At 34.1% G+C, this 241292-nt stretch overlaps 58 protein-coding genes and 5 long non-coding RNA genes across 83 annotated transcripts in view; 40 read left to right on the forward strand and 23 right to left on the reverse strand.

The window, feature by feature from the left end:
• LOC124438887 (A disintegrin and metalloproteinase with thrombospondin motifs 3-like) overlaps positions 1 to 1830 on the forward strand; it is a 24302-nt gene extending 22472 nt beyond the window's left edge. For both annotated transcript variants that reach the window (XM_046989092.1, XM_046989093.1), the window contains 8 exons: positions 15 to 117; positions 186 to 316; positions 476 to 596; positions 677 to 757; positions 831 to 1015; positions 1086 to 1332; positions 1493 to 1619; positions 1703 to 1830. In XM_046989092.1, the coding sequence (XP_046845048.1) occupies positions 15 to 117; positions 186 to 316; positions 476 to 596; positions 677 to 757; positions 831 to 1015; positions 1086 to 1332; positions 1493 to 1619; positions 1703 to 1799 (1092 nt within the window). In that variant the 3' untranslated portion in view covers positions 1800 to 1830. The remainder of the gene's footprint in view (positions 1 to 14; positions 118 to 185; positions 317 to 475; positions 597 to 676; positions 758 to 830; positions 1016 to 1085; positions 1333 to 1492; positions 1620 to 1702) is intronic.
• Positions 1831 to 6896: 5066 nt separating this feature from the next.
• LOC124439210 lies at positions 6897 to 8640 on the forward strand. Its single transcript, XR_006946315.1, has 2 exons — positions 6897 to 7892; positions 8076 to 8640. It is a non-coding gene; the product is annotated as an uncharacterized LOC124439210 (long non-coding RNA).
• A 2829-nt stretch (positions 8641 to 11469) lies between these two features.
• LOC124438290 lies at positions 11470 to 13981 on the forward strand. The gene is made up of 3 exons (XR_006946033.1): positions 11470 to 11649; positions 11849 to 12083; positions 13712 to 13981. It is a non-coding gene; the product is annotated as an uncharacterized LOC124438290 (long non-coding RNA).
• LOC124438288 (serine/threonine-protein phosphatase 6 regulatory subunit 3-like) lies at positions 13875 to 23632 on the reverse strand. Of its 2 annotated transcripts, none has more exons than XM_046988347.1 (30): positions 22826 to 23632; positions 22533 to 22612; positions 22369 to 22455; positions 22224 to 22296; positions 22072 to 22136; positions 21945 to 21993; positions 21531 to 21668; positions 21131 to 21196; positions 20924 to 21036; positions 20712 to 20834; positions 20572 to 20645; positions 20416 to 20489; positions 20172 to 20324; positions 19560 to 19679; positions 19417 to 19478; positions 18393 to 18511; positions 18117 to 18202; positions 17881 to 17976; positions 17717 to 17814; positions 17600 to 17654; positions 17167 to 17235; positions 17041 to 17093; positions 16720 to 16892; positions 15576 to 15732; positions 15422 to 15504; positions 15293 to 15329; positions 15041 to 15226; positions 14843 to 14924; positions 14639 to 14775; positions 13875 to 14308 (listed from the first exon to the last, which is right to left on the reverse strand). In XM_046988347.1, exons 1-30 carry the CDS (start codon positions 22883 to 22885, stop codon positions 14242 to 14244), a joined length of 2835 nt encoding a protein of 944 aa, XP_046844303.1. In that variant the 5' UTR covers positions 22886 to 23632; the 3' UTR covers positions 13875 to 14241. The 2 variants fall into 2 exon arrangements, with proteins under 2 accessions (XP_046844303.1, XP_046844304.1); XM_046988348.1 differs by having other exon boundaries at positions 13875 to 14305; positions 22826 to 23630.
• On the forward strand, positions 20484 to 24575 carry LOC124438292. Its single transcript, XR_006946034.1, has 3 exons — positions 20484 to 20674; positions 21657 to 21711; positions 24300 to 24575. It is a non-coding gene; the product is annotated as an uncharacterized LOC124438292 (long non-coding RNA).
• On the reverse strand, positions 23856 to 24889 carry LOC124438293. Its single transcript, XR_006946035.1, has 2 exons — positions 24699 to 24889; positions 23856 to 24424 (listed from the first exon to the last, which is right to left on the reverse strand). It is a non-coding gene; the product is annotated as an uncharacterized LOC124438293 (long non-coding RNA).
• Positions 24890 to 24981: 92 nt separating this feature from the next.
• On the reverse strand, positions 24982 to 29974 carry LOC124438289 (tubby protein-like). The gene is made up of 15 exons (XM_046988349.1): positions 29853 to 29974; positions 29689 to 29730; positions 28489 to 28555; positions 28365 to 28410; positions 28050 to 28160; positions 27791 to 27885; positions 27451 to 27660; positions 27319 to 27380; positions 27124 to 27238; positions 26929 to 27041; positions 26663 to 26777; positions 26492 to 26590; positions 26280 to 26373; positions 25685 to 25768; positions 24982 to 25525 (listed from the first exon to the last, which is right to left on the reverse strand). Exons 1-15 carry the CDS (start codon positions 29876 to 29878, stop codon positions 25392 to 25394), a joined length of 1413 nt encoding a protein of 470 aa, XP_046844305.1. The 5' UTR covers positions 29879 to 29974; the 3' UTR covers positions 24982 to 25391.
• A 315-nt stretch (positions 29975 to 30289) lies between these two features.
• LOC124439069 lies at positions 30290 to 32275 on the forward strand. Its single transcript, XM_046989281.1, has 5 exons — positions 30290 to 30399; positions 30524 to 30579; positions 30657 to 30804; positions 31430 to 31524; positions 31596 to 32275. Exons 1-5 carry the CDS (start codon positions 30315 to 30317, stop codon positions 31734 to 31736), a joined length of 525 nt encoding a protein of 174 aa, XP_046845237.1. The 5' UTR covers positions 30290 to 30314; the 3' UTR covers positions 31737 to 32275.
• On the reverse strand, positions 32173 to 37777 carry LOC124439059 (very low-density lipoprotein receptor-like). Of its 2 annotated transcripts, XM_046989267.1 has the most exons (14): positions 37077 to 37777; positions 36110 to 36232; positions 35724 to 35849; positions 35443 to 35565; positions 35213 to 35329; positions 34744 to 35100; positions 34545 to 34679; positions 34341 to 34463; positions 34125 to 34259; positions 33788 to 34021; positions 33565 to 33718; positions 33092 to 33495; positions 32699 to 32925; positions 32173 to 32540 (listed from the first exon to the last, which is right to left on the reverse strand). In XM_046989267.1, the coding sequence occupies exons 1-13, from the start codon at positions 37144 to 37146 to the stop codon at positions 32906 to 32908; spliced, it is 2121 nt and encodes a 706-aa protein (XP_046845223.1). In that variant the 5' UTR covers positions 37147 to 37777; the 3' UTR covers positions 32173 to 32540; positions 32699 to 32905. The 2 variants fall into 2 exon arrangements, with proteins under 2 accessions (XP_046845223.1, XP_046845225.1); XM_046989269.1 differs by lacking the exon at positions 34341 to 34463.
• Positions 37778 to 38022: 245 nt separating this feature from the next.
• On the reverse strand, positions 38023 to 42916 carry LOC124439061. Of its 2 annotated transcripts, XM_046989272.1 has the most exons (13): positions 42735 to 42916; positions 41939 to 42088; positions 41327 to 41538; positions 41160 to 41253; positions 40730 to 40774; positions 40528 to 40653; positions 40030 to 40262; positions 39857 to 39938; positions 39335 to 39466; positions 38918 to 39093; positions 38546 to 38584; positions 38464 to 38515; positions 38023 to 38384 (listed from the first exon to the last, which is right to left on the reverse strand). In XM_046989272.1, the coding sequence occupies exons 1-13, from the start codon at positions 42898 to 42900 to the stop codon at positions 38296 to 38298; spliced, it is 1596 nt and encodes a 531-aa protein (XP_046845228.1). In that variant the 5' UTR covers positions 42901 to 42916; the 3' UTR covers positions 38023 to 38295. The 2 variants fall into 2 exon arrangements, with proteins under 2 accessions (XP_046845228.1, XP_046845227.1); XM_046989271.1 differs by having other exon boundaries at positions 38464 to 38584.
• A 100-nt stretch (positions 42917 to 43016) lies between these two features.
• On the reverse strand, positions 43017 to 45573 carry LOC124439068. Its single transcript, XM_046989279.1, has 11 exons — positions 45505 to 45573; positions 44813 to 44864; positions 44678 to 44728; positions 44520 to 44612; positions 44134 to 44187; positions 43993 to 44058; positions 43814 to 43876; positions 43653 to 43724; positions 43469 to 43528; positions 43325 to 43390; positions 43017 to 43146 (listed from the first exon to the last, which is right to left on the reverse strand). The coding sequence occupies exons 3-11, from the start codon at positions 44718 to 44720 to the stop codon at positions 43061 to 43063; spliced, it is 603 nt and encodes a 200-aa protein (XP_046845235.1). The 5' UTR covers positions 44721 to 44728; positions 44813 to 44864; positions 45505 to 45573; the 3' UTR covers positions 43017 to 43060.
• Positions 45158 to 48763, reverse strand: LOC124439344 (lysosomal acid lipase/cholesteryl ester hydrolase-like). The gene is made up of 6 exons (XM_046989569.1): positions 48667 to 48763; positions 46329 to 46458; positions 46011 to 46254; positions 45641 to 45712; positions 45505 to 45573; positions 45158 to 45427 (listed from the first exon to the last, which is right to left on the reverse strand). Exons 1-6 carry the CDS (start codon positions 48761 to 48763, stop codon positions 45158 to 45160), a joined length of 882 nt encoding a protein of 293 aa, XP_046845525.1.
• Positions 48764 to 49045: 282 nt separating this feature from the next.
• Positions 49046 to 50509, forward strand: LOC124439063 (galanin receptor type 1-like). The gene is made up of 3 exons (XM_046989274.1): positions 49046 to 49332; positions 49575 to 50019; positions 50098 to 50509. Exons 1-3 carry the CDS (start codon positions 49155 to 49157, stop codon positions 50297 to 50299), a joined length of 825 nt encoding a protein of 274 aa, XP_046845230.1. The 5' UTR covers positions 49046 to 49154; the 3' UTR covers positions 50300 to 50509.
• An 85-nt stretch (positions 50510 to 50594) lies between these two features.
• LOC124439345 lies at positions 50595 to 59739 on the forward strand. Its single transcript, XM_046989570.1, has 21 exons — positions 50595 to 50867; positions 51150 to 51250; positions 51424 to 51900; positions 52089 to 52311; positions 52408 to 52666; positions 52726 to 52876; positions 52946 to 53094; positions 53157 to 53607; positions 54489 to 54773; positions 54868 to 54980; positions 55046 to 55200; positions 56699 to 56799; positions 56910 to 56996; positions 57092 to 57478; positions 57553 to 57849; positions 57923 to 58027; positions 58096 to 58197; positions 58439 to 58552; positions 58650 to 58723; positions 58839 to 58970; positions 59545 to 59739. Exons 2-21 carry the CDS (start codon positions 51187 to 51189, stop codon positions 59656 to 59658), a joined length of 3840 nt encoding a protein of 1279 aa, XP_046845526.1. The 5' UTR covers positions 50595 to 50867; positions 51150 to 51186; the 3' UTR covers positions 59659 to 59739.
• Positions 53608 to 55348, forward strand: LOC124439067. Its single transcript, XM_046989278.1, has 4 exons — positions 53608 to 54389; positions 54489 to 54773; positions 54868 to 54980; positions 55046 to 55348. Exons 1-4 carry the CDS (start codon positions 54332 to 54334, stop codon positions 55217 to 55219), a joined length of 630 nt encoding a protein of 209 aa, XP_046845234.1. The 5' UTR covers positions 53608 to 54331; the 3' UTR covers positions 55220 to 55348.
• On the reverse strand, positions 59684 to 60760 carry LOC124439064 (growth arrest-specific protein 2-like). Its single transcript, XM_046989275.1, has 2 exons — positions 59869 to 60760; positions 59684 to 59803 (listed from the first exon to the last, which is right to left on the reverse strand). Exons 1-2 carry the CDS (start codon positions 60529 to 60531, stop codon positions 59684 to 59686), a joined length of 783 nt encoding a protein of 260 aa, XP_046845231.1. The 5' UTR covers positions 60532 to 60760.
• A 430-nt stretch (positions 60761 to 61190) lies between these two features.
• Positions 61191 to 63282, forward strand: LOC124439065. 2 transcript variants are annotated; one of them, XM_046989277.1, is made up of 7 exons: positions 61191 to 61407; positions 61720 to 61778; positions 61896 to 62021; positions 62114 to 62223; positions 62321 to 62379; positions 62673 to 62806; positions 62892 to 63282. In XM_046989277.1, the coding sequence occupies exons 2-7, from the start codon at positions 61736 to 61738 to the stop codon at positions 63116 to 63118; spliced, it is 699 nt and encodes a 232-aa protein (XP_046845233.1). In that variant the 5' UTR covers positions 61191 to 61407; positions 61720 to 61735; the 3' UTR covers positions 63119 to 63282. The 2 variants fall into 2 exon arrangements, with proteins under 2 accessions (XP_046845233.1, XP_046845232.1); XM_046989276.1 differs by lacking the exon at positions 61191 to 61407 and having other exon boundaries at positions 61654 to 61778.
• Positions 63283 to 63571: 289 nt separating this feature from the next.
• On the forward strand, positions 63572 to 67734 carry LOC124439058 (N-acetylated-alpha-linked acidic dipeptidase 2-like). Its single transcript, XM_046989266.1, has 8 exons — positions 63572 to 64100; positions 64843 to 65056; positions 65127 to 65330; positions 65423 to 65708; positions 65877 to 66158; positions 66227 to 66556; positions 66673 to 66973; positions 67055 to 67734. The coding sequence occupies exons 1-8, from the start codon at positions 63862 to 63864 to the stop codon at positions 67395 to 67397; spliced, it is 2199 nt and encodes a 732-aa protein (XP_046845222.1). The 5' UTR covers positions 63572 to 63861; the 3' UTR covers positions 67398 to 67734.
• LOC124439060 (calcyphosin-2-like) lies at positions 67685 to 71792 on the forward strand. The gene is made up of 19 exons (XM_046989270.1): positions 67685 to 68050; positions 68125 to 68214; positions 68295 to 68362; positions 68425 to 68470; positions 68541 to 68605; positions 68716 to 68890; positions 68971 to 69021; positions 69093 to 69176; positions 69253 to 69320; positions 69406 to 69504; positions 69646 to 69816; positions 69887 to 69980; positions 70072 to 70190; positions 70295 to 70401; positions 70495 to 70649; positions 70780 to 70899; positions 70961 to 71057; positions 71125 to 71207; positions 71296 to 71792. Exons 1-19 carry the CDS (start codon positions 67808 to 67810, stop codon positions 71383 to 71385), a joined length of 2025 nt encoding a protein of 674 aa, XP_046845226.1. The 5' UTR covers positions 67685 to 67807; the 3' UTR covers positions 71386 to 71792.
• LOC124439070 lies at positions 71486 to 72488 on the reverse strand. Its single transcript, XM_046989282.1, has one exon. The coding sequence runs from the start codon at positions 72282 to 72284 to the stop codon at positions 71790 to 71792; it is 495 nt and encodes a 164-aa protein (XP_046845238.1). The 5' UTR covers positions 72285 to 72488; the 3' UTR covers positions 71486 to 71789.
• Positions 72489 to 73469: 981 nt separating this feature from the next.
• On the forward strand, positions 73470 to 76752 carry LOC124439062 (potassium voltage-gated channel subfamily A member 7-like). Its single transcript, XM_046989273.1, has 4 exons — positions 73470 to 74897; positions 75028 to 75256; positions 75824 to 75967; positions 76046 to 76752. The coding sequence occupies exons 1-4, from the start codon at positions 74154 to 74156 to the stop codon at positions 76435 to 76437; spliced, it is 1509 nt and encodes a 502-aa protein (XP_046845229.1). The 5' UTR covers positions 73470 to 74153; the 3' UTR covers positions 76438 to 76752.
• Positions 76753 to 77360: 608 nt separating this feature from the next.
• LOC124439073 (potassium voltage-gated channel subfamily A member 1-like) lies at positions 77361 to 80634 on the forward strand. Of its 3 annotated transcripts, XM_046989290.1 has the most exons (5): positions 77361 to 77991; positions 79031 to 79319; positions 79407 to 79585; positions 79825 to 79968; positions 80052 to 80634. In XM_046989290.1, exons 1-5 carry the CDS (start codon positions 77595 to 77597, stop codon positions 80327 to 80329), a joined length of 1287 nt encoding a protein of 428 aa, XP_046845246.1. In that variant the 5' UTR covers positions 77361 to 77594; the 3' UTR covers positions 80330 to 80634. The 3 variants fall into 3 exon arrangements, with proteins under 3 accessions (XP_046845246.1, XP_046845245.1, XP_046845247.1); XM_046989289.1 differs by having other exon boundaries at positions 79031 to 79585; XM_046989291.1 differs by lacking the exon at positions 77361 to 77991 and adding an exon at positions 78729 to 78938 and having other exon boundaries at positions 79031 to 79585.
• Positions 80635 to 83006: 2372 nt separating this feature from the next.
• On the forward strand, positions 83007 to 83754 carry LOC124439043. The gene is made up of 4 exons (XM_046989244.1): positions 83007 to 83173; positions 83260 to 83310; positions 83423 to 83536; positions 83612 to 83754. Exons 1-4 carry the CDS (start codon positions 83120 to 83122, stop codon positions 83624 to 83626), a joined length of 234 nt encoding a protein of 77 aa, XP_046845200.1. The 5' UTR covers positions 83007 to 83119; the 3' UTR covers positions 83627 to 83754.
• Positions 83755 to 83839: 85 nt separating this feature from the next.
• Positions 83840 to 84605, reverse strand: LOC124439044 (guanine nucleotide-binding protein G(I)/G(S)/G(O) subunit gamma-7-like). 2 transcript variants are annotated; one of them, XR_006946254.1, is made up of 2 exons: positions 84173 to 84413; positions 83840 to 84015 (listed from the first exon to the last, which is right to left on the reverse strand). XR_006946254.1 is itself a non-coding variant. In XM_046989245.1 (2 exons), the coding sequence occupies exons 1-2, from the start codon at positions 84530 to 84532 to the stop codon at positions 83907 to 83909; spliced, it is 222 nt and encodes a 73-aa protein (XP_046845201.1). In that variant the 5' UTR covers positions 84533 to 84605; the 3' UTR covers positions 83869 to 83906. The 2 variants fall into 2 exon arrangements, 1 of the variants encoding a protein (XP_046845201.1); XM_046989245.1 differs by lacking the exon at positions 84173 to 84413 and adding an exon at positions 84420 to 84605 and having other exon boundaries at positions 83869 to 84015.
• A 1544-nt stretch (positions 84606 to 86149) lies between these two features.
• LOC124439346 (guanine nucleotide-binding protein G(I)/G(S)/G(O) subunit gamma-7-like) lies at positions 86150 to 87859 on the reverse strand. Its single transcript, XM_046989571.1, has 2 exons — positions 87641 to 87859; positions 86150 to 86427 (listed from the first exon to the last, which is right to left on the reverse strand). Exons 1-2 carry the CDS (start codon positions 87745 to 87747, stop codon positions 86319 to 86321), a joined length of 216 nt encoding a protein of 71 aa, XP_046845527.1. The 5' UTR covers positions 87748 to 87859; the 3' UTR covers positions 86150 to 86318.
• A 1590-nt stretch (positions 87860 to 89449) lies between these two features.
• LOC124438282 lies at positions 89450 to 96326 on the reverse strand. Of its 2 annotated transcripts, XM_046988336.1 has the most exons (11): positions 96037 to 96326; positions 95456 to 95547; positions 94533 to 94637; positions 93827 to 94238; positions 91029 to 91159; positions 90849 to 90944; positions 90536 to 90583; positions 90387 to 90445; positions 90156 to 90224; positions 89992 to 90082; positions 89450 to 89905 (listed from the first exon to the last, which is right to left on the reverse strand). In XM_046988336.1, exons 3-11 carry the CDS (start codon positions 94614 to 94616, stop codon positions 89888 to 89890), a joined length of 1008 nt encoding a protein of 335 aa, XP_046844292.1. In that variant the 5' UTR covers positions 94617 to 94637; positions 95456 to 95547; positions 96037 to 96326; the 3' UTR covers positions 89450 to 89887. The 2 variants fall into 2 exon arrangements, with proteins under 2 accessions (XP_046844292.1, XP_046844293.1); XM_046988337.1 differs by lacking the exons at positions 95456 to 95547; positions 96037 to 96326 and adding an exon at positions 94730 to 94752.
• A 415-nt stretch (positions 96327 to 96741) lies between these two features.
• LOC124438281 (two pore channel protein 2-like) lies at positions 96742 to 104164 on the reverse strand. Of its 2 annotated transcripts, XM_046988335.1 has the most exons (30): positions 104052 to 104164; positions 103914 to 103966; positions 103342 to 103418; positions 102661 to 102726; positions 102460 to 102577; positions 102262 to 102378; positions 102122 to 102190; positions 102008 to 102045; positions 101859 to 101931; positions 101642 to 101695; positions 101439 to 101550; positions 101301 to 101366; positions 100771 to 100835; positions 100588 to 100691; positions 100355 to 100433; positions 100083 to 100169; positions 99894 to 100013; positions 99426 to 99482; positions 99270 to 99311; positions 99152 to 99199; positions 98551 to 98589; positions 98408 to 98466; positions 98240 to 98330; positions 98098 to 98169; positions 97879 to 97964; positions 97749 to 97809; positions 97598 to 97680; positions 97455 to 97536; positions 97198 to 97281; positions 96742 to 97056 (listed from the first exon to the last, which is right to left on the reverse strand). In XM_046988335.1, the coding sequence occupies exons 1-30, from the start codon at positions 104143 to 104145 to the stop codon at positions 96889 to 96891; spliced, it is 2364 nt and encodes a 787-aa protein (XP_046844291.1). In that variant the 5' UTR covers positions 104146 to 104164; the 3' UTR covers positions 96742 to 96888. The 2 variants fall into 2 exon arrangements, 1 of the variants encoding a protein (XP_046844291.1); XR_006946030.1 differs by lacking the exon at positions 96742 to 97056 and having other exon boundaries at positions 97244 to 97281; positions 97875 to 97964; positions 104052 to 104145.
• A 3-nt stretch (positions 104165 to 104167) lies between these two features.
• LOC124438283 lies at positions 104168 to 105480 on the forward strand. Its single transcript, XM_046988339.1, has one exon. It carries the CDS (start codon positions 104260 to 104262, stop codon positions 105115 to 105117), a length of 858 nt encoding a protein of 285 aa, XP_046844295.1. The 5' UTR covers positions 104168 to 104259; the 3' UTR covers positions 105118 to 105480.
• A 3942-nt stretch (positions 105481 to 109422) lies between these two features.
• LOC124438992 (G1/S-specific cyclin-D2-like) lies at positions 109423 to 111620 on the forward strand. Its single transcript, XM_046989186.1, has 5 exons — positions 109423 to 109808; positions 110007 to 110222; positions 110415 to 110580; positions 111032 to 111171; positions 111393 to 111620. The coding sequence occupies exons 1-5, from the start codon at positions 109614 to 109616 to the stop codon at positions 111528 to 111530; spliced, it is 855 nt and encodes a 284-aa protein (XP_046845142.1). The 5' UTR covers positions 109423 to 109613; the 3' UTR covers positions 111531 to 111620.
• A 2701-nt stretch (positions 111621 to 114321) lies between these two features.
• Positions 114322 to 118532, reverse strand: LOC124438827 (serine/threonine-protein phosphatase 2A catalytic subunit beta isoform). The gene is made up of 7 exons (XM_046989042.1): positions 118263 to 118532; positions 117296 to 117505; positions 116112 to 116285; positions 115908 to 115997; positions 115668 to 115829; positions 115342 to 115460; positions 114322 to 114790 (listed from the first exon to the last, which is right to left on the reverse strand). Exons 1-7 carry the CDS (start codon positions 118362 to 118364, stop codon positions 114718 to 114720), a joined length of 930 nt encoding a protein of 309 aa, XP_046844998.1. The 5' UTR covers positions 118365 to 118532; the 3' UTR covers positions 114322 to 114717.
• Positions 118533 to 118859: 327 nt separating this feature from the next.
• LOC124438796 (annexin A4-like) lies at positions 118860 to 122939 on the forward strand. 2 transcript variants are annotated; one of them, XM_046989000.1, is made up of 18 exons: positions 118860 to 118936; positions 119182 to 119238; positions 119303 to 119492; positions 119658 to 119690; positions 119809 to 120010; positions 120065 to 120215; positions 120355 to 120402; positions 120644 to 120731; positions 120810 to 120904; positions 121065 to 121178; positions 121253 to 121309; positions 121600 to 121633; positions 121703 to 121782; positions 121854 to 121922; positions 122079 to 122180; positions 122270 to 122345; positions 122427 to 122539; positions 122613 to 122939. In XM_046989000.1, exons 2-18 carry the CDS (start codon positions 119197 to 119199, stop codon positions 122736 to 122738), a joined length of 1620 nt encoding a protein of 539 aa, XP_046844956.1. In that variant the 5' UTR covers positions 118860 to 118936; positions 119182 to 119196; the 3' UTR covers positions 122739 to 122939. The 2 variants fall into 2 exon arrangements, with proteins under 2 accessions (XP_046844956.1, XP_046844955.1); XM_046988999.1 differs by having other exon boundaries at positions 119809 to 120215.
• Positions 122940 to 130828: 7889 nt separating this feature from the next.
• LOC124438013 (BTB/POZ domain-containing protein 6-like) lies at positions 130829 to 132631 on the forward strand. Its single transcript, XM_046987999.1, has one exon. The coding sequence runs from the start codon at positions 130922 to 130924 to the stop codon at positions 132245 to 132247; it is 1326 nt and encodes a 441-aa protein (XP_046843955.1). The 5' UTR covers positions 130829 to 130921; the 3' UTR covers positions 132248 to 132631.
• Positions 132632 to 133257: 626 nt separating this feature from the next.
• Positions 133258 to 134970, reverse strand: LOC124438014 (T-complex protein 11-like protein 1). Its single transcript, XM_046988000.1, has 6 exons — positions 134736 to 134970; positions 134543 to 134663; positions 134232 to 134455; positions 133757 to 134120; positions 133502 to 133676; positions 133258 to 133419 (listed from the first exon to the last, which is right to left on the reverse strand). The coding sequence occupies exons 1-6, from the start codon at positions 134891 to 134893 to the stop codon at positions 133397 to 133399; spliced, it is 1065 nt and encodes a 354-aa protein (XP_046843956.1). The 5' UTR covers positions 134894 to 134970; the 3' UTR covers positions 133258 to 133396.
• Positions 134971 to 135318: 348 nt separating this feature from the next.
• Positions 135319 to 136092, forward strand: LOC124438018. The gene is made up of 3 exons (XR_006945949.1): positions 135319 to 135340; positions 135651 to 135757; positions 135839 to 136092. It is a non-coding gene; the product is annotated as an uncharacterized LOC124438018 (long non-coding RNA).
• A 93-nt stretch (positions 136093 to 136185) lies between these two features.
• On the forward strand, positions 136186 to 137613 carry LOC124438017 (50S ribosomal protein L21, mitochondrial-like). Its single transcript, XM_046988004.1, has 7 exons — positions 136186 to 136302; positions 136402 to 136492; positions 136572 to 136732; positions 136824 to 136904; positions 136983 to 137071; positions 137162 to 137214; positions 137297 to 137613. Exons 1-7 carry the CDS (start codon positions 136206 to 136208, stop codon positions 137463 to 137465), a joined length of 741 nt encoding a protein of 246 aa, XP_046843960.1. The 5' UTR covers positions 136186 to 136205; the 3' UTR covers positions 137466 to 137613.
• Positions 137561 to 139764, reverse strand: LOC124438015 (methylosome protein 50-like). Its single transcript, XM_046988002.1, has 9 exons — positions 139508 to 139764; positions 139020 to 139365; positions 138911 to 138960; positions 138772 to 138842; positions 138651 to 138708; positions 138509 to 138577; positions 138331 to 138442; positions 138191 to 138262; positions 137561 to 138125 (listed from the first exon to the last, which is right to left on the reverse strand). The coding sequence occupies exons 1-9, from the start codon at positions 139563 to 139565 to the stop codon at positions 137906 to 137908; spliced, it is 1056 nt and encodes a 351-aa protein (XP_046843958.1). The 5' UTR covers positions 139566 to 139764; the 3' UTR covers positions 137561 to 137905.
• Positions 139765 to 139835: 71 nt separating this feature from the next.
• LOC124438011 (translation initiation factor eIF-2B subunit epsilon-like) lies at positions 139836 to 147736 on the forward strand. Of its 2 annotated transcripts, none has more exons than XM_046987997.1 (22): positions 139836 to 140017; positions 140112 to 140236; positions 140304 to 140403; positions 140484 to 140566; positions 140636 to 140710; positions 140782 to 140881; positions 141004 to 141081; positions 141162 to 141239; positions 141759 to 141844; positions 141922 to 142044; positions 142202 to 142302; positions 142377 to 142482; positions 143235 to 143274; positions 143429 to 143540; positions 143665 to 143769; positions 144015 to 144104; positions 144202 to 144292; positions 144372 to 144489; positions 144592 to 144672; positions 144744 to 144911; positions 144980 to 145043; positions 147203 to 147736. In XM_046987997.1, exons 1-21 carry the CDS (start codon positions 139880 to 139882, stop codon positions 145031 to 145033), a joined length of 2052 nt encoding a protein of 683 aa, XP_046843953.1. In that variant the 5' UTR covers positions 139836 to 139879; the 3' UTR covers positions 145034 to 145043; positions 147203 to 147736. The 2 variants fall into 2 exon arrangements, with proteins under 2 accessions (XP_046843953.1, XP_046843954.1); XM_046987998.1 differs by having other exon boundaries at positions 141759 to 141829.
• LOC124439347 (somatostatin receptor type 2-like) lies at positions 146929 to 148419 on the reverse strand. The gene is made up of 2 exons (XM_046989572.1): positions 147608 to 148419; positions 146929 to 147529 (listed from the first exon to the last, which is right to left on the reverse strand). Exons 1-2 carry the CDS (start codon positions 148049 to 148051, stop codon positions 147197 to 147199), a joined length of 777 nt encoding a protein of 258 aa, XP_046845528.1. The 5' UTR covers positions 148052 to 148419; the 3' UTR covers positions 146929 to 147196.
• Positions 148420 to 151815: 3396 nt separating this feature from the next.
• On the forward strand, positions 151816 to 153272 carry LOC124439349 (adenosine receptor A2b-like). The gene is made up of 2 exons (XM_046989573.1): positions 151816 to 152587; positions 152825 to 153272. The coding sequence occupies exons 1-2, from the start codon at positions 152044 to 152046 to the stop codon at positions 153133 to 153135; spliced, it is 855 nt and encodes a 284-aa protein (XP_046845529.1). The 5' UTR covers positions 151816 to 152043; the 3' UTR covers positions 153136 to 153272.
• Positions 153273 to 153569: 297 nt separating this feature from the next.
• LOC124438016 (cyclin-C-like) lies at positions 153570 to 155196 on the forward strand. The gene is given in 3 exon segments (XM_046988003.1): positions 153570 to 153963; positions 153966 to 153991; positions 154233 to 155196. Coding segments are annotated over 3 exon segments (879 nt in total). The 5' UTR covers positions 153570 to 153584; the 3' UTR covers positions 154707 to 155196.
• Positions 155197 to 155244: 48 nt separating this feature from the next.
• Positions 155245 to 159890, forward strand: LOC124438010 (histone acetyltransferase KAT6B-like). The gene is given in 17 exon segments (XM_046987996.1): positions 155245 to 155485; positions 155488 to 155598; positions 155667 to 155890; positions 156132 to 156258; positions 156331 to 156443; positions 156519 to 156712; positions 156793 to 156864; positions 156978 to 157132; positions 157217 to 157394; positions 157458 to 157530; positions 157604 to 157693; positions 157790 to 157930; positions 158019 to 158112; positions 158182 to 158328; positions 158403 to 158487; positions 158572 to 159286; positions 159352 to 159890. Coding segments are annotated over 17 exon segments (3012 nt in total). The 5' UTR covers positions 155245 to 155268; the 3' UTR covers positions 159628 to 159890.
• Positions 159891 to 160887: 997 nt separating this feature from the next.
• On the forward strand, positions 160888 to 162452 carry LOC124438620 (39S ribosomal protein L23, mitochondrial-like). Its single transcript, XM_046988795.1, has 4 exons — positions 160888 to 161049; positions 161151 to 161233; positions 161791 to 161873; positions 161984 to 162452. Exons 1-4 carry the CDS (start codon positions 160919 to 160921, stop codon positions 162089 to 162091), a joined length of 405 nt encoding a protein of 134 aa, XP_046844751.1. The 5' UTR covers positions 160888 to 160918; the 3' UTR covers positions 162092 to 162452.
• A 2741-nt stretch (positions 162453 to 165193) lies between these two features.
• Positions 165194 to 166123, forward strand: LOC124438684 (putative transferase CAF17 homolog, mitochondrial). Its single transcript, XM_046988879.1, has 2 exons — positions 165194 to 165877; positions 165959 to 166123. The coding sequence occupies exons 1-2, from the start codon at positions 165281 to 165283 to the stop codon at positions 165995 to 165997; spliced, it is 636 nt and encodes a 211-aa protein (XP_046844835.1). The 5' UTR covers positions 165194 to 165280; the 3' UTR covers positions 165998 to 166123.
• Positions 166124 to 166379: 256 nt separating this feature from the next.
• LOC124439475 (actin-related protein 6-like) lies at positions 166380 to 173549 on the forward strand. Of its 3 annotated transcripts, XM_046989703.1 has the most exons (17): positions 166380 to 166470; positions 166541 to 166658; positions 166782 to 166850; positions 166936 to 166998; positions 167070 to 167130; positions 167258 to 167396; positions 167461 to 167517; positions 167582 to 167621; positions 167695 to 167753; positions 168182 to 168260; positions 168337 to 168384; positions 168454 to 168517; positions 168864 to 168923; positions 168999 to 169074; positions 169160 to 169222; positions 169294 to 169418; positions 172540 to 172935. In XM_046989703.1, the coding sequence occupies exons 3-17, from the start codon at positions 166845 to 166847 to the stop codon at positions 172548 to 172550; spliced, it is 951 nt and encodes a 316-aa protein (XP_046845659.1). In that variant the 5' UTR covers positions 166380 to 166470; positions 166541 to 166658; positions 166782 to 166844; the 3' UTR covers positions 172551 to 172935. The 3 variants fall into 3 exon arrangements, with proteins under 3 accessions (XP_046845659.1, XP_046845658.1, XP_046845660.1); XM_046989702.1 differs by lacking the exon at positions 172540 to 172935 and having other exon boundaries at positions 169294 to 169794; XM_046989704.1 differs by lacking the exons at positions 166380 to 166470; positions 166541 to 166658; positions 166782 to 166850; ... (11 more) ...; positions 169160 to 169222; positions 169294 to 169418 and adding exons at positions 171684 to 172013; positions 173321 to 173549 and having other exon boundaries at positions 172540 to 173231.
• LOC124439473 lies at positions 169735 to 172190 on the forward strand. Its single transcript, XM_046989698.1, has one exon. It carries the CDS (start codon positions 169735 to 169737, stop codon positions 171259 to 171261), a length of 1527 nt encoding a protein of 508 aa, XP_046845654.1. The 3' UTR covers positions 171262 to 172190.
• Positions 173550 to 173653: 104 nt separating the features above from the next.
• LOC124439476 (mitochondrial carrier homolog 2-like) lies at positions 173654 to 176419 on the forward strand. Its single transcript, XM_046989705.1, has 14 exons — positions 173654 to 173934; positions 174355 to 174439; positions 174521 to 174578; positions 174649 to 174697; positions 174907 to 174945; positions 175017 to 175058; positions 175142 to 175199; positions 175269 to 175320; positions 175399 to 175458; positions 175532 to 175622; positions 175693 to 175740; positions 175814 to 175881; positions 176037 to 176106; positions 176205 to 176419. Exons 1-14 carry the CDS (start codon positions 173815 to 173817, stop codon positions 176289 to 176291), a joined length of 927 nt encoding a protein of 308 aa, XP_046845661.1. The 5' UTR covers positions 173654 to 173814; the 3' UTR covers positions 176292 to 176419.
• Positions 176367 to 180919, reverse strand: LOC124439350. Its single transcript, XM_046989574.1, has 16 exons — positions 180676 to 180919; positions 180345 to 180515; positions 180180 to 180248; positions 179995 to 180099; positions 179175 to 179907; positions 178971 to 179108; positions 178681 to 178901; positions 178216 to 178594; positions 178045 to 178172; positions 177831 to 177960; positions 177399 to 177674; positions 177231 to 177301; positions 177053 to 177160; positions 176882 to 176976; positions 176736 to 176805; positions 176367 to 176666 (listed from the first exon to the last, which is right to left on the reverse strand). The coding sequence occupies exons 1-16, from the start codon at positions 180844 to 180846 to the stop codon at positions 176448 to 176450; spliced, it is 3084 nt and encodes a 1027-aa protein (XP_046845530.1). The 5' UTR covers positions 180847 to 180919; the 3' UTR covers positions 176367 to 176447.
• Positions 180920 to 181173: 254 nt separating this feature from the next.
• Positions 181174 to 182763, reverse strand: LOC124439477 (protein AMN1 homolog). Its single transcript, XM_046989706.1, has 5 exons — positions 182584 to 182763; positions 182213 to 182360; positions 181909 to 182126; positions 181686 to 181742; positions 181174 to 181530 (listed from the first exon to the last, which is right to left on the reverse strand). The coding sequence occupies exons 1-5, from the start codon at positions 182671 to 182673 to the stop codon at positions 181348 to 181350; spliced, it is 696 nt and encodes a 231-aa protein (XP_046845662.1). The 5' UTR covers positions 182674 to 182763; the 3' UTR covers positions 181174 to 181347.
• A 127-nt stretch (positions 182764 to 182890) lies between these two features.
• On the forward strand, positions 182891 to 191604 carry LOC124439478 (diacylglycerol kinase zeta-like). The gene is given in 41 exon segments (XM_046989707.1): positions 182891 to 183182; positions 183807 to 183861; positions 184054 to 184137; positions 184208 to 184235; positions 184305 to 184351; positions 184537 to 184596; positions 185256 to 185321; positions 185395 to 185421; positions 185506 to 185544; positions 185658 to 185765; positions 185768 to 185771; positions 185885 to 185934; positions 186003 to 186020; positions 186099 to 186170; positions 186248 to 186295; positions 186372 to 186406; positions 186600 to 186660; positions 186769 to 186882; positions 186959 to 187029; positions 187184 to 187247; positions 187349 to 187427; positions 187591 to 187646; positions 187712 to 187774; positions 187855 to 187928; positions 188008 to 188056; positions 188117 to 188182; positions 188294 to 188390; positions 188632 to 188705; positions 188773 to 188804; positions 189206 to 189309; positions 189394 to 189479; positions 189586 to 189631; positions 189708 to 189748; positions 189878 to 189954; positions 190183 to 190214; positions 190522 to 190559; positions 190643 to 190760; positions 190845 to 190878; positions 190957 to 191056; positions 191124 to 191187; positions 191262 to 191604. Coding segments are annotated over 41 exon segments (2553 nt in total). The 5' UTR covers positions 182891 to 183066; the 3' UTR covers positions 191318 to 191604.
• A 288-nt stretch (positions 191605 to 191892) lies between these two features.
• On the reverse strand, positions 191893 to 196201 carry LOC124439474 (transcription factor Sox-19b-like). 2 transcript variants are annotated; one of them, XM_046989700.1, is made up of 5 exons: positions 195889 to 196201; positions 195357 to 195538; positions 194298 to 194748; positions 193720 to 194028; positions 191893 to 193589 (listed from the first exon to the last, which is right to left on the reverse strand). In XM_046989700.1, exons 3-5 carry the CDS (start codon positions 194543 to 194545, stop codon positions 193058 to 193060), a joined length of 1089 nt encoding a protein of 362 aa, XP_046845656.1. In that variant the 5' UTR covers positions 194546 to 194748; positions 195357 to 195538; positions 195889 to 196201; the 3' UTR covers positions 191893 to 193057. The 2 variants fall into 2 exon arrangements, with proteins under 2 accessions (XP_046845656.1, XP_046845657.1); XM_046989701.1 differs by lacking the exon at positions 195889 to 196201 and adding an exon at positions 195692 to 195790.
• A 1826-nt stretch (positions 196202 to 198027) lies between these two features.
• LOC124439003 (protein henna-like) lies at positions 198028 to 201235 on the forward strand. The gene is made up of 14 exons (XM_046989195.1): positions 198028 to 198316; positions 198384 to 198494; positions 198690 to 198861; positions 199113 to 199201; positions 199285 to 199352; positions 199424 to 199474; positions 199557 to 199655; positions 199725 to 199771; positions 199846 to 199981; positions 200053 to 200122; positions 200192 to 200248; positions 200325 to 200420; positions 200668 to 200801; positions 200980 to 201235. Exons 1-14 carry the CDS (start codon positions 198263 to 198265, stop codon positions 201134 to 201136), a joined length of 1341 nt encoding a protein of 446 aa, XP_046845151.1. The 5' UTR covers positions 198028 to 198262; the 3' UTR covers positions 201137 to 201235.
• A 679-nt stretch (positions 201236 to 201914) lies between these two features.
• LOC124439351 (tyrosine-protein phosphatase non-receptor type 13-like) lies at positions 201915 to 215225 on the forward strand. Its single transcript, XM_046989575.1, has 54 exons — positions 201915 to 202109; positions 202379 to 202589; positions 202657 to 202758; positions 202836 to 202915; positions 203036 to 203107; positions 203179 to 203271; positions 203438 to 203524; positions 203621 to 203819; positions 203884 to 204138; positions 204218 to 204431; positions 204500 to 204701; positions 204859 to 204927; positions 205008 to 205082; positions 205175 to 205265; positions 205362 to 205432; positions 205493 to 205566; positions 205643 to 205829; positions 205914 to 206069; positions 206133 to 206195; positions 206272 to 206340; positions 206410 to 206489; positions 206721 to 207004; positions 207075 to 207119; positions 207195 to 207284; positions 207422 to 207529; positions 207601 to 207735; positions 207864 to 208182; positions 208276 to 208486; positions 208528 to 208563; positions 208628 to 208684; positions 208806 to 208955; positions 209015 to 209213; positions 209276 to 209895; positions 210035 to 210205; positions 210286 to 210438; positions 210514 to 210618; positions 210687 to 210869; positions 210944 to 211501; positions 211591 to 211671; positions 211745 to 211831; positions 212015 to 212106; positions 212253 to 212304; positions 212374 to 212573; positions 212641 to 212750; positions 212821 to 213202; positions 213270 to 213408; positions 213499 to 213589; positions 213828 to 214095; positions 214236 to 214311; positions 214388 to 214453; positions 214658 to 214734; positions 214802 to 214874; positions 214965 to 215027; positions 215098 to 215225. Exons 2-54 carry the CDS (start codon positions 202457 to 202459, stop codon positions 215164 to 215166), a joined length of 7722 nt encoding a protein of 2573 aa, XP_046845531.1. The 5' UTR covers positions 201915 to 202109; positions 202379 to 202456; the 3' UTR covers positions 215167 to 215225.
• Positions 215226 to 215645: 420 nt separating this feature from the next.
• On the forward strand, positions 215646 to 216620 carry LOC124438328. The gene has a single exon (XM_046988388.1). It carries the CDS (start codon positions 215651 to 215653, stop codon positions 216281 to 216283), a length of 633 nt encoding a protein of 210 aa, XP_046844344.1. The 5' UTR covers positions 215646 to 215650; the 3' UTR covers positions 216284 to 216620.
• A 304-nt stretch (positions 216621 to 216924) lies between these two features.
• LOC124438329 (60S ribosomal protein L10a-like) lies at positions 216925 to 218066 on the forward strand. Its single transcript, XM_046988389.1, has 4 exons — positions 216925 to 217076; positions 217168 to 217316; positions 217386 to 217558; positions 217859 to 218066. The coding sequence occupies exons 2-4, from the start codon at positions 217193 to 217195 to the stop codon at positions 218027 to 218029; spliced, it is 468 nt and encodes a 155-aa protein (XP_046844345.1). The 5' UTR covers positions 216925 to 217076; positions 217168 to 217192; the 3' UTR covers positions 218030 to 218066.
• A 59-nt stretch (positions 218067 to 218125) lies between these two features.
• Positions 218126 to 220850, reverse strand: LOC124438325 (calcium-responsive transcription factor-like). Its single transcript, XM_046988385.1, has 7 exons — positions 220004 to 220850; positions 219669 to 219933; positions 219257 to 219605; positions 219026 to 219188; positions 218847 to 218947; positions 218681 to 218783; positions 218126 to 218617 (listed from the first exon to the last, which is right to left on the reverse strand). Exons 1-7 carry the CDS (start codon positions 220575 to 220577, stop codon positions 218259 to 218261), a joined length of 1914 nt encoding a protein of 637 aa, XP_046844341.1. The 5' UTR covers positions 220578 to 220850; the 3' UTR covers positions 218126 to 218258.
• A 281-nt stretch (positions 220851 to 221131) lies between these two features.
• Positions 221132 to 227735, forward strand: LOC124438326 (cGMP-inhibited 3',5'-cyclic phosphodiesterase A-like). Its single transcript, XM_046988386.1, has 10 exons — positions 221132 to 221956; positions 224040 to 224276; positions 224455 to 224610; positions 224823 to 225206; positions 225277 to 225388; positions 225466 to 225752; positions 225927 to 226130; positions 226210 to 226365; positions 226433 to 226733; positions 226836 to 227735. Exons 2-9 carry the CDS (start codon positions 224079 to 224081, stop codon positions 226724 to 226726), a joined length of 1791 nt encoding a protein of 596 aa, XP_046844342.1. The 5' UTR covers positions 221132 to 221956; positions 224040 to 224078; the 3' UTR covers positions 226727 to 226733; positions 226836 to 227735.
• LOC124438327 lies at positions 221133 to 221942 on the forward strand. The gene has a single exon (XM_046988387.1). It carries the CDS (start codon positions 221133 to 221135, stop codon positions 221940 to 221942), a length of 810 nt encoding a protein of 269 aa, XP_046844343.1.
• A 1118-nt stretch (positions 227736 to 228853) lies between the features above and the next one.
• On the forward strand, positions 228854 to 231979 carry LOC124438549 (DEP domain-containing protein 7-like). The gene is made up of 3 exons (XM_046988716.1): positions 228854 to 229320; positions 230705 to 231380; positions 231452 to 231979. The coding sequence occupies exons 1-3, from the start codon at positions 228926 to 228928 to the stop codon at positions 231782 to 231784; spliced, it is 1404 nt and encodes a 467-aa protein (XP_046844672.1). The 5' UTR covers positions 228854 to 228925; the 3' UTR covers positions 231785 to 231979.
• An 89-nt stretch (positions 231980 to 232068) lies between these two features.
• Positions 232069 to 234514, forward strand: LOC124438557 (JNK-interacting protein 1-like). Of its 2 annotated transcripts, XM_046988733.1 has the most exons (7): positions 232069 to 233183; positions 233264 to 233297; positions 233383 to 233554; positions 233624 to 233674; positions 233739 to 233809; positions 233880 to 233978; positions 234053 to 234514. In XM_046988733.1, exons 1-7 carry the CDS (start codon positions 232703 to 232705, stop codon positions 234102 to 234104), a joined length of 960 nt encoding a protein of 319 aa, XP_046844689.1. In that variant the 5' UTR covers positions 232069 to 232702; the 3' UTR covers positions 234105 to 234514. The 2 variants fall into 2 exon arrangements, with proteins under 2 accessions (XP_046844689.1, XP_046844688.1); XM_046988732.1 differs by having other exon boundaries at positions 233624 to 233809.
• Positions 234336 to 235316, reverse strand: LOC124438568 (60S ribosomal protein L44-like). The gene is made up of 5 exons (XM_046988748.1): positions 235224 to 235316; positions 235013 to 235118; positions 234837 to 234904; positions 234529 to 234645; positions 234336 to 234449 (listed from the first exon to the last, which is right to left on the reverse strand). Exons 1-5 carry the CDS (start codon positions 235224 to 235226, stop codon positions 234429 to 234431), a joined length of 315 nt encoding a protein of 104 aa, XP_046844704.1. The 5' UTR covers positions 235227 to 235316; the 3' UTR covers positions 234336 to 234428.
• A 48-nt stretch (positions 235317 to 235364) lies between these two features.
• LOC124438555 lies at positions 235365 to 237913 on the forward strand. 4 transcript variants are annotated; one of them, XM_046988725.1, is made up of 7 exons: positions 235365 to 235736; positions 235952 to 236117; positions 236175 to 236398; positions 236476 to 236716; positions 236827 to 236935; positions 237178 to 237334; positions 237444 to 237913. In XM_046988725.1, exons 1-6 carry the CDS (start codon positions 235609 to 235611, stop codon positions 237315 to 237317), a joined length of 1008 nt encoding a protein of 335 aa, XP_046844681.1. In that variant the 5' UTR covers positions 235365 to 235608; the 3' UTR covers positions 237318 to 237334; positions 237444 to 237913. The 4 variants fall into 4 exon arrangements, with proteins under 4 accessions (XP_046844681.1, XP_046844682.1, XP_046844685.1 ...); XM_046988726.1 differs by having other exon boundaries at positions 236202 to 236398; XM_046988729.1 differs by having other exon boundaries at positions 235366 to 235736; positions 236361 to 236398.
• Positions 237042 to 238708, reverse strand: LOC124438556 (deoxyribose-phosphate aldolase-like). 2 transcript variants are annotated; one of them, XM_046988731.1, is made up of 4 exons: positions 238213 to 238708; positions 237828 to 238141; positions 237548 to 237735; positions 237042 to 237466 (listed from the first exon to the last, which is right to left on the reverse strand). In XM_046988731.1, the coding sequence occupies exons 1-4, from the start codon at positions 238610 to 238612 to the stop codon at positions 237433 to 237435; spliced, it is 936 nt and encodes a 311-aa protein (XP_046844687.1). In that variant the 5' UTR covers positions 238613 to 238708; the 3' UTR covers positions 237042 to 237432. The 2 variants fall into 2 exon arrangements, with proteins under 2 accessions (XP_046844687.1, XP_046844686.1); XM_046988730.1 differs by having other exon boundaries at positions 237801 to 238141.
• Positions 238709 to 238715: 7 nt separating this feature from the next.
• On the forward strand, positions 238716 to 240150 carry LOC124438562 (protein NipSnap homolog 3A-like). The gene is made up of 6 exons (XM_046988738.1): positions 238716 to 238924; positions 239017 to 239136; positions 239212 to 239312; positions 239374 to 239581; positions 239704 to 239790; positions 239874 to 240150. The coding sequence occupies exons 1-6, from the start codon at positions 238750 to 238752 to the stop codon at positions 239948 to 239950; spliced, it is 768 nt and encodes a 255-aa protein (XP_046844694.1). The 5' UTR covers positions 238716 to 238749; the 3' UTR covers positions 239951 to 240150.
• Positions 240151 to 241292: the final 1142 nt, after the last annotated feature.

The raw sequence follows: 241292 nt of genomic DNA on the forward strand, positions 1-241292 counted from the left end.
TTAATGTATTCCAGATCATAATCGAAGGAACTCGTAAGGATACATACACAAGTGACATGGCATTGGATGATATCACCTTTAAAGTTGGTCTTTGCAACAAGAATAACGCAGATAAAGGTGCAATGTTATATGTTCCTCAACATTTGTCTATTCATCCTAAATCTTTATTTTCCATTCAAATCAAGTGAATCCTTGCGTTGTATCATGCGTCACAGAAGGTTCAAGAAAGAAAATTATTATGAACAATCATGTTAGAGATGGCATTCGCTGCTCGGACAATTCACCAAACAATATATGCATCAACGGAGTTTGTAGGGTACGGAATGTTTAAATATAAATATGCAATTGTAGATAAATTTCAAAATTACGTAAAATTGCCATGAAATAGAATACATCATCTGAAATTCAATGTTCAACACCACAATCAGCGAGGTCGTATGATGAAATAAAATTTAATATCTTTTCAAATATTTAGAAAGTTGGTTGTGACCAAGTATTGGATTCTCGCAAGATATTCGATAATTGTAACATATGTAATGGAAATGGCTCAACGTGCTCAATAAACACAGGAAATATTTCATACACTCCAAAACAAGGTTAACTCATAAGATAGCATAAATAGTTTAAAAAGATAAGAAAATATCCTTTTTTATAAATGTATTATTTTTTGCAATAGACATGGAGATATTTTTAAATATCCCAGAAGGATCGTCAAACGTAAATGTGCAAAAACGATCAAATCCCAATCAACTGCTTGGTGAGTTTAAAATACAAGAAAAACTGAAGCAGAAAACAATCAAGCAATAATTACAATGTGGGCATTTTGTTAGTGTTAAGTGTAAGGGATCCCAAAGAAAGAGGAAGATTGACACATGTTATAAATGGAAACGATAAAGAGGCAAAACCAGCAATTTATAACGGTGGAGGGACCCAGTATGTTTATACAAGAGAATTTGGCGACGAAATCATCAAATCAATTGGAAAAGTTCAACAAGAGATTGTTTTAAATATAAAGGTACTCATTTTATGTTGATTTAACAATATCCACAACTTTGTGTTTATTATCTAAAGGATTTTCAACCTAGGCTAAAAGGAAAGGCGTCTATTCGCCAGTGAAAGTGACATACGAATTTTATACAACGCACGATGTAAAACAAGCAAAAATTGTAACAAAACTTGAAACTACTGCAAAAGAAAGTAACATTGACAGCAACAATACACAGCACACGGTGTTGCCAAAACTTCAAACGACATCGAAAACAGAAATAAAGAATCTCACTCGCTGGGAGGTTTTAAATACATGGACAACGTGCAGTAAAACTTGTGGAAGGGGTTGGTACTGAATATTATCTTTCTCATTCTTCATTATAAGTCGTTGTCATAAAGTTTAACGTAGAAGTTGGTGCAGAGATGCAACTTAGGCGTATGAGAAGGAAAGTGGGAAAGTTCAAGTGGTAATGCAAACTCAGAAACTATAATTCCTCTATGACAGGTAAAAAGTATTTGGTTCATCGTTGCATGGTTGGTGACGTTCGAAAACCCTGGGCATTTTGTCATCATATAAAAGTCAACAAGACGAAAACGTTCAGACACTGTAACACTTTTCCTTGTACAAAAAGGTTCGTATGTTTTTGAAGAACAAGATATAGATCGCGCGATGTCTGTTCATTCTGGCAAACTAAAATGTAACTCACCTCTATAGATTTGTCTGGGTAACTGGTTCGTGGAGCGCATGCTCAAAGACTTGTTCCTTTGGGATAAGAACGCGAAATGTCACATGTAAAGGTTTCCGTCAATAGAACGGTGAAGGATCGAAAGTGTAAACAAAAACCACGTAAAATTGAAAGATGTTCAAGGGACGTTGTAGGCCAGTGTGGAAGAAAGAAGAATGGGGCGAGGTAATGTTTACCAGAAATATTTCCTTTAAATACATGTAAGCAGAATATACTATGTTAAATAAAACAGATTTTGCAATTGAGATGCTTGCTAACTTGAAACTTTTAGGCGATATATTAGAGAGGCTTAATGTAACATCGAGTCTTTTTGGGTTCTTTAAATGCAGTTTAGGCCAAAATCGCACAGATAACGGTTTAAAAATCATCTCAAAGGTTTTATGTTGACCACAACACGAATATTGAAGTAATTTACTGAAGTTTTGTTTTCTTTTTACAAAGTGTTCTGTTACATGTGGCGTGGGTATACAGAAGCGACGTGTATTTTGTTCAAATGAAACAGGCCAACCAGCAAATCGCTGTAGTAAACATGAGCAACCTATATCGTCACGGCAATGTCAGCAACCTGTTTGTGTTACACCATCACCGTCAGGTTAGAAAAAAGTTTCACAAATTGACACCAATATCTGGGCTGTAAGCTTACAGCTGACATTTATATGAATAGGTCTAATAGACTGTGACTTTGAGAAAGATCTTTGCGAATGGGAGCATGCAAGGAATGCTGACTTTCTTTGGTTGCGTCATAAGGGAAAAACAAAAAGTTCGAAAACTGGACCGCATCATGATCACACCTTTCAGAACAGATCTGGTAAGAAGAGCCACGATGTACAATAAACATTAGTCAATATTACATAAAGTATTAGTTAAGAGAAGTATGTTTGCCCGTGTTACAGGCCACTATATGTACATGGAGGCATCTAGTCCACGAGTTAAAGGTGAAGCAGCAGCATTAATTGGTCCGGAAGTGCCGGGGATATCAGGTTGCATCACGTTCTATTATCACATGTGGGGGGAATATTGTGGATCTTTAAAGATAAAACAACGCACTACGATGGGGAATGAGGACCATTCTATCTGGGAAAGGAAAGGAAACCAAGGAGACAGATGGATTAAAGGCGAGATAGATATGTATACCGGGATACCATATAGGGTATGAATTTTTATAAAATTTACGAGATAAAAGACATTGTAAACAATTTCAATTGATTTCTTAGTTAGTGATAGAGGCAACACGTGGTAGAGGATGGAAGGGAGACATTGCCGTGGATGACATCAAGTTTCATCGTCATAAGGATTGCAGAGAAATGGTAAATACTAAGTATGACATTCTTTTATACCTCTGCGTCCTCAATTTTAAATTCTCTTCACGATTTTATAAGCTTTACAGGGTTATAACTACGAATTGTAGTCTTTAAAGCATTTACTCATGTATGTTCTACAGTGTAATTACAGCTTTTCTACAGTGTAATTACAGCTTTTCTACAGTGTAATTACAGCTTTTCTACAGTGCAATTACAGCTTTTCTACAGTGCAATTACTGCTTTTCTACAGTGTAATTACAGCTTTTCTACAGTGTAATTACAGCTTTTCTACAGTGTAATTACAGCTTTTCTACAGTGTAATTACAGCTTTTCTACAGTGTAATTACAGCTTTTCTACAGTGCAATTACAGCTTTTCTACAGTGTAATTACAGCTTTTCTACAGTGCAATTACAGCTTTTCTACAGTGTAATTACAGCTTTTCTACAGTGCAATTACAGCTTTTCTACAGTGTAATTACAGCTTTTCACAGTGCAATTACAGCTTTTCTACAGTGTAATTACAGCTTTTCTACAGTGTAATTACAGCTTTTTACAATGCAATTACAGCTTTTCTACAGTGCAATTACAGCTTTTCTACAGTGTAATTACAGCTTTTCTACAGTGTAATTACAGCTTTTTACAATGCAATTACAGCTTTTCTACAGTGCAATTACAGCTTTCTACAGTGCAATTACTGCTTTCTACAGTGCAATTACTGCTTTTCTACAGTGTAATTACAGCTTTTCTACAGTGTAATTACAGCTTTCTACAGTGCAATTACTGCTTTCTACAGTGTAATTACAGCTTTTCTACAGTGCAATTACTGCTTTCTACAGTGTAATTACAGCTTTTCTACAGTGCAATTACAGCTTTTCTACAGTGCAATTACTGCTTTTCTACAGTGTAATTACAGCTTTTCTACAGTGTAATTACAGCTTTTCTCAGTGTAATTACAGCTTTTCTACAGTGTAATTACAGCTTTTCTACAGTGTAATTACAGCTTTTCTACAGTGCAATTACAGCTTTTCTACAGTGTAATTACAGCTTTTCTACAGTGCAATTACAGCTTTTCTACAGTGTAATTACAGCTTTTCTACAGTGCAATTACAGCTTTTCTACAGTGTAATTACAGCTTTTCTACAGTGTAATTACAGCTTTTACAATGCAATTACAGCTTTTCTACAGTGCAATTACAGCTTTTCTACAGTGCAATTACTGCTTTTCTACAGTGCAATTACTGCTTTTCTACAGTGTAATTACAGCTTTTCTACAGTGTAATTACAGCTTTTCTACAGTGCAATTACTGCTTTTCTACAGTGTAATTACAGCTTTTCCACAGTGCAATTACTGCTTTTCTACAGTGTAATTACAGCTTTTCTACAGTGCAATTACAGCTTTTCTACAGTGCAATTACTGCTTTCTACAGTGTAATTACAGCTTTTCTACAGTGTAATTACAGCTTTCTACAGTGTAATTACAGCTTTTCTACAGTGTAATTACAGCTTTTCTACAGTGTAATTACAGCTTTTCTACAGTGCAATTACAGCTTTTCTACAGTGCAATTACAGCTTTTCTACAGTGCAATTACAGCTTTTCTACAGTGTAATTACAGCTTTTCTACAGTGTAATTACAGCTTTTCTACAGTGTAATTACAGCTTTTCTACAGTGCAATTACAGCTTTTCTACAGTGCAATTACTGCTTTTCTACAGTGTAATTACAGCTTTTCTACAGTGTAATTACAGCTTTTCTACAGTGCAATTACTGCTTTTCTACAGTGTAATTACAGCTTTTCTACAGTGTAATTACAGCTTTTCTACAGTGTAATTACAGCTTTTCTACAGTGTAATTACAGCTTTTCTACAGTGTAATTACAGCTTTTCTACAGTGCAATTACAGCTTTTCTACAGTGTAATTACAGCTTTTCTACAGTGCAATTACTGCTTTTCTACAGTGTAATTACAGCTTTTCTACAGTGCAATTACAGCTTTTCTACAGTGTAATTACAGCTTTTCTACAGTGTAATTACAGCTTTTACAATGCAATTACAGCTTTTCTACAGTGCAATTACAGCTTTTCTACAGTGCAATTACAGCTTTTCACAGTGTAATTACAGCTTTTCTACAGTGTAATTACAGCTTTTCTACAGTGCAATTACAGCTTTTCTACAGTGTAATTACAGCTTTTCTACAGTGTAATTACAGCTTTTTACAATGCAATTACAGATGCACTGCACAGCAATGAACAAATGACAGTTGAGAAATATCTCAAAGTATCAAAAACAACTATAACTAAAATATTTAAAAAAACGTACCTTGACAGCACAACGACAATACAGCTGCACGCATCCATAGTGGTCAACCTATAAAAAAGAATAATGGCAAATGAAAGAATGAACAAATTCCTTTTGCAACAAACGACGTAAGTAATTAAAACGATTGTGAAAGAGCGGAAAAAATATCCCAAGTCGGAAAGGAAACAACATCTTTTGAAGGATTCGACAAAGCGACGAATAAAAAGATAAGAGGGAAACAAACAGTGGAAATGTAAATAAAATAAAGACAAATAATCAAAAGAAATTCAACAACAATTTAAAATTGTGCTTCCACTGTTTATGTATGATTGTATCATACAGAAATATAAACTTTATACACATAACTTTGAATCATTTATCTATGCTGGAGCATAAAGATATATATATTATAAACTTAACCTTGAAATGTAACCTTGAGTTTTATATTGTAAATATGACAATGTAATTTTGAAGTTGATGATGAGGAAAATGATGTTGTAGGTTGAGTTGTTATTTGTGAGATTCGATGGAAAACTTAGCCTCAGATGAGGGATAAAGAAATTCTTACTTTCTCAAAAGTCTGCAAACTGAAAAACCAACGAAACCATGATATTTAGCAAGCAAATACTGTGTTTTGCAAGTTTTGAAGGCAGCCTTAACATGAACACATGAACGAAGCCGCAATCGAGCAGCGGTTTTAGGCAGTGACGTCACGGCGAGCTGTAAGTTACTTCAACATTTGTTAACTTTTTTTCACAAAAATTCGAATGCCCCAACTGAATAGTACCAGGTCGCTTTTTTCATGCAATTAACTCATATCATTTGTATCGTTTCGAAATACTTCACTAAAGATAATTGCTGATTTTTTAAATTTATTTGTAGCTAATTAACGAGAACAAAATTATACTGATAATTATAACAGGTGTGCTTGAGTCTAGAGGTTGACTGGTGAGACACGCACTCGAACATGTTTGATAAAAAAGATAGATGAACGTGCGAGAACAAACAGGTCTCACAGTTAATAATTCTCAGAAAAAAATAATACGGAAACTGTAAATCTATTTATTTAAAAGACAGAAGGCTCGTTGATGGCTCACCTCTTATCAAGAGCAGGATTTTCACGTGGATTTTTCATCTGATACAAACGATTTTATCTCCATAGTAACGTATGGCACACCACAATTATACTAAATTTTGATGATGACCTATTCAATTGAATTTGTTGCTAGGCAAGATAACGTAAACAGGAGCGAACAGAAATGAAACAGATGAAAGATCAGAAACAACATTTCACGACTTTTGCCTAAAGGCAACTCCATCATGCAGGCTTAAGAAATGTTCGTTAAAAAACGTCAAGTCAAAAAACAGGTGTTGCAATATTCATCATTAACTGCTCTTTCTTAAGAAATTTTTGTTGTTAGAACTTCTTTCATGATACAACATCTGTTCTCACATATAAACGGTTAAAACATTGAAAAGAAATTGGTAAACAAACGTCGTCTATACAGAACAATAGCAACAAAATGACGCAAAATGGTCTGCTAAATTTACACAAGATAACAGAAGATAAAACCATTTAGTAATCGACGGCTAGACAATCTATTATGTCGAAATCCTGTCTCTAAAATAGAAAGCACAATTGTTTCTGACATTGCAAGCATCTAAAATGGTTCAATGTTATGGAGAACCTGTAAATATTCCTCTAAAGATACCAGGTACAAGACCAAATATCTCTACCTTTTTCACAGCCACAACACTGAAGTTCGGTGAATACTTTAATCGTTCACAATCACTTCGTAATCATTGCTATGAGTATAATTAAAGTCTGCAAACCTTGTTAAATTGACAGAGAACATTCTAGCATCTAAACTAAAAAAAACATTTTCCCAAGAGAAGAGACATCGGGTTTCGAAATCTTTCTCATAAAGTTAACACAACATAGAAAAACGAACAATTTATAAAGCTTCATTTGTTACTTTAAATGGAAGACACGCAGGGCAAAAACAGAAGAAAATAAAGGTACAAGCTGGGAGAAAGAAGAAATTTTATCAATCTTATCACGTTTTTCAACATTGAAAGATAACAGAATACAAAATTAAATTAAGATGACTGAATTGGAAATGAAAAAAGAACAAAAATAGCTCGTTCTCTAAATGCAAAGACAAAAATTGACATATTTTATTTGACTTCCCCATGTCAACCATCATAACATCTGTCTAAACGCAATAAGCATGTCTTGTCAGATTCACATTGGCAAGAGTATATAAAGAGAGTTAGGAAGTGTGCTCTTCAAAACGTTAAAGACAAGTGAAGTGTAGAACAAAATCCGATTAGAAAACACACATTTCAAAGGAGCTCTATTCCGAAAATTTGACAGGTCAAAAACACAAGAGTTAGGAAAATATGAAGAAGATTCTAATACTGGCTTTGCTTTTTGTGCTTTGTTCAACTATGAATTTTATGGTCAATGGAATTGTAGTTATTTCTCAACCAAAACCTCCAAGGCGTCGGAGAAGCCAAAAACCATCACCACAAAGTAAACACTTAAATAACAGATCAAGAAAAGGTTATTAAATATAAAATAAATCATTTGAATTAGAGAAGTATGCGATGGCAAAGGCGTAATTGCGCTATATTTAGTAGGCGACTACAACCTAAGGCATTGTCTGATGAGATGCGAAAACTGTTGCATTCGTCTTTGTTTTGATGGTTTTCACAGATCCTTAAGCGTTTTATTTTATTTTCTCAGTAGATCATAAAAATGTAAGAAGTGGAAAAAGAAAGATTGGAGCCGACAGGAAGAAAAAGATTCATCATGCAATTGACTAAACAATGAACAATAAAGGTATTCCAATTTGGATGTAGAAATGCACAATGTCATGACAAAAAAAAACGATTGGCTAAAGAAATGCACGATTTATCACGACATTACAGTTTTCTTGTAAACTGTAGTAAGAAACAATTGAACGCGATAGACTTTGTCCAAGAATTAAATACTTAATATTACAAACAAAAAGAGCGTGGTCTTTAATCTTATTGCAACTGGCAATCCACATACACATGTCTATATTGAAACTTTTCTTTTTTATCACGGTTTTCATAGTTCTAGGTAACGTCAATCATCATGTATAATCTAGGTCTGTTAGTGTTGAGAATATTAGCTTCCAACTGTACCTTCAGAATATTAAATTTAGCTGTAAACGGAGCCGTGAATCCTTGATAGATGTTAATGCAGTAGTAACTAGCATAACGATGATATAAATACGTGTAAATAATACACAGAAAATAAACAAGCGATAATGGGATCAACAAAATACATGTTCTTTGCCGTTCCAATGTAAAAAAAAAATTCTCCAAGAGCAAACTTTTATAAGTACATTAACTCCTACGTAGTAAATACAGCTACACGGCTTATAAATTTGAAGAGAATTACCATGTGATTAGGTAATGGTTATGATTATGAAACATTTTTCAAAATGTTACACTTTGAGGTATAGCGTTAGTAACAAATTACAAAAAAATATTCACAATTTAGCCTTCCTAATCATGGTCTTTTTGTTAATATATGCAACGTTGATATTTCTAATCTCAATCCTTAGTATTTCTACTGCCTAGCTGCAACTGTTTTCCTATCTCTCTTCTTGTATTGGTGTTCTTTTCCTAGTTTTTTCATTTCTATGTTCTACGTTGTGTTAGTGTTCTATGATTTATTATACCAACAGAACTTAAGCATGTTTTTAAATATTTAATGAAATAAAACAACAAGTTAAGATACCACAAATGGAGACTTAGAAATAATCAGATTAACTACTTTTATGTAGGTGTAGCATATAAAGACATAAATAGACAAATCATAACAACAGATATGTATCTCATGTTTTAGTTTAGGTGGCAGTATAGTTCTTAGAGGAAAAAACAGACGTGAGATCACTTTTTATAAATTAAATTTCGGGTCTCTGAAAAACTCGACAGTTCATGTTTTTTTCCAAGTTGCATGAGAATTTATACTTTAGCTTAATAATTATGAAGGAAATATGCAAGGTGAAACGCACGATTTCCAATTATGATTTGGGAGGAAAATTAGCACTTTTAATACAGATTTTTGCACTTTTTTTAAAGATCGTTGAATTCCCGTGTGGAAATGAACGCCCTCAAATCAACCAATCACAGTCTTCTTTAGTATGAACTCAGAACCGATACATCCAGCCAAAAAATTTTTTATACAGCTTGCAGCCTATCAAAACTGCAAAAGAGATTTTTTTTCAATTGAAGATTATAACCTAAGCGCATTTAAATAGCAACGTTTCAAATTTCATAACATATGAAGAAAAACTTTAGTTGTGCTAATGTTCGACGAGAGACACTCCTTTCTCCTTATATCAACATTTAACATGTTGTTTTTGCCATGTGATATTTCTTGAAATATTCAGTGCATCTAAATAATGCATGTTATTCTACTGTATCATTTTCGGTCCACGTGATATTGCATAATGCGCTCTAATTACTTTCTACTCGCTCAGTTTATGGCACAGCAAAAAACAAAATTCCAACGGCAAGTTTAAAAACAAACTATCAACATTAAAAGGTCAGCTATGCAGTACTTTCTTTCGATTCCTTACATTAATGTCATACATTGCGTGTGATATTCACGTGATGGTAATGTTGACAAAACATATCGCACATGCATGGTGTGTAACGTTTATACGTAATCATTTTACATAAGAGGACATACACTTAGTCGACCACTGGCGATAGACTTTAGCACGTGTAAACTCACACCAAATTCATCGGATTAATGCATCTAGTACTTAAGATGATTTTCTTAAAGAAGTATAAAAATCGATTCATCATCATTACAACCAAGATTTAATCTTCATACAGACGGTATTATAATCGATCCAGTGGTATGGTCGGCCGGTATATTTAGTCATGCAATGGAAATATTTCCGTGTTTAACGCACTTGAAACAATAGATTTCTAAAGAAATGATTAATGATAACGTAACGTTATGAAATTTGCACAGCTCATGCTGGTTTTGTACGCAAAGAAATCAATCATTTCAACCACACGAGTTTTGCACTTGAATCGGCGGTTAATACGCACAAGCTGGACTTATTGAAGCATCTTAAAATAATATATCCACTCACAAAAAGGAGCCATCAAGGCATAATTAAGTTAAACTCATTAGGATTATGTGATTGAAATAGCCCGCCATTTACAAGTGCTAGAGTTGGCCCCATCACCCAGGGTGTCAGTAAAATTCAAACCAAACGTTAAGATTTCGTGGTAGTGACGCATCAAATGCAAATTAAACGTATGGGCGTCGCACATTTCCTGAGGCGAATTAAGGCACGAAAAGTTGTGTTTTGAAGTTTAAGCTGGTTTACATAAAACAGCAAATCATTAAAAGAAACCACGAATGTTCCGTGAGTGTCGGTAAATCAAACGCTACATGCAGCAATTAAATGAAAATATGAGTCATGACCTCTGATTTTGGCATTAATAATCAACAAACATGCATGATTGTGATGGAGAAGTTATATATTAAATACTATCCCTTTCTTCAGACACCACTAGTAAACACACTAACACAGAAACGATGTCAGTTTTAGAAGCAAAGCTTTAAATTACTACAAATCACGATGTGGTAAAAACAGGAACTCAAGCAAGGTAAAGAGCAATAGAAGTTTCTAGAAATAACTTTAATGGGCACTTCAACAAAGCCGAAGATTGTAGAGCTGTTAAAATTACGTTTGCAATTCATATGAAGCAACTAATGACGTCGGGTAACAGACTGCTCATTGATTGGATGGAATTAAGCCAATTAAAGAGTTAAAGATAAATACATGATGGTGATATAACTCTTATGTTTGTAAACAATCTATGTCAATAAGAATTAATTGTTGTCCCAAAGACTCCTTTGTCCCAAGACTATATCAACTAATACTACCACAATTATATTACGAGCTCACGCAAAGTATAAAAATGAATAGCTTTCCACAGTTAAACTTTAATAGCGCATTTAATTTGCAGAGAATTTTAATTCAATACCACAAGCGTTTGTTGATGTTCTATTTGATAAAAATCAGAGGTTTCCTGTGGGTTGAACGGTTGACACATTTACTCAAAAATGTCATCACTTCGTTTAATTGGAATCCATAACAGCGCATATATATACATACGATTTCTCTCATGCTTACTAGTTTACCACACGTATTGTCACAGTCAAGCATTCAGATAGAGACATACACGCAGAGGGAGAGGGTGAGTGATCACAAGGAGTATTGTCAAACCGTGGCCTCCATAACTATACATTCAAAAAGGTAAAGAAGGTCTTGCACATGTTCATTGAACTTTGTATAAGTAGTTTGCGAAGTATCCACCTTAAAACACAATATTTTCCAAATCAGTTCGTGAACTGAAACGGAATTTCCTAACCCATTCTTTGGCATAAGTTTCCCACGTTTCATTTACAATTATGCTTGGGACAAGAAGATTTTCATTGTTCCTAACTAACTTTAGATGTCTACACGAAATATACCACTTTTGCTGGTAATTTGTATGATCATGTCGACCGTCTACGTTGATTCAATTCTGGTCGCCATTTCGCCGAAAATGAGGAGACAAAAAGCTGGAAAAACAAAAGGTTTAACACTCAAAATAAAACCGACTGTACGAAATGCAATTGCAGACATGCTAAAGAGAAACGTTCAAGGAAGTAAAAAATACGAAGATGAGCTGTTGGCTTTAATTACAGGTAAATATACATATAGATAAAAACGATAAAACAATAACGGAGTATGAATGAAAAACATTCAAATTCTCCTTCTATCCTCTAACATCACCCTGACACATGGAAAATAATACGCTAACGGAAAATCTTTTCACAATTTTGAAATTCCACAAAAACATTTCAAAAATTTTTTGAAGTATTTTTCGATTTCGTACCATCTAGCCTTTAGCATGTTCCCCTTGCTTAAAAAACGCAATAAACTTTTCACAAACAACGCTACAAGCTCCAAACAAAATATCTCAAAAAAAAACGCCGTTTTTTTTTAACAAGCTTGACGGTAAATAAGCCATAAGGCGGGGGGTATAGAAACCAACTATGTTTATGTCGGAGTAAACACACATGCAGTGATGGGGATACAAAAGTCCAAATAATAAAATCATTGCAATTATAAATTCGTTTATAACAATGTTATTGCATATGAATTTCATAAAAATGAAATATTAACGGTTTTTTAAAAATGTAAATATGTCTGAGAGAGGGCAGTAATTCACTTTGACTTTAGCTGGATCACTTACTACAAATATAGCTGTGATCACAATGAAGCAAATGCTACATAAATTATTATACTCTTTCAAGATAGAATGATATCATAATGTAGGTTGACATAAGAATAAAAATCAGTTTTTGATATTTTGCCTATGCATGCAAACACACACCTAGATATAAAAACATTTATGAGATTAACCTAAGCCTTGCGTGTGAAGATAATTGCATTCAAGGTCAATACTTTTTACAAAATCCGTTGCCAAGTGAATTTCACGCCACATTTTTCGCTTATATAAAAACTGAACGCGATCCAATACAAATAATATCACCTGCTTCTAATAATTAAAACAATTAACTCAAGAGATCGTGTAATGATGATGAAGAAAGGAGAAATCACGATTAAATTTCTTCATTAAAATTTTGTTTTTTTTTCTTTCATACGATAATTTTACGAGTAGAAATTATTACATGTCATAATCAGATAATCGATAAGAAGGAAACTACCCAAGGAATGTCAAATGATCAGAGAACACTTGAAACTAAGAACCCTATACCCACAGCGGTATGAAACGCGCTTCCAAATTGCATAACAACAGTTATGACATAAGTTTATTATCTAAAAGAATGAAGAATTAAGAGAAATAAGGGTTGCGCTAATTGAAGCAAGACTTGATGTTAAAACAAATGACTTCGCCAAAATTGGGTACATCAATCCCACGCGATGAACAGTAAAGATCTATTTTTACTGCGGTTGCGCAGTAGGGAGCTCAATAAAAATCAGAAAACAATACTCATATGCATAACAAGGAACAGCCGTCTCAAATCTCTTTGACATCTGGACTTTTACCTTGACTTCATTGAATGTCAAGAACTTATTTATCAAATGTTCACGAATGACAAACGACACACATCAAAACGCCTTTTATCAGTGCTCAAATATACCCACTAACTTGTTTAACTATCAAACTCCTAAGATTATGTGAAGATATTAGAGTACATTGTAGAATAGCATAAGATTATTGTAGTACAAGTGAAGTACAACTATTGTTGTAAGACAGAAAACATCCAGAGTTTAATCAAGTCGAAATTCTTCATTGTTCCAACAGGAAAGAAGAAAAAACGATCATTGAGATGGAGAATTCAATTCAAAAGAACACAAAGATTGACATTCGGCAAGCAATTATTCAAGTGAAAAAAATCGATTCATGAAATAGTAAACGCAAGGACGAGAGTTGCTGGCAAACTCGAAGTGAAAAACACATCCTAACGTAAAAATAAATCAAATTTATTTTAGAGAAATGTATGAATATTTATTGCAGTTATTTATATTTTGTAACATATTACGTTTTCATATAAGAAAGTGCAAAGTGAAACAAGTGCAATTGACATGTTTAATGAACTATTTACACAAATTCAGTTATCAATGTTTCGGGAATAAGTGAACGCAAGTGGATAAAAATATCTTTTATCCTTGGCATTTAATCCTCCCCGTTACGTCCCATCACAAGGTCAAAGATGGATAACACATGACATTCGTGGATTACTTAGGACATGTATCGCAAGCCTCCTTTGTTTCAAGTGATACGAGTTGAGGGTATGTAAGTTTTCAGACGCAAGGCAAGAGAATTATGGTTTATCAAGACAACATTGGACCATTACAGGCAGACACGGGAATCTTTTCTTGTGAAGTCGCTCCCTCGCTAAATAATAAATGGAAAAAAGATTCATGGTTAGAAGCACACGACGATAGAAATTAAAAATTAACCATGAAAATATAAACGAGGAAACGAGAAATTCACGCAACGAGGAAAAATATGAAAATTTCAAAAAGCAAACGTAGCTACATACCTTGTGGAAAAGCAAGAGAAACTTCACTTCATAAAAAAACTTTTTTGATAAAAAACCGCGAAAATCGGCAGAACATTTACAAAAAGCAATAACTTGATTCTTCATTGCCATGTTTTTAAAAAATGACGGTTTGAAACAAGCATGCGCACTGAGCGTTTAAAAAATATTTAGTAACTATATCCTACCTTTCATTGGACATATCATGTTTTTCTACTTCGCCACAATTATCAATAAGAACTTCATCATCATCCTTATTTGTCTCCTCGTGTTCTTCCTTTACCTCTTTCATACTTGGTATTTGACCAACAAAATCATTATTTATCTAAAAAGAAAACGTTCAAATGGAAGCAAGAACATGAAGAAAAGAATGCTTTCAATTTTACACTTACATTATCAGCAATTACTGCTTGTTTTGCCATATTCTCAGTCTTCACAATGCCGTCCTTTTCTCCAACAAAGTCTTCAAGTGAACTATGAACGACAAAACTGTTGAAACAACAATAACATTTACCTTTCCACATCATTCATATGGAGAAAGAACGCTTCCATCATGCATCAATAATACAGGAAACATATATACAACAGACCTCTTCACCGTTGATTCTTTACATGAAGACGTGTCACCTTCGTCATCATCGTGTATATTGGTCAACGCCACGTCATTTTTTGCCGTGTCATGTGACATAGACGGACCATCATCAGATACAGTAACGGTATCATCCAGCTTTTCTTCTATAGCAACTTCCTGAACATCATCAGATGGTGTGTCTTCTCTAGAGTCAGTCGTAAGAACAATATAAGAAACAATTCAAAATAAGTTTTTATTGTTTTTTACTTACTTTGTGAAATTGTCAGAAAAGCCGTCTGTGTTGACTACTAAAAAAAGGAAAACGAAATATGTTTTAACCACTAGCTACAATCTGTTAGTTTAAATGAAATGGACAGCATCACTTATGTTATGAGCTTACTATAGACTGAGCCTGCGGATGGTACTGCCTCCGTATCCATAGCAACGGGAGAATTGCAACTTTCATCACGAGATGGAGTGGAGCTAGTCAATATTTAAAAAAACAGATTTACGAAGATATAACCACCCACGAACTTCTAAAAGCAGTGATCTACCTTGATGGTCCACCAATACTATCAATGTCATCAAACTTGGCCCAGCCCTCTTCACTCTCCCCAGTCTTACCAGGAGTTGCCCAACCAACACTGGATGGATTAGCACTTTGAACAACCTCCATTGAAACAGCATCGGAGTCAAAATTGGCTGACCAAGCTATTTGAAAATTTGACAAAAAGTTTAACAATATAAATTATTTATTCATTAATCACATTGATTTAAGAAACAACACGGTTTTCGTTATGATCAGACAATGTTTAGTATTTGCATGAGTGCACATTTTGTCTTCAAACTTCAAGAAAAAAACTATTGATTGATGACATACATTCGTGCAGAATTACACTGCCATCATACACTACAGTTATACTTTACTATCATACTTCACTATATTACCATCATACAGTATCCTCATACATTACCATCACACACTACCATCATACTTTACTATCATACACTACCTTCCATAATACTATTATACCATCACACCATCCATCCCATATTACACCATCACTATTCACATCCATTACCATCACACATCTTCATCATATTTTATATACACTACCATCATACAGTATCATACATTACCATCACACACTACCATCATACATTACCATCACACACTACCATCATACTTTACATCATATTTTACTATCATACACTACCATCATACACACTGGTATCACACAATACCATCATAAACTACATCATACACTACCATCATACACTACCATCATACTTTACTACCATCATAAACTACATCATACATTACCATCATACTTTACTACCATCATAAACTACATCATACATTACCATCATACTTTACTACCATCATAAACTACATCATACATTACCATCATACTTTACTACCATCATAAACTACATCATACATTACCATCATACTTTACTACCATCATAAACTACATCATACCATAACATCACATACTACCATCATACACAACCATGAACAACACCATTTGATTTTCGTTGTCAATGAGAAATTAATAAATTGTTCAAACGGTCTTCGATAATCTCGATACCCATTTGAGTATTTCAAATTTGTGTAAAACGATTCTTGCTACGAGTGAAATAACCAGTTATCGCCGATAAAAGAGCAGAAAAAAATGTTAATATCATAAAACATACGATCATTGTTGTCAATGTCCATATTATAATCATTGTCTTTATATGAACAAGGAGACGATGTTCTTATATCATCAAAATCTTTAATTTTCTCATGGTTATCGTCATCTAATGTTTCATTTAGTTTCCCTCCTTCATCATCACTGTCGCTGCTCCCCGAGTCTTCAGACGGCAAACTAAATAAAAAGAAACAAAATGTTGAAAAATGAAAATTCAACAAGATTAAACGTACATCGTTTCTTTTAAAGAACAGCAGTGGTATGAAACACAAACAAACATAATATACAGGGAGAATGGGAAAAAAATTTCACCAATGATTTTTACCCTCTTAATTCAGCATTTGGAGAGAAAGTAATTTCCTTTGTGCTCCACACATCCTGAATAAAAAAATTGTAAATATTTCAATGTATAAATGGAAGAGAGTGATAAACATAAATAATTATATGTTACCTCATCATCACTGTCATCATAAGTACGTATTCTTTCGTTACAAGCCTCTTCAAACATGACAGATGCTGACTAAAAACGTCAGTGAGCATTAAAATTACACAACAAAACACAATGATACTCATACATTAGTCATCTCTAGTAAGGAGACCTATTTCTTCTGAGACATTTAATACAAAAAAAAAGGAACTTTAAAATGTGCCAGATTTAGAGACACAAATGAATTGATTACATATAGAACTTTAATATGTAATTTGACCTCACTACACTTCCCTATCTGTTTCACATCATCAAATGCTTATTTTCAATTGTTACGCATGTCAATAATATTAACTGGTGTAATATATAAATTTTTAACTATGTAATTATTTTCTTATGACCTAAAACAATAATCTCTTCACTTCCCTACGACACATCATAACAAAAATCAACTCACATTGTCTTGACTTGAGGTCGTAAAGTCAATATTTGTTATTCTGTCATACGGCGCGCTAAAAAATATAAATGTGTAAAAGAGAGCCAGCTTTTATTTTCAAGATAAATATATTAATACTTCATGTCATCGTCAGATTCTGGAAAATGGTCTTCATCGAATCCCATTGAGTCGAGAAATTCTGGAGCCATTTGCTGTAGCTGATAATTGGCAAAAGCCTTGAAAGGAAAAGTTGATGAACACATGAATTCATTAAAAACATATGTTGATGTAAAGACGCAAACCTGCTGATAGGAAGCAGTATTTCCATTATGCAAGTATGATGAAGAACGATAGTCGTCATCATCATCATCAGAGGACTGAAGAGGATGTCGACCAGCCTGGAAAAAAGAAAAATAATCTCATTTACCGGAAGAATAAGATTAGAACGAGGACATCATACGTAACACATGAAAAGGATGAACATATTATATCGTAACATAGGTTTCGATATAATAGCTACTTCTTTGACGTTCATTACCAGGTCTGTGTTGTTCTTTTTGTTTATTTCTGCTAATTTCCCAGAAACAAACTGTTCCCATTTGTCCTTATCTTCTTGCTTTAGTTCTAGTAAGATATATTAGAGAGTTGATGAACAAAAAACAGTAAGTAAAAGCTTCCTTAAGATGAACAAAGCATCATAAAGTTTAGTCGTCACACATATATCAGATTTACAAACATCATAGAGTTTGGTCTATACACGTTTTGTTTATACAAAACATCATAATACCGTTATACATGTTTAATATGTACAAACCATCATAAAGTTTGGTCAGCCTCTCTTGATTTTTCCCTTTGTTGATATTTTTGTAAAGATTGTTTGCAATCTTGGTCAAATGACCCATGTAGCCATGACGATGACGAATCGTTTCATTCCTAGTAATGATTAAAAAAAACTACAATACACGATCAATTGAAGAGCTTTGTGAACAAACACTTGAAACCAGGGAGAGAACAATGAAGAAAAGAGAGATTCTGGGTCGTGTAACGTTTCGAAAAACACGGCTTGGCTTTTTGCTTTGTAATTTGAATCAACCTCATCATTTACTTAACAATCATCATTAAATTCGACAAAACTATTATCTGTTCTGTCCAATAAGTTCAATGCAATAATAATGGCAAGCGATAGCCTAAACAACCACATAACTTCCACTGTTTACATATACGTGTATGTATTGTTGTCCACCAAGGGCACAAATCTTGGACGGTGGGGACATGTACCTATCCCCATTTTTCAGAAAAATTAATGATTTCAAAGTGTAAAACATTAGGAAAACAACTCCTACATCCTGTGAGATATACCAAACTTTTAAAACAGATTTTTGCTCTTGTAATGTCTACCGTTCATCTGTTCACGATTTTGTTGTCTATAGTTCATCTGTCTTTAATTGTCTTGTTGTCTACGGTTCATCTGTCTTTGATTGTCTTACCACTATTCATCTATGCATGAGATTGTATTATTGTTCACGATTCCTCTCTCCAAGATTGTCTTCATTACCACGGTTCATCTATGCATGAATGTCTTATTATACAGTATTAATGCCGTCTGTTTGTTTCTTTTCCAAAGATTTAGCGACATTATCCTCCTCGGTGGGCTGAAGCTTGCTTTAGGTCTCCCAAGATTGGATTAGCGTGGCAGGAGTCAAAACCTCTCCCAAAACCTTAACATGCGACCCTCTAGTGCTCAAATAACTCAGAATGGTTTAGACTAAAGTATCTGATCTGGAAATGCGCGAGGGTTTTTTTAGGAACTTTATAGTAAAAATCACTAAACCAATTACCCATTCTCTTGAAGATCAAAAGCTTTGGTGATTTCATGAACAATATTTAAATCTTTCATCAGCTGCAACAATTCATAACAAAAAATTAATACTTCAAAAAAAAATACAGCAGGCCATCTTGGATGCCTCACAAATCAACTCACTGTTCGGAGTAAATCGTGTTCTGAACTGCTATCTGTTGGAGCGTTGCATAAAATGGAGTTGATGCAATGTTCTACTTGAGCATGAAGAAAATTATTCCATGGATAACGAAAAAACAACTCCTAAAAAACAAAACATAGTAACTATAAACATAACAAGTATATATTTTACAATTTTCACTGCACAAATCTTTACAACAGAAGACCCTTCATGAAAATCAACAACTTTATAAAGTTGTAACAGAAAGATCCTTCAATGTAAAACCACAGAATAATGATTATACAGAAGGGTCACTCAGGTGTACAACTCATTGTCGGCCATTGTTCCAGCCAGATGATTAGGATTTCTCACTTGTTTCCAACCATTAAAATTACATGACGTCAATACTTAATAATGAATTCAAATATATTTTGAGTTAAGAAATGACTTCAGATCATTTTAAAGGTTTGAAAAAAGTCAAAAACCCTAATCATCTAGATGGAATAAAGGCGGCCACCATGCGCAGCACGACATGCGCGAGGATGAAAACATCAAAGGTTCCGACATGAGTGACTCCTCTGTATGTTCTTATTCTGGGGTAAAACAATTAGCAAAAAGAAAGCAAATATACATACCCACATGACATTAAGAGTGCCTAGTTTAGCCAATTCCTCTTTCACATCGTTGCGCTTCGCTTGCAAGACGACAGCAAATAGCTTCATAATTTGTAATCGTGTTTTTCCAAATGGTGGTTCAAGAGTACCTGCTGTAGTTGATATAGCAACCATCTACAATACACAAACATCAACTCAAAGATTATGTAATAGATACGTACAATTCAAGAAAAATCCATTACAAATGATCGTATGCTTCTTTTACCGGTGGTGGGTTAGTCAAAAGATGATGAAAGTCGTTAAGTTTAGGCAAGATTGCAGATAGTGTTACAGATACCCCTACAACAACAAAGAGTGTTGACATTGTGAGTTATAACGTCATCATACACAGATTCCCCTATACAGCTGGTCAGTCATATACCGTGATTCAATCGTTCAGCATCCAGTGGTGTTAATGGTTCTCCAAGTTCAACATTTGAAAATGGCGATTCAGAACTAAAGGGAAAAATGTGAACTGAAAAAAGGTAAACTACATGTATACATAAATACACTATGACTTACTTTGCTTTATTAATTTCTAATAACGTTAGAAGAATATTAATGCCGCCCACGATGCTGTCATGTGAGGATGATAGGTGTACTTCATGTAACATACGGTCAAGCAACACAGATAGTGTCTCATTGCTAAATAACAAGAGATCCATAGACGAATATTGTAAATACTTTTCAACAATGTACTGTGCAATCCATCAAATACCACAGTAGGAACTTACTCTTCTATTGTGGATAATATGGGATCTGGCAGTGCACACTCTTGAAGTTGTGACATTTGTTCTCGACTACTTTTTATTAGCTCACATATACATTGTGAGGAATTATAGATTTTCTAAAATATACATTTATTTATGTATTAGAATGCTGTTGACGTACATAATGATGTACATAAAATGGCATTTGTAAAAAAAGTGAAAATGACTTACATCTGGTGAATTTCGTGGATTAATGATTTCTACAAGTTTCTGTATAAGTCTCTCATTATTTAACCACTAAACAAACAAATGAATCAAACTTCTTGTAAATTCTTCAAAATATAATTTCTACTTTAGTCAAAAATCAAAAAACCTAGACATTTGACTGAATTTTTTTTATTACATGAAAACAAAAAGAAATATGTTGACCATTTACAGGAAATAGAAACAGTGAGAAAAAACCATTTATCACATAAAGTCATTCCGCACATGAAGGTAGAAGAAAGTGATTCAGAAATAATAGATTAGAAAAAATGTCTTCCAATTAAGCAATGATTAATTTCACATTTATTCCAAAGAAAATCACTCAAATAGAACACAAAACAAAATGTTTGAAGATTGTAGTATTTACCTGTAACACATCTGACCGTGATTCAATCATATCAATGTTATGGCAAAATTTCAACACAAGATCCATAATTGCTGATGTATCAATGTGTCGTAGTATGCTGTCTATAGGGTTTTTCTTTGACTTTAGGAATTGAAGAGCCTTTGAAAATTGAGAGCATAAAGTATTATATTGGTATGTGAAGGTAAGTCCAAAGATTCTGTCACTTAATAAGAACTGGATTTGGACAAGTTCTTCAATATCTATTATTTTATCGTCTTAATAATCATTTTTCACATAGTGTTAACATCCGCAAAGTGCATTGTATAATGTGTACTTAAATTTTTACCAAGGTACATAAACCTGCTGATATGTTTTGCTTAATTGACATTTATATTAACCAGAAATTTACGTAGTTCAATTTTAAAAGCTACTCACTGCATTTGTCTTTCTTCCGGCAACAAGCGAAAATACTTTACTAAAAAAGCTTTAAACAGAAAAATATATGATAAGGTCAGTCATTAAGGAAAAGGCAACAATCATATACAAATGTGTCAAAATGTACCTAGCCAAGAGAGGATTAAGAGTTTTCTCAGTGTCTAAAAATTGCCAAAGTTTATCTAGTAAAACCTAGAAAAAATTAAAGTCATGCGTGAGAAGTGAAGAGAGAAATTGTATCACAAAACAAAGCAATGATAAAATCTAGTTCAAATGTACCTCATTTTCAGCTAGTTTTTCAACTATTATTTGAACATCAGAAGTGAGAATTTCACAAGCTACATTGGGATATCTAAGAAGAAAAAAAATGTCACACATACATTCCACTAAATCCAGCAATAATGAAATGTTCACTAATACTCACTTATATCTTAGTTTATCCTCTACTTCTTCATCAGGCTCCATAACTATCAAATCCACCATTTCTTCTAAAATTTCTTTTCTTGTGAGACTTGAAGAATTGAGAAGAACAATGATTATTTCTTCATGATACATGTAACTTCCAATGGAAATATGAATTACACATACAAATCTAAGAGTTTCCGATTTTGAGATTTACATTCTTGTAGCACATCATCTTCATCAAGTACCTCAGACAGAGTGCAATCCTAGAACAGAAAGCAAGGTGTAAAACATGATATTCAATATATTGTATCATAAAACAAAGTATAAGACATCAACTACATGTATCCCTTCTGCCTAGTCATATAAACAAAGCCCAGTTAATGAATGCACAAGTAATCAGTTTATTTTCTATTTAAAATTCCTGCAGCTCCTTTAGGGTCAATGTAAGATTCCACTCTACCTAGCTATGTACTCACATCTTTCGATAGCACAGTATCCAACGACGAGTTGGAATGCAAATCAAACTTCCAAAACATTATAGAAAATGATCAAAAACGTTTTGCTGATGTTACGCGTCGCTCCAAGAAAGCAGCAATTTAATCGGCAAACATTTGCAAGGTGAAGCTTTGTATTTTAATCAGTTGTATCATAAAAATCTTGGAGGAAATCAGAGCAAATTCAATGTTCAAATATTCAAGTACTTTTATAAACTGTATTACTATTCAACGTATACGAACTAAAGACTTGATGAGGCAAATTTTATAGCGATGACGAATTTGATAATCCAAATCAATAATCTCGAGAGTAAAATGATGAGATGGCCAAAGCTTCTCTAGTTTTCAGAGAAATTGTGAACACTTTCAACTTGAAACTTGAGATCACATCCATTATTACTTCAAATCATAACAGAAATTCAAGAGTCGACAATAATGCCATCATTCGACGAGTACTACCAGCCACAAAAATCAACTTTTGCAGAATCATTCGCCTAATATATCGAGTTAAATGCAGAATAAAATAAGCACAAACAAAATGATTTTTAGAGAAAAATATATATTTTATACTTTCAAATTGACTAAGACATTTATTATCGTCAACGGTAGGAAAGGAACCTTCCCATACTGCTTTGCAAGGAACTCTTCTATTAGTCACGTGAGTAGATTGTTAATTGCGAAATCGAAATCTACATACATGATAGAAAAACTGCAAAATTAACTTGGTTAGGCGTTTGAAACTAAATTAACCAATAAATAAAAAAATTCTCATAAGATAATACTTACAAATGCAATAGCCCTTTTATACAACAAACATGTATAATTGAAAAGTTTTGGTGATGCAATCAAGTTGAATTGGAAGCCTGGAACTCTCTCATTATGAACGAAAGCATCCATGGGCTTCATGAAAAAAAGGAATCAACTACTTTATTATAATAGTTTTTATAAAGATAACATTAATTAATAAGCCAAGCAATTTGTATCGTCTAAATTGAACCTCGCTTTCAACTCGTATGTTAGAAAATTTTGATTCATTTTTGATAGTGGATTTCTTTTTGCCTTACGATATGTTCATGATTCAATCTACAAAAAAAGATTCTCTTACCCAGTAATTTTGCGATTAAACAGCACACTTTTCGGATTCAAAGGAATGCTTTTGATTGCATAGCATAGAGACAGCCGTCCAATTTATTACATACGTAAGCGTATATAAAGCATTTCCAAATCACGTACAAAATTTCCTTCACATGACCAAATTACCCTCCATTTAAACAATAAAAATTCAAGTTACCTTGACAAGTGAAGCAAACCCTTCTTTTTCCAAGCGTTTGCAACGCCACAAATTCATTCCGAAATCTTGAATTTCTCGTAGCGTAGCCGAAAGGAATAGGCTTCAGATCAGGATACTCATCTCCATCATCACAGCCATTTTGATTTCTTTCTTGATCTTTTTCAGCGTCAAGCTTATCTGAAGTGATGTTATGGCTTAAACTGTGCGACATGGGATTTGGAGAGATAAAGGATGTCCAAGAAAATGCTATGCTAAACATTGGCTACCGTTCTCCAGATATAGACATCTATCTATAGAAAGTATATGACATTATGCCTTTTTCATTTATAATTTACACCAACTCTAAGCCTGTTTTATACGCCTTTTACTTGTTACCTTTGAAATTGTAACTTTCTCATAAGGCTCATAATCATTAAAATTGAACGGACGGGAATACGGAAAGATCAAGAGGATTTTTACAAATTCTAGAGGTATGTTTTCTTACACGGAAGGACTTGGAATGATGATCAATAGACTTCATTTAAGTAGACGTATTTCCATAGTTTAGACCTGAAAAAAATTTACCTGCCACTTCAAGGCCTTTTTCTCATGTCAGATCGCTGGTGCAGCTAGTCCTTGGATACAGCTGTAAATGTTATTGCTAAATTTCTTGTTTAAGGAAAGAGCTATTAACCTTGCTTTGGAAATTTTATAACTTTCATTGCAATCACTTTCAAACATTCTAGACTTGCACAAAACAACAGCACTAACGAGATTTTTTCACAAGATAGACAAACGTAAGGTGCAAATTCTTTGAAGAAGTTTCGCAAACTAAATACCATAATATCATATAGAACAAACACGTTTATACATTAAAAGAGCTTGATAAATAATTTATTTTAAAAATACAAACACAATAATTATTTAATACTTTATGTCTGTACAATAAAATTCAAGTTTTTTATAAATCATTTAAACTGGTATAAGTATAAGTACATTTTAATGCTTTGATTATAACATACTTAAAGTAGTTTTAGATTGCTTAATGTTAATCACTGTACCAAACAAATATTAGAAATTCAATATTTTGATTCGCATTTTTATTATGTTGTTGTAATCTCAGCAAAGTTCAAAGGTAAAAATATCAGACAATTTAACCGCCTCGCCATTAAAAGATATACATTGAAATAATTTTCATCACCTCTCCAATCAAATTATAGAATACGCACAGGATTCATTTTTAAAATTCGATCTTCCTCTTACTAGTTCTTTTCAATCTTACTCACAGGCAATCTTTCCATCAAAACTGCTTAAGGTAACTGCAAATGCTTGGACTGCAGACATCGGATAGTTGTAATCCATGGTAAATATATCCTCTGCAACGCGGCCAAACTGCATCACAATGTACTCAGCTAAAAATATCATCAAGAAACTGCTTGTTTCACACGTCCAACACAGGTAAACATAGGTATACATAGGTAAACTTTTGTTTTAATGAATTTTGTACAGCCATTTTAAACAGGTTTAAGAAAATTTACGCGAACATTTATTTCTAGTACTATTTTACATACGTTCGTTCTCGTGGATTATTTGAAAATTTTTTACAGATGCTTGAGTTACACGTCCATGGAAATTGAGTACGTACGACTGTGTGTCTAAAAGCGTAGAAAAAATGATAACGAAGACTGCAGTTAGGGAAGGATGCACACCTCTCAAGCACTGGCTAGAAAAGTGCAGGAAAGGTGCCATGCCAATTTTAATAGAAAATTAGTGTTTAATAAATCAACAATTAGCTTTTAATGGAGCAAAATTCTCCCCATCATAATAGAAAGGTTACGGAATTTAACAGAAAAATTTGACATGCTACTGCAACCAGAAGCCACCAAAATCTATTTTAAACTAGAGCACCCCTCCCATCCCCCTTCCCAAAAAACATCGTGGATCCATCGCTGGTGAAGATACCATGTGCCACACAAGCATAGAAATGATCAAGTAAAAAAATTAACAAATGTCAGGGAATTACAGATGACACACACTGGGAAGAGGGAGGAGGGAGCAAGATGACCACCCACTCTCCAATACTTTTCAAAGATAATTCGTAGTATTTTTATCGGTAAATAGAAACACAAGTACATGTTTACATCAACAGAGTAAAATCATCAATACCATCATTCCATACAGGTGTTTTGTTATGAAGTTCTAGTATATTGTCTAATCTCCCACCACGTTGTCGATAACGTTCCAATAAAGTATCACTCTCCTATGAACACATTATGTAAACAGTGAACTCGGTAAACAGTGAAATATTTTTTTGAATTCACCGCATGCAAATAAAGAAACCCCTTTGAAGAATTCCCTACGAAATTAAGAATACGCACCACTTTTGGTTGAACGGGAATTCTCTTGTCACTAGAATCCATACTTGGTATTAGAACAGTCATCTTTCTGGGACCTTTAAAACCAAGCACATTCGTATCCTAGAACGACAAAATAATTTTCATATACGATAAAGTTAAATCTGACAGTTAGAACACTCAATTCTTACATACATATAACACTGCACCAAGCTCTTCACGGATATTTGATCCATCGGCCATAACGCCACCATTCTTTGGGTTTACCCCATCGTTATAAATTGTAAATCTTGTCCCAACTAAATTTGATCTAAATAATAAAAAAGATGTCAGTCACAAATTACAACACCTTTACATACACAGATCCAATATTTAATTTGACTAGTTGAAAACATTTCAAAACATTATTTCAGTACTTAGCTGAAAAGTGTCACTATGAAGCAGAAATTATTAACCATTACCTTAGTTTCCCAATGTAACTTTCACCTTTCCTGGAAAGATCAGTTGGATCTGTAGATATTAAGTAGTTTGATGTTGCGCTCTTTTTTCGTTTACGACCAGCAAGAAGAAAAACCTAATAATAAAAAGTTTATTTTGTTTATATGTTGTGCATGCATTATCAAAGGTACACCCCCCAGATATCAACATTGTGAAACCTTTTTTCCATCAGTTCTCTCCAAATGAAGGAAGTACGTAGGATACATATTACGATCCATTCCTTTCTTATCCCTAGATATCCTACATTTCACAGTAACTCCTTTTGGTGCAGCACTAAAATATAGAATCAAACTCCATGAATAGTTAGCAAAGGCAAATTTCAACAATCTTGCAGTAAACCAAAGCAGATATACCCATCAACAAACTCATCAAGATCATCAAATTCCACATCTTTTTCCTCAGAAGTTTCATCTTTCTTCAATAAATATTTTCATCAGTCAGATTAAATGTACTTTAAAAAAACAGAAAAATATGAATGGGCTTACAAGTTCACCATGTGTCTTCTGGTTAAGCTCCTCTCCACCTTGGGAAGAAGAGTTAGAGGAGAGGTTTTCCACAGGTGAGATTGTTGGTAAAGTTTCCTCTTCCAATTCATCATCATTGAAACCACCCTTGTGACTATTATTTGCAGAATAATCTGAGGTAGTGTTCAGTCCCATAGCAGCTAAACGCCTTTCTGTCTCTGTTGTACTTTCCTACATACAACATAACAAGTACATAGAAAAATTCTGAAGCCAATGCACCAAATTAGACACGTACATATGTTTGTGAACGGAGAAAGAGATGGATAAGAATCAATTGAATGTTTAAAAAGGGCAAACTAACTTTGATTTTTTTGTTGTCAGTTCCCACATTCACCAACAACCCTACTTCTGGCTCTTTTCGTCGGGGAACAATAGTTATTGAACCATCGTTGGGACCTATGGAATAATTTTTTTCACCATGAAAAAATACCCTTATATATGCATGACATTTAATAATTCAAATCAATACCAAAATCAACACCAACACCAAAATCAATACCAAAATCAAAACCAAAACCAACACAAACACCAAATTTACAAAGATATTAAAAAAAACTTACTAGTAGAATGATAGCTTGTGCCACCAATACCACTTGATATTATTCCTCGATCTACCCCAGTCCCAGGACGAGCAGAAACAGGTCTCAACATATCATTGGATTTCATAATTCCTAAAGGTTTCATGGTAGAAAATTTAAATAACAGCATTAATGAATACATATTTTCTTAACAATGCAAATTGATTGTTTGTCAGACACTAAACTTCATTTCATTGGTTTGCTATTTTTAACCAGTATACCATTGGTAATTTCTCTATTATGACGAGACTTCGTTTTGCAAACACCAAAATAACAATATCAACTTTTAAATGATACCTGACTGTGCTCTCTTTTGCTGTTGCCTTCTTTCAATCAATGCTTTCTAAAATATTCAATGCATTTTATCTACACATCATAAGTCAAAGGTTTTGACTTTCTTTTGTTTACAAAATAGGCAAACCTGCTGGGCAAGTTTTGTCTGTCGATTGCTATTTGGGCTGGTAGCTCTTGCATCAGTTTCATATACACTAAATAATTTAAAAATGAAGAAAACATTGAGTATTTGACACAAAAACATGTAGGAAACAAGAGCAGATAAGGTAAGGCAGAATACATTAAAAATTTGTATTTAAAATACCTCATAAACTATTCTATTGGTAAAACTTACTTCAAAATATTCTTTAGAAAGTTTTAACAAACATTGAATTTGAAATGAGGCACTGTATTCTAATGTATTCTGACTAACCCTAAATCTTGCTACAGGTAGAAAAATATCTGTACAATACCAAACAACTATAAATAAAAATATAGACAATATTTATTTGAATAAGGTTCTCAAAGGTCAACTTGGAAATCATGAATGGTAGAAGAAGGTCATAGTGAAAGTAAAAACAAAATGAAATTTTCAAAGTAACAGTATGTTTCTCAGAAAAAACTTTTCCAGAAATAAAATTTTTACAAAACATGACATGAATGTATTATGCTTTGATTAATTTTGATTAGATGGGAGCTTAGTAATTATTTTTCAATATGTACTCACAAACTAGCTATTTTTCCTATGCAACAGTTTCCAAAGACCAATCACAATGAGACTAATCTACATTAACTCATGCTAAAATCCTATTTTCAAAATCATTTATCAACATCCTGGGTTCGTTTGTACTGTATTGCAGTGTTGAGACAATGTTATAAAAGTGATTTCAAGATATATAAATTTAGATTGTTTATATTTTGGAGCAATAACATAGTTCCATCTCGCCTGCGGAAAAATAAAACATCTTACACACGATATAATATCTACGTTTTGTCCTTCGTCTCACAAAGGAACCTGCAATGGATTTCCTTTTAACAAAATATACATAGCATTGAGTTGTCACAGCAACGAAGCCAACATAAATACCGCATGGAGACATTGAAGATTGATGTAAATAATTCAATGAACAAGATTGTAAAAAGTATTAAAACTGTCAAGTAAAAGAAGTACAAATGATTCATAGATAAACGATTATCTGTTCAAAACAGCAAATTGACGTGTTTTGTATAAATTTATTTCCTATGTTTTAAGATAAAAATTTCATCAATCCAGAACGCAATTCGAGTAATATATGTAAAAAAATAAGCACTTGGAGCTATTAGGACGGAGTGCTTTATTTCAACATACCTTCCTGTAGGACCTGTAGTTTGCCAAGTAGCGGCAGGTGAGCTAAAGTAAAAGACAAAATATACATTAACGCCAAACACACTTTATTAGCAAAGCGTTTATTTCTAATAACATAAACGTTGATGAAATTACAAGGAATAGCAAGAATCTATGAAAAACCTTACCCAGTGCTAGGAGAAAAATACGACATTATATCTTGCAGAAATGTGGGACGCGATGTTGACAATTTTTACGACAATCACAAAGTTAGCAACACAACACAAACTAAATGAAACTCTGATAAAAGGGGCAAACGGAAATATAGGAGATACACGTCTGTGATTGGCTTATACATGTACCATGTGACATGTGTAATTTGTAGATTTCCGCTACTCAACGGGTAGTCATTATCCACAATTGCAGTAATCTCATAACAAATAATTTTTGCGATTTGGCAATATGAAATGTGGTTATTTTAAATGTGAAAATTTAAAATTTAATCGTTGTCTACTCTTTGTTAACAAATTAGAAAAACTAATCAATCTGATAAAAATTCAATATAGTGGATAGCAGATACTTTGTAAGTTTGACAGATTGAAAATAGTCTTCCCCAAATCTTACAACAACAAACAAGAAACTTTCGCAAGATGCCATCAAACGTTGAAATAAAAGCTAAAGTTTCCGACTATAAGCACTTTCTATCGCTTTTGGAAAATCTCAGTGGAAAAACAGGTTTCAAATCTTGAAATTTTGAATGAAATCCACCAATTTCACCTCATCCACCTTCGCACAAAACCTCATCATTTGAGAGAAGGTTTTTAATTGGTAAGTGTATAGTAAATTGCATTTTTAACAGGTGAAGTAATTCTCCAGGAAGATATCTTTTTTCATTCACCACAAAATAGACTAAAGGTTAGTTTGTTTTTCACTTTTCGGTAGCATTTTGTCATTTTATGTAAATATTCCAAACAGGGATATCTTATTTTCAGCTGCGTATTTTGAAAAATAGCCCGTCACAACTGATATCATATTCAAGGCCAGATCAAGTTGGTCCTAAACTGTCAAAATTTTTCATTTCTGAAATTTCCAAACCAAATGACTTAAAGATTGTACTAAGCACATCACTTGGTATAAAAGGTTCGTAGGGATATGCTTTTATAAAAATATCACCTTGAAAAGTTTCCTAGGACTTTCAAATGTTGGCTTTTGTTTGGTATTTGCAACAGATTTACCAAATAAAATTCTTTTACGGTGTCATTTTCATTTTTGATCACAAGTGAAATAAATCAAAAGCTAACAACTATCTTTCTTACTTTCATTATACACGGTATTAAGGGGCCACTTAGTAAGGAATCGTTTTTATGAAATTGTACTTTCATATCAGCATTTCAACATAGCTGTAAAATGTAATTTTCATAACGAAAAAAAAATCGCGTTTGTATGGATAAGTTTCAAATGATTTTTTGTAAGATAAAAATCACTGCATTGCTTTAAAATACGTATATCTGAACGCTAAAAACCAATTCGATAATCAATTAGCCAATTATTAACAATAATGAATATTCGTTGCTTACTTTTCGTCGAAGCCAAAATTCTCGTCAATTGATTATGCGTTATTTATAACCATGCTCTAAAGTAATAAAAATTCAATTTAACGCGATATATGCACTTTATAACTTATTTTAGGCATAATCAGCAGTGTATAGATTATCTTTGGTTCCTTGATCAGATACATATTGATTATTAATCTCTTATCAAACAGGTGTCATTAAGAAAGAACGACTTTTGTTTCATGCTGGACAAACCAGGATACATTTGGATAAAGTAGAGAATTTAGGATGCTTTGTGGAGTTAGAGGTACGTTAACATATTAGACATATGAATAAGCATTTTTAATAAATTTTCGTCAAATGCTACGAAATAATCAGGTAATATTACGTGAAGATCAGACGTGTGAAGAGGCAGGCAAAATAGTCGAAGACTTGATGCAGAAATTAAACGTTAAAGAAAGTGATTTGATAAAATGCGCCTATATTGATCTTCTCGAACAAATATCTGAGGATTTATGACCAGGAGGTACATCTCGACGTTCATGGGATGCCTATGGATAAGTAATGTATTGTACACTAATGGATATCTAATGGATACTCAAAATGGAGTTGCTTTGCTTCATGCACAGGAATGTCGCAAATACCTTCATATTATCAGCATTTTTACCAGTCGACGCAACGATGACATAACGTGAGTTGTGACTGGCTCGCATGAGTTCTGATGTAGCTGGCATGAGTTGTGATGTAGGTAGCATGAGTTGTGATGTAGGTAGCATGAGTTGTGACGTAGCTGGCATGAGTTGTGATGTAGTAGCATGAGTTGTGACGTCGCTAGCATGAGTTGTAACGTAAGTTTGTGTTAACGTCGCTAGGGTAGATCAGATGTGACTAGTAAATTCTCATATCATTTAAAAGCCGATCAGTTGCAGAATAAAATTATGAGGACAAATGGAAATGTGATTTTCTCGTTTTCTAATTAGCGTTTTCCCTTGGGGAATACTGTATCTAAATAGTCTTTATCTATAATTGATTATAATACAACTTTCCTATACATTGAAGTCTCTTTTGATTGGTTTACGGATCACGTGAATTGTACATGTGACATTGCACCAACGTCCTTAGTGAGATCTTCGTCAAAATCAGATTGCAAGGGAGTAGTTGAGTTGTCTTTGTAGAACAAGATGCTGCTATCTGCTATCTTGCGCCTTCTTAGCCAGTAGAATATGGCAGCAAAAATGAGGAGGAAACAGGCTAAGACCGCAACTGTAACTCCAGCAATAACTGAACCTGAATTTGATGAATCCCTCCTGTTCTTTAATCCAACTAGATTAGAAAAATGAGTTTGATTGTCATAACATTGAATTCCAACAGAACTTGATCATGAACGATTAATGTAAAATTAATTATCGCCATCAACGTTTTTTGCTACAATATGTTTATCAAGGACTAATCTTTATTGGCAATCACATTTCTATAATTACCATTGGTTGGTCTTTTTGGTGACTCCTCCACTGAAGTAGAAACATTTATTTTTTCCCATGAAACAATGCTCATAGTTGGCTTTAGTTTCATTACACCAGCACAGCTTTTTTCATCTTCACCTAACTGCATTCCTTGTGGACAGCGACAGCTGTAATGTTTCTTGGAAGTACTCGATAACAGGCAAAGATGAGAGCAACCACCGTTATTTACGCTACATTGGGTAAAACTAGAGGGAAAAATGTAGTACCGTATACACATTGTTGACAAGAAAGTAGAGGATATTTGCAGAATGCATAGGATTTATTAAGACTAGCTAGCAGGAGATTCGCCTCATCTATAAGACTCGCACACTATATGTAAAGTATAGTACAGAATTTTGTATAACGAATTACCTTGTTTTTGAAGAAGCGGATGAACAATACTTAGTCCGGTAGGTCGTCTAAGACTGTCCTTGAGTATCCCGACACTTTTTCCTGTTCTTTTATTTGCCACAAAGATGGTGTTCAACGAGAAGTCAGTATAATACAAACGATCTTCAAACAAAGCTAACCCTAGAGGATGTATTAGTCCATTCGATATTAACATTTTTCGTCCACGACCTTCGTAGGTGATAGTTTCAATTCGCCGCATCTTTGTTTCAACGTAAAAAAGTCTTTTAGTGATAGTATCAACAGTTATTGCAGTTGGCATTTCTATATTCGTATCAAGAAGAGTAATACGGGAAAATGGATCGCCATCCATGCTCCCTCGTTCTATCTTTGGATGAGAGCCATCGTAACTTGTCCAGAAGAGGTATCTAACAGATAAGAGAGTTAGATTAAAAAATTAAACATAGTATTTATCTTTAAATAATTTCTCCTCTTACCCAGCATACGGATCAACTGCTATACCACGTGGAATATTTGGTGAACAGTTAAAGAGTTTAGAACTGTTTCCGCCATTCAGATCCGATACTTGAATATACCCAGAGAACTGGTCACTCCAATATATCTTTCGGCCAATCCAGTCTATGGCTATACCTGTGTGTTTTATGTATAATCTCAAATTTTATCACGCGCAAATTTAGACAACAAACATATTTTTCTTACCTTTACACTGCACTGCTTCATCAACAAGTGTCTCTACCAATTCTTTGCGATGAAGTTGAGCGCGTTGAATGTTTTCACTAAGAGCATCACTCCAGTATACGTAGCCATCTTTTAGATCATAGGCTATAGCGCTCGGTGCTTTAAGATTGACGACAACATTCCCGAAATGCCTTGCGGATATTGTTAGATTATGAACTGTGCTCTCAGCACCAAAGAGTAAATACGGCTCTGAACCTGAACAATCATTGTTATGGAAATATTCATAGATCAATAAAACTAATATTTCTTCCTTCCTTAGTAAAATATAAATAGTTAGCATAAACATTACTATCTTTACCTGTCGCTCTGCATGTTTCATGGTTGACACCAAGTTCTCGAAAATAACCCTCCACACAACTACATTTGAAATTCCCTTTGAGATTTTGGCATAACTGACTACAGGAACCATACACTTCCTTGCATTCATTCACGTCTTAAATTATACCAAAAATAATTTCATTATACATGGCAAATATTAAAACTGTATAACTTACTGTACAAAAGTAAAGCAAACCTTCACATGATTTGCTGTCGTTAGCAAGTTTATAACCCAGACGACATTCACATTTGTATCTAATAGGTAGATCACTACAAATATGACTGCAGTGTCCGTTATGGTCCTTGCATTCGTCAATATCTGGTAGAGTAAAATGACAACGAATGGTTTTGTCGCTTAGAGATATTTTATGATTATAATAATGGACTTCTGAAGACTTACCACAATTGAAAGCTTCGTCTTCACCTCCAGGACAATCTTTTAAATGATTGCAAACTTTGCTTTCATTTATGCAATACGATGTTGTACCACAGCGAAAAGAACTGTCTGAGACAGCTGTGCACAATGTCAGCGGTTCTATAGTTATGACGTGCGTACTTTAGCATGAATTTAGAGCATACTCACTGCACCAATAACTCACCACAATTTATTTCATCCGAACCGTCATCACAGTTTTTGACATCATCACATCTAAAATCCTTGGAAATACATTTTCCTGACTCAGTACACGTGAACTGATTTGAAGAACAATTGAGAGAACAGTTTAGTTCGTCAGAGTCGTCATTGCAGTCGACTTCCCCATCACATCTCCAGTCTTCTGGTATACATTCTCCATTACTGCATTGAAATTTATGCTGAGGACAAGATGGTTTTGAAGGAGCCGGTGGGCAACCTATTTCATCTGTGCCATTAGAGCAATCCTCGTCACCATCACATTGAAATGATAACGGTATACATATTCCATTGGGACACGTCAATTGATTGACTGGATTACATGCTAAATATGAAACAACACTTTGGGAATACAAAATTTAGATAAAAAAAAAAGATTCAAGTGTGAATGCAACATACGTACATGTGGCTTAAGAACTTTTAATTATTGAACATACCACAGTCTTTTTCATCGCTATTATCAGCACAGTTCTTTACACCATTGCATTTCATTTCCTGAGCAATACATGTGAGATTGTTGGCACACTTGAATTCCGTCGATAAACAAACCAGATCTTAAAAAAAACGAGAAAAGAAGTGCAGTAGTTAATAGTCAAGTGATCGTTTTTATTTTCGTCAGTACGATTCCAACAAAGCTTCGTCTTTTGTAATTAAATGTCAAGTTTACCAGGACAATCTATTTCATCGCTTTTGTCGTCACAATCGTGTTCACGATCACATTGATAAACTTTCTTGATACAATCACCATTACGACATTGAAAACCATCGCTTCGACAGGATGAACCATTACCTAGATCATGAATAGTAACATAAAATCCAGAAATTTTAACCTGTTACTTTTCATCCATGAAATTGACCTAAATTAAAACTTTGTTCTATAAAAATAATAATCCACTGGAAAACCGATCTACACTATGTTTTAATGCAGTACTCGACAGATTAACCTACACTGTCGTTTTGGGGCCTCATCGTCTTCATCCGGGCAATCTTTGGAACCGTCACATATCCAGGAGTTGGGGATACATCGTCCACTGCGGCACTGGTAATGGTCGGGCAGACACGTCGTTGGAGGACCTTAAAAATGTAGCAATATGGCTAAACAATCAAATGATATTTTTGTACATCGATTTGAATCAATTTCAAAAAATAATAAATTAAAAAATTATAAGAATCATGAAGAGAGGAGAAAGATGTGGAGGCCATCCGCCAGCAGTGGCGTGACAGGCTGATGATGATGATGATGATGATGATGATGATGAATCATTTCATTTATAAGATAAGGTTAATTGAACAGACACTGATTCCAACATTTGGTAAGTCCGAGTAATCCTTACAGTTAAGTTCATCTTCGCCATTAGTACAGTCATCTTCACCATCACATTTCCATCGAAGATGAGTACATGTTTGACTTATGTTACACATAAATTCATTTTCAGAACATGAGAACTCTTTTCGACCTTTGAAGAAACATAATATGACGTCATAGCACACAGGAAATCTAATTTCGTTATACAAACATTTGTAATCGCCATCGATGTTATTCCAATTCTAAAATTATTAGAACCTTGCAAAAATTCACCTTTAATTGAAACACGAAAGGAAAATTTCATGGGCAGGCAATGTTCGTTAAAATTTTGGGGAAATAAAATATATACTGATGTTATTTTTGTAACAATAACAACTGTACAAATATGAAAGTGACAACTGACAATATAACAACAGCACGGGCTAAAAAACAATATATTCATTATTTATAAGCAGCAAAAAGCATAAAGTTGCGTTTCAATGAACTTTGGACAGTCAGATATCGAAAGTCGCTGATGCAATACTGATTTGACGAGCGCGGGGGTGAAGAAAAATACACACACTCGTGTTTTTGATGAAACAATTTTTCAGCCATTTTAATTAAAAGATATGTTCGGTAACACAGCTTCTTGTTTTCTTATTTTGTCTCGTCTACGTAAAATAAAAACACACCATCAATTTGTTTTGCTACATTCGATAAAAATTTTAAATAATTGATCAGTAGGCAAAATTATCAATCATATTTACTCATTAAATAGCGCTTCGAAACGTTCTCAACGGGCGACTGAAGTATAAACAAAGAGCAAATTCGTTGATCACAGTTATTGTTTTGATATTTTCGTTGCAGTACGAGTATTGTATGTTTTCATCTAACAGTTTTTTCCATGACTACGCGAGCAAAACTTTAAAAGCCTCAGAAAGGAAGATTTTATTTTGTTCGATTGTGTGAGACATATGAAACACCAGCGAAGCAATGATATAACTAAAAATACTCACCCCACACTGAAGATACGATGGCAAGAGACACAAGAAAGAAACATGTTAAAACAAAGTTATATTTGCACATTCTTTCTTCCGCGCGTTCAAAATGAATCCAAGAACACGTCTTCTTTATCCCAGACTAGTAACCACTTAACTGTATAGTATATATAAAGTGTGAAAAACAAGTAAATTTTTGTAAATGTTCTAATCCTTTCGGGATTATTAGGTCTGCCACGTCCGCTACGTTCTTTTGTTTATCATGATCATGAATGAATGTCGATGAATGGACTTGTTGGAGTGGCGCGAAATTGCCTAGCAGGTGATTGCTAAAGTACTTCTTATTGGTTAACGTATGACACGTCATAACGCAAATGAAACGAGCTGTGCTTAAAATAGCAAATGTTTTCTGTTATAGTTCTTGCATTTATTAATTCAAATAACTATCTTTTTATTCATGTAAGTTCCTTGAGCAAATTAATGGCTCAATTTTATCGAGACAAATGATAGGTATTTTTCAACATTATCTCAATTATATTTGCTGCTACGGATATTCTGCCGCCGATGATTTTGTGTATTTGAAAAAAATTCCCATGATAACAATATGTTATGAAATAATTTGTAGAGAAGCGAAAGAGCAATGCAATTGTGCTTTCACTTGTAACACAAGAGCTTTGTTCACTATGCGTAGGTAATTATTCCCAAATATCTCTTAAGGCAGCCAATCAAAACACTTCACATAAGCAGCCAATTAAAACACTTCACATAAGCAGCCAATTAAAACACTTCACATAAGCATCCAATCAAATTTCATACCAATTTTTGTGAAACTCGTTTCCATCATTTCTTCGCTCTGAAAGACACTTTATCTGAGTTTTAAAGTACAGAAATAACTCTTACTTAGAAAACTTGTAATATTCAATTACACTTTGCAATAATTGAGATTGTGTGCTCGAACAAACCGTAAATAGAATCGTGCATTTATTAACATACTAACAATAATACTATCTTAAAATAATAACCCTACTGCACAAATTACGAAATTCAGTTCTACCTTTATGTACAGGACAGAAATACTATAAAATCGTTTGGGTGAAGGTAGTTACTTGTCATTAGAATCAGGCCACTGGATCTGAATCATATATCAATGGATCAGAGTCATCATTCATTACCAGATCAGTATAACGCGCGATCCTTCGGCGTTTGTAACGAACAGTTGCTATGGCAACAACAAGAATCACGACAATGATGACAATGACCGCAATAACAATCCCAGCAACAACAGCAGGTGACAAACCAGAATGTGTGGAGATTTAAAACTATTGCCTAAACGATAAAGATCAATAAGAGATCGAAAATAACTTAAATATAGTTGAGAGAAGTGTGACGTATGTAAACAATCCACCTTCGTTCGGATCGTATTGAATTTCACGACAATCGTTCGGATCGTATTGAATTTCACGACAATCGTTCGGATCGTATTGAATTTCTGCGTTTCGCAAGATGCCAAATCCCTCAAAACTCACCTACAAAACAATATAACATGTTATCATAGATCCCAGGGGAATCGAAAGATATTGAGTAGGATCATTATGGATCTCTGTGAAATTAAAAAACATAGAATGTGTAGGATCATCATATGTCCTTGTGGATTTGAGAAGCTATTGAGGAGGATAATAACGGATTCCAGAGAAATTGAGAAGAGATAAAATTGTAGCATTAAAAATGCTTGGGGAATTAAGAAAAAATTGAATAAAATCATCATGGAACGGAGTGGAAATAAGAAGAGTCAGGTTAAATGTCCTTTTCTAATTACAATAAACACACAATAAAACGTAAATTGAAATAGTTAAACTCACGTTAAACAAGATCATGTCTTGGAATCTTTTCATTTGAAAATTTTTTCCATTCTTAAATTTCATGCATTTTACTTTGCCATTCTGTGAGGAATTCACAAAAAGAGTTGAATTACAAGGATCGATTCTTGTGTAAATTTGTAGGGTATCGCTACCACTTTTTCTATAGCAATGGATTCCTAAAAAGAAAAAACACGCGATTCAAAGAAATAGCTTACAAGCCTGCAAAGACAGTCCATGTTTAAACATTTGTGTTTCTCTCATACCAAAGACAGTCATTGCAATAAGTACATCATACTTCATCTATACTCAACGCAACCAATAAAAAATGAGAAATGCTTTTAGCATTTTTATTTTAAGAATATAAGCAGCAATCCATTTACACGTGTCTCCTAAGTATAGATAATCGTTTAACAATACCTTCACATGTTTTCATGACAGAACATTTCTGTACCACATCTTTTTTATGATCTCGAAATAATCTTTCTTCGACCATCTTCGCAACAGCAGTCATTTTTTCACATTTTTCCGATTTTATCTGAGGAAATGCCACTACAGAAGACAGAGAATGAAAATAAAAAAAAAACACACAGTTGAGACAACAAAAAATGACAGATAAATGATACAAAGTGTATATCATAAAAGGAGATCTTTAGAAATTATTTCAATGCCCTGTCATTATGCTGAGCATACTGCATACGTGTGCCCAGAATATTGTCAGCTACATGTTAGGGTTAGGGTGCATACATCAGATTCTTAGAAACTTTTCAGGTCATAGGAATTCAACATAGCTTCTAACATAGAACAATATTTTGGCAAGTAAAAAATTCTAATAGATTGCGTTTACTGTGTGATTAGCACTAGTGATCGGGTATTGAAATGAAAACAGTTGATATAATTTCTAAATGTGTCCTTTTTTATACACTTTTTATATCGTCTTACAGTATTTTCCATGACAATGTGAAGGATCTACACGGACACTTATGTTCTTTATAAGATCCTTCGAAACGAATAATAACGTCAACTGAAAAGTGAACAAGAATCACCAGATAAGATAAAAGATATTTAGGACTATATTGTATCATAAAACGATAGTTAAAGAAAAAATACACAACCTTCATTGACAAATAAATGACGTTTCTGTCCTTTGGACTACGTCTGATGTGAACCGTAAGGGTTCCTATCTTGAGTATTTTATAAGGTTTTTTATTTTTTAAACGGTGATCATAATGAATGTTTTTACGAGGCACATCAATAGCAACCCTCAAATCAATTGGGTCAGAACAATAGTCAATTAAAATTGTTGTGTTGAAGTCATAACCATTAAACACACCATCACATCTAAGTTCTAAATAAACAAATAAAAATACATTTTTATTGACTGTTGAAGTTTACGATAGTGGTTTTGACCGTTGCCATTTTACATTTCTGCATTCACAACAGCGTACAAAAAGTGGAGAATATAAAAATGTGCTATTTATTTAAACAACGTTAACGAACTCTTGAAATTTTATTTTGAGAACTGCAACAACCCACATGAATCTTGACGACTACAGTTATATTAAAAGTTCATTACCAAAGAAATAAGATGACTAAAACTTTTAAACACTTGCCTGTACAGTTAGTGGCTGGATAACAGAAGATGCTATTAGCCGCGTACGAGGGAAAATTATTGAAGCTCCTTTCTATTTGTTTCTTAGCATTATTTAATCCCTTGCACTCCGGATTTTTTGATTCATCTGAATCATAAAAACATAAGTTGTTGTAAATTTAAAGAGAAAACGTCAATCAGAATAGAATAAAACTTATGTTTACCTTCGTTTGTAACTGCAGCGGTAGAATAAGAAGTTGATGTTGGATCTGGAATGTAAAATCAAATAAGTTTTTAAAAAATCGTGATACGAAATAGACTGACAATAAATCAGGAATCAGGAACTTTGCTTCAGAGTTAAAACGAAAAGTACGTAGTATTTGCTGCCTGAATGAAACATTATTTTCAAGAAGCCCAAATTAGTTTCATGCATTGACAGGTCATCGTCTCCAACGATCGCGTTTTCATTAAATTGAAATTGAAATTGATTGGTTGACGTTTCAACATTAGTCATCATTGTAGTCATCATGACTGCTAAACATGTCTAAAGGTCGCTCAATATAAACAGGCAAAAGACTCTACTAACATGGACAATCTACATAAACTAATATGTAACGATACTTCTCAGTTCAAACTACCCAATTTGATACTTACCAACACTTGCATTGCAATGAACATGAACTCTCTGATTTTCCACGATTGGAAAGGAAACACAAGGAAAGGTCAAAAAACAACCTTTCACGTTTACCTGAAGTTAATTTTCATGTAAATTCAAAAAATATATAGTTTTCTCAATAAATCAACAGAAAAAAGCTACTTACAGTAATATAAACTACATTTCTTTCCCTTGCAAGTTTTACAACAAGATATGCTTTTGTTGCATCCTTTGAAGGTAGTTGATACTCAAAATCATTTGTGATATTAATGACTTTATTGTTTAAATAAACTTTCATTCTGACAGGTGTATGGCAAGCCTCCAGTATGACAATACTACGAAACTTCTTTCCATTTGCAGTTCCACTGCATTCCACTCCTGAAACAAAGGTTTTCATTATTCATAAAAAATTCTGGTTACATTTAGAATCATAAAAATGAAAAAAAACTTTTTGTATCAACTATGGCACAATAGAAAAATAAAATAGTTCAATATACTGTTCAAAGTATAAAAGGTAGCTGAATCTAATAATAATGTGGAAATAGAGAAAAATATCTTGTGATAAAGAACTGCATAGTTCATAAAGATCTCTAAGTAAACTTTGTATTCATTGACATGAATTTCCAATTGAATACTTTAAATGTGCCTTCTAATGATTTTAATTTAGGAACATTTATTTCCCAAATAAAAACCCAAATCTTCCAATTATTAAAAATGGGATACCTATAATTAATCATTGATTACAAGCATAATTAGGTGTTAAATGTTCATTGATTACCTGTGCAATTATTGTTTGGCTTGCACGATGCTGTTACTGGAATGTCTCTTCTTTGTTTCAAAGCTGTGGTAAGAGATTTCTGAATTCTATCAAGATCTTTACACTCTTGATTAGAATACTTCTGTCCTTGAATATTATCACAGAGGAAAACTAAATAATTATTGCAAAAATATCACCAATTTTGAAATCATTGCATTTTTATATGTTATAATAATAATTTATCTAATGAATGCATCTGTAATTACGTACTTTTGCAGGAAGTGCATTGAATTAAGCATTTTATAACTTGATAAGCTTAACTTCACGCAGAAAATTATTAGTTAACATTCATTTGAGGGTATTCAAGAACTTTTAACTAATAACTTCATTCTGAATTAAGTTTAATGCAAAATATTCAAGTTAAAATGATTATAAAACTACAATTTCAATTTGAGCATGGATGATTAATAAAATGAAGACTACCTACGTGTACCTCACGAGGATAAAGTCTCGTGATTATTTTGATTTTTTTTATACTTTTTGACACATTTACACCACGCGAAATGAAGAAAATTTGGAAAATAGTTTGGCATTCGAGAAAAATTCACAATGAAGTGACATAAGCTGTTGGAAACAAAAACTTTAAAAATATATTATACGAAAACCTAAAAGGACAAAACCCGCACAAAATATCTCACAGAGAAAAAGAAGTTATCTCATGCAGTATGCTACGTATTTAAAAATAAAAATATTTTGTTTTATCGTTCATTTGACAAGAGCTTGTAATTTGAGCTTTCATAAAAATAAATTCACTTACCAAAGAATGAAAGAAAGAAAACTGAAATATTCATGCTAGTTTGACGTAATAAAAGGACAGGTTTCCAAAACAGAAGAGAAGAAAAAAGACTTGCAATAACCGTCAGTAAATTTTCACCATCTGGCGTCGTAAATACTTTCTCTTTTGTTGACAGTTGTGTAATCATACGAAGTTTAATGGCATACGTGCCCGCAAAACAATACACAGCGGTACGATTAAAGTTACGTTCAATGGTACGTCACAAGATGGTCTGCAGTGACAGATCAAATAGTGGTCTTCATATAAAAATTTTTTTAAACATATATTGATAGATATTTTTACATCATTCAGATAGTTTGAGTTTCATGTGACGTAGAACGTTTTCCACGACTCCAACTGATATGTTGCTGAGAAGAAACCACGCTACTTCCTCCTGAAGAATGATAAATTTATCACCGTGGTTTTACGTAGAAATAATTAAAGTATCACCACCATGGAGGCAATTCGAGGATGTCAACTTTGCTTATAAGCAAAGTCCAAATACCTCATCATGCATAGCTATCACGGGGGGGTGAGGGTTGGGTGGGTGGGGGAGGTTGGATGTAGCTTACCATAGGGATCACCACCAACAGCGTCCAGGTAAACATTGCGATGGCGAGCAGCATGATTTAGTTTTTCTAACAAAATAAACGTACATAGTCAATGACTCAACGTCATCATCTAACGAGGGAAGAAAAAAAATGGTTTCATTTCACCAAGACTAAATCTTTTTTCAGAATTTTCTTTTCGTATCTTTGCTATCATCTCTTTTCCAGCTATAAAATACAACAACAGAGGAGGATGGTTAGTGAGGAGTATTAATGAATGTGAATTTCATGCCATTGTATGAGCTTTACTACAAGAGCAATGGAGGTGTATAAATGACAAAATAATCTCTACCTTTATAACCAGATGTGTAAGCATCCTTAAGTGCATTTTGCATCGAGTTGATGTGGCGTTTGATCTTAATACCTTAAAAAATTTATGTTCATTGAATACGAAAATGTGAGCAAGAAAATAATAATTCCTAAACAAGGAATCAACAAATTTAGAAATCTAACCTAGAGATCGCTTTTTCTTGCCAAATTTTATGTGCTGTTTTGATAGCATTGTACTACCCATACCTGTTGCGAATAAGAAATAAGATTATCTGAGCACACAAAAACGAACAATGTATCCTTTCCTAGCATTGGTGAATGGTGATTGCACAATCAAATCGTTGAATGACTTACAAACATACCATAGGGATCTCCTCCATAACTACTCAACAAAGGGTTGCGGTTTCTTGCAGCTTGATTCAATGTCGCTATAAGAAGCGTAGAAATGAACAATTGTTACTTTTCACCAACCGTTGGGCTATTGTATTCATACATTTTCAAACCTATGTCGTATCTTTTTTCATTGGAATTTTTTGAGAGGCTTTCTTGTAATGCAGCTGGAAAAAATTATTGAATATAAACAATTGTAACAACCAGGCATGGCCTTATATCTGAATGATGATTTACTACCATCAAAATAACTACTCATAAAAAGCCTATAGATGATCATTTTTCATCATGACAGTTTGCATAAATTTATCAATCACTTTTTTCTTATATGAAAGATAACACAGTCAACTTTAAAATATTTGCCAATGAAATATTACTCAACAAAATCCTTTTGCAGAAACATGAGTAAAGTGGAAAATATCATTGTAGAAACAATCGAGTAAAGTAAGAATGTTCAGCTATCCATGTCCATACGTGTAGCGCCTATCCATAAACATACCTTGGTATCCCTCATGAAAAGATTTTTTGATATCTTCCCGTAATTTCTCGTGCTCAGAAAGCATGCCGGGAAACTGCGCTGATGCCAATGAAACTAAATATAAAAGAGAAAGAAATGAAATAGAAGTTCTATTTCAAAAATTGGTAAATGATACGAACTTGAGTAAACAAAAATGAAAGTAATCCCAGCTTGTATCATCATTTTTCATTCTAAAGAGTGACAAACATTTCGTGTTTTACAATTATAACTTCACAGAAAGATATAAAGAAGTAAAAACATGAAACATATCTTACATTTATGTTACTCCTGTCAACGTTTTGCCTTTACCATAATTTATCGAAGACGCTGTAAATTTAACTGGTGCATATAGATACGGTTGAATGCATGTAACTGGTTTAATATAAGAATACCTGTCAATCAACAACGACTTTCTTTGATAATATCCAAATTACAAATATCATTGGTGAAAGTTTTTATAAAATTTTTAAACAAACAAAATCTTCATACTCCTCAATAAAAAATATATGTTGATCTTTTAAATTTCTTTTCAATATTAACAATCATTGTTTGAAAACTTTTACCTAATTGGCGTAAATGTTAGCAATGACATTCCAACTTAATTTACTATGACAAATGATTTAGAAATACAAATTTCTACGTGTACGATTTTGTGTTTCAGAGTACTGTTTTAAAATCTTGAGGACATTATTGTAGACAAGTTGTGGGGCATCACGTCCAGCAATGAAGTCTAAGTGATCCCAATCTTTAATAAACGAAGTGGAAATAAGATGTCGAAGTTGTGAGATAAGTATTCGAACATCCTTGGCATCAGCTATCCAATCTTTCCCGCCGTAAAATATGGCAGTTGGAATTTTAACTTTAGATGCATTGTATGCCGGAGGGGTCGCCTGATATAAGAAAATATGGCAAAAAAGAGTTTAAGTCTTAAGTGTTCATTTTTTTCAATGATCTTTTCAAACTCTACCTGGCCGTAATGTTTTTGATTTCCAGAACGTCCATAGTCATACATTTCAAATTTCTTCGAATGAATTAACTTCAAAAAAAAGATCGAGATAAGTTATGCAACATAATCTGACTAATGATTATATTTTAATAATGACCTGTGACCAATGAACAATATCTTTAACTGATGTTCCTTGAGGAATGTGAGCTGCATAAACTGGCATTCGTGTCTAGAAGATTTCATTTATAAATATGTCATTTCAAAAAGTTTAAACAATATCTACAATGTTTTCGTTTACCATATTTAACTGCGATGGATCAAAACCACAAAGCAAGAAAACAACGTTAGCACAAATTCACTTTCGATCTTTGTCTTACACACAAGTTCCGATAACCATTCTTGTATTTTGGGTGGCAAGTTAAAGTCTCTTACTCCAAAAATATGAAAAAGAAACTAAGAAACGGAAGATAAAAAAATATCAAGGAAATTGTACAGAAATATTTACCAAAAGATCAATCAACACGAACCTCTATTTCTGGTGCAAAATCAGAAATGTATCTTAAAGGTGATATCATATTACCAACATAAGCCACAGGTGCAAGGGCAATGAAAACATTTATTTTAGAATGCCATGTTTGATTTCGTGAAAATTCAGCGAAGGCAATCGTTGTCCCTTGAGAATGGCCAATGTACGATAAACTTGACGACTGTGTTGTTTTCAAAACATAATCGAGAGTCGCAGGAATATCATATTTTGCAAATTCATCGTAGCTGAGTGTTATAAAAATATCAAACAGTTCAGGTTGATATCAATTAAAAAGCAAAAGATGTGACATCAAACGAACCTAAAATCCCAGAAAGCATCTGAATCAGGTGATAATGTGGTATGTTTTGTTGAATATATATTCCCACGTGAATTTCCCATCCATACATCATATCCAGCATCTGCCAAAATGAAAGCAAGACTCGTATTGGCTTGATTGAGAACGAAATGAGTAGAAGATCCAATAAGCCATGTTGTAAATAAACAACAGGTTTATTATCTTCGGTGTTTTTAATTTTTCCATATTTTCCTGATGGTATTCTTTGAACACTTAAAATATAACCATCTGAAGTAACGACACTATGGTCTTCACATGGAAACCCCAGAATGTGATGATTTGAGACTGAAATGGAACAATAAGATTTTCAACAAAATAGATTTGAAATATTAATAAAAGGAAACAAGGGGTGTACCGAAAATGAACATATTGTGCAACAAACAAAAAATAACTTATTAAAAATTAACTAAATGAAACATATATACAAAGTATGTCATTGATAATTCTAGAACTACATTTTCATTTTTGCTTACGATAAAGACGCTTTAAATAGTGTTCATTTATCCTCGCTATGAGCTAAATTCAAACCAATCCTTTGGCAAAAGCTTCAATCATTTCAGCACAGTATTGAGTACCATTCACATAATGAGATGATTGAACAAAGTGCACGCAAATATTTACTTACAACATTCATTTTAACTTCGGGATCCTCAGCTGTTATACATTTCATAAAACAGAAACATATGAAGAAAAATGATCTGGAAAACCAAACGTGTGAAGACATCATTAAAATATAACAAAGGTCTGCATGAAATCCAAAGTAAAATCGTGTATATTAATGTCCCAAGCTTCTCACATGATTGAGGAAAGTCGACATGATATTTCCGGTGAAATTCACAGCGGGTGAAGATAGAAATAATTAGAAGTCAATAGAAGTTTTTGGGGATCGAACGTTACCTGAAAACGAAAAACTATGGTAAATAAGTAAAGACGTTCAAATAAAGCACATAGCAAAGAGAAACAATATGAAACCTTAGACGTGAATGCAAATGAACTCAACACGCACCAAAGTTTGCAGTTTCTTGAGCCCTGTAACAAAACAAGTTAAAAAAACGTCATTTGCAAATAAATAATGAAGCGAAAAATGAGTAGGCCAGCCAACCCGAAAGATTTGACACTTTGATTCAAGAACATTATCATTATTCATTCTCTTAAAAATGATCAGTTTTGAAAAACCTAAAAGGCCTAAGTGTCTAGCAACATTGTTAGAGTATTTGAACTCGCAAGTCTCAAAGAGGTGGTGTTTTCAAGCCATATAAATGTATTTATTTAAGTGATCGAATACGCATGTTATGATAATTGCAAGGTTGTCATGAATTAATACGCGCGTTATGCTAATTTCCCCTCATGAAGAACGTACTGTGAAGAACAGATCGTTAGAAGACGTTCATATAAGCAAGGGAAGAAGAACCAAATCCAAAAATGAATAACAGTGAAATAACTTGTCAAATAAAAGAGAATGCGACAGATGTTGTGACAGAGATCAACTATACTACGGCAATTTATATCGCAGAACCCAATGCTTTACGGATAATGAGAATAATACTTTATGTTGGAATATTTTTAGTTGGTGCCATAGGGAATGTTCTTGTTTTTATAGTTGTATACAGGACGCCTTCTTTACGATCAGGTATGCATCGTGAAAGTTTTCAAAACTAACCATAATACTTAAATGTTTACATCAACTACGTATGTGTTAACAAATATCATAACTTGAATGGATTTATCATTCGGCATGATAATGGACTGAGGAGCTTTAAAATTGAAAACAATGATTCTTTATTAATGTTAATCTTAATAAGATGAACTAGAATTTGAAAAATTCAAATAATGATCAAAGAAAAACATTGTCTTCAATGCAAATATAACCTTGAATGTCATGAAATTACTTTAGCACATGGCACAAGAAATATAAGATGTTTCCCATGAAATCTGTATTTGCACAGGCTTATGTAACCGAGGAGACATTTTGGGAGAACTTGAACGAGAGAAGATTTTCACAAACGTCTCCGAGATTTGCATAAGCCAGTGAAAACACGAAAAACATGATTTATTTCTTTTACAAAAAAATAATGATGCGAAACAGACAAATTTAAAACAAATGTTTTGATTTTTCCGGTAACATGTATTGATGATTCATTTGCAAATTATCTTTAATTGATTAAGTTCATATCGGTTTGCAAAGGTTAATGGGAAGTCAGCTAAAGACCAATCAGCGCACGGCTTTTACTGTTGTTATTTTACAATTAAGAAATAAAAGATGTTCACTGTGTTCGCACATGCTTATGCAAGCCGAGGAGACCTTTGGGAGAACTCGACAGTAGATCAGTGCAAGCGCGGGACCGAAAGTCGATGGCTGTACAGTTCTCGCAAACATCTTCGAGGTTTGCATAAGCCATTGCAAACAAGAAAAACATCTTTTATTTCTTTTATAAAATAAAGTAATGCGAAAAAGACAAACATTTTAATTTTTCCTCTAAAATGTATTCATGATGGATTTGTAAATTCTCTTGGACTGATTGATTGTTTTGATTGATTTGATTGGTTGAGCTCAGATGGTTTTGCACAGGCTAATGCAAACACAGCTCTAGACCAATCAGCGTACGCGTTTCAGTCACACATCTGTCACATATCATGAAATGATTTATCATTATAATTGAAAAAACATCCATGATTTTCATCGTTCCGTAAATATGCTAATCAAAATTTTTTAAGTATGCATTCTAAATAGCGCAAAGATTCAAAGATTATTAACAAACACATCAAAATTTTCTTGCAGTAACGGGTTACATGATCGCTCATCTAGCTATCGCAGATCTTATGGTTGTGCTATTTTGTCTTCCTGTCACATTAATAAGCAATGAACTGCAAACTTGGCCATTTGGATCTGTCATGTGTAAAATACTACCTTTCGCTCAAGCTTTATCTGTCATGGGATCAGTGGGAACACTGACTGTCATCAGTATTGGTAAGCAAAAGTAGGAACGTTAAAATTTCTGGAAGTAGTTAATAGTATGCGATCAATAGGAGCTCTGAATGTCGTTCAGTGTTGGTAAGGAATAGCATGGAATAAGTGAGAACATTGAAATTTGTGGGAGCAAGAAGAATAGCATGAGTTCGATAGGAACATTTACCATCATCAATATTTGTAAGGAATAGCATCTCAATTAGTGACGATTTATTGATAATCATAATTACTTTGATGAACAGATCGTTATCGCTGTATAGTCAACACGCTGCCCGCATCACGTTTATCAATGAGTTACATACGATATGTTGTATGTCTCATATGGATGGTGGCATTACTTCATGCACTGCCGTTACTTGGAGTTAACATGCTTCAACAAAGTTCTAAGGCTCTATATTGTGTTGAAAAATGGCCGCAATTACTTCACAGGACCATATACAATACGATGTCTTTTGCACTTACTTACGCAACACCGCTGACAATCATGAGCTTTTTGTACGTAAAGATCGTTGGCACTCTAAATAAACATGTGAAAGAAGGAAACAATCGAGAGGGATTTACTAACCAGGAGAAGAAAGATAAAGTTCTGCGCATGTTGTTAGCGGTCATCATTGCATATGCCTCATGCTTCCTTCCGTATCACGTTGTTTTTCTGTGGGGAGAGTATGGAGAGGGCATGAAAAGCAGGTATGTCTTAATGTAAACGCTGAAAATGAAAACAGAAGTTGTGTACAGTAGTTGCAGACGCCAATTCATTTCTTTTAGATATTATCTTCTTCTTCACTCTTATGCAACACTTCTTGTGTACATCAACAGTGCCTTGAACCCTATTCTCTATGCATTCATGGGTGAACGTTTCAGAAATGGCTTCAAGCAATTGTTGTATTGCAAGCGGTCAACAAAAAGGACTGGGACGAGAGAAAATAAGCATTCTGCGCCATTGAGACAATTAGAGACAACACTGTGACATTTGTGGGCATTTTCTGAGAAAACACAGTTGAAACAAAGTTGTTCAATAGAATTGAACTTTGTATTCCATTTATAACAACATTATAATCAGCACATTTTTCTTCAAACATTTGTAGTCAAAACATGTAACAGCCATGTAAAGATAGATAATTTTGTCACTTAAGAAAACTTTACATGTTTTTTCCTTTGAATAAATTCTTCACTATAACCGCCCTATAACTCATTGCTTGCATTCGTACACAGGAGGCGTAGATGCTTGCATAGCCAAACCTAAGCTATGTGTGCATTGAAATCAAAAATAAAAATATTCTTATTCTTGAAGATGAGCAACAACAAAATATTTAGCACTTAGCTTTCCTTTATACCCTTAACTCATAAAGCTTAAGTGACGTTTCATGCTTACATGATCTAAAACATGAAAGATCTGTACTTTCATTAATTTCAAATAACAACCTGCTAAATGGAACAGGTCCCAAACGTTGTTAGAAATTGAAACTTTATCGAAATCATGTATTTGTCTAAATGTTAAGGACAAAATATAAAATGGCGGATTGGAATTAGCCAAGGTAACTATAAAGCTTTAATTGTTGATATAATGTAGCATTTCAAAAGCAATTTGATACAAAACACTAGCTCTCAGTTGAATTTAAATTTATGCCCTGAATTTTTCTATTTTGTGATTTAAGTTACAAGGTGTTGGGATTATCGAATATATTTATCCTAATATTATCTCCATTATAAACCAAAATCATAACTGGTCGATTCTTCTGTCTAAATTTATTTGAAAATTCAGTTTAATATAGTCATGTAAGCCAACTGACGGAAGCAATTTGTTTCTTCACTTGAAGGCGCCAAAATGTGTGCTTCAAGAAAGATGCATAAACAATGAAAATTATTTGGAATGTTTTTCTTCTCTGGATATTATTTTGTAACAGTCTGGCAAACAACGGTGAGTATATGACAGCATAAATGAAATTGGTGCAATGACAAAGAGATAATAAATGAAATTTTAACACAAAATTGTACGAGGTCACGACAAGAATAAGCTGGAATAGACTAAATGACACATAAATAAAAGAGTTTTGTCCTAATCGAGTGAGTTATATGCGCATGGTTCTTTAGATTTCAATACAGAGGAAAGCGACTTTTATGAATCGCTAACAGCCAATGACATCCCGCAAACATCTTCAAGTGAAGATGAAAAAAGAGAGTCAAAAAGAGAAAATTACGGACAGATTTACAAAAATGAAGTGAAAATTCTCGGGCATATAGACAACGTAGCTCGAAAAAATGGTATCACTGAAAAATATATCGATCCTACTTATCACGCTGGTGTTTCCAAGCGATCAAATGATGATCAAACTTCCGGTAAAAATGATGAGATCAAAGAAAATGATTTATTAGAGAACATGAAACCTTTAGACAAAGAAAGGAAAATATCTCTCCCGAACGCTGAGAGTGATTCTGACATTGGAACTGGGATTGAAGTTGAGTCAGAAGAAAAACTAAATGATAAAGACAACGATGAGCTTCAAACCACATCACAGTCTGGTAGAGATAAAATCACATCGTCAAGTTCAATAAAGATCAGTGGAGAAAGTAAGTAAAATGATAAAAACAAAAAGGTGCTATATTATATTTATATTCATATACTCAAAACAAGCTTTCTCAATCAGCTTGTTAACCCAAAATATCCGAAGACGATCTTGAGATAATATTGCAATAATTTATGATTAATTGTAATAATACATTTAAATCTCAAGATAATTGTATTTACTTAAATTCAGTCTCAGTCACATGGCCATCTGGAACATACGGGCTTCCCATGACGAAATCAGGTTGCCCAGAATCATCGGGCTTTCGTTGGAAGACTGGTGCGAGGTTTTATGACACTGAGGATGATGAAAATGAAAATTTTAAATCAAGCTTCTATAACCTCGCTGGTAACGTCAATGAAGATGGAGTTACATTGCAATTTTGTTTAAAAACAGACAGCGTCGGAGAAAAAAGGTTATAAATGTCGCATGATATTTCAAACAAACGATTTTTTCTCAGGATAATATATGCAATACAACATAAAGAAGGTTATTCCATTTTTTGTTGCAGATGGCCTCCCGGAAAATATTGCGTTTATAAAAAAGGTGGCGATTGTCCCCTAGGTTTACTTCATGGAACGGTTTACTGGGACGATGAGAATAATGATAACAAAAACTACTATCAAGGTGAACTACCAGATGGTATCTACACAGAGAAAACAAAAATTTCATTTTGTTGCAGTACGAATGGCACAACTGCGTCAGAAATAATTCTACCAACATCACAACCGTTTTACCTTTTCCCTTTTGGTACAAGAACTTGTCAAAAGGTAAAGTTTAATTTCGTTCTTTTGATGCGCTCAAGAAAACTAATTTCCGTCTTTTCAAGGTGAAAAATACAAAAAGTAGCCTTGAGTTTGTGAAATTTGACGAAGAAGACAAAGGAGGAATCGTCACTTCAGCCAGAGGTTATTATCCATACGGTATTAGACCTCAAGAAAAAGATCATATTATTTACTTGTGCTACTACGAAGAAGAAGGTACTTTAAATATTTACAAAAAGGAAAAGTGGAATGAATGAATGAAAGAATATTTCGATTACGACCTAGGAAATGAGAATGACGCATCCTTTGGGCCTGATAGATCAAAGAATCGATCAAAGAATCGATCAAAGAATCCGTTTCATGGATTCATTCCAACACATGAAGACAATGAAACAGGAATAGCCAAGGAACAAGTGTCCAAATTGACAGTAAAGGTATGTTGTGGAGATTTTGTGAAGAGGCAGGAACATAGAAATATTTGATTTATGTTCTTCAGAAGTCTATCGAGCTAAAGACATCAACCTTTCATGCAATCATTATTGCCAGCGGTTTTGTTGTTCTAACCGTTGCTATTTTGGTTGGTGCATTACTCGTGATATCATACTTCACCAAAAGATGGTCGACAACCATGCAACATACACAACGCAAGATCTCACGGGAAAACGCAAAAAATGATGATAACGAAACGAACTGTCACAAAACCGAACTTACTGCTGCTGAGAAATTTTGGATGAAAAGCAGCAAAATGACGTGTGGTAAAAGAGAAGAAGAATTGCACAAAATTAAATCCACTAACTGCACACTTCAATCTCCCGAAACGGACACAGAGCACGAAGAACTTGTAGAGGATGGATTTTTTCCCGAGGATTCACAACTGAAGTCTGGACTCGAGTTTCTATTCTTGAAACATTACAAAAAGAAATGGATTCCAAGAAAAACAGGAAAATAAAATGATAAACATTATGTATTTTGTAAATAGACAATTAGCATACTAACTTTGAAACAGTTTCTGGTTGTATAAATTTGGTCTTAGTGTTGTTTACTACATCTCCTATACCATGCATGATGATATTTTTTCATGTCGTTTGCATGCTTCCTTGAAAAAAATCAGGAAATCTAAAATATCAAGATACATCACAGAATAAAGTGAAAATAGACTTTAATACATGTGCGCGCTTATATTAATATAAATTAAGAGGTACTTAACGTGATATTGGCGCAATAGTTTTCAAGTCAAGTATACTTCAAAACAAAAGTAAAATTTACAGGTAAGCCTCTTGTATTTTGTTTAAACAATAGTCGTACCTGCACCACACATGTAAAGTTTATTTGCGCAAGTCTTTAAATTGAGTTAGTTATATTATCGATGACTGAATGTCTACGAATAAAAGATTTTATTTCAAAGTCAGTGAGATGTTTGCCTACGTTCTTTATGTCTAAACCAATTGTCATCTCAACAATCGTGTGGATACGAAAACCGCAATACAGTACATTGCGTTAACAATTCAATATCGAAATATTGACTGAGAAGGGCTCCGCTGTAATCTTCAAACGAATTTTTTCAGACAGTTTTCATCCAAAGCTATAGTGGCTTTCACAGTTTCATTTTCTCTTTCAGTCTAGCAAATACATTTATGTAAATCAATCCATCATCATTATCATAAGAAGAAGATGGACATGATGGAATGTACAGAGTTATTAGTCTTGTTTATCTTTGTAACCATTGTTAGTAAGTACAACAGAACAATCTTTTACTGCTCTTCAGTTGTCAACATTCGTAATTTATATTGCTAAAATGTTAATTTGAACAAAACATTTAAATTCTCAGGTGGAGAATGGGAGCATTGCTATCAAAGTTCCATCAAGTATAACGTTGTTTTTCGTGAAGGGCATCACGCAGGAAGATTTCAAAAAGAGTCGGACATCAACGAGATGAGGGCATGTATAAGGAAATGTTGCCAAACACAAGATTGTGATGTTGCATTTGTGTCACGTAACAAATGTTACCTTGTAAGTTGTTACACAATTAAAAGTTGTGCTACAAATCATCTCAAGAGACCCAAGTATGAAACGATGATGTCTTTTGTCGCACCATCAAGGAGAAACAGACCAAGTTAGAGGATCTCTTTGTTAAATTTTGCTTCGAGAGGAGTTAATGAAACCAGTCAGAAGCAACGTAATTTTTGTATGTTTTTTGGCATTTTTAGAGTTTGCAGATGACAGTGCACAACCATTTTTTTACATTGCTAAATCACATGAAATGAACCACACAATGATATTAAATGCACCAAAACAACGCGATAGGATAGCCAACTTTCAGGTGAAGAAATATCTCACTAATGCCAGAGAGTTCGGAAATATTTTAAAATATTGATCATCTTTCAGTTTCAGGAAAGGGTTGAAAATCACTTATTCAGTCGGCGTTCTGAAATTATCGATATTATTCTAGCTGCGGGAGCTTCCATTGTGGCTATAACAGCAGCTGTTATTACGTTGATTACAATGATGAAGAAACTTACGGATCGTAGCGAAAAATTGCAGTATGAGACCATCAGATGATCGTCTTAGTTAGAATTGAGTTCCTTTCAAATTATAAACAACATATGTCGATTTTTTAATTAAATTTATAAGTAGATTTATTAATGCTGTTCGTTTGATGTTTCATAATAAAGTCAATGGTTTTTGGCATGAGTTCGTTAAAAATTTGTAGATGGCAAAGCCTTCCTCTTTAAAGTTTTGCGTCAGAAAATGTTTATGTGCATGTATGAGATAGTATAAGCCTTTTGAAGAATCTCCTGCAAAAATTTCTGAATGAAGACAGCAAAAAAAAAGCTGTTTGTGATTGCGAGAATTGGATGTAGTAGCAGTGTATACACAGCTTCTGGAAGGTTAAGACTGCGTTCGGATGATTAAAAACATAAGCATCCTTTACCCAATAAACAGAGCTGAACTTTCGAGAAAGCAGAAGAGAATGATAAACAACAACTAGCAACTATCTTTCGCGCCCTTTCTACCTGGTTCTGGATGTTTGAATTCCAGGAATTTTAATCTGCCACAGGATTTTTGCAATTTTGTAGAAAAAGAGGAAACGATCAACAAGTACATGCAGATAAAGACCGCACCCTTAAGAATTTTATATGCTGTCCTTTCATCAGAAACACGCCAAACTTTCAAACAAACATCCTCTGGCCGAACGTGAGCACAGATGTCAGACCTGATTGAAACTGATGGAGCAGAGATAATTGAGAAACTATGTCAAGGAATGAGCGACGCCACAAGAATTATCAAAACAGTAAACACATTAAATAAGGAATTGCATGGAAAAGACAAAAAGACTAGAATCATTCAAAAAACAATTAAATGTTTGACATGAAAGTTTTCAATCTGCAATAAAAGATGAAAGATCATCCCATTCTTAAAATCCTGACGAACTCCAGTGACATTAAATCATCTAAAGGAGAATGAGGCCGATACAGGCGAGCATTTCACTGTCCTGGTGCCAATGAAAAAAATTATTTCATGTTGCCAGGGTAACTTCATCTAAATGCTAATTAATTAAAAAAGAAAGAGGAGAGAAAATATCTTAGATGTACGAAGAGATAAGATGTGATTTGTTTGGGAAAATAACTTGTAGATACAGGTGTAGATTGATGCACGAAATATGAAAATTTGAATGAAAAGATACCAGCACGATAAAATTAATGTACGAAGTAAAAATGGTGTAAAAAAATTTGTGAGTTAACTCTTTCATGTCAGCGGTCATTGATGAATAGAAGCTTAGTTTAAATGCATTTGGGTGAATGGTTTATTGGTTTTCATGGCAAATATACCTGCAAAATATAGAGCCAAATAAACAACCTGTGAATAATCATAGACCTAATTCATTGAAGAAATAGCGTGAAAAAAGACAGCGTGCTGAGACAGGCTATATGAGACGTTTTTTGTTCTAAATTGGGAGACAGAATGCAAAATATTAAAGTAGATGAACAATTGTGCTACGGTATTAATGAAAGTAAAAGGAAATTTTTAAATACAAATTACATTTAAAAGCGAGGAAGAACATTTGTACATCAATTGTTGTCCGAGGTCAAGATGTACGAAGTTTGATCTCCAAAGAATAAGCTTTGATTTAGTAACAGGTAATTTACAAAAACTTTCTCTCACAAACTAGTCTTTACATACCAAAAGCTCTGCATTCGATTCATTACACGATTTGATGAACGTGCTGATTAACAATTTCCCATTTCAGATTTGCAATTAAACATGTTAACACCAATATATCTTTTAATTTTATCAATTTGGACGAACCTTTGCTTTGATGAGTCAGTGGCTCAAGGTAACTTATAAGGTCAAAGACAACGGTTGAACAACACTTTTCATCGACATGTACTTCTCCGTCATGTTGAGTTACCTACTTTCTTCTCTTTCTAGTATTTCAATATTTTCTTGTGGATAACAACAAGCAAACAGCGTCCGTTTTGGATACAATAAAACTGCCAACATGTACTCACATAGATTTAAAACACAACGTCACTCTTAGAGGAGGGATTAATTCAGGAAATTTTACGAAGCTAGGCGAAGTTGCAGACATGCAAACATGTATAGACGCGTGCTGTCAGGATTTAAAATGTGACGTTGCCTTCATGGTAGAGTATACTTGTTACAGTATAAAGTGTTTTAATGACAGTCTATGTCAAACAGTGCCTGCAAAGCTGAAGAGAAGAAAGAAAAACGTTCAAATTTCTCACATTGTTCGAGGTGGAGGCACTGGCGATAATTTAGAAACGTTCAGTGAGCAGCAAGGAATTGAGAAATATGGTAGGAGATAGAGATGACTAATCAACCACTTTCCCATGACTATTGTTCTAGACTAATTATTGCCCTGCTTTTAGTTTTAAAAGACAAGAGAACAAAAGTCTGCACTCCAAGCAAAAGATTGTACAATTCGTCGTTGAGTGGTGGAAAATACGCGGGAAAGATGGTTCGGCTAAATGTGTCAAATATCTATGAATGTGTAGAGAAATGTTGCAGTCGTGTTCAATGCGACTTGATCTCTTGGAGGAAAAATCAATGCTACGTTGTATCATGTTATTCTGATGAGCTTTGCAAGAGCAGTGCCAGTGAAAACAACGATAGAGATATACTTATATATATAAACAAGAGACAACACAAGCGACAGAAACATAAAGGTATTCTTTTTGTAACTACTGCAAGATGTTTTCAAAAGTACTTTTCAACGATTTTATTATTTATAATAATTAGGTACCTGTTCTAAAGCGTGCTCCAATGGTTTGTGTGTAAACGATGAAACATGTGCGTGTGACGTTGGATTCCAGGGGGAGATGTGCACCAAACATAGCACTAAAGGTATATAAGAAAATTTTCCTTCTTTTATTGCATGGTGGTTGATTATAGTTTCATTGTATTTTATGCAGGATTTTGTGGAGAGAAGGATTGTGGTAGGAACGGTCGTTGTCATGTGAATGACACGTGCGTATGTAAAAAGGGATACTTTGGATATTTATGTGAAAAGACATGTAAGTGCCAATGTTACATGTTTATAGATGTACATGGAGGTTGTCTTTATTAAGGCAATCGTCGCAATCCTTGGAAGGCTGTTGTTTAAGTGTTGACTGACGTTGCCATCGTTTACGATGGTCCTTCCATGTGACGATACTCCCAGCTCAATATACTGCCATTGCTTAATAGAACTTATTAAAATTATGAAATGTGAAAGAACTTATAAAATATCATGAAACCTTATCATTTCCTCTTCAGTACAATGTAAGCCGAAGTGTGAACACGGTGTGTGTCTGGATAACTCTACACAACATTACAAATGTCGTTGTGATATTGGATGGGAAGGAAAGCATTGTGACATTGCAAATGGAGGTAAATACATGCATACACTTATAGGAAGAGTCAATGTCAGTAAATTATTATCTCAATCAGCAATAAACTACACTAAAGTGATTATTTCTCGTTGAAGACGTGCTTGTGGCTTCAGAAGACGGAGAAGAAGTTCTTTTTACTAAACTAAAAGACAAAGATAAGGATTTGAGGGTACTATGAAAGATTTCAATATCCAAATTAACTAAGGCTGCCAGCTACCAAGATCTCTTAAATTCTAATTCTAATAGCTGAATAGGCTACGCAACTTCTTCTTTGAATATTTTAGCAGCCAGATGATGGACCCAATGAATCAATATCCTCCGTAGGAGTGGCATTAGGATGTGCGCTTGCTACTACGATACTAGGGACAGCGGCAATCATATTTGTGACTCGGCGTATCCTCAGGAATCGTTCAACGGTGAATTATGAAATGTTAAGAGAACCCTTACGACATGAGTCAAAGAAATATAAATTTTCCACAAATCATTGATGAGTAAAAATATGATAACATAAATACTTATATAGCTATTACTTTTATACAGTTAGGAAATAAATGATATTTACATTGATAAAATTATTACGTTCACATTACAAAGTAAAAACTACATAAATATGCATGTACAATATAACCTTCTTCAAGAACTCAAGACATTCTGCTAAACTAATCGTTGTCGACAGTAATCTTTTCTAAGAATTCTTGGCCACTAAAACCTCAGACCATTGTGCAATATAAGTGTATAATCACAAAGAGTGATCTATCTTACAATGCATTAAATCACGAAATGGCCTTCGCTGAAAAAGAAATAAAAGCAAACATTCAAATAGCTTACACAACAAAAACTTCTTTTTGCGATAGCAGTAACATTGTAATTACAACGATTAAAAAAACTTCAAGATACGTTCAAATTTATAATTCTTACTTTAAAACGTAAATGCAATAATGTTACAAACGAAAATAAACTCACATATCAACATTCTCTCGATTTTACTAGCATCGTGACGCTTTAAGAAATTATCAAGTGTATCCCAACCACCTCCAACACGAACCATCACGTGATGTCGAAGAATCTAAAGCATTTCATGAAATAAACCTTTCTAAAAAATGAAACTTTCTTGGAAGGGGCAAGACAATCAAAACACACGTGATATGCAACTTACTCTCACAAATATAACTATTTTATCTTCTATCATGTAGCGCCCTTCTTTAACTTTTTTTATTTTCATTCCGTGTTCTTTGGCCAAATGTAAAACCTTAAAAAAAGGAGAAAAAGTTGTTTTAGAAATTTTAAAGGATGTTAAAATCGAAATTGTCTTACCTGATTATCAAGAGATTGTTTAGATTCTCTTCCAACACTACTATTACTTTGTTTTGTTGAAATCATTTCTTCTTTTGGCAACTCATCCTCAAAGACCTTATTTTCATTCTTTATATCATCTTTGACAGAATAAAGAGGAAGCGTCTCGTCTTCGTTTGCTATCTCGGCGTCAATTTCCTTTTCCAAAGAAATTAAACCTGGTGGCTCAATGCCGTAGTCAGCAGCAAGTCTTGCAACGTCAAGCAAGCAAAGTATAACTTGTCTGGGCTGTTTGTGCATTACTAAGCCATCCGATTCAAAGAGAACAGACTCGCTTACACCAAAACTCCTACACCACTCCAAGAAAAATGCAACATTATCTCGTGCAAAAAACGAACCAGACTTTGCATTTTTGTGGTATTTGAATGAAAACTGTGAATGAAAAGCCTTAGCCTTGCCGTTATCGCAGTTCTTTTGAGCGTAGTAATGAATCATCTCGGCCAATTGACAAACAAGGACGCCATTATCTAAATATTCCATGAAGTTCTCCACAGTAATGCCCGTGTCAAATAACTTGTTTAGCCATTCAACTAAATCTTCCTTCAATGGAGCTAACGTCTCCTCTGCTTTCTCTGCTATACATGCCGATATATTTAGAGGCGAAAGCTCGTCAAATGAATCCATTTTAAAGCATTGTACTTAACGGTTTCTAAGTACAGCTAATTATATCTATATATGCGTCAGACTACAAAAAATTGCCACGCCGAAAGTTAAAATGGTAATATGTTTGTTTCTAATTCTCCAGTTTATTAAGAAGCACTGATTTCTTAAAACACCATATATCGAAATGACTTGCCATGTACACTTTTCACAATAAAACTTATACAACGTTTGTCCTCTAGTTCTCTCAAATATTCCGCCATTTTGAAATTATAACGGGGGTAATTTGACACGTGATCAAAACATGTTTATGCTAATTGAGCGCGAAATATTCAAAATCTCACGAATGGCAATAGCGCACACTTATTTAATGGTTCATCAACTGCAAGCAGGTGGCTTTTTAACATGGATCTTTTGTCCCATGTGCACATAACATACAAACAACTTCAACAAATTGATTATGTGGTTTTATATTTTTATTTAAGAAGGAGTTTATTGTACAGAACTGCTTCTCCAACGCAACGTATGTACTGGGGTGGTATGGAAAATTTATTCATCATTTTCAATGACTAGGAAGTCGAAAGATTACCACGAAAAGAAAAAAAACTGCCTCCTCTTGCTATGATTTTTTTTCTGTTATCATTCAACATGTTGCAATGAAATGGATTCAATCGTCGAAGAAAAACTGTAAGCGAAATAAATCACGTGATGACGCAACCTGCCAACATGTTAACCGTTTTTGCTTGTGACCAGAAGTTTAAAAATTCAAAGTAAAGGAATACGATACTGAAAATACACGAGATTCGTAGAGATTTATGTTGGAAGATCAACAACAAAGTGAGACAACACATACCGTACGCGAGTGTGTTATTGTCGTGTTTTAGTCCTGTCTTTAGAAAGGTAAATATGCCGTTTAAACTAGTATGGTTTTTACAAAATTTTTCCACCTAAATAACGTAGAAAGCTAATTTAAAAACTACTCTGACAAAACATGCACGCAATCTCGTTTTTATCGTAGTAGTGCAAATTTATGTACACATTGACAACCTTATATTTTTGATTGATATGTACATAACAAGTAGAACAAAAATGTATAACATAGAGATGACACGTTGATGAAAACAACACCTGCTGACTTACAACCCACCATATTATTAATAACAAAAATGTCGTCTTTGTAAAACGTTTAGCCATAAACCTTCGTTATTTTAGACGTTAAAGAAAAAATATGAAGATAACCACGTTCGTTCTTAGCTTTTGTGCTATAGCAGGTTTGTTCCTGACAGATGGAAAACTAAAGCTAGATATTTCTCCTTAACATGGCAGACGCTAGTAAAATTTAAAAAAAGAATGCATCTTTGAAAACGAAATCATTATGTTGATTTCAGCAATCAGAGCTGGCCCAATCAAAAAATCTGTTATCACAGCTCCAGGTACAACGAAAGCTTTGACAATTCCTGCTACTCTTCCCATGACAAACACTACTCCAGTGATTGCCCCAGCACAACTTGTAGGTAAGTATTAATTTGTCACATTCATAAATCATTTTGAAGTAAATCATTTTTCTGGCTGTCTACATAATTAAATTACAACATATTTTTCATAGCATCAAAGTACAGAGTTTCTTTCAAGTTAGCGGATGTTGAATACACTGATGAATTTTCCATATTTAACACCGCTCCCTTCCAAGAATACGCGGGGAAAATAGAGAATGCTGTAATTACATTGTTTTTTTCTTGTACATCCTCTTTCTCCCTTTCCACACCAAAAATACATTCGTCCTCATAATTAATTCTTTATCGCTCTTTTTCAGCTGATGAATTTATATGCTGATGACAACGCTTATCGAGAAATGAAAGTGCTTGGATTTAGGTAACAAAGAGGTTAACTGCTATAGAGGACTGTGGCAATAGATTTTCCACGAGGGAAACGTAATGCCATAAAGAACATTAGAGCGCAGTTTATTGCAATAATACGAATTGCCATTGTAAAATAGAACAATGTAGTGAAAGAAATTTATTGTATTTTATTATATTTGTAACGTATTGTGACCCATGTGAACAGTGCAGATAATGTAATGAAAAAATATTATATTTTACAATGGCAATTCATATTACAGCTATCGTCCTTTAGAACTCTACCAAAATGAAGCTATATATCTTTAGAAACGAAACAGGAGTAGTTGCAGATGCTTCGTTGCGTTTTGCAAATGAAAGCACAAATCTTGTCAGTCTCGATTCTTTGGTAAAGACCGGTAATTTAAACGGTTTACCAGTTGATCCAACTTCATTAGCAGCAGGTCAGATATTTATCGATCAAAAATTGAATTAAATCTCTAGTTATACAGCATTATATCGTGTTTTTTTGTAAACATTCAATTTCAGAAAAAGATGAACCTAATCCACAAATGGCGATGAATCCTTGCCCTTCGTGCATTTCAGCACCAATGATTAGTACACAGTCATATGGTGCAGCTATGACCGCTGGTCAATGCTCAAGCCAGTGCTCAAGTTCCTGCGCACCTTCCTGTCCACTATCATGTTGCAATGGTGCATCAATAAACCCAGGAATAAGACCAAACACAAACCCACTGACGCGAGTTTCATCGTAGCAACTCACAACAGCGCGGCAAAATTATTGTATAAATATTCAATAAAAAAAACATGACATTATGCCATGAATTATCACAAACAATTTTGATTTGTAGCTTAGTTATTTTAAATTTGTAAAAATGAAATCAAGCATACTTGAACGTGAAAAATTATTGCAAATTTACTCAATTTTATAAAATCATATATTTTGTTAAAATGTCATGAAATTTTAGCAAAGTCTGTAAAACACTAGTAAAATTTAATGAAAAAAGATGGAAAAAGGAAAAAGGAAAGTTGTAAAGTGTGTTACAATCGGTCACAAACAAAGGGCACCAAAATTTGATTGTGCGCCTAATTTGTCTGTGCAGCAGTGCTCCTGTGAATCTAACGACGCCCAAAATTAGTAAGCAGAATTTAATGCTGCACAGAAAGATTTCAGCGAGCAAAAAAATTAATTTGATGACAGTAGATAATGTAATTTAATATAGTTTATACATCGACATCGTTTTCAAGTTATTTCTACATCACAACCTCAGCAGATCTCACATTCACAACGCAGGTGTGACGGTTAACAACTGCTACATTTATCTACGTGTTTGAACAAAGGCGTCGCTAACTGCGTGGACTTAATATAATATTTTGCATACGTCGAGTTCATTTGGTGTGCGTGCTTACGTTACTATCAACCAACTTACGTCCATAAGTATAAAGTTCATAATTTTCGAAGATAACTTATCTATCGAGTGGGTTCAGTGAAAAAATAATGACAATGGCGTCGCTTTCAACAAGACGTATCTTGATAGTCGTGGTTTGCCTTTGCGTTTTATTTGTGTTAGGTTTTGTTATTGGATGGGTATCATCACCATGTGACGACCACTCACCACCAGACTACACAATGAAATACATCGCAAGAAAACGTAAGGAAAATGAGAAAGTCAAAGAAGAATACCATGATCAATTGATGAAAATTCTGAGCGCTAAAGAAATTGGTGAACATTTAAGGTAAAATATTATTGGCCTTGTTCTCCACCGTATATATATTCACAAAGTGAATATAATATCGTTAATTAGCCATTGTCATGTTGTCATCAAGTAAACACAGTTTCTGTTATATTTTTACCTAAGCTTAAAAAATCTCAGTCATTCGCTGACCTTTAATCGCTCGTTCGGTAAAATATCGAACAAAATAAAATATATCCATCGTATGTTACTAATATTATAATGGCTTTCACCTTTCCTTTGTACTCTGTATATATTCTTCATTGATTACCAAAAGATTACCGTGAATTTGGTTCATTCAGACAGAAGGATGAAAAAAACAGCAGCGCATGTGCGCGAACCTATGTTGTAAGGTCATTCATAAACCTTACGAAGATATGTGTAAAAGAGGACAACTTAAATTTAGTTTTAAAAACATCATGGAGCGTTGAACTAACAACTTCTGAGTAGTTACTGACGAAGAATATACGTTAAGAAATGCGTTCGTTTAACCATATCTCAATGTTATCTAATAAGCGGAACTGTCTAATAATATTCTACAAACTTAATATCTCCATATTAGCACATTTTTGAAGTACATGAGCTTTTCTAATCATCAAAAGTTTTTGAATAACATCGCTTTAATGATATGTTAAATATAATGCTTGAGCAGTCATATATATGATTATGTGAAAAATAATAAACGTGATGTTTAGAGCATGGAGCCTTTTTAATAGATTATTTTGAAAAAGAATATCACTTTTAGATATTGCTCCAAACGACCTCACGTGGGTGGAACAACGCGTTCTAAAGTTCTCGCCGATAACATAGCAACAAAATGGAAAAGTTACAAATTCGATAAAGTTGAACAACCCATGTACAACATATTTTTACCTTATGTGCAACCAAACGTTTCCAATGCTGTACGAGTTATTGATGCCATGGGTAAGGTGACGTTTGAATTCTCGGGACGAGAGAAGGTGCGAAATGCATTATTCTGTAATTTATTAAAATAAGTAATAAATGTCGAATTAAGCACGAATATTTCAGTTGGCTGATCCCAGTGAAAACGACACGACAATGATAGGACCGTTGTTGGGCTTTGCAAAACAAGGATCAGCGGAAGGAAAACTGCTTTACGTGAATTATGGAAGGAAAGAAGATTTTGACGAGTTGAAAAACGAGCTTAACATCTCCGATTGTAGTGGCTTCATAGTAATCATGCGATTTGGTAAAATATTCCGCGGCGCTAAGGTAACGCCTCATGCGATCGCGATGATAGACAAGTAAATGTCATATAAGAGTCACTTGTAATTTCTAAGCAAGAAAGATTTCTTACTTCATAGGTAAAGCATGCTCAAGATTGCGGAGCCAATGGAGCCATCTTGTACAATGATCCAGCTGATTATGCAAAGGAAGGTACAGACAAAGTCTATCCGAAATATATATGGCTTCCAGAAACAGGAGTACAACGAGGAAGTATTTATCAAGGACGTGGCGATCCACTTACTCCAGGTCTACCGTCTATTGATGGAGTCATCAGAATACCTCAAGATAAAGCCAAGCTTCCCAAAATTCCTGCTGTTCCTATGCCATATGGTGATGCTGTTCACATAATGAAACTTATGCAAGGTAAGACAAGTTAATGTAGAAGATTTGCACTCGGTGACTTTCGTTAAATAATTCATAAAATGATATTTCCAGATACAATTATAGCTCATTAGAGTCAATTTTATTGCAAAAAAAATGATCAATCCATTCTGTAAATGATCTTATGATCTTATATATGCATTTATTTAGGCAGAGAAGTACCGGACAGTTGGAAAGGAAAGCTTAATATTATTTATAAATTGGGAGACGGTGGTTTAAATAACAAGAAAGTCAAGATTACAGTAAATGTTCCAAATAAACGCCAAGATGCATATGATGTAATAGGAACAATCTATGGTAAAGAGGAACCAGATAGATGGGTGATGATAGGTAATCATCGGGATGCATGGGGATTTGGAGCTGTAGATGCCTGTAGTGGTACATCTGTCATGATGGAAATATCACGTGGATTAGGAGAACTAATGAAAAAAGGTAGGGATAAAACATTTTCTTTCCCTTATGACGTCATTATGTGAAAATTTTAATTTATTCATATTTAGGTTGGCGTCCAAGACGAACAATCAAATTTTGCAGTTGGGGAGCTGAAGAATCTGGTTTGATAGGATCAACAGAATGGGTGGAAGAAAATGAAAGAGCCTTAGCAACAAAGGGAATAACATATATCAATGTTGATATTGCAGTTTATAGCAACGAGACATTCCAACTTGCAGGATCACCACTACTAAAGTCTCCAATAAAAGCCAATGTGAAAGAAGTAGATGATCCAAACGGGAATAAAGTATATGACCAAATGGTTAAGCACAATAAGAAATTCTTTTATTGGAATCTTGGCTCTGGTTCAGATTATGCAAGTTTTTATCAATTTGTTGGTAAGAATAGATAAAATCAATTATTGGTTTTCTGTCATTGCAAGCTTATTCAGAGAAAATCAATGATTGGTTAGTCATCAGAACTCTCAAGTTTATTCTGAGAAAAATTTTTGTAGGTGTCCCTTCCTTGGATATGTCATATGGCGGAAACGTCTTCTATCCAGTTTATCATACCGTTCACGATACTTATAAATGGCTTCAGGGTCTTATTGATCCATTCTTCCAGTTTCATCTTACAACAGCGAAAGTTGCAAGCAAAATACTTCTGTCGATAGCTGATAGTTTGGTTTTACCATGCAACGTAACAGACTATGGGAAATCACTTGTTACTTCTTTGGAAACACTTAAAAAAAATCATCAACAAGAACTGACAAAGAAAGGCATCAGTTTATCATATATAGAGAGAGCGATTAAAGAGTAAGGCACAATATTTACAGAGAAGCAAAATAACAAAAAATTTAATGTTTCCTCTTAAAATTAAAGGTTTCTTCTTCACAGATTTCAAGATGAAACAAGAAAATTTCAAAATGAAAAGTTAAATGCCTTGGAAGAAAAAGATGACATCAAAATACGCGAACTCAACGATCGAATGATAAATGTGGAGAAATCGTTCATATATGCTCAAGGACTTCCAAACCGACCTAACACAAAACATGTTGTATTTGCTCCTTCCATATACAATTCCTATGGCTCGACCAGCTTTCCTGGCATTTCTGATCTTATGGAGAATCAAAACAAAACAAGAGAAGATTGGCTTCAGATTGAAGAACAAATATCAGTTGTTTTCAAATCCATTAAAAGTGCCACATATACTTTACAGGCAGACAAAAAACAGCAATGAAAACTTAAGAATGAACTATAGACAAGAATATCTTGAAAGTTTCACGAATAATTTTTTCTTGATTTTACCGAATGTAAAATGTTGTAATAGAACACTCCAGTAGCTTATAGAGTCCTGCGTAACCGGAAACGAACTTGCAAATTTAAAAATGACAACAAATATGGCGTTCTTTGATGAACGCAAAAGCATAAACAATGTTCGACCTCTATTTAAATTTCATTCATCAATATTTTTCAACAGAAAGTGATTATGAACGATACAAGTTTATCTGATTGACTGGCTGTCAAATTTTCTGTTATCAGTTGAAAACGCAATAAAGAAATTTGACAGTGTTTTATCGTTGCTTGGTTACTTGTTTTCTTTTCTTAACTTAGTGGCTGGTGTTTTTGCTGTTGATAAAGTTATCTAAAATGGCGTTCATTGATCTTTCCGTAAAAGGGAAAGCCAGTCCAAGACATGAGCGTCCATTTAGCGGGAAACGAGTTAGTTATGCGTACAAGAATACAAATACCAAATCCAATATATTTGGAATCGATGACAACGAAGCAATGCCAAAAAGAGAGATTTCAAAATCTGCCTTGAATGCAAAATCCAGTGAGAAATCACTGTCTCCAGATGTTGAAAGTTATTCAAAAGCAATTACTACACAATCTGTAAGCGTTAAATTACTGAGAATCGTCTCTATAAATGGAGGCCCGTCTAAATTTATGATTGTAATCACTCGTAGGTTGGCGCTTGTATACCCCAACAATCCCAGTTGCATTCAACAAAAAAGCGTGTTGGAAAAACGGAAGAAAGAAAGGCTGAATCCAATGTGGTTTGTTTAATAGTACTGCTTGGTAATCGTCAAAGTACTTTCAAATGTTGCTTCAAGTTTTTTTTGCTTTACCGTTTAAGTCTGAAGCGAATGGAACACATCACGTTGACAATATTTTGAGAACCAGATCAAGAAAAGCACCACAAGGGTATAAATAAATACATGTTGGCATCATTTACATCTTTTAATGCATTTAAACATCATTTCTAGTGTACCCAGGTTACAGTTAGGAGCTTTAGCTGATAAAGATGACAAGGTAACTATCTTAAGTCCTTTGATTTTCTTTGTTTGTCTTCTTTCTTTGGCAATTCATTTTATTCTCTTAGTTGCAAAATCCTCGCGAAAATTGCACACCTAATTTGAAGACACCTGACTCACAAACAAGCATTAGGTATACCTGATTCTGATTTAAGTCGCGTTCATTGATTTTCATCTGAAATTGCTTCATAATATACCAGAAATTTACAAACAGGAAAACTCTTCCATTTCCTTTTTCTAAAGCTGGGGAACTCCAATAAACAACCGATGCCACAACAATGATAAAGACACAACTAGTTTTCAAGTCTGTTCAGATAATGCAATGGATAGACTTCTTTCATCGCAACGTCGAAAGCCAAATAGCATACCTGACTTAGATCTTCAGCTTTCCCACAGTGGAAATGAACAATTTAAGAAGGTCTTTGACTGTAATTTGCATTCTGTTGTTCTAGTATTCATGCTAAATTTATTACATTCAAATTCTGCAAACGATTGTAGGCTTTGCGAGAGCGAAATCAACGTGAAAAAGATCAGTTGATTTCACGGAAGGTACTCCCCCTTTTCTCTCGATGAAGAAGCACCAGTTCTTCAGTGAAATATACGACAAAATTTATTTTCAGGAGGATAAATTACAAAGTGTAGAGTCTTGGTCAGTTCAGCCTCAAAAAAATTGCGAAATGCGAAACAAAGTTGCTGACGAGAAGGTGACATTGTGGTGAATCACATCAGTTACCTGCTGAACAATAATAAAATTCATCCTCAGTTTTCTTCATTTCAAAGGCAAAACTTCGAGCGACTCGTAAGAATGAGTTAATTGATGAAGCTCTGCTTGATGACGAACTATCGAGGTTGCATAAACGTTTGATGATAACTTGATATACTGCATAAGGAAAGTCTTACGCTAACATTGATGTTCCAAATTTTCACGTTAAGAGAGACAACAGTTGGTGGACACGTCACCACATCTACGTCATCATTTCAAAATGATCACGTGGGACCACGAGAAAGACGTCACCAAGCTTTATTCAACAGGTAAATTATTTACTGTGTACATTCATACCATATGAAATTACCAAAGACACTTGTATTTTGTTGATATTACTTGGATGCTCAACTCCTAACTTTCTCGTTGTTTTTGTGACAACGTTTTTTTGATTTTTTTTATACACGAAGGAATCCGACTGCGACGACTACTGTAACACAAAGTCTGCTCAACCAACGCCTGCGATTTTCAGCGCGAGTTCTCAGTAAGGATGGACATCATGCCCATCGTGAATTAAATGGATTTTATTTTCCATCGGATGGAACGTTAACCGTCTATGAATTCAGGCAATTTGGAAGCAGGTATGACAGTTCATGTTCTGGGAAGTGCATTATTTATTGAAAGCCGTTGATATTCCTGAATGTTTCGTAGATACTCCGCTATTCCTTTCATTCAACACGGGAAGTACCATCATGTTAAAGGAAAGACGAAAGATCAACTTTACACGTATCAAGATATTTTTGTTGTAAGTATTTCAAGCTAAAATGTGTATGTCGTTATTCCGACTGCAACGAAACATTAGAATGTAATTGGATTTCATCGTTTTTGAATCACAGGGAAATGACTTGGTATTTGAAACTTCGAAGCATTCATCTTTACCTGACAGTCTCAAACACAAGCATCTTATAACTCTACGTATAACTGACGTTGACATCAAAGCAAAGCAAGAATTGATGTGAGTTTTGAAGGGAAAAAAACATTTGAAATTTCAATTAGGTTTTTCCATTCTTTCCTTTGCGTGTTCTATTTTTGTATCTTGTTTTAAAATATCACTTTCAGTTTCAAAGAGCGACATTCACCAATAGGAGAAATATCTGATGAACTTTTGCAAAGAAACATGACTGAAGATGAAAGGGAAAAAAGAGATATCATTTCAAACGTTAAAGGTAGTATTTTCATATTTGTTGGACTTGAACAACGTGTCTTCCATTTCTGATCGAATCATTGACTAGTTTTGCCTTTTATTTTACTCCATGAAGCGACTGTTCGTAAACAGTTAAAAAAACGTGGAGTAAAGACATTGACAGGACTGGGGAGATATTTTCAAACGCTTGATACAACGGGTGATGGAAGAATTGATAAACACGAATTTAAAGAAGCGTTAAAGAAATTTAATATTCAAATTCCCCCAGAGGTTTGTAACGTAGGAAGAAAAGAATTCTTGCACTCTGTTCGTGGAACAATATGAAAAGCAATGTGTAGTTAGAACATTTTTTGCAATGTTGAACGAAATTTAACTCATTTTATGCCATATCTTAATAAAGAAATTCGATGAAATATGGCAAATTGTCGATGAAAACCACGATGGAGCTTTGGATTACGGTGAATTTATGCGAAACTTTATTGATGAAATGAGCGAAGGACGAAAGACGCTTGTTCTTAAGGTTGGTTGGTTGTCTGTAATCATCAAGGAAGCAAACAAATACGCCATATATTACTTTGAAGGTTTTCAGAAAGATGGATGCAAACAAACACGGTGTCGTACCGTTGACCAACATGGTCAAATTCTTCAATGCAAGACATCATCCATGCGTTATCTCAGGTAAATACTTTCTCTTACACATGTTGTTTTCATATCTCTTGATTTCCTTTCTTGTCGTTTGATTTAGGTGAAGTGAGTGAGGATGAAGTTCGTGAACAGCTGTTGGATGCTTTTGAACATTGCAAGAAAAAGAGTGAAGTGCCATATTCAGTAAGTGCTAATATTGTTTATGACATTATCAACATTTAACCTAGATAGACATTCTGTTAATTGTCGCTGATAACATTATTTATTGCAGGATTTTGAAGATTACTTTGAAGGACTTAGCCTAACCATTGACGATGACGATGAATTCACGATGATTATGAGAAGTTGTTGGGCAATTTGACAATTAATTGTATTAGAATACGATGTTGATGTATATGTTGCAATTTAACTATATTAACTGTCCCTAAATCTGATGTGAGATTTAAGTTGTAAGAGTGTAATTGTAAGGACTTTAGCATTCTTTAATAAAGCTGTAGAAAAAACCGGATGTTTTTACTTAAAATATGCTAGATATTTAAATAGTAAAATTAAATAGTAAAATTATGTACAAATAAGTTATATAATCGTTCAGTTATATTTTCTTAAACGTGAATGATGTTATAAACAGACATTTCACAAAAGTTTCAAGCAGAAACGTTGTCATGTTTACAGTCGGTGAGCAATCGTGATTGTTCGTTGCCATCATTTCCATAACGTAAATAAAAGATGTTAGACATTATGTGAAAATACATTCGTTTGAAAATCTTACTCCCCTGTTTCATTTGGTCCAGAATACTCCATCAATGGTCTTGCTTGTTCCCTCTTGCTTGCTCGTTTAGTAGCAGAGCCCATAAACAACGATTTCCCTTTATGTTCTATCACTAACGTCGCTTGATCTTCCGGAGTTTGTCTTTCAAATCGAAAATTCACTGTCGATCCATTTAATTTGGATAAAGCTAACACTGCTTCCCAGTATCTCACACATTTTAAACGGTTAATACCGAGATCGCTTTCAGGTAGACCGAGATTTGGTGCGTTTGCGTCTATCCATAAATTTATTTTTTCTTCGCCATGTTCTTGGTCAGTTTCTGGGTCCAATTCTAAAGTATTACCGAAAACGTTTACAAGGTGTAAACTATCTTCGCTTTCCTCAATATGTCGAGAATATTTGGAATGAGCAACGTTCTGCTTCAGGCAGCACAATCCTGTTTGCAAAGTCGTAACAGACATTGACGGAGGCTTACAGCAATTTTGGCCCATATTTAGTCGTTCATTCTAAGACGACCTTTGTGCGTTTACAACTGTGATAGTTAAATAATTCAAACCAAGTTGTACAACTGTCGACAATAAAAAAAAATGGCCAATTTTTAAGAAACTTAAAAGTCGCTATGTTATACAAGCCTTGGTATAAAGATCAAATTACCTGTTACGACAACCCGCGAGCGACTACTATTATCACAATTGTAAACACAAAACATGTGACGTGGGTATTATTAACGAATTCTTTTACATCCGGTATTTCATATCGGTAATTAACCATAATTTACTTTTTTTGTCCAATAGCAATGTGGCAGAAGAATGCAAATGTACCAAAGCTTTCGAATTTCAATATAATCACTGTTGAAATAAAAGAAGTTTAATGAATACACAATAAGTATTAATTTACGACAACGATATCTTTGCAGTATGGAAACAACCATCGATATACTAGAACCTAGAATATCTATGGAGAAAATCGAACCTCTGTAGAGTTGTTCAACTGCAGCTTGTTTGTGCATGTTTCTACCAGCTTTTATTTCAAGCATAACAAAAAGAGCACTACATTTTTTTTTCAATTGACATAAATTGTGTCAATTTGTAATCCAGTAATTTATTTATTCGTACAACATCCGCTGGAAGAACATTCAAACAGTGTACATGGAGTATTTGCAGTTGTCGGCGGTAATCACTTTTAATGAAGTCATTCCGGGAGTAAATTAAGTATAAGTGGCATTCAATAAAGAAAACAATTCGCAAACTGCGCAAGGCTTGCTTACTTGCCTCGTAAGGTTTGCCAAGGTCGATAACAAAGTCAAATATACTTGTGATATACAAATTTAAAAGCGCTTTATAAATAATATTTTGCCTTCTTGATTGACAATTATAAATGCAATAGCAGAGTATAAATTAACTTTCTTTTTCAACGTGACATACTGAGCACAAGCTTATTGAAGTTTGGATATAGCAGTGCTCAATTATGTCACAAATAAAAATACAATATACATTGTATTTCAAAAATGTACATAACCTTTGCAAGAAACAAGATGGTAAAACAGTGATGAAGTTATCCCACAGCAGGATTTCCATTCACCACAACACACTCTGATAAAAAGATTTCGCAGGAAAGGCAAGAATATTATCATAACAAAGCGGATTGTTGCAAGTGTTAAAAACTTTGCATTCCATTCAATTTTGTTCCCCCAGTAAGATTAACTGAATGATTTGCAAAGAAATTTCTCAGCTGGGACTAAGGGAAGGAAAAATCAATTGTGATGTAAATATAGCGTAATAGCAAGATATTTTGGACAATTGCGGTGAACACACGAGCACAAAATAACATAAAAGTGTCGGTTTCTTTGTTTGTAAGCTACAAGAGATCACGTAAGGAACGTGTCTGTTGCTTTAATCCGTGATAAATTGTATTCTTTTCTAATAATCAAGAAACAGGTTTCTGGTAGCAAACTGTCGACGTATCAACCCTTGTCGTTAATTAGAAAACTTTGGAAAAGATATGAGTTCTTGAATCAGTTGACGATTTCAAAACGATTGATGACCTGAGACAACTACAGACAGCTTCGTTTATGTGAAGCATCAAAGAACAAGAAGGCGAAGCGAAGGGCTTACTTCAGTTCACGAGGCATTTCAGTGAAGATATATCGATAGTTGAATGAAACTTTCTGACAACTTTTTATGCGATCTCTTGAGTCACAACGCAAACGTTTCCATCAAGGACATGTTCAGTAACTAAGGTTAACATTTTCATTTCTTTATTCAAAACAGAGACTTGAAAAGACCGTAGCCAGAGGTGCCATTCAATTGTATGACCAATGTGTTACTGAAACTTGAGAGAATAGTTGCAAAAGCATTGAAATGCAATACTGGAATGATGCAAAATGTCGTCATGGTAGACCCACAAGTTTTTCAACGGATTTAGAAGGGATGGATGAAGTGAACAGCAAACAGCGTAAAGAGGAAAAAGCAATTAGAAACAATTCAAGTCAAAACTCCAATATGAATCAACGCGAGAGAATTGTTGTAAATATTTGCGGTGCAAAATACGAAATCCTTGAAAGCACGATTCAACGGTATCCAAAGACTTTGTTGGCAGATCATGAAAAACGCTTGGAGTATTGGGACGAGGAAAGAAGAGAGTATTTCTTCGATAGAAATCGATTGTGTTTTGAATCCGTTTTGACTTATTACCAAAGTGGAGGACTCATATTACGTCCGCCTCATATTCCAGATGTTCTGTTTATTCGAGAGCTGGAGTTTTATGAGCTAGGCGATAAAGTTGTTAACACAGTAAAAAGCGAGTTAATTTTACCGGAAGAAAAAAGAGATTTTCCAAAGAATAAACTGCAAGCTCAAATTTGGAGTCTGTTTGAGTATCCAGACACAGGAAACATTGCACGACTTATAGCCTTATTTAGTTGTACCATCGTTCTGCTATCTATCGTTCTCTTTTGCATTGAAACACTACCAGCATTTCACGACAAGGATTCGAAACACGATGAAACATTTTATTATATTGAAGCTATATGCATTGCGTGGTTCTGTTTGGAGTACATAATAAGGTTCTTCTCGTCGCCCAATAAATATCAATTTTTCACCCAAGTAGGTGATAACTTAGTCATTGTAATTGATGTTATCATATGTTACCATAAATTAACACCTGGTATCATGACATCATCACTATAATCATGATCCAAACAATATTGTCTAATATTTTGCATATCAATTTTAGGTGCTAAACATCATCGATTTAGTCGCTATTTTACCATTTTTCATATCATTCGGGCTAAATGGACACAATAACAATGTTTCTTCAATGGCACTACTGCGGGCTGTAAGACTTGTGCGAGTATTTCGTATTTTCAAGCTGTCACGTTATTCAACTGGCCTTCAGATTTTGGGTATGACATTGCGCGCAAGCATGGGCGAACTGGGTCTGCTCGTTTTTTTTCTCACAGTTGGTATGTTTTATTGTTACTTCACTCGCATGTGTATTAAAGATGTACAACGTTGTGTTGAGAAATAAACAATTATTGGATGAGGTTGAGCATGATATCAAGAATCATTCAGAAGGAGGTCGATGTTATCTGCCGAGGCGAAGCTGGGGCAGATAACAAAATAATCTTGATATCATGCGAAAGCCGAATTCAATAATTGTTTTATTATTCACTTCAACTAACTGAAATATAATTGAAACATATGGATGTACGACATTTTTAAAATCTTCAGTAATTCGTTCTTGTCAGACGGTTCATTCAAGTTCTTCCTTTTTTTTGTTCAAAAGCTTTTGCATACATTTTTTAGAAACATCGCTATCATTTTAATTTTTTTCAAAACCGTCTTTTAATGGCGTCAATAATTGTTGAAACTATTATTTGTAAATATGACGTCTCATAATTACAGATATCGAGATTTACTTGCAGGTAGCTGACCAATCAAAACCGACATTGTTTACATAAAGAATAATAAAAATTAATAATATACACCACTACTACTAATACTACAACTATATGACTTACGGTTTTCAGGTGTTATTTTGTTCTCCAGTGCTGTGTATTATGCTGAAATGGACCACAAGAACAGCTTATTCAAAAGTATACCTCATTCCTTTTGGTGGGCTATTGTCACCATGACAACAGTGGGATACGGTGACATGTATCCCAAAACATTCGGTGAGCTGAAATATAAACACAATTAATGTCTGGCAGCAATTTACTTAAAGTAGTAACGTCTAGTTTCTATAATTATAGGTGGCAAAATCGTTGGATGCCTCTGCGCATGCACAGGAATTCTAGCTATCGCACTTCCGGTACCAGTCATAGTATCAAATTTTGAATATTTCTATAGTAAGGCACAGCGTAGAGAAGAAGGAAATACAGATGAGATCAATCAGAAATTTGAGAAACAAAATCGTCTGAAGAATTTTCTTGCAGTTCTTAACCGTAGAAGACCAAATAATAGATCCAACGAAGAAACGTGTTTCGATATGGGCCCTTTTCCTATGCATACAGAGAGTCCACACAATTGTAACGATAGCCACGCGTTAAATCCCCACAACGATGATGAAGAGGACAAAGATCAAGAAAAACAAGAAATGAAATTGTGGAAGTACGATGGAACATTGCGGGCATCAAATGTATGAAAATAAATATAAAAATATTTCAGCTGATTTCTGAAAGTCTGAGAACAAGAAAACTGTACAGAAATTGACGTCACTTGAATATGTAAATGAAATAAAGGCACAACTAGAAGATGTATATGTCCAACACTTGCAAGCGTGTCATAAAGTAAAAGAACATAAACACAGTAAAGAAAGAATTGTTAGTTTTAAATGAAAAATATAATACTCTGATGTGCTCTAATGGAACATTATCAAGCATTTATATGAAAATTAACAATGCGAAAATCCATGTACATATTTATGAGAGGACGTCGAAAAACAAGTAAAATTGAAAAATTTTCGGTATATTTTTCATATGAACCTACGAAAACTATTTCCAATTTTGCATTCATGCATCTTTTCCACTCGTAGCTAGCATATGATGAATTGAATAACTTTACAATGCATTTCATTGCTAAACTGTTTGCCTCACCACAAAATTAGAACGCCTTTTTGTGTATTGAAGAATTTTCACATTTTAAATATTACATGACTAACGCAGAAATGGCTGATTGTCAACCTATTTTAAATTTTTAGTCGTAACTTTACAGGTTCAAATGTTTGCTAAATTATACCGATGTTATATTTTCCTAAATACGCCTGTCGTTAGATCATTAAAGTGATGTTAGGATAGTAGATATGATTTTCATTAAAACGAATAAGATAATGAAAGGAACTGCTCTTTAGTTGAGACAATCAGCCACAAAAGTAATGTTGATATATGCAATAAAGAATGAAATTGCTGCAAAAAGACAGATTACTACAGCTTCACAGTTCAAAATAAAAAATATTTGCATTTCACAAAAACACAACGTGTGATATATTATTAATAAGCGTAATTATCTCTGCATAATTAAAGTTCACTTACAAAACAGCTAACTTGTTCATAATTCATAATCAGAAGGTAAAGCAGGCAAAGTAATGGTGGTCTCGGAGAAAACTAAAACGAATGAAAAACTATAAAAAAATTATGCTCAAGCTATCATGAGATGAATTACAAGCACATTCGACCAGTGTAAAATAAAAATGCAACTTAATTATACAAAAAATATTACGTGGACAAGATAGAATGTTATAATAAGGATGGTTCAAAATACGTAAACACGAAGACAAAAGAGCAAGTTCAAGAACATATTGAAATGTCTTTTGCAAACACTCGGCTCAATTCACCAAGACGTACACGTTTCTTGTCTCCAGAACGAGCAAGGTCCTTTCCATCCGAACAATCGACACAACTCGAATTAAAAAGCAACCGACAAAAATTTAATATATGCGGCGAGAAATATGACATACAGGAGGCAACCTTACGGCGATTTCCCAATACGCTGCTTGGTGATAAAACGAGACGTGAAAAATACTGGGATGAGATAAACAAAGAATATTACTTGGATAGGAACAGAGCATGTTTTGAATCCGTATTAACATATTATCAGAGTAACGGTATCCTTGTTAAACCCCATAATGTTCCCGATATCCTCTTTGTGAAAGAAATACAATTCTACGATCTTGGAGACGATGTTTTACAGCGAGATAAAGGTTATAATTTATACTACCCTTCAAATATCATGTCGATGTGGTTAACACATCGTTTTTCATTAAACATGAGTGGAGATATGTGAGCAAAAAGACAACATGAAAATCTCCATATACATTCACATTATTAAGGGTGTATGGAAATAAAAATGAACAGTTAGAAAGGCGTCGCAAAAGTTATCAGCACACAAGGCATGCCGATAAAATCTTTGATGGAATAGTTGTTTGGACTTCAAATGGATTATCTGACAATAAAATTTTTCCAAATAATAACCATTTTATGAGTGAGGATTGTGTTACCAAGAAGCACTTTTGAAATAGCTTGCACACGAAAATGGTGCAGCTAAAAGGCAATTGGAACACATAGGGATAAAATGTGACACATGTTATTTAAACTAAAACTTGGCGAAAGCGTGCACAAAAGCTGGGCATGCATATCGCAGATCATTTTGTATTCTATCTTTTTAATTGCCATTCTCTTGAAACATTCATCAATTATTAATATTTGGATTAGTTTAGGCTCAAATTTAGGCACAGTTGATGACGATTATAACAAGATGGCATTTTAAAACTAAAAATTAAAAATAATCCGAAATTTGAAAGCTAGCATTCACGTACACATCAGTCAAAACTTTCTCAGCTTGAAAAACAGGTGTCCTATTTTCTCCCTGCGTGCTCCAATTGCTTTTTGGCTGCGTCATTTCAAAAGTGTTTCTTGGTAACACAATTAAAAATTGTTATTTGAGAAAATTTTACTGTCTGGATGAACCATTGCAAGTTCAACTATTTCTACAAAAGATTTTTTCAAATCTTGCGCGCTGATGATTTAAGCGACGTTTGCCAAACTGTTCGGGGGCTTTTTTTATACACCCAGCACAATAATATTCGGCGGTTTTTGTCAGTAATCGATGGTTTTCGTTATTTGATAGATGCAAGTCTTTCTTCGTTAGGTTGAAAATGTTGTTTTTGGATGAAGCCCAATAACTTTCCCATGGCTGTTTTTAGTTTTGACATTTGACGAAAATACATATATTATTCACAGGTGCAGATGAGAAGTACAATTCAATCACGGAAAAATCTAATGAAAATATGGAAACATCGACAACTTTTAAGAGCAAGGTTTGGAATTTGTTCGAACATCCCGAGACTTCAACGGCAGCTCGGATCATCGCCTGGTTAAGCTGTGCTGTAGTTCTTGTCTCGGTTGTTTTGTTTTGCATTGAAACGTTGCCACAATATAACAAGGACAACGACAGCGATAAACACAAGTCACCGCTCTTCATCTTGGAAACATCATGCATTGCATGGTTCACAATAGAATATTTGGCGAGGTTGATAAGCTCACCAAATAAATACAAATTCGCCAAGGATATTCTGAATTTTATCGATTTAATAGCCATTCTTCCATTTTTCATTAGTATTGCATTGATTAAGAGCAATGATGTGTCGTCAGTGGGAGTTTTGAGAGCAGTTCGACTTGTCCGGGTTTTTCGAGTATTCAAGTTTTCACGACATTCGAACGGTTTAAGAATTCTTGGATTGACGTTGAAAGCAAGTGTACAAGAGCTAGGATTACTTGTGTTCTTTCTCTCCATTGGTGAGTGTCTCCTTACATTATAAACGTTCTCATCATGTTTGCAAACATTTTTCATCAAGAGTTTTCACTTGCCCCGGTTAAACAGCAGAATTCATTTGATGACAGACAATATCAATGAGTTTCATGCGCGTGCTTAAAATGCACTACAAGTCTTTTTTGTACTGTCTAAGATTTATTTATCCCAATCATCAATATGAAACACTGATCTTTAAACACGTTTTTGCAATCTCTTTTTACAGGAGTGTTATTGTTTGCAAGTGCTATATATTATGCTGAAATGAAAACAGAAAACAGTGAATTCAAAAGTATACCACATTCATTTTGGTGGGCCATTGTAACCATGACAACACTGGGATATGGAGACATGTATCCTACAACACTAAGTAAGACGAGTTGCAATGTACACATATGTCAATTTTTCTACATTCTATACGTGTTGTTCTAAGTGTTATTCTTTTCCTGTCAGTTGGTAAACTCATTGGAGGCGTCTGCGCATGCACAGGAATTTTGGCAATAGCTTTACCGGTGCCTGTCATCGTGGCGAACTTTGAACGCTTCTACAGTGAATCTCAAGAAGCAGCAGCAGCAGGTTCCAAGGACAGCCAGCAGAAAGCAGCAAAGTATCAATCACTAAAGAAGTTCTTTGATCGACTACGACATCGTGATAGAGCCAAGCAAAGAGAAAACGAGGATGATAACTACTATAGTATGGCAGGAGGAATCAATGAAGAAATTCACATATGACTTCAGAGGGTAACAACTACCGCCAATAATTGCCAAAGAAAGGACATTCTCGTTGCAAAACTGATACTTCGTGTTATGCAAAATATATGTCTTTAAGCCGATAATCTGGTAAACAATCTTCATTAAAGTACATGAAACAAAGTTTTAGGGTGAGAGGACGTCAAAGACTTCTCAGTGCAAACCTTATAGCCAATGAAATTAATATATTTAATAAGATACATGAAAAAATTCTGAATTCTGATTGGTTTAAGAGCAGTGCAAACCTTATAGCCATTGAAATTAATATATTAAATGATAGTCGTTAACAAGTTGTTCTCAGGACTCGATATTGCCGACATTACAATGGAAACTTCTTACAGTTGTACATGTTACAATCTCAAGGAATTTTCATTTCATACATGACAACCTTTTTAAAAAGCTTAAACATCGGCTCAATGAGAACTTAGTTCGCCATTTTTTGCACATTTATGCAAAAGGTGCTGTGACACATTTAATCGATTGCTAAAAACCAATAGCTTTATATCAAGAAATGATTTTCTACGCAAAACAACAGAACAAACTTAATGCCATCACAGTTTCCATGTCAATTGACGTGTTTTGTGTGATAAGAGGATTTGGAAACGTTCAAGATTTGGGGGTGTTCCATATTCGCCATGACATAACGCAAGAAACTTTGAATAGCAATAAAATTGTTTCACGTTACTTATTTTCAATCGGTTTTTCTGCTTTTTCGAGCAAACATCACAAAAATCTTGCCAAATCCTTTTGTTGTGTTTCATTACATACAAATGACTTGCGCATTTCCGTCATTTCGTAAATGTTCGAACAATTAAAGCCCGTTCAATAATTTGAAAATTTGGTACACTTAACATAAACGTTGAAATGAGAAGCTAAATTTGTGGGTGTACTTCCTTTAAGGTACACCCACACTACAAAAATTGTGAGTGTTTGGACACCCAGACACCAATGGCTTTCCAAGCACCTGGATAAGACTACCAAAAATGATTAATGAGAATCTCTAATCGATAGCCGGCAATCTTCATGATTGGAAGCATGCTTCAAAAATGAATAAATTGTTCGTGATCATCGATATTATCATTGAAGACAAAATTACTTTACTACCAACATTATCATTGTAAGCCAATTTAAACTTTTTTGACTTTTCAGGCCATTTTGCATGCGTTGCAAAATGTTTTTAATTTATGAGGCTACTTCAAATGTAAGGGATAATGTCCCAACAATGTCTGCAAAGTAACACAAAACAAAGACAGGCCTGCCTCTCAGACACTATAAGAACTGCTTTTCTAAATATGTAAATGTAGGGTGCATGTCGGTGATATTTTTATGAAACATACAAACATAAAACACCAATAGTCTTACTTTGTCTTTTAAGCAATTCACTTTACTAAATCATGTTAAACAAAGTTCAAAGCCACAGGAGAACACTTAAAATTCCAGCATGCAAATTACAATCCAAAACTTGACAAATCAAAGTAATGTTGTTAATGAAGTTCGAAAAACAACATTGTGGCATACAAGAAAATTTCAAGTATTTTAGCAAGTACATGCAATCTTGTCTTTTTACAAATAGTAAAGATGTATAGAATTTAGTAAACACAGGCTGTTTGAGCTTTTGCTCTATTAAAATCTATTTGTTTTTGATTGTATTTGAGCCATTGATAAAGTTATCAATGAACATGGCAATATTGCAGACCTTATGAAGGCATATTTTGCACATCAAGGGTAACTAAGAAACATTACAAATCTTATATTTAAAAAATTCAAAACACTTGGAAAACAATCCAATAGCCAAAATTTTGGCTTTGAAATACTTTTCAGAAATTTCCAACCAACAGTTTTGTTGAATTAGTGTTTTTCTCTTTGAGAAGTGTATTTGTTCACACAATAAACTGTTGCTCTTTTCTTATATACAATACTTATGTATTATACTTAAGAAATAAAGTTGTGATGGCAAAGGAGGGAGAGTTAAGGCAATTGCCTTTCCAATAGCATTCAAGACCATAATATTTTTTGTGCACTTGTAACAAGGACAATAGCTGGATGAAAAGATACAAATATTTCTATCACATGATGTATTGAACTCACCTAAGAGAACTTTCCGTCACAAGAAGTAAGAACCATCAATAAATGATCATGTTATTTCATTTTAAAATGTTGTTTGCAATGGCCAGCCTCCAGGCTACATGTGTCCAATGACAATGAAGCCAATACTATTTTTCCCACTTGTCAAGACAACAGACTTCAAAAAAAAATTTGTGATGGGTCAAAGTACTGAAACATGCATTGAATAACAATAACTCACGAGCAAACAGCGACTATTGGTAGATTGTGTGAACAATATACCTCCATATTTGCTGTAGTTTTGTCCTTTCTACTGATTAGTTTTGCTGAGTACTTTTACAAGTGTGTCTGTAAAATGCAAAACCATGATGAAACGGATATTTCTGTGCTTAGTTTTATCAACTTATATTCTTGAAGAGCACATATGGCTATCTACTGTAAATGCAGTTTCCAACTGGGCTCCAAGCACTCCAAACGATGAAAAACTTTGTAAATTTGAGCTTTCCCGCCTTTTTCACGATGAACGATGTTGTACGTAGTTGCACGTACGAAAACGGGAGATCCCGAAAGAAAAGTGATGTATTTTGGTTGATCCAATTTTAATGAAAACAAACAAAACGAAACGAAGCCATTTGAAAATTCTTGTGGCCAAATATGAATGTAGTTTAAAAATAAAATTGACAGTAATAAGTTATCTTAGACGAAAAAATGGGAAATTGTTGTTTCTATGGAGAAGACTCGCAAACGTCAGACCCAGATCCAGTAAGATGTCAACAAACATTACGTATTTTGTGGAATCATTTCACACATAATTTAAATTGTAACTAAAACGTTCCTCGTAACACTAGGAAGAAAAAAGACGGCGACAAGAAGAAGCTGCAGTTAAGAGACAAAAAGAAGTTTGTTTACATGTCATTGGTTAAAAACTGTCGTCGTCAATAAATGTGTTTTATTTCATGAGTGATGAGGACACGCCAAAGAAATTGCTCAAATAATACACCTCTTTCATAGATGGAAGGACGTGGTTTGAAAGATCCAGATGCGGTAAAAAGAAAGAGACAACGACAAGAGATCGCAGAGAAAAAGGCATTCAATGATAATCAAAGTGGAGGTGGCGGACTTAAGGTTGGTGGCATCTATATATTTTTATGTTAGGCCTGTCTCTCATCTTCTCAATATATCATACAAATATCGTTTTAGTGGACTGTAGGATGAACTGCTTTTGAAGATACTGTTGTTCCTACAAGCCTCACACAGATGTAGAAATACGATGGATAATTGACCATGATGCTATAACTAAAGTAATTTATCACATATACAATAATAAAAATCAATCCATTTCATTTCATGCATTACATTGCAAGTATTTCATATTTATAAATGCTTGAACAAGTTTATTGTTGGTAAAAATAGCTTTGAATATGATTGTAAAATGATTATCCAATATCCATGATTTACGTGTATGTAATCGTATCATTTAAGTTAACTTTCACCATTACAAAACAGCACAAGGTTTATCCTGATGAGTGAACGGGTTGTCACTTGAGGGAATTTTGTTCAACAACGGATCACTATCTTGGTACTGTTGACAGAATCTAATAATGCTGCAAAGGATTTAAAAAGGAGATTTCTTTAAACTCTTCGTTGATATTGGTTTATTATTAGAGGATGCAAAACAAATAATCGGTTACTTAGATCGAGACTTGCCTAGCGGAGCAAAGGTTTACATAAATGATGACAAAAAATAAAGAAAAAGATCACCTATAGAATTTGAAATATCTCACACAGGAAAAGGCATTTGTCACTGTTTTTCTGTTTGTCCCCCTTCGTGTTCGTCCTCAATCAATGACAAATTAGAGCGCAAATATCATGAACGTTTCTAATATTATTCAATTGCAACAAATTCAACGATGATTTTCTCGAACACGCCGCACAATTTGACATTCTAACAAATCATTCGAAACGCAAAACAAACAAACCAAGCCGTTCAGAAATATTTATACTCAACTCTTCGACGCTTTTAGACACCTTCATTCGTTCAATTCGTACTTCTCTTCTCAATTGTTCGAGATCTTTTTTTAAAGTCTCATAATCATTCTGTTTTGTCTGGAACATTTTCATCAAAACAAAGTAGTCTTTGTAAAGGATGGGCGTTTGATAAATATTCTATGACAACTCGACAACATTGATTGAGGTTCTATGGGAACAAGGGGCCTGGACCCGATTGTCAAAAACATGGCGGGTAATTGAATGCGACAGTAGAGATCAAAAATTGTACAAAATAAAAACAATAAAACGCGTGCGGTGATTGGTCTATACCCATGCTTGCATTAGCCAGTGAAAAACATCTGAGCTCAACCAACCAAAAAAATCAATCAGTCAAAGAGAATTTGAAAAATTTTTTGAAAAAAAAAAAATAAAAAATGTTTTTCTAGTTTCCACTGGCCTATGCAAACGTCTGAGACGATTGAGAAGGTTGCACTTGCTCGAGAGTTCTTACAAACGTCTCAGAGGTTTGCATAAGCCAGTGGGAACTTACAAGTCCAAAATGAGCTTTTCAATGTATCCAAAGACCAAACTCTTTTTCCTTGACAATAGTTCACTTTTTAAAGAAAACACATAAAAAATGTAAAAATAGAAACCAAAAATGTCAAATGCGTTTACTTGCATCATACCCTATTGGCAAAAATTAGAGAAACATAGCCAATAATAAGTCTTTATATGTATTTATTGTGCTAAACAAAAATTCACATTTCATTTTCTACCTGTGAATGAACGTGAACTAATCCTTCTACAATCTCAGTGTAGCAGGCATTTAAGTAAAGAACATATAAGGCTGGAACAACATAACTTCAATTTTATAAACTTTGTAGTAAAAACATTCACAAAATATATACCATCACGCTTCAATTATTGACTTAAAAACAACATACTGACCAGGATACATTCTGTGCACTAAAGTGCGAAGATATCCAGTGTAACACAGCTTGGCGTAACGGCGTACAAATATTTGACTGGCGTAAAAATGAGTAGTTTTAAATTACAAACTTTAGTAAAGTTTAGACCATTAAGTCAACTCCTTGTTAAGGTATAGATTTTTGCAATAGCTTATGTCAGGAGGGTCAGGTCAATGGTGTACAAATTACATTCAATGATTACACTGAATGCACTCTGACTGAACACTTAATAATAAACAATATTAGGTTGCTTACCGGTGTCAGGAATGTTTCATTTTCTGGCAATACTTCAGCATCCGCATACGACAAAAGTTTGCAGCATGTTTTATAAATAAAATTGTTCGTGATTGGAATAATAGCATTGATATTTTTTTTTTTCGCAATCGTGGTTGTCAAAATCAGGGGTGGGTGGGCAAAAGCCTGCGTCTTCCGCTAACTTTGACAAAATCCGCAATGTTTTTTAACCACAGGCCGCGCCCATTTATAGAAATTAGGTTGACAATGTTCCCCCTCCAGTGGTTCCCTCAAGGTCTTATGTAATCAATGTATATAACTCAATGTTCGACACTCAACTCTACTGACTCTACTCGAGAATATTCACATCCTGTGAATTACTGCACCAACAAACAAAACTAATCTCAAAATAACTGTTTTGTATATATGACCAATTTGATCATTAGACCACATATAACAAAAGTATTTCTAAGTTCTAACAAGTAACAAATAAAAATACATTGAACCTAATGATCATGCACATGAAGCATAGAAAGTATCACACAACTTCATTTTGCTATGTGATTAAACCAAACCCATTTACAAATGACTAATTATACAGGAACAATTAATAAATGGCTATCAGTATTTTATAGCATACTTTTTCCACAAACAATGAGCAACAAATAAAAACCTAAAGGAATGCTTATATCCAACAAGTTCAGTCATTGATAAAGTTATAGCATTACACAAGGCCGGCTGCGATCTCTGAATGGATTCTCATTCATAGGAATCTTCATAACCAATGGATCACTTGTCATGTTGCTTTCACAATATTGAATGATGCTGTTGACAAAACAAAATAAATAGTCAGTTAACTAATGACCATTTGATCATAAGTCTTAGAAAAGTTTCAGAGTACAGGTTTGAGAGTTGACAGTAAAAGTTAAGAGAAGCAAATACCTCTAGAATGTTATATTTAAAGTATAATTTAAGGTTGAATCAACAACTGCACAAGATAAAAGAAGAGGACAAACTATTACACTACCATCTTACCATCTGATTGTATATCACACACAATAGCGGATTCAGGGTTAGGCAAAATAAATTATAACTGCCAATTTCAAATCTAATATACCTTTATATAAAAGTAACTGGTTATGAGTTTCTAAAGAATAAAGACTAACCAATCTGTAAATTGAAGTAATTTATTTTGCCTTTAGCTGAATCTGCCACTCATACATACGGCAAAGTACATAAGATTAGAAAACAATATCTTCAGAGTAGCTCAAACTGTTAAACTTCTCTATCTTAAGTTAATTTTCATTGGTTGGATGACAAGTTGTAAGGAAAGCTGGTTGGTTAAATGTTTGAAAATTGTTGACATAATACTTCTTTTGACATGTTATATATCACTTTTACATGCCAGATCCAAAACATTGCCTACATTTTTAACGACTATTAATAATATAAAATCAAAACGAATGAAAAGTATTACGAAAAGAACAAAGTGCATTTTCCAAAAAGCAAAAATTTCAAGACAATACTTTTATTCGTAGGAGAAATGATAAAACATTATCAATTAAGACCAGCATGACTCAATTTCGTTCATCTGCCATTAATGTAATTGTTGAAGTTGATGTGAAAACTAATGGATGATTTGCTAAACGGGTTTTACATTACAATTCTTTAACTAATTGATTAGATTCCAATAGAACATTCGTTTGATTTGAACGCTACACAGGTTAACGTGTCTATTTACAGTCATCTTGTCCGAAAACGATTGCTACATAAACTAAAACATAGCTGTGCAAATATATGTTGTTTCCACAATAGGAAGTCATTTCATGTCGCAAATATCATTCATCGAGCTTAATCAGACAAATTTCGCACGCAATGTCACAAATAATATAAAAAGTTAATAACACGTCAAAACAAATGGTACAATAACAATGACATTCTAGCTAAATATTAACTGATCTCAAAGGAGCACAATGCTACACACAATATTCACAAATATTTTCAACATTAAGCATGCCTAAACTGAGATGCAACTTACTCGTTTGATACTTGAGAAACTTTCATTCGGCGTATTTTAACTTCTCTGCGCAGTTGCGCAACTTCTTGTTGCAATTCTGGTAAATCTGAATGTCTGTGATGAAACATTTTCACTTTTTCTCCAGCTTTACCGTCTCTTTATTTTGCTATTCGTAATTTTTAATCAACAGTATAGATGTTAGACCATATATATTTGTGAAATGTGAGGCTGGCCGAAGAACCGAAGTGGGACTGAGGATAGCATTTTGTTTCACACCATTGCAGGCATAAACACCCGCTGATTACCAGGCACGAACGAAGAATGGACACGACACGACGATCGATATTGCACGACTTATGTAAAGCCATTTTATCCCGGAAACTTGAGTATGGATTTGACTCACTTGAAAAAGTCATCACTTTATACTTCATAGTGATAGGACACAGGAAACGACATTAGAGAAACCATTTATAGGAGGCAGGTTCATAGCAGCATTGTCACATAAAAAAAGACCGAACACGAGCAAGACACTTGAAAAACATTTTATGTGGATGTAAGTCAATGGTTTCATATGCAGTAGCGAAAAGTTACAATTTATCTGCAGAGTCAATGTGCGATACATATCGAAAATCGTTATTTCATCAAATTTCAGGTGGCAAGGCAAAAATAGCTAAAAATGCGCAGACAATTGATCAGCAGTCATTTATCCATAACTTTTATAAAATGGTGAAAAATGCAAGGGCAAACATAAAATTCCTCCCCCAAAAATTATAAATCTTGCTTGTTTCTTCTTATAGCAGGCGTTAGCCGTTTGCTTGTGAGAATATTTAACTGTTTGCAAGAATACCCCCCTCAAAATCCTATCTACCATTGTTCTCAACAATTGAAAAAATTAATGCCAAAGTTTCAGCTTTAAAATAGTGGTAAACAGTGGTTTCTTCTTCGGCGACTACTCTTCATCTTTACAGAAATTCACGTTGATCGTTCAGGTAAAAACAAGCAAGTCAGTAGCTACAATGGTGTTCAGTAGAAGATTTGAAACAGTGATTTTTTGTCATTTTAAGATAGACACTAAAAAATGCAACTAGAAAATCTACACATAATTCACACAGTAATGAAAATCAAACAAAATTCAAAACACTAGATAAAGCTATTAGACTAATACTGAAATACAGGGTTGGTAAAAGGGCGAATACTGTAATTTTAATAAACAACTTTTCCAGAATGAATATAAATATTTTGTGAACAAGCCGAAATAAGTGTCCCCTTTCCCCTAGAAAATAAGAATCTTTTGAAGAACTTGTTTAAATATAGTGATAAACTCCATTTATATAAGAACCTGTTTAGACTAACTTGAAAAACTTATTTTCTTACGTACGGCGATTTTCTGTACGACAGCCAAACATAGCTATAGCTATAGTCATCCGAGAGCTTATACTCAAACACTTTTCAAAAAATTCACGTTTGTGCATTAATGTCAATGTTAAATAGCTGTTTGCAACATAAAAAATATATTTTAACAATCTTCAAGCCATGCAAATCTGAACATAAGAATTTTTCTTTGGGTGCAATGAAAAACGATATATACACAAGATTTGACATAAACATTGCCAAGCAGAAAATGAAGATTTTTACATTCATATAGAGCACGATTTGGTAAATCCTCTCAAATATACATTTACATAAGGTTGTTCAGCAGTCGACATTAGAAAAAGTGGTCATTCCACATATGAAACCAAATTTAAGAAAAGTCGTACACTTTGACCGTTGTAAAATTACAGTTGGCAAAGTTGGTCATCGCCAAAGACAACAACATAGCACAGACCAAAATAAAATTATAAAGACAAACATTTCTATTCAATCAAAGAAACAAAATAAGCGAAATTTCATAAATATCTACATTCTCTTCGTCCAAAATTTAAATTCTACCTTCATATATCAACAAATAAAAACCATCACTGTTCATTTTAAATAATAAAGATGGATAAGATATTTGTAAACGGTGTACAGGACGAGCGAAGTGTACACTTTGCCTATTTTATTTCAATGCAATATTGTGAGCTCTCACTTTAGCGTTAAAATTAACATTCAGACTTATTTTATTTACAAATAATGTCCATCCTTTTAAGAAGTAGAAAAATATTCAATTGAATTTTTGTCAAGTGATTTATAATCAACTTCATTTTATTTTACTCCGTCTTCTTTCGGATATCTTCTCACAGGATTTGCCATTTTTAGAAAAACGTTCCCAAAATTTTCTTATTCGGACTAACTAGATTTCTCCTCCTGTGAATTACATACAACACTTGGTCGTTCTCATATAAAAAATTTTGAGCATGAAAAACACACAAATTATTCATTAAGATAGCTACCTCAGTTTGTGTAGACATGCAGGCAGTTAGCGTTGTCGAAACTTTCGATGCAACAATCGATTGAAGTTTTTGTAACTGGCTGATCAACGCCCTAATACAATTCAGAGAATTTTAGCATTGATGTTAATGTCGAAAGATCGACATGATTTTAAGTCGTGTCATACCTGTTTGCCGTTTCCATATTATCCAGTTTTTTTCGCAAGTCACGATTTTCATTCGAGCACATTTCAACTCTGCAGAAAATAGAAAATGACTAGCTAAGTTTCCTTCCATTTATAATATTCCTTTAGTTTTTAACGGTCGCTAGCACTTTCAAAGTCACAGCTCGCAAGCAGAGCAGATTGATGACTTCATGAAAAGAAATGAAGTTCAACTAAATGCAAGCATTCTGTAACCTTTTTTCCAAGTGCTCCATATACTCTTTTTTCTTACGACGGCTTTCTTGGGCTGAAATCTGCAAAACGATGCCATGTAACATTTAGCAAGGAAGATTTCGTTGTTGCATAATTTGGCTGCACGAACTTTGCCTGTTGCTAAATCTTACCTTGTTTTTTATTTTCCGGCGAACTTTTTTCAACGCTCTTTCCTCCGACTATAATGTAAGACTCAATGTAAATACAGTAAAAATCCAATATCCACAAACTTTCGCATTATAATCCATTTTTAAGATCAAGGTAGTAGATCAAATTTTTAGATTGACCTTCCACCTTGAAAACTGCTGATTGATGTATTCATGCAGTTAAAGCATGCGCAGACAAGAAAGATGCTTTGTATTTTAAATATTTTTTATTGAGTAATCGATGTTTGCTTAATTGCGGTAAAATCTATTCTTGGCCATTGGCAATAACTTTGGTTACCTTGGTAAGAGGATAACCTGCAGGGATTGGCAAGCCTTCAGTAATTAAAGTTCGTTTTTCCTCGTCAGATAAAAAGAAAGGCCGTCGATTGTCAGTCTAAAAACAATATTTTAAGATTTTTACATAAAAGGCACTGTACAAAGATCATTCACAATGCTCATTATAAATAAGAAGAATTACCTGTTCATTTGGAGACCTAACTTCATTTGCCCCTTGATTTAATATCTCGTTATCGCATGATGCCATTATTAAACACCTTGATGGAGTAGTTGGAGTTTCTGACGTAGGCGAATGGGCAACAGAATCATAACCTACACACATTACATGCAAAACACCAAGATTAGAGAAGATACCTAACTAGAGTAGATGGCAACATAACATTGAAAACACTGCATGAAGCTTCGAGAAGATAGTATTCTTAATACGGCAAGGCAGGAGGGAAGTATAATCATTGCATCACAAAACAAGAGCCATTAAATTTGCGTGACACTTAATTAACAAACAAGGTCAAGCAGTAATATTGGCTTCAGAGTTACCCGACCAAGCCCAAGATAATTGTCTCTGAAACTGAATGGCTTCATATATAATTGTATGCAAAAATAGATGAAATAATGAAACATTACGTACAAATCCATGGGAATAACGAAGATAACGCACAAAAACAGCTTGGCCTTTAACGGTTGATGTAATTTTAACAATAAACAATTTTTGCATATAGAGTTTGTAAAATCATTATGTTTGACAGACAAAACGAGCTCTTAACATCAAATGCTTCACAATTTCAATCATATACTCATCACTTAACTATTTTCTTCAAGTCAAACACCAGCCACTATTTTTAAAGACAAATTACTGTTTACATTCTTGGCAAGTATTTTCCTGCCCTCGACAATAATTTCGTGGTCTTTAATGCAAATGATTAGCAGATAAGAGTTCTTTGATGAATTGAAAGGCTATTGAATGCTTTATTGGCAAACATTTAAAACAATTTACACTGAAGCGTCTAGGTCATCTTTCGCTTTGAGTTTTGAATTTGAACACAAAATGCAAACTTTAAGAGCTTATATGTTAAAAAACACAAAGAGAATTTCATTTATATGTGAAAGTTAATGTTCATTTATAAAATGAAACGAAAATCCATTAAAGCAAAAGTTTCTTAATTTGAATGTTTTCTATCGACGCACATTCCTGTCAGGATACCCGCAGTTTAACCTATGGTTGAACAATTCACACATTGAGTATATTATATTATTAGTAACGTTTGAATTTGCATACTGGTTGTATACAGGATGTTGACAATTATAGAAATACGTCAGGAAAACGTAAGCGACGGGCGGATCATATTTTGAACATAAGTGAAACTGAAAGAATTCAATTATATTTGAAAAAACCAAAATCAAAAACTATCCAGCATGCCTAGCGACAACATCCCACATGTACACAGTAACTTGTAGGGTTAATCTTGTACAAGAACGTTCCAGCCAACTCAGTTCTGCACTCTTCTGTAGAGTCAAAATATTACTGTAGCCAAGCAACGCAATGTTTTTTCAAAGCTTATTTGCAATAAATTTCTAATTAAGGTTTTGAATTGTTTAAATTGCACGCGAATATTAGAAAGAACAAACTATAAACATGAAAAAAGTAAATGGCAACTTGCTTTTAAATTTGAAATATAAACAATTGTCCTTGAGTTGCTGCAAAAAGCAACTTAGCTATCTTCACTGTTACTGGACCGACGATGTTAAACGTAACGTCATGATGTTTTTATCTTACACGAAAGCAAACCATGCAGACAAACCTAACCGAGAATTGTAAATTGCGCGTAAAAAACAATTCAATAGTTTTTCATTTAAATTGACGAGATATCGTGAGTACGTTTTTATCCAATCTTAACCGAGATTGCAAAAACAACAACGATAAAAATACACAATAATCGTCAAGTTTCAGTACAGTACAGAGTGCAGCATAAATTAAGGAGAAACAAGCCAATATAGATAGAGCAAAGTTCAGGGAAGGGCGACAACTATTGTTTTATTCCGATACAACACTTCTTCAATAATTCACCGATTTTCCATAACAAATATTTTTCCTGAATCTATTATAATTGCCGATTATATAATTCACTGCTTCGCCAAAAATTTAATTTTTCTGTTTAGATTGCATTGACTATTCGTGAATGAAGTGAACTACGACAGTAACGTTGATTCAACAGCCCTATGCAATATTTCAATACCGCTCTAAAATGTCTTACAATACTACAAAATTAAAATGGTTCAATATTGAATGTTGAATCACAAATTGCAAAGTTTCTTGGGTTTTTTTTTAAAGAAAAAAGAGTTGATTATTCAACAACTTAAGTCGAGAAAGGAACATTTTGTTGAAAGGTTAGATGTAGCAAAACATTGTAAAGGACTAAAGCTTGGTACGTTAGTTTTTTGAATAATTTGGCAAAAGGCTTTGTAATATAAAAAATTAACGTAGCTTTTTTAAATCCATATAAAACTTTTGCAGGAACAACAGAACAACTACCTAACTGATAAACTACAATCCAACCAAGTTGAACTGTAATTTCACCATTACCATTATAAACAATTTTCAAATACATCGACATTTAAATTTCTAATCAGTGAAGAATATTAAATTGCAGAACGCTTCGTTGCACTTCTCATTCACAAGGCATTGCGAATTTTTACAAATGCTTTCTTTCTGTCTGGTAAAATCTATCGTAAATGATGAATGCAGCTTCAAAAATAAACAGATTGCAAAAACCATCAACGTTACATGAAGTACATCAGTTCACTTGATGGACTTACATAAATACATAGAATAGGTAAACGAAATCATTTCGTAGAACTAATTTGCATAAGCATAAAGAAAACTTAGTAAGAACAGAACAATATAAACGATATCTATTTGACAATAATTATGTAAGGAATTTATAGTAGCTGAGGCCTACTATAGTAAACTAAAACACATACCTGACTCGCTGTCACGATCACTAAGTCCAAGCGCGTCCTCTTCACTGCATTTCATGAGATAATCCGCGTTCCTTTCCGTTTTAATATTTTCAGTCTTGAATTCGATCAAAGCGTCTGTAGTATTTAAACCTTGCGAATAGAAATTTTCTTGGGAGTAAAACGATTTCACGTCGATCTCTAACTCGCTATTATCTAAATCTGGTCCGTGATCCAATTCTGAGGAAGATGTTTCATGGTAAATGCTATAATGATTATTTCGTTGTTGGAGATCAAAACCATTGGAACGTTCTTCGCTCGGATCTAGGTTTGAATAATCCGATAAACTTCCCAATGTCGATGGCATTGTACGGTCGTCTACCAAACCGGAGAACCAATCTATTGACTGTGTTTCAAACACCTCAGCTCCATAGGGCTGTGGACGAAAAAATAACTTAGACTTGAAATAAATGAAATACATGATCAATACAACAATTGCCGCCTCGTATGTACAGGAAAACATTAGCAATGAACACTGGTTCAGAGAATCACATTTCACAACACACATCCTTTCTTCATTCATAACTTTACCACTTGAAGCAAGACAAAACCTTGCAAAGGTTAAATTATCCAAGAGTAGTTCATCCATATTATTAAGGCGATTATAATGGCATCTTTCAAATACTAAATGTGATCAGAATTGTATTGCTTGAATTAGAGCAATACTTACCATAAATTGGTCCAAGTATGTGTTGTCATTTGAAAAATCATCCAGATTTTCACGCTTCACAATTGTCGTATCAAAAACCTCCATCAAGGACTGCCTACGCTACTTCTGAAACGAAATGCAACAAATACTTTTAATGCTAAACACTTACTCCAAACAACTTCAACCAACAAAGGTTATGTTCTTTTAAACCACTGGACCTTTCATAAGATAAGATCCGGCCAATCAGAATGCACAGCGAGATAATGGACTTTGTAAGGAACGTCTTCAAACAAAATACAAATCTTTCGCCCATTTGCACCTCAAACGTTGCCATAAGAGATATATGTAACGTTTAAAGTATTTCATAGAATATGCTATTTGTTTATATAAATATACAGCAAAGTGTTGCCTTTTTAACCAATAATGTTTTTCTAATGGTAATGAGTTGGTTTTATTGATCACGGACGCCATGAAACCGACTCTTTCGCTAAAGGTTTCCTAGTAACCATCTATTGTGAAAGAATTAATCAAAGCACTTTGGTACAAAAATATGAATTTCTACAAATCTTTTGAATTTGGTTAATTTCTTGTTGTATAAAAACTTAAACGAATGGAGAGATTGATATTGTCGATTGAAAACGTTGGTAACTAACGCTTTCGCTATAAAGTGTTAAATACGGCTCATGTCAGAAATAAGTTGAAAATACGATATATATGTTTTAAAGTGCCAAACATTGCTGGCATATTAAAGAATTGTTTGTAATTTTCAAGTGTTTTGGCAAACAATCACTACAGGCATTAAATATAGGATACGATCACCCGGCCAACTATCTATCATTGAATAGAAAAGTTGAAAGTCACAAAATGCAAGTCGATTTATCAACTTTTAAGACAAAATGAATATTCAATGACTTCAAATTGTACGCACTTCTAACATCACTTACAGTTTGAGAGGAAGACGATTAAAATAAATAGATGGGCAATCATTGATCAATGCTTGTCTTCTTCTCCAATCAACCAGTGAAAAAAATTTTTTCTGAAAGTAAAAGAAAGCACTCACAATGAGCAAAATTTTCTTTCAAAGATTGCTTCCATAGGAAGACAATATTTGACTAGTGACATACACAGGTACGTTTGAATGAAATAAATTATCAATGTTTAAGAAGGAGCAGAAGTGAGTTAAGCTTATGACTCTTCGATAAATCTCACTAAGTTTTATCGTAAATGATGTAAAGCATATTGTAGAAGTTTGAAATTTTTTAAGATACATTGATTACAATCTTCTTGAATCGGAAAGTAGATAATGTTAACGTTGCTAAATATGATTTGAGGATGATCTTATGACAAATAGAACCATGTATAAGCGACCAATAAAATAATTACCTATTGCTATCTGGGTGTACGATAATGGATATTTAAATGTTTCATCCATCGAGCACGTGAAAAATGAATGATAACAAATTAAAAACAAACGAAGAACGTGAGCATAATAACAGTCTGACTTTGTGACTTGCTTATTCATTACCTTGTCCGCTGTCTGGTGGTTGGTGGTTTTGCCGCTAAAGTGGGCGATTATTATTGCTGATTTGTCTTCTGTCTGGTGCCTTCTCTGCTAGCGTGGGGACATGAAGTGGTAGATAAAGCAGTTGTTTTATCGTGGGAATGGAATTCATGACATCTAAGCTAACGTTGGTGACAATAAATAAAATTGTAGCAACCAAAATGTGAATTTGTATTCCCTGTCGGAAAAACAGTTATGCAAAGTCTTTCAATGAATATTTGAATGACGAATAGCTATAATTAAAAAATAAGCAAAAATGTTATAATTTCAGGTCTTGTTGATTAGGGGAAAAGATTTTCAAAATCACGTATTGATAGATAATATCTCAGGACAAACATAATAATTTTTCATTACCACGAGTCATTACCACGTTTGGTAACACATACATCTTTATACATAGTAAAACACCAACAAAAGCACGTTTGCAACCACCTTGACACAATGGGATAAGATTGCGCATGTTCAATCATAAAAAACGTTTGTTCTTACATAACGCCTGGGATCAATGTGAAATTTACGAAGGACGCACGTTTGGACGTCGCCTTAACCACTTAAAGCAAAATTTCAAAATAAGTACCACGCTGATAGAAACGCAAAACTATGCAAAACGTTGACAAAAACCTAGAGAATCATATTTCTGCTATGGTTCTGATGATAGAAACTCTTCAATAATGGTAGGTAAAATTTTCGATAGTCTTTTTCGTATAAATTAGTTTACAATGATCACTATAAAAACATTTCTAAATTACAATAAAAAGAAAAAAGTTTCCTTGTCGACAACAAAAGAAGTTTGAACAATAACAGACAAAGTGCGCGTCATACGTCATAATCAGAGGTGGACTGGGATTGACCGCCTGACGGATGAGATCGAAATGTAAAACCGTGATAAACGAGTTCTCTAATGACGTCATCTTCAGTAGGTTCGTTCAAAGCTTCTGAGAACATTTCATGAACACGAAATGATTTTCTTTCAATCATAAATGACTAAAAATATAAACGTCATTTTCCAAGTGAAATACCAAAAAACTAAATATTAAGACTGACATTAAAATAGGACAGAAATAATCTTGTAAATGATTGAAACAAGTGCGTAGAAAATCATGACAAGTATTTTTAGTAGCTGACCTGCGTCAATGTTCTGGATTCTTCTTCACTTAAACGATTTTCATTATTTTGCTTCTGTCTTTCTTCCCAACGGTCAATGAAGACCTAAAAAAATTACAGAAATATCCTCACTTTCATTCATGATAACATATCACATCTTCCATTCACAACTTATATCCGGTCCTATCCTTATTGTACACAATTCATACACAATAACTTATTCCAAAAACACGAACAAAAAAATAGACAGATCAGATTGATACTAATAACATACTTACATCAAGTAGTAACGCAACAAATAAATTGACGCATATCACGACTGAGATTAGGTACCATGTCACAAAATATAGTTGTGACCATCTACAAAATAAACTTAAAAATATCTTGCATCACATGGGAAGATTAAAAACAAGATTTTTACCTGTTTGTGTAGCGCATATAGGCATGTAAGAAAACATGCCAATTGTTGACAACCATCGCATCCCAAAGCACAACAAGAGAGGCCTAGTGGTGTTGAGTTCAAAATATTAACAAAGAGAAATACAGGGATTATTATCTGTCAAATATTTTACCCCGAAATCATTGAAGTTATTTGCCCAATACTCTAGTTGTTCGTACGTACCACAAGTAAAACTGTAGGATAAGATTTAAAATAATCAATACGATGAACATATTATACTGGACATTATAGATATTACCAACTTTGTAGTGCTGTTACCAGACACGAGTGGTTGGATTTCATTTTCAAATATCATCATACCAAAGATAGCATATGAGTAATACACAGCCTAAATATGTAATTCATGTCGTTTAGTGGCTGCTAATGTTGAGTTCTATTTTAGCATCTTGTCTATATTGCTTGCTAGTCGTCGCATACAAGGTAAATTACGGTTTAATAACATGAAGTAATTGACAACCAACCACGATCACTCCACCAAACGGTTTCAGATTTCTCAAGAGATATGCCAATGAACTTGCAATAACTGATAAGGACTTTGAAACGAGAAAAAATAAGTTGATAAAGTGAGCTCAAATGAAGAATCATAATAACGGTTATAGCCACCTTCACGTTAAACAAAACCCTCACAAGTCGAAATATTATTAGAATGTTAACGAGCTTTAGTATATTCCACGACGCCGTTCTACTGCCATGTCTATGAAATATTTAAAACAGTTTATGAAATTTGATGTCCATTACATGATTACATTAACAAGATGTAATAAATCTTACCTTGATTGACTTGTATTGAACAGCAAACCGTACAAAGAAATATCAACAATTTGTGCAATCTATGAAGAAAAAATCGCGATCCGAAAGTCAACTGCACATCTTCTTTCTTCATTTTTCTTCAATATTGAAAAGGGAGGACTTACCACCAAAGTAAATGTTATAATCATATCGAATTTGTTTTGCTGCAGCAAGAAAATACAATATTTTTTATTAGATATCACGTTAAAAACAGACAATGAACTGTCAAGCTATTTAACTTCTATATCTCGAATAACCCTTTTTGGTCTGGCGTTCTATTGCTAAGTTAAACAATCGGTGAGATTAATTTGGTTTTATATAGAACAAACATCAATAAAAATAACACAGAACTAACGGGCAATCGTAAACAAGGTCATGTACTACCCCCTTAAGGCTACCTTTGACGTCACGGGCAATCGTAAATAAGGTCATGTACTACCCCTCTAAGGCTACCTTTGACGTCACGGGCAATCGTAAATAAGGCCATGTACTACCCCTCTAAGGCTACCTTTGACGTCACGGGCAATCGTAAATAAGGTCATGTACTACCCTCTAAGGCTACCTTTGACGTCACGGGCAATCGTAAATAAGGTCATGTACTACCCCTCTAAGGCTACCTTTAACGTCACGGGCAATCGTAAGTAAGGTCATGTACTACCCCTTGAGGCTATCTTTGACGTCACAGGCGATCGTAAATAAGGTCATGTACTACCCCCTTAAGGCTACCTTTGACGTCACGTATCTTTGCCATCCAAATGCCCAGATCTTCAAACACTAGAAAAGAAGTGAAAATATTGTTTTAAACAAAGTCTGACAATCGGTTCTTTGATGTTGTTGTTTATACCTGCTCCACGGCGTAATAAACTATGAAACACAAATCGCAGACCTATATTAAAAAATTGTTGGTCGATTATAGATTGGTTCTTTGCCTTTTTGATGCAATCCAAAGTCATAAAAATCGACATGTGTGGCTTTAGGAAGCGTAGGAGCCTTTACTTACAGAAAGATAGGAATGTGAAGAAAAGGAATTTGATCCAAAATTTCGCGACAGTTCCACCTTCAATGAAACAAGATGAAGAGCTTCTTTACAAATTCACAAGTGTCAAGCAAACACTAAAGATGGTTTGAGAACCAGTGAACTCATATAAACACTGGAGTTAGTTTGGCAACCAATGAACTCATATAAACACTGGAGTTAGTTTGGCAACCAATGAACTCATATAAACACTGGAGTTAGTTTGAACTCATATAAACACTGGAGTTAGTTTGGCAACCAATGAACTCATATAAACACTGGAGTTAGTTTGGCAATCAATGAACTCATATAAACACTGGAGTTAGTTTGGCAACCAGTAAACTCATATAAACACTGGAGTTAGTTTGGCAACCAGTAAACTCATATAAACACTGGAGTTATTATGAGAACCTTTGAACTCAAATAGACACTGGAGTGATTGTGGAAACATACCCCTATAATTATCACATTAGCAATAACGACTAAAAGACCAAAATAATTGAAGTAGTTACAAATAGCGATCTTCTGTAGAGTACGAAGATATTTATTGCTACAACGACTTAAAGGAGGATGCTGAAAAAGAAAAATAGATATCAAAATATTTTCTAAAGTGATAAAATATGAAGGACGTCAATATATCACCTGAACTTTTTTCTGTCTTGAAACAGAATCAAATAAGTCTTGAAATTGTTTCACATTCAATCGACCAAGACGGTTCCGATCTAACGTCTAATTAAATGAATGATTCTTCGATATAATTGTAACACGATTTCTAATTTGATCCTAAATAGTGAGAATATTGCTACTAAGACGAAACGGTTGTCATTACATTCTTCGCACCAGGAAAATTATTGGTTGAAATTTAAGATAATCAAAAGCAACGAAGAGTTGAGACAAAAAGCTTAAATACTCACATCCCATATAATGTCGATATTTTTACGACCAAAATCAACTTTTTGAATTAAACGTCGAGTTAATGACGTCGATACGGTGCTGTAAATATGATACATCAGATCACTTTTGGTGATTCTGAGAAAACTATTTTGATTTCTTACGTTTTTGTAACCTCTATGTTTCTTGATCATTAGTAATCCCCCCCTTTCCTCACAACACCATTAAAACTATCCATAAAAATCCCATGTTGAACCTGTCATCTGATGGATTGCTGCTGTCAAAAGATCTTTCCCTCAATACTTCAAATGCAGCTCGCAAACCAGTTCGTAGACGAAAATAACTTGACTGCAGCGAGTTCTATAAACGAAATACAATTACTAAAGAATTGCAGTTGATAGTGGAGTATAGAGCAGGTTAATGCAGGATAATTAGGTACCTTAAGATAGCCTTGAAACTGAGAATAAACGACGGCAAGAAGAAGATTCATGAAGCAATACAAACCTGAATTGTAAAATCACAGTATTATACAAAGTTTAGTGGGTATAACGAGAACGCGAGAGAAAAAACGACTTTGTTTTCTCAAGATGAATATCTTCCTCATGGTGTAAAGGGAAAACAGTTGGGATTTAAAGATCATGAGGGGGAAAGGGTGCTCTAGTTTGGATTAGACTTCGAAGACGTCTGATCCACGAAATAGTCTGATCATCTACGACTTTGTTGCCGTAGCTTATCAAACTATTTTTGTTGAATGCCGTAGCTTTCCTTTTAGGATTGGGAGAACTTTGGATTTGTGCTCCATTAAAAACTAATCATGATTGCTTTTGCTTGATTGTTTGATAGATTAGTATTTTGTTAAGAAATTAACACCCTCCTTAGCCCCTAAATCCATCCCAGTTGGGATCATGTAGTTATTTTACTTCATAATGTAGTTATTATGTAAAACATTAAATTCTTTTTACAACTTACCAATAAAAGTAAAAATTATGAAATAAATAGCGTAAAATCTGTTTTCCTTGTATGCCGGCATCATCACTGAAAGATAATCAATAACTTTTACATCACCAGGTATTTAAGCATCTCAAATTCATATCTATGTAGTTTTACCATCAGGATTGTTAGCAGTAGTTAACAAAACAAGAAGTTTCATAAAACTTTCTTCAAAATCATGGCCAAAGTAATCCCTGCGATGGATATTTGATGTTGTACTTTCGTTCATCTAAATACATGAAAAAATTCTTCATAAACATTCTTTGTACCATCAAATGTAATATTTTACGAAAAATTCATAAATATTAGTCATTTTCTACCGATGAATAATTCCTTGTTGAGTTAGTACTGTCAACAACATTTGAATATACGACCTGTAATTGACAAAAACACTTTCTTTGAACATAAACTTAAAGACTGGCAAATGTTGATTAGCTTACAGGGTGTATCCGAAAGTAAACGACTTTCCGTATTTAGCTATATTACAACACGCAGGTTAGTTAGAACGACATTTTGCCGTAGTAAAGATAAAATTACCTCTGATTTTGAGAGAAGAAGCATTCCAAGTAAAGTAAATATGATGAGATGAAGGAAAAGAACAAGAAAGATGCTGGAACAAAAAAAATTGTACTTCGAGTGGCTAGATGTAGTAATTGAATAAGGTTTAGAAGGCGGCTTGAAAAAACCTTAAAATTTGAGGAACTGTCCTCCAAATAGCTCGAACCTTGAAAAAAGAAATTCAACAATCATCAAAAACATTGGAAAGATATTAATTCTCCTCATTTCACAACACAACGCACTGTTTTTTTCATTAATGACGAAGTTTGAAGGAGAAAATATGGACGTAATATACGACGGACACGATATTTCTTAAAAGAAAAAATAAATGATAGTTGATAGCAACTGAAGGATGTTGAGATAATTGAACATAATGCAATACCTCGCTACAACCAAAGTTTACGGTGATAATCCAATCAACAACAGAAACCATTAAAACAAAAAAATAACCCCAAAGCCATTTGCTTTTGTAAAAATGTTTCTTTCCAAACAACTTTACCTAGAAATAAGTAAATATGACCCTTACTCAATAAGATATAAAGGTATTTATAACTAAATATAAAATGTCCAGGACTGTTACCTTAAGAGTAAAATCAACAATGTAAAAAATTAAAAATAAAATTTCAATGGCTTCAGTTACGCCACAAGGAACATTAGTTCTTTTATTATTGAAACCTTTCCGAGGATCTGAAGACCATCTAAACAAGTGAAGAGAAAGAGAAAATTTCTGATCATTTATTGATTGAGTGTTTTCATGAGAAATTTTAAATGTTTGTCTTACGACAACGTTGATGGTGGCTCAATGAATGCCAAAGAAAGATGGAAAAATATCACAAAAGCAATGATCCTAAAGAATAGTAACAATGCTTTCATGATAAAGATAGATATTTCTGTGATACCATGAATAAATATGTTATCATAGAATAAATGGAATCCAACTATCATACAAGTCTAACTGATATGATCTCATGGAAAATCTATAAGATCAAATTATCATATACAGGTCTAAAAGACATGATATCATGGGGTAAATGGCATCAAGTTGTCATATGTACATGTCCAACTGTTAATTCCAAGAGATAAATGGGATCAAACTTTCATAAAGATCCAACTAACATGATCTCATGAAATCTAAAAGATCAAGTATCATATATAATTTATGGTATTATAGGATAAATGCCATTGAGCTGACATGATCCCATGAACTCTACTAGATCAAGTTATCAAATACAAGGCTAAAGGACATGATAACACAGGATCAGGTAAAAAATAACACATCTTAAAATGAAGTAATGATGTTAGGGTAACATGAAATTTTCATGAAATCAAGGTGCATAAATCATTTTTAATTCATACAACTTTGTGGGTTCCTCATAAATAATATCATTTTGAAAAAACCCTAAATATCCTACCTCAACCCTAATTAAAAGCTTATAGATGCATTTATAATACGAATACTTGCCATTGAAATGATCTTGAATAATAAACCTTGTAAAGCTTCAGAGATTTGACATCAATCTTGTGGTGAATTGACCGATACTTAAAATATTTTGCATATTTGTCATGACAAAAGAGTGATTTCCCAAACATACAATTAATAACATGCAGTGAAAATAATGAATTTCATATGTTCAGCCTCCTGGGTGGGGGTGGGTGGGTTGTTTTGAATTACAATTTAATGGGGATTATGATTAGGGGGGGGTAGAGAGACTGGGGGCTACATTTTTGTAACTTTGACAGCGCATACCATTGAGAAGTGCACAATGATATATGCAACACAAATATTTTAATAATATCTTTCTTTTAGTAAAAAACCCAATCCAGCAAAAGTATAGGTGCATTTAAAAAAACAAAAACCAAACACTTGACTTTTCTTTGAAATTTAGCCACAATGTAAGTGATTATTTTGATTTTCACATTCGAAAATTTGAAACAAATAAACGCTTGTGTCTTATTTAAAGAAGTAAAGCTTAATAAGCATTCGTATTTTGTTATGATTTAGCTATGAATCGAGGTTACACGGTATTACTGTACCTTGAATGCATCTTCAACGAACACAGCGGCCTGAAGTAAAGCTAGTTCATCATCTGCCAACAAAATTGACATCAATTATAAAAATATGCAATTAAAGATAAACAAGAAGAAAGTCGACTTAAGAGAACTTCAGATTACCATTTTCAATTTCGGGGTCTGTCTGTAATAGATTTTCTTCGTCATTTTCCTCAAAATCCTGAGTATTTGCGGACATCATTGACAGACACCACATACAACTTGGATTAGAGATCAGTGGGAAACTGTTAGTGACGTCATTACAGTAAACGTAAACATTGCAGTGATAAAAACATTTAGATTTTTGAAAATGATTATTTTTCTTAGATAAATGGCCTCAAAAAATATTCTTGCATCGCCTCATGCCAAGATTATTAGCAGGTATTGCCGTTATTTCTTGGCTTTGGACTTGATTTTGATATGCATTTTTGTATACGTTTGGTACTCTTTGTGCAACGGCAGTTTCTGTATAAATACAGTAAGTTCAAAATCGAAGACAAACATTTTAGCTTTTGGTGACTCAATCACAAGAGGTCATGTTAAGCACTATCCAAGAACGTATTATCCTTATTCAGAAAGTTTGAGGAAAACTCTAAATCGTCTTCATGCGAAAGATGTTACTTTTATAGTGGATAATTATGGAGTTAATGGCGACAAAGCTTTAGGTACTGCTGAAACAAGGCTCGCAAGCGCTTTGAAATCAAAACAATACGAATGGATAATAATTTTAATAGGAACAAACGACCTGGGGTCTTACTTCAAATATCATGATGATCAAGAGAAATATAAGAACAGTACAGTGTTTATAGAAGCATTGTTTGCAAAGATCAAAAAACTTTGCTCAATGGCACTTGGCACTAATGCCTTGGTTATTCTTGGTACTATATTTGCTCACACATGTGAAGAACGATCATCTTATTGTGAATCACTGTCCATCAACCGCCAGTCTCTTAATAAGAAGTTACGAGACTATGTCTTTGACACAAGAGAATTGTTGATACTTGCTGATTTTGACAATGATTTATGTTATAGAAAGCTTAGTGAAGAGAAACGTAAACTGTATTGGCAAGATGATGTCCATTTGACAGAAGCAGGATATGAACGCATGGCAAAATTAATTTATCAAAAAATGCTTCCTTACCTTCCCGAGATGGTCCAACAACAGTCTCAGATTAAATCACAAAAATGATTGAACATTACTATGATTTTAATTTCACAATAAAAGAACTGTTTAAATAGTTGTAAAAAGAAGTGCATGTTTACCTATTGCTCTTTGGAACAGTCTTATCTGGTGATAGTTTTTGCCAGTTGCTAATGAAATAGAAAGAAATTAGTTCATGATCATCATTGGGTTTGGAAATGAGAAAGGACTGGATCTATAGTTGAAAATTATGAGCACTCCTACCAGTCCTGGGAACAAGACATGAAATGTAAAACCCACAATTACCTTAATCTAGAATTAACCATTTTAAAAGTTCAGTCTGGGATAGGCAGATATTAAATATATCTTGTCAATGAAAATAAATTTCTGACAGTTTGAACTTATGAAAAACGTTAGGAATAACTTTGGTGTCAACCATCCTTCCCAAAATAACGAGCATACACAGCCGTTTCTGTCGAGAACCCTAGTTTTCTTGGATAACGATCGCAGCAGACAGAGACTGGACTCCATCTCGAGTCCTAAAAATGTTTCAAATCAAGAAGTGGCGTGTATGCGTCAGCATCTTTAGTGAACAGGGTCGAACATAAGTGGGGGGACGAGTAAGTAAGACTCACAGCTTTTGTGAAATCTTTATAAAAGTTCGTTCTGAGACTGATAGAGGACAAAAATGGTGAACTTTTTCAAGCAAATAAAGATACAGACGTGTTGCTTAATTTTTATATAAGAGTTTTTGATGATGCCGGAAAATTGTTGTCTCGTATTGAGGACACTTATTTTCTGAAGTATTTCATCTTCGCAGACAGTTTTGTTGTTGCAATATCTGTATTTGAAGAGGACAGTCAAAGAAATGTCGTCTCTGTCAATTAAAACAAACATAGTTTCTATACATTCTTTAATCCTAAATATTTAAAGTGAGATTACTTTATCGGGCGTAAAAAAAACCACCACCCAAGATTAGAAATCTGATGTATGTTAGCATGTCAATTATCACTTTATTTATATAGATTCACAAAATTATTTGTAAAATTCCCGGAAGGTTTATTCACGATGTAAAATGAAACAAAGTTGGAGAATCTTGTTGAGAAGTCTTCGAGACACTTGAGGTATACTGTCGAGACATAGTCAAGATTGTTAAACTAATGCTGGTTTCGTCGTTTTAAATTTAATTAAATGTTTATTATCTTAAGATAGTGAGCCATGTTAAGTGAGACAAACCTGACAAACTTTGCTGGCGGACTGCAATTTTAAGCACTCGTCACAGAATTGAGGAGTTGATGTTTTCGAATTATGTACTAAAACGTAGGAGCCCCCCTCCCCTGTTATCGCAGTAATATAGTCACAAGTGACAAGTAATTATGAATAAAATTTACACTTCCTGAGAACCATTGTGTATTATTTTCGATAGAGGTTTCTCATTCGTTTCGTTTGTATCCATAGATTATGTTCAGACTGTGTTTCGAATTTAGACTCCTATTTTCGAAGGATTTCGTTTCTCTCTTTTTCATTTTCATTCTTTTTTATATTTAAATTGTTGCGTCACAAAATCCACGTGGATCACTTAAGAGACCAGTCATCATTTATGAATAAAATTAATTTTTGTTTTGTGTTGAAGTGTCAAGGTTATTGTCAACATTCATTGAAGTTAGTTGTACTCAGTATAGTGAGTTGATTTTCAATCTAAAGAGTGAGTAAAAACTTCCACAATTTTATCAAATAATCTGAAACAGATTTAGAGGTTTTGAAAGGAATCTTTTGATGCATGACAGATATAGTATAAAATATTCAATTAACCAAACAAGTCTGTCTCTGTAAACATTCTTTGTCAGTAAACCTGCACAAGAGTAAGACTGTAAATCATATCTCAGTCGTATAAATGTGAACGAACATGGTAGAAAATTGTAAAGTAATTTTCATTAGCTATTAGATGAAAATCGTGAAAATTTTGATTTCTTAATTGCAAATATAGATGAAAAAGTTTTGCTCCAATCTTTACAAATTCGACTTCTTTTTCATTGCTTTATATCTGTATTTCGATTATGTTCAGTTTGTCTTGGAAGTTTCATTCAGCGCACAGCAAGTGCCTCTTATATTGGAACGTTTTTAAAATGAGTAAAAAATAATTTGAAATTCAAATAGCATGTGGCTCGAACATTCTGCACTTTCAAAAAAAAGAAATATTTCAAGGTCAAACCGGTCAATCAACTTTTGCTCTGAGAAAAACAGTTTATAAAGTAAGTCACGAGTAACGTTACAATACCAAACACCAAACCAAATTCTCCTTTTTATAAAGTAAATCAAAATCTGTAATCTATGTTAATGCAATTTTATGTGTTGTTATCAAATGACAAATGTTTGCTCCATTCGTATAACCTGTTCAGTTACAGGACAGAAACTCTAATCGACATATAAATCTTCTCTTTTATCATTGGCTTGAAAGATGTATTTCATCAACTGGGTAATAAGGGTGTATCTTTCTGTCGCAACTATCCAAGTGTGGATTGTACTGTCTGTAACTGCTGTGAATTATATTGATTGATGTTATAAACATTGAAGTGTCATTTGACTGCAACTGTACTTTAACACAAATTTGAAGATAAATAATGACTAAGGTAGGAACAGCAATTTATGTTTACAGGTTGAGAGCTTTGAATGGTTTATTTAGAAAGACAGTGTGGTATTCCGGTGCTTAAACCTAATGTAATGTTAACACCTCAACAGCAGGTCTTTGCAGCCATATGACTTTAAGGAAATTGATTCATGAATACTTTATTGTAATTCAAATTTTTTGGCGATGTATCTGTCTTGTTTCATTATTGATAAAATAAACCAGCACACCAATAAAGTATGTAAGTTCAATAGATGGCGGCCCAACACCATTACCAAAATTCTTCTGTTTAATCTTGCTCAACGATGATTCTCTGCTTAATGAAACATGTCAATTTTCCGCTCTTAAACTGAGTTAGCTGAACTGAAGTACACTAGCTTAATCCTTTTCCTTAATCCTTTACCTTTTCTGCCACAAATTTATTAAAGTATTGATTTCAGCATGCAATTATTTTAAGCTAACATATGAAGCAAGAAAAAATTCTGCGTTTCTACTGATGATTGGTGAAGAATTATTGCGGCTTATAACCTTTCTTTTTTTAATGGTGTTTACCTGAGAAGATCCTACGTTCTGTATGGTTAATGACTTTCGCTATTAACTGTATTGCATTCCTGGATTTAACTTAATCCTTTTTATTGTTTCATTTACTTAAATATTTTCTCGCAAGACAAATTAACTTTACCGAAAAATAATTTTACACAGTTGTGATATATTTAATAGAAAACCGTTAAAAAAACCCGAAAAACGTTTCTGCGAAGAAACTTTTCAGGAAATCGATAATATTAATGCGAAAACATAGACAAAACTTGTGGCATGATCAAAATTCTGCTTTTAATAACAACAGTCAACAGGATCCAATTAGTTTTCAGCTACTAGCACTATAGTTGGACGTTCGAGGTTATAATGCTCTTTTTGTATATTTCAATTGAATCTTTGTTTTTTAATCAATCATTTTAATACGTTGCTATATCAACACAAACGTAAGAAATGAAAAAAATGAAGGGAAAGGTTTAGCGCTTGCTGTGATTTCTGTGCAGCATTTCCACGGTGATTACGAATTTCATATCAAGGCTAAGATAAAAAAGATAAGTTCCAACAGATTTTCGTTTCGCCCACCAGGTGTTAAATTTTGACAGGCGGCTGAAAGATCAAGTAGGTTAGAGAAAGGCAATAATTTTATTTCACAAACATTATGATAAATATAAAAAATAAGAACTGACATTATGCTCACTTTCAAAGTTCAAAGTGCTACAAACGAGAGGGAGGGCTTTCGAATGAGAGTTAACCTAAATGGCAGTTCGTGAATACTCATACCGTCACGCTTAACTGCTAAATTGCATACATAGCGATCATTGTAAACAGAAAGACGGGCGACTCGTTGACAGAAATTATTTTCTTGTTCCAACAAGCAGATTATAAAAATATTTTTCACAAATACTTCGAATTCGATAATTTGAACTCTCGTTTTGCATTTCCCCCACCGTGAAGAAACCGTCTTTGGATGAATTTCTAGACCATTTTATGTGAGAACTGAGGACATAGGACATGAAGAGTGATTTACATAGATGGAAGACACCGCTCGCGTTGTGATTGGTTGAAATAACGGAAGCTATAGAATAACAGGCTGTAAATTATAGAGGTTGCCTAGCGTCATGTGGATCTGCCTAGATACGTCAATTACAGACCTCACAGAGAAATCTCATCATAATCGTGCACTTCTTATTCATTCTGCTTTAAGTCGTCGTCTGTGAGGGGTCAAGTGTGAAGAGCAGGGTTGTGGACCTAAACGGTCAACATCTACGCACAATTTGCTTCGAAATCACACGCCAGACCAACATCATACTTCGGAAAGAACCTGCTTTTGAAAAATTCGTGTGATTTTAAATCTGGTAGCGATTCGTATTACGCGATTTGGACCATGGACTTACAATGCCGAGAGGGATTTGGTCTTCGACACAGTTATAAAGATCCCATACTTCTTAATGATGAGCGTGTTTTGAAAAATTTACTGTCATACGAAGAGCGCTATATGCCTAGTGCTACATATTTAACTGTTTTGCAAAATGATATAAAGCCCTACATGAGGAAGATAGTCGCATCGTGGATGCTTGAGGTATTTGAACGTATATTTCATCGCGTTTATATCGTAAATATTAAGTCATTATGATAAAATGGGAGACTAATGCAATATAGTTTCTAAAAATAATTTCCGTTAGGCCGGGACGATAGCGATATCGTTTATTGCAAGTCTACCATCAGTGAAATTATTGCACAACATCGTTTATTTATATTTACACTTCAATAACCTTAGGTGTGCGATGAACAGAATTGTGAAGAAGAGGTTTTTCCATTGGCAATGAACTATTTAGACAGATTTTTATGTGTATTAGAGATAAAAAAGAGCCGCTTACAACTCCTTGGAGCAAGTTGCATGTTTTTGGCGAGCAAACTTCGTGATAGTAGACCGTTAACAGCAGAAAAGCTTGTCATTTACACCGACAATTCCATCACATTAGACGAACTCATGGTAAACAAGAATCAAATATTTTTCTTAGCTTGTTTGTTAGCTTTGTCCCTTACAATCTCACTTCCCGATAATTAACCAGTTTTGATTAGTGAACCCTTTCTTACTGATATTCAAAACATGGTGTCTGAAATTTGATGCTAATTTTTGCAAGAGTATTTCATAAGTGAATGGAGATCTATTTGAATTATTTAGAGTTGGGAACTAATAGTTTTGGACAAATTGCAGTGGGATATATCTGCTGTTACGCCACACGACTTCTTGGACCATTTATTTTTGAGATTACCATTTCATTTCAATGAGGAAAGATTAGCTGTTGTCCGTAAGCATGCTTCAACATTCATCGCTCTATGTTGCACTGGTAAGTTAATAACACACTCCTTAACTTTAAAACGGTATTTTAAAACATTTCGCACCTTAATTTTAAGATGATACATGGTTCTTTCTAATGCAAATGAAATACTAAGCTACCATGCTGTGTTTTTAATTAATGACTTGAAGACGCCAAAACATTTCCAAAACCGAACATAGAAAAAAATACTGAACGATTTTACAGCCTGCACAGGTTATCTTTTTACACACAATACAATTATTGTAATTGATACAACATTATTTCTTCTTTGTAATTCCTTTTCTGGCTATTTGTATCATTGCTGCGTAGGATTCACATGTTTGAATAAGAATCTTCTAGCCAGTTAAAATATCTGTGTGGAATTTCCTATAGGCAACAGGAAAACATCCTTAAAGTAGTCTATGTTTTATTTGACTACGAAAATGTAGAATTTATGGAATATTTTCGTTTATTTTTATAGATATTCGCTTTGTGCTGTACACACCAAGCATGATAGCAGCAGGAGCAGTCTGTGCTGCTGTGGCTGGATTTAGGCATGATTTCCCCATCACGAGAAACGAAATGCTGCTACTTATGAGCAAAATCACCAATATTGACCAGGTAACAACACTTTGAAGAAATGCATGCTTCATCATGTCGTCCTTTAGTTTATGAAGATGCTTGATTAAAAGGAAAGATAACAATTCTCATTTTCTAGCCATGTTAATAGAACTCTTATTTTTTTCATTCTCTAAATTGGCTGCGTGACACGCCATGTGTTTCACTTAGAAAACAGGCCGTCATTTGCTTGTAAATTTTATATTTGGTTTTTTTTTGTGAAGGAGTGTCTTGGTTCATGTGAAAATCTTATTGAAGAAGTTTTACATTTAAATATCATCAATACAGAAGTAGATTCCCAGACTAAATTGAGTGAACAATCTATGACACCAACAGATTTAGAGGCTGTGAAATTATCATAGCTTTCGTTATATTTCTTTATACGCGTCTTTCGTCCATAAAATATCACCAAGTCTTGTATATATTGTTAATAAAGAATTTATATAAACGAATGTTTCGCGTACAAACTTGTTTTTCTGTTACAACACTTCATATTGTTCTTCCTGTGAAATCTATGAAAAAGAAGCTCTTTGTTTGAGAGTACTTGATGCTGACCTTCAGTTCTCTTCATTTTCTATAAGTTTAATGTAAATTTTATGACAGTTAGTTTAGCGAGAATGGTGTTTACATATGATCTTGAAAACCTCTCTTAGTGCGGGAAAAGCTATCGCCAATGAACAGAAACTGACTGAAACGATGTTTTTTCATGGTGGATAAAATTTCCATTTTTCTCCACCTCCTGCGACAACGTCGAGGCTTATGGTCTATGTATTAACTAAAACCACCAAAACATTTTGAGATGATAAGTGATAATGGGGATTTGAGATCAAGTGAACAGCATGATTCCTGGAATAAAGTCACTTCTAGATCAACAAAAATTTTGACCCCCAACAATATACAATCGACGAAATGTTACCATAAAAACAGTGAATACAAGAGTGGATTTATTCTTCATCGTAGCTAATTAAAAATGCTAATATTAGCATATAGAAAAAAATTCTTCCTAACGACGGGCCATTAATAGAGTAAGAGTTAAACTGGGTGTAAATATTTGAAATAGTGCCAAATATATCGGATCGTCAGGCATACCGCTCTTTAATGAAAGAGCAAAATGATTTGGTGAGTGCTCAATGCGTAATTTAAACGAAAGACGAACACGCATTGTATTTGTACAAGGTTTGACAAGTTGAAATATTCCATACTGGCAAAAAACGTGTGTTAAACCACGCGTCACGTCTTTCATTAAGAATGGAATGTCTACCCCATCAAAGAATGAAGATGGGGAAACATTTGTGTTTACATTAACCGTTCCCAATTAAAGTAAACACTCGCATTCACATGATTTATTGGAAGAGATGAAAACGTGAAAAAATGACGATTGGAAACATTCACGTCAATACTATATTCTTCCAATACTTTGCTTCAAGGTTAAGACTAAAACCATCATTCCTTAAGATGGGTGATCTCTCCAAGCAGTGATAGGAAGTGATCCTTTCTCACAAAGTAGAGAACATGTGTTTGAAGAAATGTTTTGATTACATTAATGATGTGGAAATTGGCAAAATTTGAACTTTGACCCAACTGTCCCTTTTAAATCTCCGCAAGAATAATTGCACTCTCTACCTCTTTTGCACTACAGTAAGACACATCTTTTGAATGTACTAAATGAGTTCAAATAAAGAAAGTTAAAAGCTCAATTTCCTTGAAAAAACTCCCAATAATTAATAAAATGATCTTTGATCAGAAGTACACTTTTCAATAAGGTAGAAAGGCAGTGAATAAATACATATATATAATGGACACACGTCCAAAAAGACAGACGGACAACATTGCCTACGGCTAAGATTTATTTTTCTTCAAGGACGACTTCCTTGTATTTGTGTAAGTCTACTTGAAAAACGAAAGCATTTTAACATCATATAAATTTACATACCACCGACGCCCAAACTGAATTAGACCCTTTAATTGACCTTTACAGAGTACAAATGTGTGAAAGAAAAAACAAATATAACCATAAAGAAAACTCATCTTAATATGATTAACTGATGGTGCACAAATTTTTTGCTAGAAAATTATAGAATAAGATATGTAATTACATTAAAAGGAAGATATTTCTTGTTTCACTTTGAGAAATTAGGAACATTTACATACAAAACCGGATACAGCCATCGTCACTTGCTCGTGTAACAAGGAATTCTAATCAGACTCACACAGTGATTGTGGTATGTTTACATACTTGAACATTCCTACTCTATGCTTTTTAGATTGTCGCCAATCGGATCTACAAAATAATAACTAATCTCAACCTCGAGCTATGTCCATCGTATAATTTCCTGTTTCGAAAGCTTTAGGCGGATTTGTCTCAGCAAAAAGCGATGTCTCCAAAGATACAATATAATATACAATCGTGGACAATATACGTATGACATAGTCCATTTATAGGATTTTGTAACCTTTGCTATAATATTAAATTAACTATTCTAGTTGGGAGTTCAGTTACAAATACCATCCATATGACTGCAGCAATCCAATCATGTTTGAAATGTCATCTGTGTGGTGGGAAAACGTCATAACATAGCGCGCCACATTGACATCAGCGCGCGATATGTTAATTTCACTCGATGACACGCGCACAGTCAGACAATCACGCAATCCCTATGGCTCTATAAACATATACGAAAGCTTTTTTCATGCTTCTAGCGGCCTTTTATCATAGGATAAAGTTAGCAGTTATAATTACAAGGTGATTAAGTGAATTCCTGACGATCCACAGCAAACAATACATATACCAGTTAGGTATGAAGTATTCGTTCTGCAGCTATTTTATTAATCTTCCCTAATGCTATTTTAGCGTAAGGTGTACGGCTTGAGAACAGTTTAGCTAATTATTGACGATATAATCATAAGATAAATTATCGCATTTTGACAAGATCATTTGAGGTTATGTTAGCAGTGCAATAAATCAAGCTGTGTTCACACGGTCAAGATAAGCATAAACGGAAAACAAACGGATCTCAAGAAATTTTCCCTGATATAGAAAGGCAAGGTAAAAAAGTAAACAGCAAATGAATTGCTGACGATAGCAGAGTTACTGAAAATTAGAAAGTTCTCCGACCAAAGCAAAGAAGTTAAGTGATTTTTAAACAATACAAATACGGTTTATCTTTTCATTAAATTTCGTTCATTTAAGAACATAGCAAATGTTAATTTCATCTTTATATAATATTTAGATGTCAAATATTCTTTCGAAAGACTCGGTCGAACAATGCCTAGGTCATTTCAAATACTTCATGGCTAAAGACATTAAAATATATGTCACTGAGATCTCTGTGTGATGAAGTCGTTTGAAAAAATTGGCAAGATGATCAAATAGGATAAAACATTATGAAATCGAGAATATTAAATAAGCTCTCCAGGAAAAATACTCATGATAAAGCGACAAAAGAGTGTTTTGTGGCCTCATCATGTACGTTGCAAACACTTGGTTTACCATAACTCTTCTCTTTGAAATTCTTCAGCTATTTCACATATTTTACAGGGCGAAACGTTCTACAGGAAATAATCCGGCGTACGTCGTGTCACATGCGGCTCGCCTCGTCGGGGGGCTGGGTCGAATTGTAAGCTTAAAAAGATAAAACAATCAATCATCACATGACATACTTTTTAATGGGTGATTTGAGAATTTACACTGTTTCAAAGAAAATAATAAAACAAAGTCTGTGACAGTTTTGTATGTAATGTGAATTTGTAGCATGTATCAATATATTTTTCTGCTAAGATTGATAATTATTTTGTGCAATTATGTTGCAGAGAATAGCTATTGATTTACGAGCTAACCATATGCTGCTTGCTGTAACTTCTCGCAGTACAGGTTGCTCAGCATATGCAAGCAAATAACGCAAAGTTTTTTGATGTTTGACTCAGCAAAATTAATGGCAACAGGGCACAAGAAACCTCCTTGCTCAAAGGATAAATCCATTGAAAGTAATGTATTACATGCCAGAAAAGAAGTGGAAATTAGTGCTGTGACATTGAATAAAAGCAACATAAGTTCAAATTACAAATGTGAAAATTAATTTGTAAACAAGACAAAGGCATTTGCTTGCCTAGACATTACTTATTTAATTATGAAGGGAAGTTAGCATTAAAGTGAATATACAAACTGAATCTTACAATGAATATTTTAGTGAATCATCCAATTCCATGATTGCAGCTTGATTCCCACAGCGATAACAGTAATTAGGAGCACTGAATATAGTCACAACATTACGATCATGACACCAGTTATAACCCTACAATCAAATCATGTAAAAATCTTCAGATGTTAGCATAAATCCTACCTGCATACATAGGTATTCAATATACATATTACTCTCATTATTGCAGAATTTTTTCATAGTATCACTCAAGTCTACCTGATGGTAGTTTTGATAGATTTAAATCACTGAGCATATGGTTTAGTAAAGTTTGTCTCAAATCAATATCCTTTAGGATCAAACCTCCATGACAAGCTGATGAGCTCTAGACACTAAAGTTAATCCATTTGTATGGTTAAATTGTTCGGATATATCTTGACCAAAGGTATAGCCAGCACCTCGAGGTGATATACCCCAACCACCACGATCATCTGGGTCACTCCATAACAAATCACACATTGGACCCTACACAAATAAAACACCATGTATAAGGTATGTGAAAATTTGAGAATCAACACCAAGAAACGCAGCTTCTGGTTTAACCTCATGGGGAACTTCCTGTATTCTGTCCAATGCACGAATATGATCTAATGTATCAATGGATGGTGATAGACCACCATGAAGACAGAAGATCTAAAGCAATTTTTAGAAAAAAAACGATAACAACTAAACATTTGTCAGACACACTATGTTAGTATCCACCAACGTGACTATCATTTAAACAAAACAAAAGTAAAAGAACATTACCTGTCTATCAACAAGAGCAGTAAGAGGAAGATAGTCAAATAGGTCCGTGAAATATTTCCAAACATTTGCATTGCCATATTTACGTAAACACTCATCGTAAAAACCATAAACTTGAGTGATTTGTCTGCTTTCGTGGTTGCCTCGTAATATAGTGATTCTGTGAGGAAAACGTACCTAAAAATACATGAAAAGATAAAGAAAATGCTGAAAAAACACAATCAAATATACAGTGTAGAAAAAAAGTAGAGGTAAGGAGTTGGCAAATTTATGATTGTCTCATCTTTAATTACATGTTGCTGAATCCTAGAGTTGGATCTTCAGTCAATTCAGATCAACTAACCAAACACAGCATACTTTATTTAGGCTGATTGCAGGACACAAGGGGATTCAAAACCCCTAATGCTCAAAGGTCAGCCATTGAATAACAAAATTAAAATACATAAATACAAGATTACACAATATTCAAAATTTCAATATCCTGTGAAATAATAATCTATTATGTATTCTTAAGAGATAATAAAATGTAGGCATTGCCCATTGACGAAAAAAAGTTCAATATATTTAGGTGTATGAGCCTTGCCTGTGTTCTAACTTTACCTGCGTATGAAAGTTAATGGAATGGAAACACTGTGCAAGCAGTTGATTATGTGTGCAAATGACAGAGTTAAGAGTAAGATTATTGACAGTATCTAAATCCTTATGCAACTAAAACTAGAAACTGCAGTTTGCATTGTTCTGTTTTGTGGCATTCCAACATTGTTCATGTGATTAGCTTTTTGTTTTCTTTCATTTGAGAATATGGAAGTGTTTTAAAAACAATAAATTGCAAACAAGGCCTTGAAAATATGCACATAGTAAGATCGTGCACAAAACCAGATTTGTCTGTGCAATAATTTTTTTATTAATTGCATGTTTCAAAAACAATTCACAATTGTCTTTGAGTTAGAACAATGTGCGAATTAGTTCAGAAAAAACGATGTGCAATTTTTTTGACAAAATTGTTTCTTTAGAGCCACAATCAAATTGATATTACGTTAATTTTTTTATAGCGCTAATTGCTAAATTAATATTTCTAAACGTGAGCAAATTCATTTTAGCTAAAACAATGTGCATATTGCACATTGCACACCGTTAATTCGCACACTGAGTTAGAAACATTTATTGGTCATTATATAAATTATTACCTTTAAAGCAACCAATAAAGTGACAGTTTCAACAGAATAGTAACCTCTATCAACATAGTCTCCCATAAAAAGATAGTTTGTATCCGGAGATTTTCCCCCAATACGAAACAGCTCCATAAGATCATGAAACTGACCGTGAACATCTCCACAAACAGTAACGGGACATTTCATTTCTTGAACATTTGACTCCTTGGATAGAATTTCTTTTGCCTAATAACGCATATTTTTATAACAGAAATGAATAATTCCCTTAACATGTGGCAGATAGCAGTGCCAAGAACTTGAGATGGAATATTTGTGAAAATTACAAACAAGGACATTTGCAACTCTACCATGATGGTTTAATGGTATATGCCACTTTTTCATAAAACATAAAAAATACTTGCTCTTAAAGTTATCATCTTGTAAACCCAAGATAAAATTTTTAAATACAATTTACAGAGATAAATCAAAATATCACTGTAAATTGTAGACTTGATTGAGTTTACAAAATGATTTTTTTCATGTTTTTTCTTCTGCATCATTTTTCTTCATTCATAATTGAACTTCATAAAAAATTCTACATTTTAAGTCACAATTCACCTTATTTCACATTTTATGTGTAATAAGTTGTTATTAAGTAACGGGACTTTATTCCTACCCATCATGTTCAATTCAATCCCAACGCATCCCTAAATGTCTGTACAATTTTTAGATTTTTGACATCAATAAATTATTGTAGTACTAATACTAAAAATTTGGACTTGAATCATGAGGCAAGCCTAGAAAAAAAATAGCCCAAATGCGAATTTCATTCCGGCCCGATCGATCAATCGGTATTGTATAAAAGGCATAATTCAATAAGTTCATGAACACATTTTAAGAATGCACAGATATAATTTTCAGCAAATATCACCAAATAAAACACTAGTTCTTAGAAACTTAGTACGACGCATTTGTTCAAGAAAGACAATTGATGCCAACGTACCTTTTCACATAGAGTTTTAACCATTGGTTCTGACAACTGCTTACATTCGTTCAATTGCTCGATCCATGTGTCTAAATCTTTTGATGTCGTTTTCTCCTCCATGATATAAATAATAGCTTCAAGTGACAATGAAAAAAAAAACTGGAGCTTGCGAAAAAATGTCAATTCTGTTCAAGGAGGTCTCAAGAAATGTATTACTGAAGCAGGCGAATTTCTGAAAGATGGCGTCCTTCCCACCTTCCCACAAATGAGGTATGAAATGATGACGTCCCCTGACGGGACTAGCCGATGATAGCTTCGTAACAACATCGTTATTCTCCGTAAGAAGCTTGGACTCAATTAAAAATTTAAAGTTTAGAATGAATGTATTTTATGAGCATGTGGTTTGAGATAGATGACGGTATTTTGCAAAATAAAGCCAGTAATTGATGAAATTTAGACACACATCCACTCTGGATGGTTCATTACAAGAAAGTTAAGGCACATGGGAGGACTCCGACTCCCACCACCGGGGAGAGCGTCTGAATTTTTGGTCGAGAAATCGTCATTTGACGATTATGACGTCAGATACTTTCCGCTGACGTTATGATTCAAATAAATTGTTTTGTTGTTAACCCTTAGGGTTTAATTTTCTTCACGCCTTTGACAGAAGTCTTTCTTGTCGTTCTTATTCGGTAAGAAAGTTCATCCTTATATACTTTAAATGTTATGTTTCTTTTGAATTTTTTGCTGTGAATTGATTGCTTCTGAAATCTAATCAAAGTATTACTATATAAATTGCAACTGCGAAATGTCAAATAATTGCAATTTTTCCGCCTCTTTAGTATATTTATTGTGTTGTATAGTCCTTCATTTTCTTACTCGAGTATGGACTGGACGCTAGCGTTGTGTTGCAATTAATTTCTATATCATTTACTAGCGAATTTTTATAATTATGGCTGGATACCCCCCTCCTGGTGGATATCCTCCAAATCAGGTTAGTTTTTGAAATGTATTCGTAATTATCCTATTTAAACTTAAGCATCCTAAACATTTTACAGTTTGGTGGCTATCCCCCAGCAGCTCCTGGTTATCCACCAGTTGAATCTGCTGGTTACCCCCCTGCTGCACCTGGATATCCGTCTGCTGCCCCTGGTTATCCATCTGCAGCTCCTGGTTATCCTTCAGCTGTCCCAGGCTACCCTCCTGTAGGTGGCTACCAGCCAGCGCAACCTGGTTATCCAAGTGGTGGTATGATCAATTTGAACTTAATGTAAATGTCAATATACTTACTGAGACCATTCAAAAATAACAATAATCATTTTCAGTTGGTGTTAGTGTTGTACTTTGGTTTTTCTTTTCATGCTATTTAACTTCACAATTCATGTTAGATTCTAATTTAATTGGCTTATTTAGGAGGCTATCCTCCCCCAGGAGGTTATCCCACAGGTAATGCTTCTCCTCCCTCAATATGGTAATGTCAAACTTTGGGTTTATCATTTAAGCTTTGGTTGATCTCCTGTCTTTTTTGTAAATATTTTACAATGAACGTTTTCAAATATTACAGGTGGTGGTGCACCTCCTCCTCTTGGTTTTGGTAACCCTGGAGGTGCCCCATATGGTGGTCACCCTGCTTATGGTCAACAACATCCACAGCAACATTATGCTCAAGCTCCACCCCATCCTGGGTATGGTGGTCAACCCCCACAGCAACAATATGGTCAAGCTCCACCACAGCAACAATACGGTCAAGCTCCACCACAACCTGGGTACGGTAGCCAACCCCCACAACCTGGGTATGGTAGCCAACCCCCACAACCTGGGTACGGTAGCCAACCCCCACAACCCATTAGTTATGGTGGAGCACCCCAAGGATATGGGAATCAACCACCAGCTCAAGGAAATCCTCCATCACGTCCACCACAGCCTCAGGTGAAGGAAGCACCAATACATACTTCCACTGCTAAAACTGCGGTAAGAACAAGCTCAATGTGTTTTCTAACACAAAGCTATCATTTGTAAAATTTGTGTCAGCCATCTTATAGTTTTTATAACAATGAATAACAATGCATCATTTTATTGTGCAACTTATAAATCATTGTTAATTGTGTAGCAATCTGCACCACCAACAGCTCAACTACAGAATATGTCGGTGAAGCAGGTGAGAAAACCAGAAGTACATAGCGGAAGGAGAGGAGAAATAATCTCTCCTTCCCTTCTACTTTCTGTATTTGTCGTTAAAATAGTATGCTATTCCTTGTTAAATACTGTGCAATTTTGCCAAAAATAAACCTCAGATAATTTTAAAGTTGATGATGTTGCATCACTTCTCCAAATGTTCATTGCACAATATTTTCTTGCTATTGATGCAATCAAACGTTTATTGTATCTTTTATTCTTAGACATTTGGTCATGGAACTGTTAAAGGAATTTCACCGTTTGATTGTGAGGCAGATTGTGAAATGTTGAGAAAAGCCATGCGAGGTGTTGGTAAGTATTCATAGTTTTAACCGTTTCTGCTGAAAACTGGTCAATTGTTACATGTGTTTTGATCATTCAACAATTCAGGAACAGATGAGAAAGCATTAATTGATATACTTGCCTCGCGTTCTAACGAACAACGAGTCAGGATACGATTACAGTTTAAGACTATGTTTGGAAAGGTAGGTTTGAAAAATGAAATTTTAGTTGCATTCTGTAAAGCTGCATCATTTTACGATTATTTTGATTCCAGTCTTTCGTGTGAAACTTTATACGTCACACAAACATTCAACATTACATTATTAAAGACGTTGATCCACCAATTTTCTCCCAAATTTGTAGGATCTGATCAACGAACTTAAGTCTGAGCTGAGTGGGAATCTTGAGGAATGTCTGTTGGCAATGATGGAACCAAAAGTTTTATATGATGCAAAATGCCTTCGTCGGGCAATGAGGGCAAGAAAGCTTGTGAAATTATGTAGATCTTGCCACACTATAATTTTAAAAAACGTTTATTGACTGTTTTTTAGGGTGCCGGAACAGATGAATTATCTCTCATTGATATCTTATGCACACGAAGCAATGCAGTGAGTATAACGCCTGTAACTCTAAAAGCTCACTCAAAATCATGCGTAGTTAGTGGAAAATTAAAGTGCGCGCCTACTTATCACTGGCAAATTTATTTCTCCTTTGATGGGAATATTTTAATAAAATATTTCTGATCAAGCCATCAGTGGAGTGAAGATACCATTTTCGAATAACTACGAGGTGATTTCGAAGCCCCACTCAGTGAGTGAGTGAGCTTTTAAAGTACAGGCGTTGAAAAGACTTCATGTCACGTCAATTATTATCATTCTAATTATTCTTTTTATTTCAGGAAATACAAAAGATCAAAGAAGAATATAAAACCTGTAGGCATCTATATGATATGTTAAATGAAGTAGCCACAATCTCCTGATGACCGAGTTTCATTTTTTTAGATTACAAAAGAGATTTGGAAAAAGACTGTGTTAGCGAAACAAGTGGACATTTTAAACGTCTCCTCGTCTCCATGTGTCAGGTATTATAACTTGACCATTACGAATAGCGATTCCTTCCTTTGAGTCTTCAAAATATGTCTTATGATTGTAGGCCAATCGCGACGAAAGCGGAACTGTAGACATGGCTAAAGCAACAAAAGAAGCCAATGACCTCTACCAGGTAAGTGAAAGGTTTTCTACAAATGGTTATGGATTATAATGTTTAATTATTCAATGGTTTCCGTGTTTCGATTGCCTGATCCAAACACGGCCTTCGACCAATTAGAGCACGCGTTATATCAATATTATTATACAAGGTCTTTTTCCATTTGTTAAGGCCGGGGAGAAGAAATGGGGAACGGACGAGTCAAGGTTTAATGTCGTTCTTGCTTCAAGAAACTTTAAACAACTCAATGCTACCTTTAACGAATATGTAAAGGTAGTTATCAAAATCAAGTGACTGTATCTTTGCTGAAAACTTTTGTGGAATGACGTGTTGTTCTTTTTTTCCTCTTTTGTTTCACAAAGATTGCACAACGTGATATTATGAACAGCATTGATCGCGAAATGTCCGGTGATTTGAAGGAGGGATTCAAATGCATCGGTAAAAATGATCTTGCGAAAATAATGAATCATTTGTTAGCTACTTGTTCATCGTCATGTTGTTTGTAATTATTATTCTTAGTTCAATGCGCTCGCAATCCTGCAGTATATTTTGCCGAGCGACTTTGGAAGAGTATGAAGGGAGTTGGAACGAATGATTCTCTTCTCATCCGAATCATCGTTTCACGTTCAGAGGTAGTGTATAAACCTATTCATTAATGTTTATATATTGTTGAAGAACTAACCTTTTAATGTCAACTGAATTCAGGTTGATTTAGTTGAAATCAAACAAGAATTTTTGAATCGTTACCATAAAACTGTCTACAAGATGATTGAAGGTGATGCATCTGGTGATTACAAGAAGCTTCTTCTGGCTTTGGTTGGACGTAATTAAATATATAGCTTATTTTTACTTGTGATACTAGAGCGTATTTGAATTTACTCTTAAAATTAGAGCGAACTGAAAGTACATATTCAATTATAAGTTCAAAATACATTAAATGATATGATGTAATGTCGTTGTTTTCCCGCCTACTCTAGTTGTTTATAGATTGTATTTTCATTGCACAATAATAATATGGCTCTTGCAAATTTATCTGGTGTTTTCCTTTGTTAGATCTCCATTGATGAGATTTATTGAATGTTTCTTGTTCTTGCATAATGTTCTCCATACTTTTCTCTGAAATGTGTTTCATTACCTCTGCACTGCCCGAGTGGCAAATCATTAGAAAACCACAGGAGATGTATCTTTTCCTGTACCTTAGTTAGAACATTACTTTGAAGGTAGTGTGTGAATATTCATACCTTCAGTTGTGCTTAGCCGACTGAGCTCCTTTTAAATTGAACTAGCTTTCAAAAGAAATTAGTCGGCCACAACTGAGTATATGAATACCCGCCCTCTCTCCCTCGCTACAATTGGCGTTCTAGCTACGCTGCGAGAAATTCGAGAGTTCGGAATGAATTTGAAGTGTTGCGAATGCTTGGAAAAGGAGGGTTTGCTTCAGTCGTCAAGGTAACTATTTATTACATACATCGTTTAAATAGAAGGTAATTTGGTCATTTAAGGAAATTTTGTACGTGATTTGGAAATGCTTTATATACGCTTAGGTACGTAATAAATTGGACGGCTGTCTCTATGCGATCAAAAGAATTTCTATTAATCCAAAAAGTGTTCTGTTTAGAAAGATATGAACCAATAAAAATTGTATAAAACATGTTGAAGGTCGTCTTATATTATAGTTGTTAGAAAAGGGCACAGTGTCAAAAGAAGTTAATTAAAACATTGCTTGGTTTATTTTATGAGAAAAAACAAAAATAAAAGATAAAATTCGAAAGCAAAAAACCCCGTTTTCGGGCCATGCTTCCCGATACCTTCTTAAGCGTAAGGCACTAGAACGCCGCATGTTAACGTTTCGTTAGGAGATTTCGGCCCCTCCACGCTATCCTACTTGGGAGATGCAATAGCAAGCTTCCGCCCATCAGACCCCGAGATCACCTGTGATAGGCTTTGCTTGGGGTACGCAGGGAGAGTGCGGTCGAAGTCTGGGCCCTTCGAAGGCTTACGAAAGTTGTGGTATTATTAAAGTCACTACTGCGCATGTAGCGTTGCCACAAATGTAGTGCAAGTACATATAGTATGTCATTGCCATGACTATGAACAATTAGTCGAGTGGACTGCGCATGTTGGAGCGCATGCGCAGATAATTTCTCTATTAAATTGTTACAAATTATGCTATTTACTTCAAAATCGGTGTTGGTAGATGCAGTTGGTCGTTGCCATGACCATGAACTTGTGCAGCTGGTCAAGTTGACTGCGCAAGCTCAAGCAAACTGTGCATGTTCATGAGGATTGCGCATGCGCAGATGATTCATCTGAATATTTGTTACTATTTGTGACTATGACTGTGTACTACAGTAGATGACTATAGACGACTATAGATGACGACAGATGAGCGTGAATGACTATAGATGATAGTAGATGACTATAGACGACAGTACGTTACTACAAATGACTCTTGATGAAAGTAGATGACTTTAAATGACTATAGATGACAACAGATGACCATAGACGATTTAGTATGGCTGTAGATTATCGGGTATTACCTTAGATTATGTGGTATGACAGTAGATGACAGGGTATGACTGTTAATTACAGTCTTTTTCATCTGGCAACACTACTTCGATTATTGTAATATTTTACGTTAATTCCTCTGTCTGCTACGGTGGCCAACAAATAGAAGTACACGAACGCCAGTCTATATTCTGCTTACTTTAACAATGACAAAATAAGTATACAGTTTACATCACAATTGCCAGCAGTTTAATACTCCGAGCTCACATTCTCACGATGGAAGAAGCAATACGATATTACTTTCGTAGGAATTATCAAAACAAAACTATAAGCACTCTTATAAGTCACGGACAATATTGTTAAGGAAGTGATGAAAAAATCCTACATCGTTGTGGCAAAAAACAGACTGAATGCAAAATTAAAGCAGGTATTTATAGTTTCTACATAATACAAATAATGAATCAAACAGCTAATGAAATAATTCTTTCAACAGTATATTATGGATTTCACCAAAAACAAAAAATACAATATTTGAATGTCGTATGATATTTAGATATGAAGATATGACTTAAACATCCCCACTAGACAATGTTGAACGCCCATGAACTTTCTCACCAAAAGGATAAAAAGTCTTCAACTAGTTCATTGTATCACTGATAGGTGCTTAGAACTTCAAATAAAGGACCACAAGTATGCGCACCAGGCTGACAGGCTGAACCATTTAATTCGGTGAATGTGATTTTCAACTTCATTTCTGGCAGAACCACACTGACTCCAGTAGCGAACTAAAGAAATACAATGACGTTACTTCCAAGAGATTTAATGAATTTGGTCAAGTCGTCTAACGTTACGTACTCGTTGTCAATTTAGTGATTTTATTCTGTGTAGGTTTTTTTCATCACAAAATAAAAGAGTGTTTGAGATATTCTGGAATTCTGTGCCTTCAACAATTGTAGTATCTGATTCCAGCAGTTGAAATTAATTTGTAGTATCAGATTCAAGGGTTAGGAAACTACTACTTGGTCATATAACACTAAAGAAAATTTTCAAATTTGAAAAAAGTTTCACGTAATTAATAATAACTATGTTTATTAAATCTACTTCATTCAGTAGCTATATAGTTGCAGGCTACGAACATGTAGGCATTGCGTACCTACTTTTTAAGATGTATGCTTTATATAACCACAGTGTTTTGGGAGATACACCCAAAGGCCAGGAAATGGGAAAAACGTGAATATTCATAACTACAATAAATAATGTTATGACAAATGACATCGCTTGGCCCCAAATGTGGACACTGTTTTTTTACCAAAACAAAACGAAATGGGAGGGAAAACCGGTGGATCCGGTAAAAAACCCTCCAATAAAAGAAAAGATAAAAATTAGAAAAATTTCCTCAATTTTTGTAGTTTTAAAATGTTTCATATTTTTGTTGTTTTCAATGATCCCGATGATCTACTTTAACATGCAGCGTAGTCAAATCATGCGTTACAGTCGTATAGAAATTTAAATTTACAGAGCGAAAAAAAGCAGGCTAACTGTCAATATCCTATTGACACAGCAAATATTTCATATTGAAACAAAACTAAACGCAAACTTTGAGAGAGAACAAAAATCAAAGAGGGCAGAGTGCTAACAAAATTTAAAATATAGACGAAATGAAAACTAATAGCAGCCATATATAAATCATATGAAAAAATTATCCAGTTCGTACGTCTTGACCATTCACTTTCCAATAACAATGAAAAATGAAATGACCAAAGTGACGTCATGACTTGCATAAAAATCACTTTTGATGTCTACTAGACTTCATTCGATTCAAAATTTCTATGTTGCTTCATTAAGACTTTCATTAATAGCTGGCTTTCACTCGTGTGTTTTGTCAGAAAATTTTACATTTGTGAAAATTTAGTTTTACGGAAATTTTTAACGGTGGAATTTGAAAATGCGTTATGCTAATAAACATTATGCATGACAAAATCACATGTGCGAATCTTTCAATAAAGACGCTTGTTTCTTGGTGCTTCTGTTGGTCGTTCATTCATTGTCAAGTTAATAGGCCCACAGACATAGCTACTCTATAAAAAACACGTTATAAACGTCAGTATAATTAATGAACAAAAACAGAAATTAAATATATCGAAAAGAGCAAAACTTTAATACCTGATTTCCAAGCGTTGTCTTGTTCAGTCTGATCCAGGTGACTTAGTATGTCTCTTCCCTTTTTTTTTATCGCGCAGTTTTTAAGTGTATATTGTAAATATTGATTGTAACTTTTTTTATCTTAGAAATTAAATGAACTTTACTTGCAGCATTGCAATTTTCTTTATAAACGTTAAATAAAGTAAGTAAAAAGTAGCGAGTGAAAGCCAGCTATTTTCTCACAGCAAGTGATAACTTTTCTTGACATTTTTTTCATTTGGGTGTTTTTCATGATTAAGGTTCAAATTATAAAATAGACCATCAGGATCCTTTTTAACTATCTCATGCAGTTACTCATACAACACTTATCTACTCAACTTACAAACCACAAGACATGGATCGTGTTTTTCCACTCGCTTGTTTTCCATCTTCGTAGAATATATTCTGTTTCTATGGTCCAATCATTTCAATGTAAATGTTCATACGTTCATCTGCCGTTATGCGATGTCCATTCAACATGTTTATACCATTCCATACATGAAGTCGGCGTCATCAACCAATTAAGTAGCCACTGATATTATGTATTCCATTTCGGTAAATTGTAATTTGGAATGCATTCTTCGGGTAACTTCTAACGAAGGAAGAGGGACCACTTCAATACCCCAGTTATATCATCACTCAAAGAATGCTCTGTGCAGAGTTGATCTTTTGTGAGTATCAGCAGACCACCTTCAGGTGGGCTCATATAACAATGGGGCCCATCATCATTATATGAACAAACAACTGACATCCATAAAGAATCAAAAATGCAAATGAACATTCTTGGCCATGAATCACCATGACACGTGAGCAATGACAAACTAGTAAGAGTAATTGAAGTGAATGGCACAGGTGGTAAAGGGATTTTCACAACTCACTCCATGTGGGATCTACAATATAAGAAAATATGAAACACACGTTGGAGCGAAAATATAAGATTTCATGATAACTCTGCATATGATGTTAGTTTGCATTTTTAAATTCTTAATCAGCAAATTACAATGTTTCCTCTTCGACTATCCAAATGGTATAACATTCAACTACATCGAATAGGTTTAGAAAGTTGAGTTAGAACGATGCAACAAGTTTTAAACGATTAAAGGCTTAACATCATGATCAAAGCATTTTACAGTGAAAGCTTTCATATTACGAGACCTACCCTAAGAGTAGATGATTATTCCATGTAACCATACTTCAGTACTTTGTTAGTAACAAGACAAAATTTACCTTCCTAAATACGTGACTAATTTTCCATTGTTAACATTTCTTTAATTGATGTCATGACGAAAATTTTTTGTTGTGATTGGCTCCTTAGGAGCATGTCATCTTTCACAAAGACAGTAAGTAATCCTTCAATGCGTTTAAATAAAAAAAATTCATTAGAATCTTCAGATTTTTTTGCGTTTAAATGTCGTTATGCAAAGTAACGATACATGATGTTGTAAGGTTGAAATTCATGAAACTATTATGAAATTAGAAACTAGACTTTAATTTTGTCCAAATATTCATTCAATCTTGCAGTCATATCTTGCTAGGTTAAGGTTAGGAGAGGGTTTAAGGGCGTTTTGGTTGTCCTGATGTTTCTCGACTATTTAAATTATTGTGGGGAGTCGTAGAAATTCGAGCAAAAGACAATTACGGCACTCGTTCTTTGAAGGCCTATCCCACAATCTGTGAAAACTGTACCTCTATGTACTCAACCACATATAGTACGTTGGAGACAGATGGCAAATTTAGTGTATTTATATTCATTGCATATATTCAGTAATGACTAATGTGATATTAAAGAAACAAACCAAAAATCAGTAGCATCAATAAAAACCCTTGGGACTTTTACAAAAATCTCACTAGAGATAAATCAAAAAGCAAATAATCATTTATCGTCAGTGTAGACACTTACATTTGTAGTTTCCAGCTGTGGGTTGTATGTGTATAGTCTTTTCATGTCATATGAACAACATCTGCCTTCCATAACGCCTCGTGGTTTAATGTGGCAAAACTTGAAGTGAATGGTATCTTTATACATGGTCTTAAGCATATCATTATGTGTATTTGTTCCACATGATTGTTTGACATTCGTTGTTCGTACTTGAACAATTGACAGGATATTTATCAAATCTAATTTTTAAAAAAATGTATTGTTGCCAAACAAAAGAACTATGCTCTCCCTTCATTAATATACGTAAAATGCAAATGCGATTGACCATTTCTCTGTGACATTACTCAAATTATTAACTAAATTTATTCAGTCTATTAAATAACGCAAATATTATTTATTTTGGGCATTAAGATGTTGGCGACGTCAACCAGAACGCCCTTAAACCCTCTCCTAACCTTAACCTAGCAAGATATGACTGCAAGAGCAATGGAAATTTGGATAAAATTAAAGTCCAGTTTCTAAATTCAATATGGTCTCGTGAATCTTAACCTACAATATCATGCATCATTATATGGAATAAAGATCTGAAAATCTGAAGATTCTAATTATTTTTATTTATTTAACGCATTGAAGGATTACTTATTGTCTTTGTGAAAGGTGACATGCTCCTAAGGAGCCAATCACAATAAAATATTTTAGTCATGACGTCAATTAAAGAAATGTTGATAACGGAAAATTAATCAATTTAACGTTGTAGAAAGAAAGGTAAATTTTGCCTTTTTACTGACAAAGTACCGAATACGAGTTACATGAAATAACCAACTGCTCTTAGGGTAGGCCTCGTAATATGAAAGATTTCACTGTAAAATGCTTTAATCAAGATGATTTTAAAAAGTAGGTACGCAATGCGTACATGTTGGTAGCCTGCAAGTATATAGCTACTGAATGAAGTAGATTTAATCAACATAGTTATTATTAATTACGTGAAACTTTTTTCAAATTTGAAAATTTTCTTTAGTTTTGTATGACCAAGTAGTAGTTTCCTAACCCTTGAATCTGATACTTCAAATTAATTTCAACTGCTGGAATCAGATACTACAATTGTTGAAGATCAAAGGTACAGAATTCCAGAATATCTCAAACACTCTCTTGTTTTGTGATGAAAAAAGCCTACACAAAATAAAGTCACTAAATTGACAACGAGCACGTAATGTTAGATGACTTGACCAAATTCATCAAATCTCTTGGAAGTAACGTCATTGCGTTTCTTTAGTTCGCTACTGGAGTCAGTGTGGTTCTGCCAGAAATGAAGTTGAAAATCACATTCACCGACTTAAATGGTTAAGCCTGTCAGCCTGGTGCACATACTTGTGGTCCTTTATTTGAAGTTCCTAGCACCTATCAGTGATACAATGAACAGTTGAAGAGTTTTCATCCATTTGTTGAGAAAGTTCATGGGCGTTCAACATTGTCTAGTGGGGATGTTTAAGTCATATCTTCACATCTAAATATCATACCACATTCCAATGTTGTATTTTTTGTTTGTAGTGAAATCCATAATACACTGTTGGAAGAATTATTTCATTAGCTGTTTGATTAATTAGAAGCTATAAATATCTGCTCTAGAGTTGATATTTTTTGTGTCTACTGTACAAATAAGATACATGATTTCTCAGAAATAATAAAAATTTAAACCATGCTTTTTAGTTTCTTGTGCAAAAACAATTGTAACTCAAAATCCTTAGGAAATGTTTTTGTTGAAATACTTACAGATGCCCGCCAAACTTAGTAAATATATACAAACATGACTAATCAAAAATAGGTATGAAACTAAATTATTGAAGGTTTTCACTCTGGAAATAAATACACTGTCCTCTATATATGGACTTAAGAAAGCAGTAGTTAGAAACTGTATTTATCCATTATCATCCCATTATTGAAGACAAGAAATATCGTTTTGTATTTTTCAACATAACACTTTAATTTAACCATAGTTGTATATGTGTAAATTACACCCTTTAAATCACATACCTACAATAAAGGATTCAGCATAAGTGATTATACATTGTATAAATCCAAGTACTATATAATGTGTGCAGGGAATGCTTTAGACGAATTGCTAAAATATCAAAGCTAAATTAAAACGTACGAGTCGAAGCCGTAAGGTAGCCGAGTATACTCCCAAAAATCGCAGTCAAATTATATTGTAAAATTAGATTTTCAAGTCAAAAGAGTCAACAAAGTAAGCGTTTGTTATCTTCTCTTCAATATAATCATAAAAGTGGCAGATTGTCTACGAGTGACGTCACTTCCGGCAATTGTCGGCGTTACCATAAACTTTAAAGGAGTTTCGTTTCTCGTAAGTGCCACCGTAGTTTGCTCGCATTCGATGTCATTTCATTGAGCATTTTTGTGTAGTTTGAGTTTCTTCATATTTTTCGCCGAAATGAGTGCCATTAAAGAAGACCCATCTGGATGGCAACTCAAGTGTAACACTCTTCTTGAAAGAAATGGACAAATGCTTCGAAACTCATTGTTGAGTGATATTAGTTTTGTGATAGTTGAAGAAAATGATGGGCAAGATGCTAATGCTGGTAGAACTCGTAGCGAAGAAATTCCTGCTCATAAGTACGTTCTTGCCATCAGTTCACCTGTTTTCTTTGCCATGTTCTACGGAGAAATAGCCGAAAAGACTAATGTCATAGATATTCCCGATGCTGATAAAGATAGTTTTGTACAGTTCCTCAGTTATTTATACACAGATAAATGTGAATTGAATATGGAAAGTGTATCGACGGTGTTTTATCTTGCTAAAAAGTATCTTGTGCCTTCACTAATCAACCACTGCATCAATTATTTAATCAAGAATTTAACTGCACAAAATGTCTTCAGTATTCTGTGTTTAGCCATGCAATTTGAGGAGACACAATTAGTAAACAAGTGCTGGAATATTGTTGAAATCCAATGCACTGAAGCATTAACTAGTGATGGATTTCTTCGTATATCCCTAACAATCCTCAAGGATCTCCTCAGTCGAGATACCCTTGATGTTCAGGAGATAACACTTTTCAAAGCATGCTCTCGTTGGGCAGAGTACCAATGTGTTCAACTTGGTGTACCGGTCAATTCAGAGGAAAAGCGAAAAGTTCTTGGAGATGCTCTAGATCTCATTCGCTATCTAGCCATAGGTGAAGATCGATTTGCTCGTGATGTAGTGCAAACTAATCTACTCCCTCATGAAACAACTGTTCACGTTTTCCTCATGTTTAAGAATCTCATGAAGGAACAGAGATTTTCCAAAAAGCCAAGAAAAAAACGATGGGAAATTCTTACATGTAATCGCTATTCTGATTCCAAGGCAAAATATTATCTTCCTTTGGTCAAAGATCGTGACAACTCAGGACTTCCAGACAGAATTGCATTCACAGTTAATAAACGAATCATGATCCATGGCGTTCGTTTGTTTGGTGAGCACACGGGAGAGAAATATAAAGTTAAGCTTGACATCAGTGATAATAATAATGAAATAGTTGGTTCAAAGGAAGGAGATTTCTATTCTAAAGTCATGAATTATCAAGAGAAAGGTTTGTATGTCTTTGATGTATTTTTCAGTGATCCAGTAGAGGTGAAAATGGAACAAGGTATACTTTGGCAGCATTGCTTCAAGGCCCACGAACATGTTATGCTATCAATGCTTCTTCATCAGTGGATGCTAACGGTGTCATCTTTACTTTTTTTGATGTGGACAACTCTTATAGTGAAACCAGTGTGAGGACAGGTCAGTTCATGAATTTATTTTTTTCCATGATTTCACCGGAAGCCATTGTGAAATCTGAATCACCTCATGAGAAAAGACACCTATCCAACAAAAAAAAGGGTTCCCAAAAATTTGATAGTTGATTTAGCTCAATCTTTTCCCAATTAGAAATATGTGGATTTGAGTGATAAATAGTGACTTTTCCAAAGCAATGTCTTTGTAGTTGTATAAGTGCTATTGTAAAATATTTATGTAACAAGAAAAAAATGACAGTTTGATCAATGCAGCAACTTTGTCGCAGAATATTTTGACCTTATGAAAGCAGTTGAATACAAAAATGGCACTTATATTGTGAGGATTAATAGCGTAACAAAGTAAATAAACTGTTAAAGCTTGTGATATTTTTTTTGAATGATCTTCAATTTTATGTGTGCTAAAGCAGTGTGTGAATTAGTTCAGAAAAAATGATGTGCAATTTTTTTGACAAAACGTGAACAAATTCATATGATTTATGACAGTGTTTTTCGTTAAAACCGCTGATTTTTGCACATCGTTTGAAAAAGTGATGTGCAATTGTTTTCATTTTAGCTAAAATGATGTGCAAATCGCACATTGCACACCGTTAATTCGCACACTGTGCTAAAGTAATATTTCAAACCTCAAGCATATTCTTACAAAAATTGAATGGAATCATAACATTTACAACTATTAGGAAAGAACTTTCAATTTATGTAACAAGTCATTTGACACTTATTGTACATTTTCACTGTTCTGCACAATTTCACCATAAAAAGTATGAAAAACTTTGTAGTTATGAGAAGTCAAAGCTAAAAATTTCTTTGTAAAGTCAATAAGTTCATTTTCTACAATTTTGAAAATTGCAGGAACTTTTGCAAAACAATTTGATGGCTCACAAAGTAAAGTATCCATAAAATAACTGTACATTCTTGTTCCTATATAAATAGAAGTAAATAAAGTGAATGCATTTGCATACATAAATAAATCCTTTATTCCACTTACTGACAATTTCTGTGATTGTGTTAGTAGAATTTCCCAGACTTGAAAGTTGTAATTTTACTGACCCTTCTTTATCTTCATTAAGGCAATGCAAGCCTCGTTTTGTGAGAAATGAATTAGTTTCTTTGATAATTTGAAGACTAATGTTTACATATTTGTCAGCATCATCACTAGATTGCAAAAAATACATATTGATGATTCAGAATTACATAGATCATGCTAACTATATTTTTACTGCAATAATTTCATCACCTTGCTTGTAACAAGAGAGCTGTAGAGTTTTTGACACAGTTATATATTCAACATCTGTAGTCAAATGTGTACCAGTAATGATATTTAGAGTTATGGACATTATTGAAGACAATGAGATTAAATATTCACATGTCAGCCTTAACTTCATTATACGCTCTCTATCCATAAGTAGTGTCTGCAAGAAAAAGCATAAACCAGCAAGGTAGATGTGTAGGGAAATGAAAGGAAAATACACAAGCTTCAAATTTATCATACCTCGGGGAAAGAAATGTTTTCTTTCTCCAGCATCAATAAGGCATAACAATGCCTACATATGTCCACCAATCTTGATGTTTTATTTGCACCATTGCACAAAACAAATGTCTCTTGACTACTACAACCATCACCCGAGTGACCCTGTTTATATACATTAGTAGAACTATATAGAGATCTGTCATGTGCTATCCCACTTTTTATCCAAAGCTTTGTTAACTGCAGTCCATTAGGATTGACATGTAATAATTCTTTAAACTTTTGTCGTTCATATTCTATAGCTTGTTGCATAAGTCTTGGACGCAATAAAGACAGTTTATAGTTAGCCATGTCAAGTTTCATTAGATCCAACACACAAAATATTTCTCTAAAAACAGAAAACAAATTTTATACATTTGCAGAAAGCGTTAAATATGATTCATTTTATGGCAAGGTAAATGAATCCATTAAGGTAAATAATCCATTAAAATAATCTAACCGAAACAATGGTACTAAGCCTCCTTCAACATTGCTCAAATTTTCCACATCTTTGTCTCTGGCTGGAACACATATTTTTGTCATTGTCTCGATAATAAATCTTGTGTATCCAGCAATATCAACACATTGTTGTTCACTTTGTTGCTGAATCAACTCTACATCAAGAATGGACTCTATTGTTGCCCTTAAATTGACATTATGGTCAAATGTCAAAGATAGAAGAGCCTAGAGGAAATTAAAGAAAAACAATGCTTTATTAAAGATCAGGTGATAGGATACAATAACTAAGACAGTTCTGCATCTAGTAACTACTTCTTTGATTTCAGCTATAAGCCTTATAGCTTGTCCATAGTTTGGTGGATTTGCGTTGATTTCCTCTTGAAGAACATCCCAAAATGCTTGATGTACAATTTTCTTTACATGACCAACAATTCTATGACAGACAATCCACATATCCTGATAAATGATTGATTTCAGGAGGCAAATAAAAATTGCTGCTACTCACGATTCTGGTGACACCTGCTGCAGCTTGAAGTTTGGATCTACTGCCATTTCGTGGACTATAGACATATTTTGAACAATAGAGTCAAGATTTCGCCAGATTTCATTGGACTCTTCGACGACAGGTAAATCCTTTTCCGAATCTGTTAGATGATTTGCCATAAAAAATATATTTAAACTTTATAATACATATAAATACTTGCTCTGTAATTTGTTCTAGTTGCCATTGTTATTGTTTTCATATTGTATTTCTTTATTCAGAGCTTCTTTGTAGCGAATTACATATAAGGGGGGGAGGGTTGAACAAAGAGCAACAGAGGCTTCTTTATGCAGCTATAATTTTTACGTTTCTTCTTGTTCTTTTTTGAAATATTATATGTCGACACGAAGCTTAAAAAAATTCAAAATTATTTTGATAAAAGAAAATCTTCTACAGCGTTATAAAAGCATTTTTAGGCAAATATCTTAAATTTAAAAAATAAGGAATTTGCTATCTCCATTCCCATCACTCCCCCCTGCAAATTACTGAATGAGCCATCATATTTTTTGAACAGCTTAAATTCATTCTCTTTGTCTGTATTTTGATCTTCTACACAAGCGTTGACAATGGTATGAAAAATCCCTCCATTTCTTGTTCATCGCGCTTTCTCTTTGCAATTTAATGTAAAAAATGGAATAAAGCAATGTTATTGTATAAAATTCATTTATATTTGATAACTGAACTTCGTCTACAGTCTATATAATTTCCAGTTTTTAGCATCAAATTTTCTAAAAATATGAATGGTCAGTGCAATAGCTTTTTCAGTAGTTCAATTGTTGATCGATGCCTTTTTAAAATCTACCACGAGTTATTTATCGTAAAATGATGAATTCATAAATGTTTACACCCTTTGCTTTCTCAAATTTGTTTTTACTACAGGAGATTCAAATGAGCAGATATGTCAGTCCTGTCAATCCTGCAGTATTCCCTCATTTAACTCTGGTCCTGATGTCCATAGGATTATTTTTTACAGCTTGGTTCTTTGTGTATCCTTTTAAATGATAAACAATTTCTAAAAAATCAAATTTTTCAGTCTCTGTGAAATGATTTCTTTGACTTTGGATTAGATATGAAGTAACTTCAAGTAAATTCACTCGAGATATTTACAAAGAATTGTTGGTCGCTTTGGTTGCATCGCTCTTCTTAGGATTTGGAATACTGTTTCTCCTTCTGTGGGTTGGAATATATGTGTAATTGATGACTACATATCTTAACAGTTGTGCTTAAGAAATAAATAAAATATATAAATAGGTCAGCTAAACTATTAGAGTTTGCCTGTACAGATGTACTTTTATGTACAAAGAATTGGTTCTTTCCAAAATGTTTTGTTGTATTAACTCTTGTTCAATCTTATCCCTCCTCCCCTTTTATCAGCGTTTATTGTCGATCGTTTATTCCTCGTGGTTTTGGGTGAGCTGTGTGCCCAAATCCAATATGGCGGCCCGAGCGACGAGAAGCGTGTTCCACGTTGGAAAAAAGTCCTTACATCATGTTATGCTACGAAGGGTATCTGTGGAAAATAATATCAGATGTATGAAAAGAGAAAATATTTTTAATATGACCGTATTCAAGTTTTTCTATAGTGTGGTAGTCTTTCAGGATTCAAATAGATAGTTATTCAATTTCACAGATTCGTTGAGATTGCTTCAGAGAGCAAGCATATCTAGTTTCAATGGCAATCCTACTGTTCCTAACCTACTTCAGACTCTTTCTAAACGAGGGTGCGTTGTTGATTCATTTCTCGTTTCTTTAGAGATATATATTTGTAGTTTACCAATGACAAATATTTGTTTCTTTCAGCTCTCCTGCATTTGTTGGTCACATTAAAAGACTTCAGAATCTTGCCGTGAACATTGACACGGCATTGTGCGATGTGTCAACGAACCAAGAGAATACACAACAGGATATTTCCTTACTTGAGCAATGTGCAGAAGATGATGATGATCAATTTCGAAAAAAAGGTTGTTGAGAAGTTGAGCTGAACCTTAAAAGAGTTTGTTTGAAATTTTTTGTTTTGTTGTATTATTTTTATACATACATTTTTTTACATAGAGAATGATGTGCTTATCAAAGTTAAAGAAGAAGCAAAGTCAGCACAAAGGAGTGGAAATATTTTTGCCATTGTACATATTGGTATGGAATTTATATGTAACTGAAAATGTTTCTTCATTAAGTGTCTTCTTGAAAAACATAATGAAATTCTATTTTAAGGTGGCAGTCAGTTCAAAGTTTCACTAAATGACACAATAATGGTGAATAAACTTCCTGTGGAAATTGGAACAAGGATTAAGATTGAAAAGGTGGAGCATTATTTACAGCAATGTTATATTTGTTTTTATGCAAGTACAACATATAGCAAAGATGTCTGATGTTTAGAATATTCTTGTTAGGTGCTTGTGCTTGGAAGTGAAAATTTTACAATTGTTGGGTGTCCTCTTGTGCAGTGAGTAATTTCAACTCTATTTTTTCACTGTGGTGTGAATTAATTCAAGTCAAAAGAACAAATCACATCTTTTCCCTTTTAGAAATGGTTCATCTGAGGTACAGGCAACAATTGTTGAGCACATCAAAGACAGGAAAATTATTGTTTTTAAAAAAAAAAAGAGAAAAGGCTATAAACGAACGCAAGGTCATCGCCAAGCTTTAAGTATTTTGAAAATTGACAAAATCAGTTTGAATGTGGATGCATTTTAAGGAACTATAGGATATTTTATAACTACTATAGATGTAAACATGAAGAAAATAGTTTTTCAAAATCATGGCCTGAGATTTTCCAGGCTGAAAGAGAATTTTTCATAGTGAATATGACTTTTAATCAAGTAATATATGACAACAAATGAAAGTTGTAATGGTTTTATAGTCACATGGTCTCCTCATCATCATCTGTGTCGTTTTCATTTGTTGTGATAATGACTCTATTAAAGTCTTACATTTGGCTGTCATGTTCATGATGAAAATGGTTTTTGATTATTTCAATGTTTTCATTTGAACAGCAGCCAAGTGTTATCACATTTAAGATATTTAGTAAATATTTTACCAAAATCAACAATAACCTATTTTCAACAAATCTCTCACAAGATTGGTTGATGTAATGCTAGTGTATGTCAATACCCTTCATGGTCTTCCTCATTAAATTAATCATTTGAATTAGCTATGATTCCATTACATCCTACGCGAGTTATAACACTGGTCTCTAAGGCAACTGTTTTACTGGATTTTGTGTTCATTCCTTCCTCAATCATTGCCGTAGTATGACGAATAATCTGTGTATCCCAACCGCATGTTCTAAGACTGTTGTCAATCGGACTCCATGATAAATCACGAACAAAATCTTTATGATCATTGTTCTGATAACTACAAAAATTATCATAGACCATGAAGTTCCAACAAAATGTAAAAGATAAATGATTTGAACATACCACAACTGTGTAGAGTGTAGATCAAAGACATTGACAACACAATCATTTGATACTGAGGCAAGCCATGAGGGTCTACAACCCAAAAAGACTGTTTATGAAATGTGGCAAATCAAGAAATATTTTTGTTGATTTTCAAACACCTGCTGGGACAAAATGCAATGGCATTTACATCTCGACTATGAGGCTTCTGTTTGACAAAAGGTTCTTCTGTGTTTCTGGCATCATAACATGAAGCAGTACCGTCTTTATAACCTTAAATACAAATGCTTGATATTCAAATATTGATTTAATTTGTTAAAGAAAGAATGTTCAGATTACCTATGGCAAGAAATTTTCCATTTCTGTCCCAACACAAACATAAAGGTGCAGCTGAATAATGGTGACAATCTAAATAAATCCACAGAACAAATGATTATGTGGTTTTTATAAATGTTAGGCAAACTTCATCTTGACAACATACTTAAGAGTTGCTTTGCTGGTTTATCATTCCTCAAATCCCATAAAATAATGCTGCCATCCTAAATATGAAAGTCCCATTCAGAAAATCTACAGTTTCCTTTGCTCGTGCAACCAACCATTACCTCTGAGGCTGATGCAAACACTTCTTTCTCTTCTTCTTTAAAACTAACTCCGTATACGGCTTCAGAATGAGCTAAAACAAAACAATTGTAGGACAAAACCAAAACACACATGAAAAACATCAGGAAAAATATAATCTACCCAAAAATGTATCAGTACAAGCTTCTTTTTCAAGATCCCAAATTCTAATGCTGTAAGAATGCAGAAAATTAGTTTTGGGGAAATAAGAAATGCTGTAAATTTTTGGCACCTCATGTCCAAACTTCCACTGACAATTTTTACTTTGTCACAATTCACCGATATACTGTGGACAATATCATCATGACCATTTAAGTTGGCCAAAATATCTACTTCATTGAAATTCTCGCCCATACACCATAGTTCAATAATACCGTTATCAGAAGCAAATGCCAATCTCTTTTCATCCAACCACATTAAATCAGTACAACCTGCATTTGTTGAGGCACAACAACTGAAATGCTTATTATCAGGAGCATAGATGCTATCTGGAGCAAGATCAGGAGTTTTAAACAACCATAGCGAACCATTCCAGTAACGGCCAGTCAACTTTGATGAGCCAATTGCGAGTTTCCCATCTAAAGAAAAAGATACATTTACACTTCAATGGTTATTGGTATTGATACAGTTTGTAAAGTTTATAAAACTATTAAGATATCAACATTTATAATCATTGGCACTAAAGAAGCTATTAATTTAAAGCTACATTCTTCATTTTACCGGGAGAATGATCGATAGCGTCAATCGAAGGGTAAACTTCTGATGGAAAAACATCCATTACAATTGAACTAATTTTAAGATAAATTATTAATCAACTATCGGCGCGGTCACAAGAGTGTGTTTTCATTCATTTGGTTTTCCTTTTGGCAATTTTTTCAGAGATTCAGTAGATCCACGAAGATGTATTATGTATAATGATATATTGGTATTGATCCACTATCACAATGCTACCTACGATTTGTCTTCATTGATGAAAACCTGCGGTAGGAAAGTCCGGTAGGGCATACGATACCCGGAGATGAAATTGAAATAAAATCTCGTAGTGAGAACTAGTGGTTCAAAATTAGAAGATGGACAACATTTAAAGACAAAATGCCAAATAAAAAGAAAGATGCGAAGTCTGGTAATCAAAATGCTTCTTGTGAAAAGCCAAATGATGTGCTACAAGCGGTTATACTTGCAGACAGTTTTAACTGGAGATTTTCTCCTATAACATTGGAAAGACCCAGGGTTAGTATTTGATTAAGATTAATATAACTGTGGTTTGCGAGCCAACACTTTCAAAACAGACTTTACTTTTATGTGTATTTATCTTTTCTTTCAGGTATTGCTTCCACTTGTGAATTGCACACTACTAGATTACACTGTAGATTTTTTATTGAATTCTGGTGTAAAAGAAATATATGTATTCTGCTCTAGTCACGTGGATCAAATTGTAAATTATTTAAAGTATGTTCAAAGGGGGGAAAGAAAGTCTAGTGTGGGGATGCTAAATCACAAATTTGTTTATTTATAGCGATTCAAAGTGGAAAAACAATGCAACAGCTAAATTTCAGACTGTTTTATCAGAGGGTTGTATGTCTGTTGGGGATGCCCTAAGGGAAATTGATAGACAGGTACATTGCAGGATATAATGTGTTTGAACATTGTTCTTTTGTTTAAGTTTGTAATCACAACTACTTTCCTTAAATTTTAGGCATTTATAAAAACGGACTTTGTTTTGGTTCATGGTGATCTTGTCTCTAATATTAAATTGGATAAAATCTTGAAGGAACATAAGTGAGTAGTGTGAAAACATTTTGAAAAATGATCTTCTCTTCTTTATCATATAATTTATTTTAATATTAGAGAAAGGCGGCTTAAAAGCAAGACATCTGTAATGACAATGGTTTACAAATGTGCTGCTCCTGGTCATAAAACCAGGTAATTTTTCACAACATTGTAAGATATATTTAGTGCTTGTTTTAATGAGAAATTTTGTTATTACCGAGCAGATCAATTGAGAATGATTTGTTCCTTGCTACCGAACCATCTTCAAATAGAATTCTCCACTGGGAAAAATCATATGGAAAGAAAAAATTTTCCCTTCCATTGGTGAGGAATTTACATACTTTTTTGATTTTATGTGCACAAGATTCTGGGAAACAAAAAATGGGCATTTCTTTCATTGTAGTCCATTTCATGACACCACTAAAAGTACATTTATAATGTTGTAGGAATTGTTTACTGACAATATGGATGTGGAGCTTAGATATAATCTCCTAGATTGTGAAATAAGTATTTGTTCTACTGAGGTTTGGCCCTTACTACTTATTTATCATGGTTACATGTTGATTTTGTCATAAATAAAAAAGAAAATGTCTATATTTTTTAGGTTCTTCAACTGTTTACAGATAACTTTGATTATCAAACCAAAGATGATTTTGTTCGTGGAATTATTATTAACGAAGAGGTATGGTAACTAAACATTTTTCACTTTGTAAAAAAGCTTTTCACCAGTACTGGAATCTTGCAAAATCAGCTGAAGTTCTTAAATAATAAGAATATATTGTTACATGTTAGTGAATGTATGTAGATAGTCTAGGTTAGTAGACTCCTTAGAAGGACTGTTGTTGATGTTGACTAACATTTTGGCAACCTTAGATGACTACCACTAGGTTGTCCTAGGTTATCCTAGGTTATCCTAGATTGTCCTAGGTTGAACCTGAAGATGACTACCGCTAAGGTTGTCGAAACGTCAGTCAACATCAACAAGAACAGTCCTTCTTAGAACTCCTCGAACCTGGACAATCTGCATTGACAAACATGTAATGATAATCCTGGCTCAAACCATTTACTTTATTAAGAATATATTGTAGTATGCATTTTTATGTTTGTATTTTAAAATAGTTTAATTTACTGTCAATTGTTATATTGATAAAGTAAGGATGGAACAGCACTTTTAAAAATAAAGATGAAATTAAAATTTTAGGTTATGGGAAATAAAATTCATTGTTTTCTTGTTGATGAAGAATATGGGGCTAGAGTGTCAAACATTGAAATGTATGACTCAATAAGGTTTGATTTTACACCCAAATTTGTTTTATTATTTTGTCATTTTGACGGCACATCTAAAATGTCATGTGATCATCTAGTAAGGATGTTATTCGTCGCTGGGTTTATCCAGTTGTTCCAGATAAAAAAGTTCTTCAATCAAAGAATCGCTACACATATAGCAGACATAATGTTTACATTGGCCTTGATGTTGTATTGGCAAGGTGAATATTGATACTGCAGGTTCAAATATGTTCAGTTGAATTTAAAATATAAAATTCTAACCTAAGCAATGGTTTGCATATACAATATAATGATTTTAACTGTTTATTTAGTTTTTTAATTTCGTTCTCATCACCATTCCTTGTCTTGTGTTTTCAGAGATTGTGTACTTGAGCAAGATGTTGTTGTGGGGCCTGGCTCTAGTGTTGGCAAAGGAAGTGTAGTAAGGAGATCTGTGATTGGTTCAAATTGTGTTATAGGTTAGTTCAAATATCATAATAAATGAATCAGGTTTATTTTGTAATGTATGATTTTCATTTTGATTAATAATTAGGTGATAATGTTGTTATTGAAGATTCTTATATCTGGAACAATGTCAAAATCAACGAAAGCTGTCAAATTTCATGCTGCATAATTTGTGATAATGTTACAGTAAAACAGTAAGTACGTACTTTTTTGACGAAAGGCTCAAAATAACGCAAAAATGTGAGTTAGGATAAGATGACCGATCATCTTCATTTTACATCAGTCTAAGTCGGTGTTTGACGAGTCACTAACACTTAATTTATACCAATAACGTGAAAAAATAAACTACTCATTCTTATGTTCTAAATTCTAAGTTTTTATGAGTTATGACATCACCACACATTAGTCTCACTTTAGCGCTTATGTGCAAATCCTCATCTCGCAAAATGTTCTAAGTTTTCTAAATTCTAAATGTTCGAAATTCTAAATGCAAAATATTCTAAATGTTCTAAATGTTCGAAATTCTAAGTTTTTATGAGTTATGACATCACCACACATTAGTCTCACTTTAATGCTTATGTACAAATCCTCATCTCGCAAAATTTTGCCAACACACTTTATGAAAACGGAATGAAAGCCTTCAATGCAAGCTCACCAACAGATGATCACATGAACAAACATAATTGAAGTTCAATATTGCAAAAGAACATTGAAAGGAAAATCGACTAATACAGCTGTGAAAAATGTGAAAATATGGCATTTCCATGGCCCATCAATACGCATTTTTCACAGTTCATTGTCCGTTTAATGGCCGTTACTTTGAGCTCTGCGCTACTTGCGTTTGTTATCTGTTTTTGTCTTGCATTTTTTTTTTGGTAGGATATAAATTTAACGTCTTTAGTTAGTGACGCTTTAAATATCACCTGCTTGTTATTTATTTATTTAGAAATGTTGTTATTGAGAAAGGTTGTATACTGTCATTCAACGTAAGCGTCTCAGATACGTCAGTTGTTTTTCCTATCATCCTCGTTCATCAACTATCCTCAACCTCATACTGCATGATATCCCCATTCATCAACTATCCTCAACCTCATAATGCATGATATCCCCATTCATCAACCATCATCGTCTTTGCCATAGGTCGTTGTTGGACCTGATATCCACCTGAATGCTCGAACAAAGATTACTCTGATGTCAAACGATGGAAAAGATGATTTTGGAATGTCTGAGTTGTCATTGAAAGAAAAACAAGGTTAGAAGATGGAAGTGAACCTTTTGTCGTGAAATGTTTAAAATGAGCTTTGTATCCGTCAATTTGATGGCATGGATAAAATTTTGTGGCAAAAAATAATTTCAATTTATTTTTGCATCAACAGATTTCTCGTACGATTTCACAATAATTGGCAGTGAAGGTCGAGGGTTTTTGTGGAAAATGGACGCAGAATCGGATGAAGACGAACCTGAACTGAAGGATTTATGGGGTGAGTTTTCACTGCATTATTTTACTAAGACATTGAAAATCGTTGCGAGAGATTTGCCTGGCGGAAAGCCGATTTTTCGCTATAAAAATTTTGGCCCAACATAAAACTTTAAATAAAGACATTTCGGCAAAAAATTAGAAGTGAAAATAAAAGATTTTTTGTTGGGCAATTATGTATATAATGAAAATTACTGAGAAAAATCATTAAACTTTCCAAAGTTTTCTATCTCTACCTTCTCTCTTCAGGCTGCAGCAGTGCTGGGACGAGCGAGACTAGTGACGAGTCATCTCTCCCAGGCTCGCCAGCATCCACTCCTCCACCCGACGATGCGAAATGTAAGAATTTTGTAACTTTACATGAGTTCTTTTGTGAACATAACGACATTCATCAGTTTGTTATGTTGTTTGCGTTGAATTTTTTGTCCTCTTTTAGTGTTTTACAGTGAGGTTTTCGATACAATGAGAAATGGCATCGTCAATCAAGTCAGTCCAGATAATCTCATTTTAGAGATCAACGCATCAAAGTGAGTTTTTGAAACTTTCACTGATAATTACGTTTCTCTCCTCCAAAATTTCATTAACACTTCCCAAACACTTTGTTAGATATGCTTATAACGTGACCTTTCACGAATTGAACCATGCTGTTATAAAGACATTCCTGGAATCACTTTTCTCTGGTCTGATATCTTATCAACAACATGTTCTCAAAGACATGAAAAAGGTTCATTGAAGTTTACATCATATGTCTTCGTTGTTCTTATGTTCTTTGTTTACTTCACATTACGTCATATGTACGTATGAAAGGGATCTGGGTATTTTCCAGGCCGCGTTGCATCTTACTCCGCTATTTGTTCACTACATGAAGGAAATGGAAAACCAAAAAATTGGAATTCTTGCTGCCGAGGTAATAAAGCCATTTATGATAGTTTTACTCTTGTTATTATGTAATGAAGTATTAACTTCTTCTTTCTTCAGGAGTTCTTCTCTCAAAACGAGGCAATGTTGCCAGCGTTTCAAACATTTTTACATTTGATGTACGACAAAGAAATATTTGATGAAAGCGTCATTTTGACTTGGTTCAATTCCCCTGTACAGTCTGACGACACGGTCAGCAAACAAATTAGAAAAAAGGCCCGTGAACAAGTACGTCTATTGAATATCGTGTGTCATTCTTTGTTTCATTTTCATTTCATGAAGTATTAATGTTGCAGGTTTCTCGTTTCATCACTTGGTTGGAAGAGGCAGAAGAGGAGTCAGATGAATAACATTGTTGAGGTTTGTGGCTTTCTGCTCATTTGGTGAAAAATGTGATCGTTATTCATGCTTACATTTGATTTTGAAGAATTACAGTTTGAGCTCTTTATTATAAGTGAATTTTCAAATTCCCCTTGCATTGCATATAAGATTAAATTATATTAATTACCTAAAAATTACATACGTAATATAATGTTATATACAATACTGTTTTTGTTTATTTTACATTTTCACTTACATTGTTTTGTGTTATGTCAACAAATGCAGATTATCTAATATTGTTGACACTGATACGTATATTGAACTGGATAACGCATCACGTTTAAAATATTGTACGAAAAGTAAAGCCGGCCCAATTTATGTATAGAAAATTTTTGAGTAAAGTGCATTGTTTCATTTAAGATTGAAAAGCTCTCAAAATTTACAAGATGTTTTATACAGATTGCAGACTTGATTAGATACAAGTAAAGAAGTTATAAAACATGAAGTAACATTCATGTATAGAAATTAAAGACCACTACACAGATTGCAGACTTGATTAAATACAAGTAAAGTTATAAAACATGAAGTAACATTCATGTATAGAAATTAAAGACCACTACACAGATTGCAGACTTGATTAAATACAAGTAAAGAAGTTATAAAACATGAAGTAACATTCATGTATAGAAATTAAAGACCACTACACAGATTGCAGACTTGATTAAATACAAGTAAAGAAGTTATAAAACATGAAGTAACATTCATGTATAGAAATTAAAGACCACTACACAGATTGCAGACTTGATTAAATACAAGTGAAGAAGTTATAAAACATGAAGTAACATTCATGTATAGAAATTAAAGACCACTACACAGATTGCAGACTTGATTAGATACAAGTAAAGAAGTTATAAAACATGAAGTAACATTCATGTATAGAAATTAAAGACCACTACAAAGATTGCAGACTTGATTAAATACAAGTAAAGAAGTTATAAAACATGAAGTAACATTCATGTATAGAAATGAAAGACCACTACAAAGATTGCAGACTTGATTAAATACAAGTAAAGAAGTTATAAAACATGAAGTAACATTCATGTATAGAAATTATAGACCATTGCACAGATTGCAGACTTGATTAAATACAAGTAAAGAAGTTATAAAACATGAAGTAACATTCATGTATAGAAATTAAAGACCACTACACAGATTGCAGACTTGATTAAATACAAGTAAAGAAGTTATAAAACATGAAGTAACATTCATGTATAGAAATTAAAGACCACTACACAGATTGCAGACTTGATTAAATACAAGTGAAGAAGTTATAAAACATGAAGTAACATTCATGTATAGAAATTAAAGACCACTACACAGATTGCAGACTTGATTAGATACAAGTAAAGAAGTTATAAAGCATGTATAGAAATGAAAGACCACTATAGTTTTAAGAAATCTTTGGCAGTAGAAAAATTGCCCCATAGGTACTTAAACAGGAATCGATGGAATCTTCATCCCTTTGAATGGAAAATTCTTGTTGCATTGGATATTTTGATTAAAGAGAACTACTCTTGCGTCAGATGATATAATTTCAGAAGAATTACCGATATTGCTGCATTATCTTCCTTTTTGGTATTGATATGTAAGACAGCTGATCACTGCTATTTTCATGTTAATGCAAATGCCAATGTTCGTAGATCATTGGACGATCGCACCACTGACTAAATGTTAAACATTGTGAACCTCACTTTGCAATCCTATGTATTGTATCTCGAATGCCCAATAAACAAGGATGGATGTGCATGAATTAGCTCAGTAAATCATTGTGGTACAGGCTTTCTGACAAGAAACGCCAAGTTTATCTTAAACATTCACAATTGCATCTCTACACGAGTCTAAAATTTACTTTAACCATCTTTTATTTATACATTATTATTATTTGCTGCTTATTTGATTAATTTAACTTGTAGCTTTATTCTTTAAATATTTTACTTTCCTATGACTTGATCAATGGCAATAACTGCTAATTTATATATTTCTTTGGTAAGACTCGTACAATGAAGATGTTATTGATTTTTAAGGTATTGAGAGGATTTAACTTTTTTTATTGACTGTAATATATCTTTTGAAGAATTCTTTTTAAACATGCAAATGTAGAAACTGTGATGAATGACTACATTTAATTTAATTTATAGGGAAATGTTTTCGCTTGATGAATCTTCTTGACAAGGTATTCTTGTGAAAAGATGGTAAAATCTCTTTCGGAATGCTCGGTTTGTGAAAGCGTAAAGAGCTGGATTTAAACACGAATTAAAGAAAGCGAGAAGATTGAGAAGCTGATGAAGAGTTGATTCTTGGCGAGCGTAACCTATCTGAGCGATGAGTGAGTAGGTTTGACTTGGTAACCAGCAAATCAACACTGCAAACGTTGCGCAGGCGGCCATCCGTATGGTTCGATTCAGAGCGATTTTATAGAAGGCTGGATTTGTTGGTCGTTGAGTATTCTCACGTAGGATTGGACCCTAGAATTCAATAAACAGGGAATATTCAATAGTTTTATTTGTGCATGTCTGCGAAAACATCAACACTTATTTCTATATTAGGTATACCTCTCTGTTCATTGTCTTTTTTCTTCTTAAAGTGATGAGAATATGTACATACATCACAGAAATAATAAATAAAGGTGCAATCATTCCACCAAGGAAGGATATGGTTGCCAAAACTGCTGAGATCGTTCCCCCTTTTTGAGTTCTCCATTGACAGGAGAAATATCCGTCATCATAATGTTTTATTTGAATTTCATTGACAATATTAGCTTCAAGGGAGAAACCAACAATCCAGGGCAACGCCAGCCACATTATCTTGTGCCATCTCGTCGATTTGTACTTGCGGGCATACAGTGGCCTTGACACGGCAATCCAGCGCTCTATGGTGAGGACTAGGCATGTATAAATGGAGGTGATACCAAAGGAAAATAATATATAATGAGACCATAGTAGATTACAGTATAGAATCCTTTTTATTGCATTCCTTGGTTGAATCATTTTGAATTGATGATGAACAGCCAATGGTGTTGCGAAGAGAAAAATTGCACTCAATAAGTCAACTGTTGCCAAACTAAGTACCAGTCTACCATACGATTTCTCTAACCATTTCTTATTATTGGCAAACAGTATGACAACGAAAGCATTGCAAATAATTGAAATTATTGCAATAAACAGAAAAAGACCATCAAGAAAACGACTAGCGTGTTCGTGTTCGTGTTCGTTTCTTTGTTCCAAAGCTTCCTACGCTTGAGTTTGAAGCGTTATTTATCATTTTAGAATAAGATACTGCAGAAAAGTTAAAACCTTTCATGATATCGTATTGAAGACACACGATAGGAAGAAGGACTGTGTGCTTATGCGGCCGTTTTGAGGGACACCTGTCTTATTTAATCAGCTTGAGTCCCATAACGAGTTAGATAATCAATTCGTAAATATCTATGTTTCAATTATAAAAATATTACTCATGGCGTCTGACTAATTACGCTGTTATTTCGTGCGATAAAGTTTGTTATGTTGTGTCGTCTGTTGAACAAGAAAAGGAAATAATTTTTTCTTCTGATGCAAGACAGCATGTCATGATTTGTGTCTTGAAAAACGACATTTTGAAGATGGTCCGTTAAACGATCTTAATTGTTATTGGAGTAATCTTGATTTGGGGTTCGTGCAGTGTGTATAATGCTAATTCTTACGTAATTGAATTTTTTTCTTCATGAAAATGAATATTTCATCTGTTCCAACGCGTTCTGGGCAAACATACTTCGTGTAGGCTTTGACATGTCGTCGCTTTTTATGTTCCGTTGCTAATTTTCGCTCTGCTTTTGCTATGTGGGCGTGGAAAAACTATGAGAGGGATATATAGATAACATTGATCTGCGAAAACGGACGAAATTAATTTAATTAAAACATCAATATAGTAACATATACAGCTGAATGCAATATATTTTGAAAAATATTGAAAGATAAGCATTGATTCAAAAACACTAGCGGCAAACTATGATTATGACTAAATTTTTGACTCTGAAGATGACTACCGCTAAGGTTGTCGAAACGTCAGTCAACAACAACAAAAACAGTCCTTCTCAGGACTATACCAACCTGAACGATCTACATTTACAAACATGTATACTATGATTATATCTCAACGTAAAAACTAAAACTGGGTCACTGCCACTGAAAGACAATCGTGAATCTCAACTTTCTTTTGTGTGTTTTGTAATTTCTAGACCCTCATTACAGTGGTTGCATGCCTTTTAGCCGTACTTGAAATAACTTCCTTTCCTAACTTAGTGTGTAAACATTTTGTAATTGAAAAGGAAAACTTTATAGTTTGCACTATTTTACATTTTGTGTTAATTTTTTAGGAGTAGCTGTAGAGAGCGAGCCACCTTTACCTAAGACAGCTATCGACAAATGCTATAATTTCTTTGTAAAATGTGTTTGTTCTTTTATTTAAGTTATCCCATTCTTCTGGTAAGATGTACATTCTTAGATTCAAGGAGATTAGTCGAAATGTAGGCAAGTTGATCCACAAAATATGAAAATCTTTCACATGAAAATTCAATTGCACAATATGAAGCACCTTTTTCTTTACCATTGAAACTACCTAAAATGTGCTGTGGACACATTTTTGTCGTATTTTTGATTATGTAATGAATACTGTATTAGAAATCAGCAGCTGCATACTTCTCTCTGTATTGTTCTGTCCTAAGTTGCATCAATCCTATAAATTGCTCTGTCCGACAAAATTATTTCTTCATTTCCTATTCTTCTTTTCCGTTTTTCTATGTTCCATATTGCTTCATTCATAAAACAGTTGAAAGCGAATGCTGTCGTGATTTTGTTTGTTTTGAATTTATGTATTATCGAATATTATTGACTATTTTTTCACAATAGGAGCTCATTCATCCGTGCTTCCAAACAGATAACTTTTCATTTTCAGATCATTCAGTTGAACTTAAATCCAGTAGAATTATTTTCGCCAATACTAAGCTACATTTCACAACTTCAAAGCCTTCTGCTCAGCTTTAAGTGGTGTGGGCTGATTGCAGGGTTTGTTTCGAAGATCGATTCTTGCCCAAAGACTTCAAAAATAGTTTTCCTAGTAAGGAGAATAAGAGAACAGAAAAGCTCTTAAAATGTAAACTTAGGTAAGATTTAAAAATTTATCATAACCAGAAAAAGATGTTCGTACAGACAAAAAGACATAAGTATTTTGAAGCTTTTGCATAAGTGTATATTCCAGGCTCCATCCATAAATGTCTTTAAACATCCTATTCCAAAATTTTACAATTTTTTATTGTTTGTCAGCTTTGGAATATCGTTGTAACCAAAAGAAAAATTAATATTTATGAATAATAAAAAGTATTTGAAAGTAGGTTTAATTTTAACGGTCTCGTTAATATTAAAACAGAATCCATCTATCAGACATAAACAATACTTTATCTTTCGGCATCTTCAACTACGAACGTCAATCGTTTTTTTCAACTTAGGAAAGAACAAGCAGAATTCCTGTGTGGTATTACTATGAAGAAGAATCAAGACATTCTTTTCCCTAAATTAATTATTAAAGCTATATTCCATTATCATGCAAGCGTTTCTGTATTTTAATCAAAACTTTCGACTGTTTTTTTGCTGATTTTACTTTTACATCCTACTATAAGGCACTTTATTGTTTTTACTAAAGCAACTTCAATGAAATAAATGCTAAAAAAGTTTGCAGACTATAAAAAAAGGTTTTCAAGGCTGTCGTTTTTAGATTCGTATCTACTGAAGTGATTTCATATGCTAGCTTTTTTATCACCATGCAATAAGGAAGAATTTGTATGCCTGATTTCTAGAAAAATGCTTCAGTGCACGATATTTAACCGTTAATTCGTTTGAATAAACACTTAAGAATACAACCTTTAAACCACGACATATGTTGTAGAAAAACAAAATATTAAGAATTGGTTTTCTGCCAAATGCTTGTTATGAGTAAGTGAAAATTTATAACATAGACAATTTGGTGATGTTACAAATGAAATTAGCTTTTTTATGTGGATTTGAGAGTGCATGAAATTGTGAATGAACAAAATTATCAAATGTTATTTGCTGATTGGTCTATAATTCAAAATGACTTATTCTTAAGACCTTTCCTAAAGTTGAGAGTTAAAGAGTTTGGATATTTTGGATTCATATGTCATCACAGGGGTGTAGTTCACGATCCATCTTCGCCTCTGTGAGCTGCCAGTTTCCGGACAGTTATGATAATCCCATCTGTCGTTCCCATGTTTTGAAAGCTAATTAATTTTTCGGCAAAGAATTTTTAATGATTTACTTTTCATTGTTTACTCTATCGAAGCTGAATAGGACACGTGACTTTCCCACGGATGTCATCCACTGTTGGGTGGAAAATAAAAAATATTACGCCTTTCACAAACAAACTTCTAGAAATAGTGTAGTAGTGGTTTTCTTGACTAGCAAACTTGTTCTCTCGGGAAATTCAACTCTATATACGTCACACTGACACCTTTAAAGTGTCAAAGCTAGATATTTTGAAAATTGACTGATTTTCACTGGAAGAAAAACATTTCGTTGTGAATATATTTTTACATATATGATTGGTTTATGGATTCTATGCAGGTGACAAAAACACATATCTTTTTCTTTTAATTACTATTTTCCGTCACCTTCGTTCTCTATTTATGTCGACGCTTCTTATTTTAGCTTCATCATTCATTAACGAGACTGCCTTTTTGAGCTTAATGGTTTCCATGATGTAACTCTACAGTATTTCTTGGAGTTATTTTGTTGTACTCAGCAAAAATTTAAGCGGATGTTATCTCCATGTTTTGTCGTAAAATAGTCTTGAAACTTACAGTTGACAAAAACGTTCACAAAAATCTAATCTTCATCATTAAATGGAATTCTATGTGTGAAGCGTAATGATGTAATATGTACTTGCTGTCGTGGTCAATATCTCTCGTTCATTTAACAAAATACTGTGAAAAATGATTGGGGTCAATATTTCTCTTGCTTTAATTTCTGCTCTCGCGATATTTGCAAACTTTATCGTCATTATCTTGATTGGAAAGAAAAGTGACTTTCGAAAAAAAACAAACTCTTCTCTTATGATTGCCCTTGCTGTGCAGGATATTTTGACTGCCATCGGTTTGTGTATAATTCCTGGTTTTGTGCTGACTAAGGACACTTACAGATTACCAGAAAATAAAATAATGCAAGATTTGTATTGCTGGATTATATGGTCAAGATATATCACATTTGCCTTAGCAATTACATCAGTTTATACATGTCTGATGCTGGCCATTGATCGTTGGGTTGCAGTTTTTAAACCACTATTTTATAGATCTTTCAGTCGATCAAAGAAAGTCATTTCATCTATGTTGATATTCCCGTGGTTGGTAGGATTTTCCTTTGAAATCAACACCGCATCACACGCCACATATTATATGAACAATAATAATAATATTTGTAAATGGAAAGATGATGGCGTTTCATTGACGGGAAAAGCTATGACTTTCGTCACATTTACAGGCAAGTTGATGTTTTATCAATTTTATCTTGTCGAATATTGGCAATAAGACATTTGTTGATCTTGGGTGGAAAATTAAGAAATTTTGGGCAAAAATCAGTTTGTCAAATATATATTTTATTTCCACGACGCCAATTCATCTTTTCATTTGTTTTTAGTTTATTTCTGATAAATTATCAGCTGTATTCAGTTAAATTGGCTTTAATTATCACCTGTGTATTTTATATTGACTTTGATAAAATTTGATGAACTTTGCTCGTTTTTCTTTCTGCTAGGAATGATAATACTTCCATCGATGCTTATGATATTCGTTTATACGAAAATCGTCATTCGTAGTAGTTATGGTTTCAGAAGGTCAGGTCTCTTCACTTCAGCAGCAAGAACTTTACAGCTGCGTAACAGACAACAAGAAAAATCAGAAGGTCATGTAGATAGGCCATCAAATTCATCTTTAAGAAGGCTCACGAAGATCGCATGCGCTGCGTCAACGATTGTTGTTGTCTGCTGGTTGCCTGATCAATTATATTTCACTCTTTTCAACTTGACTTAATACATTTGCGAGAAAAAATCCACAATTCCCTGATTATTCTTGCATTCATAAACACTGTCATTAATCCTTTTCTCTATTGTTTATCAGATAAACGGTATGTTCGCGAGATTGTTAAATGTTTTCCTTGCTTTCGTCGCCGTGTACGACAAGTACTACCTCTACAAGAATCAAGTTAGTTGTTAAACTATCAACATTTTGTCAAATTGTCGAAAAAACTACATATTTAAAAAATGTGTATTGTATTTAAACTATGTTCCTGATGAAATAAACATTGTTATCTTCCATAGTCAAAAATGCACAAATTGTTTCGCAAGAGTAAATCGTTACGAATGGCTGTTTTCCTTGACTATAAGGCGCCTGTGATTGGCTAATTCTCCAAAAGCTTTTGAAAAAAAGGTGTTCGTATAGTAGATGAAAAATAGTGAAAATATACCTCAGAGAAGAGCAAAATGGCGGCTAATTTTTGGCTTTCAACTCATTATAAATTTTGGCTATTAACAAAAGAAGAACTGCTTGTTTCAAATGGAAGACAAGAAGATTTAAAGTACCTTACCGATGAAGAGTATCAAAAAATTCACATATTTTTTGCCAATTTTATTCAAGCCCTTGGAGAACATTTAAAACACAGACAACAAGTGATATCGGCGTCTACTCATTATTTTAAAAGATTTTACTCAAAAAACTCATTGAAGAACATTGATCCGCTACTTTTGGCACCAACTTGTTTGTATCTTGCTTCAAAAGTCGAGGAGAACGGTGTTATTTCGAATAATCGCCTCATACAAACCTGCCAGACGATTGTAAAGAACAGATATATGGCTGTTTTAGTTGCGAATTTCCGTATAAAATAACACAGGTAGGCTTTAAGATTAATTATAATGTTATGTAAAGATTATGTAAAGCCTTTGGCAACAACAAGAGTAAAAGCAGCTTTTTATAAAAGCTCATCTCTAAGTGTTTTCTTACATGTTGGAAAAACTAGAAAAGCTTTTAGCAATATGGTGAAGTCACCTACTCAGTATGATTTTTATTTATAAAGAAATATGAAAAAATTGTCGTTGATTTTATGGTAATGATATTTTGTTTTATATTTATAGGTTTATGAATGTGAATTCTTTATTCTTGAAACTATGAATTGTTGTTTGATTCTCTTTCATCCATATCGCTCATTGACTCAATATGTTCGTGAAATGGGCGAAGATGATAACTTTCTGTCTTTAGCTTGGCGTATTGTCAATGATAGTTTACGCACAAATGTATGTTTGTTGTATCCACCATATCAGATTGCACTTGCTTCAATCTACATGGCTTGTGTTGTCAAGAACAAAGATCCTTGCGAATTCTTTAAGGAACTTTGTGTTGATATGGAGAAGATTTTAGAGATCACTCAAGAAATATTGAAACTCTATGAAATTCTCAAGACATATGATGAAAAAAAAGAAATGCCAGGAATTTTGGCGAAAGCTCCAAAACCGAAAACAAATAGTCGACCTTCCTCTTCTGCAAGTTCTGGTTCCCAATACATAACACCATCCCCGGTGTTAGTTTCACAAACTGGAACACCTCGATGAATTTCTCATTGATGAGAGGAAGCTTTGAGAAAAGAAATAGAATTTTTAATTTTTTAAATGAATTGAGCAAGATGTGACTGCCACTTACAACTTATGTTTGTCTGTCTGAACTAAAACAGAGAGCTCAGAGGTGGAGTTTTCCCACAAATATAGTATAGGAGTTACCTCTATTTTCCATATTTCTCTAGTAGTGCCATTCTCCCTCTCCCTTAACAGTCTTCTTCAATATGGCCGCCACGCAAGACAAGAAATGGCGAATATCTTCAGCTTGCTTTTTAACTAAAATGTCGCGTTTCGCTTTGTTTTAAAATGGAAAACAACTCATTTTTCTTCTAAATTCACGGGAAATATTGTGAAATATCTTTTATTTAGGTAAATATGCGTGTTTTTTAATCCGGTTAACGGCAAATTTTCTGTAATGTAAATAGTTGAGACTAAAGAGGTCCAATTTAATTTTAAGCAGAGAAATTATTAAAGTTTTTGAACCACATATTGGATAAATATATGTTTCAATCTTTTTATTTGCATGATCAGGACCTAATCACATACACTTGTATGAAAAATGCCTCGGACAAAGAAAAGTGAAGACATAAATGAACCAGATCCAAAATACCTTGCATGGATACTTGCCGCAATTGCAAAAGTTCGCCATCAAAAACAACGTCCCAATGAAGATAGGATCACTCACATCCTTGAGATTACATATGGTGCCAACCCTGATACTGTGGTTGAGCAACTTGAACTGTGTGTCAAAACAGGACAAATTATACGAGGAGATTTTAAGGAAAGTCATCTTATAAGGATCCATCAGTTCATGCTCCAGGAGGTGGTAGACTTCATCGTATGCCTTCAGATTTGAATAAATGTATAAAAAAAGCAATTAAAAGCGAAGGTAGATTACATTGCATATACAGACATATAATTAATTATTTTTGTGATGTTACCGTGTGCTGTTTTCAGGTGAAGAAGGATCAACTCTAGTTTCCATTGAAAAGTACTTAAAAGAAAATTTTGCTGATAAAATGGAAGCTGTGTCTGACCTTACAATGGCAATACGACATGCAATACAACGCGGCTTAAAGACCGGACGATTTGTTAAAGAAGGTCGTTATATTAAAATCTCCGATAAATATCAGACACGTGAGAGGGCATCAAGGCAACTGAAATCTAGTTCACTTAGGGAGGTAAAAGTTAAAGTTTTGCTTTACATTGGTGCCAATATGATCGTACATGAGTAATTTATTACAAAAAAATGTTGATCCATGCATAATGCTTTCCCCTGTTTTCAATGTTGCAACTATTAAATCAGGGGGGGCTTTCAAGCTGACCAGAGCAGATCTGGTAATAAAAATGATCAAATCTGGTCATGCTGATCAGTGCTTTCTCAACAATATTCAATATTATCATGAATGTTTTACCATATAGCGTTTGGAGAGGGAGAAACCTCGTGCTGAACCAAGTCCTTTATGTGGGTTTTGTCTGGGAACTGCTGAGAAAAACAAAGATGGAGTACCGGAAATTTTAATATCTTGTGCTGACTGTGGAAATAGCGGTATGTACAGCAAAATTAAATTGTCATCAGTATTTTTAGTTTTTGTTTTCAGTTTGGTTCATTTCTATTCAGGTCATCCAACATGCCTTAAATACTCAACAGAATTGACGGAAAAAATACAGTCTGAAAGATGGCAGTGTATTGAATGTAAAGTTTGTTCTGTCTGTATGTCTGCTGGCAATGCGGTATAAAGTATTACTACCTGTTGTATTGTTACAAATATTTACAGTGTTAACAGTGCTGGTTTTCTTTTTTCTCAGGACAATTTATTGTTTTGCGATGCATGTGACAAAGGATTCCATATGGAATGTTTATCTCCACCAATGACAGAGATGCCATCCGGTTCATGGATTTGTTTTATGTGCACATCTCGACCTTCACCAAAGAAACGAAAATCTGCTCTTACTACACCACCACGTAGAAAGATTGAACATACACCAAATGATTCTAAAGAGTATGTGTTGCAATGATACATCTCATGTATTCTTTTCTGATTTGTTTTTGGTTCATTTCTTATTTCCTAAATTGATTTAGATACGGCGTATGTCCTACGGAAGGTTGTGATGGAAGTGGTCATTCATCTGGAAAGTTTACAACACATAGAAGGTAAGAATAGTGAACATTGTCGCTATTAAAACATTGTGATGAATTAAATATTGTGACAAATACCACATTTCACAAATGAAACTTTTTTGTTTTTTGTTTGTTATATTTTTTAGCCTTTTCGGTTGCCCAATTGCACAGTCTTTGAAAAAGAAACATCATATGAATGATTTCTCGCCGGAGACAACCGACGTCACACCAAAACGAAGAGTTGGTCGACCTCGTTCTTCTCCCAAGTCACCGTTACATAAACGACCGCCACTCCCTCCTGGTAAATACGTCATGCTCATTTTAATGTATCATAAAACGTAATTATTGACGGAGGCCGAATAACATTCCTATCTTTCATATTCAGGAGTTACAGAAGAAGATTATTTATTGTTCAAAAAAGCCCAGGAAAGTGCAAGTAGTGAATTGACATCTCGTCCTGTTGCAGTCCCAGGCTCCAATGCACGCTCACCACCTTACATACAATTTGGTCCGTACGAAATAACAACTTGGTATTCGTCACCATATCCTCAAGAATATGCACAGTAAGCTATTGATATTTTATTATTTAAATCTTCAAAATCATTCAATAATTATGATATTTTTAGGCTTCCTAAACTCTATCTTTGTGAATTTTGTTTGAAGTATATGAAAAGTATGAGTATATTGCAACGACATAAGGTTTGCGAGTTTTGTTCGATTCGTATTATTTTGTTATTCATACTCGTTGACAAAAATATTCTTGTATTTACAGACAAAATGTGGATGGTTTCACCCCCCTGCTAACGAGATCTACCGACATGATGACATATCTGTGTTTGAAGTTGATGGAGCAGTAAACAAGGTTTAGAAGGCGGGCATTTTTCTCCGAATGCCTTTTGACTGTAATTTGATTTGACATGTTTCAGTTTATAAATATTTTTTGCATTTTTTTGTCTAGATTTATTGTCAGAATTTGTGTCTTTTGGCGAAGTTGTTTTTGGATCACAAAACTCTTTATTACGATGTTGAACCATTTCTCTTTTACGTGCTCACGCAGAATGACAGGAAAGGTTGCCATCTCGTTGGATATTTTTCAAAGGTAACTTTTGCTTTCATCTTCTGTAAGTTACATGTTTCAACTACAAAACTTTGCAGTCGAAGTCTTCAAGGAACTGTTTTTGCTTCAGGAAAAAGCGTGTCAACAGAAATACAATCTTTCTTGCATTATGACGATGCCTCATTATCAACGTCTTGGATACGGTAGACTGCTGGTTGATTTTAGTAAGTGTTTTTGTTGTTGGGACTATGGCTTCTTGCTGTGTTACTCCATAACTTTATATTTTTTCTTAGGCTATCTATTGTCAAGAATTGAAGGACAATCTGGCTCTCCTGAGAAACCTCTCTCAGATCTGGGATTATTGACTTATCGTAGTTACTGGAAAAGCGTTATATTGGAATATTTTTGTACACACAAAGAATCTCAAGTAACTATAAAAGGTATTTATTGTTAATGTGGGATAGATCTGTCGATCTTTCCATTTATCTATAAATCTTTGGGGGTTTTTTTATAGAGATAAGCAAAGCGACCGGTATGGATCCTCATGATATTGCAGCAACGTTGCAACTTCTCAACATGGTTATTAAAAAAGATGAAAAGTACGACATTTTCCATTGGTCATGCACTGAATTGTTAGTACAATATTCTGTTTACTGTTGTGTTTTTATTTTAATATCTACCAGGATATTTATTTGTTTGAATCGAAGCTACATCAACGAATTTACTCAAAAGTTGGTTTCTCAAAAAAGGCTGGCGTTGGATCCGGACCGATTGCGGTGGACACCGCTGGTCCATGCTACTGCGGTCGTTGCTGAACAAAGTTCCGAAAAATTGCAGCAAGAAAATTTTGCTACCCAATCTGATGGCGAAGAAAACGTCGAAGTTGATGTCTCAGCAGATAAAATATCTGAGCCCGCCTCTCCTGTTAACAATGAAATTTCCGTAGATAGTAAAAGCCTTGAAGAACCGATCGAAAATGCAGAATTTAGCAGCGATGACGAAGAGGTTCTTCCGCCTAGAAAGCGATTGCGAAAGAAAATAGACGAGAGCGAGTCTGAAGTGGAGGAAACAAGTGTGAATATTATTGATGAAATTAAAGATAATGAAGAGATTAAGAATGATGAGGAACCACCGGAAAAGAATTTGCTGCCAAAAACAACAAATGTCTCGCCTAAAATGGAGGAGGAAATAACAGGAGAAGAGAATGGTGACATGAAAAGTAGAAGTAGTTCTGTTCACAGTAACGAAAGTGGTGATGATTCATCATCAGATGATAGTGATAATGAGTCATCTAGTTCCTCGTCAACATCAACTTCTGATTCTTCTTCGAGCAGTGACGAAGGTGATACGAAATCTTCACGACCAAAAGAAAGTCCTCTTTTTGACACTTTCCGAAAGGCAAGTATATTATTTATGGACTGAATAAGAAAACGAAGTAATCTTTATAAATTTATTTATTGTAGTCTATAAAACCATCAAACGATCCCGTTCTGCCTGGCGTTAAGGATCCCACATCGGATCTCAGTATTCCTGTTGGCCCAGTGGAGGCAAATGGAGATTTTGATTTACCTGTTCAAGGAGAATTTGATCTTGTAGATGGCTCATTTCTTCCTGGTTTTCTTGACGGAGATATCAATATTAGCACTGGAGAAGATCTTACCAGTGATAGCTTGCTACAGGAAGTTCAAAATGCTTATTATGATGAAACCACAGAAAATGATGAAAAGGGTTTGGATTAAAGTTTTAATCATAAGTCTTGTAAAGATAATGTTGTACTGTATTTTAATATACGTTTTCTGCAACTGTCGATGGTTTCGAAATATACGTTTTTAGTTGACAATAATTTATTCAAACTTCTCTTCTAGGCCTTTAATCCACGAAGTTATATTAATTATGTTTTCTTATCTATCCGAAGCACGATTCATCTTTTTTACATATTTTCATGCAACTTTGTGTTCTCTTAGTTTACTTTTTGTTTTAACCAAAATTCGATTTGTTTTAAGCATTGCCTTTTTAGTTTCTTTTACATTTTCATTTAATGTATTACCTCTTCATTGCTGTGTGTGAGTGGAAAGAAAATTCAAAGTTACTATTCTTCGTTAATGTACCTTGTCTTTGTCTAAATTTGATTGTGGTTCATTCAAAGCGCGTCCATCCTTGTGCCTTCGCATATCGCGTGATTCCCTACGAAACTGTTTGTCGTATTCCTGGATCATCCATTGTAAATTTTTAATGTAGTCTACAGCATTTCGAAGTGTTTCAACTTTAGAAAGTCGTTTTTTTCCATACACGGCAAAAGGAATCTTCTCTCTCAAACAAGAAAAGCCTTCGTTCAAAAGGCGCACGCGATTTCTTTCGCGTTCGTTTCGTTTGGTTACTGTGGAAACTGGTTTTGCGAAAAGAACACTTTGATACTCTCTCTTGTCTCTATTGTGCACATTATAACTACCGTTTCTAAAACCCCAGCTTTCCATATGAAAATTTTCGTTAGTCTTACAACGTTATCTCTTAACAGCCTTTCTTATTTATGAGCAAAAATCGTTTCGGTGCTTATTGTTGAAAATGTTTACATAAAAAAGCGTGTGAATTTTGAATAAGATTAACAACTGTTTATTCGAAATGAATAAATTGTTTATCATGAGTAAAATATGGATATTTATACCATGACTTTCCGTCTTTGGGATTGTTATTTTTACATAACAGAGTAAAAAGAGCTGCTTTAATGTTCATTTAAAAATACAAAATATGGAAGGAACATACTGTAGCATAGAATATTTGAAATATGAAGTTCTGATTGATTGATTTCGTGATTGATTAAATTTTTAATTGACCATGAATTTGAAATTTGACACATTTCTTTTTAAAACAATTAGAAAAAGTAGGACTTTGTTTAAACTACATAACATATTGGATATTTACTTTATATGGTCCACATCATTTATTCCGTAATCCCAGACAAATCATTCGTACTTACACCAAGTTTGATGAAATAGCTTTGCAGATTGCTACTATAGCAGGCTTAGATTAAATATGGCGTACCTAAATGTTGTAAGAAATCCAAGACTACAGGCTCGAATATTTCTTCCGGAGTGGTTTATAAAATGCGTCCGACCTACGAAAAACATTCCAAATAATTCAGCTGTCTTCCATGTACCAATGGAGTAGGTTTTATACTTATGAGTTACAATGTATGTTATCGTGATGTCGTCTACGGTCTATGAATTTGATGTAGGAAGTGCTAACTTTTTATTTGTATTTTAAGGATGTCACGATTAGATGTGAAGAATTATCTACAAAGTATTTATAAAGTGAATGTGTCAAAAGTTAACATAAGAATACAAGCAGGTTCTTTAACTTGTTTTATTGAAACTAATGATTTTATTGAGCGATATTATGACATTATACGGATCATGATTTGGGGACTAAAAATACTATTATACTCGTTATTTTGTCAAACAAATTTTCTATATCGTTTATTATTCATACTTAAAATAACCCATTCTCTTACCGTGTATTCAGCTTTCGTGATTTGATAAGAACTCATGCATATTCCAGTGAAAACCTTGTGTAAAACTCAATGAAATAATCTAGATATTTTCAAGTTAGCTTAAACAGGTTCTTATTTGAATGGAGCTCATTGCGATGTAAGGCTAAACAAGTTCTGAAATAGATTCTTGTTTTCAAAAGAAAAGTGAGTCATTTTCAATGTAGGGTTTTGTTGTGCAATAGTTTACAATGCTTATTTCAAGAAATTCTCTCACCAATTTTTATGATATTTTAAATGGCATGATGAGTCGTAATAACAGCTAACCAATTTTGCACTTTCATACATTGTATATTAAAGAAATATGTGCATTTTCCAAATTTGCTTTATTTGTTTAGCATTTTTTTCTATTTTTAAGGGAAAACTGAACGTGTGCTGATGAAAGATGGGGATGTTAAACTTAAACGATATCCAGATATTAAGCTGGCTTATGTGACTATGGTAAAACCCTTCAAAATCTCCCATTTGAATTTAATTTGACATCAATTACATATATTTTTATAAAGTAAATGATACATGTGTTAAAAACAATATTTTTTACCACCTTGTAGATTAATACAGAGTTTGAGTTCCCAGAACTGTTTGTCAAAGCAGAGAAAAAATCTTCCATAAAAGATTTACCAGCTGATGTAAAACCAGAAGAATTTCGTTGGATCTAGACTTCAGTTACACTTGCATGAACACTGATGCTAGTTTTGAACAGCAGTGGCATAGCCAGCTCAATAATTGAGAGGGGGGGGGGAATACTCATATATCATGTTCTGCCATATTCTTCTCAAAATGATTGTTTTCTGCAGATTATAACATGCATTTGCATCAGTATTGCCCCCTCTAATTATGACTGTTTACTATGGGAATGGTGAACAGCATTTACCATAACTTTATTATAATGTTGTAATATTACTGTTTTTAATCAGCAAGGGGAGCAGAAGATTGATAATTAGGGGACTCTTGCATCATTCATTGTTGATATGAAAGTAATATATTATTTTCAGCCATTAAAAATTTGTACCTTCTCAACTTGTGATTAGTTTCTTCGAAAGCGGAAACAAGTTTTTTGAAATGTTTTAATTTGAAACAGACGCATAATAAAACGTATAATACATTTTTACTCAACTTGGATAACTCTTCAGTCTTCACGTATTTCAACCAATCAGACTTCAAAAAAAACATTATCCAATAACAATGCCTGAAAGTTAAAGCTCATGAAAATCAGCCAATGGAACTAGTCCACCACTTAATAAATGTCAATCACTTTTCACACACAGCCAAACCAAAACTGCCAGTGTCAGATGCCTCAAGACTCGCAAGAGAGAGCTAGGTTTGTGAAATTTTTATTATTTAAAAAGGACTTCAAATGTCGACAAATTCGATTACAAAAGCCATGTTTCATGTATAGTTACATATTGTTTTACTTGTAAATCATTTGGTCGGTTAGTTTTATGCAATTTGGCGTTTTAAATGTGCGTATCTTCGGTGTACTGTTAAGCTCAGAGACCTTGTTGTAAAAACGGTTAGTTTGCCATGTGTTAATGCCTTTCTTTCAATTTTACTTTAGTCTGTTGCATGTTGCTTGTACCTCGAATTTTTCGAAGCAAAGTTTTATTGAATATCTTTATTTTTAACATGTATTTGTGAATCGAAATGTTTTAGCGACTAACTTGCGCGACCGACATCTTTCTCCTTTCAACGCAAAAATATGAACAAAATGAGAGATAAGCAGGATATTTCTTATCTTTTGGGAATGTTTTTCTCGGTAAAAACTATACTTTTGTGCCAAAATTTTGAGAATGTTTGAAAAGATAAAATGGTGGTTCATGTTGGACGTTGGACTTTCAAATTGGCGCCAATTTTGTTCCGCGTGAAAACCACGTGAAAATTAAAAAAACACTGGGCACAAATTAAGCAAAACTGACTAGCTCACGTATGAAACATCGATTTTTGACTGAAAACGATGTCTGCCAGGAGCTCTACAGTTGAATAAGTTCAGATCATACTAATTTCTGTGTGAAAGATTTTTTGCTAATAAACGTGTTTAAATTTTACAGGAAAATCAACTATTCTCTTGAAATCTCACATTGAGCTATCATGAAGAGTGCAAAAACCAAAGATGTGTCATAAATCGAAATTTGAAAGAAACACTTAAAGACTAAGGTAGGAAACTCAAAATGATAAGTCTTTGAAACTTTCATCGAATCTGCCCAATTTGTTTCAAAAGAATCAGAGCTGCTTTATTTCATTTTTGTTTTTGCTTCAAACAATGCAAGTGCTTTTGAAATTTTCATCAACATCCTGCATTGTGAAATAGATCAAAACAAAGAATCTCACAACGTTTAATTTGAATTGATAGGATATTCAAATGAAAGATACGATCAAAATGAGAGTATTTTTATAGATTTACTTGTAGTGCACACATTCAAAAATGTTCTTTTATAATTCAAAAATTTGCATGACCAAATTTCTTAGGAGATTGTTCGTCTTATACTAACATAGTCTTCCTGTTTTGTTGCAAGTGCACGAGTTCTTTTTAAAAATAAAGTAATGCTTGGTTTAGTAAGGATTGTATTTTTATTGGGTTGGATTCCCGATCCACTCAAGGCAAGAAGAGAAGAGGTACTTCGATTTGCTGTACGCGTTCAACACTTCATTGCTCAGTATTTTTCTTTAGTTGAAGTTAAAAAACCCTGCAATATTACAATGGCGGTAGTTTCCCTATGGCGAACAGTTTTGATGACTTTTGCTTAACCTGTTACATTAGTGTACCAACAAACTCTTCAAATCAGCTATATAGAAAAAAATAGTTCACATTAATTAAATTGTCAATTTAAATACATTTCGAAAATTCAAAAGAAACTAATTTTTGCTCGATGCGATATTTACATAAGAAGCGTTTCTTGATTGATCACCAGTCAAAGCCCACAGTTTTATTGGTGAAAGTTCTTCCTTATAAAAACCATTTGGTTCAAGTACAACTGACAACGTACTAAGGGAATTAATAATTTACTGTACTTCAACATGGAGAGAAATTAAAGCTACAAAATGGATAATGAATCATAAGTTTCGCGTTTGTTGCAATAAGCGACGATTTAACATAGAGATTTTAGAGGAAAACAAGTCAAATATACGGTTCTGATCCTAATTAACAACCTACTGTTATATCACCATGATGGTGTGGTGGGGGCGCTTTTTCGGTCGTTCGGTCTTTCGGTTATTTGCTTTTTAGGTGGTTTGGTTTTTCAGTTGTTTGGTCTTTCGATTTTTAGGTGTCTTTTGGTAGTTTGATTTTCAGTGGTTTGGTCTTTCGGTCTTTTGGTGTTTTTAGGTAGTTTGGTTTTTCAGTGGTTTGGTTTTTTGGTGGTTCGCAAGAAAATGCTTTTTTTCAGTTATGAATAGACAAAGTTAAAATCAGTAAAATTCAAGCACCTTCCTTTAAATTTAAAGTTATGCAATATATGGTGGTATGATTTATGAGATTACATTCATCTGTTTAAGAAAAGCTGGTTTCAAATTCAACTATCCTTATGAAATCCTACTTGAACGAGCTGTTCCAAAAACAACAAATTGAAATCTTTGATTCGTCCTCAAAACTGCAATGAAGCAGATGCTAAGTCCTCATTTTCTAAACAATGTGAGTTGAAACTTCAAACTTTTTTCGTTTTCTTCGATAAATTCTTCTTCCACTCAAAGAGATTAATATTACACACCTCGGCGTTTATTAGATCAATTTTGGAATTAAATATATTCAATATCTTATAAAGATGGCTTTCTCTGGGTCGTGGTATATCTTTTCAAATCAATTTTGGAAGCATATCAGACATTTTAAACGAAACATTTCATGTAGTAAAGCGATGAATGAAATGGCAATTGCGATGTTAACAAATCGTGGTCATATTCACGTTAAGGGAAACGATTCAGTGAAATTTTTACAAGGTCTGTTGACAAATGACGTTGCATTATTTCATTCCGACAATCAAATGAATGCGATGTACTCAATGATGTTAAATAGTAAAGGTCGTGTATTGTATGATTTATTGCTCTATAAATACGACAATGGCTTCTTGATGGAGAGTGATGCTATGGCTGTTGCCAGTATTTTAAAGACCTTTCAGCTTTACAAATTGAGATCCCATGTAACTTTTAAGGACGTTAGTAAACATTTTGATACATACGCAGTACTCAAAGAAAACGCAACTTATGGATCTATTAGGACAGGTAAAGAGAAACATGGTATTTTTGTTGTGGATCCTAGAGTTGCATTACTCGGATCTCGCTTGCTGTTGCCAAGAGGTGATGATGTTACAGATTACTTTTATGATGTTGTCAAGATCAATAATCAAGAGGTGTATGATGAACATAGAGTGAAATTGGGGGTATGTGAAGGGATAAAGGATATCAAACCACATCATGCTTTACCTTTGGAGTATAATGTTACAGAGATGCATGGGGTAAGCTGTGTTAGGAGCTTGTTGTAGGGTTTATTTATTACGAACAGTAATCAATCAACATTTTTATTTCATTTTTATGCAGTGTCATTTCACAAGGATGTTATATTGGTCAGGAACTGACTGCAAGAACCTATCATACTGGAATGATAAGAAAAGACTTCTCCCTTTTCAAATGGAGAATGCTTTACTTACAGAAAATATGCTACCTAATGAAAATGTTACTTTAACTTCGATGAATGGAAAGCAAGCAGGAAAAGTTATTAGTACCTATGATAAATACGGTTTTGGTTTAATGCGAGTTGATGTTGTGAAGTCACACCCAAAGTTTTATTATCTTTGAACGATGGAAGAAAACTCGAAGTGTATGTCAACTGGCCTGTTTGGTTGCGGGAAAAATGAATTAGTTTTGAATTAAAATAAAATAAAATTTATAATTAGTCATTTATACACTTTGTTGTTGTGTCATGAAGTATTTCATGATTATTCAATATGGCGACTGAAAACCTTCAAGAAGAACTAGTTCATGGAACAGTGATTGTTGACAACGGCGCTTCTACTATAAAAATTGGTTCAAGTGATGCTGATATACCTAGGTAAGCTTTGCGATGTTTGGGGGTCTTGTAAATAGTTATTCTTACTTTGATTTCTGTTTTGACGTGAAAGAATATTCCCGAATGGAGTGTTCAAAGTCAAAAGTGAGCGACGCAAAGTTTTTGTGGCGGATGAAATTGACGAATGCAAAGATTATTCTGGTCTATATTATCTCTTACCTTTTCAAAAGGTATGTATACGTATAAAGATTCTTTGATGTTTTATTAAGATTTTCAGTGGCATGTCTAATTTAATTATTTTTAAGATTTATGGCTTTAAAACTGTGATGGATGATTTTGTATTGATATTTCAGGGCTTGCTTCTTAACTGGACAGTGGAAAAACAAGTGTGGGATTACGTTTTTGGCAAAGATGCCATGAAGGTGCGAGATTTTAAAGAAAATTTTTTGTTATCAGACTTTATAGCACTTATCTTGATGCATGATGTATCATTGATCTTGGTGCTAGGTGGAGTCCTCTGAATCTGACATTCTTGTTACTGAGCCATGTTTTAATTTTGCATCAATCTCGGTAAGTAGTCAATTATAGATTTTACATTGTTAGAACTGTTATAATTGTTGCTTTGGACTTTTTACTCTTAGGATGCTATGGATGAAATTCTGTTTGAAGAATACGATTTTCGATCTCTTTGTCGGATTTCAGGCATGTCGATTTATACAATTCAACAAATAAATCAGTTTCAAGTGATTGCTAGTCCTGTATTAGCATTTCTTAAACATTGATGTGGAGTGCATATTCAATTTTTCATTTGATGATTTTATCATTTAAGCTGCTGAGCTAAGTTCATACAAGTTTGTAAATGAGGATCCTGATGCTCGTTTGGTCTGTCTTGTTGTTGATTGTGGTTACTCATTTACACATATTGTACCCGTTTATCAAGGAAAGATCCTTAAGGAAGGTGTGCGAAGGTATTTTATGTTAGTTTGGCAGACTTGATGAAAAACATTTACCTTTGACTTGAGACTATTTTAGAATGAATATTGGTGGGAAAATGTTGACAAATCATTTGAAGGAAATTATATCGTATAGGTAGTAAAACATCACATGCCAATCCTTATCTTTGTTAAAGAATAATAAACTTTAACATATTTAGACAACTTCATGTGATGGATGAGACATATGTTGTTAACCAGGTTGGCATAAACAACATCATTTTCTGTTGTTATAAGTCTTTTATTATTTTCAATTGTTATATTTTGATTTAAGGTCAAGGAAGATGTTTGTTATGTGTCACAAGATTTTTATAGCGATATTGAAATGGCAAGGTATTATTAGCTTTGATAAAACTACAATGGTCACAAGTCTAAAGGATATCATACACGGCACAAATTAACTTGCAATGCTGACTTTTATCTGCTACATTTTATTTGTAAGTTGAGGAGTTTATTTGGCAAATGTAAATTGTTGGATGGCAGTCAAATAGCTATTCTTAGACAACTTCCACTGTGGATTGTCAATGTTGATCAAAAATTTAGGATTAAATTGCAAATATAAAACTTGATTCTATCCATGAAAATGTTCCATGTAGCTTGTCTTGCAAAGATTTGAACCATTAAACAAAGCTCATGTTTCCTGTCTCATTGGGTTGTGCTATTTTCTTTGCTATCACACTTGATTAAAATACACAAAAAAATTGCCCTCTGCAACAATGTCTTAAACAATTCTCAAAATTATATTATTTGTTTCATTAAAGGAGAAAAGGAAAAGAAAACAAAATCATTCGAGATTACGTTCTTCCAGATTATACCAATATAAAACGTGGTTATATTAAAGTAAGAATTTTATAAAAAAACATGGTGTACTATCCTATCTATCTACCTATACATACTTCTGGATCTTTTGCTTTAGCCTGTTGAAGAAATGTGGGATAAATCAAAAACGAACGAAAACGAGCAAGTGAGAAAAATTATAGCTACATTTTTAACCTTCACTTCTTTTCATATTGTTTATTTTTGTATTTTGTAGATGATTAGAATAAACATTGAACGTTTCTCTGTCCCTGAACTTCTGTTTCATCCCTCAGATATTGGTGTGTTTGCAATCATTGTTTGATGCTGGGAAATTACCTTATTTTTAGTATTTTGCCCTGTTTTTTGTTGCTTTTACTTCATTCCGTTGGACGAGTGGTGTTTATCCACGTTAAAAATTTGTTCCCCAATGCTTCGTTGTCAGTTTCTCTATGCATTGTAGCACATATGCATAGCCTGGGTGGTGTTAGTGTGTCTTGTGCTTTGAGTAAAGTTTGCATAAATCAATCCGACGTTAACGTCTTTACAGGTTTTTTGCTGTTACCTTTCAACTGGCAATTTTCAACCGCATTTTTTGAACATAGTGATAAGTTTTTTCCAAACACATTTTATTATTTCTAACATTAGGTGTTCAGGAAATGGGACTTGGTGAAGCCATAGTTAATTCAATTGAGGCAACTCCTCCTGGTAAGATTATCTAAGGGTGTCACAGGGTCCAGCTGGGTTTTTTTTTCAACTATCGCTGTTTTATTTCCATTTTAGAAATGCAGCCTCATTTTTACATCAATATTCTCCTCACTGGTGGATGCTCTCTTTTTCCTGGGTTTAAATCGAGATTGTACGCTATATTTTATCTCGTAAATTTCTAGTCACAGGCAATCTGTAGTTTTTATCTGCTACTTTTTCAATTGTGGTGTGTTTAGATGTGCTGAAATACGAGCACTAGCTCCAGTTGAGTTCGATGTTGTGGTGCACTTAACATCTGAGTAAGTTACTTTGCTATCGGCTACATGAAAATTTGCGTGCTCAAAGTTTTTTAAACTGTTCTTTTATATAGTCCAATAACATATGCGTGGCAAGGAGGAAAGATCTTGTCTCATACGGAGAGTTTCTCTGACATGTTGGTAACAAAAACTGAATACCAAGAGCACGGAAAGAATTTTTGCAGGAACAAATTTGGCGGTAAGGAAACTTGATTATTTTGATTTTCTCTGGCGCGTTAGCAAGTAAAATGAAGAGGAAAGTTTATCAAACAATACTAATCACACCCGAAACAACTACGTGTCTGCTTTGCGCGTTATTAAAACGGCAACCTCTTTTGTCTGGAGAGGAGAACAAACAATCTCTTTGTTAATGTGAAAGTTTGATATTGTACATGTTTGCTTTTTCTTTTACGAAATAAAACCACGAGGATGACGTGCGTTATGTGAAAGAACACGTCGTTAACAGATCGTCGATGTAAAAAAAAACAATGAATAATGTTTCATCGTGATTGTACATGTTAACGTCTCTTGTGGTGTTATGTTTCATTAAAATTGAGGCGACGGCGTTGTTGATACAAGTTGAGGAAATGTCACGCGTAAACATGAAAAGTATTTCTTTAAAGGATGTATTGTCCCACACGGCTTTTGTCACATCATTCTTTAACTCTGGTATCATTGCGAAGAATAGTTTCACAAGATTTTTGGAAAAAGTCTTATTTCTGATCTTATTTTGTGGTCTTAGTTTCATAGCAATTTTAGCAGTGTTCGCAAGAAAAGGTATTGACACTTGGATTCAATTTTCTCTTTACATTATCCCTTTACTTGCTATGATTTGTGGACATATAATATTCAAATCAAAGTCATTTAAAGAAATTCTAAAAAGACGTCTTACACGAAATGATTCAAGTAACAGCTGGGCTGATAAAACCAATGTTCACTTAATAAAGCATTATCTCAAGACGAGCTCGATACGAACATGTCTTTATCCTATTAGTTTAGTCCTCTACCAATGGATTGTGTACATAATTTTCTTTAAGCATCATGGAAGCAGTAATTTCTCTGGACCACACAATATTTCTTTGGCTGGACACTTGAAACTTGCTATTGAAGAAAAAACGTGGCTTCCTCTGTATTATGCATTCTGGACATTAGCCATGTATATCACTGGTTTTGTAGCATGTTCGTTCTTGCTTGTTGTTCGAATACATATGATCGATGTGAAATACTTCCTGTGTAGAATGGGTGATGGTCCAGTTATTCAGAAATTTATTGACTGGCGCTTTACACCCGAACGCAAAATCCCTCAAATTGAAAGTCAAGAAGTGATTAAAGATGGAGTGTCATTAACTCCAGTTGGACTTTTTGTAAAAGTGATCTCGTTTTTCACCGGGTTTTTGACCCTTGGGCTTGTTGAACTTGACTCAAGTCACTTGGAAGCCAATCAAATTTTAACGAGCAGGTTGCTTCACTATGAGGAAAACGAAAATGGTGAATTTCACGATAGTGGTTATTATTACACTGGCTCATTAATAGTAGCGACAGAAGGTAGTCACGAGGTTTCTTCGGGAGCTGACATTCCCAGAGAAGCAAGTCGAGAAATAAGTGAACTTGTTGGTAGTTTAGAATTGAACAGCTCAAAATTCAAACCATTTCTTGTTGTACTTACATTTTTTTCTGTGACCAGTCTGGTGACGCATGTTGTTGCAATGTTGGTGTTGAAAAGTCATCAATTTACGGTTGTTCATTGGTGGACTCTCGTACGTAGTCTCTTTTGGTTCCTCCTTGCCCTTCGTTTGCTGTGGACAGTTGCAATGATAACAAATACTCTTTCACTTATCATCCCCCATATTCATTATTTGAGAAGTGTGGGTCGGTTGCGGGGTAACAAGCAGGATTGGGACGAGTTCTTTGATCTAATCGACACTTTTCATTTGGGTTCAAAAACATATGGGTTTCCTTTAACTCTTAATCAAGTTGCAAGTATCGTGGCAGTTGTGAATTTCTCATTTTTAATTGTACTGTCTTTGCTGACAAAAAAATGAATTATAAATTCACGATTAGTTGTTACAGCAACTAATAAAGCAAGTTTTTTCAGCCATCCAAAGACCTTATTTGCAACCTTAATCCTTGCTCTAACCTACTAAAAATAACCGAAGGTTCAGCCGGTGAATTCTTTAGAAATCAGTTTCATTCAAGGACTGCGCCGCGATATTGAACATAGAGGGAGCTACGTCTTTTACTTTGCCTTAAGTTGAGCTAAAATATATAAATGTTTGCAAAAACATTATCTTGGGGAGGCTTTAAGTGGGCTGGCTCAAGCCCCCCAGCCCCTTTGGCGCCGTGCGTGCTATTACAGTTTAGCGAGAAGATGCAACCGACAAACTAAAAAGGAGCAGCAAAGAAGAGTTTACGAAAGCGCCTGGGGACAAAGCTTCACTTCGTGTTTACCTTGTTTCACTACGTAGCTCACTAGAACACACCAATGACACTCCTTTTATTTCTGAGCATTCCTCGTCTCATTGGTTGAAATAAAATAGTACTTAACTATTTATATTACTACGTGTCCGGAAGTGTTTATCACTTGTGTTGCTGAGTATAAACTTATTACGAAATATCGAAGTTCTTTGATAAAAGTATGGTTGGCCAAACCAGCCAACCTGAAAGAATGGCTCCTGTGGAGGGTTATAAACGCTTCGAGACGACAACTGGTGTTAAATTCGTGAGTGCAGGCTTAGCAGCGTCATTTGCTGAAATTGTAACAATGCCAATTGATACTTCCAAAGTTCGATTGCAGGTATTCTATGTGGGAATTTGTAGATAAAAAATTGCGACAAAGTTTAAGCTCTTATTGCTATAGATTTACGACTTTCATTTAAACAAAATATTTATACATGGCATCAGGTTAGTTGGATGTTTCTTATAATAAATTATGGAATTTTTTAATTGTAATTTCATTGAAAAGTACGATTAATTGCAGGCGTTAACGACAATTCATGTGACCGAAATCTGTTAAAGTTTATCAAGGCAGGGGTGCCAGAAGACGAATTTTGATAAAAAAAAAGTGAATTATGTATTTGCATATTGAATTTAAAATATATCATTTTGCCTTTACACAAACAGAATACACATAAATGGGTGTAGCCTTGTCTGATAGTGACGTGGCCATTGACTGGCTGCGGTGTGTACCCCCCCGGCAAAAATCTTGCTCTCCTCTAAAATACTATGTTTTACATACATTACATTATTGTATTGCCCCCCCTTTAAAGAATATTCTGGCTCTCCCTTTGCTGATAGACTTCTCAAAATTTCTTTGTTTTTAGATTCAAGGTGAAAGTGTAGTGACAAATAATGGCGCAACCCAAATAAAAAAGTACAGAGGATTGTTCAGCACACTACTCACTGTTGCTCGAGAGGAGGGTGTACGAAGTCTATATAGTGGTCTGGTGCCTGCAATTCATCGCCAACTGGCATTTGCCAGCATAAGAATAGGTTTATATGACAAAGTAAAACAGTTCTATGGTGATGATGGTACTGGAAATAGCACAAAAATTTTGACAAAAATTTGTGCAAGCATAACAACAGGAACATTAGCTGTGTCTTTGTTTCAATGTACTGATGTTGTTAAAATTCGTATGCAAGCCAGTGGTGTACTAAATCCTCGGTATTCGGGAGCATTGAATGCATATTATACAATATTTATGGATGAAGGAGTTAAAGGCTTGTGGAAAGGATCTTTTGCAAATATAGCTCGTTTAAGTTTAGTAAATGTGTCCGAAGTTGTTGTGTATGATGTCATCAAAAGCTTTTTCTTGGTAAAGCAAATTCTTCATGACAATATACCCTTGCATTTGATCTCTGCTTTTGGAGCAGGTTTTGCAGCTACTGTGATTGCATCTCCTGTTGATGTGGTGAAAACGCGCTTCATGAATTCTCCCCCTGGACTTTACAAAAGTGCCTTTCATTGTGCTATAGCAACGCTCAAACATAATGGAATAACAGCCTTTTATAAAGGGTAATTGCTGACTTATTAATTCCTGCTCCATTTCTTTAGCTCTTTCATTACTTATATATCTCTAACATTGTTTGATTCCTTCTATTTAGATTCACTCCAAATTTCATACGTCTTGGTTCGTGGAATATTGTAATGTTTCTCACATTTGAACAACTTAAGCGAGCTATCTCTTCCTTTCAAAGTTAAATAAATCATTGCACATGAGATTGTTTACTTAATTCCATTTTCCAATTTTCTGTAAAGTCTTAATTCAAATATGGACAATCTAATTGTTCCAATTTAGATATTAAAACTTTAAGCAAAATTTTAGAGAAAAAACGATTTCTAGAATGTACTTTTTGAAAATGCAATGATAATGTAACTTTCCTTTTGTAAGTTGCACCGACATTTTTCAAATAAGTGTACATAATTTTTGTGAATTTAGTGATTCTTACTTGTAGGTTGATATTTTAACAGTTTTTAATGACCAGCATCCGGTTGTAGATCTTCCTCCCCGGGGGGGTTTCCACATTTTTGCGAGCATATGATAAGCACTGGGTATAAGTAGGTGTGGGTCAAATACCCGGTACATCCTTTATCCAAGATGGAGACTTTCGCAGGGAAAAAAGATAAAATCCGACGTGAAAATTACACGACAATTCTTCTTTCGGCGACAATGACAACCGTTACACATCCTATACACATGACTAAAGTTCTGATTCAGGTATTCACCTCTCAGACTCCAATGAATTTAACGAATGATCATTATGTGGTATTTAAGTTAAAGTTAAGTTTAAGCACTTTCTATTTAACACATTTAATGTACTAAATGTGTTAATGTACTAAATGTGCTGAGTTTTTAACAGACGAAGGGTGAATTCCAACAAGTTTTATTACACCATATCCTATTTTTCGAACAATAAACTTACGTTAAGTGCAGAGCATTTTTTTTAGGGCCATTTCCAAGAAATCTTTTTCGTGGTACCAAAAACTCTAAATATTCAATTTTGAAATTATACTTTTATGTACATGTATGCAATGAGAAGATTTGAGTGTGTAAAGTTCATAATATAAAATGGGACAGTATCATCATAGTTACAACAAGCCTGGAAATCTTGCTTATATTTAATTCACCATTCGACAGGTTGGATTTGAACCAGTTGATCCAGTACCATTTAGAACATTTTTTGGGAAAGATATGTATAAACTTCCTAACTTCTTTACTTATTGTGAGTATAATAAGAAGCATAACTTAATGGATGGCTGTTAACTGAGTATCAAATTTATGTAAAATGATGTCTTCTATTTAGCATCACTTATCTTCAAAAGAGATGGTATATTTGGACTGTTTCGAGGAGTAACTCCAAGGTTTGTTAGGAGTATTTAAGTAATAACTATGCAAGTATTAGGCTTATTAAAAAATCTTTTATACTTTTAGAATATTCTCATCTGTTATTAGTTGTGCTATCAATAATTCATTATTAGAGGTAAAGTAGCATTTCTAGACAAAATTATCCCATCATGCATCGGAATTTTATGTATGACTTGATTTGTTGCCTCTTACTAATATACACATGTCTGTCTCGTGATTTGTATAAATTCGAAGTGTTATTGGCTAGCCTCGAAGTGTTATTGGCTAGCCTCGGACATTTGGTTTGATTTAACAGCAAGTGAAAATTTATACAATTAAATTTAGAAATTCCATTCCTTCAATGAAAAGAACAATGCAAACAAGGTTATCAAATTTTGTTCACTTAATAAACTTTTCAATAAACTGAAGTACACCTTGTTTTAATACTTATATAGCCATCACAACCAGAAATGTCTTTTGAAGATTTTGCAAAAGAGGTTGGTAGTATTGCACTTTCACTTATCCTTGATTATAGACTATCTTCATTCCTTACTTATTATGAATTTACTTTTTTTCAAAGACATGCTATCAAACTGTCTCTCGGGCAACATCAACTATCATCACTTATCCATTTCAAGGTACCCAGCTAATTCCATCCACTACAAGTAATCAATATTTACAATAACAAGGCCTAATTTCTTTGTTAGTTGTGTCATTGAGAATGATAATCCAGTTTGTAGGAAGAGAAACAAGATATCAGTAAGTTGTTAATAAATCATCAGCTTCAGAACCAGATCATTAGCTTTAACCAATAATTTTGTTTTGTTCCATATTTAGTGGAACATTCCATTCACTTCGTGAAATTTACAAAGAAGAAGGATTTTCTGGCCTTTTTGCGTAAGTAATTGAGAGAGAACCATACATGTAATGCATTTGATAAGTCTTGTTTCATTGAAATTATCATTTTTAGGGGGCTTGTGCCTCAGTTGATTGGAGATTTATTGACTTTGTGGTTCTTCCGAACTTTAACGTTTGCTGTAAACAAAGCTGTTACCTCAGAGGTACTTTAAGCACATTTCAAAAACCTTTTGATGTTTGACTTTAATTATCAACAATGTTTCTGAGTTTCAGATTGGTGATTACAAAGATCTGAAAGTTTACACACAACAAGCCTCGCAAGTAATTAAACATTCATTCATACACGGAAACTTCAAACTTTAGTTAATGTGAATTATTGTTTGCCTTATTCTAGATTATTGTCAGCTCTGTGACCTACCCATTTACGCTTGTTTCCAACCTCATGGCAGTTAGCAACTCAAGGTAAAATGTAGAATTTGATTTAATACATGCATAATATAAATTGTTGTTAACCCTTTAAGAAGTTTCTCTTGTTGAGTTATGAAATAGAAAAATTACACCAATGACATCAGGATCACTTATTTTTATTGCAAACAAAATTTGATACTTTTCCTTAGTTTATATGGCTGTAGCGAAATACCTGCTTTTGAAAATTGGAACCAATGTTGGCGAATATTGTCTCAAAATGTGAGTATACAAACATAAATTGTTTTTTCCCTGTGAAGATACTTTATGAATCTCCTTTTGGGATATTGAAGAGAAATCTAATTTTGGTACTTACATAGAATATTTTGTGGAGAGGATCAAGTATATTCCGAAGAACATCACCAAGTGCCATCCCTGGACCATTGACATTGAGAAAAATCATTTAATTGCCAGTTCTCCTTGTTTACCGTTATGACTCATCGTCAAAGTACGAAGATCCAAAAAAAACTTATAGGCCAAAATCTTCGAAATGATATAGATTCTCACAAATAAATATAATTACAGATTGTGAAAATTTTTTTTTCTGGGAAATATCGGCCTTCCTAAAATAAACTTAATGGATTGTCAATGACATAGCCGTGGATTTCTTGAAATAACGGAAGGTATGTCAGAAAATCTAAAAAGTCGAAGCTATGTTTATTGGAAAAGTACTCTTCGATGGTTTCTTCTGGTTTCTCCAGTCCTCCCGCAGCGAGACCAATCCATAATTCATTTCGAGAAATGCGTTTGGTGTGTTCATTCACATAGCATTCAAACAGCATCTGAAATGGTGACAATGAATGATTATTTTAGTAGATTGTTCTAGTGTCTAAATACCCGTCTTTAGGTACCTTGAGTCTTTCTAGCGTGCAATCGATGGTCTTGAAATCACATTTTGAAATTATCCTTTTCATTCTTTCGCTGTATAGTTAATAAGTTTATCATGAGTAATCATCTAGAGATGGTAGAAATCATTACATAAAGATAGATGTCTCACTTTAGAGAAGAAATTCTTCTAGATAACGCTGCAATGACGGAGAACAAACGAAAACCTATCGTTACGTCTGATTTACAATCGCATTGCTCCAAAACCTGGCAGAACAACAAAACGTGAGCACACCTACATGAATGTATTTTTCAACGTTTACAGAAATATTCACATTCTTACTCGTACAACATAACTTAAATGAGAATCACTTAGAAGTTGTGCGTTGACATTCTCTAAAGCCTCAAGAACCTCTTCAGGCCATAGATATCCATCATTATCCTGGTCAAACTGCAATATAAAGTTGAACAAACTTAAGATCACATGTCACAATCCCTATGAATATGTTTACATAGCTTACCTTGTCGAAAATATTTTTATAAGTCACAAGTTCTGACTGTCCGAGTATACAATATTTTTCTAAGAAGCTTCCTAAACCAAAAGGCGTTTTGAGAATGGATAGTCAAGGTTCGTCTATACATATATTAATTTACTTTACGTCAGAATGTGTCAATACCACGTATCAAACCTAGTTCATCCAATCTATCCTCAATTAGTTCGGATTCTGTTTTTTCACGTCGTTTTTTTCCTTTCATCATCGACAATTTTTTCTTTCTTTTTTCAGCTACTTTCTCGCGCAACATCTCACGCTGAATGCTTCCATCAGCGCGTGCACGTTCTAGTGCTTTGACCCAGTTTTCCTGTGCTGGAGAGGCAGACGGTGAATCAGGGAAGTGACGAGATGAAATGGGACGTATGGACTCAGGAGGTGACGTGGGGATATAGGTGGTAGGTTGGACACGTTAGATTCGTTATGTGATAGAGGCGATGTTGTTTTGGAAGGGTTGATAACGAGTACCGACGATGTTTCTGAGTTGGTTGTTACTGTTTCTAAAAATATGGGCAAAAGTAAAAGACATTTTTATAATCTCAACAGATAAACAATTTAGCCTTTTATTACTTTCAGTGTCCTCCTTGTCTTCGTTGATGGAGACATGGCTATTCATCAATTGTTGGATTTCACCATTTGCCTTAATCGTATGTTGCGGTGTTCTTCTAAATACTGAATGTGATCTCGTTCGTTCTTTACGCTAAGAAGTCCAACATTTTACGTTGTGAGATAAATCACAAGTATTATCAAAAATACTATTTTATTGTATTCAAACATTCCTTACATTTTGAATGCAGTTTTCAGCAACTTGTTCTTGTGTTGTTAGAATCGTCTGTTTGCTAGGGATCACGATGTTTCCCACAGGATTGTAAACGGCTGTTGGTGTTTCAACTCGAGCTTCAGTAGGAACACCTTAAAATGGACATTTATGTAACAATGAACAATCAACGAATACCACCCAAGATTCCTAAAATTATCAATTGTAACTTACTAAACTGGATTTTTTCCGATGTGTCAATATTCACGTTTTTGACTGTCTTTATAACCTGTTTGATTCCATCTTCGCAATTTTTTTCAATAACAAAAGAACTCTCTTTTGGCAAGTCTTTATGTTCGTCAGTTTCTATTTCTAAAGCTTCTGCTGGCTCTGTTTTTTTTACTGTTAAACTATTTCTATTCGTGCTATCGGAATTTGACCTTTTACCGAAAATTTCGACTCTCATTGCGATCCCTTTGTGCCATTGCTTGGGGTTGAAACGAATAAACCGTGCTTTTATTGGTCTATTTAAACTGTTCAATACAACAGAATCCAAGTCAGTATTGCCTTCAAACACCTGAAAACATTGCCATGAAAGATTGAGGACGAAATATGAAGCAAAAATGAATAAAAGAGCAGGTTATCAACAATTGTGTCACGCACCTTCACATCACCACATTCTTTACAATTCCACCAATTTTTGCCATTTTCACTGAATGCCAAGGTAAATTTTGTCACCCAACATTTATGTCGCTCGTTTTTCACAGCAGACTGTGGATTTCCCTGTGTTGCTACCTGCTGTATTGTAGTCAAGTGACCCAGGTCTATCTCTAAGTAAGGATTCGCATCATTTTTCCTTGGTAACCAAGCACCACCTCGACAATCTAAAGAAATTCCAAGAATATTTGTGCACGATCATAGAACTTTTTATAGGACAAATAAAAAACGCGTACCTTTTCTTTGGTTGTTTAATCTAGCTTGGTCTGCACTATGGTAAACATCAAGATCTGACGATGATGTCATTTGAGAATCTAAGATCACCCCTGACTGTACACCCAAAGGAACTGGAACTAGTTGATTCATTAAGGCCACTACATCAAAACAAAAGTCACAATTACCGTAACTATTAGCGATAATACAAATTGTGAAATAAATACCCGTATTATCTAGGAGTCTGAATCCATTCGCAGTATGTTGTATCAACGTATCCTCCAATGTCCCTGTTGCATCCACTACATCAATACTAGTGCGTGATCTTTGACATGAAGACGTTACAGATGAGTCTTGTTGAACAGTGCAACGTGCTATATTCCCTTGCATATCATTAACAGTATCCCATTGGTTATAATTCATAGGGCTAAATATCTCATAAGTTTTGAGGTATTCAGACTTTTCGTATGTTTGCAGAAGAATATTTCTTGACGTATTCGATGATTCAACTTCACCATTGTTATCTTGACAGTTCTCATAATGAATGTCATGAAGATTTTGTGTTAATTCACCATCATATTTCACATCAACGTCTTCAACCTCATCAGATTTTTCGATATCGTAGTTTTCATTACGAAAAAGATCTTTTTGTGATTTGTCCTTTCTTGTTTCAACGTTATTAGAAATAATGCGAGGAAGAATTATTTTGATCTTTTTTCTGCCAATGAAATTCTCTCGTCTCTCGCGTTCCAATCTCCAGGCTTCTTCCCAGTTTTTCTGTTTCTCTTGCAATCGTGTCAGTCTTTTGTCTTCATTGTCGTTTATCGAGCATTTTACAGCCTTCCTTTTAAAATTTTTCAGTCTCACAAGAGAAGAGGTTATGTGTTCTGAACGCATTCGTAAATCTTTCATCCATAACTCTTCCATATCTTGATGTCTCTCTGATGTCTTCTTCATTAACTAGAGAACAGTAAGTCGAAGGGAAGAAAACTTTAAGACAGAACATAGTTATTTCCGTGTATGAACAAAGCAAAATCTATTTGTTACTTCGTCATTCTTTAATTTTCTTAGCTCATGAAATCTTTGTCGTTCTATTTTCACTGCTGACCAGGAACGTGAATGATCACATCCTCGGATATGAGGAAAGCGATCCTAAAAAGATCAAACGGAGATTTTTTTGGACGTAAATATGGTCATTTAGAAAGGCCTTTTGATTTATATAAATGTCTTACCAAATAATTATCTGCATCTTTGTAGAGCAGATCAATTTTTTTTGAGAACTTTTCGTAAAACCGCTTTTCCTTGGATTAAATTTATGTACAACAGTGAACTTGTTACTGATATTGATTCCATAAAAAAGTAAATGTCATCCGATGTAAGTGAACAAAATGACTTACTTGTTGATAAGGAGCCCAGAAACCAAATGGTTCAACCCAAAATAAGGATGACTTGTTAACTTTGGAACCTTTCTGACAATTTGGAAATTGCAAATTTTTGTGTGTTTTTTCTGGCAAAATGGTCGTTTTAGAGGCATTATTTATCGGTTTGTCTGCTTGCAAAGGAGGTAACTGTTAAAAAACAAAATGTTAGTTAAACATACCGACATAGCAACTAACAAAAGATAAATTGTAACCCATGTATCTAAGATAAGATCATCGTAGTTTTGTTTTGAATTATTCTTTATTTTTTTATCTTATTTTTTTAACCTTCACTTATTAAATCACTTACAAATTTCGTTGGTTTTGCATTGATAACATCTTGCTTGCTTTCAACCCGGCACAAATTCTTGTTTAATTTGCCAAGGCTCACTCGATATTGAGCCTTTTTACCGGAGTTGCTTGTGTGAATCGTGGCCTGAGTTGGTTCACTGCTGGATGTTAGACTTGGGAACAACGCCATGTATTTAGACGTCTTTGATGTTTGACGTTTGCTACAACTGCGTATAATTGTCCACAATTTACGCCAACTTTGTTTGCTTAATGTCTGGAAGGATTTTTTTCGCTGCTGTTATCGTATTGTAATTGTTGTAATCTATTTGTGTTAGCATAAGTGCTTTAGTTGCCCAGGTAACAATGTATAACCTTTCACATTTTATATGGTTTGAATTGTATCATATCGTTCATGAATTTGTCTTATAAATTAATGAAAATTTGTATATATATATGATATGAAAGAAATGTCTCATTAAATCTTCAAAGTAAATAAAAGATCACAAAGATATGAACATTTTCTCAACATAAATAGAAGACAAATTAGACAATCAGCTGGCAAATTATGCATTTATGAACAAATAATCTTACTATCGACTTCACATTGCTGTTCATCGTTTTTATATTTATTACTTCCAACTTAAAATCGTTTTGGATATAACTGAATTCTTAGTGTACTCATAACTCTTTACTATCGAATTGTCCATGATATTTGCTTTGATCCGCGTCTTTGTAGGACTTCAAGACTTTCCCACGTTTTCGATGTAATTTGAGAACAATTATGCAGTATTAAGATATTGAGTTGTCGACATTTATTTACAAGCTCTGAGACGCCAAAATCAGTGAGCGCTGAGCAACCAGCCATGTGAACTTCCTAGAGAAAATCAAGGCTTATCAATAAATAATTTACTTTATTAGTAAATAATAATTTGTATATACATGTCGAAATTTTTCAGTTGTTCATAGCGATATTTTCCCAGCTAAAAGAGGTCAACGTGTAATAATAATTGTAAAATGTACGAAACGTACTTGTATGTTTTGGTGGCATACTCCGTTCGCTAAAGCACATACCCCATTATCTGTGATCTAGAAGTATATTCACGATTGTTACACCTGGTTTTGAAAGAGTGAATTTCTTTTTTGACAACATTCAGTATCAAAGTTAAATTTCTTTCTGTTTTTTCAATTAACTATTTAGTAAGAGTTATTTCATGAAAGTTTTCATTTTCCGCTGTTTACATCTTTCCCATACCTGCGTTAGTGAAATATTTAAACTGGTTAGATTGCAACTGTGGTTTGCAAGAGAGATTATAGCGATGTCCGAAACATGATAACAACCTCCAATATTTAGATGCCTAAGATGAAGGCATTGCGTTGCAACAACAACTATGGCTGCGTCGTTCATCAACAAGCATCTACGTAAATACAGTGTATGCAGCATTTTACACGATGCAGCAACTGCTTTTATACCTAAATACACAATAGTATGAGGTCAGGATAATGTTGGCAATCTTTTACGATTGCATGTGTCGGTATTAGGTGTTTCGTGTACAAACCGTTGACCGTAATGTCGTTTCTTGAATTATTTTCCGAATTAACGTCCAACTTTTGGAGATTTTTGCAAGCATTAGCAATCGCGTAAAGATCATTTTCGCTCACAACACATGAGCTAAGATTGAGCGAATGAATCTTAGCATGTAGCAACTAAATAAAGGAAAAATGAAAATAGTTAAAAAAATAGTTGTTCATTTTATCGCAGAGAAATCGCTTCTACCCATGATGACTCAGTTTTTGTTGTTCTGTGAAATTACAAAAAGTGATTATGAGAAAAAAAACGTTTCATTTTCTAATGACGATAATAATGATTGAATATGACGCAGTTGGTGGCGTGTAAAAAATAAGGTAAAAAGACATGCATAAGCATAACCTTTTTAAAGTGATGATGTTTGAGTGACCCGCGCAATGAAAGCTTCTTTATCAATCCAGTTTTGACTGCTTGTGGGAGAATATGAAACATGTCTTCATTAAAAGCAATGTTTTTTAATATATTTTCCAAACAAGTATTGCTCAAACTGGACACAACTTGACATTTCTTCGGATATTTATCGTTAATGCCGTCCGCCATTTTTTAAATTTACTTTGATGCCAAAAATATCGTGACATTTTGTGAGCGAGATTTTGTGGAATATTTTGTCGCCAATTATGGCCAATGACAAGAGTTCCAAACTTCCTTCGTTCGTGTCATTGACCTTTTAGTGATTGAGGTGGTCACTTCTGTGTGTGTAGTATTGGGTATTTACCCCGTATAATTTACCTATTGAAGTAGATTGTGACTTCTTACTTCGTTAAATGGAAGCTGTACACAAGATATTTACAGTAATCAACTTAAAATGAGAATCTGGCTGAACAAATGGCGAGCAGCGAAAGTTTCGATGATTTCTCTACAGATGCCTTGTTTTTGTGTGGTGGTGGGGATGGAACGGATGGTAATCATAAAAATGCAAAAAGCGATAGTGTACCGCCAGGGTTCGTAGAAGTATTTTTCATGGCATTTTGTTTGGCATGTTTGTTTGACATGAGCGTTGAAACTTGCCATTGAGATATTGTAGTTTCGTTCCTTGACAATCCCTTCTTTCGAAACGGAAGTAAGAAGACACTAACTTCCGGTGTAAACTAAGTTTTACGTCTGAAATCGCATCGTTTTGGATCGGAGTGTTTGGTGGTGGATTTTATGTCTAGATAAATACTCTTACCTAACTCGACAAAGGCATTCGCAGTAATGGAAATGCATCAACCCACGCGAAATGATTTGTGTTTACTGCCCACCAAAAACATCATTAATATTTATCAAGGAAAATTGTGTTTCTTCTTGCAGAAGTTCGTTGCGAATTCATGATTTGAAATAAGTAAATTGTAATGTTTGTTTTTCTTTGCAAACTAGCTTTCTACCCATGATACCTGCCCATTCAAATCATAAATTACTCGGCCGTAATTAATTGCGTCTGAGACAAAAACTGTGTTGACTTTGTATTATAATGATCGATTTTTTTATATTCTTTGTCATATTACTTTTGAAAAATACACTATACCATTTTATGGACTCAACATATACTCATGTCCGTAATTTACTCTCTTCTCAAACGTACTTAGAAAATCTCAATCTTTGGATCCAAAATCATCAAATGTCTGCTCTGTTGACTGGACGGTGAGAAATATTCTTTACTTCAATTATAAGTTTGTTTAATTTTTCTAACTCTCGGGCATGCTAATAAATTTATCTCTATTACCATCCACTGTTTTATATGATATGATTGAGTATTCTGTTTGCTATAGCTGTATTGACCATGTCTTTTGTTTTATTTGTGTGTATAGATATGCTTTCTGTTGCTCACTTTAGGAAAATGCTAAACTGGGTGAACACATATGGATGGATGGTGACTCGTCTGGTTATTCATGTTGTATTCCGGACAATGAATGTTTGGTAGGTATAAAATGTCTGGGTTTACCATAAGAGGCTTGATATGTAAACACAAATGTTAATTATTTTATAGAAATCAGGTCATAAACTAAAATGTACTGGTAAGTTTGTGAAATATTGTTACAGTGTTTTTTCCTATCATACTGAAATATGTTGCTTTCTATTTGTAGCATGTAAGATTGTTGTACATAAGAAGTGCATGGATAGTTTAGAAAGGGTAGGAATACAAAATCATTTCTTATTACAACATTGGGTCTTACTCTGACAAACTACCTTTGTTAACTGTTCCTGATAACTGCATCATACTCTGACAGCTTCAAATTACTATTGTCAACTCTTCATTATCAACTGCGATTATTTGCTCTGGTTTGTGCTCAATCTAGTCTTTTCAAACTAATGTAGGTCAATATTCGCTGCAAGCTGACATTTCGTGAAGGAAGTAAAAGATCAAGCAATGAAGAGGTTCACATTTTAACTCTCATCAATCTTATGTTGCTTTTGATATTGATGAGCACTTCACAAATTGCCAATATCATTCTAGTTACATCCTGGTTTCATACCATATCATCCTAGTTTCATCCCGAATCATCCTAGTTTCATCCCGAATCATCCTAGTTTCATCCCGAATCATCTTAGTTTAATCCCGAATCATCCTAGTTTCATCACGAATCATCCAAGTTTCATACTGAATCATCCTAGTTTCATACTGAATCATCCTAGTTTCATACCACATCATCCTAGTTTCATCCCAAATCATCCTAGTTTCATACCACATCATCTTAGTTTCATCCCAAATCATCCTAGTTTCATACTGAATCATCCTAGTTTCATACCACATCATCCTAGTTTCATCCCGAATCATCCTAGTTTCATACCACATCATCTTAGTTTCATCCCGAATCATCCTAGTTTCATACTGAATCATCCTAGTTTCATACCACATCATCCTAATTTCATCCCCATATAATCATAGTTTCATACCATGTTATTCTATTAGTTTTATTCAAGATCATCCTTTTTTAGTCTCATATCATATTAAATTCATCCTATATTACCCTATTTAAATCCCACATCATCCTATTTAGTCTTATATTATCCTATTTCATACCATGTGGTCCTAGTTTCAGACCAATCATCACTGGGTTTATCAAAGAAAGTTTCATGGAAAGTGTTCACATTGTGGTAAAGTAAGTTTTTCTCAGTATTTTGCCTTCATTTCTTCATGCAGCAATAAGACTTTCATCTTTATTTCTTATACAGTCTTTTCACAACATTCGTTCAGTGAAGGTTTGTAAGCAAGGATTCCCCAAATTTTTCATAAAGAATTGTAAGAAACCCCTCTTAAAATATTGTTCACTTCTTATTATTTAGGATATTGTCGCTGTCAGTTGTTCTTGGTGTAAATGTGCGGTAAAATTACCTTTTTTTTTACATTCTCAAAGGATAGCTATTTATTGAATGGTGGATAAAATATTTACTATATAATAAAGGATATTATCATAAATAGCTGTTTATTTATTCAGTACCACTTCAATCACATATGTGCGGCTTCACTCAAAGAAAACGTGTGTACGTTAGGTAAAAATGGCAATTTAATTGTTCCGCCTGCTTGGATCGTTAAACTACCGATAAAAAGGGTATGACACATGAACATATTTTACGAAATCTTTGTCATAGATAGTTGTTATATGTTTCAAACCATTTACTTTATATAGATAGTTGTATAAATTATACTTCATTTTTTGTTCAGTTTCGTACTTCATCGATGAAAAACGGCAGTCAAGAAGAAAATCTGGACGGGTAAGAACTGAAAATCTGAGTTCATTATTCTGTTTTAATTTTAATGTTTTGTTGTTTTGTCTGTTTAGGAAAAAAAGTCGTTTGCGGTAATCATTAAAAAATAGTGTTGTTTGTTTGTTTGTTTTTTTGATTCGTTGCAATGAATATAAATGTTTAATGTCTAGGTGAGACCTATTGTCGGCGATAATAGAACTCCTTTGCTCGTCTTTATTAATCCAAAAAGTGGGGGGAAACAGGTGATAGTTGAGAGAACTTTATGATATTCACAATCCTAGCTCTGACTTATTTGCCTTTATTATTTTTATTTCTTCAGGGATCTAAAATCCTTCGAAAATTTCAATGGCTTTTAAATCCACGGCAGGTTTGAAAATATTTCACTTGAGTGATTGTGATGAAGTTCAGCTTTGTGAAATATATATTTACTGCGTCGTTTTTAGGTGTTTGATCTGTCAGAGTGTGATCCAAAGTTCGCGTGCGTATATTTAAGATGTATTTGTAAACATTTATATTTCTTGCCCCCAGTTCCCCTTGTTTTGAGAAGAGGGTTTTTCTTCTTCGCGAACAGATATATCAGTGGTAAATTTTTTCGTGGGAAACTTTCTTATTTATTAATAATAAATGTTATTTTGACTACATATATGAGATGGGTTTAATTTGATTTGTAGCTTACAATTGTATCGTCGTGTTCCTAATTTGAAGATTTTAGCTTGTGGAGGTGATGGAACGGTTTGTATTTGTCAAAAGATATCTTGCTACTACCACTGATGATCTATTCTTTACAGTATAGAAGTGTGTGAATTTTACAGTTCATTGAAGTGTGTCTTTTCTCTCTAGGTTGGATGGATTCTTTCGGTACTTGACACATTAAATTTCTCACCTCCTCCCCCGATTTCTGTCTTACCGCTTGGTACTGGGAACGACTTGTCTCGTGTGCTTAACTGGGGAGGAGTAAGTACGAACCTTTCGAAATACTTCCAAGGCTTTCATTGAATTTTAATGCAATATGTGCTTGCGGTCATTTCAGGGTTATACTGACGAACCGCTTGAAAGGATTTTAAATCATCTTCAAGAAGCAAAAGTTGTTCAACTCGATAGGTTTGTTTTTTGTGACGAGTGGCAAAAATTTCAAAAAGACATACCGTAGTGTGAAGTGTGGGGAGGGGGTGGAGGGTATGGTGAATGAATGCAAATTGTGTTGGTGAAGAGTTAATGATTCGAGAATTGATTTAATTGATTTATCAATGTGCAGATGGAATCTTGACGTTATTCCAAACGAAAGTGCCGTTGAAAAAGACGCAAATTCTGTTGGTAATGTGAGTTGATTAACTTGATTTGCTGATGAAAACAAAAGGTTTGAAATATTCTCATGAAACAATCATGTATATTCTAATTGTTCTTTATTTTTCGCAAACAGTTGCCATTAAATGTGATGAACAATTACTTCAGTGTTGGAGCCGATGCAGAAGTAACGTTAGAGTTTCATGAAAGTCGAGGTATATATATTGATATTGACCTACTGAAGTTGTAATCTTGTTCGTGAAACACTCCTTTCCCCATCAGCACCTGCCTTAATCAACTGATCGCACGAGAACATCTGTGGTCTGGAGGGTTTAAACGGGAGTACAAGAAAATTTTCATTTGTTTCTGTAATTTTAGAGGCAAATCCTGATAGATTTACAAATCGCTTGTACAGTCTTTATTTTTATGGAAAGGTAAGAGATGGTAAAAATTAAGATATCTTGATGTTTTAAAATTCTTAAATTCTTCTTTATTCCAGCGTGGTGGACGAACTGTCATACAGAGACGATCGAAGGACTTATATCGTCATGTACAATTGGAGGTCTTGCTTGTTTTTTTTTTATCTCTGATTCCTTTTATAGTTAGTTTGCATTGTATATTTTTTAAAATTTTTGATTGCAGTGTGATGGTGTCGATCTAAGTGGCAAGATTGCAGAACTAAAACCACAATGTATTCTTTTTCTTAACATTTCATCGTATGTAAAATGTTAACATTGAAGGAACTGTCAACGTTTTATCGAAAATATTTTTTTATTTGATATTTTCACATTTCAGTTATGGTGGTGGCACTTCACCGTGGGGAATTCCCTTAAAGGAATACGAAGTAAGAATTGTTTCTTTTTCAAACAAATATTCTTAACAAACATTAAATTTTTTTGTCCAGGAGTTTAGAGGTCAGCGCTGTGACGATGGTTATGTTGAGGTCATTGGCTTGACGTCCACTTCTCTAGTAAGCGTGAAAATCCCCATATTATCTTAAATGTATCTTCTTGTCCCTAAGCATTGAGATCGTGATGATGGATTGTTTGGTTAAGTTATTTTATGTTTGTAATTTTGGCAGGCGACAACACGAGTTGGTGGTCACGGTTTAAGAATTTCACAATGTCAAAGGGCAATTTTAAGAACCTATAAAGCTCTTCCTTTTCAAGTAGATGGTGGTAAGTGTTGGGAAATAGTTTTTGATTTTTGTCTAACTTTGTTGACTGCCATTTTGTCTCATAACATCCACTATCTACATGCTATCATACAGTTTTGAGAGAAGTTATCTCTTACGATTCACAACTTTATAAATACCTATCGTTATCTCCTGCCTTGCACAACTGTATAAAGAGTTAATATATTTTAGAGCCATGTTATCTCCTGCCTTACACAACTGTATAAAGAGTTAATATATTTTAGAGCCATGTCGTCTCTTGCCATCAAAAATAACCGTCACCATACGTAATCAAGCAAACATGATTCAGAAAATCAAAGTAAGAATTTTATTTTGTCTGACATAAGTTCTTTTTTTCCGGCATGTTATAATTATTTCTTCTTTAGAAAAATTCCCGCGGTGGGAGCTCCAATGTTGAGTAAGTCTACTTGATTATCTAACTCAATAAGTTACCAATATTAAATGCGTGATAATTGTTGACCTTATCTAAACAAACGTCAATTACTCTTTCTTAACCAGACTTATCTCTGTTCATACATCAACTCACCCCTGTCTGATACTATACATATGTTATTTTCTACATGGATACACAAATGTGATCTCATAAAATAAGTGATCATATACATACATTAATGTCCCATTGTTTACATATACGTGATCTTTTACGTACATTAATGTCCCATTGCTTACATATACGTGATCTTTTACATACATTAATGTCCCATTGTTTACATGTACGTGATTCTGTATGTATTTCAATCCCATCTAGTTTTTCCATGACGTAGTTTATTTGATACAAAGCAACTCAATATTTCACAGGTCTCCTCTTTCACCTGTTGCACCCATCAACGTTAAAATCTACGTAACTGAATTTGAAAATTACAGAAAAAATTTACACGATATAAAAATGATCGCCAAAGTTTGTATGTATTCATGATAAGATAGTGTTTCTTGTCCCGTAGCTGTTGCAACTTACTCTTGGAAATCTTTGTGTTGTATTTTCCCAGCTAAAGTCGAGACTTCATTGACTGTGAAATCTCAAGTCGATCTGAAATATTTAAGATTACTCATTGACGAATTCTTAGAGAAGGAGGTGTTTATTTTTCTAATATACTATTTAAATACAGATGTAATTCTTATAGAAGAAAGTGAAATATTGTTTTAATTTTGTTTTACATGCACGTGTGTTTGTTCTCTAGAACAGAAAAAATGAGGTCGCTGGCGGAAATTGGTGTTTTCTTGATGGTAAATGATGATTACAACTCTTTTTATTATTTTTTTTTCAAATTATTTTTATCAACTTGTCGTGTTCTGTTATTAGCATCGTACAGTGATCGAGTTTACAGAATAGATCCGGCTCAGGTTAACTATATCATTATTTATACAACGAGTTTTATTGCTATGTTTGTTTTAAATTTTATCACGTATTGCTGTTGTTGCTGTATGTTTCAATTCACTGTTGTAAAACTTCTGTGATCGTCGTGTTTTTAGGAAGAACTGTACGATGTTGCAGATATTCTTGAAGATGGTATTTTTATTGTTAGGATTAATGACGGCAACGATAAAATGTAAATATTGTCTGTTAAGAATTGTTGATATTTTATCTTAAAGAATATGTGTCAACCAAGATGCATTGCGCGCTTTTGTTTATGTTTACATTGTAAATTTTAGGCTTGCAGCACACTGTGATTAACGCGCAATGCATCTTGGTCGACATGCATTCTTTAAGAAATGAAAATATTGTCTTTTATTGTTTTGTTGAGCTTAGATTATGCTAGTAATTTTTTTATATATAGAAAATCAAGCGAAGATTTAATAACTTACCAAGGTAATGGGAGACTCCAAGGTTAATGTCTTTGATAATTATTTCATGGCATCACAAAGTGGCCGTCTTCACAAGTGTCTTTTCTAGTTTTTGTTGAATTTTGGGAAAAGTTGGCCTTAGAACATCGTACTCTAAATTGAGTTGTTCTTTTTAGAATTTTGTATTTTATAAACGCATCACAAATATTTTTGCCCCCTTTCTAGATGCAAAATCTTGGATATTTTGCAATGCAGCACAAATATACTTGCCCCCTCCCCATCCAGTAACAAAATCTTAGATATTTGCAAAGTTTTCAACATTTTACTTTCAGAAATGATCGAAGCTTGCATCGAAGGAAACCTTGATAAAGTATGTTGAAATTTTGTTTTGCTCTACATGGGCAAAACTTTGGAAAGTAAAACATTTTTTTTGTTTTCTAATCAAACCTCCAGATGAAGGGCTTTCAAGAGTCAGGATGTAATCTATCAATGACAAATAATGGTTTATCCATTCTGCATCACGCAGTTATGAACAAGAAGAGGAATATTGTGGAGTACATAATATCAAAAAGTAAAATTCTACATAAAAATATTGAAGTATGTTGTTGAATTTTTGTTGCTCATTCATTCGGTTGTTGTTTTTTTTTCACAATAGTGAGCGAAGCTGCGTTGAATGAAGTGGATAATAGGTAATTATGAATGAAAATTTATTTTTATAAGTTCTATCGTTCCCATGATTTGATTTTTTCTTTCATTTTTTACTTTAGTGGTCAAACGGCCCTTCACAAGGCCGTAGAATCTAGCGAACCTTCAATATGTACGACCCTAGTGCATGCTGGTGTTGATATTGCGAGGAAAGATTACAACGTAAGGCTGTTTTTCTTGAATTTTTCTCACAATGGCTGCTTATGACGGTTACGAAAAACACATTTAGGGAAACACTGCAGCCATGATCGCTAAACAAATGGGAGATGAAAAACTTGCGAACTATTTAAAGGGTAAGGACTGTTCCTGGTTTACTTCACAGTTTGCATTTCAGCAAAATTTTATGCATCTTTGACTTTTTTATAAGAAAATGAAAAAAAGGTGGAAGATGGTCCTCTTCTTGGTCAAGAGACTTCTGTATGACGTCTCTTGGAAACGTCCACGTTACGTCAAATATCACGTGATGTGAAATATTTTGAATGACGTCTCTTGGAAACGTCCGCGTTACGTCGAATATCACGTGATGTGAAGTATTTTGAAAATTTTATAAAAATGAGGTTACAAGGTTGAGAGAATTACCATTTATCACGATCTCAGTTTTTGAACAGGAGAAATGTAAAAATTAGACGTTCATTCACACAAAATCTCCTTCCAACATTGAATTTTATCATGTTTTTATTTACAAAGTAAATCACGTGCTCGATCGTAAATATATTGTCGTCATCTTTTTACATGCAATTTTATTCACACAGTGAGCTTTGAAAAATTCTTTCATACTTACATCATGATGTTATTAAGAAGATTTGTGTTCACTGGATTTCATGTTCTAGTTGCTATACGTGTTAAAAAATCTCTTGTCACAATATCGAAGTTAACACCTCAACACTTCATGAACATCGAATTACACAATTAATAACCGCTTGTAAAAGCACGCTACATAAAACGGAGCGCATCGTTCATTTAATTTATAGCATGCGCCGCCCAGTATTGAAACCATATTTTTAAACGAAACCCGAAAACAATCTATTTTTTTTATTGTATTTACTGCTACAAACATCAAATTAAGAAACACATGAAATATCTAACTAATCGTAATATTATTGCAAAATGTTGAAAAAGTACAGCGCGAGTATTGTTGAATTTGTAAATTTTAGCTGAAAAATTTGAAGGCGCGAAACATCAAAGCTCTCGATGACACAATTCAATCGGTAAACGGTTGCGATAAGTTTATTATAGATCATAACGTGAAGTGATTGTGAGATCATCGACTCAGATAAGACAACAAATTATTTGCTCATGTAATATGCACTTAATTATATATACATGGAAAATTATAATTACGCGCGCGCGCATGTCTTGATAAATCCGCGCTGCAAATGATATGCTTTTTAATCAAACAACTTTGGAAGCTAACTGAGAATCCTGTTGGGTTGGAATTTACGGTATTTTTTTTGCTTAAAGCTGTTGCACGCAATGCGAGAATGTATCATATCAAGATGTAGAATGAGTTGACAGACTCGTTAATGACGATGATTCTTAACAAATGTCGTGAGCTCCTCATAGGACTTGGCTAATCTAATTTCAAATGCAGACCATTGTCATCAAGACGCGCTTAACGCCGAAAACATTTCTGTATCAGACTAATCTTGGTATAGAACCCATGCAATGTAATTTCCGCCTGAAACATTCCAATCCATCAACACACTTCCAGGGATGGAATTGTTCTCGTGACATTGTGTCATTTCTCGAGAATCGTGGAATACTCCAACTATAAAATTTCATAGCTCTAAAAAACGTTTTGGGGAATATTTTTTCTTTCTCATTGATATTTGTGCTATATCTCGTGATCTTTTTATTTGTGATCCACCTGGTCAAGGAAGGCTCACCATATCCATCCACGATCCTCGAATACCCTGTGGATAACGTGCTCTCTTTGCTTCATAGATTACATGCTCTTTGACTAAATGTCCTGACGGGAGACACACTAGACAATCTTCTGAATAATTACGTTTTACAAAATATCACGGTTAGCGTTCTATTGAACAAATTTGTGGTCGCTCTTTAGAACATTCAAATGTTCTTACACCCGGGCGGCCTGCATATAAAAACGACACTTGTTACCGTTCAAGTGTTTGTTGACAAGTGTCAAGTACTTAGAAAACATTAGATTTCCTTTTTTAAGTAAACGTCAAACTCATCACGATTAAGATCATCATAGAGTAATTCAGTAAGATGTTCGAAAGCTCCCATTTCTCCTCGCTGATTTTGTCGTACATGGCTCGTTCTCTGTACGCTTGGATGTGATGTTGCTCTTCTCGAACATTCACTTGTGCTTTCCTCTCGCCACATGGCCGTACTATACGTTGTATTGTTGTATTTATTCGACGTGGCATTGTATCCGTAACTGGCTTTTTCAGAAACAACTTCTTTAACTTCTGAAGACGATACATTTGAGTTGGGTTTTTTCCTGTTAATATTTGTGGGACTCGTGGGAGTGACTGGTGAGTTATATTCTTCATTTTGATCAAATTCCGGAGCAGGAGAGATATAAGTACAACTTGTGTGGCTATTTGGACTTCCTTGTGAACAATTCATTTTCTCCGTTCCTTTTGCACGTTGTGGATGATTAAGTAAATGAGGGGGTACTGTGGAACTTGGTGACATCGCAGGATTTGTGTGGTTATGATGGGAGACTCTATGAAGCATAAAAAATTTGTTTTAGTAAAAATGGTTTTTTAACGGACATTGTTTTTTAAGTGACACGATTCTTCCAATTAGTGCCTTTTTAAATTCTCTTATATTAATTTGTGATATATGCTATTTACCCAGTGTTTGTTGAAGCCGGATGTCCTATGGTCGCATGATTAAAACTTTTTGGAGAAGGGGGATGACTAAGTCTTGGTACTGGACTATAAATATATCTGGAGGGAATGCCAGCACCATCCATGTATTGATTTGGATCAGGGAAATGGAATCGGTTCGCTTGTGAAACGACAGAAACGTTTTGTACTGGATAATATGGTGATCGAAATGGTGTATAGGGGTGAGGATAGCCACCACACGCCATTTTCTTGGTTTCTTTCTTTGGTGTGTATCGATAGTTAGGATATGCCTTCATGTGTGCAATGCGCAATCTAAAACAAAGCAAGTTAGTTAAACTAAGATGAATATCGATTTAATTGTTTGTTGTTTAAATAACCTCTGCTTGGCTCAACTTATTTTATGAAGTTTATGAAATTATGTACAAAGCAGCACTCGAATTTTCTTCAGCGAGTTTGCAGTTTTCATGTATGCCCGTTCAAAACCGTCATAATCAATCCGAAAGCTAGTTTAGAAAACTATTGATTTTTTTTCTGTTCGCGCTGTGGCAGTCTATTTTAATTACTTATGTGTCGTTATGTACCTTTCAGCTTTCTCCACAAACGGTCGTTTCTCTTTTGTCGTCAATTCATTCCATGCCTTTCCTAACATTTTACTAATCTCTGCATTATGAAGTTTGGGATTCTCTTCTGCAAATTTTCTACGCATGACTTTAGCCCAGACCATGAAACTATTCATTGGCCTTTTAACATGCATGTCTTCACATTCAGGCGACGTAAATTGTCCACCATATCTTGAATGAGCTGGATAATACCATTCGTTACACCACATTTTGTACAGTGGAAGTTTTGAAGGTCTATAGTGAATATACTTTATCACCTCGAGGTTTTGACAGTTCTGAATCGCTCCGGTGTTGAAATCTACTAGTCCACTCAAAAATAGCGTTCGTCTTTCTTTAATCAGTCGATATTGCCTTCATGTGTCTGGGTTTTAAGAAATCTGCAGGAATTTACTATGCCAATATTGTGATGTTTCTGAAATGTATGACAACAAGGGTTAGATGTGAAGGCACTTTCGAAACTATCATCAAATACTACTGAAATGTCAGAACTTACAAAGCACTCAAGGAAAAAGGTTGAAACCATAAAACGCGTTATAATGGAGTATTTCCTTCCTTTTTATCTTCATTTATTTGATTGCAATGAAATATGCGCGCTGTCTTTGACGCAAGTTATGTAAATTTTGGAATTCGCGAATGTAAAGTTAGAATTCAGAAATGTGACGACGAAATAAGTGATTGGCTTGATGAAGCTACGCTGTAAATAACGTCAAGACAGGAAAGGTTTATTTATTTTAAAAATGCGTGAAAGAAACTAGCGTATCGTACGGATACGTATTAGCTTTCCTGTAAATACCGGCAATTTATACATTTTGAATGTTCTTACAAAAGCGCAATTGTTTGTTTTACCATTGTCATTGATTGTATCAATACGTACATCTTAGTTTGCTGTTCATCACAATAGATATGTCATGGTTGTAGTGTTGCTTCTGACACTTACGTTAAATGAAAACAATCGCTAACAACGAGACAATAATATATAATCAATTGATAAAAATATAAACGTTTTGAAACACTACTGACCTTCGTAGGAGACTTCTTGAACAAGGTTGTTCACATTTGCTGTGGTGATAAAAGCGACGCTTTCAAGTGCTTTCGTGGGAGAAAATATTTCAGCAACTTTTACGAGTGATAATCCTTCTTTCCGTGGTAACTTCTACCTGCTTGGCGTCTTGTCAACGATAGCTTATTGATAGCTTCAATTTCTGCAATACGTATAAGGATATTGAAAAATGTGGTAACCAGTAAATACAAGGAAATGTCGAAGAGTGTGTTTTACGTAAATAGCGTTCATATTGGAATTTAAAATAGTATTTGTAATAATGGGGGTCCGTTAATGCTGTCTGTAAAATACTGACCTTGTGGTAGTATCTTGCTCAGTTAATATCTTGATAAATTTATTCAAACTTTAGAATCGATTTTGTCGATGAAAATTTGAGTTCCAGGTGTGCTAATTATTAAATTTGTTTCTGTTTACGTTAAAGATGTAAAGATGATAAAAACTGTCAAAGTTTCTAACGTACAACGGAAAATAGCAAACACGCTTTACTCTTACCTAACTTTGTATTACGCACTTGCGCCGATCATGTAAATTTTCAGGTCGTACTTAACACAGCTGCTATTGGCGGTCCCTCCTTTCAAATTGTGTATTATTTAAAATGACGTTAAACGGCTGAACTAGGAGCTGAATTCAAACGCATTTAACCACCAGCGTGTAGTTAGCGTGATGTACAACTACTTTAATGAGGCGGTCATATGTAGGACTCATAATAAATACTCGACGTGTATGAAAACAATTATTGGCAGTACTCTGGTCTCTTCACAGTTGGATGACTCGGTTGCCGTAGAGGTGTCTATTGACATCGATCGTTCGCCCAATTAAAGAGAAACCCAACTGTTCTAGGTAATGTTTATTCACGAAACACGATGCAAGTTATGTAAACGAAGTCTTCCTTGCAAATCTGCTCGCCCAAGTTGCTTACTCGATGTAAAATTCTAGACTTCCAACTCAACTGCTGATTGCAAGATTGGCGAAGATTCGTTGACGGTTCTTTTGATCCCTTAAAATCATCGCGCGGAAATAAGGGGGAGGATCAAAAAAAAATGCTTTCACGATGGACAGTAAACTATAGCCAAATGTTTATTTCTGCTCGTAAAAATAATTTATTTTTAAAAAATTAATAAGGCGGTCACTCTCAACTGTGCACTTTGAAACTTTTTCATCAATGAGAAGTCCTATGATTGAAAATTGTTGGTTCTCCAGAAAACATGATTTGTACGTGGTGTTCCACATATTCTTCAAATTTAATTCGTGTTTGAGTCAAAACAGCGGCGACCAATTACTAAATTGAATTTTCTCCGGTAAATTATAATTATGCTCGCTGTACAGAAAGATGAGTGAAAATTAGCTATTATTCTAATCCTTATACTTTTTAATTTCTGTAAAGGATTCTTGTGTTCAATCGCGGGGATTAATGATTTGTTCCTCTCGTTTTTATCGAGTTCTTTTACTCTTCGTAAAAAAATGTTTTTAAGAAGAAAATTTGTCACGAGAATATGGGAGTTGTTCTTTATGATAAAGCAATGTTCAAGACTACTAAACGTGTTTAATGACTCATTTATCGTGTTTTCAGATGAACAACAATGTGACGAAGATGAAAATAAATTATTGCATTAGCTATATGTCAATGGTATGTAGCTATTTCAACTCTTAATTCCGGCATCATAAATCTCTATATCTTCTACAGTCTCACCGATCATTTTCCTCAACAATTGAAGCATCCAATTATTTCATCGCAGTTTGTCCACCAACATGCAAGGATAATGTAATGTCTTGAAATTAAATCATCGCAGCATTTTACTGGTATTTAAAACCGTGTAAAAATGTTGATCTTCTATGCTTTCATTAAAGTTGATTTTACAGGGCGCATATAAAATTGAGTGATGAGAAGTTGAGTTGCTTCCCGATCACTGCCATTAATATTTTGTGGACAAGTACATGAATGCAAAGAACTCCACTTTTCATGTTAAACCAATTATTGCAAATTTGCATGGGGTTTTAATGTTCTTGGTAAACACAAAGCTTACTATTACTTTAATTCGTGTAGATTAAAAAAAATTAGAAGGAAGTTCTTAATTGCATTGCTTTCCCCACAGAGAGCCAATATAAAATTCTCTTTATGATGTTATTGATATCCGCAATTTTTAATACGATATTAATCGAGATCAAACGACGAAGGATTTTTGACAATGTACGTATAATATTTAATATTTTCACAAACAGCTAAGTAAAACCAAGCATATTTAAGAAATTACTACATTCTTTCATAATTATGTTCATCTGGCCGCGTAATAATAAAATATAATTAAATGTTTGGCAACAGCCAATAATACTTTGGTTCTGGTCATCGAATTTATTCAAATATGTCAAACAAAGTCTCATTGAAAACTGTAACTCTAGTGGTCCTCCTAAGGGTAATGTAGGTCTGTATTTTGTTGCTGGCCGTACATTAAGCATGAACATTTCTGCAAACTGCATATCTCTTGTGTTAAATTTAAGAAACATTTAAAATTGCTTCATCGTGCATGCATGTATATAAAGCTGTTAAAATGATTATGGATATTTTTACATTTTGGATATTGAATAATTATTGAATAAATCTTCTGCTCAACTGTATTGATAACGAAAACTGCCTGAAAAACATTAATAAACCATAATTTAGCAAATAATTAAAGTTTGATCAGAAAAGAAGAAAGATGGTGCACACTGCCCAAAATGATTCACGTGACAACGGACAACGCCGCCAACACACTCCACTGATTAACACATTGGACAAAACAAAGCTTGTTTAAGCTTGTCAAAGCTTCGTGTACTTCATACATAACGGTCCAAAATTTCCTAAATATTGTTATTTTGTTTGCTCGACAACATGAACATTCAAGCTCAAGTGGAATCCAAAAAGTCAAAAGTCGATAGTCAAAACGTAAGGATCTTAAATGGTAGAAATATTGACTTATTCATCTTAAGAACACAAACACTTTCCTACACAGAGTGGTTACGCGTATATTCCCGGAGTAAGAATAGAAAATCCCAAAACTTCGCTTGTATTTGCGCTAAAGGAAGAAGTTGGAACTCTTCATGAAGCTCTTAAAGTGTTTAAGGTTAGATTCTCACTAGACAACGAATTCTTTAAGTAAAAGAGAAAGGTGATACATCTATTTCATTCAAGAGGCGATGTATTGTGCTACCAAACAGAATGTATTAATTTATAATTCTTTACTGCGTATAAATGCTTCGAACTCTTTTTCTTTATCATGATTGTACTTAGAAATGTACGGAGTATAACTTTATTTTAGGATTACGGAATTAACTTAACACACATCGAGTCGCGACCAGCGGACCAAGAATCGTCTTATTTTGAATTCTATGTTGACTGCTCTGGTTCAAAGGAGAATTTAAATCCAGTTCTGAAGACACTTGAGAAAAATGTCAAGAATGTGAAAGTCCTGCCTGGTGAAGATGAAGAAAGTAATATATGTTGTACATTTTATTGTATTATTTTGTATTATTGTCAATCTTTAAAATAAGATTATTAGATTTCAAACTATCAAATGAAATTGCTAAAAAATGTTTCACACGGTTTTACAAAGGATGCATAATGTTGCGATGAACAGCCGTTTATTTTTCATGTTTCGATTTTCTGTTTCCTCTCAGTTGTAGCAATATGTACACGATTCATATTGACCATTTTAGTGATAACATTTGATTCTACTTTCTAGCTCTGTGGTTTCCTAAGAATATCGCTGATTTAGATGAATTTGCCAATCGTATTTGCAGTTACGGTTCAGAATTGGACGCAGATCATCCGGTAACGTTCACAAATAGAGAGAGAAAAAGACGTTTCTTGTTGCAATGTCCATCATCTTAGTTGATGTGTTGCGTTTTGTTCAGGGTTTTACCGATCCGGTTTATCGTGCACGAAGAAAGGAATTCGCAGATATTGCGTTCAACTATAAACAGTGAGATATTTTGTACCTATGCTTTCCATAATATCAAAGTACTTAAGTTTTATGAAATGTCTTTTATGCAGTGGTGAACCGATTCCAAACGTTACTTATACACAAGATGAGATTAAGACATGGTGAGACAAAAGATTTCTTTTTATTGTGTTTGTTGAATAGCTTACGAGGAGAATTAACGTCTTTCATCTCGTTCATAAATAGGAATAAGATTTTTTCTGAGCTTAGTCGGTTATTTAAAACGCACGCTTGCAAAGAACATAATGCTGTATGGCCATTGTTGGTCGAGAGCTGTGGCTACAGGTTTGATAACTACAATTGACGTCAAGAGTGCTTGACTATCTGTTTAATATCAATGATTTTTCACTACAGAGAAGGCAACATACCACAGTTACAAGTCGTCTCAAACTATCTTAAAGGTACATTTATGTCATATACATTATCATGGCTAAGATCTTCATAAAAACTAAAGCTTTGTTGTTTTTCTCTATAGGAAAAACTGGTTTCACCTTAAGACCCGTTGCCGGTTTGCTTTCCTCAAGAGACTTTCTAGCTGGTTTGGCATTCAGAGTTTTCCATAGTACTCAGTACATTAGGCACGGTTCTAAGCCGCTGTACACACCTGAGCCGTAAGTTGAACAATCAATGACGGCAACATTTTGACGTGTTTTCGTCATTAAAATATTGTTACATTTTACAGAGATATTTGTCATGAGCTTATTGGCCATGTTCCTTTGTTTGCGGACCCAGATTTTGCCCAGTTTTCACAAGTAACAAAACATTATTCAAATACTGACTAAAAATACAAAGAAAAGACAACACTGTGCTTTACAATTTAGGAAATTGGTCTTGCGTCATTAGGAGCTCCCGATGAATGGATAAAACGATTAGCAACTGTAAATGGCATATTTTTTACTCAGTTTGGATAAAAAAAAGAGCAGATACAATAAAAACGATTTATTTATATTTTAGCTGTATTGGTTTACTGTGGAGTTTGGTGTATGTCGACAAAATGGTGCATTAAAGGCATATGGAGCTGGCCTTCTGTCTTCATTTGGTGAATTACAGGTATATATGTTGTGAAATGGTCAACTACTAGAGGTGTTGCTAAAATGTTAAAGGTTTGTGGGTGAATATGAATATTCACATGTTCAGTTATGTTCAAGTAATTTCTTTTGAAAACCAATTCACTTTCAAAAGAAATCAGTCGGGCACAACTGAATATTTAGATTGAAAGATTCCCCAAGTAACTGGATGCCTCTGGCAAATACATTTGGTTTTCACTAGAAATATTTATAATTTCGTTTTTTTATAGTATTGCATGTCTGATAAGCCAACTTTTAAAGATTTTGATCCGGAAAAAATTGCTGACACAGAATATCCTATCACTGAGTATCAACCTATCTATTTTGTTGCTGAAAGTTTCAAATCTGCGAAGGAAAAAGTCAGGTATATATTGTAAAAAGTTGAAACAATGGAGCACTTTATGACATGAGTTTTCTGTTAGATTATAATCATTACAGTTTTCAGTTTTTTCTTGTCCATATTCTCACGAACTTCATATGCACAGGAAGTTGTTGAGTGTTTGCTTAAAGTTGTCGTTAAACCTATTGTTTTGTGGTTCTAGGGAGTATGCAACGAAGATTGCACGACCTTATCAACTTCGCTATAATCCTTACACTCAAAGCATCGAGGTCCTTGATCGTAAAGATAAAGTTGTGTCGCTCATCTCTGAAATGAAAAGTGACATGGATGTCTTGCACGAAGCGCTCAAACATTTGTAACATGCCACAAAGAACGAAACATGATAAATAAACATAATGAAAATAAATGTATTTTTGTAGCCTATAGGTTTAGAAGTAAACAGAAGAAATATACTTTAAGTGTTGGAGTGGTTATTTTGTTAGACGACAAGTGAGCAACAGCAGATCTCGTTTTCATTGCCTTCTTTTAGGGATGGGCGATTACCGATTGCTTGGTATCGATACCGCCAGATACCAAGCCTAATCCGGAAGTAGTCGATATTGCGCGGTATCGAAAAAGGACTTCGATTACTTTTAAAATTTCATTATTATGTAAGTTTGTCTTCCTTTTCATTATTGGTTTTGACAAACATGTTGTTTTTTCCTGTTTTATTATTTTAATATTTTATTCACTTTTACTAATCAATACACTTCGAGATCTCGCCTTCAGAATAATAACATGTAACCAATTTTTTCAATTCGAATTTATACGGCTTCTGAAAATTTATCGTTACTCTTAATAGTGTTATGACAGTTTGTAATTTAAGGCAAGAAAAATAAAAATTTCGTCGTACTGTTGAAGTATATAAGGCCACACTTTAGCATTTCCATTATCAGATCTTTATCAAGTGACTTTTATTTTCAAAATTGGAGAAAGTAATCACTTTAGTAATCGATACCTCGGTACTTTTAAGAAAAAGTAATCGGTATCGCCCATCACTACCTCCTTTCTCATACATATCTCTCTATTTGCTATCCTCTTTCGAGATGCACGTGACCTAATTGACCAATAAGAATGGAGCTCTTGTCAACAACATTTTATTCCAAGTTCGGGTGTCATGTAGTCATGGAGTGAAAGCGTTCCTTTTTTTAGAGAGGATTTATCATTAAACAGTCTCCGATTTCTTTTATTATGTCTGTATATTTCAATATATCAGGCTTATTTAATATACATACGTCTTGATTGTAAAATAGTGTCATGATTTACTATTTGTTAAATTGGCATGGGTTGAAGGTATGTAAAAATTAAGACTGTTTATTCAATTTCTTTGCTGTGATTTACCACCAGCCACCAGGAAAATGAAACAGTAAAGTTCAAAACTTTCAACTTGCTCCATATAAATACCATTTAATTTAAAGATGAATTTTTTGTTACAATTTCTTCATTCTGATTAAGCAAATTTAAAATTAACTTCGATTGATTAGCGAATATCTCCAGAACACTATGCTCAATTACTTTTCCCAACTTGTACTAATCATTAAAACTTATTCCATGCTCCATAGATTACAGATCATTTCAGAGAAGCTAGTTAAAGTTGCAAGTTAATTGAAGTTTTTAAAAGCTCAATACATTTGTACGGAATGCCGGTGTTGTCAGCTAATCAAGTAACGTTAGCTGAAGTCCTTCAAGTGAAAGGTTCCCCCTTAAACGAAGAAGAAATATGGGCTGTACTGAGTCAAGCCAGTAAAGCAATCGAAAAAATTTTAGCCAAAAGTAGGTCTTGTGAATTAAAGGTCTTTGATTTAAAACTTGATGTTCAAATCATCATTTTTTTTGTGAGGAGATGGCAAGAAGTTTGGGCAACCTTTATTTACTGTATCACCAGAATCATTGATATTATCCAATCATGGAGATATTGCAATCATGACTCCAGTCTTGAGAGGTATGGTGCTTTGCAGTTCTTGAAAACAGCTTTCTATTATTCTGTCATTCTGGTTATCTTATGTACCTGATTTGCAGATCAAACAAAGCAAGTGACTTATACACCTCCTGAGCTCAGTATCCACAATGTTTCCCCCAGTGATGGAGCTATAGAGAAGGTAGGGTTTAGGGATTGTGGAGAGTATGTCGTGCCATTCTGCCCTCTCCCCTACCTTTGCAGTTTGAACAGAACTAGATTTAATCATTGTTTATGCTAAGTTGGCCTTTGCATCTTATAGATGTATGTGTATTCATTGGGAATGACTTTGTACTTTGCTGCTGAGTATTTATCAATTCCGAATCCATCAAAGGTAATCAGAGATGTTGGTCAATTTTTTAAAGAATGACCTTTATTAACTTGAAAATCTTATCTACAATGCAGTTGGCTAATTTGAGTGTATCTTTGAGTAAACTTTTGCTATCAATGTGTGAAGAGTTGGCAAGAACACGTTATTCATTAAGACAAGTTTTGGCAGTAAGTTTTCTAATTTCTAATATATTGAATTAACCCTTAAAGTGGCAGTATTGCAAATCTGTAGCTGTCACCGTATGAAATGAGAACCAACTTTTGAAAAAATTTGCCACCTAAAGGGTTAATGGAGTGATAGATGATTTACATCTTTTAATAAATTACGTTTTAGGCTTGTGGTAGTCAATATGGGCAAAGGTTCTATTATACAGTCATCAAGAGTTTAGTTGTCTTAGTTCTAGGGAATAATACACCTGAGGTAGTTATATGGTGTGGGGTTTAATGTGAAGCATAGTCATTTTATGTCATGGAGAATTTTAACTGGAATTATAAAAATATTTTTGTTTTTGTATAGCACCCATCTCGACAATTGAATTCAATGTATCCCTCTAGTCTTAAACTTCCAGCCCCACATTTGGGAAACCATATATCTTACAGCCATCGTACTGCTAAACTAATGACTGGTTCAAATAATCATACAATGACATCAGCAGATGATCAGCCAGAGTATCAATCTCAAAATCGTTACATGACAAACATTCCTCATACTCTTGGTAAGGCAATACTCAATCGACAATCATAACATGATTATGACTGAACTTCCTCTGTTTTCTACAGATAGATACAGAAAGTATTTGGAAAAAGCTCGACATCAGAAGACATTGGTGTCCCCAGTCATCCCTGATCACTCCATCAAACTGTCTTGCAACTCCTATGGTAGCATGCCTGCTATGAGTTCTCAACTTATGTCAACTGCTTCTCATCAGCCAGGATATGATAGGACACGATTGTTAGATGCGAACAAAAGAGGGTCTGTGGAAGATATTCTGAATCATACTAACACAAGACATAGGTTTAATGTAGGATTGAAAGGTATCATTGGTAGTGTATGTAATATATTGTCTCATAGACAACTGGAGGTCTAATAGTTCTTCATTAATTTGTGTTATAGAGGCAATGACAGCAGACCATTGTAGTGACAGCTCAAGTGACACATCATCTTTCTCAGATCCTCTCAAATCCACCCTCAGCTCTGCTCGCTCATCCTCAGCTGCCTCTTTGATGGAAGGCAGTTATGCACCTTCATACTCTCTTGACAATCTGAGGAGTGACATGTGGGGTAGTATGCCATCACTAAGGGATAATGCAGGATCACATCCTACCAAGTGTGTGTTAAACTATTTTTAACAGAGAAGTTGAATGGAAATGTGATAAACGTTTTTATCTCTTCTAGAGAATGGCATCGTTTGTCTACTGGGGATCTTACATCATTTTCACAATTTACGAATAATTCTGATTCACGTTACATGGACAAGAAACAACAACGGTGTGATAGTTTTGGTCATAAGAAGTACCAATCAGAGCAAAATTTGTTCTCACCAGGCCCTATTGATAAAGAGAGAAGAAAGAAAAATATACCAAAGTCAAAATTACGAGTAATTTACTATTTCCTTTATTTACTATTCACTTTATTTATTGGTTACAATTTCTTAGTTATTGTTACTTATCGAGTTTTTAGTACTTTAAAATGCCCTTCTTCAGATGAGACTTTGCAAGTCCTGAACAATGTGATTCTTGTTTGTTTTTTTGAAGAAGTTTCTCGGTCCAGAGTTTCTTCAAGTTTCGAAAGATCCTAACCAGTCCTTTGTTGACATCCCACCAGTACGTATGGCCAATGTTGGCACTAAAATACGTAACTATGTTACTTTTATTCAATTGTTTTATTTCAACAAAATAATTAGGAGACACGTTCAGGTGCACATCGTCATGTCACGGTCGTCATGCTAAATACACAACGTCTGCAGATTGCTGTTGAGGTACGTAAATATTTCTTTATATTTCTTATTTTTCTCCCCTATATTGTGGTCACCATCTCAATAAGAACGCTAGTGTGAAAATACTTTTATAGAGTTCTGCTAAAGTAGAAGATCTTTACACTCAAGTACTTAAGTATCTTGGCATCACTGAAAAGATATATTTTGGATTGTGCAGGATAGAAGGTGATTTTATTGTTTGAGAAAGTGTGATCATCTATGTACAATAATGATTTCAACAGTACTTCGCAGTGCAATAATTTTCATTGAATGAACTTTCAGACGACGAAAGTTTGTTCTTGGATTTTGAGTCGAAATTGTCGAAATACGCTCCTGTTGGTTGGAAGGAAAAAGTAATAAACTTTGATTTTTCGTTCTCACTTTCGTATTTTTATGAATTGTTTTTTTTATAGTCCAAAAAATTATCTGGGCGTTTTGTGCTCTATTTTCGAGTGAAATTCTATCTAGAAAATTTGGCTCTGATTCGGTATGAGCAAGATTGCCTTTATGGGAATGATAAAACTGTTTTTTTATCCTCTAAACTGTCTTTCGTTCTTACTCAGACATCAAGTCACGTGTCACCAGCTTTATCTCCAGCTACGCAATGACGTAATTAAGGAGAACATGTATAATAACACAGAGCTCGTCGTCCAATTGGGGGCTATTGCTTTGCAAGCGGAGTATGGAGACTACAGCAAGGCGAAATTTGGGGAAGGTTATTTTCAACTCGAACATTATGTTACGCAATCGGTGTGTTCACCTTCCAGACTATAGCTACCGTTTTCACGTTTTGTCAAAATGCATACATTCTTTGAAATAAAGTTAATTTTCCAGGTTATATTGACAACAAGAAAGAAGCATATTTTTCAGAGACTGCGTGCATTGCATAAACTTCAATATGGCCTTAGTGTTGAAGATGCAGAAAAAAGATTTATCGAATATTCTCAAAAATCTCCCGATTACGGATTGTTATTGTACCGTAGTCAGCTAGTGAGTTTTCATCGACACTTTCATGTTGACTACACGACTGACGATTTGTTATATTATTGATAGAAAAATAAAGAAAAACAGGAGATTTATCTGGGCGTAAGCGCGAGAGGAGTTACAGTGTTTGAGGTAATGAAACAGGTGTTTTATTGACGTCTTAATATGAAATAATTACCTGATATCCCTGTTTGGAATAATTTTTCAGCTAAAACACAATAAAAGGAAACCGTTCGAAAGACATTCGTGGTCGGCAATTAAAAAAGTCGCATTCAAAGTATGTTTCCTTGTTAGAGATGTCGGTGAAAAGTTCTCTTTTCTCCAAGATTTATTTTGTATTTGATAGAGAAAGAAGTTTTATATCGAATTTCCAATGTCAGAACATCAAAAAAACAAACTGACGTTTCTCAGTCCTTCATATAAAAGGTGAGAGTTTTTAATGATGAAGATGTGTTTTCGATACCTCTTGGACAATTAGTGTACAGTCTTTACTATTTCTCTCCTCTTTTCTTAGTTTTTCCTACTTTCCTTTTGTCGATCTTTTCTATTCGTTATCATTTTCTCAACAATGTAAATCATAAGTATAAGAACAATACAAATTATTTGTAGTCGCTATGCCGTGTTTGACGTGTTCACATGATATGTAAAACCTTCTAGATCCAAATATTTCCTACATCTCTGTACGTCCTTTCATCGTTTTCAAACAAAGATGAAATCAAGATTATCGATAATGTATGACGCATTGCCTCGTGATGTTAAGCAAAGTGATCAACCCAAAGAAGTAAATCCTAATAACATCGATAAACAGAATGAAATTTCTTCAGAGATTAGTGATGTTGATGACGATAATAGTAAAGTCTCGTGTATTGAAAGTGATTTGACTGATGAAGTTGTTAGAGGGAAAAATTTACATACTCGTTCCTCTCTTCCTTATGTACTAAGTGAGTTAATTTTCCTCTTTAGTATTTTACGTTCAAGGAAAATTTTCTCATTACTGTTTAAATATTTAAGATTCCTCACCATTGTCTCCTTTGAACCATACATTATCTTCACAAGGTTTGTTTCATTGAACCGAAAGAACCATTTTTTATTGACGATGATTTGCAATTTCTTATTTATTTTCAATCGAAGACGAGGCAAGGAGGACCGCCGAAATCATCATGTCTCCTGATAGGCGAGTGGTTTTGATAAATCTTAAAAAGGATTCCAGGGGATCATTAGGTACTGTCTATGGATATCATATATTTCTATTACTATATGGTGATTTCTAGCAAGTTGACGGCTCTGTTATCATCTTATCCAAGAATCTCTATATTTCATCGATATTTCAGCCTATACGTTCTTGATTCTCTCTTTAGGTTTAACAGTTGTTGGAGGTGAAGATACACAACGTCTTCATTATGGTATTTTTATCAAGAAGATAACTTCAGGCAGTGTTGCTGAACAAGATGGTCGTCTTAAAACGGGTAAAACAGTTCGTATTTCGTCGCGCATTAACTTAAAATTATTTGTGTCGTTTATGATTTCTCATTCCTAGGTGATCGGATCCTTGCTGTAAATGGGCAAAGTTTAGAGTATGTTAGTCATAATGATGCAGTAAAGGTTTTAAAAAACTCTCCGGTTGACGTTGAACTTTTAGTGTCTCAGAGTAAAACTGCGTATAATAATATTGGTAAGTTATTTCTTGTATTATTACGAGAGACTCTATAATTGAGACCGTCTTTTTAATCGTTGTATATACTACTTCTCTAAACTTTTCTCGTGTTATCGTTTACTTACATACTACGTCTTACGTTTTAGACATGCGTGTATTACGCAGTCCAGCAGCGTCCCATTTATCCCTCATGGACAATCGAATGTCACCTTATCTTGCAAGTTTAAAGGACAATCACGATATTATCGATCAGAGTAACGCAGAGAAATCCATTTCTCAAGTCAATAGAAATCTTGAACATGATTATTTATCGAACACTACTAACCCGCTTCATATAAACGACTCTCAAGCTTTTCATCCGACTTCTCATGCGTCGTTGGTAAACTCTACAACTGTAGCACAAGGGACTTGCCTCCGAAGTGGAGCTGGAACGCCAGTCATAGAGAATAATGGAGTTCTGATTCGGTGAATATTTTTTCCATTCATTGATGTGATTTATTGCGTATGTTGAAACCATTTGTTATCTTCACAGTAATACATCATCTCTTTGAAATATAGATCGTCATCAAATCCTGAATATGGCGAGGAAAGTCAGGGGTCTTTCAAAACATCAGTTAAAAAATTACCCGTTCAAGCTCAACGTCGAATAGTTATCGTAAAAATTTATCTAGACAATCAACAAACAAAAGAAGCAGAAACTCATCTAAAAAGAATGTTGAAAATAATAAAATCAAGCAGTCTAAACTCGAACTTCAGTCCGCATCCGAAAGTGATGTAGAAACCGCTCCTATTGGGATAAAAATGAATAATTTGGAACATAAAACATATCAAGAGGAGAAGAAAACTGTAAGCTACACAAGAGCGTCTGTTTTTGATGCTGGAAATGTTCTTAGTCGAATTATTTCTTTAGAATTATTTTGTTGTGAAGTTAAAGAAAATCTCTGGTAGTCTTGGTTTGAATGTTACGGTAAACGTTTGCAATTTAGAGTTTTGTTTTTTCTGAATATAACCATTTCACCATATAAACCCTAGACTCCACCCTGGAGTTAACAACTGCAAAGTAAAATTTCAAAGTTCTTCACTTTTAGGGTGGAATCAACACCAATGCAGTTGATGGAGGAATATTCGTCAAATCTCTGTATCCTAATGGTGCAGCCGATTTGGACGGTCGTATTCAAGTTGGACATAGAATTCTCTCTGTAAACGGTGTCAGTTTACAAGGAGTCACACATAAACAGGTATGTTGTCTACTCCAAATTCAACGACATTTCTTTAAAACCATTTTTTCTTGTTATAGGCAGTGGAAACGCTCAAGCGTTCACCCTTTCACACAGCTCTTGTTCTTCAAAACTCGCCTGCCGAAGAGATCAGCCAAACCTATAATGTTTCTAATGACAATATGGAGCCTGAGATGTTTAAAGTCGTGCTGATGAAAGGAATAGGAGGACTGGGAATGAGCCTTGTCGGAGGCATCGACTGTTCCGAGGAATATGGAGGTATGTAACTTGTAATGAAGTCGTGTGTCACGTGACTTTATCTCTCTAAATGTTGTTTGTAGAAAAAATACGAATAAAAGCTATGTTTCCTGGTCAACCTGCAGAGAACAGCGGAAAACTTCGTGTAGGGGATATTATTATGGCTGCGAATGACGTCTCTATGATAGGAAAGAGCCGTCGTGATGCAATTAATGTGCTACGTGATCAACCTTCTCGTGTTGTGTTATCAGTGAAACGTGACCCGGCCTCGATACCGTCAGGATTGCTCAGGCGTGGTAGCTTCGCTGAGAACCTAGATCCAAATGAAGTTCTTTCAGCTATGAGTTCAAGGCTACAGAGAAATGATTCTCTTCATTCCACGGTCTGCGAAGAAGAACCAGGGACGAAGAAAGATCTTGATCAAATTGAAAATCGCGAAATTAAGATGGCTCATGATTCAGGTGATGTTAATGACGAGTTTCTTGTTAACCATGGTCATATCGATGAAAGTGATGAAGATATTTTAATGGATAAGAAAAGGATAAATGTGTACACAAATGGTTGGTCTAACCAAAATACGTCAACAAACGACTTGACACTAGACAATCTGTCATTGCAAAATGACGGCAATGTGTCATTAACGTCCAAAATAGACTCTCGTGTTTCAATTTCGTCGGAGAAAGTTCCTCCTGTTTTATCGTCTGTAAGTACTTGACTTATATGAAATTTCTTTTCTGATTGGTCAATGGTATGGAATGGCTTTTCTGATTGGTTTGATCGTTAGATTTATCTTTTGCTGCATGTATTGTACTTCAAACCAATCATAAACCACGTTTATATAGGTAAATTCCAATCCTTCAATGTCAGAAAAAGAGATGATAACAGCAGAGGAAGTTATTACAAAGAATAAAGTATTTTTGGAGGCTCAACACCATTCGGGAGTAAAGAATTCAGCCAGTAGAGAGGAAGATATTTTTCTTAAAGCGAGAGAACGTCTTGCACCTGCTGAAAAGGTGTACAAAAATTATAAATAACAGTTAAAATAATACAATTAAAATTATGACACTACTCTATTGTTGTTTCATCTATACAGGTTTTGGACGTCGTCCTTCACAGAGGTCCAAATGGTCTTGGTTTTACTTTTACTGGAGGAGCGGATACAGTTGGAGGATGTTTTGTGCGAGAGATAATTGGTGATCCAGCAAGATCTGATGGTCGACTCAGACCTAAAGATGAAATTGTCATGGTAATGATAATGAAAAGCATTGTGATACTGTGTTTTGGTTTTAATATTTGACAAAAGAAAATGCATTTTCCTTAGGTAAACGGTCAGGATATAACGAACAAGAAACACCTTGAAGCTGTCAATGTTCTGAGAGCAACAAGAAATGAGGTTCATCTTGTAATTCGGCGAAGACCAGACAAAGTTAGACATTTTTATTTAATCTACTTCCTAGAAACATCCCATTTAGAATTTTTGCATTAATTCTTCAGATAAAAAGTAAAACTAGAGGTGGGCTTGATGTTAGAACCATCTCTCTGATCAGAACGACTCGAGGTGATATAGGTTTAACCTTGGATCAAGATAATGAAGGTCATATCCATGTTTTTGAGGTAATACCTGATGAACCCGCAGCAAAAGATGGAGGACTAAAACCAGGAGATGTAATATTAGAGGTAAGCTGATATTAATTTCAATGACAAAAAACTGACATTTTTCTTTTCACTATTTCATTTTTTTTTCTTTTCAGATAAACGGCAAGAGAGTTGATGGAACTGACCTAAAGTTTGCTGTTGAATGTCTGGAGCGCGCTCGTCCAGTTGTTACTCTAGTTATTCATCAATTCCAGAGAGAAACCGAATCAAAATATATTCTACTTTCACCCACAGAATCTGACCGTGAAGTGCTGCATGAGACGTCGTCAGTTGAAAATAGTAATATATATGACTTAGACACTCGGGAACAGCTGGATTCAGATAATTCCGAATGCCTTTTATCAAACGTTATCCCTTCAGAACATGTGACTGCAGATGATTCAATTGAGACTCATGATGTTGATGAAGAGGGGTCTATAAGGGATGTTTTGGAATTACAAGAACCACGAGAAGGAGCGACGTCATTGCTTCCTAAAATGCGTGAAAATGAACTTGAAAAACACAATGAAATTGATGAAGACGAAGAGGGATCTATCAAGGACGTTTTGGAATTACACGAACCACGAAAAGGAGTGACGTCATCACACTCTAAAATGTGTGAAAATGAACTTGAAAAGCATAATGAAATTGATGAAGATGATTGCTTGATGAAGGTTGTTATTATTTACTGTCACATCGATTCCTAAACATCTTCGTGTCCTAAATATCTTCATAAATAATTGCATTAAATCTTTGTCTTTAGGAAGAACAAGTGTTTACAACATTAAAGAAAGGTCCACGAGGACTAGGCTTCAGTTTATTTGCAGATCAAACCATTTATGGTGTAAGCTTTCATGATTTCATCTGATATACCATGCATGCAGTCATATGTTTTATGTTGTTTAATTTATGTCTAGACTCCTGGGCTGTTTATTCGTAACATCCAGGATAATAGCGTTGTTGCTGAAGATGGAAAAATTCGAGTTGGAGATCAATTATTAAAGGCACGTGTTAAAATACTCTATTATTATAAATTATATTATGATATTTGTTGAACGACCGAACGAGGATGAAACGATGAGAAAAACTTCCCTTGCATAACACATTTCTCTGATTTTGTGTCATCAATCATGCACTTTTTTGTAACGGAGTGAATTTCAGTTTGATAAATATCTTTTATGTACTAGGTCAATGATAACGATGTTGAAACTCTTGACCACGGTGATGTCATCACGTTATTAAGGAGTTTGTCTGGAGTAGTGACGCTTCATTTGTTGAGGTGATTTTGTAGAAAAGACGTTTTTGATATTAGGGTCTATACTGGTAACATTGGTTTTACTTTTGCTTTGTTCATTGCAATGAAATTTTATCTTGATTCAATTTTATTTCAGACGTTGCTACTCTTTTCTTCTTTCTATTTTACAGATTAAAACACGTTGAAGACAAGTCAACGTTGCCTAGTGAGAGCAAAAAGCAGGCATGTAACAAACTTTATTATTTTATGTGTGAAATTTCGGACTTCATGACTATTACTGATTTGTTTTAGGCGACAAACTTATCGGAGAATATTGGAGTGTTAAATACTATGAATACAAACTCTGGCCAAATTGATAAGAACGTTATCACTGAAACAAAGGATGATGACTCTACACCTTCGGGTAATGATGTGTCAAATACTCAGGAGAATTGGCCCCAACCTCCCACTTCATGCGAGATCGAATCAATGAATATGGCAAGAGAAGACAGGTAGGCATATTTTTTTATATTTCCTATTTCTTGTCTTCATTTTGTGGGATGTTTTTTGTTCCTTTAGAGAGGATGACTTTGCTCGCACAAGTGACGATGAAGCAACCAGCGTAGTGTTTAGTGGTGATGAATTTCTTGATGAATTAGAAAACGTTCATTACACAGCTAGTTTGCTAGGTTTGTCTCAATGCACGTATTGCTTTAATTAAATAATTAATTAAAATATAACATTTCCTCTTTGTACTAGATGCAGAAAGCGCGAGGAACAATGTTTGGTCAAAGCGTGTTGAAATTGAAGAAACTGCAGAGGAAGGAACAACTTCTGGCTCTTTCATTCCTCCATCTGATGGTACTTTGAAGCAACGTGAGGAACTGTTATCCCCTATTACCCCTGAGTTATTCCCAGAGTCGTCTGTCGCTCGATCCTCAGCACAGGAAACATTCGCAGACATCCCTCCATCTCGGTCACCTCCGTTGGAGGAAGATCTCTCCTCTATAAGAAGTCGCAAAGTTTTTATGAGAGATACGTCGCAAGAAAACAGAACTCTGAGAGAAAGATTCGCTAGAGTTGTGGAAGAAGAGAATATACACAGTTCTGAGTTTTTACTGAGACCATTAATTAATCTCGAGTATGAATTTTCACATTTTAATCTTTCACTTTATGTGGCGATGATTAACACAGTCCCGTGGTTGTAGGTCGAACTCATCAAAGCACACTCGACCTTTACTTCAAGTCCTGGGTACGAGTGAATTGTACACTGGTAAGAGCCAGCTCGAGATCATACGAAAATTGCAAGATGACATTTCATCTGGAAAAGCTGCTGAGAAATTTCAAGTAAATAAATGCCATCTCAACGGAAGAACTTGATATTTACGAATATTTAGTTTTTGTCACACTGAATAAGTAAATGTTTCTTGTGTCCAGGCCCTTCGCGATATAAAACCAACTGACAACTGTCCAAGTGGCAAGAGAGCTTTGAACAAAGAAAAAAATCGCTACAGAAACGTTTTACCATGTATGTAAAGAATTTAAGATCGTAGGTTGTAGTTTTTACATTTCACAATTGACACATCGTCATTTTTTCATTATCCTTAAAATGTGGAAGCATGTGTAGTTGTAAAGTTGAGATGGTCGAGCAGACCGCAGGAATGCCAGCTATATTTTTATTTTCTTTGGTTTGCATGCATTTCACGTCGTTTTTACTGAAAGTCTTTTATTTATAACTTATTATTGTTGTTTTCATTATCTTTCAGATGAGAAAACACGTGTGATATTAAGTGGAGATGACCAACTGGACTATATTAACGCCAATTTTATTGATATTTCTATTGGCTCGGAGACATTTCACTACATTGCAACGCAAGGTCCGTTGCCCATAACAACTAGTGACTTCTGGAGAATGGTGTGGGAACAGAGATGTCAGGTTATTGCGATGATAACTCTTGATATGGAGTGTGGAAAAGTGAAATGTCATCGTTATTGGCCTCAATCATCTGAACTTCCGGTTAAAGTCAGTCCAAGGTATGACATCATGTTTAAGCAAGTACAATGTGGGATGTATTGTAGATAGGTTTAATATACCGTATTTTGCATGGTATTTTATAATGGTGAAATGTATGTTATGTTGTCTGTTAAAACATTCATTGTATATTTTGTTTCAGTCTTCAAGTGTTTTTAAAGTCTGAAGAAAGTGAAAGTACCTACTGCATCCGGCGGACCATGACCATAAAGGATGATTGATGTATACAGTTAATTTTTGTACTTTCGTAATGTTTAATATATTGTTTGTTGTATTGTTGAGGTATTTTTTTAGGAAGATAAATCATTGGATATCGTTCATCTTAATTTTAATTCTTGGCCAGATCATGGTGTTCCCAAGGTCAGTAAATTTATGAACCTGCTCTAACTGCAACATAAGTGATTAATCCTGTGTGGTATTATTTTCTCAGATCTGTTATTCACTTTGTCAGAGATATATATTTTGCTTCATAATTCATATAAAAATCACATTTCACGTTGAATTATCTGAGCTAAAAAGCTAGCACTCCTCAAACATATTGTAAATATACTTGATGAATTGCAGTCAGCATGTGATTTGGTCGAATTTGTGAAGCAATGTCATAGTTATGCCAGTGATGGACCTCGTATTGTTCACTGCAGGTTTGTGAGTAATAAACCAAAGATAATTGTGGATAGATGAAACATTGATATCCTTGCTTCTTTTTAGTGCTGGAATAGGACGAACGGGAACGTTTTTAACAATTGATACATGTATGAAACACATTGAACGAGGTTATGAGGTAAATAATTTGTTATGTTCGTTCATCATTTTAAATTTTTATGTGCGTCAAACATTTGAACGTGTAATGCTTGGTATTTTCTTCTGCCAGTTTGATATTTTCGATATTGTTTGTAAATTACGTGAACAACGAAGCGGTATGATCCAAACTAAGGTACGTGTAGTACTTCATAAAACTGAAATAAAAGACACTCTGTTGATTTTATATCGTTTGTTTATTGTAGGATCAATTTTTATTCTGCTATCAAGCTTGCGTTGAAATTCTCACATCGTTAGAAAATGAAAAGGAATAAAATTATTATTAAATTTGTATGTACATGTTTCTTTATATATGTACATATTTCCTATTGAAAATCAAGATAAATTATACAGAAATTAACTTTGTAATATACATACATATATTATACGTAGTTTTAAAAAATGAAAACTAATAAATATATACTGAGTTTATGATTGTTAATTCAATGCGGGGATGCATGTTTCATTGGAAGTATTTCATTCGAAGACGATTTCACCAAAATTCTACTTTATTTGAATCTTTTGCAAATGAATTGTACGTAATTTGCAAATGTATTGTTTTGGTTACAATAATTGGACTTTTCCCTGTGCTTTGACATTACCATTGAAATGAATATAATTATATACCACACTATATACTATGTACCTATATACTCATATTCATTTCAATGCATGTTACGAAGATATATCCATATGTATCCATTCATATCTTTACCCCGCCCCATGTCCCATTTGGTCCCATTTTCTACTCGAATAAAAATGGCCGACAAAAATTCAACAGCCGTGGAAACACTAAAAAATATTTTTAACCGTTTTAATAAAATTTGGCCCAAGTATGTTCCATATGGTGGACTATTTGGTTATTTCACCTTATCTACGAATGCCTTGCATTTACCTATCGTGCAACAGCTGTTTTCAAGACACGACAGTCGAATTCTTATAGATTCCTGCTTTGTCCTTTCTCACTTTGGAGTCACAGTGTACATATATCACAGACCAAGCCTCAGTCTATATCCTAGCAAGGAAAGAGTGCTGTATAGTGTATTTGGTAGCACGATATTTAACCTTGGCTCCATTCTGTCATGGTCTGTTTTGCAGTCAGGTTTACCCGAAGATAAAATTGGTAAAAGTTTAATTGGGTTTATATGCAGTTTGACCTATTTGGGCATTGGCTATCGATACCTACGTAGTCTAGACATGATGTTCAAACGCGTTTTCAAAGCAGGTGAAAAGAAGTTAGCTCACGATGAGAGTGAAGAGATTAAATATAAACTGGAAAGATCACATGTCGAATACGAAGATCAAGAAATTGAAATTGAGTTAAGCGACGAGACGAGGAATCCTGATTTGAAAGCTGAACACTTCGTTATAAATGATGAGAAATATGTCTAGCGTGTTCAATAACATTTTAACGGCTTTTTATTTTATAGCTTTTGGATGAAACCAACTTGTTTGTGTTGATTCATCCTCATAACGTATTTCTTTTGACATATATAGCAAAATTCAAATGAAAGACTTGTTATTGTTCATGATTGTTTTCGACAACAATCAGTTTTCCTTCACTCTTCGTAAGTTACGTTTGAGCTCTTCTGCATGCAATGAGTACGTAAAAAAACGGAAACATGATACATAAACATGAAAATCATATGAATATGATCTTTTAGAGGGAGTTTGTTGATAAAAACAATTGATAACTTATTATTATTAACACGAAGTTTGATGATAATGACAATCATGTTTTTTATGTGGAAACACCACTTACTCTGAAGACTAGTGCCAGTGCTGAAAACAGTTTAAAAACTGCGCGACTTTGAGTTCTTTCTCTTCAATCAAAACCTAAAAAATCACAAAATGAGGCAAGTCGATTATAAAATCCTAAAATATTTATGCCATCGCCTCTCACTTGAAAGAGCAAGTGCATGTCTTCGAAAGATAATATTTTAAATTTAATAGCAGCTAGTTAATTTTGTCAAAATAAGTAGTAAATGAAGAGGAATTCGACATTCAATTCATCTATTTTTATTCACTTTTAGTAAACTAAACCGAGACGCTATAACTGAGTGTATTCGTTCCGTTCTGCAAAACTCTGCTGACAAGAAACGTAAATTTCTTGAAACTGTGGAACTTCAGATCAGTTTGAAAAACTATGACCCTCAAAAGACAAACGTTTCTCCGGAACAGTAAAGTAAGGTCACCATTGAAGTTGATACGATCATTAAGCCTTATCAAGAAACGTTTAAAAAATATTTCGATCCATGACAAGAATGTCTTTGTAGGTTGAAACATATTCCAAGGCCAAAAATGAAAGTTTGTGTTCTTGGTGATGCTTCTCATTGTGATGAAGCAAAGGCCAACGACATTCCATGTATGGATGTTGAAGCACTCAAGAAACTGAACAAAAACAAGAAATTGGTCAAAAAATTAGGTTAGTGTTATGATAAAGTTTATGTACAGTGTATTCACGTAAGTCACATGTTATTTTCATCTTATTTAGCAAAGAAATATGATGCTTTCCTTGCCTCTGATAGTCTAATCAAGCAGATTCCACGTTTGTTGGGTCCAGGTCTGAACAAGGCAGGAAAGTTTCCCACAATGCTTACGCATAGTGAGAATATGATGCAAAAAGTACAGGATGTTAAAGCAACCATCAAATTTCAAATGAAAAAGGTAGGGGGTTATCACAAGTATCTTGGCACAGTACTCAAAATGCTATTTTGCATTTCAGAGTACTGATAAGGCCTTTTATACTAGTCAGCCATAACATCCAAAAGTTTGGTGGCTTTAACAATGGCAAAATATGGTTTACAATTACTATAGCTCATGTGTATTGCAACCACTGCATTTTCCTTTTAAAAAATGGTTGCCATTGGGTGATTAAAAAATGATTTGATAAAATACTAAAGCATGCTGCAAAAGTTAAAATTCCAAACATTGATTATTTGTTTACTACATATTTTTTCTTCGTAGGTGTTATGTTTGGCTGTGGCCATTGGCCATGTTAAGATGTCAGAGGATGATTTATATAACAATACTCTATTGGCCATCAATTTTTTAGTGTCTTTGCTTAAAAAGAATTGGCAAAATGTTCGTGCACTTTATATTAAAAGTACCATGGGCCCTTCACAGCGGTTGTATTAGCTATTGAGGTTTTCAATAAAGCTTGATTGATTCTTCATTGTTTATCTTACAAGCAATACTCAGGAATGATTGTGTAATCAAATCTTTTCAAGAAAATGCATCTGTTAAAATTATATTTTTATAGCAATTCCATTTTTGGTAAGTCTTGTGTGTTAGTGGATATTACATGTTTGATAACTAAATTATCACTACTTTTATATGGTTCTTTCGCCACTAGAGTGGCAAAATCTCACAAAGACGATATTGATGTCAATTCTGAAGTTGATGATGTTGTATTTGATGTCTGTGTTGAACAGTCAATGCTTGTAACTGAATTACACTTGACAGTTTGTAGGGAGTTACCAACATTTTCAATTGATGAAGTTTGATGATGTGAAAAGCAAAAGATTGTACCATGTGCCAAGGTTGATGTGTCTTTGATTGGTGTCACAGTTGTTGTCATGACATCACTGCATGGTAAAGTAGCCATGTTGGAGGTGACTGAATTGGTCATTTGGTTTGCTGATGTAATATCCAATGTCAAGTACTTTGTCGCATTGTCATCCATATTGATGGGTAACAAAGACATGGGTTCTTTTCCAAATGAATCTGGAAACAAAAATTAAAAGCTTTAGAATATTTCTATTTGACAACACAGTTAGATTTACTAACTTGGCAAAATGTCATCAGAATTGTCCAATGTTGTATCTTGAGAGGTGCAATTCATCACAGGTAATGCAACAAGCTGGCCATTCATGTCCAATGTAGCATCAGCCTTCAAAAGGATTTCAAATTCAGAGAAAACTATTAAAGAGTCCCTTATTCTTTAAATACTTACTGGAAGAGTAAGAACCTGGACAAGGTTATTGGGAATGAATGATGATGAGTTAGTAAGGTCCAAGGCACTTGATGATGAAACTGCCACCACATAAACTTGGCCTGTAAGGATGGGTGAATTCACTAAGAAATGAATACTGTTCAATAAATATGATATCCACTGAAATAAGGATTTTTTACCTTCAGCATCACCAGGAATAAGTTCTTTTTCTATCTGTAAAGATTCATTAGTTTGTATCATTTTGGCAGTTGTAGCTCTTGAAGATATGATTCTTTTTGGATCTGCATGCTTTCGTTTTCTACTTCTCTCATTTTTTAATAAGTCTCTTGAGAAGTTTTCAAGCTAAACAAAGCAGAGTCTTATGGATAAGAAAAAAAGTTAATACTGTAGCTGATGAATGTTCATCTTACTGGTGGAAGTTGTTGTAAAGTTCCTGCCTGTAACATTGTCAGAGCTTGATGGATGCTATTTTGAAGGTCTGTAATTGTTGGGAAAAATGATTTATTGTGTCTAGCGGGCACTTCCCCATGCAGGAATAAAGTATTTTCAACAAATCTAATGAGTCCATGTTTCACTTGGTAAATGTCAGTCATTCCTCTTGAGACAAATTCATTAATTTTCTCCACAATGCGAGGATCCAGTCTTGTTGAGGTCAAGTTGATTTGGGCTGGTAATAAGGGACATGTTTCTTGAATTAAAACATCATCCTCATCAATGTGGTATTCGTGAGCTGTTTCCAAGGGCAACTGAACATAAAACCTTGAAAACAAACACACATTCTTTAAGATTGCATATACAAAGCAAGAAATACAAATCACATACCTTTCTTCTCCTTTACTTTCAAGGCAAGCCATTCGGAGTGCAGTTAAGGTACGTTCCTGGGCCAACCTAAGTCCATTTGAGCCGTCCGAACTAATGTTTACCTTGAACTCAGGAAATTTTCTTACTCTCTTAATATATATTCTAGCTGGACAAGTCAGTCGATGCAATGGTTGTAAATGATCACCATTTTCATTGTACTGTGTTTTTAGTTTATTACCCTTTCTTCTTGGACCATATTGACATTCCATAACTGTAGCTCGACACCCTATAGAAGGGCAAGTCAGGAACTATGTTGAAACAACAACTTACATAAATAATAAGTCAAACCTCCTTACCACTGTTAAGAAATGGAATACCATCATATGGTACATATTGGGATTTCCACATGAATCGTATAGATGGTTTTTGTGATGATGGACTCTGTCTTGTACCCCATGAGCTATGGGTTTGTTCTTTATGCATGTTCAATATGAAGTCTAGCTCGGACTCAGTGTGAACATATCCACGGTAACTGTCCCCTAATTTTTCACACTCCTTTAAACAAGCTGCCCAAGTAGGAAGTTCACCAACATTTTTCTTAAGTAAGATCTGAAACCCATCAGAATTTCCAGCAGAAACAATTTTTTCCTCGATTGTTTCAAAGCCAGTTGAATGTTCTAAAGTATCGTTACTTATATTCTCTTTCTGTATATTCTTCATTAATTTGTCCAAAAAATTAATGTCTTCTGCAGGTGCAATGGTTGTTTCACATATAGACTCTTCAGCGCTGTTAGATTCATATAAATCTGAATGTTGTTGTTCTGTAATTTTATCATTTAAATTTGGTGTGTCTAGTTGTGTATTTGTGTCATGCACAAGCGTCGTAGATTCATTAGCGCGTGCGAGTTTTGAAGTCGTTTTCGATGTCATTTGAAGTCTTTCATTTCGAATGTTTCATACAATAAAGCTGCCACATTTCTTTTTCGATCATTCCATATTTTCTTAGAAATTTTGCTAAAATTTCGTTTATTCCAAAATTCTTCCGCCTAAATTTCATCGGAAAAATTTGAATATACCGCGAGGTGACCACAGTTTGACAAAAACTTGATAACGAGACTGCCAAAATATTTCTCTAAGCCTCGTTTGGAACGCGTTAATATTCAATGGTTAATATCGATGAATAGTACCCTTGGAATGCCTCGTCTTCGTGTTTTAGTTTCTCATACTGCATTATGGGATACGATGAAGAATGGTGCCGAAGCTCGTAGATTGCAGCTTCCCGGCATTGTGTTCCCTTCCCATAACACATTGCGGCCTTCGAGAGTAAAAGCCGAGCGGGGAACATTGATTGTTGTTGGTTTGAAGTTCAATTTGAGAAATGAAACGGTTTAGTTTGTCGAAGAATGTAGGGGAGAAATGTTCATTATTTTGAAGGAAAATTACCAATTATATTAGGTGCGATAAGGCGCTGATAAGTGCCTTGAAATGGATGGATCTTTCGTTGAAAAGGAGAAAACAGCCGCCTGTGTTCGTAAGTCAATTTCTACTACGAGCAATACAGTTAATGGTTATGGAACTTTGCTGTTGCAGACATTGGAAAGTCGTAAAGCAAAACTGGACGGTGATTCAAGTGTAAGATCATATTGTCAAGGTCTTATAAAACTCTCTCAACGTCATTTCGGAATCGTACTGTTATGCATTATTCTTGGTGGCCTAATATTTGCAACTTTACCTGAGAATATTTTGCTCAATTCTTGCTCTTTGATCAAAATTACAAGTCGTGTTTTGCTCCCTGGCCTGGCTACTTTATGTCTCTTTTATTGGGCTAGTGTTACCGTTCGAAAATACTTTGATTCACAGGCTTCGTTTGTGATAGTTCCTGTATTTTTCGTCACAGAACTATGCCTTCAAATACTAAGATTTTTCAACAGTGACAATGATCATATTTCAACGTACATCACTGTCGTCGTTATGATGCTAATGCCGTGTTATTACTTAATACCAGAATGTAGGAATGAAGGAACATGTATGTTCGCGTCCTGCTTGTTGATAATCAACGTTTTTGACAAGCTTGTTACAGCAAATAATAGTGGATTTTTTAGATATATTTTTATAAACTTATCGGCCGTGCTGGGAGAATTTTTGACGCGAATGGTAATTCTTCCCACGTCACAGAAGCCAAGTGAGATTGAAGCGAAAATTTCACTTACACCTGCGAAAACTAATCTTAAAATCGTCGAAATTCGGCTGCATCGGGCACCAATAATCGAAGGAGAACTTCATTACCAGTGTTGAATTTTCAAGCAAAGGTAGGATGTTGATTGTTTTAGTTTTGGTGTTCGTAAGCAATTAGCAAGTGTTGCTCACTACTATAGTAAAGATTGTTTCTATTTACTATGCAGTGGATCAATCTTATAAATTTTTAAATTGAAATTCTCACCATGTACTAGGGCGCGATTCAAATGCTTGCACAAGCTCTATGATGTAAAATATTTTGTCAACTGATGTTATTGCCTTGAGCACTAAAGTTATCATTTAATGAAAGAACTCTACGGTCTTTATAATTTTGTTTCAAAGTAAACATATTATGGTTTGCTTAATTTCGCTGTTATCAAACACACTCGAAATTGAATTACTACAAGTCTGTCTTATCGCCCTTCTTCTGCTTTTCTTGCGAAATTTTTTGCATAAGATTGAAAACATATTGTTCGTCATTGATGTGCAATGAAACAATTTTCTGCAGTATGCTTCAAGCTCATTTGCAATTTTATTGTGTGTATCACCTGCATTTTGATGGGGTAGAACTTTTCAATTTGAAATCTGTTAATGTAAACACCTTAGCAGACCGAACGCTCAAAATCATGCAAATCAAAGCAAGCGGATCGAAATGGTTTTTCTATCATGCATTTCGCATATTACGCGGAAGCCGGCAATATTTATCAATAATCCATGACCCCCGCACCATTTTTGATATATTTTACACAAGTTTGACGGCATCGAATATTTATTCCTTCTGCTTCTTTGATTCATTAACGACAACATGAATATCAAATAACCTTGCACTCGTTTCTAATCGTCTTAACGTAGCGTCATTACGAGTATTGTTGTAATTATCTCTGTTTCATTCACTGCTTTCATTAGACTTTAGCGCAGAACTTCGGAAAGAATGCCTCGGATATTTCAACATACAAAAGTATTATAACACTATTTTTTATTGCAATTAAAGTTGAAGGAGCTGTGATTGCACCAATTATATGCTACCATTTGACCGGCTGCATTGTGTCGCAGAGTTATTTTTTTATGTTTCAACAGCCTGTCTGCTTTGACAATATTATATTTTCGTATATATTATTTTGTATTAATGTTTGCGGTATCGTGTCTTTTATAAAAAATCTCATACTCACGAGAAATTAAACACCCATAAGACCAATCAACATTAGTTGCATTCCTGTCTATACTTCAGACGCAACGAAAACAATCAAATTAATGAATTTCACTTGAGCGGAATTTCCAAAAGCAAAAAGGGACGCATTCTTTTTTAAGTGGTCTTTTGTTGTTCGATTTGAAATCTTCCGTCAGTTTAAACGGGTTTTTAAATGTCAATGAACGAGTCGAATACACTGACAAACAGTCAAAGTTTCGTGACATTTGTACAGCACTTTTCAATATCTCATTTTCGTGTTGTACAAACACGCACTTACACTAAAAAACGATGACATCTTATATTTTGAAGACATCTCTTTGTCGTCGTTCCGAGGAAGTGAAATCAAAGTACTTTAAATTTCCATATTACATAAATCATTTCCTTTCATTTCAATTCATTATACAATAAGCTATTAAATTCCAAAATATGTGCAAAAAATAAGGTTTTACAATGTTGATGTATATTTGGGTAGAAATATGATCAATATTTTTCATTTCGATTACATTTTGCTGAAGTATTGAGCATATTTTTTGGCTATTTTTTATTTGCCAATTCTTTTCTTAACAAAGCATTCCATTGTTTACTTACAAGAAAGTCTCTCATTTGTTACTTAAAATTGCCAATAACTTGTTAGTGTTAGCTTATCAACTGCTTTTTATAAGTTCATTATAAACTTTTAATTTGGCGATAAAGTTTGAAAAATTTCAAGAAAATATTGACGAAAATGGATAGTTCAGAACGATGACGGAAATCTATATAGGATTATCCTAATATATTACATTTATCCAATATTCTCTATCTCTATATCTTTGACGAGTGAATCATCATGCTTGAAAATTGCCTTAGGTTAGCTCTGTTTGAGCTACGGTGCTTTAGGATTTCTTCGTGATTGCGAATTCAGCAGTTTCTATCACGCAGATTCAGATTGCAATCATGTCTCACATTACATAAATCTTCCTTTTCCTCAGAGTACAATAGATACGACAACTCTTGGTGAAGCTCATGGAATGTTATCAGATTTATTGGCGGACTCAAGCCTTCCCAGTAATGTTGCGAGCACCTTAAAAATCATCAGTTCAATGATTGCCCAGCCAACGTTCAATACATTTACACGTGGAGTGAACTCAATGAGTCCATTAGTGGAGAACCGTTTTGTTCCTGATGAAAAGATATGTGAGCAGCCCGATATGAGGGATGATGGCTGGGTATTGATGGATATATGTGTATTGATTATTTTCCCTGATCTGCATGAAATATTTGTATTGATTACATCTGCTTTAACACATTGATTGGGGTGTTGGGAATCTTAACAGATCGTTCTTATAACATGTTGTATAATTCAAATTTTGTAACGAAGAACTTCAATTTTCATGGTTTTTATAGCGCTCACGACTTCATCACAATCGTAGAATGTCAAATTTATTTACGACAACGACATCGGCTACAGGCATGCCGACTGTGGATAATATATCTCATAACCTTCCTGGTTCACCTAGGTCTGGGTCACCTACAATTTTATCGTCTGCTAAACTCAGGCAGGTAGGATACTCAGTGATCATGTTAAATAACAAACATAGCTATTTTGTGGTTAGTACACTGAATCAGATGGGTGTTTTTCTTAAGCTATTTGTCATTTTTCTTGCCACCATGGATGTGATTCATCATAATTAACCTGTAAGAATATAGTTCTTATTTTATCTAGCACCATAATCTTTCATAACTTGATCATCAAATATATCTTGTCGTTTCAGGCGAAATCTCTTCCGTACACTCTCTCACATACTCAAGATAACACTCGATCAAGTGAAGTTCGTTCTTCACCCATAACCCGTAAGGTATCTTGTGAAAGTGTTTCATTCACGAGTGTTCACGAAGAAAACTCGAAACTCGTGGAAAATTGTAAGTCGTGTGGACAGTCGGATGTTTCGGAATCGGAAGATAACGTGACCTCCGAAAATGAAATGGCGTTAACGACGATGTCCTTTTATGGCAGGCGTAAACCGACAGTGGATGAAATTCTAGAGAAAGCAAAGAATACGGAGAGGAATGGAGAAGTGGAAAAGTTGTTTGATAAAATTGATAGTTGGAGTTTTCCAATTTTCGATGTGTGGGAAAATGGCAATGTATTGCGAGGGGTAAGTAGGGTAAACATGGATATAAGACTTTGCCCGTCCGTGTGGTATTTACATTCCGTATCTTTTATAGGTGGCGTTCAAAATTTTTAAAAACTCTGGCTTCTTTGAGAAGTTTCACATACGAGAGGAAATATTTTTGAACTACTTTACTGCTCTTGAAGCAGGATATAATGACATTCCTTGTAAGAATGATCTTTCCTTTTATTTATTTTTGGATTTTTCTCGAAAACTTAAACAAATAGCTGTTTTTTGTTGCCAGATCACAACAGTGCACATGCAGCTGATGTATTACATGGAGTATATCACTTAACGACTCAACGTATTGCAGGCTTCTGCCCCTTTGATACCGGTGACCCAAATAGTGATTCTGATTCGGTGAGCGGTGACCAATCAGAAGAGTTATCAGAAACTACGGACCATTATGACAGACTTTCTAGTTGTTTGCCAGATTTAGAGAGATTTGCTCTGTATTCTGCTGCTGCTATGCATGATTACGACCATCCTGGTAGAACAAATGCCTTTATTGTTGCTACAGTTGAACCACAGGTAGTGCAACAAAATAACAACACTAAAATCACGCCACACAAAAAAGAAAATCATAATTTTACAATACTTATCGCCATTATAATTTTGCGCTTTCAAATTTAATTCAATAGCTTTCGTTTTAAGTGAGCAAGTTACGTTTATTATTTGCAAATCGTCAATTTTTTGTCACTCCAGGCTTTACTTTACAATGATCGGTCAGTACTGGAGAACCATCATGTATCGCAGGCATTTTCTTTACTTCTTTCGTCTCCTGAGTATAATTACGTGGAGTCTCTTTCGACGGCAGATTATAAGAGATTCCGTTTTTTGGTTGTGGACGCGGTTCTAGCCACTGATCTCAAACGCCATTTTGATATTCTCCAAGAGTTAAATGCAAAGGTTGGTTTATGTTGATTGTTTTATAAGCTGAAACGGTTGTTGATATGTATTGCTGAAGATGGGTTAAATTTATCTGCAGGTTGACAGCGGTGCTGGTATCGACTGGTCTTTTCACGAAGACCGTCTTTTAGCCTCTCAATTGTGTATAAAAATGGCGGATATCTCTGGTCCAACAAAACAGAAAGATATTCATATAAGGTGGACAGAGAGAATTGTTGAAGAATTTTATGAGCAGGTAAAAATTTTTTACATTTTTCTAGCGTCGTTTTTCTCTAACTCTATGACGTAACTCTTTTTGCCAGGGCGATGATGAACTGTCCAGAGGATTACCTGTTTCACCTTACATGGATCGAAATGTGCCGCTAGTTGCTCAGTTACAGGAGACTTTTATTAATCATTTAGTCGCTCCACTGTTTAGGTCATGCAGGAGCGCGGGCCTGCTACCTGGAGTATGGGTGACGTCTTCAGAGTATGACGTCAATAAAGAGAGCGACGGGATAGCTCAACGAAAGAGGATGAAAGCACGGAACATTCAGATTCCGGTGTGGGTCATCACCGGAGTTATCCCGTCAAAAAAAGACTTGGTAAAAAAATGAAACGGAGGTATTTTGTATTAAAATTTTTGAGAAAAATTCAGTGAAAAGAAACAGCATACTTAGTGTCATTGATGAACGCATCTTTTTGTTGAATATTTGTACTATCTAGGAAACAAAGGAGATCAAAGGAGATTTTCTGCGAAATTATGGAAAACCTTGAAAGTAATTATCAAATGTGGAGCAGGAGGATTAAGGAAATGGAACTTGAAAAGCAGGCAAGCAAAGGTAAATCAAAGGACAATTCAGTCGAAAATGGTGGAATTACTGAAGACACTGACTCAATACCGGCTAAAGAAACAAATGAGGATGTCTGAAGGTTGTAGTGTTCTTATAATTAAGTGTTGATAGTTAAGCTCATGGTGTCCTGTTTCCTTTAACTTGCTCGCGCTGTGTACCTGTCCTTACATAGTCATCTGTGCGTGCGTGCTGCGTGTGTGTGTAATATAAATAGATTTGCGAAACAGCGGATTTATATTTCAAAATAGATTATATATTGAAAAACTTGTACATTACTTGGTGCTGCCGCTGACCAAGTATAATATAGCTCAGATTGTTCATGGCTGTACATTACCTTAGATTGGAGAGATCGTGTGAAAGATAAAATGTTGTAACTAACCTTTTACATTATGAATCACGCAAGAAAACTACAGATACGTCGTATATAATATTAATAATACGATGAAGCTGTGGTAATATATATAATGAAAATATTTGGGTAGCTACCTACCTGTCGAACACGAATTTTTTCTTTCGTAATTTGCGTATAGAAAGGCCAGTTCGTGCGTCAATGTACGAGCTCTTTTCATTAAAGCTTCTAATTTTCACTAATGTTTCTAATTTTCACCAATGCTTCTAATTTTCACCAATGCTTCTAATTTTTACCAATTCTTATAATTGTCACTAATGCAATCATTTTCATTATGTCGATTTCAGTTGTCAATTTCGTTTCTATATTTCAGTTTGTTATAAGTTTTATTTATTAATGTAAAATATAAATTTCATCAATTAATTTCTTTTATCAGTTATTTAAATTAATTTCTTGTTTCTTCTTCGAACCCTTCAAAATCTTTTGCATTGATTGATGCAATGTCAATGATTTTTTACTGTTTAAATGTATGAATGTTTTTTGTTGTATTGTGTGGATGTCGTGAAGATATTAAATTGTCGATTGCAAGTACAATTTCTTTCACACTCATTCGGTATTTGATGCATAGTTGCCTAGTTATTTGTTCATTTGTTGAAAATTTATGGATATATTTATTTGAAAATTTGGAATGACAATAATTTTTGTTCGAATAATTATCATTTTAACAAAGCGAATATTTTCACCCACTCTCTGTAATTATTTTTAATAGTTTAGAGCGTGAAGCATTTTAGTACAGCATTCTCTACATTTTTGACAATTTCTATATTTTCCTTCAAATTCTTTCATATTGTCTTTAGAAACTATTTTAATCGTTCCTTACGAGATGAAAATAGTTCAAAAAATGGTGTTTTAATCCTTCTGGATCACCATGTAAAGGAAGATTTTGTGTTGTAATTGATGTCATGTTTAATCTCTGAAATATTTAAATTAACAAAGAACACACTATCAAAACTGCACGTCTGCACATAACATGAAAGATTTATTTGTAATTTACAATGCCATTTTTCACACAGTTAAGAAACTTTTAAAATTGTGTGGGATTAGAAACGCTAAACTTGCGCTGAAATTTATGTGCTCTATTTTAGACTTGAAATTTTTGTCTTCGAAAAATAGCATGTTGCAACATTAAATTTTGTTACCGAATTTAATTTGAACAAAAAAAGCCAGATGTACAGCAAAATTCAGCAAACATGCGACGAAAGTATTCTGCTGTTTTAAAAAAGGTTAATTTCTTTAATGACAATTTGATGAATTGAGTTCTAATGTATAGCTTTGCTATAATTGATATAAACCTGTGAAATAATTCAAAATATGAAAATCGCATTTTTGATACCGAAAATAGAATATACTGCTAATCCTCAGAAAGGGAAAAAAACAAGTGTTTTTGGCCCAAAAAATGCCTCAAGGTCTCTCGACGCCTACGTCATGTAGATCAAATTACCATGACAAACGTGCAGAGATTTGTTTTGAGTGGCCAGCGTCGATTGTTACTTTGTATTTGAGCTGTGTGTTTCACCTGTCGCCATTGAAACGGAAGATTCGTCGCATGAAAGATGAACACAACTTTCGACCCGAATTATGAGTACCGAGCAACAATAAAACGTGAAAAATTCAAGGCAACCGCAATATGGAATGATATGGTGAATCATCTACGAAATAATGTTGTTATTAAGCGACGTCGTTGGAAAATGAAATCGTACGAAGATTGCTTTACGGGATCAGAAGCGATAACAGTGCTTCAAAATTTTGTTAAATCTCACCCAGATATGAGACTTGGTGTTTCAAGATCTCAGCTTCGTAATCTTTGTCAGATATTTGTTCAAAAAAGGATTTTGGAAGCGGTCGAGGATAATCAGAGAAGTGATTTTGACGATGGCTCAAAGTTATATCGGTTTGTTGACGTTGCTTATAGCAATACTGGGCCGCATGTGTCACAGGATTTTCGAAGGTCAGTAAATAGTTATATTCCTTTCGTTGTTTTGTACCTATATATTGTTATACGTGACTTATTACTTCACTTAAAAAAAAGATAGTGCAAGGATTGTGTTTTATTGCAAGCTAGAGTAATATACTTCTTCAATTTGAATTCAATTCCTTTTATTAAATACATTGGAGCGTAATTTCGGTAGTTATTAATGCAAAATAGTATTCTTCAATTCCTAATAATCTCAACAGATTCATATATACTGGGTAAGCTGACCCGGCGTGAGCGCAATTGCAAAATCAAGCTTTGCAAGCAAGGTCTATTTTTTTTTATCTTGCGTCACAAATCACAAGGTTCAACTGTCCCTCTGTAACTCAAACTTCTTTTCTTGTATCATGTTACAAGGTTGCCTTCCTTGTATGTGAGGATATTAAATTTATATACTTATCGCCATTAGCTAAAGTTGAATATGAGTTCTTACAAAAGACCGAGATTGACAATGACTTTGAACTGATAACGAAATGTACGTCCCAAGAATTTTTTTATCTTTTTTTCAAAATAACTTAAATCTTGAATTAGCGAGTTCATGATATTTAAAGTTTGGTTTACCAGTTCATAAGTTGATGAGAGAGAATACTAATTATAATTGTGATCATACTTAGTCAATATGAACGCTAGTTGGCCATTTTTCTCTTCCTATTCCACTTTTCAAAATAGATGACTACAACATTATGTTCATATATATACATCCTTAACGACAAAATTTTGCTTTACGTTCCTTTTCGTTCTCGTGATCTGTTTGTGAATCTCTTAAAGAGTGTTGAAATATTCTTATTTACATGCAACTTATTATCCTAAATCATATAGCAATTATACGACACGTATCGCACATTACAATTTTGAGCAATTGTATGGAAATAGATGACATTTTTGATTTAGTTGTTGAATACAGTCATATGTTTGATACAAAGAATATAGTGTTTAGCATTCACTATGTTTTGTATCGCCACAGGATAGTCCTTCCTGCTCTTAAACAAAGTAGTAATTTACTTTGACTTTCAAAAGCAGAATGAGTATGTTTTTCGACATGACAACAGTTTTTGGCAACCAACCGACGACGGCATAACAAATGTAAGATGGGCTCTAGAAAATTTCGAGACGCATAAAATTCCCTTTCATAGCTTTTCTCATAAAACCTGGCCTTAAAAAAGACATTAAGTCACAAGCACTTCAATTTATTGCCTCATATATTAAAATCATTTTGTTAATAAGAAATACCGCCCTTCCTGTGGGCGTCTAGCAAGGTGCATCACGCGGTCATCCAACAATGTTAACACGAATTTTCTCTCTCCCTTACATCATTAGTGTTAATGATGAACAGATTCAGAACTATGATTTCTTTTGATAGGGATAAAGCTTTACTACCATTAAAAAAGGACATATCTATCCGTGAAGTTGATATTTTAAGACGAGAAATCAGCGCAGTTCGTTTATTACAGTTAATTGATGTGCCCATGTTGGAGAATTTGCTAGAATCGTTTGAAAATTATGCTGACCATGACGACGAGTACGCCAATGGTAATAATTTGGATGTGGAGCAAGCCAATAAAATTGGACGCGAACATTTAGATCAGACATTGGAGTTATGCGAAAATGACCAAGAAAAAACATGGTTAAAAGCAACAATAGAATGTTTTGATCTTCAAATCAAGTGTCCTTTACCTAGAAAAACAGAGATTGGATTTAGAAATTCATGGAACGACAGTATTTTAGGAATTTTCAAAAGTTTGATTGATTACTATCGATCGATCGTCGAGACTTTATTTCCCAGCAATTTGTTTGAAGTTATCTGTGAGGTATCGTTCTTACTGCAAAATGGAAAGTATACTGAGTGTTTAAGAGTGTTGCAGTTGTTGGTTGTACTATTGCCGCTGAGCAAATCGCAGCATTTGCAGAAACTCCTTCAATTCATGTGTCTTTCTGTGGATAACAATATACAACCTGTGGCAGGAGTGGATTCAAGGGAAGGAGTTTGTTCGGTATTTATGAATGCCATTCTTCCAGAATGTGATCAATTGGATAAGGTAAACTAATCAGGTTTTAACGAAAGTTCAGTAATTGTTCAACTTTCCTTATTATAAATTTATGTTTTCAGGTAATGCGTTATTATCTTGTCAACTTCATGATGGAGACTCAAGCGAATATGTTTCGCATTCCCGAAGATGTTGTCCAATATCTCCAGGAAACATTGAATGAATTTGAACAAGGGCGCACTGACCTTCCTGTGGTTTCCAGATGTCGTCGCGTCTCCGTGTTGGAATACGAACAACAAAGAGAAACTTTTACGAATCAGGAGTTAGAACAACTTATAAACCAAATTCTAGACGATTTAAACTTAACACTGAAAGAAAAGAAAATGCTTTTGAGGAACTTTCAAAAACATCATCCTGAAGTATTTTTGAGACAGTTCCCTGACGGAGACTTTTGAGAAAGGATCTCTGTGTATTATGTTTTCTTATTTGTAATATGATTCTTTATCTTCATTAAACCTGTACATAATTCTGGATAAATATGTGTTTTCGCAAAATACATTGCTTCCTATATAAAACGTGAAAATAGATATTAATATATTGTAATCACTCTCATCCAGAATGTTTCTTTAATAGACAGCTCTTTGTATGTAGATTTTCTTTATGTATTTATGTTTGAACCGGATCAATGGTTTGATCGCGGCTATGGAAGTCAAATTTTAGGATTGGATTTTGAATTTGGATTATGATTGGCTCATTTCTATTTGATACAAAATAGCAACAAAGGTGAAAAACGTTTCGAAGGAAGCATAAAAGCTTGTCTCTTCGACTGTCTTTCGAAGAAATTGGAAATAATATAAACTGGGTGGTCGAGAAACAATGTTTTTCTTTTCGGAACACAAAATCTCAACGTGACTTGCCGCAAAATCATAACATTAAAACGTCAAAGATCATTGTGTTTTTGAAGTCTACGTCACTGTCGTCACAAACAAAGGATCCAAGAAGGTCCTTGTACAGAAATAACCTCCTTGGTTGCTTTGTTTTTAAATATTTCAAGTATTCAAAGTGGAGCACTGAAATTACGGAAATCAACTATTAAAATAATTATTCGTTGCTATATTCAGCAATAATAAAGCATCACAATCAAATAATGTAGATACGTTATGAAGTATGGAATATCAAGTTGTCCAAAAGATCGAAAGACTTAAAGGAACATAAAGAAAATAATTTGATATTAGTGGTTTTCAACCACGTATAGTAGTAGTATATTTCAATTGCTAGTCTGTCATGTTCGTAATAGAAATGTCAGCCAGTTGAACATCATAAAGTTTATACATAGAGTTTATATAGAGTTTATACATAGACAAGTAGCAAGAATGAAAACAGCTAGCCCTGTCACTAAAAGGAAAGAAAGGACCTATGGCCAAGCATATAGTTTTAAAACTTTACCAAAGGATAGTCATGGTTCACGAAAGATAGCTTTGAAAAAGTCACAAAGTGCTCAAGGTATCTCAAGTTATGGCTTCAATGGATTTTCGTCAACAGAATGTGCAGTTGTTACGGACAGTGAGAGAAATACAACTGCTCATGTGTCAGAGATTAGAGAGAGACTGCCAAATTGCAGTGGTCATGTTCAACTTAGAGAAGGCGATTTACAGACTCATTTTGCTGCGTATAAATTTCTTCCAAGACATGATAATGAACTTGAATTAGATGTAGGGGATGCTATTTGTGTAAAACATATTTCTAGTGATTTATGGTGTGAGGGCAAAAATCTACGTTCTGGTAAAACAGGAATATTTCCATCTCATTTTGTCTCAGATATCCTATCATATACAGGAGAGAAGATAAAATATGGTATATACTAACTTTTATTGGTTGATTTACGAATATGGTTAAAATATCTCACATTTTGATGATTTCATTGTCATTGTTAGATTTGTCCCAAAATGGGATGCAGTTCTACTTGAAGTAAGTTTGTTGCTTTTATATTTTTCAAGTATTTTCAACCTGATATAACAACCTGATCATTTTTCATGTTTTGATGTAATTATAGATTTTTGGGCTCTGTTGAAGTATTTGTGTTAAAAGGAATCAATGTTTTGCAAGAAGCTATAACAAAGATATTGAGTTTAAGAACCAAAAATAAAGTACATGATTGGTCTCCATGTACACTGGAAATTGACGAAAGAGGAATAAGACTCATAGATCATGCACAAGAAAATGAGGTTTTTAATGTTTTTCTCATTGAAACTTATAATTTTCCTTATTTTTATGGATATTGATTTTATTTTCAGAAACAACAGAACAAGTCACTTGTCGGAAGACTGTTTAATAATGAACAAAAGGTGATAGTTGAAAAAAATTCTGAAAACAAAAACTGTGGTTATTTTTTATCAAATCATCTTTCAGGCTGCTGTATCCAAGTTTTACTTTCAACTAAAACATGTCACATTTTGTGGTTGCTACTCAGAGTCAACAAGGTGATTAAACTCTGAATTACCATCCCTTGTTTCAAGGCATTCACTCAAAGCATTTTGCATTTATACATAGGTATTTCGGGTTTGTCACCAAACACCCGCATCAACAAAGATTTGCCTGCCATATATTTATGTCAGAATTCTCTACAGAACCTGTTGCTAAAGCCATAGGGTAATAATACCAATCCAGTGATCCTTTGCAATTGTCAATGTCATGTTTAGATAATATTATCTTTATTGTTATAGGCAAGCTTTTAAGAAACTTTCATTTGAACTTCGAAGAAAATCTGAACAGTAATGAAGTTTTGTTATGTTCCTCTTCTGTTAGCATGGTGATACAGCAACACTGTTATTTGTCTAAAGGAGTCCGCATCAAAGGTCTCACATTTCCTGATTTTACCAAAAATGAGCAATAATTCCAGTGGGCTAAATTTTAGTTTAGTATTTACTAGGTTACTAATCCAGGTGATAAAGATAACACAAAGTGTATAAGCTGCCTTAAAGGAAATTGAAATGTTGCGTTTCTCTGTTGTGTTGGTGAGGTAAATAATTTATTTATCTAAGTTGAAAACACAAAGAAATGGAACAATAATGTTTATTTAAGAATTTATTCATTCAAATATTAGAACTGGATCATTTGTCCCTGAAAGTGAAATAAAATTAAGTATTAATGTAGATCTCTGACATACAAAGCATTTAAAACATAAACCAGTGTGGTGTACCTTGCGTTTCTTGTCACCACCAAGTTCAAAATGTTTACATCTTTTGATTGGTACTTGCTTTCGTCGTTTACATTCCATACACTCCATTCTCAACACAATCTTCTTAGTTGTCTTTGCCTACATCCATACAGTAAGACAAGTAAATACACAATAATAAGTTAGGAAATAGTTTGCCACACAAAACTGTTAGTCTTTCAACAACAATCAGGCTAGTATTTGTATGTCATAGAAGTAGGCGGCAGGGTAATCTGCAACTGCTCTTAACTTCGTAATACATATAATGCGGCTAGTTGAAATCATAAACAGACCTTTTTATGGAAGATGGGTTTGGTTTGTCCACCAAAACCTCTCTGTTTTTTATCATAACGTCGTTTGCCTATCAAACGAAATGAATAACGTGTCAGAAACATGAATTCTTTTGGAACTTAAAAAAATCTTGTGTGCCTATCACATTGACATAATGAATGAAAGGACTATAAGCAACCTTGAACGTGTAGACTAGCTTTTCCAGCCTTATATTGAGTAACTTTGTGAAGTGTATGGCGTTTACACTTATTGCAAATGGTCCTACGCTGCTTCGGGATGTTGACCTTTTTCAAAGAAAGTAGACAATATTTAAATGACAATTTATCAGGAATAGGACATGTTTAAAACAAATTTCTTTTCAGCGAGGATTGAAAGCGATTGAATCTTACCATTTCTAAACCGTTTATCTGGTAAAGATGGAGAACTTGAAAAGAACGATCGATGGAGAGTATCAACCTTAGGACTGGAAACTAACTGACTAAAATTAGGCTCAGTCCAATGTCCAATGGCCTAATGCAAGCTCCGAGCAAACCAATATTAAGCAGTAAAAATTTTAATTTTTTCAATCCACAGGATAAGTCAATTTAAATCATACTTTTGAGTTTCAGACAAGTCTTAAAATATTTAAAAATGTTTATTTGGAATTGAATGTAAATGAAAAATAAATGGCAAAGAAATATATACATCCGCGACACATCTTGTCAGCGGCTGGAGATAAAAATCATAAAATTCAAGCAGGCAATTGTTTTTTCTTGTCAAAAATATTGATCTACGATGACCTCGCATGATAATCAAGCATTCTTGAATGAAGAACTTAAATATGTAAGGGAAAAACTGACAGAAATCCTTAAAGGAACTGAAATAGTTGCTTGTCACATAGCAATGGTACAAGTCAAAATAAAGTATGTTAAATGCAAGGTGACGTTGGTGTGAATTTTGAAATCTAATGTATACACACTGAGTGAAGTTTTCATAGGAAGTGCAATCTTTAAATTCCAGTGATAGTTTAGTCAGACCAACCACCAGCCCGACTCTTACAATCTCTTGACACACGTTTGACAGTTATGAGTTATAATATCAACCTTTACCCTTCATTACTTTTGTTTTTCATGTATAGGAGAACAAAGTACAAGCAGACGGTTGCTCATTTCCAGTTTCCTAAGGATTATCCTCAAAGTGCTATTTTAATTGAGTTGAAAAGTAAAACTTTGTCTGAGAAATTACTAAATAAATTAGTTGAAATATGTGATCAAGAGGCCAAAAAACACATCAGCTCTCCTCAGGTAAGGCAACTGTAGTTAAGTGGTTCTTTACCAAATTATTTATATAATTCTTTACAGTTAGTTCCTATCATCACATTTATAAAGAAATTCTTGGACGAGAATTTTTTCTCTATATGTTCTGATGAGATAAATTACATCAAGAAAAATCTTATTAACCCTGAAAAGGATGAACTTAAAATAAAATCAAAGAGTGGAACACTTAGTTTCAACATCAATCAAGATAAATTTTACATGACATTTAAGATTTTTGTTCCAGATAACTATCCAGGAGAACCAGTAAGGTACGACTATTGAACAATTTGTATGAATGTCTTACATGTAATGTGATTTTTTTTGTGTGATTTATTGTGCAATTTAGAATTGAGGAAACTGCTTCAAACTTTCCTGGATATTTAAGGAAAGTGTTTCTTTCGCAAGCTGAGGAAATAGCTCGAAAATGTGTCAGTAAACCTTTGAAAAGGAACTCAAAAACTCCACCATTTGAACCGAAGTCTTCACTTCAACCTGTTGTTGAGTTTTTGGTGAATGAATGCATTAAACGATATCCTAAGGAATCATGTCCACTTTGTCATAAACAAGTATTACCTGAAAAACCAGAGGTATGAATTTTACTTTTATAGTATATTTTTTGAAAGCATCTTTGTACTAGAATTTCATGTGATATCATTACTGTAATGTTTATTCATGGTCTTTGTAACTTTCTGTTTAGGATGTAATAAAAGATACGTCACATCCTAATCATTTGGAAAGAGTATATTGTTCACATATTTATCATTTTGGGTGCCTTGATAAGTACATGAAGACTCCACCTTTTAAAGGTCTGTTAAAGGCATTAAATTGAATATAAATGGAAGGCTACTTTCCACCAAAATAGATACACCAGTAATTCAAATATTTCTATATAAAGTCTTTCCATCCATCTCAGGAAGTAAAATTTGTTTTTATTGGAGTATAAACTTGATTTATTAAAGGTAGTTATACCATTCAGTTGAATGGTTGATGGTTTTGATCATACAATGTTCTTGAAAGTCCTATCCAATTTACTTCATTTTTGATACAGATAAAAAATGTCCAGCATGCAAGAGTATCATCTATCATGAAAAATGGAATGTTTCAGCAAAGGTTGCAGAAGATCGCTGGGCTCATAAACAAGCAAAGCAACGTGAACTTGAAGAAGTAGTCGACTTTCTTGCTGATTGAAGAATGTTTATTTAAAGGTACCATCACTTTACAAAATGTAAATTATAATTTTAGAAACTTAAAAATGAAATTGTTTAAGGTCAATATTTCATATTTAATTTTTACAATACTGTTTTTATGACATAGGTAACTCATGAGCAGCAGCATATCTGGAAAAAAAAGATGGCAATCAAATTACGAGGTTCACAAGTGCAAAACAGTTATTTTAGTATTCTTTCAATTGTACCCACCTTCCTGTGACATGGTGGAAAAGCTGACGCTCAATGTCAACAAGTAGTGAACTAGCTCCTATTCTAAATAAGTTTGGCTGAGTCCATTCATCGCCCAATTCTTCTTTCATCAACACCAACCATGTAAGAGAATCTTTGGCACTTCTTATTCCACCGGCAGGCTTAAAGCCCACTTTATATCCTGTCTCCTAAACAAATAAAACTTGTCCAGTTTAAACATTTTAATATACTACTTTATTTAAAATTTAGTTACCTGAAAATATTCTCTGATTGCCCTTACCATAACCAAAGCAACAGTGAATGTTGCATTCACACTTTCCTTTCCTGTTGATGTTTTAATAAAGTCAGAACCAGCCATCATACAAACAAGGCTTGCTCGATATATATTTACCAGTGACCCGAGTTCTCCTGTAGCTATTATTGTTTTGAGATGAGCATCACCACATACTTTACGAAATGCTTTAACTTCATCATATAGTGCCTGCCATTCACCATTAAGTACATAGGCTCGAGTGATGACAATATCAATCTCCTTTGCACCATATGAAATGGCTGTCTCAATTTCTTCCAAACGCTGCTTTAATGGGGTTAGGCCTATATGAAAAAACCAAGCATTATCATTACCCTCTGATAAACCCACCTACCATTTTAATGATCCTACATACCTGCAGGAAACCCTGCAGCTACAGAGGCAACAGGAATTTTGGAGTCCAAACTTTGCAAGGTTTGAACAGCATCTGAAACTCGGGCAGGGTAAACACAAACAGCTCCGACTTTAAGTTCATTTTCAAAAGCCATACTGTTTAATAAATCACGTCGAATTGGATTTTGTGCCTTAAAACATAATCGTGTCACGTTGCTGTTGGTGTCATCTCCTGACAGCGTTGTAAGATCAACACATGATACAGCCCTTAGCAGCCAAGCTGCCTGCCATTCTTTTTTGATAGAGCGTCGTGTTTTGAGACTTTCAGCCCGTCGTTTTACGGCGGAAAAGTTTACACAGCACTTTGACAGCCATGAAAAGTTTAATTCTGTACCAGGATTGCGAACCACATGACAGGACATTTCGAGACGGAGTAGTTCTTAGTTGAAGGAAAGTGGAAGCATAACAATTAACAAGAAGGGTGAAAAGGTCGCTTTTTTCTTGGTACCAGTACCACTCTGAGTACCACACTATCACTGGGCAACTGGTCGTTGGTCAAATGCTGCAGGTGAAAAATATGGCGCTTAAAAATGATATGAATTTTCTTGTTAAATTAATGAAATATAGTACAGTATGTCGGAATTTTGATGTGAAGAGAAGATTTTGTAATTCATCATTTATTTCTCCGAGATTTTACGAATATAGAACATACAGCATAAAACAAAAACGATTTAGTAAGTAGCATTGTAATTATTTTTTAATTTTGGCTCTAGGTTCTACAATATAGTCATGGTTTCCTAATGTACAATAATCATGTTATTTCTAGATGAGTTTATGCAACTTACAAATGAGTGTATTCACTTGAGAACTGCTCACTCAAAACTAATGGGCTACTGGGTTACTGAATATGGTGCTTTGAATGAAGTTTCCCATTTATGGCAATATGGTTTGTAAAATCTTTACAGCGTGACTTAATTCATCAATAATATATTCAGAATATTCAAATGTTCATTTTTATTAGACAATCATGGACATCGAACAGCAGTACGATCTACTCTTGCAAATGATCAGGAGTGGATTTCAAATTATCTATCTAAAGTGCTGCCAATGTTGACCAAACAGGTATAACTCAATGTGAAAATGGTGTTAAAGAGAAGTTTTTTTTGAACATAAGATTTTTTAGGAGAATGTAATATTGTATCCATTTCCATGGTACAAGATTATTGAAAAAACACTTCTGGAACAAGGCGTCTATGAGATGTGCCTATATACTGTGCTTCCAGGGAAATTAGAGCAATTTTCTCATCGCTTTAGACAAGGTGTTGAGGATCGCAATAAATATTCTCAATTAATTGGAATCTGGTTTAGTGATTTTGGTGAATTAAATCAAGGTATGATTTCAATTTGAATCATATGACAAACTTCATCACATTTTTAAAAACTGCACAAAAACACTAATCTGAACATTACTTTTTTCTTTTCTTTTGTGATATTATTTAAAAATGTTTTACAGTCTATCATCTTTGGCATTATCGTACTCCAGATGAACGTATTGAGGTCATAGATAAGGTTGAAAAGGATGAAATGTGGAGAGAAACTAGTATGATAATTTCTGTTTGTTTGAATTGTTCACGCATTTGTGCATTTATCCCTCATCTGTTTGTATTTTATTTTTTATTTTAGTGCGTGACTGCAAACTACTGTTGTCAAACATGAGCTCAAAACTACTAGTTCCAACAAAGTTTTCTCCATGGAAGTAATTGCAAAAGTGAGGTAGATCATAGATCAATTATATTTTGTTAGGGTTTTATAGAGGAAAGCTTAATATCTTATTAAACATGTGCATGAAGTAGTGGTTCTTCAGAAAATTGTACTCAAATAGCTATAAATTCAACTAAATTTTTGTTTTTACTTCATTTATCAAAACTAAATTGTCATCTTTCACGAAGATTGACATTTATTTCATGTTTCATTTCTAAACATTTCTGAACACATCACTCATTAAATTAATGAATGATTTATTATTTTCCGTTGGCTGAGTCACAAGGCAATGGAAAATGTTTTCTTATACACTCATATTTTGCTGCAAGCATTGTAAAATAAAAGTAATGTGGGTTGTAAGCTGACTTTAAATGCAATCAACTTATTCACTTATTGAATACACAGATAAGTTTAAGGCTGGATGACGCTTGTGGTGTAATTTCATTTTTTACCAAATATGGTCAGATGACTTTATTCCAAAGCCATCATCTGATATATATAATATACTAATCCTAACACGGTTTTTAATATGCACATGAAAAACATGTGACTTGGACGAGATTTAAACTCCCACCTTCGGGATACTAGTCCGCCGCTCTACCTGTTGATTATATATATATTATACTCTGATAAATTAATTTATTATATATATACTCTGATGATGGCTTTGGAATAAAGTCGAAACACAGTGCCATCCAGTAAACTGCTATAGTGGCGAGAATCTCTCATCCATACGCAGTTTTAAGAGATTTGACTCGTCTCCAATCCCTGTGGGCTTGGTAGCTCAACAGGTAGAGCGGCGGACTAGTATCCCGAAGGTGCAAGTTCAAATCTCGTCCAAGTCACATGTTTTTCATGTGCATGTTAGAAACTGTGTTAGGATTAATATATTATATATGGTCAGATGATTTATGATTAAGTGAGCTATTTACTCCAAAATTGGTTCTTGCAGATCTGTTCACCATTACCATGAACTTTGACATTTAGTTAAGTCAACTATCATGCTCAGAAAATTCCTCTAGTAATTTTGACTGATCAAGCTATTTAAAGTCAGTCAATGAATGTAGATCCAATTGGTAATTGCCAAAACTGTTTACTCGAACAGTGACTGTATGTCTCTCATACATACGTGCTAGTCTGCACAGGAGCACGTGACAGTATGTTTCCCATAAATAAGTGCTAGTTTTCACAGGAGCACGTGACGGTATGTTTCCTGTAAAGTCGTGCCGATCTTCCCACGAGCACGTGACTGTATGTCTCCCATAAATAAGTGCTAGTCTTCACAGGAGCACGTGACTGTATGTCTCCCATAAATACGTGCCAGTCTTCACAGGAGCACGT

Source organism: Xenia sp. Carnegie-2017, unplaced genomic scaffold, assembly GCF_021976095.1.
Source record: "Xenia sp. Carnegie-2017 unplaced genomic scaffold, XeniaSp_v1 HiC_scaffold_19, whole genome shotgun sequence".
In the NCBI taxonomy this organism is placed as follows: Eukaryota; Metazoa; Cnidaria; class Anthozoa; order Malacalcyonacea; family Xeniidae; genus Xenia; species Xenia sp. Carnegie-2017.

Coding starts and splice junctions, on each gene's coding strand:
- LOC124438288 (XM_046988347.1), bottom strand. CDS start 22,885: ATGTTTTGGAAGTTTGATTTGCATTCCAACTCGTCGTTGGATACTGTG. Junction 22,456..22,532: donor AATCGGAAACTCTTAGATTT/GTATGTGTAATT, acceptor CAATTCTTCAAG/TCTCACAAGAAAAGAAATTT. Junction 20,835..20,923: donor ATATTATCCACAATAGAAGA/GTAAGTTCCTAC, acceptor CTTGTTATTTAG/CAATGAGACACTATCTGTGT.
- LOC124438289 (XM_046988349.1), bottom strand. CDS start 29,878: ATGTCGTATTTTTCTCCTAGCACTGG. Junction 27,886..28,049: donor CACAAGCTATCATTCTACTA/GTAAGTTTTTTT, acceptor ATTATTCCATAG/GTCCCAACGATGGTTCAATA. Junction 26,778..26,928: donor AGTTACATTGGGAAACTAAG/GTAATGGTTAAT, acceptor TTTATTATTTAG/ATCAAATTTAGTTGGGACAA.
- LOC124439069 (XM_046989281.1), top strand. CDS start 30,315: ATGCCATCAAACGTTGAAATAAAAGCTAAAGTTTCCGACTATAAGCAC. Junction 30,400..30,523: donor AAATCTCAGTGGAAAAACAG/GTTTCAAATCTT, acceptor CATTTTTAACAG/GTGAAGTAATTCTCCAGGAA. Junction 31,525..31,595: donor GATGCTTTGTGGAGTTAGAG/GTACGTTAACAT, acceptor CGAAATAATCAG/GTAATATTACGTGAAGATCA.
- LOC124439059 (XM_046989267.1), bottom strand. CDS start 37,146: ATGTGCAAATATAACTTTGTTTTAACATGTTTCTTTCTTGTGTCTCTT. Junction 35,101..35,212: donor TAGCGATGAAAAAGACTGTG/GTATGTTCAATA, acceptor TTTCATATTTAG/CATGTAATCCAGTCAATCAA. Junction 34,464..34,544: donor AGACGAAGCTTTCAATTGTG/GTAAGTCTTCAG, acceptor TTACTCTACCAG/ATATTGACGAATGCAAGGAC.
- LOC124439061 (XM_046989271.1), bottom strand. CDS start 42,900: ATGATTACACAACTGTCAACAAAAGAGAAAGTATTTACGACGCCAGAT. Junction 42,089..42,734: donor TTTCTTTCTTTCATTCTTTG/GTAAGTGAATTT, acceptor ATAATTATTTAG/TTTTCCTCTGTGATAATATT. Junction 39,094..39,334: donor TGTCATGAAAACATGTGAAG/GTATTGTTAAAC, acceptor TTTTCTTTTTAG/GAATCCATTGCTATAGAAAA.
- LOC124439068 (XM_046989279.1), bottom strand. CDS start 44,720: ATGATGATACAAGCTGGGATTACTTTCATTTTTGTTTACTCAA. Junction 44,188..44,519: donor TTTTCATGAGGGATACCAAG/GTATGTTTATGG, acceptor AATTTTTTCCAG/CTGCATTACAAGAAAGCCTC. Junction 43,147..43,324: donor TGTTGGTGGTGATCCCTATG/GTAAGCTACATC, acceptor ATCATTCTTCAG/GAGGAAGTAGCGTGGTTTCT.
- LOC124439344 (XM_046989569.1), bottom strand. CDS start 48,763: ATGGCTTATGCAAACCTCGAAGATGTTTGCGAGAACTGTACAGCCATC. Junction 46,255..46,328: donor GATGCTTTCTGGGATTTTAG/GTTCGTTTGATG, acceptor TATAACACTCAG/CTACGATGAATTTGCAAAAT. Junction 45,574..45,640: donor ATATTGTTCATTGGTCACAG/GTCATTATTAAA, acceptor TTTTTTTTGAAG/TTAATTCATTCGAAGAAATT.
- LOC124439063 (XM_046989274.1), top strand. CDS start 49,155: ATGATCGCTCATCTAGCTATCGCAGATCTTATGGTTGTGCTATTTTGT. Junction 49,333..49,574: donor ACTGACTGTCATCAGTATTG/GTAAGCAAAAGT, acceptor TTTGATGAACAG/ATCGTTATCGCTGTATAGTC. Junction 50,020..50,097: donor GGAGAGGGCATGAAAAGCAG/GTATGTCTTAAT, acceptor CATTTCTTTTAG/ATATTATCTTCTTCTTCACT.
- LOC124439345 (XM_046989570.1), top strand. CDS start 51,187: ATGAAAATTATTTGGAATGTTTTTCTTCTCTGGATATTATTTTGTAAC. Junction 56,800..56,909: donor AAGCTTTGATTTAGTAACAG/GTAATTTACAAA, acceptor TTCCCATTTCAG/ATTTGCAATTAAACATGTTA. Junction 57,479..57,552: donor GCAAGGAATTGAGAAATATG/GTAGGAGATAGA, acceptor CCCTGCTTTTAG/TTTTAAAAGACAAGAGAACA.
- LOC124439067 (XM_046989278.1), top strand. CDS start 54,332: ATGGACATGATGGAATGTACAGAGTTATTAGTCTTGTTTATCTTTGTA. Junction 54,390..54,488: donor TATCTTTGTAACCATTGTTA/GTAAGTACAACA, acceptor TTAAATTCTCAG/GTGGAGAATGGGAGCATTGC. Junction 54,981..55,045: donor ATAGGATAGCCAACTTTCAG/GTGAAGAAATAT, acceptor ATCATCTTTCAG/TTTCAGGAAAGGGTTGAAAA.
- LOC124439064 (XM_046989275.1), bottom strand. CDS start 60,531: ATGGATTCATTTGACGAGCTTTCGCCTCTAAATATATCGGCATGTATA. Junction 59,804..59,868: donor AACAATCTCTTGATAATCAG/GTAAGACAATTT, acceptor CCTTTTTTTAAG/GTTTTACATTTGGCCAAAGA.
- LOC124439065 (XM_046989277.1), top strand. CDS start 61,736: ATGAAGATAACCACGTTCGTTCTTAGCTTTTGTGCTATAGCAG. Junction 62,022..62,113: donor TGCCCCAGCACAACTTGTAG/GTAAGTATTAAT, acceptor TATTTTTCATAG/CATCAAAGTACAGAGTTTCT. Junction 62,380..62,672: donor ATGAAAGTGCTTGGATTTAG/GTAACAAAGAGG, acceptor ATATATCTTTAG/AAACGAAACAGGAGTAGTTG.
- LOC124439058 (XM_046989266.1), top strand. CDS start 63,862: ATGACAATGGCGTCGCTTTCAACAAGACGTATCTTGATAGTCGTGGTT. Junction 65,709..65,876: donor CATAATGAAACTTATGCAAG/GTAAGACAAGTT, acceptor GCATTTATTTAG/GCAGAGAAGTACCGGACAGT. Junction 66,557..66,672: donor AAGTTTTTATCAATTTGTTG/GTAAGAATAGAT, acceptor AAATTTTTGTAG/GTGTCCCTTCCTTGGATATG.
- LOC124439060 (XM_046989270.1), top strand. CDS start 67,808: ATGGCGTTCATTGATCTTTCCGTAAAAGGGAAAGCCAGTCCAAGACAT. Junction 68,471..68,540: donor TAGCTGATAAAGATGACAAG/GTAACTATCTTA, acceptor TTATTCTCTTAG/TTGCAAAATCCTCGCGAAAA. Junction 71,058..71,124: donor TCATCCATGCGTTATCTCAG/GTAAATACTTTC, acceptor CGTTTGATTTAG/GTGAAGTGAGTGAGGATGAA.
- LOC124439070 (XM_046989282.1), bottom strand. CDS start 72,284: ATGGGCCAAAATTGCTGTAAGCCTCCGTCAATGTCTGTTACGACTTTG.
- LOC124439062 (XM_046989273.1), top strand. CDS start 74,154: ATGCAATACTGGAATGATGCAAAATGTCGTCATGGTAGACCCACAAGT. Junction 74,898..75,027: donor AATATCAATTTTTCACCCAA/GTAGGTGATAAC, acceptor TATCAATTTTAG/GTGCTAAACATCATCGATTT. Junction 75,968..76,045: donor CATGTATCCCAAAACATTCG/GTGAGCTGAAAT, acceptor CTATAATTATAG/GTGGCAAAATCGTTGGATGC.
- LOC124439073 (XM_046989289.1), top strand. CDS start 77,595: ATGTCTTTTGCAAACACTCGGCTCAATTCACCAAGACGTACACGTTTC. Junction 79,586..79,824: donor TGTGTTCTTTCTCTCCATTG/GTGAGTGTCTCC, acceptor CTCTTTTTACAG/GAGTGTTATTGTTTGCAAGT. Junction 79,969..80,051: donor CATGTATCCTACAACACTAA/GTAAGACGAGTT, acceptor TTTTCCTGTCAG/TTGGTAAACTCATTGGAGGC.
- LOC124439043 (XM_046989244.1), top strand. CDS start 83,120: ATGGGAAATTGTTGTTTCTATGGAGAAGACTCGCAAACGTCAGACCCA. Junction 83,174..83,259: donor AAACGTCAGACCCAGATCCA/GTAAGATGTCAA, acceptor TCGTAACACTAG/GAAGAAAAAAGACGGCGACA. Junction 83,311..83,422: donor CAGTTAAGAGACAAAAAGAA/GTTTGTTTACAT, acceptor CCTCTTTCATAG/ATGGAAGGACGTGGTTTGAA.
- LOC124439044 (XM_046989245.1), bottom strand. CDS start 84,532: ATGAAAATGTTCCAGACAAAACAGAATGATTATGAGACTTTAAAAAAA. Junction 84,016..84,419: donor GTGTCTAAAAGCGTCGAAGA/GTTGAGTATAAA, acceptor AATCCTTTGCAG/CATTATTAGATTCTGTCAAC.
- LOC124439346 (XM_046989571.1), bottom strand. CDS start 87,747: ATGTTTCATCACAGACATTCAGATTTACCAGAATTGCAACAAGAAGTT. Junction 86,428..87,640: donor GTTTCTCAAGTATCAAACGA/GTAAGTTGCATC, acceptor TTTTGTCAACAG/CATCATTCAATATTGTGAAA.
- LOC124438282 (XM_046988336.1), bottom strand. CDS start 94,616: ATGGAGGTTTTTGATACGACAATTGTGAAGCGTGAAAATCTGGATGAT. Junction 90,945..91,028: donor TTAGGTCTCCAAATGAACAG/GTAATTCTTCTT, acceptor TATTGTTTTTAG/ACTGACAATCGACGGCCTTT. Junction 90,225..90,386: donor ATGGAGCACTTGGAAAAAAG/GTTACAGAATGC, acceptor TATTTTCTGCAG/AGTTGAAATGTGCTCGAATG.
- LOC124438281 (XM_046988335.1), bottom strand. CDS start 104,145: ATGTGGTGTCTGTCAATGATGTCCGCAAATACTCAGGATTTTGAGGAA. Junction 101,932..102,007: donor ACAGTTCCTCAAATTTTAAG/GTTTTTTCAAGC, acceptor TTTTTGTTCCAG/CATCTTTCTTGTTCTTTTCC. Junction 100,014..100,082: donor CAAGACAGAAAAAAGTTCAG/GTGATATATTGA, acceptor TTTCTTTTTCAG/CATCCTCCTTTAAGTCGTTG.
- LOC124438283 (XM_046988339.1), top strand. CDS start 104,260: ATGGCCTCAAAAAATATTCTTGCATCGCCTCATGCCAAGATTATTAGC.
- LOC124438992 (XM_046989186.1), top strand. CDS start 109,614: ATGGACTTACAATGCCGAGAGGGATTTGGTCTTCGACACAGTTATAAA. Junction 110,581..111,031: donor CATCGCTCTATGTTGCACTG/GTAAGTTAATAA, acceptor TTATTTTTATAG/ATATTCGCTTTGTGCTGTAC. Junction 111,172..111,392: donor AAATCACCAATATTGACCAG/GTAACAACACTT, acceptor TTTTTTGTGAAG/GAGTGTCTTGGTTCATGTGA.
- LOC124438827 (XM_046989042.1), bottom strand. CDS start 118,364: ATGGAGGAGAAAACGACATCAAAAGATTTAGACACATGGATCGAGCAA. Junction 117,506..118,262: donor TTAAAACTCTATGTGAAAAG/GTACGTTGGCAT, acceptor ATGCGTTATTAG/GCAAAAGAAATTCTATCCAA. Junction 115,998..116,111: donor CTGCTCTTGTTGATAGACAG/GTAATGTTCTTT, acceptor AAATTGCTTTAG/ATCTTCTGTCTTCATGGTGG.
- LOC124438796 (XM_046988999.1), top strand. CDS start 119,197: ATGGCTGGATACCCCCCTCCTGGTGGATATCCTCCAAATCAG. Junction 121,634..121,702: donor CAAAGAAGAATATAAAACCT/GTAGGCATCTAT, acceptor TCATTTTTTTAG/ATTACAAAAGAGATTTGGAA. Junction 122,540..122,612: donor TCATCGTTTCACGTTCAGAG/GTAGTGTATAAA, acceptor AACTGAATTCAG/GTTGATTTAGTTGAAATCAA.
- LOC124438013 (XM_046987999.1), top strand. CDS start 130,922: ATGAGTGCCATTAAAGAAGACCCATCTGGATGGCAACTCAAGTGTAAC.
- LOC124438014 (XM_046988000.1), bottom strand. CDS start 134,893: ATGGCAAATCATCTAACAGATTCGGAAAAGGATTTACCTGTCGTCGAA. Junction 134,121..134,231: donor GGCTTAGTACCATTGTTTCG/GTTAGATTATTT, acceptor TTCTGTTTTTAG/AGAAATATTTTGTGTGTTGG. Junction 133,420..133,501: donor GCTCTCTTGTTACAAGCAAG/GTGATGAAATTA, acceptor TTTGCAATCTAG/TGATGATGCTGACAAATATG.
- LOC124438017 (XM_046988004.1), top strand. CDS start 136,206: ATGGCGGCCCGAGCGACGAGAAGCGTGTTCCACGTTGGAAAAAAGTCC. Junction 136,303..136,401: donor TGTGGAAAATAATATCAGAT/GTATGAAAAGAG, acceptor TCAATTTCACAG/ATTCGTTGAGATTGCTTCAG. Junction 137,072..137,161: donor CAAGGATTAAGATTGAAAAG/GTGGAGCATTAT, acceptor TATTCTTGTTAG/GTGCTTGTGCTTGGAAGTGA.
- LOC124438015 (XM_046988002.1), bottom strand. CDS start 139,565: ATGGATGTTTTTCCATCAGAAGTTTACCCTTCGATTGACGCTATCGAT. Junction 138,578..138,650: donor ACCAGCAAAGCAACTCTTAA/GTATGTTGTCAA, acceptor GGATTTATTTAG/ATTGTCACCATTATTCAGCT. Junction 138,263..138,330: donor ATTGCATTTTGTCCCAGCAG/GTGTTTGAAAAT, acceptor TTTGGGTTGTAG/ACCCTCATGGCTTGCCTCAG.
- LOC124438011 (XM_046987997.1), top strand. CDS start 139,880: ATGCCAAATAAAAAGAAAGATGCGAAGTCTGGTAATCAAAATGCTTCT. Junction 141,082..141,161: donor TAAGTATTTGTTCTACTGAG/GTTTGGCCCTTA, acceptor TATATTTTTTAG/GTTCTTCAACTGTTTACAGA. Junction 144,912..144,979: donor GAAAAAAGGCCCGTGAACAA/GTACGTCTATTG, acceptor TTAATGTTGCAG/GTTTCTCGTTTCATCACTTG.
- LOC124439347 (XM_046989572.1), bottom strand. CDS start 148,051: ATGATTCAACCAAGGAATGCAATAAAAAGGATTCTATACTGTAATCTA. Junction 147,530..147,607: donor TGAACAGAGAGGTATACCTA/ATATAGAAATAA, acceptor ATTGAATTCTAG/GGTCCAATCCTACGTGAGAA.
- LOC124439349 (XM_046989573.1), top strand. CDS start 152,044: ATGATTGGGGTCAATATTTCTCTTGCTTTAATTTCTGCTCTCGCGATA. Junction 152,588..152,824: donor GACTTTCGTCACATTTACAG/GCAAGTTGATGT, acceptor TGACTTTGATAA/AATTTGATGAACTTTGCTCG.
- LOC124438620 (XM_046988795.1), top strand. CDS start 160,919: ATGGCGTACCTAAATGTTGTAAGAAATCCAAGACTACAGGCTCGAATA. Junction 161,234..161,790: donor TAACATAAGAATACAAGCAG/GTTCTTTAACTT, acceptor TCTATTTTTAAG/GGAAAACTGAACGTGTGCTG. Junction 161,874..161,983: donor AGCTGGCTTATGTGACTATG/GTAAAACCCTTC, acceptor ACCACCTTGTAG/ATTAATACAGAGTTTGAGTT.
- LOC124438684 (XM_046988879.1), top strand. CDS start 165,281: ATGAATGAAATGGCAATTGCGATGTTAACAAATCGTGGTCATATTCAC. Junction 165,878..165,958: donor ATGTTACAGAGATGCATGGG/GTAAGCTGTGTT, acceptor CATTTTTATGCA/GTGTCATTTCACAAGGATGT.
- LOC124439475 (XM_046989702.1), top strand. Junction 166,999..167,069: donor TTAATTTTGCATCAATCTCG/GTAAGTAGTCAA, acceptor TTTTACTCTTAG/GATGCTATGGATGAAATTCT. Junction 167,397..167,460: donor CTTAAGGAAGGTGTGCGAAG/GTATTTTATGTT, acceptor AGACTATTTTAG/AATGAATATTGGTGGGAAAA.
- LOC124439473 (XM_046989698.1), top strand. CDS start 169,735: ATGTTAACGTCTCTTGTGGTGTTATGTTTCATTAAAATTGAGGCGACG.
- LOC124439476 (XM_046989705.1), top strand. CDS start 173,815: ATGGAGACTTTCGCAGGGAAAAAAGATAAAATCCGACGTGAAAATTAC. Junction 174,440..174,520: donor TCCTAACTTCTTTACTTATT/GTGAGTATAATA, acceptor TCTTCTATTTAG/CATCACTTATCTTCAAAAGA. Junction 175,321..175,398: donor GGAAGAGAAACAAGATATCA/GTAAGTTGTTAA, acceptor TTCCATATTTAG/TGGAACATTCCATTCACTTC.
- LOC124439350 (XM_046989574.1), bottom strand. CDS start 180,846: ATGGCGTTGTTCCCAAGTCTAACATCCAGCAGTGAACCAACTCAGGCC. Junction 177,961..178,044: donor CTGAAAACTGCATTCAAAAT/GTAAGGAATGTT, acceptor TGGACTTCTTAG/CGTAAAGAACGAACGAGATC. Junction 176,977..177,052: donor ATTTAAGTTATGTTGTACGA/GTAAGAATGTGA, acceptor TTGTTCTGCCAG/GTTTTGGAGCAATGCGATTG.
- LOC124439477 (XM_046989706.1), bottom strand. CDS start 182,673: ATGTTTCATATTCTCCCACAAGCAGTCAAAACTGGATTGATAAAGAAG. Junction 181,743..181,908: donor TAAATATTTCACTAACGCAG/GTATGGGAAAGA, acceptor ATATACTTCTAG/ATCACAGATAATGGGGTATG. Junction 181,531..181,685: donor TATGCCACCAAAACATACAA/GTACGTTTCGTA, acceptor GATTTTCTCTAG/GAAGTTCACATGGCTGGTTG.
- LOC124439474 (XM_046989700.1), bottom strand. CDS start 194,545: ATGTGGTGTAACGAATGGTATTATCCAGCTCATTCAAGATATGGTGGA. Junction 194,029..194,297: donor TTTGTGGAGAAAGCTGAAAG/GTACATAACGAC, acceptor GCTTTGTTTTAG/ATTGCGCATTGCACACATGA. Junction 193,590..193,719: donor CCGGCTTCAACAAACACTGG/GTAAATAGCATA, acceptor TATGCTTCATAG/AGTCTCCCATCATAACCACA.
- LOC124439003 (XM_046989195.1), top strand. CDS start 198,263: ATGAACATTCAAGCTCAAGTGGAATCCAAAAAGTCAAAAGTCGATAGT. Junction 199,353..199,423: donor ATTGCGTTCAACTATAAACA/GTGAGATATTTT, acceptor TCTTTTATGCAG/TGGTGAACCGATTCCAAACG. Junction 200,123..200,191: donor ATTTTGCCCAGTTTTCACAA/GTAACAAAACAT, acceptor TTTACAATTTAG/GAAATTGGTCTTGCGTCATT.
- LOC124439351 (XM_046989575.1), top strand. CDS start 202,457: ATGCCGGTGTTGTCAGCTAATCAAGTAACGTTAGCTGAAGTCCTTCAA. Junction 202,916..203,035: donor GTGATGGAGCTATAGAGAAG/GTAGGGTTTAGG, acceptor TGCATCTTATAG/ATGTATGTGTATTCATTGGG. Junction 205,830..205,913: donor AACATTATGTTACGCAATCG/GTGTGTTCACCT, acceptor TTAATTTTCCAG/GTTATATTGACAACAAGAAA.
- LOC124438328 (XM_046988388.1), top strand. CDS start 215,651: ATGGCCGACAAAAATTCAACAGCCGTGGAAACACTAAAAAATATTTTT.
- LOC124438329 (XM_046988389.1), top strand. CDS start 217,193: ATGAAAGTTTGTGTTCTTGGTGATGCTTCTCATTGTGATGAAGCAAAG. Junction 217,317..217,385: donor GAAATTGGTCAAAAAATTAG/GTTAGTGTTATG, acceptor CATCTTATTTAG/CAAAGAAATATGATGCTTTC. Junction 217,559..217,858: donor TCAAATTTCAAATGAAAAAG/GTAGGGGGTTAT, acceptor TTTTCTTCGTAG/GTGTTATGTTTGGCTGTGGC.
- LOC124438325 (XM_046988385.1), bottom strand. CDS start 220,577: ATGACATCGAAAACGACTTCAAAACTCGCACGCGCTAATGAATCTACG. Junction 219,606..219,668: donor GAAAGTAAAGGAGAAGAAAG/GTATGTGATTTG, acceptor TTTGTTTTCAAG/GTTTTATGTTCAGTTGCCCT. Junction 219,189..219,256: donor CTTTACAACAACTTCCACCA/GTAAGATGAACA, acceptor TGCTTTGTTTAG/CTTGAAAACTTCTCAAGAGA.
- LOC124438327 (XM_046988387.1), top strand. CDS start 221,133: ATGGATGGATCTTTCGTTGAAAAGGAGAAAACAGCCGCCTGTGTTCGT.
- LOC124438326 (XM_046988386.1), top strand. CDS start 224,079: ATGTTATCAGATTTATTGGCGGACTCAAGCCTTCCCAGTAATGTTGCG. Junction 225,389..225,465: donor AGGATATAATGACATTCCTT/GTAAGAATGATC, acceptor TTTTGTTGCCAG/ATCACAACAGTGCACATGCA. Junction 225,753..225,926: donor TTGCTACAGTTGAACCACAG/GTAGTGCAACAA, acceptor TTGTCACTCCAG/GCTTTACTTTACAATGATCG.
- LOC124438549 (XM_046988716.1), top strand. CDS start 228,926: ATGAACACAACTTTCGACCCGAATTATGAGTACCGAGCAACAATAAAA. Junction 229,321..230,704: donor GTGTCACAGGATTTTCGAAG/GTCAGTAAATAG, acceptor TTCTTTTGATAG/GGATAAAGCTTTACTACCAT. Junction 231,381..231,451: donor AATGTGATCAATTGGATAAG/GTAAACTAATCA, acceptor TTATGTTTTCAG/GTAATGCGTTATTATCTTGT.
- LOC124438557 (XM_046988732.1), top strand. CDS start 232,703: ATGAAAACAGCTAGCCCTGTCACTAAAAGGAAAGAAAGGACCTATGGC. Junction 233,184..233,263: donor AGGAGAGAAGATAAAATATG/GTATATACTAAC, acceptor TGTCATTGTTAG/ATTTGTCCCAAAATGGGATG. Junction 233,298..233,382: donor GGGATGCAGTTCTACTTGAA/GTAAGTTTGTTG, acceptor ATGTAATTATAG/ATTTTTGGGCTCTGTTGAAG.
- LOC124438568 (XM_046988748.1), bottom strand. Junction 234,905..235,012: donor AGCTAGTCTACACGTTCAAG/GTTGCTTATAGT, acceptor TTCGTTTGATAG/GCAAACGACGTTATGATAAA. Junction 234,450..234,528: donor GTGGTGACAAGAAACGCAAG/GTACACCACACT, acceptor TTTCACTTTCAG/GGACAAATGATCCAGTTCTA.
- LOC124438555 (XM_046988725.1), top strand. CDS start 235,609: ATGACCTCGCATGATAATCAAGCATTCTTGAATGAAGAACTTAAATAT. Junction 235,737..235,951: donor ATGGTACAAGTCAAAATAAA/GTATGTTAAATG, acceptor TTTCATGTATAG/GAGAACAAAGTACAAGCAGA. Junction 236,936..237,177: donor GAAGACTCCACCTTTTAAAG/GTCTGTTAAAGG, acceptor TTTTTGATACAG/ATAAAAAATGTCCAGCATGC.
- LOC124438556 (XM_046988730.1), bottom strand. CDS start 238,612: ATGTCCTGTCATGTGGTTCGCAATCCTGGTACAGAATTAAACTTTTCA. Junction 238,142..238,212: donor AGCTGCAGGGTTTCCTGCAG/GTATGTAGGATC, acceptor TTTTTCATATAG/GCCTAACCCCATTAAAGCAG. Junction 237,736..237,800: donor CAATCAGAGAATATTTTCAG/GTAACTAAATTT, acceptor TTATTTGTTTAG/GAGACAGGATATAAAGTGGG.
- LOC124438562 (XM_046988738.1), top strand. CDS start 238,750: ATGCTGCAGGTGAAAAATATGGCGCTTAAAAATGATATGAATTTTCTT. Junction 239,313..239,373: donor TGCCAATGTTGACCAAACAG/GTATAACTCAAT, acceptor AAGATTTTTTAG/GAGAATGTAATATTGTATCC. Junction 239,791..239,873: donor TGAAATGTGGAGAGAAACTA/GTATGATAATTT, acceptor TTTTTATTTTAG/TGCGTGACTGCAAACTACTG.